The 261297-nt window shown below is 40.7% G+C and overlaps 34 protein-coding genes and 1 long non-coding RNA gene across 59 annotated transcripts; 17 read left to right on the top strand and 18 right to left on the bottom strand.

Annotated features, from left to right (window-relative positions):
* Positions 1-3787: 3787 nt before the first annotated feature.
* Positions 3788-7005, bottom strand: LOC5515471 (trace amine-associated receptor 9). The gene has a single exon (XM_032385047.2). The coding sequence runs from the start codon at positions 6740-6742 to the stop codon at positions 5648-5650; it is 1095 nt and encodes a 364-aa protein (XP_032240938.2). The 5' UTR covers positions 6743-7005; the 3' UTR covers positions 3788-5647.
* A 2761-nt stretch (positions 7006-9766) lies between these two features.
* On the top strand, positions 9767-22425 carry LOC5515474 (octopamine receptor 1). 3 transcript variants are annotated; one of them, XM_048732753.1, is made up of 5 exons: positions 9767-9893; positions 10579-10968; positions 19201-19975; positions 21416-21583; positions 22254-22425. In XM_048732753.1, the coding sequence occupies exons 2-5, from the start codon at positions 10655-10657 to the stop codon at positions 22293-22295; spliced, it is 1299 nt and encodes a 432-aa protein (XP_048588710.1). In that variant the 5' UTR covers positions 9767-9893; positions 10579-10654; the 3' UTR covers positions 22296-22425. The 3 variants fall into 3 exon arrangements, with proteins under 3 accessions (XP_048588710.1, XP_048588711.1, XP_048588709.1); XM_048732754.1 differs by having other exon boundaries at positions 9767-10172; XM_048732752.1 differs by having other exon boundaries at positions 9767-10968.
* Positions 22426-24497: 2072 nt separating this feature from the next.
* Positions 24498-29467, top strand: LOC5515475 (trace amine-associated receptor 7e). The gene is made up of 2 exons (XM_032385170.2): positions 24498-25953; positions 27672-29467. The coding sequence occupies exons 1-2, from the start codon at positions 25688-25690 to the stop codon at positions 28312-28314; spliced, it is 909 nt and encodes a 302-aa protein (XP_032241061.2). The 5' UTR covers positions 24498-25687; the 3' UTR covers positions 28315-29467.
* A 4766-nt stretch (positions 29468-34233) lies between these two features.
* LOC5515476 (probable G-protein coupled receptor No9) lies at positions 34234-35728 on the top strand. Its single transcript, XM_048733002.1, has one exon. The coding sequence runs from the start codon at positions 34493-34495 to the stop codon at positions 35468-35470; it is 978 nt and encodes a 325-aa protein (XP_048588959.1). The 5' UTR covers positions 34234-34492; the 3' UTR covers positions 35471-35728.
* A 1350-nt stretch (positions 35729-37078) lies between these two features.
* LOC5515477 (dopamine receptor 2) lies at positions 37079-42379 on the bottom strand. The gene is made up of 2 exons (XM_001635552.3): positions 40680-42379; positions 37079-38705 (listed from the first exon to the last, which is right to left on the bottom strand). Exons 1-2 carry the CDS (start codon positions 41109-41111, stop codon positions 37938-37940), a joined length of 1200 nt encoding a protein of 399 aa, XP_001635602.2. The 5' UTR covers positions 41112-42379; the 3' UTR covers positions 37079-37937.
* A 1437-nt stretch (positions 42380-43816) lies between these two features.
* LOC5515425 (alpha-(1,3)-fucosyltransferase 11) lies at positions 43817-47441 on the bottom strand. Of its 3 annotated transcripts, XM_032385152.2 has the most exons (6): positions 47271-47413; positions 47079-47184; positions 45807-45938; positions 45467-45776; positions 45040-45159; positions 43817-44724 (listed from the first exon to the last, which is right to left on the bottom strand). In XM_032385152.2, exons 2-6 carry the CDS (start codon positions 47134-47136, stop codon positions 43869-43871), a joined length of 1476 nt encoding a protein of 491 aa, XP_032241043.1. In that variant the 5' UTR covers positions 47137-47184; positions 47271-47413; the 3' UTR covers positions 43817-43868. The 3 variants fall into 3 exon arrangements, with proteins under 3 accessions (XP_032241043.1, XP_032241042.1, XP_032241041.1); XM_032385151.2 differs by having other exon boundaries at positions 45467-45938; positions 47330-47441; XM_032385150.2 differs by having other exon boundaries at positions 45467-45938.
* On the top strand, positions 47426-52296 carry LOC5515426 (26S proteasome regulatory subunit 6B). Its single transcript, XM_001635494.3, has 7 exons — positions 47426-47552; positions 48887-49175; positions 49991-50509; positions 50820-50896; positions 51234-51402; positions 51740-51795; positions 52094-52296. Exons 1-7 carry the CDS (start codon positions 47523-47525, stop codon positions 52205-52207), a joined length of 1254 nt encoding a protein of 417 aa, XP_001635544.1. The 5' UTR covers positions 47426-47522; the 3' UTR covers positions 52208-52296.
* LOC5515478 (basic immunoglobulin-like variable motif-containing protein) lies at positions 51799-56943 on the bottom strand. The gene is made up of 6 exons (XM_001635554.3): positions 56306-56943; positions 55889-55984; positions 55648-55752; positions 54939-55166; positions 54358-54441; positions 51799-52990 (listed from the first exon to the last, which is right to left on the bottom strand). The coding sequence occupies exons 1-6, from the start codon at positions 56710-56712 to the stop codon at positions 52738-52740; spliced, it is 1173 nt and encodes a 390-aa protein (XP_001635604.3). The 5' UTR covers positions 56713-56943; the 3' UTR covers positions 51799-52737.
* Positions 56944-57248: 305 nt separating this feature from the next.
* Positions 57249-58263, top strand: LOC5515427 (MORN repeat-containing protein 4). Its single transcript, XM_001635495.3, has one exon. It carries the CDS (start codon positions 57501-57503, stop codon positions 57990-57992), a length of 492 nt encoding a protein of 163 aa, XP_001635545.1. The 5' UTR covers positions 57249-57500; the 3' UTR covers positions 57993-58263.
* Positions 58035-60268, bottom strand: LOC5515428 (PI-PLC X domain-containing protein 2). The gene has a single exon (XM_001635555.3). The coding sequence runs from the start codon at positions 60068-60070 to the stop codon at positions 59081-59083; it is 990 nt and encodes a 329-aa protein (XP_001635605.2). The 5' UTR covers positions 60071-60268; the 3' UTR covers positions 58035-59080.
* Positions 60269-62063: 1795 nt separating this feature from the next.
* LOC116619836 (tyrosine-protein kinase HTK16) lies at positions 62064-71635 on the bottom strand. Of its 2 annotated transcripts, none has more exons than XM_032385059.2 (12): positions 70929-71635; positions 68425-68739; positions 67864-68001; positions 67292-67552; positions 66386-66686; positions 66063-66202; positions 65376-65429; positions 64977-65069; positions 64546-64731; positions 64095-64186; positions 63428-63554; positions 62064-63148 (listed from the first exon to the last, which is right to left on the bottom strand). In XM_032385059.2, exons 1-12 carry the CDS (start codon positions 71487-71489, stop codon positions 62951-62953), a joined length of 2466 nt encoding a protein of 821 aa, XP_032240950.1. In that variant the 5' UTR covers positions 71490-71635; the 3' UTR covers positions 62064-62950. The 2 variants fall into 2 exon arrangements, with proteins under 2 accessions (XP_032240950.1, XP_032240951.1); XM_032385060.2 differs by having other exon boundaries at positions 66063-66199.
* Positions 71636-71686: 51 nt separating this feature from the next.
* Positions 71687-74038, top strand: LOC5515429 (A-kinase anchor protein 14). Its single transcript, XM_001635496.3, has 4 exons — positions 71687-72321; positions 72664-72843; positions 73245-73297; positions 73848-74038. The coding sequence occupies exons 1-4, from the start codon at positions 72043-72045 to the stop codon at positions 73930-73932; spliced, it is 597 nt and encodes a 198-aa protein (XP_001635546.1). The 5' UTR covers positions 71687-72042; the 3' UTR covers positions 73933-74038.
* Positions 74027-78642, bottom strand: LOC5515479 (golgin-45). Its single transcript, XM_001635556.3, has 9 exons — positions 78485-78642; positions 78181-78248; positions 77443-77471; positions 76790-77283; positions 76449-76507; positions 76141-76281; positions 75751-75879; positions 75149-75401; positions 74027-74726 (listed from the first exon to the last, which is right to left on the bottom strand). Exons 2-9 carry the CDS (start codon positions 78216-78218, stop codon positions 74547-74549), a joined length of 1323 nt encoding a protein of 440 aa, XP_001635606.1. The 5' UTR covers positions 78219-78248; positions 78485-78642; the 3' UTR covers positions 74027-74546.
* A 205-nt stretch (positions 78643-78847) lies between these two features.
* On the top strand, positions 78848-89508 carry LOC5515480 (protein O-mannosyl-transferase TMTC4). 3 transcript variants are annotated; one of them, XM_032385063.2, is made up of 18 exons: positions 78848-79560; positions 81021-81111; positions 81476-81573; positions 82545-82643; positions 83036-83200; positions 83811-84013; positions 84446-84620; positions 85037-85093; positions 85173-85244; positions 86325-86404; positions 86487-86538; positions 86670-86725; positions 86831-86894; positions 87082-87159; positions 87544-87658; positions 87733-87845; positions 88339-88408; positions 88494-89508. In XM_032385063.2, exons 1-18 carry the CDS (start codon positions 78985-78987, stop codon positions 88637-88639), a joined length of 2310 nt encoding a protein of 769 aa, XP_032240954.1. In that variant the 5' UTR covers positions 78848-78984; the 3' UTR covers positions 88640-89508. The 3 variants fall into 3 exon arrangements, with proteins under 3 accessions (XP_032240954.1, XP_032240953.1, XP_032240952.1); XM_032385062.2 differs by having other exon boundaries at positions 78849-79560; positions 81479-81573; positions 83033-83200; XM_032385061.2 differs by having other exon boundaries at positions 78849-79560; positions 83033-83200.
* Positions 89499-93382, bottom strand: LOC5515430 (protein disulfide-isomerase 1). Its single transcript, XM_001635557.3, has 4 exons — positions 91858-93382; positions 90944-91268; positions 90305-90445; positions 89499-89988 (listed from the first exon to the last, which is right to left on the bottom strand). The coding sequence occupies exons 1-4, from the start codon at positions 92214-92216 to the stop codon at positions 89680-89682; spliced, it is 1134 nt and encodes a 377-aa protein (XP_001635607.2). The 5' UTR covers positions 92217-93382; the 3' UTR covers positions 89499-89679.
* Positions 93383-95805: 2423 nt separating this feature from the next.
* On the bottom strand, positions 95806-97976 carry LOC5515431 (U6 snRNA-associated Sm-like protein LSm1). 2 transcript variants are annotated; one of them, XM_032385071.2, is made up of 5 exons: positions 97815-97976; positions 97634-97702; positions 96880-96995; positions 95934-96161; positions 95806-95903 (listed from the first exon to the last, which is right to left on the bottom strand). In XM_032385071.2, the coding sequence occupies exons 1-4, from the start codon at positions 97858-97860 to the stop codon at positions 95976-95978; spliced, it is 417 nt and encodes a 138-aa protein (XP_032240962.1). In that variant the 5' UTR covers positions 97861-97976; the 3' UTR covers positions 95806-95903; positions 95934-95975. The 2 variants fall into 2 exon arrangements, with proteins under 2 accessions (XP_032240962.1, XP_001635608.1); XM_001635558.3 differs by having other exon boundaries at positions 95806-96161.
* An 87-nt stretch (positions 97977-98063) lies between these two features.
* Positions 98064-100649, top strand: LOC5515481 (2-acylglycerol O-acyltransferase 2). Its single transcript, XM_001635498.3, has 4 exons — positions 98064-98672; positions 99175-99394; positions 99774-99973; positions 100322-100649. The coding sequence occupies exons 1-4, from the start codon at positions 98198-98200 to the stop codon at positions 100477-100479; spliced, it is 1053 nt and encodes a 350-aa protein (XP_001635548.2). The 5' UTR covers positions 98064-98197; the 3' UTR covers positions 100480-100649.
* A 2893-nt stretch (positions 100650-103542) lies between these two features.
* On the top strand, positions 103543-112000 carry LOC5515482 (probable serine incorporator). Of its 6 annotated transcripts, none has more exons than XM_032385066.2 (8): positions 103544-104641; positions 104833-104878; positions 106099-107042; positions 107714-107906; positions 108409-108605; positions 109061-109279; positions 109533-109670; positions 110638-112000. In XM_032385066.2, exons 3-8 carry the CDS (start codon positions 106598-106600, stop codon positions 111315-111317), a joined length of 1872 nt encoding a protein of 623 aa, XP_032240957.2. In that variant the 5' UTR covers positions 103544-104641; positions 104833-104878; positions 106099-106597; the 3' UTR covers positions 111318-112000. The 6 variants fall into 6 exon arrangements, with proteins under 6 accessions (XP_048588960.1, XP_032240957.2, XP_032240956.2 ...); XM_032385065.2 differs by having other exon boundaries at positions 103544-104744; XM_048733004.1 differs by having other exon boundaries at positions 103544-104878; positions 106099-106227; positions 106614-107042.
* Positions 112001-112077: 77 nt separating this feature from the next.
* Positions 112078-116700, bottom strand: LOC116619838. Of its 3 annotated transcripts, none has more exons than XM_032385068.2 (7): positions 116303-116700; positions 115055-115146; positions 114616-114738; positions 114115-114225; positions 113663-113761; positions 113208-113321; positions 112078-112817 (listed from the first exon to the last, which is right to left on the bottom strand). In XM_032385068.2, exons 1-7 carry the CDS (start codon positions 116417-116419, stop codon positions 112238-112240), a joined length of 1236 nt encoding a protein of 411 aa, XP_032240959.2. In that variant the 5' UTR covers positions 116420-116700; the 3' UTR covers positions 112078-112237. The 3 variants fall into 3 exon arrangements, with proteins under 3 accessions (XP_032240959.2, XP_048588963.1, XP_032240961.2); XM_048733006.1 differs by having other exon boundaries at positions 113692-113761; XM_032385070.2 differs by lacking the exon at positions 116303-116700 and adding an exon at positions 115668-116283.
* Positions 116701-123391: 6691 nt separating this feature from the next.
* On the top strand, positions 123392-132429 carry LOC5515433 (Down syndrome cell adhesion molecule homolog). 3 transcript variants are annotated; one of them, XM_048732160.1, is made up of 10 exons: positions 123392-123678; positions 124839-125204; positions 125449-125724; positions 126302-126577; positions 127015-127284; positions 128205-128228; positions 129772-129870; positions 130556-130595; positions 131085-131118; positions 131351-132429. In XM_048732160.1, the coding sequence occupies exons 1-10, from the start codon at positions 123594-123596 to the stop codon at positions 131669-131671; spliced, it is 1791 nt and encodes a 596-aa protein (XP_048588117.1). In that variant the 5' UTR covers positions 123392-123593; the 3' UTR covers positions 131672-132429. The 3 variants fall into 3 exon arrangements, with proteins under 3 accessions (XP_048588117.1, XP_048588118.1, XP_048588116.1); XM_048732161.1 differs by having other exon boundaries at positions 124836-125204; positions 130574-130595; XM_048732159.1 differs by having other exon boundaries at positions 124836-125204.
* Positions 132430-133784: 1355 nt separating this feature from the next.
* On the bottom strand, positions 133785-143818 carry LOC5515485. Its single transcript, XM_048732162.1, has 7 exons — positions 143418-143818; positions 142322-142576; positions 141653-141792; positions 140885-141017; positions 139866-139901; positions 139488-139581; positions 133785-135924 (listed from the first exon to the last, which is right to left on the bottom strand). The coding sequence occupies exons 1-7, from the start codon at positions 143745-143747 to the stop codon at positions 135824-135826; spliced, it is 1089 nt and encodes a 362-aa protein (XP_048588119.1). The 5' UTR covers positions 143748-143818; the 3' UTR covers positions 133785-135823.
* A 99-nt stretch (positions 143819-143917) lies between these two features.
* Positions 143918-146781, top strand: LOC5515435 (clathrin heavy chain linker domain-containing protein 1). Its single transcript, XM_032385072.2, has 2 exons — positions 143918-144884; positions 145252-146781. The coding sequence occupies exons 1-2, from the start codon at positions 144084-144086 to the stop codon at positions 146320-146322; spliced, it is 1872 nt and encodes a 623-aa protein (XP_032240963.2). The 5' UTR covers positions 143918-144083; the 3' UTR covers positions 146323-146781.
* LOC5515486 (dnaJ homolog subfamily C member 12) lies at positions 146657-150206 on the bottom strand. 2 transcript variants are annotated; one of them, XM_001635563.3, is made up of 3 exons: positions 149974-150206; positions 148696-148868; positions 146657-147474 (listed from the first exon to the last, which is right to left on the bottom strand). In XM_001635563.3, the coding sequence occupies exons 1-3, from the start codon at positions 150153-150155 to the stop codon at positions 147305-147307; spliced, it is 525 nt and encodes a 174-aa protein (XP_001635613.2). In that variant the 5' UTR covers positions 150156-150206; the 3' UTR covers positions 146657-147304. The 2 variants fall into 2 exon arrangements, with proteins under 2 accessions (XP_001635613.2, XP_048588120.1); XM_048732163.1 differs by lacking the exon at positions 146657-147474 and adding an exon at positions 147518-148002.
* An 89-nt stretch (positions 150207-150295) lies between these two features.
* On the top strand, positions 150296-153569 carry LOC116619857 (E3 ubiquitin-protein ligase PPP1R11). Of its 2 annotated transcripts, XM_032385126.2 has the most exons (4): positions 150296-150477; positions 150557-150662; positions 152786-152957; positions 152989-153569. In XM_032385126.2, exons 1-4 carry the CDS (start codon positions 150409-150411, stop codon positions 153197-153199), a joined length of 558 nt encoding a protein of 185 aa, XP_032241017.2. In that variant the 5' UTR covers positions 150296-150408; the 3' UTR covers positions 153200-153569. The 2 variants fall into 2 exon arrangements, with proteins under 2 accessions (XP_032241017.2, XP_048588107.1); XM_048732150.1 differs by having other exon boundaries at positions 150300-150477; positions 152786-153569.
* Positions 153570-153683: 114 nt separating this feature from the next.
* LOC5515487 (transmembrane protein 254) lies at positions 153684-156299 on the bottom strand. Its single transcript, XM_001635564.3, has 4 exons — positions 156149-156299; positions 155879-155982; positions 154784-154843; positions 153684-154333 (listed from the first exon to the last, which is right to left on the bottom strand). The coding sequence occupies exons 1-4, from the start codon at positions 156263-156265 to the stop codon at positions 154207-154209; spliced, it is 408 nt and encodes a 135-aa protein (XP_001635614.3). The 5' UTR covers positions 156266-156299; the 3' UTR covers positions 153684-154206.
* Positions 156300-156315: 16 nt separating this feature from the next.
* On the top strand, positions 156316-159062 carry LOC5515436 (ER membrane protein complex subunit 5). Its single transcript, XM_001635503.3, has 4 exons — positions 156316-156521; positions 157337-157389; positions 157956-158059; positions 158382-159062. The coding sequence occupies exons 1-4, from the start codon at positions 156446-156448 to the stop codon at positions 158476-158478; spliced, it is 330 nt and encodes a 109-aa protein (XP_001635553.1). The 5' UTR covers positions 156316-156445; the 3' UTR covers positions 158479-159062.
* On the bottom strand, positions 158999-162746 carry LOC125556665 (ankyrin repeat domain-containing protein 39-like). The gene is made up of 3 exons (XM_048732151.1): positions 162410-162746; positions 160487-160693; positions 158999-159343 (listed from the first exon to the last, which is right to left on the bottom strand). The coding sequence occupies exons 1-3, from the start codon at positions 162596-162598 to the stop codon at positions 159200-159202; spliced, it is 540 nt and encodes a 179-aa protein (XP_048588108.1). The 5' UTR covers positions 162599-162746; the 3' UTR covers positions 158999-159199.
* A 190-nt stretch (positions 162747-162936) lies between these two features.
* On the top strand, positions 162937-172175 carry LOC5515437 (NKAP-like protein). Its single transcript, XM_001635504.3, has 11 exons — positions 162937-163144; positions 163262-163306; positions 164712-164792; positions 164995-165038; positions 166159-166288; positions 166889-166950; positions 167263-167310; positions 167831-167921; positions 169099-169248; positions 169948-170010; positions 170197-172175. Exons 1-11 carry the CDS (start codon positions 163008-163010, stop codon positions 170300-170302), a joined length of 957 nt encoding a protein of 318 aa, XP_001635554.2. The 5' UTR covers positions 162937-163007; the 3' UTR covers positions 170303-172175.
* Positions 172176-181493: 9318 nt separating this feature from the next.
* LOC5503220 (laccase-4) lies at positions 181494-221719 on the bottom strand. Of its 4 annotated transcripts, none has more exons than XM_048732287.1 (10): positions 221217-221719; positions 201954-202083; positions 201501-201629; positions 200804-200913; positions 195098-195237; positions 194431-194599; positions 186838-187549; positions 185372-185585; positions 184861-185087; positions 181494-181855 (listed from the first exon to the last, which is right to left on the bottom strand). In XM_048732287.1, exons 1-10 carry the CDS (start codon positions 221438-221440, stop codon positions 181670-181672), a joined length of 2241 nt encoding a protein of 746 aa, XP_048588244.1. In that variant the 5' UTR covers positions 221441-221719; the 3' UTR covers positions 181494-181669. The 4 variants fall into 4 exon arrangements, with proteins under 4 accessions (XP_048588244.1, XP_048588242.1, XP_048588243.1 ...); XM_048732285.1 differs by lacking the exon at positions 221217-221719 and adding an exon at positions 213833-214679; XM_048732286.1 differs by lacking the exon at positions 221217-221719 and adding an exon at positions 204197-204660 and having other exon boundaries at positions 181494-181852.
* Positions 205824-218239, top strand: LOC125572187. The gene is made up of 2 exons (XR_007313667.1): positions 205824-206055; positions 217505-218239. It is a non-coding gene; the product is annotated as an uncharacterized LOC125572187 (long non-coding RNA).
* Positions 221720-223208: 1489 nt separating the features above from the next.
* Positions 223209-230535, top strand: LOC116610889. The gene is made up of 4 exons (XM_032371552.2): positions 223209-223285; positions 223622-223990; positions 228927-229163; positions 229713-230535. Exons 1-4 carry the CDS (start codon positions 223276-223278, stop codon positions 230072-230074), a joined length of 978 nt encoding a protein of 325 aa, XP_032227443.2. The 5' UTR covers positions 223209-223275; the 3' UTR covers positions 230075-230535.
* A 2284-nt stretch (positions 230536-232819) lies between these two features.
* On the bottom strand, positions 232820-238511 carry LOC5503217. 2 transcript variants are annotated; one of them, XM_032371550.2, is made up of 7 exons: positions 238119-238511; positions 235175-235518; positions 234766-234883; positions 234298-234579; positions 233943-234163; positions 233721-233840; positions 232820-233590 (listed from the first exon to the last, which is right to left on the bottom strand). In XM_032371550.2, the coding sequence occupies exons 1-7, from the start codon at positions 238408-238410 to the stop codon at positions 233066-233068; spliced, it is 1902 nt and encodes a 633-aa protein (XP_032227441.2). In that variant the 5' UTR covers positions 238411-238511; the 3' UTR covers positions 232820-233065. The 2 variants fall into 2 exon arrangements, with proteins under 2 accessions (XP_032227441.2, XP_032227442.2); XM_032371551.2 differs by having other exon boundaries at positions 234841-234883; positions 238119-238506.
* A 535-nt stretch (positions 238512-239046) lies between these two features.
* On the bottom strand, positions 239047-244552 carry LOC5503224. Of its 2 annotated transcripts, XM_048733148.1 has the most exons (7): positions 244056-244552; positions 242038-242709; positions 240779-241060; positions 240424-240644; positions 240199-240324; positions 239722-240068; positions 239047-239626 (listed from the first exon to the last, which is right to left on the bottom strand). In XM_048733148.1, exons 1-7 carry the CDS (start codon positions 244342-244344, stop codon positions 239392-239394), a joined length of 2172 nt encoding a protein of 723 aa, XP_048589105.1. In that variant the 5' UTR covers positions 244345-244552; the 3' UTR covers positions 239047-239391. The 2 variants fall into 2 exon arrangements, with proteins under 2 accessions (XP_048589105.1, XP_048589106.1); XM_048733149.1 differs by having other exon boundaries at positions 239047-240068; positions 244056-244532.
* Positions 244553-244930: 378 nt separating this feature from the next.
* Positions 244931-249188, top strand: LOC5503216. Its single transcript, XM_001624274.3, has 6 exons — positions 244931-245088; positions 245551-245811; positions 245914-246478; positions 246978-247150; positions 247508-247655; positions 248624-249188. Exons 1-6 carry the CDS (start codon positions 245083-245085, stop codon positions 248827-248829), a joined length of 1359 nt encoding a protein of 452 aa, XP_001624324.2. The 5' UTR covers positions 244931-245082; the 3' UTR covers positions 248830-249188.
* Positions 249189-253393: 4205 nt separating this feature from the next.
* Positions 253394-260910, bottom strand: LOC5503215 (presenilins-associated rhomboid-like protein, mitochondrial). Its single transcript, XM_001624265.3, has 10 exons — positions 260801-260910; positions 260197-260338; positions 259247-259372; positions 258458-258506; positions 257408-257509; positions 256768-256914; positions 256277-256350; positions 255770-255871; positions 254731-254828; positions 253394-253875 (listed from the first exon to the last, which is right to left on the bottom strand). Exons 1-10 carry the CDS (start codon positions 260878-260880, stop codon positions 253773-253775), a joined length of 1023 nt encoding a protein of 340 aa, XP_001624315.3. The 5' UTR covers positions 260881-260910; the 3' UTR covers positions 253394-253772.
* Positions 260911-261297: the final 387 nt, after the last annotated feature.

The following is a 261297-nucleotide window of genomic DNA, read 5'->3' as shown; positions in this document are numbered from 1 at the left end:
CCCTAATATCTTCAAAAATGATAAGGAAATGACCAGTAGGCATAGCCGTACCCCCAAATATTTTCTTAATTTCTCTCTATTGTGCCCTTCCAGTATTTTGAGGTCTGTTGCGGCACTGCTCTATAAGTATAGAAAGTGGAAAACTAGGCGAAAACTAGGTTTTTGTGGTCAATGAAATCATGTCACACGCTGCTATGACAAGATCATGCAAACAGGCCAGTTAATTGATTGACAAATTATTTCCAACGAGAACGGGGGGTGGGGGTGGGGCTTGCATTTGAGGGCTTGTTAGGCTAAATTCTGACAATAAACCACGAAATTTAATCTAATATGGCTTAAATATGCCTTGTTTGCAATTCGCTCTCTGTATGTGATAAGAAAATCCGGTCAAGAAAAATAACTAAGTCGGGCAGGTTTCGGCTAGCGTCGGGGACACGGGGTAATACCTTAGATTACCAACGTAACTTGACCGGATTTTCTAATAATCAAACACGGAGGGCGCGTTGCAAACAAGGCACATTTAAGCCAAATTAGAGGTTATTCGTGGTTTTTATCAGAATTTAGGAGAACAAACTCTGTTCTTACTGCCATTGGTCTTTTAGATAATCTGCTATTACTTAGGGTATTTCAAAGTAGACCGAGCGCGCCCATAAAGAGCAAAAGAGGGCGACATGGCTCATAGCTACGGCGCGCCGATTGTTTTCAAAAGTAACAACGTCTGTGTGAGATAAAAAAAAACCCGCTAGTTCAAAGTTTGTCGCCCTCTTATAAAAACTGCCCCCTTCTAGTTCAAAGTTTGTCGCCCTCTTATAAAAACTGCCCCCGCTACTTCGAAGCTTGTCGCCCTCTTATAAAAACTGCCCCCGCTACTTCAAAGTTTGTTCTCTCTTATAAAAACTGCCACCGCTAGTTCAAAGTTTGTCGCCCTCTTATAAAAACTGCCCCGCTACTTCAAAGTTCGTCGCCTTCAAAGTTTGTCGCGACAAACTTTGAAGTACCGGGGGAAGTTTTTATAAGAGGGCGACAAACTTAGAACTAGTGGGGGCAGTTTTTATAAGAGGACGACGAACTTTGAACTAGCGGGGGCAGTTTTTATAAGAGGGCGACGAACTTTGAAGTGGGTATGCGGTGAAGAGTTGTGTGAGCACATAATTTTAATTAATCTTTTTAACCCCAGAATGGTTTCAGGTAAGGAAACCCATCCTCGGGGACCCAGGGCGTACTGAGAGTAAACAAGCGTAACCCGCTCGTTTCCGCTCAGTACGCCCTGGGTCCCCAAAGATGAGGAAGCCAAGACTAACAAATTAAACAAGTTTAAGATAAATTATATGGTAGTGATTCATGAGATTTTTTGCGAATATCGGTACATACAAAATTCAATATGCCGTAATAAACTATATGAAACTCTTCTTCATTCTTGTTGAATTAAAAGCCGACAAAGCGGGATTCATTTCGATTCATGTACGTAATCGAATACTGCATTAAAAAAATTGATTGCTTCAAATTGTTTGTATTTCAATTTTGATGAGCCGCAAATCCCCAAAACCACACTTGACTCAGATTTGATCCACTATTTTACAACAAGATCAGGTTAATTCATTGGATTGCTTGCACATGGTGATTATATTTCCCGTTCCTAACATGAAGTACGATCAGAGTGTGTTGCAAAGACGGTTGACTAACTTCAGAAAAACGCCATAATTTAATATTTCAGTAAACATGACAAAATTAAACTTTCTTCTCGTGATATCGATCTTAATTTAACGTAATTCATCTAACGAAAGGCATTGCCAAGCTTATTATATGAGAACAGCGTTTCGTATCGCATGGTTCAGAAAAATAATGGTGTATCGGTTATTACTTTATAGTTACGCTTATTCCCCTTAAACTGGCGCTATATGAGAGATGCAGGAAGGCTTGCACTGTGCTTTCACACGTTATTATGTAATGAAGGTTTCGACGGACCTGTAAAATCTCACATACCTAAGTACCTACAGGGAGCATCAAGAATAGGATCTATAATTCATACGGTTTGGGCTCTCTGTAAATTCAACACAAATGAAAACAATGCATAAATAAAGAGATTACGTACGCAAAACATACAAAAGCTAGTGTCACAATAGATAACATGATCTACGAGATGATGGCTTCGTCAAGTTGCTGTCTGTTAAAAAAAAGGAACAGCAATTACGACAAGAAGTAATTCATTGTGGAAGATCTCCTTTTGTATCGCTCATCCGCACATTGGTATTCCGTGTGAAAAAGATTTACATACGAGGAGAATTTCTTGAAGTTGATGAGGGAAAAAATCACTCTACAATGAAGTATTTGCGATAAATGGATTGTGGCTGATAACAAACAGGTTTCCGGGATTTACAGGAAGCCAGAGGCATGCTAGTTAAAAGAATTTCCAGGAACGAAGCCATCAAGAGGGAACAAATCAAAATCTAAAAAAAAAAGCGGACAAAGCAGCCTTTTATAGTGATGAACGGTTCATGGCAAAGGCATCTTAGATTCGTTCTCTTTATTTCGTTGGCGAATGTGCACAATGTGTTAGCGGTTGCGGAGAATTTACCGCCAAAAAGCTCAAATCACAAGCCTGTTGCCGGACCGCCTGTGGACGAGGCACAAAGAATAAGCTCATCACAAGGCTTGATTATCCTTGTGGTCGTAATAGTTCTGGCGTTGGAAGTGTATTTTTGTGTTTCTTGGGCATGTTGTAACAATGACTGCGCGTTGTTTATTAGCGATAGACCGCTCGAGAGAATACGGAGCCGGCAGGAATCAGATGTCGTCGTTACGGCCGTATAACATAAAACATGAAATATGTATTTATATAAGGTAAAGTAATCATATATGTAATGTTTTCTACATGTTACAACAGTGATAAAGCCCAATAGAGCGAGGGTCAAAATCAAGTGGTCTAGTGTATGTATTGTCAGTGGTCACGGTAAAATGGTTTACTGTTTGTTCTTACGTTCATTTTTAGGTTATTGTATCCGAGAAGACTTGAATAACAGGAAAAATTACTCCAACCGACTTGTCACACAACGCAAAGCAATTCGGCTCGTGGGGCATAGTCATTGTGGAGCTTGTCGCTTGTCAAGCCAACAATGCTTACACCCCAGATATGCTTGGGCTACCTGTGGCTAACATACCCCAAATATGCTTGGGCTACCTTTTGCTAACAAATGCCAAATATGCATCTCTAGTTGTGGGTATGAACACTGTGCCGAATCTCGACCCTAATAGGTTTGTTCTCTAGAGGACAATAACCCGTTTTGCTGCAACGAAGTACCGTTACCATCAAAACGTTTTATCAGAAGGTAGACAATCATGACTATAATAGCACTTTTTCATTGACACGACAGCGCTAACATATAATATATGCACGTACACTTTAATAATTTATCTTTGTTTTGGGGGGGTGGGGAGGCACTAAATGCTGCCTAAATCATTAGAGTTATCGTGTTTTCCTTCGGTTTTCTTGGAGTGATTTTAGGCATCTTATGTGCTCGTGCCTTAGTTTTCGATACACCAATTAGACAAAAGGGAAACATTGTTTGATTTGGGGAAGATTTTTGAAAAGGGGAGCCTTATGTCACGGGGAAAAGAGCAGAACGTTGTATACGACGATAAAGAAGCATGCGGATGAATGCAGGACTAGAAGAAAAACAATGCGATTTTCAAATAGAGATTCAAGTCAGTGGGTTCTTTCAAGAACCAAAACTTGCAAAATATAGGCATACAGACCAACAACTGGAGCTAATAAGTAAAAAAAGAGATGTTAAACTGTTTGTCATTTATTGAATTTATACCCGACGATGTGCAAGGGGGAGGGCGAGCGGCGAGAGGTATAGGCTGAGGTGGCCTGGCTGCGTTGATGCCATCTAATGTTAATTCTCCAAACAACCTCCGTAAGAGAGTTTGAAGGCAAATAAAACCATATATGTCTAGCACTGGTCTTCTGACAGAACTTCAATGCTAAAAGCTTTTAAAGCATTCTGTTAAATTCTGCATTACTGCAATCGTCTGCGAAATCTTTAGTTCGAGCTTTCAGAGAGTTATACCAGCTCGGGTTATTTCGGTTTTAACACTTGTATATCTTTTTCTGATATTTCTGTATTCTAAAAACCACAGAGTACCCGCGTCGAAAACCCTAAAAGAATTAAAAATACTTTGAATCAGAAAATGTAAAAGGTCATTGGCCAAAAATAATTAAAGACACAATTTGAGTATTGCTGTATTCGCGTCAGTGATAGATAACTTATATGTGGCAGCAACTCAGTAGCAAGCCCAATACCTGATACAGCAGTAATCACTTTTGTGACACTTTTTTAATTTACTTGAGGTTTTACACCAGCCTTTAGAAAGCTAGTTACACTTCTAATAAACTGTGAACGTCTAGCACTAGCTCGATTAGTCCAGAATTGTTTCTGACTTTTACGCTCTCCACACGCCGCACTTAGACCATTATTCTTGCAGGTTCATCTTCTGGTGCTGCACAATTTTCATTTGCACCGCATTATATCTATTAGCGATCCTTGCGCTGGTGGCAAGTCTGTTCGCATTGGCACAAGCTTTCTCTGTGAACGTTCCTATCCCCAGTTCTCAGTTAGGAGAACACAGTCTCTCCACTGCTGAAGTCGGTAGAATGTTCGTAAGCTATGAAAAGCGAAAGCTGCATGCGTCGTAGGCATAAATAGAACCAGAGGCCACTCTCCACCCTCGAAACATGCAGCTGCCGCTTTTCATAGCATGCGAACATTCTACCAAGTTTATCCTACCAAGTCTCCTCCCTGAGAATTGGGGATATGCCAGTGCGAACAGACTTGCCTCCAGCACACGTAATAAAAATGGTGCAGTGCAAATGCACGCAAGGCTAGTGTAAAACCTCAAGAAAAGACATGTGTTACTGATTACTAGAATAGTCTTCAATAGTTATATTAGACAAAATAGATGCCCAATGGGGTCATACGTAAACGGGCACGAGGACCATGCACGACGTACCAAAAAATAAACAAATTGGAAACTCGCTGGCAGCCACAGTTCCGTGCGATTGACCATAAAAAAGGGTAAGTCTACATGGTAAATTTACAAAAGTGACAAAGGGTTGAACATTCAGTCGCTCATGTTAAACTTAAAAAAAAAGAATAAAAAAAAGAATATGTCTTTCACCTCTCGGTCGTAGACCAACGGTAGTAGATCGAGTTTTAGAAGTCGCTCTTTATAGCTCAAGTCCCCGATCTTGGATCTTAGAATCCAGCGGGTGGCTCGCCTTTCAACTTTCTCTAGAAGTTGTTTTACGCTGCCGGGGGACCAGACTTCAGTGGCGAAACATAGCTACGTACAGAGCACGGTGGGCGATTTCTTTCACTTGCTAGCGTTCAAGTCGATATTTGTGTCGCTTCACTTGTTTAGACTTGTCAGGTCATCCTGAAGAGCTTCACAGTCCTTCATCGAAGAGATTATTTGATCTACTGGGGGCACGTGCCCCCTCCCCATATTTTCCAAAATTATAAGGAAATGTTAAGTAGAAGCGTGGCTGTGCCCCCTCCCCCAATAACTTCTTAATGTTTCTATATTGTTCCCCTTAGGATTAGGTGGGCTGCTACGGCTCTGCTCTTCCAGCTTTGCTGTGTGTGCACTAGCTTACAGGGGGTAGCAAGTGGCTATTGTACTGTCGAATGGTCGGTACGTGGTTTAACTGCAAGCTCCCTTTCCTCGCAGATGCGATAGACTCATCCCTTAAGTTCATGTTGGAACCGTCGTACTTGCGGTAACCCGCGTTACTAAGGCGTGACCGCATCCTACTCGACACATTACCTTCTGGGAAAACACCACTTCTCTTGAAACCCATACTTTGCTTACATGCGGCGCGAAACTCGACGCTTCGCATGGAATAAACCCATGGGTTTATAGACGAGCTTGAATACGCAACGAGCTCAACCCAAAGCCACACCTCCCGTGCGAATAGTTTTTTCGTACAGCCTGCGCTTAGTGTCAGATTGATTGAGGCGATGACTAGACTTGGGAACCATAAGAAGAAAAATAAAGTAATTACGATCCCGATGGTCCAGGCGGTTTTTCGATGCCGCGCCTCCTCGACTCTACGCCCTTCCTTTCCTGTCGCCTCCGTTACGATTCTTCGCATTTGCGTCCTTGCTGCTTTGAAGATGGCGGCGTAGCAGTAAAACGTAACAGCAAAAGGCAACCCGCAAGAAAGTACAGCAGTGGTGAGCCACAAAAGCGAGAGTTTATCTTCGGGAAGAAAAAGCCGCATTGACGCAAACAAAAACGAAAACGTCCAGTTGAAAATAATAATATACCCACAGCGCTTGACCGTTAGAAGTGTTTTGTAACGAAAGACCATGGTAATGGCAATAAATCGATCCACTGATACAGCAGTCAGACCGAATGTTGTCACTAATATTGCCTGGATCCACAGAAAGTCGGTGGCGACTTTGAAGGGATCATTCTCCCTGAGGTCATCTCCAAAGTAACTATACTTGACGCATTTGTACACTAGCAATGGCTGCATAACACATCCCACAAGCCAGTCAGATCCTGCGAGCGACGCGATGAATAGGTTTGAATTAGTTCTTAAACTTTGCGTTTTGTAAATCGCCAGTAGTACCACTAAGTTTCCGCAGAAGGCGATAAGTCCAGAGATAATACTGAAAACAGCAAGCGTCACAAATGATCCCGAATGTTGATGATCGCTACACTTTGTCTGATTCATCTTGTTTGGTGATAAACACAAATTGTAGAGTCACTTATTCGACACTTCTGGTGAGGGGGATGTGTAATGTTTTCTTGGCATGAGGCCCGTAACTGTTTCAAGTGCAAAAGTTTTTAATATATACGGCGGGGTATCATTACTTACTTGCACTGCCAGCTGCGATATGAGAAATTCCCCCCATAATCTCCATAAAATAACAACTGCCAGCTCGAAGGGCAAACAGATCTAAATATAACGCCGAGAAGACAACTACGTTCATTCTCTTTCATCATTATTGACTTGCATTTCTAAACACAACATATAAAGTATATTTTTAATTTGAATAATATCAAGTTCACTTTTTTGAGTCTGTGGAAAAATCAAAAACAATAATATAATATGATATAGGAAATAATATAATCTCTTTTCGCAGTTATTTTGAACTAAAGTGTGAAAGGTTGGGAATTGCTCATATCTTTATCTAATCGCTGGGGACCGGATATATGTAAATAGGATGAGGACCAAGACACTAGAGCAGGTGGGAGGCTTAAGGGTGGATAATAATACCCGCTTCAAATGAGTTAAGGCCTTAAAGGAAACAATGATTGCATAGATATAAGGCTAGAATAGATTAGTTTTAAGTTTCCTTGGAAACTATACTTGAAAATTAGAATAGGAAAGGAGATCATTGAACATTATGTAAGGTTAATTGTCAAGCCCTTAATGCTTCCCCGACCATCACAAAATGTTGGATGATTATGTAAATAATGTATTATCTCGCAGTACTTAGCACCATGTTGAAATCTTCAGATTTTAGGAGCTCTTATATTATTGCTAATGTTTATCTGTTCATTTTTTCACTTTTTTAGTTATAGAACATCCAAACATCCGGAACTACCCTTTGAAAAGCTTTGAAAAGATGAAAACAAAGGAAAAAGAAAATCCCTTCCGAGAGGGTTGGTAATTACTCACGTCATAATTTCTAAACTAATGAGAAACAAGATAAAGTAAAAAAATATTTCTTTGTCTTGATATTCAAAGAGACAAATTTTATTGTTGAAAAAATATTAGTTTTAAAAAATATCATAGTCAAATAATAACTCATAGATATTCACACCATTTTTTCAATCAACCCCTAACCCTTCACTGTCCTTTACTGAAAATAGATGGCCATATTGTACTAAATTCATTGGTAGGGTAATTAAAATAGTTGTCGAATTCTAACAAAAAGAATATTGTATTGTAAACATATTCTGTCTATAAACAGGTCCCGTCCGTAAAAAGTCCCGTTAAAACAGGCTTTGTCCGTAAACGGAACCCGTCCGTAAACAGATCCCGTCAAAACAGGTTCGTCCGTAAACGGGTCCCGTCCGTAAACAGTTTCGTCCGTAAACACGTCCCGTCCATTAACAGTTCCCGTCCGTAAACAGAATTCGTCCGTAAACAGCTTCCGTCCGTGAACAGCTTCCGTCCGTTAACAGGCTTCGTCCGTTAACAGCTTCCGTCCGTGAACAGCTTCCGTCCGTTAACAGGCTTCGTCCGTAAACAGGTCCCGTCCATTAACACTTCCCGTCTGTTAACAGTTCCCGTCCGTAAACAGACTTCGTCCGTAAACAGGTTCGTCCGTAAACAGGTCCCGTCCATTAACAGTTCCCATCTGTAAACAGTTCCCGTCCATTAACAGTTCCCGTTTGTAAACAGATTTCGTCCGTGAACAGGTCCCGTCCGTAAACAGGTTCCGGCCGTAAACAGGTTCCGGCCGTAAAAAGGTTCGTCCGTAAACGGGTCCCGTCCGTAAACAGACTTCTTCCGTAAACAGGTTCGTACGTAAACGGGTCCCGCCCGTAAACAGTTTCGTCCGTGAACGGGTCCCGTCCTTAAACATGTCCCGTCCGTTAACAGGTTCCGGCCGTAAACAGGTTCCGGCCGTAAACAGGTTTCTTCCATAAGCAAGGGGGACAGGGGTTACTTACGGGACCGATATGGATTTTGTTTTGGTTTAAAGTGATAGGGAAACTAGTCTGAAAAACCGGATACCAAACTTTTAATAGTTTTTGACTACCCGTTCATTGTATTTTAAGAACAATAGAATTGAAGCTCTACGGGAAAATTATCCTCAAACTAGATGTGAAACCATCCCCTTAACTCCCTTAAATGCACGATAATAAATGTTCTTTTCTTGTTCCTTTCTTCTCATAGTCACAGAATTGCCGTTTAGGCATTTAGGCATTTTAGTCATCGGTGCATCATTCAATAGAATTTACTGAACGTTTGACTTTCAGCAATTTTTTTGGTAGCAGAAGCACTCAAACATATTTCCTAATATTAACAGTATGTTTAAAAAAAATTAAACGAAGTGGCGACCCTAAAACTTGTTCAATATTCATATTATCTTATAACCCTAAAACTTGTTCAATATTCAATTCTTATATTTACGCAGCCAGCTTAAATCTGTCACATTTGTTCAAATAACAATTTCAATTTAGTAGACGTTTAGCAAACCTATTCGAATAAAAGAAACCGGTCGATCTTCAGGCGCGCATCCAGCATTTGTAAAGGGAAGAGGGGGGGAGGAGAGGCACAGCCAAACGTCTCATGTGGAAAAGGGATTTTATTTGACTGTTCTTAATGAGAACTGACCCCCTTTTGTTTTGCGGCCAAGGGGCTGGTTAGGGTGCATAGCGTGCGCGCTGATAAATTGTAACAGATTGTTTGTTCTTCGCGCTTGAATGCGGACGCAAGGCAGAGTCCTCTTACTGACTACCTAAAGGATCTTCGCCACTTTTCGAATCTACTAAAAGCAATCGTTAAAGCCATCAGCATTAAATAAATAACTGTTTTTATTGCCCAAAAATGAGAGAAAGGAAAAAAAATGATTCCTTTGATGGCCAAAAGAAGACAGGAGAAAATTCCACCTTTTAACCTTTTTTTTATAGCAGTAAAAATAAAGGAGAAATAAGTAATATTTGATATGACCATACATTTGTTTGTCATTGGTTGGGTAATTAATCTTGTGCAATTAGTGAGCAAATATATACCATTATTTAAAATTACTTGAACAGAAAATTGTCAAGTTTGAAAGATTCGTATAAAGAAGGAACGTTTGATGTCCCGTTAGACCCTTTTCCGATTTTTTTTCGGTCGAAAAGAATTGCTGAAGTGGTTTCTATTGGTAAGTCGCATGTCTCCAACCTATCAATCTGACTACCTTGACATTAGATGATGTTTCTTTTTAAAAGAATCTCGAGTCTCAAAATACGACCATAGGTACTATGCTTAAATAACTAAGAGCGCCCCGAAAAAAAAAAACAGCAACAAAACTCTACAAAAAAGTGACCCCAAATACAGTGTTAAAAGAGTCTAGTACTCAAAATTATCACGCATCGAAAACTATATCACAACTAAGCGTTTTGTTCGGAAAACAGAAAAAAAGCAAGCGCCTTTTTGACAGGTGAGAGATGAGGTTGACGTATTCTAACAAGGCAATGATCAGTGTTAAAACACAGTCTTTTTGTACAAATAGAGCACTCGTAAACGAAGAAGGAAGCAGTCATATTTATACAAATATCGTGCCAGGCACAATTTTATTGAATTCTATTCAAATTATTCTTCTTTGATTGAACAAGAAGGCAGCAACCCAGACAATATTAAACACGGAAAGAAAGTATTTTACCCTTTTATAAGGACTGCTTTTGTGTAAACCAAACTTGAGCCCAAGTTCAGTTAACAGAACGCATTGAGTTTAAAGCAAAAACTCCATAGGAAATAGACAAATCCGGAGAGAGAGAAAAAGAAAAATAGAGAAGTTCGGCTCTGAATATATATTTCCTTCGAATTAAACTTATTGTTTAATATAGCCCCCGTTGGTTTTACAAGAACAAGGTATTGAACTCTCTACGAAAAGCACAAAAACAGACTAGAAAATCAGTGCCGATGTATACGACTGCGGCTATCGGGACTGCATCTGCGTTCCTTATCGTCACAGAAGTGCTGATACTCGGTGGTAACACATTGGTAATTCTAGCAGTCTACAGGAACCCACCAATGCAGACGGTCATGAACATTCTTATAGTGAATCTAGCAGTGTGTGATCTTCTTGTTGGCGTCTTCAACTGTCCATTCATGTTGACTGCTTTGCTTGCTGGTGATTGGCTGGCCGGTCCGGTTATGTGCAAAGTGTCCGGATTCTGTAACGTCTTGTTTTGTTGCGCGTCCATTCTCACGCTGACTACTATCAGCATTGATAGGTGAGTATTAAAGATCTCTAGATTTAATAATTACACGCCGAGGCCGAAATAGCTATCGGCTAATAGTCACTGATACGTGTGAAACTGATAATTTTTTTGGCTCGTTTAGTTTTAATTTGAGCGTGTTCTTCACTCAGCCGATCGAAATCGACCGTTCCAATTACTGCATGGCCTAAGTCGTCCACTTTATTCGTCCCTATTGATTTTTTAAGGTAAACATCAGCATCAACATCAGCCCAGGCAATGGTTGCTTGTTCGTAGCTCGGAACTCGGCTGATCTGAGAGGGGACGAGTAAAGCGTTTTTTGTAGAATGTTGTCAATAAAATTAAGGCATGTTCCTAGTTTTAAGGCAATTTTATTGACAACATTCTACAAAAAACGCTTTACTCGTCCCCTCTCAGATAAGCCGAGTTCCGAGCTACGAACAAGCAACCATTGCCTGGGCTACCTGTGCTCCTTACCAGCGCGGTCAAGCGTAACTAATCGTACAACGGCGTCGGTCAAGGATTGCTTGCTGCTACTTTCTCGTTTTAAAATACGGCTAGCGGCCAGGGAAAATAGATGTTTCGTCACATATCGAATGTAAGTGTACCCTGGCATAGGTCTGCGAGATAAAAATATTTTGTTTGTTGTAGTTTCCTCTCGAATTTCGACGGTATTTGAGTGCTACCGAAAATGGCGCCTCCAACCTTGTTTCTTTCCTTAGTAGGGAGAGAGAAGTTATAAATTCCGTTAAGAACCCCCCCCCCCCCAAAAAAAAAAAAAAAAAATCGTGTATTACACGTGAATTTGACAACAACAAGGCATCCTCTTAGTTTTCAGGCAATTTTATTGACAACATTTTAAACAAAAAACGCTTTACTCGTCCCCTCTCAGCAGAACAGCCGAATTCCGAGCTACGAACAAGCAACCGTTGCCTGGGCTACCTGTGGTAAACATAGGGCGAAAAACAAAATTAGTGAAAAATAAAAAAACTTGTTGAAAAGACGTGTGTAGTCTAGTGTTGCGTTTATATTTACTTTTTGCTTGTTCTTGGCGGTATTAAAGCGCCTTTTTCAAGACTCAAGATTTCAAGATTTTTAAACGTTCGTCATTAGAGTCAAACTTCTTAATCCGAGCCCGAGCTTTCCAAACTTGTTTTTGGATAACTTGCTCAAGGTATTTCATTTAACATCAGTTGAAAAAAGAATAAGTAGAGTTACAATACAATCTTGATACAAGGGGAAACCCGTAGCATGGTAACAACATAAAACAGATAGCGTTCAACAAAATCAGAGACTCTGAGGTCGCATGCAAACCGTGACTTCGAGACCGTGGTAGAAAAAAAACTAGGCTCCGAGACCCTACAATTTTGAAAAAAAAAAAAAAAAGACTTCGAGACTGCGATTTTTTTACTCGTCCCCATGTTTTTAGCATGTTCCTAAAATTTGAGTACCCATCTCCACCCTACCCCTACCCCCTTAAATTATCTGATGAACCGTCCTTATGCTTGTTTGCTGAAACAATGTAATTTAAAGGAAGGTGATTATGCAAGTCATGGGTTTATAAATTAACGCACTAATGTTTTGAAATATTCTTACCAGGGGCGGCGGAGTGGTCCCATAAGTGGGGGGGGGGGGGGGGGGGGGAAGTTGGGTGGAGGGGTGGTTGGTGGTTTCAGGGGGGAGGCGAGGGTGGTGGTTTCCAAATTTTTAGCGCTATTTATAAGAACGCGGGGATAACCTAGGTTTTTATGCACTGGATGTTAAAATGTTCAACAGATTTGTTGTCGGTTGCATATGTACCGCTTGAAACCCGTTGGTTAAAAAACGTTCATATAAAAAGAAACATCCGTTCAGAAAAGTTGGGAGGGCGCCCTCCCCACCTTCAAAAGTGAGGGGACTGGCGCCCCCCCCCCTGCCCCCCCATATTCAAAAGTGAGGGGACTGGCACCCCCCTGCCCCTCCCCCCCACCTTTAAAAGTGAGGGGACTGGCACCCCCCCTGCCCCCCCCCCACCTTTAAAAGTGAGGGGACTGGCACCCCCCTGCCCCTCCCCTTCCGCCGCCCCTGTTTACATTATAATTACGAATACAGAGAGTTTGATCATAAAACGTTATCATTTCACGCTTAAAATCTTGTTTCGCTTCAAGGCGCCACCAGAGACTCCACCAGATATATTTTAACGAAGTAGGTATAATTTATCACAAAACTCCATGATATACTGAGCATATTTGGAGCAATTTATGGAGTTTTAGCATCGGAACTCACACTGCACGGTAACACAGTGTAGTGATAATACGTTTACACTCTTTTTTATATGAACGTCTGATTTCCAGTTCAGGCTGGGCCGTTCTTATTTTTGGGATATTTTAAGGATGAATATGTTCTTAACAATGTTCTTTAATTTTATTGATTGTAAGAATATAATACCCAGTGAATTATTAGGAAGAGAATTATACTAATGATCCAAAGCAACAATAAAGTTGTTACTATGAGCACAATTTGAATCTGCACTTTAACGCATCAGGACTAAAAAAGAAAAAAAATCTGCTATCTAAGCCTCAGCATGTTTTTAGCATGTTCTTAAAATTTGAGTTTATTTTGTTCTTAAAATTTGTGAAATCTCAGGCTGGAAGTTCTCATAAAAAAAGAGTGCAATGACACTGAGAATATGATACATCCATTTATATCCATTGAAGGCGCAATGCTTACGTAATGCCTCCGAATCTTTCTATGTAACGCCCGTGACAAGAGACAAGCCAACACTCAAAAAGAACATACTATAGATTTTTCGTACTTTAATATAAAGTTGAACTGAAATAAATACAAGTACATGATAAGTCGCTGAAATAAACTCAAGTTCAAGTAAATTTAACTAGTTTCTTACATTTGTTTGTATTTCCACGGCCTGCATGCATTCAAAGAATCTCCCGTGTCTTTCCAGGCTTTGCCTGATCCATTTATTAGTTAAAATGGTTCCTATGGACAATAAATTGGCCAATCAGTTGGTCAATTGCTCATTAACGTGATAGTCTTAAGCCCCGTGCAATCGTGCAAAAGTCTTAAGCCCCGTGCAATCGTGCAAAAGTCTTAAGCCCCGTGCAATCGTGCAAAAGTCTTAAGCCCCGTGCAATCGTGCAAAAGTCTTAAGCCCCGTGCAATCGTGCAAAAGTCTTAAGCCCCGTGCAATCGTGCAAACTTCGCCTTCAAACTGCGCCAGCACCTGCCAGCATTGCTGGCGAATTCTTTCTCGACTGACCACAAGACAAAAGAAATGTCAGAAAGTCCATCTACCATTTTGACATTTACTTTGTCCTATAGTCAGTCAAGCGAAAATTCGCCAGCAATGCTGGCAGTTTGCTTTCATGCTTGCAGTTTGCACGGCAAGCAGTTTGCACGGCAAGCTTTCATGCTTGCAGTTTGCACGGCAAGCAGTTTGCACGGCACCTATTCCAAGTTGAAAGTTGCACTCGAGAATCCATGTGTCGTAACCCGCGGTGGTTCATGGGTAGCGTATAAACGGCTGAATCCTTTTATCTGAATGCTATGTGTATGTTCATAAGAACGTGAACAAGAATTCTACAACTTTTGAAACCTGGATTTGTATTTTATTAACGCTTTGTTGCTTATCTACTTGATACCCATGAAGCACTGCGGGTTATGATACACAGATTCTCCGAGAACAACCTTTATTTGAAACAAATACATGATAAGTCGCTGAAGCATGGCATAGGTTGTTTATATACCGAAGCTATGGTTCCCGCGCAAAGGATCACGTGGGGTTATTTGATTACATTCCTGAATGATTTTTCACGCTTTCTGGTCATAGTCTTAATTTATACACAAAGACTAGAGAATAGCAAAAGCATTTGCAATGGAAGGGACGTCTTCCTTTGAACCAAACGCTGCAGTGGAAAGGATGCGAATTAGTTCGCATACGAAAAAACGTGTCACGGTAAATCAACGTGGATATGTAGTCAGCCCTACAGTGTTCGATGGGTCCTTATTCGGTGAATGGAAATACAATTTTCTCGTCAACGAACTCGTGTCTATGGCTCGTGGGTTACTCAAGCAGAAATCCGACACCGAAAGCTCTCTAAAGTTTCTAGAAGTTGGCGCAGGTATGGGTGCTATCGCTATAGAATTCGCACTTCAAGTTCCACAAGCTGAGGTTTGGGCGACAGACATCAATCCAGCAGCCGTTGACGATGTGGCTGAAAACGCCCGCCTTCACGGAGTAGAAACCTCGGTGACAGCCATTCAAGCGGATGTTTTTGACTGTGATGACCTCAAAGGGATGAAATTCGATATGATATTCTTCCGTCCGCCAGCCGGATTTTGCGAGGGTTGCAATGAAAAAGACCTCGACATGTCATCGAGAACCGCGTGGGATCCCAACTACAGTATCTTAGAAAGATACCTTAAAGGTGCACGGGGGTTTCTGGGTAATGGCGGGAAACTCCTGCTTACTACACCAGTCTCTGGGTGGGGGCTAGACACGGAAAAGCTCGAGAAGAAAGTGCGCGAAGCATCATGGGAGATGAAAACTGTTAGAGTTTTAGAGCCTCGATCTGGAGTGTGTGCTGGAATAAAGGTTATTGAACTTGTCGATAAAGCCTAAATGACATTTTAAATATATGTGTCATGATTTTTCCAGCCCGTAGGATATTGATTTTAACATGAAATAAACAGAATAATTTTGAATCGATCTAAATGGTCTTAAAGAGCCTGGGGCGAGCGCGGGAAACCTGTTTTGTTTTAAAACGTTCTTGACCTATTTTTCAAAATGGCGGTCTGCAAAATTGTAGTAAACACTAGTTCGTGCAAGTTTACGTTCACAGTTCTAGGGCGATTGAAAAAGAAAAAGTAAAAGAACGATTTAAAATATGAGTGGTAGGAAGTATGGAATAAGCCCCTCATTTAGTGAGAAATTTTCAGCAGTGTAGACGGATTTTTAACAGGAGGGGGCCCAAAAGGCCCTTTCAAGGCATTTTCTCCTTCATTTTAGATAATGTCTCATACATTTACTATATTTTTGGCTTCTAAAAGGGAGGGGGGCCTGGGCCACCCCCTGGCTATGCCCCTGATTTTACTGAGAAATTCCAAATTCAACAGGCATTCAGTCCCGACGAGCATTCTATTCCGACGGTGATTTCTTAGTTCAGCAGCATATTCGGACGGCCATTCTATTCCACACAAAATTTTGTCACACAATCCACATGGAGCGATGGCGAGAACTTTTTGTGATATTATTGTAGTGTTTGTTGTTGTTGTTGTTGTTGTTATTATTATTATTATTATTATTATTATTATTATTATTATTATTATTATTATTATTATTATTATTATTATTATTACTATTACTATTATTATTATTATTATTATTATTATTATTATTTTTATTATTATTATTATTATTATTATTATTATTATTATTATTATTATTGTTCTAGCTCTTGGTGTTCTGATTATATGTGTGTAAAAATCAGCTTCTGGATTGTCTTGTTCATTCTTGTCTATACTTGGTGTTTTCCTATATTTTTTTCCTCTTTCGAAGCACGGTTTAGCCCAGGAGCCCAAACTTGACAACACTCGTTGCGCGAGATACACCATTGTTTAAAACCAATTATCTTTTCTATTTACACAATAAATAGCGAGTATAAAAAAATATAGGTTACTGTCGAAACCGTTGTATCGCGACGCCGCATTTTCAAAACATCGATTGGTTCCGCCAGTGAAATTATTCTAAGCCAATCTGATTCTTGTCATCTCTTGCCTAGTGCAGTTGCCTGGCTTCCTGTCGCGACACTGTCTGGTTTTTGTCCAGAGGATAGCCAGGAAAGTGCACAAAGCAAGACTCTGATTGGCTCAGAATGGTTTTACTGACGGAACAGAAAACTAAAACAAATTTTCAGTTTTGAAAACGCGGGTTGCGATACAAAAAGAGCCTGTTCTGGTTGACTAGGCGTAGTTTTAGCCAGGAAAGTCCTGACATGTTTGGAAAACAAAGGCACACGGCAGTTAGCTTTTCTAGGTACACGCACTAGCGCTTTAGATGCGCTTTTTATATGGCTTGAGACACGTGGGGATATTGTCACTAGTTTCATTTCTTGCAAATATCTTTTGTTATATTTTTCTTTTATCGGGTAGTTATGTTGTCCTTTGTCGAGGTCAGGTTTTTTGAGGAATACCCTAAATGATGGATGAGGAAGAGTCTTTGATCTCATATCATGAGTCTTGTACTAGAAAAGACGAGGGTGGAGAGAAAGACCACCAAAAGAGAAATGTATGGAAATAATACAAGGTCGACTAAAAGACAACGCACCATATCTCAAGGTCGACTTAAAGACAACGCACTATATCTCCATAATGTAAATTCAGCCCTTAATTCCATTCCCAGTTCAACTATTCTCTTCCGGATATCCCTTAGAGTTCGGGGAAGCATATGCCAGTCCTGGTAGAGTTGATGATTTGAAAGACACTTACCAGAAAACAAACATATTTGAACACTTTATGCGAATAACACCAATCTTTCGTTAAAAAACCGCGTATCTTAATAAATGATCTTTAAAACCCCTAGTTCATTGACCACAGGTAGCCCAGGCTCTGTCTTTGAGACATTTGAACCTACCGGCTCATTGACCATAATAGAGAGAACATATGGAGTTGTTACTTTATGCAAGTATTCTTCCATAAAAATTAATTCAATCCAAATAAAAAATTCAATCCAATTTGATGTAGTACATGTAGTTGTCTATTATTTACACGTTTATAAGCGTATTTCGAGCTCATTTGGGGCCAATTTTAAATATTCAGCGATGTTCGGTTAAGAATTCCCTCTATCACTCAGAGGGAATTCTAAATTTCAACGAACATCGCTCAAACGTCCCCAAATGCGCTCTAAATCTCTTAAACGTGGAAATAATAGACGGCTACAAGTACTACATCAAGTTGAATTGAATTTATTACATTTTCATGGAAGAATACTTGCATAAAGTAACAACTCCATATGTTCTCTCTATTAACGGTCAATGAGCCGATCGGCTCAAACTACTCATTGATCCACAGAGCCTGGGCTACCTGTGGGGCCAGCGCCCTTCAGCCTCAATGGACCAGCGTCCTGGCTACTACAAATACGTGGCCCTTGCCAGGTAAAACTCCTGACCAGCGCATAAAGGTAATAGATGCACATATTCTAATGCTGATATGCCTACAAAACAACAATACTATCGCCCAAAAATCCATTCTGATGGCGATTATGTCGCCATAAAACCTATCAGAACCGATAGAAGATTTGGTATCACGCGAGACCTGCCATTTGTATGTGATCTACTACATAATCTAGTAAATGTGTTAGACAATAATGGCCAAAAGTGCGAGGATGGCCAATTCGGAATTATCAAGGTAGCTGTACTCTTGCATATGTGAAAATAATGAATTGCCATGAGACTCATTGGCGGTTCTACTACAAGGGCCGTAGTAGGGAGCACTGGGGGCATGTGTCCCTTTCAAACATTATAAGAAAATGAACAGAAGGCGCGTATCTGTGCCCCTCCCCCCCAATATCTTCTTAATGTTTCTGTATTGTGCCCCCAAATCTTACGTGGCCTGTTACGGCTCTGGGGTATTATATTCTTATATACACTAACATTTAAGAACATCGTTACCAGCCTTAAAATATGCTCCAAAAATAAGAACGGCTCAGCCTCAACTGAAAATTAGAATATGTTCTTAACGATGTTTTAAAATTTTAGAGTATATGAGAATATAATACCCAATGAATTATTAGGAAGAGAATTTTCCCCAAAGATCAATAGCAATAATAAGCTGGTTACTGCGAGCACAATTTGATTCTGCTTTTTAGAACGCATCAAGACTAAAAAAGAAAATCTGCTATCCTAAGCCTCGGCACGTTCTTAGCATGTTCTTAAAATTTGGTGAAATCTCAGGCTGGACGTTCTTATAGAAATGGCATTCTCGTACCCAGACGCCGCGCGATGCATTTTGGGGAGGTTGAATAAGCGCACGGTGCATGACGGTCAGGATGTCCCCGCAACATCAAATAACGACTGGGTCGAGTCTGTAGAAATGGTTCCTTAAAAAAAAAGAGTGTACCTGAGCTTACTTGCACTCGCCACGCTATTAGAAAGGCCTTGTTTTGGACTGTGATTGGTCTGATGATAATGAAAAAAAAAAGGCTGCATACTGCATATTTTATCTTTTTATCTTTAAACTCTTTTTTTTTTCTAGATATTTCTGCATCACTCGTCCCACTAAAGTGATGTTTACCAAGCCCAAGGTCGTGTATGCTATCATTCTCATCTGGATATACGTCACTTTCCTAGCAGCCATGCCACTGGTCGGTTGGAATCAATATGTTTACGTAGACGATCGAAAACACTGCATGATCTTTTGGCAAATGGGTGGCGTGCATTCTGCATACGGGGTCTTTCTATCTGGCTCAACATTCCTTGTTCCCACATGGATCATGGTGTTCTGTTACTACAAGATCTTCCGCACCTCCAGCCAACAGGCAAAGAAATTCCGCAAAAGAGTGATGCCAACTTTTGAAAGCACAAATGATAACACCAACTCATCAAATGTGAGGGGTCACCATCGCAGCGGGATTCCGAACCGTGATTGCTTGTTCACCGAGGAGGACTTGAAGATGACATGCAACGATACGCAGTGTAAAGCTGTTAGCACGAAAAGCGTTATCGATTTGAAACCACAAATAGCAAAGAATGGAATTAAAAGTAATCCTGTAAAAGTTCTGAGCGATGGTGTAGAGGCGAGGTGTGATAGTCATTCATACCCAATGGGTAATACAGTCAAAGTAGGTATCCAAGACGTCGGGACATCCTCCTCGGAGTACTCAGGTTCAGCAAGTTTTAAACATGTCGACCATGGAAAGATAACGCACGCAACTCCCTCGCAGACGTCCGGTGAAAGTAACACTGTTAGAAAACAAGCGCGCGAGAGACGAACCGCGCAGGTCATTCTTGTTGTCATAGCAGTATTCCAGGTATGAGTATCCTAGCGGCATTATCACCCCATGGGGTAGGGGTAGGGTGATTCTTGTTGTCATAGCAGTGCTCCAGGTATGAGTATCATAGCAGCATTATCACCCCATGGGGTAGGGGTAGGGTGATTCTTGTCGTCATAGCAGTATTTCAGGTATGATTATCATAGTAGCATTATCACCCCATGGGGTAGGGGTAGGGTGATTCTTGTTGTCATAGCAGTATTCCAGGTATGATTATCATAGCAGCATTATCACCCCATGGGGTAGGGGTAGGGTGATTCTTGTTGTCATAGCAGTGCTCCAGGTATGAGTATCATAGCAGCATTATCACCCCATGGGGTAGGGGTAGGGTGATTCTTGTTGTCATAGCAGTATTCCAGGTATGATTATCATAGCAGCATTATCACCCCATGGGGTAGGGGTAGGGTGATTCTTGTCGTCATAGCAGTATTCCAGGTATGATTATCATAGTAGCATTATCACCCCATGGGGTAGGGGTAGGGTGATTCTTGTTGTCATAGCAGTATTCCAGGTATGATTATCATAGTAGCATTATCACCCCATGGGGTAGGGGTAGGTCGATTCTTGTTGTCATAGCAGTATTCCAGGTATGAGTATCCTAGCGGCATTATCATCCCATGGGGGAGGGGTAGGTCGGTTCTTGTTGTCATAGCAGTATTCCAGGTATGAGTATCATAGCAGCATTATCAACCCATGGGGTAGGGGTAGGTCGATTCTTGTTGTCATAGCAGTATTCCAGGTATGAGTATCCTAGCGGCATTATTATCCCATGGGGTAGGGGTAGGGTGATTCTTGTTGTCATAGCAGTGCTCCAGGTATGAGTATCATAGTAGCATTATCACCCCATGGGGGAGGGGTAGGCTGATTCTTGAGTATCATAGCAGCATTATCACCCCATGGGGGAGAGGTAGGGTGATTCTTGTTGTCATAGCAGTGCTCCAGGTGTGAGTATCATAGCGGCATTATCACCCCATGGGGGGAGGGGTAGGTTGATTTTTTATATTAATATATAATATAATGTAATTATATATAATAGAATTATTTATATAAATTATTCCCAAAGGAATGATACTAAGCACCAAACCAGGGACTCTTTATCCGAAAAGGCGAGAGATTCGCATTGAGTATCCCAGGTTTTATTAAACGATTGAAGAAAGCCCAAGCCACACCCCCAACCAGCTTTTGTCTCGCTCATTAGCTATACGTAAGACAGATATAAACATACCTATGTTTTTGTATTGACGAATCATAGATATACTTAAAATAGATATTAATAATTTGGTTCACCAAAAACTGGTAGTCGACTGACAGTTTTTTTAATTACATATCAATACTCTCTGGTTAACGAACACGACTATTCGGGTATTTTAACTGATGGGTTTTTGATAAGTTTTTTATTGATGGATCATTGTTTCATAGATTTGCTGGATGCCATATGCTACTTTGAACCAATGGTCGGCCTTCTCAGGGGAAACCCCACAGGGAACCGCTGACCTCGCCACTTCTCTTCTCGGTTACTTCAACAGCGCTTGTAATGCGTTCATCTACACAGCTTTCAACACGAGGTTCAGACTTGCTTTCAAACAGGTATGAAAATCATAAAGGAAACGAGAGGGGTGTGTGTGTGTGGTAGTGGTGGGGGAAGGGAGGGGGGGGGGGGGCGTTATGCAGCATTTTAAAAGTCCGAATTTTTTTAGGGGGTATCCGAAAAAGAAATAGGTTTTTCTTTTAGAAATGGTATTTGTAGGGCTTCTGGGTTATTTTTTAGGGTAGCACTTTTTGGTCGTGCTGGTATTTTTAAGGGGTATTTTTAGGATTTCCCGACGAGCATCCCTATCAGTTTAACCCTAAAAAATCCCCTGATAAAGGGAGTGGGTGGTTTGTGTGTCATTTTGTTTCGTATAAAATAACAAATAAAGTATCAGCTAATCTTGAAAAGTATGCGCTCCGAAAGAAACATGTGACAAAGTGACAAATGTCACGTTACACATGATGTTCTATCATATTCCACATGTGCAGAGTATTGGTGTGCTACAGACTGTTATAGTGTAGCAGTTTCTTCGCAGGAAATGGAATAGTGACATTTGGAGGTTTGAAAATGTCTTTTCAGGTGGAAAACATTTCCAATATCAGCTGTATCCGCTGTTGATGGTTTACCGAAGACACCCTATCGTCTTCCTCCTTTAAATAATTCTCTAAGCTGCTAAAACCACTTCTTGTATTATTTCTATTAATTTATCTGTCGATTTATCAACAGATCATTTGGAGAAAGAATTCTAGAACCTTTTCGCAACGTTAAGCAAGTGTCGGAATACGTTATCAACTATACTGTAAACAATATACTGCTCACGTTTCACATGCAGTTTTTGTGTATTCTTATAGTCAGCAGATCTTGTAAATTTTACGCAATAAAGCGATAAAGTATGACATATTGTTTGCTTCTCTTGAGACACTGCAAGTACACTGCGCATGTCCCATACCATACGCACTTCCGGTCTTTCAGTCAAAGAGCGGAAATAACTAGCCAGCCCATAGCCAGGGGGGGTTCGGGAGGTTCGGACGAACCCCCCCCCCCCTCACCCGGCTTGTAGGTCCGCTCAGAGCAAACAAAAATATATAACGTTTGGCTGGAGATATACCGTGCACGTTATATGTGCACGGTATGTATTATATGTTTGGTGTCGTTTTTAGGTATGTTTCGAAAATCGCACCTACCCCCCACTGCGGTGTCTAAATTTGACGCTACCAAGCAGCTAACGCGTGCAGATTTTACGATTCATTCATGGGGTACGCTTGTAACGATACGCTGGAGTAAAACCATCCAATTTCGAAAGCGCATTGTCAAGGTTCCCTTGCCGCGCATACCGAGCAGTGCGCTTTGCCCCACAGCAGCGATTATGCACGCCTTTCGCCTTACACCCGGTTGTAATGCATAAGCCCAAGCTTTCGCATGGGTTAACTGTAGTCACAACTATAACATCTTTATTTATAATCTGTTCATGACGAAACTTAGACAACACCTGAATAATATTCCAGGCGTAGATGCGGCAACATATGTTTCTCACTCTTTCGTCGCGGTGGAGCCTCTTTTTCATATCAGTCGGGTATTCCGCTGGAGTTAATCAAGCACTTCGTGACTGGCACTCAGACACTATTCTAATCTATCTTTATTATTATCGGCTATATATTAAAAAGTAAGCTATTAATAACATTGTAAATACAAGATTGATTGCCTAGTGTAATAAGGCGAGGAGAGGGGAATACCGGAAATTTGGTCCGCTTAAATGGAAAAACGACCCACCCCGCTCAAAATCCTGGCTACGGGCCTGCTAGCGCAGATGAAAAAGCGTTTTGAAATTTTTTGTTCTTTAGAAAAAAACATAAATAAAACTTTTATTAAAGAATGTCGATCACCCACTCCTTTGTTATTGTTTTTCATTGAAAATGAAACGGTTTATTGAGTAAGGAAACTTTAAAATAACAATCTACGAATAGAGTCTGATAGGTTATTGACAATATTTGATTGAAAATATCTTGGTTACTCGCTTAAATTAGCCGATGGGAATGGATGCTTTGTGTGACTAGCCATTGAGCGGGAGGACAAAATGGCGGCGTTATTGGCCTTCTTTAACCTCGCTTGCTCTGTCCGTACGGAAATATCAGACCTTGGGCTTTTCTGCACGGCGAAGACCTCGGTCTAATATTTCACCGTACGGACAAGAGAGAGCATAAGATGCTTTATGCTCTCTGGTAGTTATTATTATTGTAAACCTCTAAATTGACAAAAATTAACATAACTATTAAGCGTATAGAAAATCACCAAACGCAATTTTATATTCTATGGGTAGAAATTAGTGCTTCGGCTCAATATGCCATGTAAATAAATAAAGTCATCGAAATGTATTAGTTGCTTAACACCACTTAACAACAGTTCAAGAAAACCTTTTGAAAAAAAACAGGAACAACCTTGAAAGTATTTCCTGCTATACAATTTTGGTCATAGTATCATAGTTATCATAAAGGCAGAATTATATATCTTACGATCATTGTATACCTGAATAATTAGCTGTCTGGCGATAAAGTCGAATCCTTCAGCGCCAGATATCGCCAATAGAGCGCCCGCCTTTTCTTTGGTAATATTCGTTTGCCGGAAAACGTACGCAATGAATGAAGAAAAACTCAAAATTTAAGAAATTTGTTTTTAACACTTTATCAATGCAGGTGTTTTGCTTTATACATACCGCTTGCAATCAATGAGTAATAATTCAGGAGGTTTTCATTATTCAAACAAAATTCAATTCATTTACTTCTAAGTATTGCAACCGGCTATCTAAGTAGCTGTCCAATCTTTGAGTGATATTTGTGACGTCTATTTAGTTTAATGTGGAATAATATGTGCCAGTTAAATGCTTGTGAGACAATTTTCCCCTGAATATGTCACAACTATCGCAACCGGGGGGCCCGAGATGTTAAATGGACAATTTTAACTTGTGGTGTTATTTGGTAGGAACACTTTAGACTTTTTTTATATTGTTGAAACAACAAAAATATATACGAAAAATAGTGTTTTGCCATTAACAGGCATCATATTTGCCTGACAGGTGCACCATAATGAATATTCCGAGATACTAAACGAGACTGATGAGCCTTTCTGCATTTCAAATTGCTAAGGCGTAAATAAAGCCTGCAGTTTTAATAATATACCTGAGAAGGCTCTAAACTGTATTGATACAAACTCCGTACGAAATTAAAGCGTTAGAAATCCAAGGAGCAAAGCAAGAAAGGATGCACTTGATCTCATATTACATGATACTTATTCAGAAGAACTGAAAGAGCCCATTTTTAATTTAAGCCTAGAAAATATACGACAACAATTAAGACTGCCTCCCAGCCATCGCACAGTTGACGCCGCCGCTGGGACGGGGAGATTCTGCTTTGGCTGTTGTAGGCAGAGGAAACATTTGCTCTATTGGTTTAAGGCCTAACTCTACTATTTACCTGTTTTCCCTTTGCGAATATAAAAGCGCTAGCTGCAAGAGCAAACGTGGTGTCAGCACTTGAAGCGCACAAGTGGCAAAAAGAATGAGAGAGAAAGTTGATGGAATTAGACTTAAGGAAGGGCAAAGCAGCTAAAATAGATACAAAAGAGGGAATCCGAACACCAAGAAGTTTACTTACTTGTTTTTATTTCTTTCCATTGGTTTAAGTTTTTTTCGAAAATAGAGTACATCACTGAAGGATTGGAATACAATGTGCCTGCTGGAGGGAAATACACCAAGAAATATCTAAGTGTAAAATGCACTTTTACAAATGATTCTCAAAAATGGACGTCATAGTTAGATGGTATTAATTATTTAGATAATGAAGATGAGATGATAAAGAAAAGTGGACAAAACTAATAATAAGACTAAACAAATAATATAGAACAGACAACAGGAATGGATAAAAGATACGTGAAAACATAGATACCAGTCCGGACTGGGAAAAAAGCAAAGATAAAGCAGCAAAGGAAATAGAGAAAAGAAATAGGAAAGAAGTGCAAGTAAGAAAATATAAATCAGACGGAGGAAGGGAAAAAGAGTACGCGAAAACAAGGACACGAGGAAGTCTTCAAGGAGACAAGAATCAAAGGAAATATAGAGACGAAAGAGAGAGACCTGTCAAAACAAGAATTCAACAGAGGACTAAGCGATGGCAAATAATTCTTCTTTTCCCAATTGCCCATCAGACCTACATGATCCTTCCTTCCTTCTACTCGCTAGTCTTTCCGGAGTGTCCGGTATTATGGCCGCTGTAGGAAATGCTATTGTTCTTCTCGCGATATACCGGACAGAATGTCTCAATACCGTTTCCATCTTGTTTATTGCGTCACTCGCGGCTGTTGATCTGACGGTGGGAGCTTTCCAGAACCCCATCCTTATGGCAAGAAGCATCAAGTTTGGATACATGGAATACAGGTAAGCCGACATGACAGAAAAACCTGGAAAACGCGCAATTCTAGATAGAGAGAGAAGACACAATTTCTTCAGTGGGTATAGGTTCCTTGTATTACGGACTGATTTTAAAAACACAAACAATGTGAGGTTATGTGCACATAACCAGATTTTGGCTTTTTAAGATAATTTTTCCTTGATCATCCTTGCCCTTTGTATCAGCTCAGGGACGAAAAGCTCAAATTTCAATGGCACTTTAAAAAAGTCGCATCAATTTAAAAAAAGTCGCACTTGATATTTTGTTTGCTATAAGTTACTAAGTGCTCAGAGGAATTCTCCACCTTATTCGATGTGAAATGGGCTTATTTGAAGCGTCACGTCACGTTTTTCCGTCATGTCAGGTAAGCCACAACCGCGTACACAGAGGGGTGCGCGCGCACCCCCCCCCCCCCCCCCCCTCTCCCTGGAAGCCAAAAAGTGGGTCATTTCTTATTAAGAAATCTTCAAATACTAAGCTTTTTTCTTATGATACCTTTGACTGCGCACCCCCTTGGCCAATCCTGAACCCTACTTTAAGTACAGGTAAGGCTATCCTTATGGCGAGAGGCACCAAGTTTTGTTACATAGAGTAAAACCGTTGTATCCTTGTATGGCGAGAGCATCAAGTTTGGCTAGTTGGATTACAAGGTAAGTCAATCCTTATGGCGAAAAGCAGCAAATTTGGCTACTTGGAGATCCGTACGTCTGTCCTCATTGCGATAGCCTCAAGTTTGGCTACTTGGAGTACAAGGTAAGTCTATCCTTAGGCGAGAGCATAAAGTTTGGCTACTTGAAGTACAAATAAATCTATGCTTAGGCGATAGCCTCAAGTTTGGCTGCTTGAAGTACAGATAAATCTATGCTTAGGCGAGAGCATCAAGTTTGGCTACTTGAAGTACAGATAAGTCTATCCTAAAGCGAAAGCATCAAGTTTGGCTACTTGAAGTACGGGTAGGTCTATCCTAATGGCGTAAAGCATCATGTTTGGCTACTTGAAGTACAGATAAATCTATGCTTAGGCGATAACCTCTAGTTTGGCTACTTGAAGTACAGATAAGTCTATCCTAAAGCGAAAGCATCAAGTTTGGCTGCTTGAAGTACAGGTAGGTATATCCTTATGGCGTAAAGCACCAAGTTTGGCTACTTGTAGTAGAAGGTAAGCTGTTTTTACGAGAAGAATCTAGTTTGGCCAGAGTACAAGATGTCTATCCTTATGGCGAGAAGCATCAGGCTGGAATACGGTTTCAATAAAACGTGAAATAAAAAGTGCTTTTCATAATAGACAAGATATTTATCGACAAGGAGTCCCCCTCAAGACTCGGTAAGACGATACCTTATCTTGTTATAGGTATATAGGTTCCCTATTCTCAGCTTGGGATATTTGCTGTTGTAATACTACCTTAGCTTGGTGTAAGGTTCCCTATTCTCAGCTTGAGATATTTGCTGTTGTGGATACAACATTAGCCCTTGCTATGTAAGTTCCTTATTCCAGCTCGAGATATTTACCGTTGTGGATACGATCTTGGCCCTTTCCATAAGTTCCTTTCATCTCGAGATTTTAGTAGAGTTTTTAACATTGTGGATACAACCTTAGCCCTTGCTATAAGTTCCTCATTCTTTGCTCGACATATTTACCGCTGTAGATACGACCTTTGCGCTTGCTATAATTCCCTTATTCCAGCTCAAGATATTTGCCATTGTAGATACGACCTTCCTGAGAAGTTTGACATGATAGAAGACTTTCTTTGGATCTACTCATTCCTCTGCACTTCCTTCTGTTTGGGGGCGATAAGCTACGATCGCTACACAGCGGTCACCAAAGTCTTTCGCTATCACGTGATTATCACACGCAGGCGTGGTTACTGCGTCATCGGTAGCATCTGGTTCTTCGCTATTTCGTTTTCCTCCATTCGCTTTAAAATAAGCGAAGACAGGCTCCCCATGCTGTGGTTGGCCACTGCGCTCATCGCCTGTACCTTTCCCTTGTGGGTGACGTCGTATTCGTATTTATACATCTTTAAATCCGCACATGCGCAAACACAATTTATTGTGAATACAAGCCCAATAGAGGAGAGACGTAAGATCGAGGCTGCACATCAAAGGAAGACCGCGTGGACTATTGGTATCATCATTAGCGTGTTTGTGTTACTTTACCTGCCAAGCTTGGTCGTGGCTTGTATTGACATGTTTGTCACGGAGGAATGCGTGATAGTCAGAGCTCGCGTTGTCGCGTGGCCCTGGGTTACATTCATTTGCTACATCAGCAGCGCGGTCAACCCATGGATTTATTCATTTCGCTTCCCGTGGTTCAGGCAGGCACTAAAACAGACATTTACGTGCTCCTAGCCAGCACGTGATTCCTGCAAATCATCAGCTGACACCATGGTGGTGTTCGCTTAGAATATGAAAAGTTCACATGGTTCTCTTAGTATGCTAACACGTGCTCCTAGTGATTTTTCATGTGCTCTTAAGACCCGTGCAAACTGCGCCAAACCAGCCAGCATTGCTGGCGAATTTTCGCTTGACTGACTATAAGACATAGGAAATGTCAAAATGGAAAATGGACTTTCTGACACGTGGTCAGTCCAGCAAGAATTCGCCAGCAATTCTGGCTTGTTCTGGCGCAGTTTGCACGGGGCTTTAGTGATCTTCACTTGCTCTTAGTGGTAGTTCATTGGCCAATGGGAGTTTGATACCTACTACGCGGTAAAGCTCGTTGGTCAATGGAATTTATGTAAAACTACGCGGGGAAGATCATTGATCAATGAAATTTATGTAAAACTACGCGGGGAAACTCATTGGTCAATGAAATTTATGTAAAACTACGCGGGGAAGCTCATTGGTCAATGAAATTTATGTAAAACTACGCGGTGAAGCTCATTGGTCAATGAAATTTATGTAAAACTACGCGGGGAAGCTCATTGGTCAATGAAATTTATGTAAAACTACGCGGTGAAGCTCATTGGTCAATGGAATTTATGTAAAACTACGCGGGGAAGCTCATTGGTCAATGAAATTTATGTAAAACTACTCGAGGAAGCTCATTGGTCAATATAATTTATGTAAAACTACGCGGGGAAGCTCATTGGTCAATGAAATTTATGTAAAATTACGCGGTGAAGCTCATTGGTCAATGGAATTTATGTAAAACTACGCGGTGAAGCTCATTGGTCAATGAAATTTATGTAAAACTACGCGAGGAAGCTCATTGGTCAATGTTATTTATGTAAAACTACATAAGACTACATTAATACTTAATACATTCTAAACAAATATCAAAATAAATAAACAAATACTAAACACTTACACAAATAAATATCAAGATGCTTAAATACCCTGAAGCAACAGTCGTTCTGACAGTAGAAGATTTTTTTGTTGAGCTGAATTGCTGTATTAGTAGTGTTCTATGGTATTCATGGCACGAATTAACAAAAATCTTGGAGTGCGTTAATATGAATGTAAAACAATTTAAACATTAAAATAGTATCTTACTGTTTAAGGCCATTATTTATTTATTTATTTATTTACTTACTTACTTACTTACTTACTTACTTACTTACTTACTTACTTACTTAGTTACTTACGTACTTACTTACTTGCTTACTTGCTTGCTTGCTTGCTTGCTTGCTTGCTTGCTTGCTTGCTTGCTTGCTTGCTTGCTTGCTTGCTTGCTTGCTTGCTTGCTTGCTTGCTTGCTTGCTTGCTTGCTTGCTTGCTTGCTTGCTTGCTTGCTTGCTTGCTTGCTTGCTTGCTTGCTTGCTTGCTTGCTTGCTTGCTTGCTTGCTTGCTTGCTTGCTTGCTTGCTTGCTTGCTTGCTTGCTTGCTTGCTTGCTTGCTTGCTTGCTTGCTTGCTTGCTTGCTTGCTTGCTTGCTTGCTTGCTTGCTTGCTTGCTTGCTTGCTTGCTTGCTTGCTTGCTTGTTTGTTTGTTTGTTTGTTTGTTTGTTTGTTTGTTTATTTATTTAATATGTTTCAGGAGGGAGACTTATCACCAATATGGTGATTTTCATAAGGGCCCTCATTTATTATATATAATACAGAAAGATAAAAACTAAAATTAAATTATACAAAAATAGAATAACATCAAGTAAAAATAAATAATGAAGGAACAAAAAGAATTAAAAAATAAGCTTATGATACTTTCTCTTAAAATCTAAATATTTATCTTCATCTTTGATTGCGGAAGGCAAATTGTTTCCCTCTAATGAAAAGGAACTGGGATGTCGTTTGTTGTCCCCAGGGGCCGGTTCCTGAAAGCTCAATTCGGAGGTATCATACCTGCCTACCCCCAGACTTAAAAAACCGGGAGATTTTTTAGGGGGGAGGGGAGGGGGTACTCTTATTGTTGTTGGGTACCCTGTGGTGAAGTGAAAGACAAAAAAAATGAAATCGAAATTTTCGAGATTCCCCCTCCCCCCCCCCCTCCCCCCCCCAATTGGGAAGAAGACACGCGAAGACACGGCTCCAAAGTATGAGCCAATTTCTCAACAGTTCGCGCGAAAATTGTCTAACTTGATTGGTCGATATCTGAAAGCTTTTCGGTATTGCGGTAGTCCTGTGTTATGCAAGAAACGCCTGGTAAAGGTTGCTCGTTGACTATTTAGTTCGAAAAAAACTGAAAACGTCATAACTTGAATTACAAACTATGAGATTTGCAGAACTTTGTGGCTAAAATCCAACTTCTACTTAAAAAAACAACCCGACTGATTAAAATTTGGCCATAAACCGGGAGACCGGGAGATTTGATAAAAAACCGGGAGTCTCCCGGCGAAACCGGGAGAGTTGGCAGGAATGAGTTATCGGCAGATAAATCCAAACTTTATCCCCAGATAAATATATCCGTAGATAAATTAGTCCCTGAAGTTCCTGAAACATGCGATGTCGTTGTCGTTTTGAGGAACTACATGTAGTACCGAGGAATCTTAGTTTGTTTTTCGGATCATTTCTCCATTGACCAAGGATGGTTATAGTCAATGTTTTTTTTTCTCTTCTGATTACAATTCATAAAGTTTACGAAGCACCTTCGATACGGCAACCTTAAAAATGACAAGAATCATGGTTTTTCCAAATAAGGAATATATTATTGTCAAAAACGACATTTTTTGGCTAAATTTTCTTGATATGGGAACCGCCCCAGGAAGTTCTGTTTTTTTGGCAATCTAATTTGATTTCTACATCTAGTATCATAACTGTGTATGTCCTTTCCTTTAATCCTATCCAGGTGAAGATGAAATTTCCTCTTTTCTACTAATGTGTTCCACTTAAGAATACTTAGAGCTTTAGAACTTGATTCAGAAGTTGGTAAGTCGAGGACAGTCTTTGCGATCTTATTGCTGTATGTATTAATTGGAGAGAGTCCATCTGGGTGATGTTATTCCTGTCACCCAAGACTACATGCCCATAATCGAAAAGTGGAAGCATCAAACTGTTCACAACAAGTCTTCTAGGAAAAAGAGGCAGCAGGTGTTTTATGCGTTTGATAGGGGTATGTAAATCCGCCGATCCGCTACATTTCCGGGGCAAATCCGTGGATCCGCAGAATTTTTTTTAGATCCGCATGGTTTGACAGATAAACAATAGCATCGATTGAAATTTATTTAAAATCCGAAATTCGACCGTCAAAGCAGTCAAAATCCGAAATCCGCTCCCAAAATCCGCCAATCCGCTGAAATAATAACCAAAACCCGTAATCCGTGAGCATTTCGGGGCCGAATCCGCCGTTCCCCCCCCCCCCCCCCATCTTAGCCATTTTCTGGTGATTATAGAAGAAAACGTTGTCGTTTTGAGGGACTGGTACCGAGGACTCTTAGTTTCTTTTCAAGATACTTTCTCCATTGACTAAAGATGGTCACAGTCACTGTTTTCTCTTCTATTTACAAGTCATAATGTTTACGAAGAACCTGCGGTACGGTAAGAATCATGCAGTTTTTCCAAATAAGGAATATATTAGTTTCCTTATGGAAATGACCGCGTTTGGCAAAAACGACAATTTTTGGCTGAATTTTCTTGATATGGATAATCTATGTGGCCGCTCCAGATAAGCGTTTCATTAATCACTATTCCCAAATATTTGTAGCAAGTCCCCCTCCCAAGGCCACTTCCATTAATGGTTAAAATGAGTTTAGCCTGTGATCCTCCAACAATAATGAATTTTGGTTTCTTAATATTAAGAGTAAGTCTGTTAGCATCAAGCCAGGGCGTGAGATGGTTAAGATCACTTTTAGCTTATCCTGAAGATCTGCAGGAGATGAAGCTTCACAATAAATTGCTGTATCGTCTGCAAACAGAGATGCTTGTGTATGCTTCAAACAGAGAGGCAAGTCATTAATATAAGCAAGAAATAGCAGTGGCCCTAACACACTGCCCTGTGGGACCCCAACCGTTACTTTCCGAAGGTCTGACTGACAATTCCCAATGACAGTTCGCTGAGTACGATGGCACAAGTAGGACCGAAACCACTACAAGCTACTGGAATTAACTCCTAACCATTTGAGCTTTTGACACAATATGGAATGGTTAACCGTGTCGAAGGCCTTCTTGAAATCCAATTAGATCACACCAGTCACCTTCCCATTATCCATTGTACGTGAGAGGTCATTTGTAAACTGTAACAGAGCAATACTAACGGGTCAATTGTGTGCGAATAAAACTAGGTTTCTTGCTCTGTTGAAATTCTAGTCATCTCTACAAGACTCGAAGACGGAGCCGCTTGGTTTGTCGGTCCCCGATAAAGAAAGCGCGCGGTTTTAACAACCTGTTCAGCAGAAAAAGTAAGAAAAGAAGCAGCGCGAACGGATCCCCCTCAAAAACACGATAAAATACACGCTACCTGAAAAGTTTAAATTTCAAATTGGGGGCGCTGATCGATTAGTCAAGTGGCAGTGAACATTTTCTAAGAAGTATTAGCTTTTTCTTGGGGAATATATAATATTTTATGTTCAGCTAGCGGGCCCCTGCAACGCAAAGGAAGTTTTTTCTATTTCGTGCGCGAGCTAGAATAGATAAGACTCGAACTTTAATCAATCCTCTCACGTAATCTTGCTGCCCTGGAGAGCTTAGTGATTCTACTTATAAAAACGATATTTTGCAAAGAATCTTTTAGCACTGCGTCCGCTGTGTGCGATGGCATCAATATCGCGGGCGCACACCTTCGTTATCCCTTACGTCGGATGAAAACCGAAACCGTCAACTAGTCTCTTTTGAAACATTTTCAACATTTTCAAAATTCGAAATTGGAGTCGATAACGGTATTTACCATCAATTACCGATTCTCACCGCAGCCCTATGTGAGAGCTTTGGAGTGACTGAAAGCCAGCTCTTATTACCACATCCTGTAACCATTTTATCCCTAATTGAGTCCATGATTAGTTAATGGCGCGGCGATGATTTGGTCCCCCTCCCGGCTAGCTGACGAGCAAATATCTGACGCCGTTATCACATCGATATTGAGCGTGAAAATGAGTGAACAAATCGAAACAAATAAAAATTTTAATAATACAGGGAGTTTCAATGAACTGAGCTTTATACGTCTGCCTTGAAGCAAAAAAGAGCGATAATAAAGTTTTCTTTGCATGATAAAACGTATAGTGAGCATTGTTATTCTTGAATCTTAGCTCTCTAATCAACAGTGAGATCTTAATGATAGATCCTTCCACATTTTGCAAGAAGCGAGAAAATTATAACAAAAACCTATAGCCAAAGTATTTAGTTACATTTATTCCTAGCTTCCTGACTTACGGTTCAAGATCTTTATTAAAAAAGTCTTATGATTCCAACTTTTGCAAGTTTGACGTAAACCCTGCGACGATCTAGGGACCCAAAAAGACATGAAGAAATGATTTTAAAAAAGCAAAGAGCAATCAGATAATATCATCGAAAACAAATATAATCATCGCTTGACTGTGCCTTGGTACTGTGGTACATTTGGCGATAAGAAGGTTTGCATACCTCATGAGTTTTAGTTTTTTGATCAACAATTCGCGATCTTTAGGAATTGAAACGTGTTAAAAATGCTCTTTTTCCACATTTTAAAGCCGAAAACTGTCACAGGCGTCAAACACTGTTAATAATCAATTTTATAAACGCAATTTAGCGTGGGGCTTATTTAGTTTGCGCAGATTGCTGTATTTTCTTGTCAAATCTGATATTTTTAATTTTGGTGAAAATATATCAAAGTTACATCTGGAAATGACTGATTTATCTATTAAAAGTGACACGGAAATTGACCAAGACATGTTAGGAGAACATTAAATCGATGGTCATAGCAGCTGCCGGTACGTTAATTAGTTTTTTGCTCCCGTGGTGCGAACATAGCAAAACTCCGAACGCCTTTCCGCTTTTTCACTGTCACCATCGCTTTGTTTCATCGCAACTTGCTAACGAAAACAATGTATTGGAAAACTATTATTCGTCAAATCTGAAAATGAATGTACTTTGCCAGTGGGACTTAAAGGCGTTCTAAAATGTTGTGGTAAACGAGTTCGTTTTAATTATTGGGACAAAAAACCTTTGCAAAGAAACCCCACGATGAATAACACAAGCGACGACTACCTTAATTGCCGAGGAAACATGAGCAATGCTTCCATGATTTTGTTCGTGATTTTGAATTTTTTTTCGGGGCTGGCAGCGTTCTCGGGAAATACACTGGTGCTTGTTGCTGTGTATTATCTTCGAGGTCACAGAAAACCCTCGCATTACTTCCTCGCATCGTTGGCAGTGGCCGATCTAAGCGTTGGCGTGATCATGAATCCTGTACTTGCTAGCAAAGCAGTGCTGTCGATCTGGCAAGGCGAACACTGGTTATCAAAAACAGCGGACTTTATGTGGCTTCAGACGACCACAGCGACTGCTTTAAGCCTTTGTGCTGTGAGCTATGATCGCTACGCAGCGATCCGAGGGGTGTTTAGCTATCAAAGCCTGCTAACGAGACCTCGAGCAATACTCATCATTCTAACTATTTGGTTGTTCTCGATACTCATTGGCACGTCGAGACTTTTCGTACGCAACCCGAACGCGCACTCTGTTTTGTGGATCTCCTCAACACTTCTTACCGTCATTATACCATTATTACTTATCGCTTATTGTTATACTAAGATCTATACCGCAGCCAAGATACAGAGGCAGAAAATCGCCGAAAACGCGCTCACACGAAAACAAACCCGCAACTCGCTTAAAAACAAAAAGGCTGCATACACAGTTGGGATTGTGATAGGTGTTTTTGTGGTGTTATGGATTCCGAGTTTTGCCGCGTCAGTAGCGGAGATGATTGTCCCACATGGGAGCGATATGCGACTGAGGATAGATCACGCCTGGTTCTGGATTGCGCTGCTCGCTTACAGCTCTTCTGGCGCCAACCCTTGGATCTATTCGATACGCATGCGCGAGTTTCGGTCGGTCCTCAGGCGGAAAGTGCTGGCGCGTCACCCGCTCAGTCGGTATCACGTGACCGGTAATGCGATGGCGAGGAATGGCTCTACTCGGTCAGAGTTCGAGTCAACGGGATAGTACCACTCGCTAGGGAAAAGGGCGAGCTGCCTCGCTCTAATAGCAGTACCACTCACTAGGGGAGAGGGCGGGCTGTCTCTTTCTAATAGTACCACTCACTATGGGAGAGGGCGAGTTGTCTCGTGCTAATAGTACCACTCACTAGGGGAGAGGGCGGGCTGTCTCTTTCTAATAGATCCACTCACTAGGTAAGAGGATGAACTGTCTCTTGCTATAAATAGTACCACTCACTAGGAGAGAGGACGAGCTGTTTCGTGATAAAAAGACAATCAATACGGGAGAGGACGAGCAGTCTCTTGTTAAAAGGATTTTTTTAAATCTAGTATTTTTATAGCGCAAATTACCATCGCGAGCCATTATTAAATGCGTTCTACAGGTGTCTGACTTTACTCGTCAGTGCGAGATACGGACTGCTCAATGCAGTTAACAATTTGTGGGTTAGCCGGGGCGTAGCCAAGATTTTTTCTTTTAAGGTGGGGGGGGGGAAGTGATTTCTCAAGAACATTCATTTTAAACTGAGTCGAAACTACGGTTCCACGGGCCAGTGCACCAATTGACTCTTTTACGTCCCCCACTACAGGTCATTCAAGTGCGGTGAGAGACGTGACCTACTCTGGCAACCTTATTTGAGAAAGCAAGGGATTTAGTATCCAATGTAGAGAGCAAGGTTCGAGCCCAGGTCCTTGATTGAGAAACGGGGCCCGTACCAATGAGCTACCGCGCCTTGTTCACACTCTGGAAACCTCTGGCAACAACAACAACAATATCATATTTTTAATTTATTCCGCCACGGGCTATAGGATAATTTGACTCCGAAATGAAGTCTAATGTTTTGTTAGTGTTGAATAAAGCACGTATCCCTACTTCAACTGGATGTATTTGCCTTGGTTTTGCTCCTGCAGCGAGCTGTGTCCCCACGTGCTTATTCAACACTAACAAGACATTAGACTTCATTTCGAAGTCAAATTATCCTGCAGTGATTCCGCAAGCTCCGCAAAATAAAATAACAATAACAATAATAAATACACGTCTATCACTAGCCTTGTCGAATGATTATGTCAAATGACAGAATTGGAAACCCGGTATTCCGCATACATTTGAAAATAGGTGTAAAGTCTACATAACCCTCAAAAAGTAGGCGAGCCGGTAACAGACTTGAATTGATTTACAGAGTTTTATAGATCAGCCTTCATTTTCTCGCTCCAACGTTAATCATAGGTGCCCTCCCAGCTCATAAAAGTTGACAGGGGCTGCTCGTCCTATCGTTTAGGGGATAAAACTGCTATCCCTTAGGTACTGTTCAAATATTCTTCCGATTCAGCTATTCTTTTGACACAAATCGTGTCCCGAGAAGCCCGAAGCTAATTTTACAGTATTACTCTGACCACACCCAATGGGTGACCGCTTGGGATATTACTAACGATGTTTGGATTAGAGTCCCCTCCCGCGGGTGTTTTTTTTTCATGCTGAACAGGTCAACCTTGATGAAGTTATAGTAGGTTTACTTACTTTAACATGTAATCTTCTGAGTAACTTTTAGGTTATCTTCTGTTTTCCTTAAAATGAATCTTTCCTGGAAAGACAATAAATTCCCAGGAGCTTTTCACACATAGTCATGCGTTTCTTTAAGTATAATAATTTTTTTTTAAATCACTACTTTCTTTAAAAATAGATTTCAAGCCTAAACCTACCTAAGAACAATTCTTCGAGCTCGCACTGTTTGAAGACAATCTGCACGTGTGAAAAATGTGCATGGGAAAATGTTCAACTATTTTATATTTTAATTTAAAATTTAAATGTTAAAGATATTGATGTCGACTTTTTATATAGTCCTTATTACACTTAATTTTCGCTTCACTTTAATTTCACGGATTTCGCGATTTTAAAAGATTCTCGAAAATAAACTGACGTGAAAATCGTGATGCGCGAAAATTAAGTGAGTACACAAAAAGCCTTTGGGGGATATTGGCCGTTTAATAAGCTTTATGGAAACACCTTGTTTATTTAGTCATAGTACGGTAAGGGGTTGAGTTGGACTTGTATTTATAGATTTTTATAAAACCCAAAATCCCAAAATCAAAAAATGTGATCTGGTTTTTACGAAAATAGGAAAATCGCGAAAACAAAGTGTCGAAATATCGCCATCTCAAAATCGCGAAATTTTGACTTAATTAAGTGAAATTTTGACTTCGCGAAAATTAAAGTGCAATAAGGTAGTACCGAGGTTCCTGTTTCAGAACTCGTCTCTAAGCTCCCTGGACAAGTGTTCCTGTTCTCCTAAGCAATTTGCAAGAATTAAACATTATCCACCTGTTTCTACAAGGGACGTATAAATGTCAAGTTTCCAAATATGGTAAGTGCGATTGTCAATATAAGAAAATTCTGAAAGTTTAAACCTGTGAAACCGAACTATCTAGACATTTATGCGGAAACTAAGCACATTTGCTGCTAAAGAGCTGATGCAATTCTAGAAGCTTTCCTCAGTCTGAGATGTGCGAGCGGAAGAGACTCCAGGTCGCAAGCTCCATAGGTTTTGTGTTACATGCATGTGCGAGGCTTGGGGCGAGTTCCTGTCTCTTACACTTGGGCTTCCTGCATCATGGGTGCGCGAGACTGGGGACAAGTTCCTGTCTCTCGCACTTCCGTTACGAGAGGATATTCCACGTCGCTGTTCTCGAACACGCATGCGCACAGCAGTGGCTTCCAAGCAAATATCACGATCCACGGCCAGCCTTCGCTCTCTGACGTTGCACAGCACTTGCAAAAACGCGACACGGAAGTTCTGATTCATTAAAGCGTAAATGACAAAGTTGCAACACGAGTTCCCGTATGCTAAAACCAAACCCAGACGCTGCCACCAATACGGAACGGAATCTTGACCGCGGAAAGCCCGGATCGTTGTTGTCACAAAGTAAGGAAGCCACATAATAAAGAAGACGCCAATAACAACGCCCAACGTCTTGACTGCCTTCAGGTCTTTTCTGAAAGGAGAGGAGGCGGCCGAGGTAGAGAGGGTTTTGATCCGTCTTGTGCTTTTGCGGACTTCTTGGAAAATACAGGCGTAAGCTGCTACCATGATCGTTACCGGGAGGAAAAAATAGAACACGACTAAGAGTATCATGAGGATCGGATTCTTGCCCCAGTTGATCTCGCATTCTCCAAGATGTGGGCTGAATGTCTGGTCAGCTATGTGCACTGGTAACACGGGAATCAAGGCCAACACGAAGGATTGCACCTGTTAAGGCATCAGTGTTAGTGTTAAAACTTGTCAAAGTTTATTTACATGCAGTATTTTCCTTTAGAGCCTACTTGCCCGACATTCTCTCATGACCTCTCTTCTCTTTCGTGCCCTTACTTCTCTCTACTCTACATTCTCATGACCTCTCTTTTCTTTCGTGCCCTTACTTCTATCTACTCTACATTCTCATGACCTCTCTTCTCTTTCGTGCCCTTACTTCTCTCTACTCTACATTCTCATGACCTCTCTTTTCTTTCGTGCCCTTACTTCTATCTACTCTACATTCTCATGACCTCTCTTTTCTTTCGTGCCCTTACTTCTCTCTACTCTACATTCTCATGACCTCTCTTCTCTTTCGTGCCCTTACTTCTCTCTACTCTACATTCTCATGACCTCTCTTCTCTTTCGTGCCCTTACTTCTATCTACTCTACATTCTCATGACCTCTCTTTTCTTTCGTGCCCTTACTTCTCTCTACTCTACATTCTCCTGACCTCTCTTCTCTTTCGTGCCCTTACTTCTCTCTACTCTACATTCTCATGACCTCTCTTTTCTTTCGTGCCCTTACTTCTCTCTACTCTACATTCTCATGACCTCTCTTTTCTTTCGTGCCCTTACTTCTCTCTACTCTACATTCTCATGACCTCTCTTTTCTTTCGTGCCCTTAATTCCCGTTACTCTACATTCTCATGACCTCTCTTTTCTTTCGTGCCCTTACTTCTCTCTACTCTACATTCTCATGACCTCTCTTCTCTTTCGTGCCCTTACTTCTCTCTACTCTACATTCTCATGACCTCTCTTTTCTTTCGTGCCCTTACTTCTCTCTACTCTACATTCTCATGACCTCTCTTCTCTTTCGTGCCCTTACTTCTCTCTACTCTACATTCTCATGACCTCTCTTTCCTTTCGTGCCCTTACTTCTATCTACTCTACATTCTCATGACCTCTCTTTTCTTTCGTGCCCTTACTTCTCTCTACTCTACATTCTCATGACCTCTCTTCTATTTCGCTTCCTTAATTCCAGTTACTCTACATTCTCATGACCTCTCTTCTCTTTCGCTTCCTTAATTCCCGTTACTCTACATTCTCATGACCTCTCTTTCCTTTCGTGTCCTTACTTCTCTCTACTCTACATTCTCCTGACCTCTCTTCTCTTTCGTGCCCTTACTTCTCTCTACTCTACATTCTCATGACCTCTCTTTTCTTTCGTGCCCTTAATTCCCGTTACTCTACATTCTCATGACCTCTCTTTTCTTTCGTGCCCTTACTTCTCTCTACTCTACATTCTCATGACCTCTCTTCTCTTTCGTGCCCTTACTTCTCTCTACTCTACATTCTCATGACCTCTCTTTTCTTTCGTGCCCTTACTTCTCTCTACTCTACATTCTCATGACCTCTCTTCTCTTTCGTGCCCTTACTTCTCTCTACTCTACATTCTCATGACCTCTCTTTCCTTTCGTGCCCTTACTTCTATCTACTCTACATTCTCATGACCTCTCTTTTCTTTCGTGCCCTTACTTCTCTCTACTCTACATTCTCATGACCTCTCTTCTATTTCGCTTCCTTAATTCCAGTTACTCTACATTCTCATGACCTCTCTTCTCTTTCGCTTCCTTAATTCCCGTTACTCTACATTCTCATGACCTCTCTTTCCTTTCGTGTCCTACTTCCATATACTTTAAATTTGCACGACTTCTCTTCTTTTTCATGCCTTACTTTCCTCTACTCTACTCTACTCTTTACTTTCGAGCCCTAATTCCATGCACTCTACATTTCATGACCTCTCTTCTTTTTCGTGCCTTATCCTTTACTCTACTCTTTAATTTCGTGCCCATTCATTTCCATGATCTCTGCTTTGGATAACCTGGACCGATTCCCCATGCTTCAGATGTCTAAATATACTAGAGTTTGTCTGAGCGTAAATCTAGTTCGAGCAATTCTAACCACTCACATAACAAAATTACACACATACCCAAATATAAGTGAGTATAGCGACCACACGGTTGATGGTGACGATACGTTCATAATGGAGCGGCCACTTGATGGCGACCAGCCTCTCAATACTGATAACACTCAAATGAAGAATCGACGAACCACACAACAGAATCCCACAAATGGACGAGACCTTGCACCACGTGGTTCCAAACAGCCAATCACCTGTCAGTGTGGTCATGGCGAGGTAGATTACCCTTAGCAACGGAACTAAGAGGTCTGCCACAGCTAAGCTGCAGACGAAGTAATTTGTGAGGGAACGTAGATTTCGGAAGCGCCAGAGAACGATACAGACCAGGCTGTTTCCGAAAAGGGTCAAAAGAGCAAGCAAACACAGTGAGGTGCCGAAGATAATAGACTCAACACGCGGAATCCGTACTCTCTGTAATGCAACGTCTTCAGTATAGGCCATGCTGCAGCTATGATAGATATGCTTGCTATATGTAGTGATTATGTGTTTGAAATTCAAATATCAACGTCAATGGCACGAGCAGCCCTGAGTGTTTCCCAACCACTCGTGTTCCGCAATATATTATTCACATGTCATTGAAATGATGCTCTGACGACGGCTTTTGTAAAAAAGCCAAACATTTTAAAGACCAAGGCTGTTTTCAGTTACAGGGTATTATGTTAATGCAGTGCATAAGAAATAAACAAATCAACTTGTGAAACTTGATCCTTAATAATAAAATCTTCAATTTGGTTTTTGCCTTACATTCAAATGTGCATTACGAATGTACAAATATTTACTCACGAACAGAGCACCAGACTGAATGTAGCAGTCAACTCGAAATTTTCAGAAATTGAAACACCAAGTACTTCCAAAAAGACTCTAGAAATATCATTTCAGTGAAGCTCTCCTAAACTCCTGAAGACCACGCAAGAGACTCCTGTCGGCAGGACATTACCAAAGGTCCCCTGAAACTAGTACGTCAACAATCAGAGACGATCCAATTTTCTCTGCTTCATTCAAACTCTTGATTATGACACAGCACCCGTACTATCGTATTGTCTTGACTGTTTAAGAGCTTCAAGGCCGAATGCTGTTTATTTGCCAAAAACCTCCTCTAGTCACTAGGCCTATAGACCACTCAATAACAAAGAAGTTATTAGATACAAGGCTCCACGTCAGTCCGTCTTTTCATTTGAAGGACATAAAATTAAAACGAGAAAAGGCTTGTCACCCATACGTAAAGTCTTGTACATATTACATCGCCGTATAAGAGGCCCTTAATTTAAAGTGTAAATTGAAAATGGTGTCAGTAAATGGGATTATTAATCACAGCTTCTAAAGGCAGTAATGAAAGAGACAATCATTTTAGATCTATCATCAGAGGCTATTTTATCCTTTCAAGGATATGATGAAATCTGGACGCCTCGTTTCCATTAAAAAAAAAATAATCATTTTTATCAACATTGTAATAAAGGTATTTGCTATAAAAAACGTTTATAATTTACCTGCCCTGAAAACTGTTTATTTATGATATCCAGGGTAAACTAGGCTGTAACCTTAGGAAACACCATTGATGAGTTTTTAAAAACCGTCACAAAAAACATAGTGAAGACAGATAAGCGTTACTCTTGACACAGCGGTCATTGTCTTCCTTTTGAGACTTTAGTTTTACCTTCACTAGAAACGTTTCACCTGTCTGGGTTAGACACAAGTTTTTGCGCAATCAAAGTATTTCACAATTTCATAAAAAGGAAGATGAAGGTGGAATAACAAGCAAAAAATCATTCTGTTGCATGCATATATCAAATCTTAGAATCTTTTTTTTTATATAAAAACTTTTTTTATAAGAACGTCCAGGCTGAGATTTCTCCAAATTTTAAGAACATGCCGAGGTTCAGATAGCAGAACAAATTCTTTTTTAGTCCTGATGCGTTCTATAATGCAAAATCAAATTGTGCTCATAGTAACACCCTTATTATTGCTATTGATCATAAGTGTAATTCTCTTTTCCTAATAATTTATGGGGTTTATATTCTTAAATACACTAAGATTTAAGAACATCGAGAAATGTCCCAAAAATACGGGCCAGCATCAGGCCATTACCCAGGATTTTTCTAGAACAAAAATGTTTTTTACGTCATTGCAGCGTATCTTCACGGGACGTTTATTATCGAATTTGACTTATTTATAACATACCAAAAAGCCTTTATTTTTTTATCTAACTCACTTATGCTTTATAGTTTTGTCTACAAATAGCTTGTCTATTGCAAACCGGAATTGGACTATCCGCTGTTGTGGGGGGTGGGAGGTGCACCCGCCTGGGTACGACCCTGCAGCCTTAACTGAAAATTGGAAGTTCTTATAAAAGAATGTGTATTAAAATAGTCATACCTTACTTTAGTCAGAAAGGAGAAATACATTTTTTTGGTCGACTTGATTTCCACCATGTAACAAACAAAGGTTTTCTAGAATTGGAGACTTTCGTTACACAACTATGAGAACAATCCAGGTGTATATAACAGTCGCTCACAAGGTTCGTAAGGGTAAAATCTTAAGTTGATTTCTTCGCAAGGCATAATTCTCACATCAAAACACATAACAGGGCAAGTAGTTTAAAAAGTATTTTTAGTGCGGTCGATGAAACCTTTGAACCGTCAAAAGACTAGGTATTTCTTTATACTTCAGTAATTACAGCAGTATTCTATGTAGGGATTAAAGCGAGACAATAAAATCGCAGATATCACCTCAACGACATCAAATTCCCATCTAGAGATAATTAAGAGAATTCACCGTATAAGAAGTCTATCAACACAGTAAGTGCTGAAGTACCCCGTTATTTTCCAGTTAATCTATCTAAATGGGCTTATTGCAGGGCGCAGACTTTATATAGGACAAGGACATAATACGTACTATATGGCACGATTTAGACGGAACCTCTATACGCCTGTTCGATGCAAATAATTTCATATCTATTCTGATGCGCAATCTTTGTATCTAGGTGGGGTATACTCACCTAGCGCTCAGGAGGTCGAATTAAATGTCAATATTATTCACGAAAGTGTCGCTATATGAATCAAGTGAGCTTTGGTGCTGTGTTGTAGGTCAAGGAAATGTTAGAAGGTCAAAAGAAGAGAAACATAAAGATTTTAAATCAAATAATAAAATGCATTCTAATAAATTTTAATTCTGTAAGTACAATAAAATACGTTATGATCATCAATTGTAGTGATCAGTTTTCTCTTTTAAATACTTTGGTTTGAAATTCTTCGAATCTGTTTCTCCGGCTTCAATCATCTTTCTCATTGCTGTCGCCTCTTTTACTCCCTCCCAGTAGTTGACACTTTTATTTACTCCTTTCTTTTTCTCAATGGACATTTTAGGCTCTGGGCAGGCTAGATGCTCAGCCTTCGCGACCCTTAGGGGAGGGGGCGGGATTTTCTCTGGATTTAATTGGTGCGCCCGCAATGCCTCTTGTCGTTCATGGATGCGGTCGCACACATGACATTCAAATCCTGCGTACATACGGTGTCCAAAATTGACTTTGTCCCAGTCTCCTAGAATTCTCCACGGTCGAGTTTCCAGAGCATTTAATAGAAACTTGTTTGTTATCTTCCCACTCTGTTTATACTCCAAATACTTCTCATACTCTTGGTCATTTGCGTCCAAATCTTTAATAAATTTTGCTAGCTCTTTTGGGCTCTTGAAATCGTTCACGAAAATTCCCGTTTTGTTGTTCGGCATCCAATCCCGAGCTTTAGGAGAGCCCATATAGATCGGCACCGAGCCAACTTCGATTGGCCTAAACAACTTTTCTGTCATGTAATCTTGGCAAATTGCATTTTCAAACGCGATGTGGAATTTGTACTGCGCGAGGAAATCGTAGAAGGCGGGGCTGTGCAATTTAAGGAACCCGTCGATTTCCTCAGGCATTTGTTTGTTGTTTAAACAAGGGCCATAGGAATCCACAGGAATGTGTTTCATGAGCTCATGCACGTACGCTTCGCGGTCCGAGGGTGTGTAGCAGTCTCTTTGCACGTACACTATTGCGGCGAACCCTTTTTCCTTTTTGAGCCTAAAAAAATAAATAAAATATTCATATTTCACACACACACACACACACACAAAATAATTACAAAGGAATCACGTATAAACGCTTCAGCGACCTAGACATCAGAACCAAAGTGCGAAATGCGCCCCAGACCATTGTCTGCAGCCCCTCCCTCTACCACACTCCAGCCATTACCCTTCAGCCACCCATCCCCCATTTCGCTTCTGAGGGCCCTGCTAAGGCAAAATTAGGAGACAACTAGGTCCATTTCCATCTATCAGCTGGTATTCATCTTAAATCTGGCTTATTGGTACAGATTGAAGAAAGAAACCAACCAACCTGTTTTTCTCACTGACAGGAATGGCCTGGGTGGAGGTCCAGTCTCTTGCGTCCCGGATGAACTGGGATGAGAGGGGGTAGTCTGATTCACGGCGAAATGTTGCAGTATGGTTAAACATCCTAGAGTGGTGAAAATAATTAATATAATAATATAGTTTCTTCCAACCATTGCAACAACTACAAGTATGGTTCCAGCATATTTCAATGTAGAAAATTGACTTTGTAGTATTACTTAGTGGCTCTGGCTCTATTAATGAAATTATGAGTATAAATTTCAAGCTGATGCAATCTAAGTGTTGAGAGGACAAAACTGCTAAGGGTATCCTGGTAGTCTTAGCCAGGGGATATCACTGACAATTAGTATTGATCAGTGTCACACTCGGTTGCCCCAAGATGCTCTGCATCTCTCTCTAGTTGTTATGGCTACCTGAGTGCATCTTCATGCGTCAGCATCCAGTTGTTTTTGGGTGACTCCTCATGGAACAGAGCCCACTCATGCCAGGGAACCCTTGGAAGAGGCAGGTCATCGGCACGGAGGTCTGTCCCGTAAAACATCATGGCGCGAGTAGACGGATCATCCTTCAACTTTCTCTCAATTGTTGTAATACAGCCCCCCTTTTTGCAGTAAATCTCATGACTTGTTTGCGATTTGTCGTGTGGGAAGATATGTTCCGTCCACCATAGTATGATGGGTTTTGTTCCCTTGGGCACAAGGGGGGAGTTGTCAGTCAACGGTATGGCAAGGGGGGAGTTGTCAGTCAACGGCACGGCATATTTTGCTTTGTTGTGATTGATATCAGAGTTTCCTTCATGTTGGTTTTTGTCACTTATGTGGCAGTAGCCATCTTGGGAGCAGGGTTTTTGAGGGGGTGGCATATCAGCAAGCAATCCCCTGAAATCTGTAAACCAGTTTAAATCAAAAGAGGAAATAGAAAAAAATTGGATTACATGGTTTAATAAAGGGGATGGCTATTTTTTCGACAATATACAATACAATAAAATTTATTTGCGAGGGTATACATAAAGACTGTTTAAAGTTTTCTAACTTATGGCTCTAGAAAGGCTGATTATTCATATAAATCCCTCTCCCCTCCCCCCAACAGAATTTAAAGAAAATGATTAAAACTTGGACTGCATTAGTGAATATTTGTCTCATGCAATTCCAAATATCTAAAGTAAGTTATGGTTAATTTTTCTTAGAAATGATGATTATTCATTGTTAATGCTGCCATTGATTGATTGATTTCAACTTTGATACCAATCGATTTGATCGGCTGTCAATCATTCTTGTGATTTTTGTTATAGATTGGCGAATACTTAACAATTATACCATTTCCATTGAGGTGGATAGTGTCAAAATATCTACAGAGAGCCAAGGCTCGAGGTTAGCCTGCTAGCAGGCTAATTATTGTGGCTAGCTATTATCGTGGAGAAACCCCTCTCTGTTTAGGGATAGGGTGCCATCTTCTATTTAAGCCGCGTGGTTCCTGGGGGTGAGTGCAAAAACTATGGCGCCCGGTCACCGAACCGATAGGGTTTTCCGCAATAATAACACCAAGTACCACCTGCAAAAAGGCTAGCTCAAGGTACATATTTTTAAAGGCATTAGCTGTCGAAATGGAAATGGTATAATTGTTTTAGATTGTTTTAGTATATAAAACAAGCTTTAGTGCAATTTTCATTTTGGAAACACTTGCAAATCGGCTGTTACACCCCCCATTTTGTTTGATTTCGGGGGAAAGAAAAATATCCACCTCCTAGGAGGTGTATATTGCATTTCATCCCGAGTTTCTCAACCAATCAAATCGCTTGTTCTTGCGAGGTTCCCGGTTTTTATATATACTAACAATCATCAAAATTTCCATTGAATGATACTGACTTTTTATCAGTTTTTATATTGCTCAATTTTCAGTGGTCATCATTAAAAATAATAAGTTTTAATCTCTAAAACTATGTAGAACATCTAATGATATTTATATGTCATTTCTCAAAATGGGCGCCTAAAATTCAAAACAAATGATACGTGTAAAAACACTCACCAATACTAATAGCACTTAAAGCTGCCAAGATAGCAATACAAACAGTGGAAGAGAACATCACAGCCTTTGTGAACTTGAAGTATTGACACAAATGTAGTCGTGTAATCTGTCCAAATCAAAAAATAGAGAAATGGATAAGAAGAGCAATTAGCTGTGTTAGAAAAGCAATCGACAGGACTTAAGCTTACTTACTTGACTTTCTACTTAGGTACAGCTGTTTCTACATCTAATTTCGCGTATATTAATAATACCTGGTTTTCCTTATTCTTCCTTGTGCAACTTTATAAATCTATTTCAAATCTTTTGCAAAACAAAAGAAAATAAATAAAATACGACAAAACAAGGAGGGAAGAAACGCGTGCCTGCGGTGCACTACAACACTTCAGCGGTCAACCCCATTGGACATCCGGGGAACTCAGCCCCAAAGTAGACAAAAAAACCAAGATGGAGGAAATCGGAATTATACAACCACAGGTCAGAAAAGACGGTTTTTACTGTAGATAATTGAGATTTGATTCTTTTTGGTTGATATTGGTTGTTGCCTGGTATATTTAGTATCTTTTCTGAGAGTTTTTTTCTAAACAAATCCTGAATACTACCAATTTGACAGCTTTGTAATGGCATGACAAGGTCGTTTTTGCCGAGTCACGTTCGGTGAACCCAAAATGCCGGTTTTTCTTATTTTAATTTCGACAGATTCAGGCTTGTAGCTGCTCTTGGATTTAGAACATGCTATATTTTTATGAGTTTTTCTTTTTGGGGGTAACACGTGTTTACGATGACCACTGGACTGGGAAATATTGTGCCACTAACATCGTCTTTCATATTTCAATTCAATGTTTTACCAGATTTTACTTTTTCGTAAAATTCGTCTCCACGAGTTACTCTTCATCATTATCGATATTTTGAATAGATTATGTGTTTTAAACAAATCACACTGCTCTTTCACTCTTTTCAGGCCCCTCAGCAGTTTAGCCCAAGACGGACACAATTACTTTGGACACTTTTAAAATAAATTTTGATAATTCTTATTTGCAAAGGAAATTAAGTAAAAGCTTCCGGACAGACTAATAAAACACCGTTTTAAAGAAATCAAATCTCACATCGGGGCCTTTCTTATCAGGAATTATTCATGTTACAACTTCTTCCACGAAGAGTTAAGAAATATAAAACAGCAGAGCTGTACAAGGAATTTCATGATTACTGAGTTGAAAATGATGTTTGTACACACAAGGCAATATCATAGAACTGCTTAAAATTTGTTGATTTCTAGGTATTAAATTAAATTGGCAATGAAATTAAAAAACAACACATTTCAAATGCCAGTACAGCAAGAGTGATGGCTTACCTTTGAAACATGCCTTTTATGCCAAAGGCTATTCTGTGATGCTTTATTTATTTATTTCCTGTTTTAATAAAGATTATGAGCATTTTGCGATTTTAGCACAATAAAATCAAGCAAAAATAGCCAACAAAACAACAAGTAATGATTATCATAGCAAAGGGTAAGACTCTACTAATTCAATATTCGAAAACAAACAAAAACATAGACAAAGTGTATCCATAAAATTTTTAAATGGTTTCATCCAATGAATTTAAATGGTTTCATCCAATGAATTTAAATGGTTTCATCCAATGAATTTAAATGGTTTCATCCAATGAATTTAAATGGTGTCATCCAATGAATTTAAATGGTTTCATCCAATGAATTTGAATGGTTTCATCCAATGAATTTAAATGGTTTCATCCAATGAATTTAAATGGTTTCATCCAATGAATTTAAATGGTTTCATCCAATGAATTTTCAGGAGGATAAGAGTACCAGCAGTAGACCAACCACCGCCGGGACCATCAGTTCTCTGTGTAGCCCTGTAGACCCGGAGATGGATGACCTCTACATCACATACAAGAAGCTGGAAAAACAGCTGGAGTTCCTGGAAGTCCAGGAAGAGTACATCAAAGATGAACAGAAAAACCTGAAGAAGGAGCTGCTGCATGCTCAAGAGGAGGTCAAGAGAATCCAGTCAGTTCCACTAGTGATTGGGCAGTTCCTGGAAGCTGTTGACCAGAACACTGGTATTGTTGCTTCCACAACTGGTAAGCTCTTTATGCCTTTTCCTTTAGAATCACTACAGGTTTAGGTTTTCACACTCTAACCTATTACCTATTACAGCCTGAATTTAAGTAACTAAAGTAATATACCCAAAAGTTACCCATGGTAGCCTTAACTTACCATAGTATGCCCAGATGTTACCCAAGACCACATGACCTTGATATACCTAAATCTTACCAATCATCACCTGACCTTGATGTACCTAAATCTTACCCATGATATCCTGAACTCAATATTCCAAAACGTTGTTGGCTCACTTGCTTTTCTAAGATTATGTAATCTGTGTGAATTAAGGCAGTGGGTATGCTGTTACCTTAGTACATAGTTATAATGGGTATCATACGGTACTCACTTTTTTTATCAGCCATTGGATTTTCTGACCTGTGGACTCACTGTTGTTTTCTTGATACACAACACAGTTATTTAGAAATGAATTTATATTACTCTCAGCACATGTAGTAGCTAGGATCAATATACACCTATTTCAATAAATGTTGTCAGTGCAAATGGCAAATGGCTGTTATAAGACCAATCACTCCTTATGGGTATAATTTTTTGTAATAATAAAGATGATAAGTAGTATAATCGCAGAAATTATCTACATCTTCCTTCAGTCAGTAGAAGTTTGACAAGTTTCAAGGTATTTTTTAATAGAAGAACTGCCATTTGACAATTGCCATTTGCCGTTTGCACTGACAACATTTATTGAAATAGGTGTTTGTATGTATACTGTATGTCAGGCTAGCGTTAACTTTTGTTCTGATATGTTAGGTACTCATGATTGTTTTACTGATTGCAGGCTCCAACTATTATGTCAGAATCCTCTCAACCATAGATAAAGAGCTTCTAAAACCCAGTGCTTCAGTAGCACTACACAAGCACTCAAACGCCCTCGTTGACATCCTCCCTCCTGAAGCTGATAGTAGTATAGCCATGCTTACAAATGAAGAGAAGCCCAACGTCTCGTACGCTGAGATTGGAGGCATGGATATACAAAAGCAAGAGATCAGAGAAGCAGTAGAGTTACCTCTTACTCACTTTGAGCTCTATAAACAAATTGGCATTGATCCGCCTAGAGGTGTTCTCCTGTATGGCCCCCCTGGCTGCGGCAAGACTATGCTGGCCAAGGCAGTCGCGCACCACACAACAGCAGCATTCATACGAGTTGTTGGCTCAGAGTTTGTCCAGAAATACTTGGGAGAAGGCCCTCGTATGGTCAGGGATGTATTTAGGTTAGCCAAGGAAAATGCGCCTGCTATCATTTTCATTGATGAGATTGATGCCATAGCAACCAAGAGATTTGATGCGCAGACTGGGGGTAAGGATTTATTGCATAAAATGAGTGATGTGTTCTTTTCTTTGTAAACAGTAACTTTTTTGGTCTCCCATATTTGTTCATATTTGATTTTATGAAAAATAATCTAGGTATATTTTATGGATCATTGTTTTACAAATTATTTTTCATGAAACATTAAAGACAAAGAAATCATCCCTATCCTTTTAAACACTTCAAATTAAGATAACCGTATAGAATGGTATAAAACCCTGAAGAAGAAGCCTTATTAGTATAAATATGGTAACATTTTTGTGTGTAAATGGTATGTAATGTTCTTGGTTGTTATCAACAGCTGACAGAGAGGTACAGAGGATCCTTCTGGAATTACTCAACCAAATGGATGGATTTGATCAGAATGTTAATGTTAAGGTATGAAAGCACTCAATAAGTTCACTAATAGGATTGAGCTACTGTATTTCCAACCAATTACATAGTTCCCGCTTAGACCCAAATCCAATTTTTTTTGATAATACTGGCTGTCCTTAAAGTCACTTTTAGGAAAAAGCTTTTGGGCTGGTTAAAGGCTTGACAAAAAACCCATTGCATTTTATTGATAGGTTGAGATAATTGATTGACATTGCTGAATTGCCAATGAAAAGTTTTGGATCCAAAAGCCAAGCAACAATCTAAGGCTGTAAAGCTCCTATATGGGTTGCATAGCACCATTTGTAAATGTCAAGCCATAGTTTTTATGGATTGTTTACAGGTTATCATGGCAACAAACAGACAAGATACACTGGACCCTGCCCTGTTACGACCTGGCCGGTTGGATCGTAAGATAGAGTTCCCTCTGCCTGACCGCCGACAGAAGCGACTTATTTTCTCGACCATAACAAATAAGATGAACCTATCAGAAGAGGTTGACCTAGAGGATTGTATCCTTATTCATCTATACTTTTAAGCCATTGACCCCACAACCGGACTGTACTCCCCCCCCCCCCCCCCCCCCCCCACTACAAAGAAAGAAAGAAATTTATTATTAAATACTCTACTGGACTGTTCTTCCCCCCCCCCCCCCCTCCAAAAAAAGAAAAGAAATTAAAGATGAAATACTCATATACATGTACAGCTGAAGTCTATTTTGATAAGACCTCCTTTAAATATGTAAAAATATTAAGTACCCCCCTTGCAAATTGAAAAATTCAAGTATTTATGGTATAGGATTCTGTCAAATCAACACTATGCATAAGAAATTCCTTGACAGAATTGCAGATGTGGCACGACCAGACAAGATTAGTGGTGCAGACATTAATGCTGTCTGCCAAGAGGTATGCAAGGCTGAGCAACTATCTTTATTTACCCTTTAGCCTGGATCACACTAGCAACAGCACCAGTTGTGGTTTGATTCCAGGGGAGGCTTATGAGGCTTGTTATACAGACTAGTGACAGCATCAGCTATTGTGGTCTGATTCAAGTGTTTTATAAGGCATGATCTTGAAACATTAGTGACAGCATAATTTGTTGTGGTGGAATTTATGGATTTTAAATGTGGTGATAGGCAAATAAAGTAAAATGTCCCTACTACCCTTGCTGTAGTGTGCTTTATAACACCTGTGTTATTTTCAGGCTGGTATGCAGGCAGTGCGGGAAAACAGATACATTATCCTGGCAAAGGACTTTGAGAAAGGATATAAAAACAACGTCAAGAAAGACGAACAAGAACATGAGTTCTACAAATAATCTCCTGCCCTACACTCAGTTTCCTCCATCGATATGCCTAATATTGTAAACAGTCTTGTTGTGTGAATAAATGTGCAGCGTTCTTCTGAGTGTGGGGATTATAGTAAATCATTGCCTAGGTTTTAACCAATGCTTGTTACGACTAGGTGTACAGTATCTAGTCTACTGCACAGCAGTTAATGCCATTGCGCCCCCACATCTACCTGCTTGAAACCTTCACTGACACCCTCCCCCTTTCAGTCTACTTCAAGTTAATTTACAAAATACACTACCAAGGTGCAAATTTGTTTACATCAAATAAAACACCAAAGGCTCTATTGGACTTATAATGCATTAATCTATATATTACTTTTGATATATACACACATATTTACAGTAATGGGAACCTTCGTACACTCTATATTAAAGGCCTCATGTTAGCACTAACGTATGGTGTCAAATAAAAAAAAACAAAGACAACTGGACTTTCATATCCATTCTATAAATACATGTTAGATGGCTAGAATATGGGAAGACTTTGGTATAAACCTTCAGTTATCCGATTCACTCTCATCTGTGGAGTTCTGTTCACTTTCTTCGCTTGCCTCCCTTATGTCCTCTACTGATTTCTCCTTTTCCAAAACTCCACCCCTCCCCTGCCACTTGCTCCTCTGGAATGCCATGATGCAGTGCAAGTTGCTGCCCACCTTCTTGGTGTTGCGCTCCTGGATGCCTTTGTGCAGCTGTCGTATATTCATGTGGTATGGGTTTTCACAGTTCAAGTCTGTATCAATGTCAATCCATCTAAGGAAATAATAACAAAACATTTATAGGTATATTAAGTAAATGCAAACATAAGCAGGGTCCATGATCTTTCCCTCATCAGGGGCAGGGTTTTTTCCAATACTTGCCCCAATTACAGGGTGTTTTTAAGAGTTGTGTCATGTTGACATGCACTTGTGTTTACAGTTGTCATGCCCACACTTCTGTTGCGCTTATATTCACCTGACTCATTGTTATGGCGCTGTCTATGGGGCTTCACTCCCCTTGTGTACCCTCCTGAGTATACCCCTGTTTTGGTGCTGGTACTCCCCTTGTGTACCCCCCTCAGTATACCCCTGTTTTGGTGCTGTTACTCCCCTTGTGTACCCCCCTGAGTATACCCCTGTTTTGGTGCTGGTACTCTACTTCCCTTGTGTACCCCCCTCAGTTTACCCCTGTTTTGGTGCTGGTACTCCCCTTGTGTACCCCCCTGAGTATACCCCTGTTTTGGTGCTGGTACTCTACTTCCCTGGTGTACCCCCCTGAGTATACCCCTGTTTTGGTGCTAGTGCTCTACTTCCTTTGTGTACCCCCCTGAGTATACCCCTGTTTTGGTGCTGGTGCTCTACTTCCCTTCTGTACCCCCCTGAGTATACCCCTGTTTTGGTGCTGGTGCTCTACTTCCCTTCTGTACCCCCCTGAGTATACCCCTGTTTTGGTGCTGGTGCTCCCCTTGTGTACCCCCCTGAGTATAACCCTGTTTTGGTGCTGGTACTCTACTTCCCTTGTGAACCCCCCTCAGTATACCCCTGTTTTGGTGCTGGTGCTCTACTTCCCTTGTGTACCCCCCTGAGTATACCCCTGTTTTGGTGCTGGTACTCCCCTTGTGTACCCCCCTGAGTATACTCCTGTTTTGGTGCTGGTACTCTACTTCCCTTGTGTACCCCCCTGAGTATACCCCTGTTTTGGTGCTGGTACTCCCCTTGTGTACCCCCCTGAGTATACCCCTGTTTTGGTGCTGGTACTCCCCTTGTGTACCCCCCTGAGTATACCCCTGTTTTAATGCTGGTACTCTACTTCCCTGGTGTACCCCCCTGAGTATACCCCTGTTTTGGTGCTGGTACTCTCCTTGTGTACCCCCCTCAGTATACCCCTGTTTTGGTGCTGGTACTCCCCTTGTGTACCCCCCTGAGTATACCCCTGTTTTGGTGCTGGTGCTCTACTTCCCTTGTGTACCCCCCTCAGTATACCCCTGTTTTGGTGCTGGTACTCTACTTCCCTTGTGTACCCCCCTCAGTATACCCCTGTTTTGGTGCTGGTGCTCTACTTCCCTGGGAACCCCCATTGTATTGTGCATGCCCCTGATCTTGTACACCACCCTGTGCTGATGCTTTCAACAGTGCTCATACCTCTTGCAGTGGATGGCAGAATGCTTGGAGCTTGGGTCACCTATTAGTATCCATGTGATCACCTCATTTGCAGCAAGGCTCAATCTAAATTGGAAATACAACACTCAAAAATGAGTGGCCAAAAGGGACTTCCAAGGCATTTTCTTCTGTATTTTAGATGATTCATACATATACTGTATTTTTGGCTGCTAGAGGGGGGGGGGGGGGGCGGGCCCCCTAGGCCACCCCCCTGGCTACGCCCCTGAAAATGAGCATAACTCTAAGGTAAGAGGGGAAAAACTACCCATAATCGTTTGAATCCTTGGTGCTTTTAACTTTTGCACACACAGATTTACTCCAATTCACACTGATATATTGATTTTTGCATATTGTAACTTTTAAGTTACACTTAAAAGTGCAAAACAAAATTGAAGGCATTTGTCATTGGCATGGCACAACTCTAAAGGTTGAGGATTGCAAATAACATCATCTTGTATTTGAAATAAACAATAGTACAGTACCCATACAAAAAAATGTACAGTACTCATACCTACCAATCTTGATAATAATAAAATTGGTATAAAAACATATATTTGCAGTACCTGTAGGCTTCCAGTGACGTTTTGGGTGTGTCCTCATAGCCAATGGGACAAAAGTAATGATTATGGCAGTGATATATGTAAGCAGTATCAGAGCCTCGGAGACCATCCTTTAACTTGATCAATGCCTCATCTCCAGTAGTTCCAATAGTGCGACCACGCCCTTTTGGCTTATAAAGATAATACGCCCTTCCACGAACATTGAAGTGTTCACAGAGCTTGCGAAACCACCTGATATTTGGGAACAAGAGAAAAGCTATATTGACTCAAAGATATAAATGGGGCTTGAAAATACTTTTTTTACAGGGACCATGTCTCCTTAAAATTGAGTCATGTTACAAAACACAGCAGTAGGGGCAGATAGCTCAGTTGTAATTATGGGGTTCACTTTTTAAGCCAAGAGGCTCTTTGTTTCGTGTCAGGTAAGATGGGAAGTTTTTTTAGCTCTTAGATATAAATGGGGCTTGAAAATACTTTTTTTACAGGGACCATGTCTCCTTAAAATTGAGTCATGTTACAAAACACAGCAGCAGGGGCCCATAGCTCAGTTGTAATTATGGGGTTCACTTTTTAAGCCAAGAGGCTCTTTGTTTCGTGTCAGGTAAGATGGGGAGTTTTTTTAGCTCTTAGACTTTTCTTACTAGATTTAAATCCCAGTTCTCGCTCTCAACCAAACATTTTGGTTTGGAAGGATTCTTTGATGTCACCTTACCTCATAAGTGTAGCATTCCCGGTGAAAGGCCCAAATCGAATCTCACCAAATGGAGGCTTGAATCCAAGAATTGTCATGACTTCTTCTTGTGATATCGGCCTAAGGCTTAAAATATCAGACTTTTAGTTGTCAACTAATGGTTTTCATGGTGCTGAGTGAGGTGTCAGGGCCTCAGCAAGTCTTGGATTAAATCATTGCTACCCCTAAATTTGCATTTGCCTGACTCGTGCATTAAACATACTTTCCAGATCCAAGAGTACTGAAGATAAAATTCCAACAGGACACGAGTGATGATATTCCACATGACTTTTTATACTGAGGCCGACTCATGCAATACCTGAAAGAAAATAGAAACTTTGTCTAAAATATATAACAAACTATTCAATTTCATGCACCCTCTTTGGCCAAAGTTGATCTTTGCTTGAAGGGTCAGCTAAAAATACCCTTTGCCATATCAGGGACAGTGGAGCATATTGAAAAGTGGGGGGCTGACAATTGAAAACTGTTTCAAGTCTTTCTTTTTTGAATTGTTATCTTTTTTCTCTTTAGCGCAAAAGTATTGGGGCCGCCTATGATATCTATGACACACATCCAGCCCCCCCCCCCTCCCAACCACCACCATCTGTAAAGCCTGGATATGCACCTGAATCTGACTTACCATCGTCTGAGATCCAACACCTTTCTCTCTGCCATCCCTTCTGGTGTGACAATCATAACATCACTCTTGTATCTCTCAATGCTCTTTGCATCCTCAACCCTATCATGTGACCCTCCCATCTTGCTAGATTTGGATATAAACTGCTTGGGTATTTTCTTCTTCTTTTTTGGAACTGTGAACCCATCCAAGCTAATCTCCCAAGCACAAGATTTAGAAGACAATCTCTTACTATCATTTGTACTTTTCTCCTCAGAGCTGTACCGTACAACGTTCTCTTTAGTAGGTTTTGACAGCTGTGATTTATTTCGAGCGAGATCTAACTGTTCTTCCTGTTTTTCATCGGTTGATTTATAGCTTTCATAACTTTCAGGGTCGTTTTTTACTTCTGAACTCCAATATGATCCCATGTTTATGTTTACCAGTACCAGGAGATCGATGTGTAAAAAAACTTCGCGCCAAAAACGTCAGTTGCACGGTTAGGCAGGAAACTTCACCAAACCCTAGTTTCTTAAACGCATGTTTGTTGGTCAACTTGCATCCACAGAGTGCTAACAAACCAGACAAATAAAGATCCAGACACTAATGTTTGGTGACATTAGGTACTCAACCAGAATCTTGTAAAATTTTTATTTGGTAAAAAAGAGAGGTACTGGACATAGTTACCACAGGATGCCCGCCACAATGAACAACATACTTCTTTATTTATGAATAATAAAAAAGATAGGACATTATATATGAACGGTGAAAAAAAATATGCATCTTAGTAGATAGGCATATAAAAATATTATCATTTTTTCCATGTTTCATTTTGTTTGCAATTTAGCGAATACCTTTGCTTTTGAGGGAACGCCTGGAAATTTTGACTGTTATGTTTTTATTTTTCACACATCATCGCCTTGGTGAGAAGAAAGGTGAAAATTCCGTGAATTTTCAATTATGTGTAATTAATGAATGCATGGCTCTTAACGACCCACATATCGCTAATCTAAGCATTCATAGATTAAAAGTTTCTGTAGAGACCCAAGCCCTGAAAATTGGCAGCTTGAATTTTCTGGAACGGCAATATAATAACTCAGCAGGGTGCTCTTCGACGGAATAGATTAGTTGTGTCGCAAATAAGTTTGTCGAAGTCATACATACTTTAAATAGCGAAAGGTAAAGAAATCTTTTCTAGCAATACTTCACGACTTTTAAAATGACCGCCGGAGCAGTAGCGTGGCAAAGGTTTACATATCCCGGTGGAGATATTTACGAAGGAGAGTGGAGCGAAGAAGGGAGAAAACACGGCTATGGAATGTTAGTCATGACCGATGGAACAAAATTTGTCGGCAAATTTATGCTAGGTCTTTGCCAAGGACCTGGTTTATTAAAATTTCCTGACGGGTCCTCGTACGCCGGGGAGTTCAGCGAAGGAAAATACAATGGTTATGGTACGTTTACTCGAAGTGATGGTATGAAGTTTGAAGGCGAATTCAAGCAAGGAAGCATCGAGGGCATGGGACTGATTACTTTCCCCAATGGTACTCACGGGACCCCACGACAGGAAGGCGAATTCAGTGGAAACGAACTGTTGTTTCGCACGAATGCTACAGAGGATGTCAACAAAGCCAGAGCATCTGCGGCCGAGGCAGCGGACATTGCGAAAAATATTGTCCTGAAGACGGATTGGGGAAAAGGGCGCAAGTGATTTTCTTGGGACAAACTATAGACTGATGTATCGTTACAATGATACCCATAATACTTTTTATTCCTGCTGCCCAACCAATGATATTAACCTTATACACTCAAGATTTATCACAAGAACATCTAAGACATGTCATAGGGATTTCAATAAAATGAAAAAGTCATACTCTTTATAGCTTTTCATTACTAGTTTTCTCTTTTAAACTGCATAATAAATGTTAACTATTGATTCTGTGGTTGAATTATTGCAATAAAACTGTTCATACTACATCATACCTGCCCGCCTGCTCTGTTTAGGGCTGCCGGAAAAGTGCAGAGTCTCAGGAGTGCGTAGTGACGAGTGGAGTGATATAGGGATCCAGCTAGACCTTTGTTTCAGGGATATTGTTGTAATAATGGTAATAATCTGTTCTTCAAATGCTTGCAAACTACCTTCGTATTATTTAGTAGTTGTTTTGAGATGATTTCTTTTGTGAGTCACAGCCTGAAGAAATCCATTATTATGTCCCTGGGATTATTTCAGCTGAATCTCCATATTGCTCAGCACCACACTACACACTCCTGTGAATCCACATTTAACTGACAACCACTGTTAAGCCTAGATTCCCCCTGTTTAGTCTAGTCTCACAGTTTTGTATCAAATCTACCTGCCAGATTTCAGTTAAAGCTCTGGTGTAGATAAGTTCTTTATGTTTCTGACCGGAAGTCAAAAAGAAATAAAAAAATAAAAAGAAGAATAAAGAACAGAAACCTATCTGCTGTGAACAGTGGTATAACTAGAAAGACTACAGGCTAGCTGTAGAAAAACTAGATGGTCTTTGAAGGCGTGGTGTAGACAAGGTATGAATCAAAACAAGGCTGAAAAGGTATGTTAAACGCCTCTGTGAAACAGAGTAGCTGCGCTGACATTTCAAGCATTAGCCCTTTGTCGGAGCATAAAAATGGCTCTGCACTGAAACATCAGTGCAACTACACTGTTTCACAGAGATGTTTAACATACCTTTTCAACCTTGTGTTGATTTATACAGCTGGGAAAAGGTCTCATGTCAGTACATGTACTAACTGTTGCATTTGGTTTAAATTTGATAAACCTCAAATAACTTTATTTATCTGTTCACAAATTGCAATTGAATAGTGGACCTTCACTGCATCCTGCACAGCATTCATACCAACAACCGTTTCTGCAAACTCATCATAATCCACAAAATCTGCTATGATGATGTTAAAAGTGTGAGCATTGCTCAAAGCCACACTCTTGAGCCAGCTTGTGATACCTTGAGTCGCCTTCAAAGCAAGAGTCGCCTTTAGACTACTAGTAAGATGAGCCAGTAACACTTTGGTGTTTGGTGAAAGAAGACCTTGTGCAATGTGGAAAGAACCTTTTGGAAGGCTGTGGCTTTCGGTTTCAGTGTTCAGGAAGTTGATTAATGTTGCAAGTTTTGAAGTATTGGCCCAAGGGGAATAAATGTCTGAGCCCGACCAGAACTCAGGGTTGTCTTCAATGACATCAGAGTAGTCATATGTGACAATGACATTCTTCCCCATGTCCCAGGCATCGTTCAATGTCATTTGGACTCCAATTTTTCCAGGAGGAAGAAGTCTGTCTCCAAATAGACCTTTGATTACCCCTGATAATTTTTGGTGGGCACTAGCATCCATATTATAGAAATGATTGAAATCTAAAATCACAACTTCCTTTGGGTGATCAGTAACAAATGCTTTGACAGGCTGGAGGAGGTTTCTTATCCGTCCACCATAGAGGCCATGAACTGTTTGAAAGTCCCCATTAGTGGGATTTAGAGCGACGCGCATATCAATATACCGACAACCACGGATAAGTTGTTGCCCAAGATCCAATTCTTGAGTTTTTGACCATCTATAAATGACCCATTTTGCCAGTTTACCAAATATTTTGACCAGTAATTTCATCCATTTCGGTTCAGATGGACTAAGATCGTTGTCGACGGAGACTGAAAATGAACAGGAGTCGTGTGTTCCGGGAATCACAAGCTCTTGAAGTGGACTCATTTGCTTGTGTTTTGGTAGTTTCTCCATCCACGATTCACCATCGAAGCTGGCCATCTTGAATCAAACCCTATCTAACACCTCACAAACAATCTAACACTGAAACGGTACGAAAGCCAACTACAACGTATTGTTGGCTATACTACGCTAGATTGGATCTGTAAGGGATGAGAAAAGGCAAGAACTCTCAACATGAGGTGATGGTCTCATGACCATCACCTTATATTTTGCTTTGGTATCGATTTCCCGACTCAGTTGCATTCTGGGATAGTATTTGTGGGTGGGTAAATGGGGGAGGGGCTGGGGCATTCAGCACAGGCAGCCCAAATAGCAGACTGCGAAAGCAGAGGTCTTAGGTGGGAGTAATACGAGCAGCAACAAGTCGTATATCTTTTGCGGCAGCATTGCGATGTTGTACGATTGACTACTGGTGAACCAACTTTTGACGCAGCATTTTTTGTTGTTGCGACTTTTTTTTTTTGGGGGGGGGGAGGGGGGGCTCAAGCGTGGCCTTTCTCTCGATTATGCTAAACCAGGGGCTCATAAGTAGGGGCAATCAACTCCCTCACATTCTTGTATTATATAGGTGTCACGGCGTTTCCTAGGATCAGGCTATTTTTAGACGCGCGGATTAGCAAATCAGATGCGACCTTAGTGCTTACGTTTTGGCTGAGCTCAACTGCAAGCGCAGTCTCAGACAAAAAGCTATGTTTTCTCTTCGGTACTTTGACTTTTGTTGCTCTCTTCTTCAATGATGAATCCAACTTTATCTACGAATTTAAATTCTGGCTTGCAATTCTTTTGTTGATCAAACAAAACCGACGGATGATGGATAAAGAAATATTCTTCCTAACTGAAATTTGCGCGTGCACCCCACGTCACTAGCGCGCGCGACCAACGTCAACGTAGCTGATTGGCCCGTTCGTGCACGCGCGTCTAAAAATAGCCTGATCCTAGGAAACGCTGTGACACTTATATAATGCAGATGATTGCCCCTACTTATGAACCCCTGGCTAAACTTAATATATGCTACTAGAAATTCTCGCAAAAAGCCAAAAAAGTGCCGAAATTATGCCTGATTTCTTTAGAAAATGCCACTTGAATTCCAAAGAATGCTTTGTTTTATTTCAAACAAAACGTACAACTCTTACATTAGAGAGCTTAAGCAAGTCAATACGAACGGCATCAAAAACGGCGCGCGCGCTCACGAATTGCTGAAAAACGGCGTTGACGTCCGTGACAGGAAATCTAGAACGGCATTTTCCCTATTTTTACGTTCTACGTGCGCGGTCACGGACGTCAACGCCGTTTTTCCAACAATTCGTCAGAGCGCGCGCCGTTTTTGATGCCGTTCGTGTTGACTTGCTTAAGCTCTCTATTATATGCTCATATCAACAACAGATGATACCAGATGATGAAAATCTGTTTACAACGTTCTAGCCAAAAGCCATTTAACAGTCAATTTTGAAGCATCTTTTGCTGTCGATCTTTTGCTATAGATGATGGAACTCACGAACGGATCAAGAATTTCCCGAAGGGAGGGGGAGATGAGAGTTGGAAAATTTGCTTTCATAATATACATCTTCTAAAATTTCCGTCCGAAGATGGGGCCAGGAGGAACATAGGCCCCTCCCCCTGAATCCGCTAATGGAACTGGTCTATATTGCAAGTTTGTGGCCGGCGCCGCTTGGCTGAGCAAGGGTACCCGCAGACCGCCTTAACCTTTTTCCCAGCACAGTCATGAAAAATGACAGAAAATGCTAGCAATTCTTTTTCAAGAAAAATAATAAAAACAATCTCGTTTTCCCAAAAAATTCCTTAAAAAAGCTAGCATCATAATTGAAGGGAGGGCCTACTCAGGCGCCCACCGCCTAGCCTGAGATCAGCAGCGAGGGAGACTACAGACCCCCACAGTACTGTGGAAAATTTGAGAGTTTTTAATATAAATTTTCATTCCTTGTTAGGTTATATTTGCCTAATTCCAAACGACCTTAACATCAGTATGGATCATTTTAAAAATAAAATAATAATAACAACAATACACATTTGATCTTTTTCTGCTGATTTATGGCGATCCATTGGAAAAAAATGTAATTAGTATTAATTTATGTAATATTTCCACACTTTTTTTTTTCGGTCATCAAGGATTTAAAACTGAGATACTCTATATTCTACTTCTGTACGGTACCAGCTCATCTTTGACACGTGTCAATCAACTCATCATCAGGACGTGCCAATCATCTCGGTTTCTATTACGATTATATTGTAACACCAGACAGGCCTAGTCCCAGCAATTATAACCAGGTTTCCTATTCTAAGAAAAGGACCGTGAGGCAGCGTTTAGGGTCTGGGACGAGCTCACTCACAGATATGGTTTCGTGCGACGTCACAACTTAAACAAAACAACCGGAAGCCCGATCAGAAACCATGGGACTAGGTTGATACCAGACGTAAATGTACCAGAAGTTTTGAAGCAAGAACTGACGGGTCGATTCACGGAAGGACTAAGCTTTATTTTTAGTAAGCTATCTTCTATTCTTCTAGACTTCCTCAAGCTCGTTCCCAGGGTATTCTGGGTACTTTTAAATCAGACGCCATATTGAAAATTACCCATAAGACCCTGGGGACGAGGTTGAGACTTCCTTGCGCGCCTCGCCCACCATCCCCTCCCCGCTGGTTACGAGTCTGACTGACTCTGTTACTTAACGCTTAGATTTTTTCTAATCAGAAGATGTGTAATTAGAACGCCTGCTTCGGAAAAGTTGCAGAATACTCAGGGCGTGCCAAGAAAGGCCTCTCATCAGAACCCCTTCCCCCTCCCATTGTCGTTCCCATTTGGCGCACCATTTTACAGCGGGGCTGAGTAGAGATCATGTTATGTATATACCAAAAATATAACTATTTGCTGGGCTATTTCATTAAAATATACTTAATTTCTCACAAAGTAAATTTCGTATTTTGTATTCTGACGTCGGCGTAGAGAGGATCGGTACTGAAGATGTTGTGCAGCTCGTTAAAGGTCGGTCGGTTTTCGGGACTCAGGTCCCAACACTTCAGCATAAGTTTATAGACGTACTCGGGGCACGCGTCCGGGCGGTCCAGCCTCTTCCCTTCATTTTCTAGCATCTTAATAACCTAAAGAGCAGGAAAATAAATATAAATAGATTACAACATATGGATGGTAAAGTCTGAAACAACTGAGGCCACTGGAGAATATTAGAGAACGAGGTAAAACAATGGAAGGGAACAATGTCATGCATAAATTTGTCAGAGTATTGGATTTGTACGTCACTTTTTCCAAACAAAAAGAGACAGACATTTTAAAAAAATGCTAAAAAAGATCGACGATATGTGTTTGTTGCAATATAGAAATGTGGTTTTGGCGGGAACTCGTCGTACGCGCGCACGACTTACCTCGCCTCCCGTCATTTCACCGTACGGCAACTGACCAAATGAGTACATCTCCCAAAGTGTAACCCCATAACTCCACACGTCACTTTTGTGTGAAAATGTGCCATAATTTATCGACTCAGGAGCATACCTGAAAGAAACAGAATACAGCCAAACAATAAAATCTGATGAAATGATGAAAAAAAAGCGTTCAACCAATGTTTTCACCTCCAGGCACATTAGCTGAAAAGTGCACGTATTGGGAAGGGTGGTTTCCTATGGTCTTTTGCGGAGTGATCCTCCCATTGAAAATAGAGAAGTTGAGACGAAGAGAAACATCGTTTGTAAAAATCAGAAAATTCATTACAATTGTTATCTTTTAAGAAGCCAACTGATTTCGCATTGTGATTAACTTATTTTGTGTATTTAAAGCTACCGTGAACACGATATTTGTCGCAATTTTCGCGTCAAATTCGCATTACGCAAAAATAAAAATAAAATTACGAAAATGACACTAAATATTAAACCAAATTTTTTACGTGCACAAAAAAAAATAACGGGCGCAAAACGTGCACACAAAAAACGGCGCGCAAAAATAAAAATAAACGTTAGGTTAATTATATTAAAAAATATGTTTGTCGTCGGTTTGGATAGAAGACGAGTAATTTCGCTTTCATGACAAGCAACCTACCATTTGACGGGCCATCGTCCACCCTGAGATGCCTTGTAGTAATCACTGCCCGAGCCCACGGCGCGAGACAGCCCAAAGTCGCTTATTTTGAGCTAAAAAAGAATATCGTAAATTCACACTAAAGGGGAAAAAGAATACTATAATATAAAGTCCCATTACTGGTATTAGGTAATGCAGGTCATCATATATATGCATATTTGAGGTAAGAGTTTAGCCTCTTTTAGTTTAGCCCCTTTTAGTACCGTGTGGGGTGTCTATTTGAGGGACGCCCCCAATCCCTTTCGCCCAACCCAACCCCACCCCTCTCCTCACTATAGCTATCAGAGTTTGCACACCACTGAACCCACAGGGCACCCGTGCCACATCGTCTGCTGTTTTGATGCCATCAGGATGATCCCCGATACCCTGGTGGACAATCTCAACGCTTACCCTACCCACAGGGTACCCGTACCTGTTGTTTTGATGCCATCAGGATATTTCTTGTTGCCAGATCCCTGTGGACAAACCTCTTTTTCTCAAGGTACATCATTCCCCATGCTATCTGGGCTGCCCACAGTTTTAGTTCCCTTGGGGATATTTCAGGCTGGTGGTCTATCAAAAAGTCCAATAATGCCCCCATTGTCACAAGCTCCTGTACCTATGAAAAAAGTATTAACAAGAGATTTATCCATGTCACACCCAGTACCTATGAAACAAGAATTACCAGAGATTTGTCTTATTCAAACGGTCTACCTATGAAACAAGAATTACAAGGAAACAAGAATTGCAAGAGATTTATCCAATTAAACACCATGTACTCATGAAGCAAAGAGTATAAGGTATTTATCCTATTTACGTCCTGCACCTAGGATATGACACCATGGACATCCCAAGGAAACCTACCAGAATAAGCGGAGGTCCAAGGCACACCCCTATCAGTCTAACGATGCATGGATGATCCAGGCCATACATGACACGTGCTTCACGCAGAAATTCCTACAATTCACAAACCAAAGAGTTGGAGCTTGACAAGCAATGCATATTCCGAGGCATGAGGACTAGAAATGCAAATGATAAAAAGTGAGTGTGATAATTTGAAATTCCTCTGTAAACTCCACATTTTTTTCTGTAGCAAATGCCGAAGAAAGGATTTTTCAAGTTTCCTTCACATTGTTTTTTCCTAAAAATTCACAAATGACTAAAATAGACTGTAATAAACTTTGGAAGTTAGGGTTAATTGGTTAGGCTTGACAAAAGGCTTGACATAATTCCAGTATTACTGCAGGTGTTATTGCATATTACCTGTTCGCCATGTACAATCTTTTCTGGGTGAAGAGTCTTTAGTGCCACTTGCACCTAGAATATGAACACAATCATATCAATTGCCCTTACAAATATTACTTGGATTTCTAAAGGCCACAGACTTTTAATCTTTACATCAATGAAGTATTATCAAGTTATAGTTTTCTTTCACACTTCATAATTAGCATGCTGGGTCGTAGCTAGCACGGGTGCAGGAATTTACAAAAGACATACGGAAATATAGCATCTACCCCCCAAAGCAAATGGTATGGACAAATAAATCAGAAGGGTTTCTTTATAAAGCCAGTTAATCTTTAGTTATGCTAGCTTTATCTATTGAAAGTATTTGTACTCAGTATCAATCAACACAAGGTTGAAAAGGTATGTTAAACGCCTCTGTGAAACCAAGTAGTTGCGCTGATGTTTCAAGCGTTAGCTCTTTATCGGAGCAAAAGAAAAAGTTCTTCTTTCGGTCCTACAAAGGGCTAACACTTGAAACGTCACCGCAACTACTTTGCTTCACAGAGGCGTTTAACACCTTTTCAACCTTGTGTTGATTTATACCTTGTCTACACCACGCCTAAGCAGACCATCTAGTTTTTCTACCGCTTGCCTATGTCTTTCTAGTTATATCATACTAGGTGTACTTGGGTTGCACTAGTGCACTACAAATCTCAGTTGTCTCACCTTTTTCCCTTTGGGATCCCGCCAGACCCCCCTGAGAACAGAGCCAAATTCCCCCTGACCAAGCTCTGAGCCTAGCTCTAGGGCTTCCCTGTTGATCAAGGTGTGGGTTGCAGGGAGGGAGCCAGACTTGGACAGATCTGCTGAAAGTAATAAAAAGTTAAAGAACTTTAATAAATTAACACTCAAAATAAAGATTTCAGACAAACAAAAATGAAACTTGAAACCCGTGAGCAGTAATTGCCAAAAAAAAAAATGAATTGGGGTTTTAACACAAAAAAAGCCTAGGCTATGCTCTAAAGCCCTAGAATGTAATATTCCATTACCTGGTGGTGAGAGCGGAGGTTGCTGAGCCTGGGCCTCAGATGAATCAGGGGGTGGAAGAGGTGGTGGTGGTCGTCGTGATGCCACCCTGGGTGGCGGCTTGGTCGGGGGAGGGATGGGTACAGAGGGTTTGACTGATGGGGGATGGGGCTTATCTCCAGTCCATTCTTCAAGTTTATTGTAGTCTTCAGGTTCAGGTGGTAGTTTTCTTTGTTGGGGGTTACGCTCACTTGTTGCTCGCTTGAACATTCTAGTGGGAGATGATGTCTTGTGGCTTGTGGTACTCTTTTCTAGTAGTTCTTCCTACAGACACAGTAACAAACTAAATCTCGAAAGAACAAAAGAAAAAATAGTGGCAAGAGTCTAGTTTTGAATTCCGCTGTCCTTGCATATGTAAGAATTAAGGATTAAAAAATATAGTGCAAACCTCATAAGGGGAACTATTCTCAAATACCAGTAAGATCATGAAGAATTTACATGTTTTGCACAGTTCTATTCTAAGCTCCAAAGAATTCTCTCTGGTTTGCACATAGAATTTTTCCCAAACTGAGTTTAAAACTGGACAATTGCCTTCATTGCACCTAGGACGATAAAGGCACAGCTGATACTCCACGGTTCAGGAAAAGGTAAAGGTGTGTTATGCCACGAACATATGACTAATATTCGACAATGGAACACAGCTTTCAACAAGTTTTGTGTGTGTGTGTGGGGGGGGGGGAGAGCTCGCAGTGATTACCAAGTAATTCTCTGCCAACTGCACCACCAATTCTCCCGGTTTAAAGGTCTTAAATAAACCTATTTTATAAACATGGCTTTCATGGAAGAATGTTAAACAAAGAAGCTAAAGAAAAGCAAAATATAATTTAAAAAATTTTTACTGCAAAATTCCAGAAAACTACTCTACTTACAGATGAGCCACTCCTTGTTAAATTGACTGGTTTACGAGGTGGGGTCTGGATAGCGTTCACACTCTGACCAGGACTACTGAGTTGTCGCCTCACAGGTTGTGGTGGGGTGTAGTGAGCTATGGCGATGGGTGTTCGGCCATCTGGAGGTACTGCAAATTGTAATAAGACAGGAAGGCCGTCTGCAGACTTGCTGTAGTGGTCGATTACATGTGGGAGCGTTTCAAACAGAGGGCCATCATCAATGTAGAACCAGCGATCAGACTGTCGTGCACAGGAAAAAAAGAGGAACTATTATATTAGCTTCTATCATTTTTTTTACTGCATAAAAAATGCTTTGTATCTGGAAATGGTAGATTTGCTGGTTTATTTCAAAAGTTACCCACCCTGCTTTGTATCTGAAAATGGTAGATTTGCTGGTTTATTTAAAAGTTTACCATAATACACACACTGCTTTGTATCTGGAAATGGTAGAATTGCTGGTTTATTTAAAAGTTTACCATAATACACACACTGCTTTGTATCTGGAAATGGTAGATTTGCTGGTTTGTTTCAAAGGTTACCATAATACCCACCCTGCTTTGTATCTGGAAATGGTAGATTTGCTGGTTTATTGCAAGTGACAGTACGTAATATCCATGATCCCTTGTGCTCTGCCGTACTAGGAATGCCCCATCAGGGGTGCCCCATTTCTTGATCATATTAACTGCACCCTGGAATAGAATCAAATAAACATTCTTCTTCACTGTTGTAGCGTGTAAAAAGCAATCATTCGCCCAGAATCTGTGGAATGTCTTTTTATTTAATAAAGCATGCACTTGAGAATAAAACCATAGAAATGCAGCATCAATCTCTATCATTACTTGGCTAATGTACTTCTCTTCCTCAATATCGTTGAAGTCATAATTAAGCTAAATAGACACCATCCAAAACACAAAGCAAAGCACAAGTAAGAGTTGGTCAAACACTAGCAATAAAAATCAAGTACTTGTTTTCACATGTGCTTTCTCTTGTACTTCCATTCCAGTTAGAATCGGAAAAAATGTGTGTTTCACTTGCATCCTAGTGAGAATCAACATTTACAGTTTGTGCTAATAAGAAGCACAACAAAAGAAATTTAAGTGCAAATCAGACACCTTTCTGTCCAGATGCCCATGTAGCCATAGTTTAGAACTAGTCTTAGGTGGTGCCATTGGGTAGTTGTCTATCATGTCTGCGATATGAACATGTCCATATCGGAGGGCTAAGTCTCTGGGTGTGTCTCCCTCTGTTGTCCTGGGGTGCAAGGGTGCGCCCATCTCTACAAGAGCTTGGAAACAATCAGTGTACCCTCTTGCAGCCGCCTCGTGAAGTGCAACCCATCCGGTGTTGGGACAGCGGTCCTGGACGTCTGCTTTGCCCACAGTCACAAGGATTTGGCATGTTGACGGATGATCCCTGATGCAAGCACACTGCAGAACAGACAATAACAAAGTAGTTGAAGTACTGAATAGTGTACTGGATGGTTTGCTAATTTTCATGACAACAGAGCAATTGAAGTACTGTTTAGTGTTAAGTTTGCTAAGATCCAACATTTTGTGTAATGTAAAAAATATGAGATCTCACTAAGAGTGTTATAGTATATATCTCCTAAACTTCATACTATTATTATTTAATTATCATCACTATTATTAATATTTTTAAGTTTGCTAATAATAATGACACATTGTGGCTTTCAAATAGCTGGCAATAGTTACATTGCTTTAGTATATTCGAAATGAATCAAAGTAACATCAAACATTTAACAGCCTGTGTCAACCACTATTTTGTCATCCCTAGCAAAGTACCAAGATTAATCAAAGGCTCTGCGAGCCAACTTGTGAACGCAAATGTATTTTCCTAGTTATTCTCTTGTGTGCATAAAAAATGTACAGGATACTGAACAAAGCATTAACACATCCAAGATACTAAGAGTACATAAAATTGTCCTAATACCTTTTTTCTTTTCTATGCCATGACACATCAAGAACAGTATAATTAATTATTATTATAAAAAGTAAAAAATAAATAAAAATAAAAAAGCGCTAAAAGTGGGAATCAAACTTGGGTGGGTGTAGTTGTAGACAAGTGTTCAGACTGCTAGATTAATGTGGCATTACTGAATTGACTTGTAAATAAAATTAGTTTTATTGCTATTGGTATCGTACGGATCGAAAAGCTTTTTGCTAGCATGTCAAATTTCAGCATATTCTTTCCGGAAACAAAATAAAATTCCCCTAATTATTGATCACATGTTAACATTCTAGAAAGGCAAAAAATCGTTATTGGATGGAGAATAGGGGCCCATGTGTTTGTACTAGTTATGTTCGATATTTAGTTTAGTTGATTGGGAAGAATTGTGGAAAATTAATTTGTGGAAATCTTTTCTATTCTATTTTGTCCTTCAACAGAGGCTTTTTTCTTATTACCTTGCAACCAGAGACCCAGCTAACAGAACAGTTATCTAATGTTTCTCAGACTTAAAAGTCGCAGTTGCTAGTCGCTCTTTCAGCGCAAATTCAAACAATGTGAAAACCCAGAGAATCAAATTGGCAAGTACTAAAACAAAGAAATTATAAGCTTTGCTAGAATTTTACTTGTTTTGTTTGCAACATAACAACTTGAATCAGACTGAACTGTAGAAGATCGTTTGACGTCGTTGACAAAGGCGCATGTGCACGCTCAGCCCACATGGAAGACTTTCTGAAAATACTAGCTTATATCTACTCTAGGGCTCTACTAAGAAATGACCGTGGCGGTCACAGGTCCATGCCAAAGCCCTTTAATTGGATGACCTAAGGATTGCTGTGTTGCAAAAGCACAGAAAGACCATAAAAAATGTTTATGGATGATTCATCCGACCATCCAACCATAAGATGATCAAGTGACATAAAAGTCTGTTCAATAACCGGTAAATGCTTTGCAAACATTCACGAGTTAAAAAAGCATAAATTTCCACTGATTTCAGGAAGCATTGATTTCGGCCTGATTTGAGGAAGCCAATGCAATGTTTTTTTTTATCGAACTTGGTACTTTACTTGGTAAAGTATATTAAATTTTGTATTAAGATTATTTGGGGATTCTAACCCACTATGTGCACTTCAACATTTTTAATGAAAACAATAACAAAGGTGTGGCTGACAAGGATTCTTTAAGTGACAAAAAATATGTGGTTTGAGATGAACCATTGTTTAAATTAACATATGTTGATCAAGACCTCCCAAGTGGGTGTGAAGCTGATGAAACAAAGCAGCTTTTCAGACAAAAATTACTTATTTTGGATCAAGAATATGTTTTCATACAAAGCACAGGTATTCCATTTGTCATTTCCTAAACAAAAAAACCCTCCAGACAAATCACATCTAATTACATTAGAATTATTAACTGGGACACAGTCGAACCCCAGATGATCAACTGACAAGTAGCTGAGAAAAATGTAATACAACGAAACAAGAGATAAATCAGGAAAATCTGCTGATATTCCACATAATCGGCACTTTTAGCAGAAATTCCCCCTTTTAATGATAACAAAATATCGATGTGATGGGTTCACCAACACACCCCCGTGCTGAAACCATTAAGAGACCGATCTATTAACCACTGAACATTACGATCAACCTACAATTAGCCCCGTGAATCCATTGTTATCCCTGCTCCTCGGATCCGCGTTGTATTGAAGCAGTAACTGAACAACATCATCAAAACCACTAGACGTGGCTTCATGAAGAGGGGTCGCACCAAACTCATTTCGAGCGTTCACATCTAATGGGTTCTCCCGCAATAATTTCTGCACTAAATTGATATTCCCGTCTCTGCATGCTTGGTGCAATGGCGTTTGATATCCATGTTTGCATGTAGATGAAGGGGGTGGAATGCCGGGGCAAAATTGAGTCAGACGAATTGGCAAACCATCAGCATTCTCTCTGTAGTAGTCAACTAGAGAATCGAGACCATGAAATATCGGCCCATCATCTATACAGAAATAAATGTCGCCACGGCATTGAATCTGGAAATGTAACGCTTGATTCGTAGTCCACAGTGATAGGACATAATCTCCAGGGATTGTTTTACTTTCTCGGACAAGAAAAAGTCCCTCCTTCTTCCCATGTTTGACCAAAATGTCAACGGCGGCCTCGCGGGACATTTCGCCATGGAACCACGCATGTTCATTGTGAAGGCTCATTTTTATCACGTTTGATTCATGCTCGTTATAACCACGAAGAAACAATAGTGACTGCGTGGGCTTCTACACCTTTTTCCGGGTTCATTTGAGGTACATTTGACTCGGGTAGAATCGAATTCCCTACATTTTGCAAACAGGAAACCCGGAGTTCGTCATGCTACGTCGATTTCATTCATTGATTGATATGCCATAAATCCCGCGGGCTCCGGGACTGGCCGCGGGATGATGGAAATGTAAACAGTCGATAACAGACTTTTATGATAATGGGAAAAATAAGTTAGGGAGAAAAAAATGCATAAGATTACTTGGTATTTATTTTTCTATCTTTATTTGAAAGCTGGAGCAATATAATTGCAATGAACTTTCGCGCCTGCTGTATTATTTATAGCGGATTCCAGGAGCAGGTATGCACACGAGACACTACGCAGATTTCCATGACAACAGTCTCAGATACAAAATGGTGGACGAAGTTTAATAGGAAAATCATACAACAGGCGGAGGTATTTTGACTAAATATATTATAACGATAGGACTGGGGCTCCACTAGATAGCCATGTCTTCAATTACGAAGACCGTAGTCCAGGGAAATCGTAGCTTGGAGGATGTTTACGAAAGCGAGGCACACCAAATTGTAGACGAAGCCATCGATAACGCATTGAAAAGGTTGATAGGTTCTGATGGCATTCGAGTCAGGGGAGAATCCGCTGAGCCAGAGGAAGAAAAAGACGATATTGACCCCGATACAGGCGCTACTATACCAAACGTTAAATGGATGAGCGCTGAAAGCTTTACCGTGGCGGGGGGACTAGTAAAGATTGAAGAGTTTATTAAGGTGAGTAGTGATGTGTTAGGATGATGTTGTTGGTTTTCTTTTGTTAAAAAGTACATATAAGTACTTATTTATTACTTATCGATTCTAAATTTGGGAGCGTGATTATGGCTTTTGGCAATTGTATTAATACTGATGTTTCTATACTTTGGAACGTGATTGTGTCTTAACGCGTACCATAGCTAATGAAAGATGCTAGAGACTTGAGAGTGTAATAAAACTAGCTTATTTCTCCTCTACTTGGAAGTGTGTGGGTTATCACCCATGTACCATTTACTAATGATCCTAGAAGTGGGAGCGCAATTGTTGCTTATCCCGCTTGTACTAATTAATTACTGATTCTAGACTTGGGAGCGAGATGGGAGCTGGCTTTACTGCATTGACTTCCTGCGAGAAGAGGACCACCCTTACAGTAAAAGGTACCGTTATGCTGTCAAGTGGAGTATACCGACACGGAGAAAGCCCATCCCTCGTGCTACTGCCTCTGTCTATTTCACTCTGGAGGTCAGCAAGTTTAAGCCAACGGTGAGAATTACAAGAACAGGTCGTAATCAGAGGAGCATGTAAGAAATATGACAAAAGACCTTTAACAGGGGAGCTTGTGGAATTATACGGCTCTGGCCAAACAGACACATGTTGCCCACAACATTGAGGAAACGAGGGTGGCCAAACGGTCACAAAACATCAGGAAACATGTTTCCACGCACTTGGAAACATGGGATGTCTCTACCTCACTGTGGAAATATATTTTTTGTTTTGAGCAAAGGTTGAGGTTGATCCTAATTTCCCTATTTTCAATTGCTTAAAGAAATATGGTTTGTGAATAAATGTCTAGACAATCTATATTTGCACTTAATCAATAATTGTGGTAAACTATTCAAACCACTTATGATTGGGTTAATCTAGTTCTTTGTATTCATCTACAGACCTTCCCTGTTGCTGTTTATTTCATCTTTGAAACCCATCGTCTTGTGCACAGGTACTGCAAATGAAGCTACTTAAGGCAACCACTGCCAGACTGCAATACTGTTAGATGTCACAGGCAAAAACTTTTTCCTGGTTTCAATTCCTTTGTATTGCCCACAGAAACTTGGGAAGACCAGGGGTCTACAGTCCCCAATGTAGAGAGCCAGGATGACACCTGCAAAAATCTGCAATTAAGTTGGGTTAAAACCCTGGTCCTCTTGCTTGGGAGACAAAACCTGTACCACCAAGCTATCATATTACTCTTGATAATACACCTAATTCAATGAACGTTGCTAATGACACCAATCACTTCTTTGAAGTAAAACCATTGATAAAAAATGAATCACATTATTCAGATTTTCTTTATTCAGTAGAAATATGACGAGTCCCATTATTTCTAATTTTCTATTGCAGAACTGCCATTTGCACTAACAGCATATTTTTAAATAGATGTATATAACTATCAATTTTAAAACTACATGCTTAAAAACTAGATACACAACTGTTGATGCAGCTTTTATATCTCATAAGACATTTTAACTCCTACTCTGTTTTGTCCTCAGACCGGGCAAGACAAAGTTCAGAGAGAAATGGCTGAAGGACATTATTGAAAGCAAGATAAAGATGATGAATGCAGTGTATTTCTGAATTTATCATTGTAACTCTTTAAATAATGGTGAATGAGAGAAGCAATGATTGTATGTATGTAGGGGTAGGGTTTGTAAATAATAATATAACAACCTTTTGTGCTTGATATTTTATTCAAGTCTGTACAGGTGTGACTGAGTCTATATTCATATCTTAAAAAAAGATTTCAAAGTAAATGTACTCTTTAAATTAATTTTTAAATGCTTATAACTTTTCAGCACCCCCAAAATACCCACTCTCCCCCCCCCCCCCCCTTCCCGCCTAGAATGTCACATTACCATTTTATTTTGGGAAAACTGTGAAATTTAAAGTGAAAAATAAAAAAAGTTGGCATAATTATAATATTTCTTTGCAAATCAAATAACATTTTTTGTGTACCCTGAATGGTGCATTTCTTGTCGATCAAATGTGTATATGAAACTGAACGCTAAATTCAGGCAATTAAATAATGCAATACATTAAATACATTTTTTTGCTATCACAACTGGAAGAAAATAATCTTAATTTGGTTATCTTTTAAAGTACCAAAATATCATATCACAAATCTTTTTCAATAAATAACCTATCTTTAAGAATTTAAAAATTCTAACTAATTTAGTGATGGACTAGGGTTATTATACAACATGTACAGGACCGGTGCATCGATCACAGCAATCATACGTCACACGAAAGCTGTTAGTCATCAAACGGCTGTGGTAGCTGTTTCCAATGTACTGTTTGCCCATGCGCCGCAGCACGCTGCTGTCCACACTTGGAACATCATCCGATTGAAGCTCTATGGAGGATGTAAGAAGCTGTAGAAAGATCAACCTTGAAAGTTAACATCTAAGGATTTAAAATGGATATATACACAACAGAGTGCTAAGTTACCCAAGGTATTTGTTATGAAGAGGTTCCGCCAAACCCCCAACATGACTGGGAGGTATAAATGAAAATAAAAATAATTAAAAACTGCAAGCTACGAGGGATACTCCAAGCAAAATAGAAGACTAAACAGTAAACATCACGTAAATTTAATATTATTAGGTTCCAATAAAAATCATTGTTTCAGTTTTTGCCTTTTTTATTCATGTAACAGTACTTAATCCCAGATGGATGTTTGCCAAATAATGAATACATAAAATGCATACTACAAGGTATACTTTGTATATTCACCCTGATTACATGAAGCCCTACATATAATGCCATAATTTATCTGCTGAGGTTAAGCCCCTACCTGTAATGCCATTTTCTCAGCTGGTGTTGAATCTAAAGCAGGCTCCTTCTCCTCATTGAGAAGGAGAGCATGTGTTGGGAGAGAGCCAGATGGAATGAACCCTTGCACTTGTGCAGTCACATCCTGCGCTAAACAGCTTGTTATAGTTGCCATCTCAAGAATGCTCTGCCCCTGGATGGGGTGTCTGTCCATGAGAGTATCACTAAATGACCCTCCGCTGCATTTGACCACATAGTCAAGGGACTCAAGAAGCCTTTAAAACAAGATGCATACAACATTATTGGTCTAGTTGCATGAGTGGATTAAGTACATAAGGAGATGGTACATAAGGGGGACTAGTTACTCAAGGGGACTAGGTACATGAGGGGACTAGGTAAATGAGGGGACTAGGTACATAAGGGGGACCTGGTACATTAGGGGGGCTTGGTACACAAGGGGACTAGGTACATAAAGGGACTAGGTACAGGAGAGGACTAGGTACATAAGGGGTAACCTGGTATATAAAGGGGAACTAGGTATACATAAGGGGAAAAGGTACGAGAGGACTAGGATAACAGGTACCCAATACTAATGCAATATGGAAAGAATTAGAGTTTTTGTACCTTGTGGTGTGTACAAGATAGTGTTTCAGCTCATCACGCTCATCCAGCATCCTCTGTAATGCTGCTAGAGCTTGACGATATCTAGTGTAGAGCGTTGTTTTCCAGCATGTCAACTGATCTGACATCATCCTGTCATCATGATATATAAATAGTGTTACCAACATAGATAAGGGCAATTCATTCTAACAAGGGCAAAGATGGGACACAACTGCATCATCCTACCTGATCATAACCACAAAACAGATAACAAACATTGCTCTTAAAATAACATAAAGAGAGTAGAGCTGCAACAGAGAGTAGGGGAAAATGTGCATGTGTTGCTTTTCAGTTCCCTAGTAATAACAAATTGTTGATTATGTATATAATATGGTTGCAATATGCTTTACATACCTGCTAGCCATGAACTTAGTTCTCCACACATCACAGTCAATAGCCAGTCTGTCTGACTCCTCAGCGTATTCATCACAGAGGGTCTGCCAGTGTTCAACCTCCACTCTGAGCTGGGCATTCCTATGTGCTAGAGCTTCCATCCTTTAATGGATAAGAAACCAGACATTTTTTCTCACAAAATACTGCACAACACATTTGGCATTGGCTTTAGCTTTCAAAGTCATAAGCAATCTAGGAGATTTTGGCATGGAGCCCCACCAACAGTCTTAGTTTAAGCCAATCAAAGTAATCAAGTAATATAAAAATACCTGTTTTCAAGTTCCTCCTCCATTGATGCAACCAAAAGTTTTTTCAGATCAGAATTTACCTGCATTAAGAGATAAAATTGGATATATTGGATTTTGTTCAGATGAGTAATGTGGGATGTGGCAGGTTTTACCATCTTGTCTCTCGGCTTCAAGTACATACAGTACAATGTATCTTGCTTTACATAGTATAACATTACAAATAAGGACAATTTAACGTCAAAAACAGCAGCGCAGGTCTTTATTTCACTTCAAAAGTCCAATTTAAATTTCCACCGTTACAGGGGGACACCCCTTCCCACTAGCAAAAACCCTGCTATTGGTTGTAAGCACGCTATAAATACCTCAGTTTGTATGCCTAGTTGTATTGTAAGTTTAGTTTTCTCGTCAGTAAGCCTTGAGGTCTGTTCCTCCAACTCCTCTACTTTTGACTGAAGCTTCTTCAACTCCTCAGTGGAACTCCCAGTGGGTTTGTCACATAAAGTACTTGCTGAAGATTGTAAAATCTCCTGTTTTGGCTCTTCTTTTATGAATATATGTGTATCATTCCCTTGAGTTTTGCTACTATCCACTGAAGTCCTTTCAATTATCTGATTTAACACAGGTGTACTTTTTGTTGCCTTTTTGGGGTGTTTTCTAATAGTGTCATTTTCTGTATTTTTAGTGCCCTCCTCTTTTTCTTCAGTATCAGACTCAAGCATAAGTTCAACATGACCAAACGAGAAGTGAATTTGAGGCTTTTGTTTGAGAGCGTGTGGTTTTCGTGTGTCAGTTGGTTCAAGTGCAGCTCCGCTATGCTCCATGCCATCTCCACTTGATCTTGGTACTTTGCTGTAGTCTGAAAATGATAAATGGGAATGTAAGACTAAGGTTGATCTTGGCAAAAGAATTCATGTGGCTTCACATAAAACTTTATGGTGCAAAAATGAGAAATAAATCCTTAGGCATAAGAGTGAAATTTTTCAACAATAGATAAAGCACTTAGTTAACTACTCACCAACAATGTCACTTCCTGGCTTTGGAATCCTATATAGAGCACAAAAAGGAGAATCCATATTTACAAGAGGCAAGGGGGTGTGCAAGGTGAAAGTAATCCTGCCAAATTGTAGACTTTTCACATGATATCCAACTGTGTCCACCTCCCTCTCTCCAAGCAAATCCTGGTTAAATGCCTGGGGACTGATGTAGGGATGGAATACAGGGGGAGGGGAGAGGGAAGTTTATATTATGCAAGGGAAATAGAAATAGCTTCTTAAGGTTTCTTTTCACCAGGACACAAGAGCAAGTTCAAATGCAACCCAAGTAAGAATTGGTCAAACACAAGAGCAAGGAAATCAAGCAGCTGTGTTCTCTTGTTCTTGAAGTGAGAATCATACAATTATGTGTGTTACACTTGTGCCCTAGTGGGAACAAACCTTTAAGGTAGGAAATATTGGATACAAAAGTTACCAAATGGTTTTGCTACATTAAATCACAAGTTGACATTTGCTATTACATCCAATGCCATCAACTTACAAAACAAAAAGAAATCAACTGCTGCAAGTTTTTAAACATTCTACTGTGTGTATAAGCGCACCACAAATAAACTTTGTGCAATAGATTTGCATTCAGTGGCTAAGGGTGGGTGACATTGTCTATGTAGTAAGTAGCCCATGATGCCTTGTTTAGCCACGGGTATGTACTTTGTATGGCTAAGGGTGGGTGGGACTTTCCACAGGTATATACTACAACGTACCTTTCCATCTTGAGGGCGTGTGGTTCTAGGGAATTCATTGTTGTTAAGTTAGATCCTTTGTTGACAATCTAGAGAACAATAAAGCAGTCGTTATGACTAAAGGGTTTCAAATTCCTATCTCTAGCTTTAGAACGTAAGTACTTGTATCAATTTCTTCAATTGATAACACCGAAAACGTGAATTAAAGTTGTGTCGTCTGTATGCACACAATAAACTCATCGTGAACTTCCTGTTTGGAAAATATCAAGAAAGAAAAAAATATTACGCGCAATGCAATAACATTTTTAGTAAAACTTAAACTTACGTGGTCTTGCGACGATTTTATAGTAGAGCAGTTGAAAAATGAGCGAAAATTGAAGTCTAAAAACGCTAAAAACTTAGTCGCAGAACGGAGTTCAAGGAAGTCGCCATTTTGTTTTTCCACGTACTAGTTGTGCAGTGCTCTGACGTCATGACTACCACAGGAAACCCGGAATGCAAAGAAAGTACGATATAGAAAAAACGGTTTCTAAATTTCTAAATTCGCAAAAGTAGAATATTGGTATTTAGTTTTGTTAAGTTAATTACAGATTATTTTGTGTCCTTCTACCGGTACTTATGATGCTTCGGAAATAGACTGTATGTGGGTTGCCTGTGTAGGCTGAACCGGTCCTTTCCCTACCCCGCTGAGGGAAGTATTGGTTCATCATTTTCGCGCACAGTTTGAAAATGGCGGACGTGTCTTATATCTGAGAGTCAGTGGAACAAAAAAACTCCCGCAAATTGTGAGAAATGCTTTGATCTGCTTAATATTGCTTGGACAAGATGCCTGTTAGGACCAGGGCTGGGAATTCTAGACGAAGGGTACCAAAGGAGCTAAACGGAGTTAGCCATTCTGCAAATGAGTCGCCTCAACATCACATAGACGACAACAACAATCTAAACAAACTCCTTCCGCTACCAGAACTATCCCGCCTGCACGCTTCATTAACCATCGCGATCGTCTCTCTACTTTGCTACTGGAATTCTTGTAATGGAGACTTTGTCTTTGACGATTCAGAAGCAATTTTAAATAACAAAGACCTTCGTCCCGAGGCACCTATATGGACGTTGTTTATTCATGATTTCTGGGGTGGTAAGCTTGATTCAAACGAAAGCCACAAGAGCTACCGTCCATTAACAGTGCTAACTTTCAGACTAAATTACTGGCTCGCCAATGGCTACCACCCTTGGGGTTTTCATTTTGTCAATGTGGTATTGCACGCCGTTGTTTCTATGTTATCTTTACGGATTTATGCGGTGTTTTTCGAAGATCGTGTTCGAATGAAGACCGGTCAAGTTTCGCAAGCAAGTTTTCTGTGTTCTCTGATATTTGCGGTGCACCCAGTTCATACGGAAAGCGTAAGTATTTTAGCCTTGATTTTCTAAATGAGGGATATCTCTTTCAAGTTTATAGCATTTTTAAGTTGCGTTCGCAGTTAATTGAATGTGTGAGTCAGAATCGATCGCCGACATTGTTTTCCAGGCCAATTTGTTTATTGCAAAGAGAAAATAAGCTGCGAAGTCAATCCTCATTTCTTCTGTTTAGCAGTTTATGCTCAATTTATATCCTGATTAATTCATCAATCACCTGCTAAGTTTGTGGAAACAATCTGAATAACTTCAATCTAGAGGAAAGCTAGCTAATGGGAAATGGAAGTGATGCGAAATGTGAGAATAGACCAGCTGGGAAATCATCAGATAGCATTCAAATTGGGTTTCATAAGTGCTTCATATCAAAAATACATCGCTTGACATCAATGCTACAGACCACACACTAATAAAACAAAGCATAAACAAACTGAAACACCGGCCATCGCTTTACCACAAATGCGCCCAATCCTTTTAGATCGTATTTTTTCTAATTGGAGTCTTTTTTGAGTGTTACGAAATTATTAAACTTAATTTTAGAATGTTTCACACATGGAGTTGTATTTTTCCCAGTTTTCTATAGTTTTCCTTATTTTTATTCTTATAAAAAATAGACTATTTTCTGTAAAAAATATGTAAAGGTAAGATATGATATACCTTATTATTTTAAATAACAAGTGATTATTTGAGATGTCAAACATACTGTTTTGATTTGATTATGTCTAGATTCATTCTTTCTTAAAACGTTTTCTTTTATTTGAAGAGACCATCTGCATAATTAATTGCATACTTCCTTATCTCCGTCATACACAAATGGACAAATATTTACAATGTATTCACATGTTTTCAGTTTATTGCATAGTACATCATAGTGACAATAGCTACCTTGAAGCCTTTTAAATATTTTAAGTCATCATTTTCAAATTCTATTTACTATCATTGTTTTAAAGAATAACCAAATGATTTATATGCATTAACTTGTTTTGTTTTATTAAAATCAAGCTAATGTATGAGATGCCAGTCACTCTTGAATGGAGATTGATGGAGCATTAATTGATGTTACTCTTTTTGAAGAGAATTCCATATTCCACTTTTATTGAGTATTGCCCAAAAGCTAATACCATTTAAACTTGATTTATTATTCACAACAACCTAATTATATCCAGTTTTTCTCCCTTTTCAAATTTACAATATACACTGTCATAGCTGTCAACTCTCCCGCATTAGGCGGGAGTCTCTTTGTCTGAGAAAATTAGTGCATAGCATAAGAAGCTAGAACCAAATGATGATATTTTTGGTATTTAATCCAGAAATAATTAACTTCTAAGAATTGGGAGTTGCTTAGTCTCTAAATACCATGGAAAAAAAGGAAAAGCTATATCATACTTGTAATTTTTGTTATTTATCATCATTACTGATAAGTAACGATTATAATTGTTTTTCTTCTCTAGGTGGCTGGTGTAGTTGGCCGTGCTGATCTCTTGTGTGCTTTGTTCTTCTTTCTATCTTTTCTATGCTATGTGAAATGTTGTTCTGCTTCTGGTAAGGATGTGCTTTATATCATATTTTTATAGAAAAAATGTTTCTTTTATTCTTATTAAAGTTGACTGCAAGCATATATTTGTTAGGAAATCATTAAATAGGAGGTAGGTAGAGCTAGGGGAGATGATAAACAGAAAGAAGTATCCCATTTTTGAGAATTAAAAAAATATATACAATATTTTTAGATATTCATACAAAATTTCTTTTAGTACACTGAATAGACCCAGATACTGTGTAACAGCCTCAACCAGAGCATCTTTTTATTGCAGTAAACACCCACAAATTAGGTCCTTATATAGTATGACTAGGCAAACAATTTCTTTCATTCCAGTAGTTGTATTGATGGAAATGTTTAATATGTTAGCAGATGAGCCCATTCAGAGTTCTTTAAACTACTTGTTGCTAAGTGTTGTACTCTGCGCTGTTGCTATGCTGTGTAAGGAACAAGGGATCACTGCTCTGGTAGGCTATCAACTATCATTATTAGTAGTATTATCTAAAGTGTTGTACTCTGCACTTTTGCTATGATACGCAAAGAGCAAGGGATTACAGCTGTGGTGATCATCATCAACGTCATCAACATCATCATCGTCAACATCATCATCATCAACAGCATCATCATCATCGTCAACATCATCATCATCATCGTCAACATCATCATCATCATCATTAACATCATCATCATCATCGTCACCAATATCAACATCATCATCGTCAACATCATCATTATCATCATCATCAACATCATCATCGTCAACATCATCATCATCAACAACAACATCGACATAATCATCGTCATCGTCAATATCATCATCGTCAACATCATCATTATCATCATCAACAACATCATCATCATCATCGTCAACATCATCATCAACAACAACATCGACATCAACCTCGTCATCATGGGAAGCTGTTGCTCGGTTACCATTGCATGGACATTTTCTCCTTTGATGTCAGTTTTAGTTTCTTAGTCATTTTGATTATTGCGATTGTTTCAAGCACTCATTGAAAAAAATAAATACCAGCGTTTTAACACAAAAATGAATCCAATGTCTTTCCATGATTGAATAGAATATAAAATACAAATGTCCGTCCATGTCCATGTGCTCGTTATGTTCCATGTGCTCGTTATGTTCCATGTGCTCGTTATGTTCCATGTGCTCGTTATGTTCCATGTGCTCGTTATGTTCCATGTGCTCGTTATGTTCTAAAGAGCCCTTGTTAGCCACATCTTTTTTTTTATTTTTTAACCAATATTTGAAGACAAATTGAAATAAGCCTCATGCTTTATTTTACCAAATTCAATAGAGGATATCGCAATAGCTCCCTCAAATCAGCCAGTGCAAATGGATGCTTTTGCTTGGTACTTTTGTTGGATGAAAACATTGCAGCAAACAGGCTTTTTAATATCATTTTGTGACCTTTTCCAGGGAATTTGCTGTGCATACGACCTTATCATCGTCTGCAAGGTGGATATAGTTAGAGTACTCCAGAATGCCTTCAGGAAAAAAAAGCCACTGCCAACTGAGGTAGGCCGCACCTTTTTTTTGCGAAAGCATTACTTGAAAAAAGAAACTTGGGTTGTTTGGTGGTTTTACTACCATTTGCGATCAACCATGAAAAGTGACAATTTTTTGCGTATGATTATGTCCCAGTAGTATCAAGTCTTGAATCTAAATATGTATTTCTTTTTCTTTTAAATTGTTACTACCCCAGATTCGCTGTTATTTGACCATGCAGGGAACCTTACAAATCCCCATGTTGGTAACGGGAGTGTGTGGGGCATGGGTGTTATTTTCATTTGGCCGTTTTTCCGATGGAAATTTGGGTTGTTTGTAAAAGTTTTTGTTATTGAAATAAAAAAAAAATGCTTATGATCTTATATATCTTCACACGTTTTGCATGATATACCTAACAGCAGCAAGAAGATATATCTTGGATGAGAGGGCTGTTCTACCGTCAGTTTGCCCTGGTGTTGACTGGTGTCTCGCTACTTATTGCTCGTTGGCAAATAATGGGTTCTGCACCACCTCGATTCCAAGTCTCTGACAATCCTGCGTCGTTCGAGAAGAGTTTGCTTTCTAGGGTACGTACATCATTTAAGTTTGGCACTGAAGAAGTTCAGCATGGCTCTGAGCTTGGCTGTGCTTTTGATGTTCCGAATCAAATGCCATATTCAAAGTGATTTTGGGGGAACAGAAACTCCACATCAACAGGGGCGGTACGGGTGTGACCGTAGCACTGGAGTTTGATTCGCTACTTAAAGAAAATGTGAAGCTGAGATGCCAGTCAAATGCGCACAGTCTTCTCTGTCGCTTAGGAATTGAGAGTCTCGCTCAGAACTGATGTAAACTTCAAAATGAAATCTTTCCAGTTTTAGAACGTTGTTCATACTGTTTCATCTTGACTTGCCTCGCCTTACCTCACCTCACCTTTTTCTACTTCGCTTCAAGTCATCTTAACCTTATTCTACCTCACTTCATCTCACTTTACCTTAGCTTTCCTTGTTTTACCTAACATAATACTCACAGGAGTTCTTATTTACCATATTTCTCAAAGTTCATCAACTTCTACCTCGCTTCACGTCATCTTAACCTTATTCTACCTCACCTAACCTCAGATCACCTGACCTTAGCTTTCCTTGCTTTACCTTACATGATGCTCACAGGAGTTCTTATTTATCATATTTCTCAAAGTTCATCAACTACAACTATATCTACTCGATAAACATCTGGCTCCTTGTTCACCCGTGGTGGCTGTGTTTTGATTGGTCCATGGGCTGCATCCCACTGATACAGAGCGCTAAGGACGTCAGGATTCTCGCAGTGCTTGCCATGTGGGTGTCGCTGGGCGGGCTGATGCTCTACTGCTTTTTTGGGAAAGATCTTTATTTTAGAAGGTAACGTTGATTTGAGATCTTTTATGATCTTTATTTTAGAAGGTAACGTTGATTTGAGATCTTTAAACATCTTTATTTTAGAAGGTAACGTTGATTTGAGATCTTGAAAATCCTTATTTTAGAAGGTAACGTTTATTTCAGTTCTTAGAGATCCCAATTCTAGAAGAAAACGTTGATTAAGTTCTTTTAAGATGTTTATTCTAAGGAGAAAACGTCGATTTTTTTTCCTTAAAGATATTTATTCTAGAAGGTAATGTTAATTTTGTCGTTAAAGACTCTTTATCTCCAAGGTAATGTTGATTGGTGCTCTTATCTCTGTCTTTTTAGCTATACTTTAAAAGGAAACTATTTTGGCGATCTCTACACCACTTGACAGCCATATGGACCCCTTCCACGTTCACTCCAGACCTATATGTCATGTTTCTTTTCCAGGCTGCTAACAATTGGTCTGGCGTTTCTAATAGTCCCGTTTCTTCCCGCGAGTAATTTCTTTTTTCGGGTCGGGTTTGTGGTCGCAGAGCGCGTACTATACTTGTCCAGTGTTGGGAGCTGTCTCATTGTGGTATTAGGCGCGGTGGCCATCAGCCGCAAACCTCCAATGAGAAAGGTAAGAAACATTGTCACTGAATAAGAACAGCAAGCTTAATCTGTCAGCAGCCATTTTATCATCCTTTCCATCATGCTTACGCGGGGCTGTTGAGTCGTCACGCTTATGCGGAGTCTGAACCCCGTTAAGCCCAAGCCCCGTGCAAACTGCGCAAGCACCTGCCAGCATTGCTGGCGAATTTTCGCTTGACTGACTATAGGACAAAGGAAATGTCAAAATGGGAAATGGACTTTCTGACATTTCCTTTGTCTTGTGGTCAGTCGAGAAAGAATTCGCCAGCAATGCTGGCCGGTGCTGGCACTGTTTGCACAGGGCTTTATCCTTAGTATGCTGTTCTTTTCAATGCTCGTTTTTTTCAGCGCAGCACTTGACATTTGATGGCGTTAAAAGGTTTTGTTTGGTTTATATTGTTTCAGGCTCTGTCAGTAGCCGTCAGTGCTGTCCTGTTGTTTTACTCGATCAGGACTGTTCAGGTACAAACCGGAAACTTCGTGTTTGTAATGCCGTTTTGAGCGTTTGCAATATATCCGCTTCGATTTGTCTCTTCTCCAGAGAACATCAGAATGGCTGACTGAAGAGAAGTTATTTACTAGCGGTCAAGCAGTTTGTCCTTTGAATGCAAAGGTTAGAAATGTCATATTTAATGTTAGAAAATAGGAGTACTGCGGCAGGCAAAAATCGCAAAGATCATCACGTTTCGCCAACGTCATTGCGCTATTAGGCGGAGACGATAATCCTTATGATCAAGTGTACACACCTGCGACATAATAACAGGGTGGTAAAGGATATTTTCGTGAAACGAGAGTTGGCCATTTTTCACCCTACGAGAAACGTGAAATCCATTTCGACGTCCGTGAAACGTGATTTGACGATTTAAAAGGTCATTTTTCGGTCCGTCAAACGTGAAAAGCCATTTCGCCCGATCCGTGAAACGTGATCCATACCCCCTTTACCAGCCTGTAACAACATAACATCGACATAATGCCTGGTGCACACTAGTGACATAACGACATAATGACATAGGCGCGTGCACCCTTGTGTTCATATGTTCAAGTGTGAATGGTTCGACATTTTGACATAAGCCAAACATAACGACATGAACATAACGACATAAGATAAAAATCATGTTTTTTTTCTTTTGTCATAATGTCAATGTCATAAAGTCCATGTCGTCATGTCGGCCTTAAAATAGTGCTCGCGCCTGTTGTTATGTCGTTATGTCGCTAGTGTGCACTAGGCATAAGACATGGACATAAAGACATATGAGAAAAAAACATGTATTTTCTCTTGTGCCTATGTTGTTATGTCGTTATGTCGCTAGTGTGCACTAGGCATAAGACATGGACATAAAGACATGAGAAAAAAACATGTATTTTCTCTTGTGTCTATGTTGTTATGTCGTTATGTCGCTAGTGTACATCACGATTTAGCGCGAGTAGAAGTCTAGTGTTCGCAACTTTCGTGTCTCCACTATAGTAAATCTTAAGGTCGCTATTGTCAAAAAGGGCAAAACGTATAAATGGTTAGAGATGTGACATTTGTTAACAAATGAGATGAATGACAAGTTTGCAATTATTAATTTGCGGTATTATTACTCAGATACATGGTAACTCTCACCAGATACATTATAATTACTGACGACTTGTACCTGACATCCTAGGTAGACAATACCAGTATTGTTCTGATACTCCTCTTCAATCACAGGTTCATTACAATATCGGCAAAGTACGCTCGACTCAACAACGAGATGAAGAAGCCCTTGCTTACTACAGAGAAGCAGTCAGGTCTGTGTGGTTCTTACAAAACTCACGTCACTTAGTTTTGTGAAGGGTTACCAAATCTAATACCATTATTCTTTCCTTCTAGACTCAACCCAACATACAGCGACGCGTTGAATAACTTGGGGAACTTGCTAAAGGTATGATTGTTATTACTATTATCAAACTACAGATTTGATTTCTTGGACATTATATATTTTTTTTTTCTGTTAGCATTAGACTTCCTTGTTCAATCTTTTTTTTCAAAGTTTCTATACAACTATGTTTTCAGGAGAAAGGTGAAATATCTGAAGCTGAGAAGTTGTTGGAGAGAGCTGTTGATTCGAGGTAAAATGTTTTAAAGTTTATAGCTCGTCTCTAGACCCACAATAAAAGTTAAACCAAGTGTATGGCTCACATCAGGAGCCTAACAATTATTCGTGTATTTTGCAGCAAAGCTTTCGCCGCTGGTTGGATGAATCTAGGGACTGTGAAAGCCGCATTGAACAAAATGCAGGTAAGGCTTCAGCTCAAACTTCGGGGGAAATGCCTTGCCCCTCCAAACGCTAATGTTTGAGGGGTTTTATATTTTGACGTTGTGAAAGTCGATTTTATTTTATCAATAGTGGCACTATAAGAAAAATGGAGAAGCAGAGTATATCCACCTGTGCCTTCTAATGTCCACATCTACTGAATTATTTTAGGAAGCAGAGACGTGTTATAAAAATGCCATTCGCTATAGAAAGAAGTATCCTGATGCGTTCTTCAACCTCGGAAACCTGGTAGGTGATTGCATCCTTTACCCAGGGGCGTGGGTGGGTATATACCTTACTGGGGATGGGTACTCACCTTACCCAGGGGGGATGGGTACTCACCTTACCCAGGGAGGATGGGTACTCACCTTATCCAGGGGGGATGGGTACTCACCTTACCCAGGGGGGATGGGTACTCACCTTACCCAGGGGGATGGGTACTCACCTTACCCAGGGAGGATGGGTACTCACCATACCCAGGGAGGGGAAGTAAAATCCTTAGACCTAGAACAATTTAACCAGTATAACCTGGACTTAACTAAACAGTATAACCTAAACTAGAACTTCATTCAAAACGAGTGAGTCTAGTGTATATTCTGTTGTCAATATGACTAGTTTATACCCTGTCTCTAGTATATTGACTGGAACAGGGATGCGGAGGCGGTTGCAGCGTTTAGAAAAGCAGTGAAGCTGAAGAGCGACCACGTTGGCGCATGGATGAATCACATATTACTGCTGGATAAGACAGGTGCAGGTTCAACATCCTGGAAATCTTCTATAAATTCTACCACACATTCTCATTTTTCTCTTTTTCTGTCACAGATAAAAGAACTGAAGGAATAGAGTTGGCATACGAGGCTTTGAAGCACATCCCGGATGAATCCTCGATACATTTTAACCTGGGAAATATGCTGGGGCAGGAAAAGAGATTCAAGGTAGACAATGGAAAAGTTTCCGGCGTTTTATTGAATTTAGGATTTTCAAAATTGTCTGTGGAATACTTTTAAAGTCCGTATATACATGTTATCAACCTCTTTGCGAAGGACTTACAAGATGTAACGGGTTTAACGTAAACGGAACTTCGAGGACGATAGATAAAAGTGTAGAAGATGGAACGAAGTAAGCTGGTCTCTTACTTAGTGCTCCTCAGGTTCGTACACAAGGGGGTTCGCAGGGTATGCGAACCACCACTTTCCCCCTCCCCTTGGCGGCCAAAAAGTGGGTCAATTCTTATAAAGGAATCTCATGATACTTGACTGCGCACCCCTCTCAGCCGATCCTGGGTACAGGTCCTAGACAATGGTACATTAAACATGAAACAACATGTTTATAGTAAAATACCATAGTTGGCTTGGGTGTGAAATGTTTCGTCTTGCTGATGCTTGTGTTTTTATCACTGAAATTATCGGTATATTTATTCCTTAACAGGAGGCCGAAAAGCACTTCCTTAGAGCGCTGGAGTTAAATCCTGTACAGCCTGAAATTCGTGGAAACTTAGGTGCGTTTTATTTTTAAGATTTTTAGAGCTTGATACTGTTGTTTCAAACGGCCAGTAGGGATCGAGTAGACTATTTTTTTTTCAGGTGTTTTATATCATCGCTGGGGCAAGCTGAACGAAGCAGAGAAGTGTTATATGGAAGCCCTAGCTGCTGATCCTCAAAGCGCTAACATACGCGAAAATCTCGAAAAACTCAAAAGAACTAAACGCAACATAAGTAATGGGTTTTGACAAGGTTCTGAGGTATAAGAGATATCTGGATCTAACGCATCCCGCGCAAAGAATCAGCTTGAGTGAGTTATCCTTTGAACAAAGGGACCTAACGAGCTAACGGTGGGTGTTTCGATGGGTGTGATACTACGCGATCAGATCACGGGTGTGTCAAAAGCGTCATATATGGAAGTGTCCGTACAATCCCGTGGCCAAGTTAGAAAAAGGTATCACCGAGGCAAAAACACTATCCCTATAAAATATGATCAACAGGTCAAACAGAAAATGCCATGCACGAAAATGTAACTAATACATCAGTTATATTTGGGTGTTATGCCTGATGCAAATGACTCAATTCGCCTCATGATAGCTGTAAGCGATATGTAAGGGTGCAATAAGGGCTATTTCTGACAAGCGGGGCGATCGAGCAAACTATGCCTTTTTTGCGCTAAGAAATCACGTGACTGTTTGTTTTTCACGTGACCAGTCGTTTTCTGGTGTGACTGGCGCAGTAATTTCTGAATTTTTGTTTGTATGATTATTTTGTTTTGAATTTGCCACCAAGAAAGGTCATGCGATCTCTTAGCGCAAGTCCCCTTCTCTTCTCGGCTAACCAGAGCTCGTAATTTACGAGCGTTGTTGTATAATTATGTGTCGTAATCAGCTTATCACAGAGTAAGAGATAAGGCTAAAGGAATAGAACAGGGCTGTCTGACAGCAGTGAGAATATAACAGTGTGATAAATAATTGAATAACGTGTAACGAGAATGAGGTTTTAATTAAGTTTGGTAATAAATTTAGCTAACAAATTGTAAAATATCATAAAACGTTAAGATATCATTCATCTGTTATATTACGAGAAGAAAAGTAAACCACAATCTCAAATTTAACACTTTTATTGGAATGTTATCCTTTAATGGATAATTTTCAGATTTGTCTTTAAGGCTTCTTGAGCGCCGTTGATCTTTCCTTCCCCTGATGATAAAAAGAGCAAAAGGTTGCTCATATCGACTAATGTTCTTTTTACTTGGCGTGTATGCCGCCCCCAAGGACCCCCTCCCTTACAGCTCATCTCTCGCCCTGTGCAGTGCGCGGAAGTGATGTAGTATGTTCTTTTTTCTCTCGAGTTCGTCAGATTTACTCGCGTGCACGTGGCCTGCGATCAATCGTTCTAATCTCTCGATCTCCATCTGAACCATGTGGGACCCCTCGTTAATGATGCGTGTCATAACGATGGCGTAGTACGCGGCGTATTTCTTGGACGGATGGGTGGCGGTTTTCTCGCGCACCGTGCGAAGGATCTGCTCTCGCCGATGCCAGTCGCTCACAAACTCTTCTGCTAGCTTATCGAATTCGTCAAGTCTACCGGCCTGAAAAAATCATTGCAATCATCAGCTCAATCGTATCACTATACTTTTTTTTACCAGAATTCCATACAAACATTAATCACACCACCATCTACTTACGGTATGATCACTGTTCTAGCAGGTCTCAGCCATGCCCGTACTGGGTTTTTTCCCTTACTATTTTTAAAGATTTTTTTTTTTGGGGGGGGGGGGGGAAGGGGGGCACGAGTTCCCCCCCCCCCCCCCCCCCCACTCCTCAGTTCTCCACTCCAGTCTGGGAGTGTACAACTCGTTCTACCTTACAGGAGGTTCTGTTGGGTTTATAACTAGTTTTTCTCACCCTCGTGTTGAGTCGACCGGATTCCAATCTCTCGGTCTTGCATAGCGAGTTCATGAAGGTTGTGAGGTTCTGTTGGCTATACATTTCGTTATTCTTCCCAGGTTCGTATGTCCACCCGTCCTTGTTCTTCTTGGAATACACCTTGGAAATCATAAAACATTTAGCTTTATTTCCTACTTTTGAGGCAATTCGAAATATTCGCCCTAATCGGCTCTGTTATAGTGATCTTCTATCTCTTTGCAATTTTAAAGAAAAACGTAAATCAAGCTTGCTACAGCATATTGTAGTGCACCTCTCCTAGTTACTGTCGTTCCATCTCTTATTGCACCTTCCTAGCTACTGCCATTCCATCTCTCATTCTCACCTCTCGTCGAAGCCCCATCTTGTCATAGCCTCATCCCAGCTAACCAACACTACCGCGACATTCAAGTGATTCGAGTGATGGAAAGCTCGTGCTTCGCTCATGAGTCATGGCTATCCCCACCCCCACCCCCCTTTCTCCCAACTACCACCACCACTATAACATCTCTCGGAAAGCGATTAATCCTCTGTTGCAGTCACACATCTCTTGTGTGTAGCTTACGTGCCATAGCCTATAGTATCACGACGACCTCCACCACCACCTGCCCCGCCACTCACCTTGAGTGTTGGAAAGCGAGGAATCTTTTGCTGCAGACAAACACCGTCATTCGTATCACAATTCAGTCTCGCTACTACACAGTCGGGTTCGTTTCTGAACGCCTGGCCCACGTGGTAATAAGGGTACGCCATCTGATCGCAGAGCTTGCAGTTCCCGTTATAATAGAACACCAGCACGTCTTTGGCGCGATTCTTCACCACACGCTCAAAGTTGGACTTTTCTAGCTCGATGAGGGGAAGGTCGAACATGGCTTTGTTGAGCTTGAGGTAGGAGCGAGCCGCTATGAAGCGGATGAAGTCGTCAGGTTTGAAGCCGCCGTCATAGCTATTAGAATATAGTTCATGTGTGAGTTCAAGAGCCCTTGTAAGCCACACCTTTGTTATTGTTTTTAACCAATTGGAAGATAAAATCTTATAGATGTAAACGGATGCTTTCTGACATTTTTTTTTTTATTATTTCAAATGGCGTCTGACAGAAGCGGTCGTAAAGTTCGAATATGCGTACACGCATATGATTTGGGCAATCTCTTTGTTATAAACATATTTTATACACCTATTTCAATGAGGTTGATAGACGCTGTACTCCATTTAGGTTTGGAATAGCACAAAGTCGCGATGGCACAAGCCTATTTGAAGCTTGACATACGTAAGCTCTAAAGGTGTTCTTTTTTGATGATATAAAAAGTAACTTGTGGTGGTAGCAAGTTGGTTCATTCTTGTTTTAAAGCTGTAAATGGACAAAGAAAAAGAAAAAAGGCAAACTAATCCAAAAAAAGGAAACTTGTTTTTCTTTCTTTACGTACTTCTAAACTCCCGATACTAGGCTACATTATATCACACTCTGAACGGATGGTTTAAATTATATGGGGAATCCAGTGTATTTTTAAAAGCATTACAACACTAAAGCTACTTACGTTTCTTCTGTAGTGCTTCCTTTGATAAAGTACCTGAACATCGGGTACCTATCGATCCAATATCTGGTAGCAATTTTTACATCCTCGTAAGCATTTGACTTTCCAACGACGATATCGTCACGATCTGCAAACTCGTCGGCAACTTGATCGAATATCTGGAGGATTCTCTGGCAATGGTCGTCCCATGGCGCATAGAAAAATATGAATACAAATTTTGAACCATCTACGTATTCGTCAACATTTTCATTGGTGAATTCTACTATTTTTTTACAATGCACGGAAGTGGACGTGAAAATTGTAAGCGATATAAGCAAAAAAGTATTTGTTATGAATAAGTGCTTCATGTCCCACTTTTTCATATATCCTTTTTAGAGACTGTTAAATCGTGTGAGTTTGTGAATGCGCTCTTATTGTTCAAGGTTAAAATTTAAAATACTAGGCAAGACATACGTGTCTTGAGAAGAATTTCAATGACCTGAACACATGGGTCTTTCTAAATGGCCAAGAAAGGTAAGGTAGCAAACAGCTGAGTAAATAATATCACATTCAATTGATTGGTCTATTTGTTTGAAATTATGACGATTAAAGAAATGCACTCTTATTTTTTATAAAGACCTTAATTAAAAGAACGCCTAACATGAGATCTCACCATTTAATATCGCAAGATCATTTGCTAAGAATATGCCCAGGCTCAGGTGACAGAAAAGATTTCTAAAATGCAGAATTAAATTGTGATCATAATAACAATCTTGAATATTATTGCTAGATATTATTGCTAGATGTGCGATTCTCGATTCCAATTCGTCACTGGATATTTTATTTTCATTTCACGTGAAAATAAAAACCGCCCAACTGATTATTATTAGATGTTTTATAAAAAAAAGAGTAACTTCAAGATCAGTTACTGTAAATTATATAGACGAATAAGGAAATTTTAATGTGTATATTATTTCCACTCTTATTTGTCTTTGATGGATGTCCTTTTTTTGAGTGGAAGCCTGGGAATAGAAAGTAATTATACAAATAGAAAGTAATTATACAAATCACTCCTAAAGACATTCAAGACTTCTATAATTCTGTAACAAGGCTGTAAGTGATTCTTTATAACACAGTTAATTGATGTTAAAGGAAAGTGTTTGCGGCTGTGTTTGAGTTATTTGTTGTTTGCTCTTCTCACACCTGCTGGGTTTTCATTCGAATCACGAGCCGATTATTATTTCTTCGGCACAACACCCTCAAAAAGAGATCTTTTGGAGTAGAACCTTATCTGGTAAGTTTTAAAAACAACGTAAAATAAGGTTGTTTTGCTCATATCACTTTCACCTTCGGTAGGCTTTTGAAATAACTCCAAAATAGCAAGCACGCACGGATTTTAGAAATCATTACATTACATTTGGCAATTTCATGACTGAATTGAAGAGAGGTTCATATGATGGAGGAGACCACTTGTATTTATATAAAATAGACATGACGGGAAAACGTGACGTGACGCTTCAAATAAGCCAATTTCACATCGAATAATGCGGAGAATTTCTCCGAGTACTTAGTAACTTATAGCAAACAAAATACCAAGTGCGACTTTTTTAAATTGATGCGACTTTTTGTAAAGTGTCATTGAAATTTGAGCTTTTCGTCTGATTGTCCTGATGCACAGGGCAATGATGATCAAGGAAATATTATCTTAAAAAGCCAAAATCTGGTTATGTGCACGTGCCTCACGTTATTTTTGTTTTAAAAATCAGTCCGTAATACAAGGAACCTATAGCCACTGAAGAAATTGTGTCTTCTCTCTCTATCTGGAATTGCGCGTTTTCCAGGTTTTTCCGTCATGTCTATAAAATATAGAAAGAGGTATCGTTCCCCCATTTCTTATTTTTTTGCGGACCTCAAATTAATCCAACTCAACAAGGCTTCATTTTATAATAGTGTCTATAAAGACAAAAAATAGGTTGGTTCAGAGCGCACAGTTTTTCCCGTCTTGTGTTTTGACGTCTTTGATTTGTTTCCCCGGAAAAATACCGAATTAATTCGCCCAGGATTTCTTATTATTCAAAGTTGTTTTATTGATTTAGATTTGGGTAGACGTTTGATTAATAACAGAATGTACCAGCCAATTACCCAGCAGCCATCGCGGTACCAGCCAGTAATATTCGGGGAGTTTCCGCTGGACACTATCTGCCCGTACTGTCAGGCTCGCGTGAGGACGTCGACCGCGCTGGAGGATGGGAACCTCGTCTATCTGACGTCATCCATCCTATGCTTTCTAGGGTATGAAACGATGGGAGGGGGTAGATTAAAGATTTTGTGAACAGTTTTTTTTTAACACATTGACCCCTCAACCGGCCTGTACCGGCTTTGGGAAGTACCCACAACCCAAAAAATTCATAAATTTAAAATAAACACAACAAGATGAAGATACTCAGGCATCAGTCTAAGGGATAAATGGTCTTGCAGATATGCATCCAACCAAGGTGTTGGCATCTACTCTTAAGCCAAATAATAGCACAGGTTCTTTGACAAATCTCAAATCGAACAAGGAGAGAAAAGCAGAATCACCCCTCTCAATAAAACGCTCAAAATACCACACAAGGGAGAGAGATCAGCAAACACAGCTCAAGACACAAATAGATACCTTTATTCTGATCCTCCAGGTACATTTCCTTGGCCTCAAAACACAATGTCCATTCCTTGAAGGATTGTACAACCACGAAAATATCTTTACGTATTGCAAAGCATTCTGGGAGATCCAGGGGAAAATTCACGAGGGAAGGGCCAGTCAACACTCCTCTCCCCAAAGTCAGATGGTTTTTTATAAGTCTTTTCACCCCGAAGCCAAACAAATCAATTCCAGCTCATACAGACCCAGAATAGCAGTGTAAACAATTTTGGAATCAATTTGGTTTCAGAAAAGACAGCATTTAGGAGAGCTGTGGTGATTCATTAGAAAATTATTTTCTCATCCGGGCAAAGCCAAACAAGAGAAAATCATCATGAATCCACCTTTGCTTGCAAATATCCATAAGCAAAGCACTCAATTATGCCCCAAAAGATTTCATGATGTCCTGAGACACTCTCCTAATATGCTCATAGCTGTATTTTTGATGAAAAATACAAGCAACCATCAACTTGTGCTGGCTTCAGCACAATGACGAGGGATTAAAAGTGGGGACCGCAAAGCACTGTTGGAAAGCTTGGATACCGCTGACTAGGTGCAGCTGTGTTTGACTTTGACGGGCTGTATAAAACTCAGAATAGGGGGGGAGGTATCTGTTTTCAGTCTGTTTTTTGTAAATTCAGCTCAAAAAAAAGCTAGGAGTCAATGGGTTAATATAAATGAGAATACGATTTTCTGCTTAAGGTGTTGGCTTGGATGCTGTCTTATCCCGTTCTGTATGGACTCGTGCAAAGATGTCATTCACAGATGCCCCAGCTGCCATGCTCCCATTGGCAAATACAACAGGCTATGCTGACGAGAGATTGATATAGAAATACATAGACAGAGGGGGGGCACATTCTGATGCAAATATAGACAGGGGGAGGGGGAGGCAAGTTGATATACAAATACAGACAGGGGGAGGGCTATGCTGATATACAAATACAGACAGGGGACATAAGAAAAAGTCAACTATAAAAATAAATATAAAAATTAAATCTGTAAAGACTTAAAAATTGTCAAAAATTACACACAATCTATTATTTCCTATGCAAAGAAAGTCTATGAGGCAAATGCTTGGGCATTTTCACTCACAACAAAACCCACTAGAATTGGATGCTATAATAGTTGATCATAGGATTGATTACACAAACCAAGTGCTCAGGACCATTCTGATAACAATGGCTCTCCGGTACAAACATTTACACAAATGTTAAACATGCATGTTGGAAAACAGCATCAGAACACTGCATATTGGATAACAAATGTAAAGTCAATAAATAACACTCCAAAACTTTAATTGTTATTTGTATTCAAGTAATAGATAACTGTACATTTAAATTGTAAGCATTTTAAAACACAAATTCTACACCATAAATACAACGCAACACAATAAGCAGTAACAGTAGTAAGACTTTTACAGAATTCCACTTACATCAAATGTGTAACATAGATTACTTGAAATCTAGAGGAATTTATCATCATGTGTGAGATAAGTTTCTGCTGTTGCTAGAGGCATGCCTTGTTGTAAGCGTGCTTTCACTTTGGCCTTTTCTTCTTCTTCCTTGGCTATCTGTTCCGCTCTTTGGGCCTCTAGGATCTCGTCTACTGAGACCTCTTGTAGCTTAGATTGGACTTCTTTGTCTTGGTCCTGAAAAACATGGCACACAGATTAAAAATATCTATTTTAGTACTTTAAAAGGAATACTCACCAAGTTAAATATAGCAGACATTTGAGAACATTTGAAGGAAGATGCATAAATGTTGCAATTGAGGTTTCTGCTTTCAGAACTTTTGATGTAACATTTCTCCATCACAGTAACAATGCTTAACATGGGAAATATGTGTGGTCCTCATGGTTTCCAAAGTTGTTTTGCACAGTGTGAAATCACAGGGTTTGTCCATCATGCCTGGAGTGGCAATGAAAAGTCTAGAAGTATATTTAAACGTGACCAGTGTTGAAATAAACATTAAAACATTTCTGGTCCTCATGGTTTTAATGGTCATGAAGTAAAAAAAAAAAAACGACCAAAAGCAGTTGAAACAAAATCTTCAAATAGGGGACTTGCACGAAGAGATCACGTGACTTTTTTGGGTGGCAAACTAGCGTGCGCTCAGGCTTTAGCTTTTTTCGTCTTACTCTAGTGTGATGTGCGCAGTCATTTTTGGTTTTTTTTCTATTTTGTTTTGAATTTGCCACCCAGAAAGGTCATGTGATCTCTTAGCGCAAGCCCCCTTTTGCTTTTGAAAATCACTTTATTATCATTTGAAATAAACATGTGAGGTATTTATCATTCATTATAAGCAGTATCAGTTATTGCCCCCCTAAAAGCATCAGGTGTTGTTCACCATTATATAAGATCACTTACTATTTCCCCTAAAAGCACCAGGTTTTCACCCCGTACAAGAAAGATTCCTCTAGGTATATCCCCATATCTGTCTCCTACATAGATCCTCTCGATTGTCTCCTGAAGAACTAAGTTTGCTGCAACATAGAAAGCACTTATTAATCCTTTATTTACAACAGGTAATATACAACATCTAAGAATACTGAGTTATTTCTCTCTTTTACCACAAAAAAAATATTGTACCTCAAAAATACAAAGCCTTCACTTTGAAAGGTACATTTGTTTAATCCTCACAAGATTTTGACTTTGAGATGTAAACTTTCCTCAAGTGCTTTTTATTTTTTATGAAACACATTTTGTATGTCAAATCACTCGCAAATTGCAATGATTACTCAACAGGAAACAAACTTTGCATGTCAAATCACTTGATCGGGTACAGTGATTGACCTTTCAACACCTTAACAAAGTTTTATTCTCTCTACTACATAGTTTGCATCTAAATGGGATGCCAAACTGGTCAAAATAAACAGTGTATAAATCATATCCCCATACAATCATTCACCCAACTGGTCAACATAAACAGTGCACAAATCATATGCCCCGTACAAGAACTCACCTAAATGGTCAATATAAACAGTGTATGAATCATATCCCCATACAATTATTTACCCAACTGGTCAATATAAACAGTGAACAAATCATATCGCCCGTACAAGAAGTTACCAAACTGGTCAATTAAACAGTGTATAAATCATATCCCCGTACAGAAACTCACCAAACTGGTCAATACTTCTGAGGTAGCCTATGAGTGTCCTGCCATCCCTCAAGAGCACAAGAAGTTTTTCTGAAAAACACAATGAATCAAACGTGAAACCATTTATGACCGAAGTACTTTCAACGGGGATAAGTAAGTAAAAAATTTGAAGTTGTCAAGAAACAAAACATAATTAACTCACTGTCTATTTCTTTGATAAGACTCGCTGTTCCAGGAAGAAAACTCATGTTTTCTTCAAGTAAGCCATAAGCGTCGCGAAAACACTACAAAAATCTACCACTTCTTCGAAATTTAACCTTCGAATCGAAATGTTACCGGAAGAATTAGTAGCCGCGTCTGTATTGTGTATAGCGAGGGACTGAGGTCTACCGGAACCGGAAACCATATAGTTTTAATTATAAAAGACCTATAATTAGCGATAATGCGATTGTTGACATAATTCCATTATTTCCGGCTAAACAAAACCTGATCACATTTTTACGTGCGTATATCAAGTTGCGACTAAAGGTCAAATTAATTCAAAGTCCAAACTACAAAGGAAACCTCGATTCAAAGTACGGATTTATGGAAAAGAAGAAGAATTCGAAAGCGTTTGATCAAAGCTTCGAAATGAAGATGTCAATTACCGCACCGGATATCACCGAGCCAATTCAAATGGGAGTCGTTCTGATTATGTGCACAATATTCTTTTTAGGGCACACTCTCGGCACAATTCTCGCAATCTATCTCGTTCTCTCTCCTTGTGCAGTTATCGCTATTATCTACTTGACTTGGTTTTATGCATTCGATTTGGACATCTCACGACAAGGCGGAAGACGATTCGAGTTTTTTCGTTACCTGAAAACTTGGCATTTCTTCAGAGACTATTTCCCAATCAAGTTAATACGGACCAAGCGCCTGGATCCTAAGAGGAACTACGTATTCGGCTACCATCCCCACGGGATAATGTGCATCGGTGCTTGGCTGAACTTTGCCACCGAGGCCACTGGATTCAGCCAGCTTTTCCCGGGAATCAAGCCATATTTGCTGACACTTACGCGTGAGTTCAGGGGTCTATTTCTTGGTTATGAATTATTGGGAAGTAAAGGGAAGGAGAAATGCAGTTTGGAGAGAAAGTAACATTGCCAGAGTGATTGTTTTGTTTTGTAATTTGATATATAAAAAAAAAACAGTAGAGCGGGAGTATGACAAAACCTGGAAATGAAATTTAAGCGAAGTAAAAAGGCATGATCTATATCATTGAACATATTCTTGGCCGCATATATCCATCTTTTAATAATGATGTTGTTGTTTTTTTTTTTACTTTTTTATGGAGGTTTCGTGTTTTTCCCATTCCATGCCCTATAGCGTTTGTTTACTGTTACGGGACTGGTACCCCATCCTGACCCAAGATGGAGAGTAAAGGTGGTTAACCTTTTGTTTGTGATAAGAACAACGTACGACAATTCTAAAAGATGTTATTGAATTGTAAGAAATTGGTTAAACTGCTACCATTTTTTGCTTATTTGACATATTTTGAAAATATTTCCGTGTGATTGCAGTGATGTTCAAGTTCCCATTCTTCAGAGATTTTGTTATGGCTGGTGGAGTCTGCGAAGTGTCGAAAGAATCAGTTGAACATGTCTTGTCTAGAGAGGGGACCGGAAATGCTGCTGTTATTGTCATTGGAGGGGCTGCAGAGTCACTTGATGCTCGACCTGGCTCACACAAGCTAACCCTTAAAAATAGAAAGGGTTTTGTGAAATATGCTTTAAAACATGGGTAAGAAAGCATAAGATATTTGATTTTCTTTGTCTACAGATAAATCCTGAGATCTCCAACCCACAATTGCTTTAAAGTGGTTTCTTCGCCCTTTAATTACTTTTTTATAATACTATCATCCTAAATATCATCCTAAATAACTCGAATTCATGATAATTCGAACAATTAGGACTTGTTGGACTGAATCTGAGGTGGATAAGCTACTAATAGTGCTAGGCCTCATCGGGTAACCGCATTGCAGCTTACTATTGCTGGCTCATAGAAATGACCTGGTGCACTAACCAGTGCTATATTTCATTCCTTATTATAATAATTAGTACTAGTATTTTTTAATATCCTAATTGTCAAACCCACTAATGTTTATTCTATATAATTTCAGCGCATCTCTGGTCCCAGTCTACTCGTTTGGGGAGAATGAGCTCTACTGCCAGATGGACAACCCTGAGGGGTCATGGCTGAGGTCACTGCAGAAGAAATTGCAGAGGATGCTTTCATTTGCTCCACCCGTATTCTTCGGCAGGGGCTTACTTCCTGGCTCTCTGGGGTTCCTTCCACACAAGAGATCTGTCTGTACTGTTGGTAAGCTTCAGGGTATTCAGGATTTCTCAAAGCGGTTCAATAAAATGTTTAATTTTGTAGTTTAGCTAACCTTAGTTTGCGTTGACAGCTGAACGTTACCCTGGACTTTTCGACGCTTATCAATTTTTTACATAGGTAGACTCTTCGCTTGGTCAAACTTTCCATTGAAATTCAATAAATACACTTTATTTCACAAGGGATTTTCTGACTTATGGCCCTCAACTACTCTACTATTACAAAATAATAATAAAAGGTTTAAAATACTCAAATTGTAGGATAATCTGTATTACAAGTAAGCTGATATAAGCTCACATACATCATTTAATTTTTTTGCATGTTTGGTTTCAGTTGGTGCCCCAGTTATTGTGAAGAGGGTGGTGCCAAACCCCAGTCAAAAGGAGATTGACAGACTGCATAAAAAGTACATTACTGGCTTAATCAACCTGTTCCAACAGCACAAGCATCGATATGGAATACCTAAAGAAACAAGGCTTATCATACAATGATTCATACAGTCACCGTTATAAAGAAACAATTTGATTTGGAGATGCCACAACCAGTCATAAAAATGGTGGAAATATAGAGGCACCAAAATTGTAAATATTTGGAACTATTTCCTGACAATTTGTTGGATATACAAAAATTCTTTGTTAGCAATAAAATTGCCAAAGCATTATTTAAAAGGGCTGACATTTGATTCCTGGCAGGGGAAGGGGGGGGCATATAATGTATTTGTTATGTGTGATATTTTGGGTTGTCTTATCAATGATGTTCAACCCACCCCACCCCTACAGGATTAAGTACCCCTACCCCCATGGGACTGCCCATGTCCTTGAGATGTAGGAAGCAGCTTCTACTCATCCACAAGTGTATTTAAAGTAGCAATTCCATGTCCCTTGCTTTCCAGTCTTGTGACCAAACATTGTCCAACAAGGGCTTAGTGTCGACAATATGAAATCCAAACTTTTGGTACAATTCGACCGCACCTACTGGCGAAGATGTATTCAAAGCAATTTTCTTGTATTCAAACTCCTCGGCGAATTTTACAGCTCTTTCTAGTAATCGTGATGCAATTCCTCTACGTCGAAACGACTGACACACACCCATTCTTTTTAGTTCGAGGACAGATGAATCCCTTTGAATTAATCCAACAAGTCCGGCGACTTTCCCATTACATTCCGCAACCAGCAAGCATGATCCTTTGCCTCCGTAAAACTTATCAACATTCCTTAGATCTGTTTTGCAAACGAAACCAATAAAGCGTAAAATATCTCGTTTTATACCAAGATACAATCCAACGGCCACGGTTAAACAAAACATGAAGTATATCAGTACAATCCACAACGAGCTATGCCAACCCAAGGCCAACACTGCAGGTAGTATAAAGACAGCCATCTTACAATATCGTGGATACAACAGTTTTGTCCCAGGCCATATTTGTTCTTGAATTCCTTCGCTAAAAATTCGGCGACATTCCACAACATCGTTGCTGTCCTGTTTGCACGGTCGCACTATCACTTTTTCTTCGGTTGAATTCACCATCGTTTGTTTTTTTATTCGTGGATATCTTCGGAGCTTCTTGTACCAAGGGTCATGAATTTTCCTTTGTTTTCGAAGGTTTATTGGTATGCAAGTTTATGTAAGAGTAGCATGACAATAAGTCATGCATCGGCGTGTAGAATTATGTAATATCTATTGTCAGTAGTTGACATAAGTCAACAAGTTTCTAGGTGTATAAGGAGTTACAAAGATACTAAGAGTTCTAGGTGTATAAGGAGTTACAAAGATACTAAGAGTTCTAGGTTTATAAGGAGTTACAAAGATACTAAGAGTTATAGGTATATAAGGAGTTACAAAGATACTAAGAGTTCCTGGTTTATAAGGAGTTACAAAGATACTAAGAGTTCTAGGTATATAAGGAGTTACAAAGATACTAAGAGTTCTAGGTTTATAAGGAGTTACAAAGATACTAAGAGTTCTGGGTTTATAAGGAGTTACAAAGATACTAAGAGTTCGAGGTTTATAAGGAGTTACAAAGATACTAAGAGTTCTAGGTATATAAGGAGTTACAAAGATACTAAGAGTTCTAGGTTTATAAGGAGTTACAAAGATACTAGGGGTTCTAGGTTTATAAGGAGTTACAAAGATACTAAGTGTTCTAGGTTTATAAGGAGTTACAAAGATACTAAGATTTCTAGGTTTATAAGGAGTTACAAAGATACTAAGAGTTCTAGGTTTATAAGGAGTTACAAAGATACTAAGACTTCTGGGTTTATAAGGAGTTACAAAGATACTAAGAGTATTCCTGGTTTCAGAAGAAGTGGTCTCACCATTACGCTAAAGTTACTGTTACGCGAAAGTTAATATGTCCGATACCGAAATTAATTAAAAGAAGAAGCGGCTCTTCCGGAATCTGATTCTAAGAGATTCAAGCGAGAGACGGAGGCCAACAAATTAAAATTTGTTGGAGATCAAAAACTGTTCAACTCAAAAATAGAAGACAAGAACTTGTATGCATTAGAACTTTTAAACCAAGGTTGCTATAAAGAAGCAGGACTATTTATTTTTCGATAAAATCGATAAGAAAGAGACAAAAACTTATCAAGTTAGCTGACAAGAGCGACGCTGGTAGGTTGGCGGTTAAAAGGAGTACGAACAAGACGAATTGGCAGACAATTCGGAAGCGGAAAAAGAATCAGAAAAGCACAAGAGAAGGGCGCAAGAGCAAAGCGCCAGCTGCCGACAGCAAGGAATGCAGCAAAAAAGGCAAAGGTAGTAGAAGTCGGACTTCTACTAGCGGCAACTATCGTTACGGTGACGATAGACAGCTTTTTCGAGGTTACTGTCATAAGAGCGATATTAAGTATTTATATTTATTTATTGGCTACAAGTTAAATATAATATACGGCACCTTAAACATTTAAAATAAACATTATATCAGCACGGCATAGCAATATGGGAAGTGTGTCTATGTAATAACGATCTATTACTTTGCTAAACCATTTTTTGTACAGTACAGTACAAATTAACAAGCCTAAGCCTTGCAACTTGTACGCGGGCCTTTGATGATTAAGGATTGCATACTTGGGTTATTTGTGTTGTGTTATCTCGATGGGTTCCTAATTGAGGATGCATGTTTAATAAGAGAATCATGTTCAGTTGATTGTCGGCCCTAACTTCAAAGACCCTTAGGTGTGATATTTAATAAGAGAAACATGTTCAGTTGATTGAACCGCTTAGTTAAACTAGGCTTGTTTACAACAACAAACCTTTGCGTGTAATTTATGGAACACACGCAGAAGGTAGCTCCGTCCTGTTGACACCAACTTCGTTTTTGTTGACACTTAGTCTTAGCTGACAACATAATTAACCTTTGAGTTTTTCGATTATAACTTTTTCCTTTTCGAATCTTAGCTAAAGTTTTTAGTACCGTCAGTTACGTTAGATTTTGCTCTTTCTTTTTGTTGCTACTCTCATTACTTTTATATTAGTTTTATGTTTGAAAAAAATGTTTGTAAACAGTATCCGCGTATGTCCTGTGTGTATGTCCGCGTATGTCCTGCGTATGTCCTGTATGCATTCACCCCTGGGCCAACCCTTGTACCCATTACCAAGAAAACCTGGAAAACCAATCATCTTCTTCATTTATGATGTAATGATACACGAAGCCCAGGAGTCCCTGCAGGCATACACACGCAGATGCACACAGCTCGACCGAAAGACCAAATAGAAAAGTCGATCTGAAATAGATTTTGGCTTGAAACGTCGCGCGGGTTAGCAAAGCGCTTTCTCTTGCCTGCTGGTCACATTGTACTTTTCTGGCGCTTTAAATTATATTGAGGGTTGCAGGCTTCAGGAATTAGGTGATGTAATTTACTAACCTGATTCTCACTGATGGATCTAAATAACGACAAGGTAATGCTTTCGTGATGATCCCTGATCTGAAGAAAACAGGCGCGCTCTAATGCTTCCCCGTACGGCATTCTAGGAAAAATACACGCTATAGCTCTTTTCTGTACTCTTTCTAACTCTGATTGTAAGTACTGAGGCAAAAAAAAAATGGAACAAGGGACAAGCGTAGTCCAGGGAAGATCTAATACAAGCGCAGTAAGTACGCAACAAGATCTTTGGCTGGAACGCGCGCGCGTTTTAGCTGCACAAGGAAGTAAATTTTCCTAGCTGCCTTCTTACTTACACTATCTACATGATCGTTCCATGTTAGTGTGTTGTTGATTGTAAGGCCGAGAAGCTTAGTAGAAGTCGTTTCCTGGATCTGTTTCCCGTCTTCTGTGACTGGGTCATACTCTTCCGGGGAGCGACGAAAACTAATGGTAAGCTCTTTAGTTTTGTCGAGGTTAAGTTGGAAAAGGTTTTCCGCTGACCAGTTCGAAACGTGGTCCACTGCTTCTCGTGCTCTACTCTGCTGCCCCTTTAGTACTTAAGCTATGAAGTACCGTTGTTTTGACCACGACCGTTCCCTCACCGTGTCATTGAGACGAATAATCTCCACAGAAACATTGCGAAACTTTCTGTCATCTCCATATTCCGATCCGATCCGTTTCAATCCGGTCCTGTCCGATCCCGGTTTTGTCAACGCCGGCTTGTATACAAGGAACAAATGTGAAGTTTATAATAGGATCCAAGAATTGGAAAGGACTTGTTTTAGCTGTGAGTTTGATCTCTTGAATTCTTAGCATAGTTATGCTTTAATCAATTGATGCACAATTATGATATACCATTCAAGTCGACTGACAAGACGAAGTTACAACTGGTAAAATGTTTGTTATTTCAGATATTATGATTGTTATGCTTAACAAGTTGAAGTGCATAATTTTTCTGATATTGATCGTTTTTCACAGTGTGAGAACCCAAGTCGATTGACAAGGAGTTACAAACCGATTGGTTGTATGTATTAATAAGACGTTTATTGTTATTTTGAATATTTGTCATTTGACACAGTGTGAGACCTCAAGTCGATGACAAGGAGTTACAAACCGTTGGTTGTACTTATTAATTAGGCGTTTGTTATTATTATTAATATTAGTCGTTTGACACATTGTCAGAAAATTCAAGTCAATTGACAAGAAGTTACAAACTGATTGGTTATATGTATTAATAAGACGTCTATTTTTTAAATATATAGCATTATTATACCTGAACAAGTCGTTAGACATAATTTGGTTATATAATGTGCTGGGTACAATTTTTGAAAGATGCAGGTTTACTTTACCTGCTAGTGTACTTTACCTGCTAGTATAACTAATATAGCTCTATATTTATCTCATTTTAATTAGTAAGAAACAGTAAGTCATACGACAATGTCCCATGCTGCGTTAAAATGGGTTCATGGTTTTTTTACCAATCGGATTTAACCCTTTAGATGCTAGTATTTGTTGGAGTTCATACCTCTAACCCCCTCAATAGGGTGGGGTGGTATGGATATTTTCTGGAACTACACATTTAAGGTGTGCAGAGATTGATTTATCTAACTCATTCGATTATATATTTAGAAATGCTGTATATATGTTAAGTCTGTTATGTTAAGTCTGTTTTAACAGACTTAACATATATACAACATTTCTAAATATATAATCGAATGAGTTAGATAAATCAATCTCTGCACACCTTAAATATGTAGTAAGACCTATAAGTTGGGCTCAAAGAAAGTTTCATACACTACATTCAGAGAATGTTTTAGATCTTCTTTAAAGTCACTAGGATATGATCCAAACCAATATGGTTTGCATAGTTTTCGTTCGGGAGGAGCAAGTTCTATTGTTCAGAAAATGACTAATTATGAGTCAAGAGAAAGGCTGCTAAAGATACATGGTATAGATGGAAATCTGACATTGCTAAGGATATGTATATGAAAGAAACTATTGAAGAAAGAAGCAGTACAGGGGCCGGTTCCTGAAAGGCTGGATAAAGTTATCCACGGACAAAGTTTTCTGTTGTATAGGATTTGTTCAGGATTTATCTACAGATAACTCTTATCTGGCCTTCTAGGAACCGGCCCCAGGAATATAACTCTTTTACAATGTTAATTAATAAAACAGCGTATGGTGCCACTGTTCATTCTGAAACAAGCATCCAAATGTTTAATCATTTGTTGTATTCGATTATAGTTATGCGGAGAATTAAAAGGAAAATATTTTTCAATCGGACGAACTGGTGAGGTAGAATGAAATCGGTATTTGACCGGTCCCTCACGCTTGACTAACCACTGGGCTCCCTGTGGATTGTTGCATTTACAGGTATTTACAGGTTGTTGTTTGTTGATGGTCTAGAAAAATAAAACAAATCTTTGGATCGTTTACAATTACTCCAGATTAAGAAACAAAAGAAGTATGCGATAGGCATTTACATTGAAGTATTTTATTACTTTTGAAGATGAAATTTTCACAAAATACTTTGCAAATTATATTGCCTTTAAAAAATCAATTATAAAACGGTGGTTACTATTAATTTATTGTTTTTGTTCTTTGTTCTCATTATCAATAGCCAAATGATCCGCATTTGTAAACTCAAATCCAGTTTTATCGATCCTAAGATATTTTTAGTGATGTTTCTGCTGATCTCAATAAGATTACTTCTAAAAATAAATCACCCAAAACAACAAACAATATGGCGACTTTTTCAGGCAAGAAAACGGCCCCAAATGCTCAAAGAAAACTCTATTTAGACTCCATCGAGGAAAAAGAAGAAACGAGTTGCTGTTGGAGTGAGAATTGTTGCTGCTGTTGTTGCACTATTTGCGGTTTCAGGCGCTCGACCGTCACACGAATAAACTACACTGTCTTCCTTTTATTATGGACAATGCTGTGCGTTGTACTGATGTTGCCCAGCATTTCAAAGCGCCTAGCCCATATCCACGGTATATGTACAGAGGTTTTTCAGGTAGAATCTTGCGATGCATTTCTGGGCTATTCGGCAGTGTACAGGGTTTGTTTTGCAATGGCGATGTTTTATTTTCTTATGGCATTTGTGCTTATTGGCGTACGAAATGAAGAGGACGTAAGAGCAAAATTTCATAACGGATTCTGGTACATAAAAATACTTCTCCTACTCGGTAAGTCACATACATTGATATTATTTTTAAATCAAGTCCGTTGATCTTTTTTTTGTCTATTATTGTAAGTTTCTAGAACTGCTATATCGTCTGAACGTGCGTGAGAATTTTTGCGCGCATCAATTTCGCGCATCGTGCGTGAGCGACTATTCGCGCACGCTAACTCTCGTGTAATTAATAATTTTGAATGTTATGTACATTATTTGAATTTTTGGGTTGATTCTTTTGCGCAATACATTGAGAATTATAAATCTCGAGCAAACGCGGAAAAACACGACAATACGTGAAAATAGCTTAACGTCAAATTCCCCAGAGATCTTGACATTTTACATGCTTACATGAACTGTATAAAGACTTGTTTGCCATATGATCGCACTCGATCGCAGCTAATTTGACCGTACGTTCGCATTCCTACCTCAAAAGGGGTTTCCATATGATATGACCACACCCGATCGCCCTAAATCTAGTGAAAAAAGACACAAAATTAAAAATCTGCATGATTGCGCAGGGGGTAAAACAATCCTTGCAACGTATAATAAAGCACTAGATAACGGAATTCTCGTGTATTGTAATATGTCATATTATACCCACCTATACTGAAACCGTGGTGGCAGCGCCCAAAGATATTCTCATACCTTGTAATTTTTCACATACTAACTCTTATATTTCAGGTTTGACAGCAGGCAGTTTTTTCATCCCTCGGCATGGTCAGTTTCATGCGTTCTGGATGTACATCGGTCTAGCCGGGGGCTTTCTTTTCATTCTTATCCAACTCTTGCTGTTAATTGACTTTGCGCATTGCTGGAACGAATCTTGGGTCGAGAAAACAGAGACTTCAGAGACCAAGTGTGGTTCGAGAGCGTGGTGGGTATGAACTACAAATTTCTTGATCAAAAAAGCATTATATCGAGGGAAGCGATCATGATGTAAGTGTGTTGTGAAAATGTACTAGCTCGCGAGGTGCCCATAACCGGCGCGACGAACCATATATGGATGATATGATTGACAAGCTCGCTGCAAAAATAGCTTTCAAAGACGACATCATGGGCCACGGGGATTCGTTCTCTTACATCATGGTCTCTTGATCGAGGCTAGTAGCCAGGTGGTACTCTTTCGACTCAGAGATTGGCTCAAATAAAATAAAAGTGCAAGCTGAGAGAAAAATCGAACTCGTAGTAGTAAAACGACCATTCCAAACCCTCCGTCGTCTCTCCACGCCCCAGCATATGGTCCTGATTTTAAGGTAAAGACTATATATTATAAGGAAGAGGGTAGGCTCCCCCATAATTTTCTCGGAAAACAAAATAAACGCCATTTGAACATATGCGATGGTATAGAAAAAAACTACATTTTTTTTCATTTTTAGGTATATTGCACTTCTGGCAGCGACTATCCTCTTGTACGCGCTCTCTTTGGCAGCAGTGATCAGCTTCTACTCGCTATTTGCAAGAGATTCCAGCTGTAAGACGAATCTGTTCTTTGTAACTTTTCATCTCTGTCATTGCGTAGTCGCATCGGTTATATCAGTGCTGCCAGCCGTGCAGAAAGCGCAATCGGGAACAGGTCAGTCCAAACACGCATGCGCGATGTCTTTTGGGTAGCTTTCAAATGGCGGAATTACGGTCAACGCTATCATCTTGAATTTTAAACGAAGATCCTGGTATAAGATGAAGAAGCTGTATTTTTTTTATCGAAAGTGTAGGGTCACAGAAAAAGACCATATCTATTCTAATATTTTATGTTTGTAATACCTTTTATGGCCAGCACGTAAGGCCTATCTTTTGTCTCATATATTGAAAGATGCGTCACCCATCGGTCGATAAAAAAAACTATTGATATAAGAGTCTTTAAACCACACCTTTCATTTCTATTTTAGATAGAATATCTGAGAAAAAGTCTCATCGACTGAAATGACTAATCAAAAGGACCAGCTTTGTTCATTTTTTTTTTTCATTTTGAAAATGAGAAGTGGTCCTTTTTCCAAATGTATCCTTGAACTGACTGTGTTTTCCCCGCAGGTCTTTTAAAGGCAGCCGTAGTGACGTCATACAGCATGCTGCTCACGTGGTCGGCCTTGTCCCATGAGCCAGATGACACGTGCAACCCACGTTCCACCCTTCTATCAGGCTATGATGAGCTTACGGGCTTGAGCCTGCAGGCTGTGTTCAGTGGTATCTTGATGTTTGTCATGCTCATCTACGCCAGTTTCTCGACTGCGATGACGGCTTCAAAACTGAGTAAGCGAAATGGTGTGGCTGCGGCTTTATTGTTTCTCCATAATTCACGAAATACGTTGACATATAATTTCAATTTCACTCGAAAGTCTTGGTTTTAGTGGTTCATCTATACAAAAGAAAAGCATAAGAAGTGTAAGACCACTCTAACATGGTTTCAGAAGTTCTTATTGTTGCCTTTGTATCCGAGTGTTGCAAAAGTAAAGTATGGTAACCGTGGTTTTCGAGTTTCACGTTAAAACAATTTTCATTACAGGTAAATGGTCTCCGAGCCAGCACGATAAGCTCAGTGCTACTTCCGATGAGTACAATTACTCGTTCTTCCATTTCGTGCTGTTCCTAGCATCGCTGCACATTATGATGACGCTGACTAACTGGTACAGTCCAAATGAAGGTATTTGCCATTCCTAGTGCCCGTGAATATCACCCCCAAAACGATTAGAAGATTTCCATAAACGCAGGGGGGGGGTTGATTTTCATATCTTTCATATCTTTGATCTGTTATAAAATACTACCAACAGCTATCCTTTAAGGGATGTTCAAAGATTCTCCCGACTTTGCTATCTTGAAAATTGCTTCGACCAAGCCAATTTCTTAGGGATAAGAATTTCTGTTGACCACACCCAAAACGCTTAAGTGTTAAAATAGGCCATTCCAGCTATAATTTTGCGCGCGCATTACCATAGAAACTTACCTCAACTACCAGAATGCAGCGCGCGCATTTTTTAAGCTTGCACCAAACGAAGTGCGCGCTGCATGCCGGTAGTTGAGGTAGGTTTCCATGGTGAGTGCGCGCGCATGCTAATAGCTGGAATGGCTTATTGATTTTGCCGACGATAACCTCTGTCTGTTCTTATGAGGTTTCCCCCATTCAAACCTGAAGCACTACGATTCTCGCACAATATGAGCTTAGGCCCGTACCCGGGATTTTTCTTGGGGGGGTGGAGGATGGTGGGGGGGGGGGGGGGTGCAAAGTTCTCTGATAAAAACCTCCGAAAGAACTGAAAGGGATTTTTTTATGCCTTTGCAGTGTCTCTACATGAAGTTTAATGTCGAATTTGGCTACATACCAGAGTGATCTTGCTTATGTTTTTTTTAGTTTGCCTACAAACTACAAATAGCCCGTCTATTGAGAAACAAAAGTGGACTTTCGGGCGTTGTGGGGGGGGGGGGGGGGTGCGTTCGCACCCCCTGCACCCCACTGGGTACGGGCCTGACGACTATTACTTGAATGAACAAAAAAATAGCATGTGGAAGGCTTCACGCTTTGGAGGATAAATTAGCAAGATCTGAAGAAAAAAATGTCATATTAGTATAGGCTAATATACTGTAAATGGAAAAATTGTAATTTGATCTTTCAGGAAACTCGAGTCTGCTCCGTCTTTCTCGATCCTGGCCAGCGGTCTGGATCAAGATGGGTTCCAGTAGCGCATGCGTGTGGCTATACATTTGGACTTTGATCGCGCCAGTGCTTACACCGCTGTTCGAACAGTACGCAGACGAGTTGAAGGGCGATGACGTAATGATGAATGACGCCAGGGAGTCCGAGTTCAAAAAGGAACACAAATATTATAAGGAGAACATCGAGAAGTTCTCACCGGAAAAGCGACATAAAAACTTGAAGGGCAATGAGAAGGTTGAAGCTAAAAACAAGCACACCCAGAAAGAGAATGAACTGAACAAAAATAATAAAAAGGAAAAGACCAACGCTGCTGAGGGCGTTGACGACAACAAGAAAGAAAACAGGGTCACGCAACCTTCCGTCACAAATCATGTCACACAATCAAACGTTACTAGAAAAGGAGAAAGTAAAAAGTCGCCAAAGTCATTCACGCCCCCTTGCGTGACAGGAACAGAGGCGGTAAATGTAACACACGGAAGCATGTCACGCAGGAACTCATCACGCATTGCTACGCCTGTCACGCCCGTCACGCCGGTAGATAAAGAGATGTTCAGACTGGAGGGAAAAGTCATGAGACTGCAAGAAAAGATAGCTAAACTTCAAACAAAAGTCGCTTCTCTGCAAGGGTTAAACATCTGAAACACATAGTACTTGTAGTAGCTTCTAGTAACGCAACCGTTGATATCGCTAACCGGAAGTAACGCAATCTGTCAGAAGGCTTTAGACCAAAGTGGCCTCAGCGTAAGACAAAGTGGCTTCTTCACAGGGGTCAACGAGTGCTAGATAGTAAATCCTTTTTGTTATTGTTTTCAATCAACATTGTGAGACAAATTATGTAAAGAAATCTCGTTATTTAACAGCTAAAGCAGAGGTTTTTTTATACTTATTTTACCAAACCAAATAAATAAAATATTATATAAGCAGCCGATAGAAATTGATGATCACGCTTGATATTTTGTAAGGATAACAGAACGACGGCGGACAGCTAATCTTGAAACATATGAGATAGTACGTTTGTAAAGGAACACTGTTTGCCGGAAGTAACTCAATCTTTCTATCATCTCACTAGGAGACAGAAATCATTTGACTTTTTGGGTGGCTTACTCGCACGTTTTCCATTCAAATAACAAAAATAAAAACAAGACTTATTTAGCACTTACGAAGCAGCCAGGAAGTTTCTTTGACAGAAAGGACTTATTTTCATTAAACGGACGATTTTTCATCAATCTCTGGTAAGACGAGCGCAGCCATTTTTGTGTTTATTTTGGCTTGAATTTCCCATTCTTATTGCATATGTAAGTAAAGTTTTCAATATGGCATCATACTCTGTTAGTTTTGATACAATAACCTAATAGTATAGTAATAACCGCCCATGCTTTGCATGTGAGAAAGAATTCTCTTCAAGTGAACAATATATATTTTTCATATTCAAACGCTTAACTGTTAACTTCATTATAAATATAAAATAATATATCTGGTAGCTTGCGTAGCAAGCGTTTCTATGTGTTACGCCCAATTTGTCGCGCGGGCAAATAGTCAAAAAACTATTTCGCTTGCTACTACCTGCTTACAAACTGCTGCCATGATCTACCCTGCGCATGCGTTGTAAACGTGCTCCCAATTAAAATCTCCGCCAGTCTCCCACATGCGTCAGTCGCCACCCTCCACGCCACCCATAATGCACCGCAACACGCCATCGTGAATAAAACATCCATGCCGTCGTCCATTTCGGTCGCCGTAAAAAATAACTGATGCACTGTGACGAGTACACTTTGTCCAATCAAGAGTATGTAACCCAGTGTATATCCCTTGGTAATCACTCTAGGTGCATTTAACCGGTTTGTAAATAAGGCGAAGCAAGCCAAATTGATTCCGTTGTTGAGCATGTGTTTTGGCCAGCTAGTGCTAAGCGCGCAAGGGAGGATGGTCGCTAGAAGAGCCCATTGTTTGGATATACCATAAACGTGTTTTGAGGAATCCAATATAGCGGTGGTTCTTTTAGGTTTTTCCGGTGCGCGGTCCATGATTCTTGTTATTGAATAATAGAATATCGTACGTAAGATCATCCAAACACTGAATGAAAAGTCCACGAAGATCTGTGAAGTCGTGTCTAACTCAACTAAAGCCGGGGAGTTGAGACTAGAAACAAAACAAAAAAAAAAAATCGATACATTTTGATAATAATCCCATAGAAACAACAACAAAGAGAATTGTTATTTGCAACTAGAAACAGCAAAGGTATAAGCAATTTGAAACTAGAAACAGCAAGACAGATATATTAGCAATTTGAAACAAGGAACCGCAAATCAAATATAAGTAATTGTTGTGGAATACCACAGGCCTCACGCGCGCTCGCTCCAGGTTCCGTAAGAACACAAGACCGCATTTGATTAAAATGCACTTTTTCATGCCCCTGGGTTATGAGAGGGGTGGACTCCGGCTCGCAAGAATGCAGAGGAGCTCGAGGGATCCCTAACGTACACTTTCGTGACAGGATAACAACTGGCTAGAGTATTACTCTTTGTGTACCTTATCATAGTTCCGGGTGAAAAGACGCCGAATAAATGATACAGAAAAAAGGTGTGTAAAACCGGAAACATCAGCACAGCGGTGATACACGCTAAAAATACGCCTGCTGTACACCTGAAATATAAGCCAGCGGGTTTATTGTCATGTAGAATTACTGAAGATGAGATTACTATTACCTGCTAAACCTATACGTTCACTCTCATCATTGCATGATAGCCTTTGTCATCATATCAACACAGGCGTGTTGTAATCATCATCATAAAACTATCATGACGACCATCGTCCCTTCATCATTACCATCACCACACTGTTATCAACATCATAATATCAAAAGTCTCATTTCAACCATCAACGTCAAGGCCACCATCATCATTATTATCGTCATTATTTAATATCATTGTTATCATCATCATCATCGTCATCATAGTATGCATCATAATTACCACCATGTCTACCTTGTTATGACTTCAAAATTGTCTGTTACCCAATGAATGGACGATAGAGAAACGAACTTTATCAGAACCAAACTGCAGTACAGCCCTGTCTTGAATGACCTGAAGATTGATAATAATAATAATTGTATTTATTTAAAGACGATATAGAAATAACAGCAAAATTGTGGTGGTACAGCAAAGTTGATGTAGTCGTGTCGAGCTCTCTCACTCACACTAATAACCTATCTATACTTAACTTCCTAAAAAAAATTTGACTACCTATAATTATCAACTATGTGAAAATAGTCTAAGACTACCTTATCGTTTACTTCTAAACTACAACTTTTTAGTTCCACGCCTTTGCACCCGTAAAATTGACAGATCGTTTGATCACTTAGTTCTCGACTCTGGAAGCCTAACGTTTCAAAAACCATTTTGTAATAATTTGAGATCAACATTAAATCGGAGCTTACCACATGATGATCGCGGAAACAGATGCCATCGCATTTCTTATCACAAATATAACGATAAAGGGGCCATGCACAGCTATCCCATAAGTCAGTGCGGTACGCTGTAGAACATACCTACAGATCAAATCATGCGACAGGTTGATTAGTTCATGACGTCACTCGCAGACCATGTGACAGGTTGATTAACGTATAACGTCACTATCAGACCATATGACAAGCTGATTAGCTCAAGACGTCACACTCAGACCATGTGACAGGTTGATTCGCTTGTAAATTACTGTTTAAGAGTGTAAATGTTGATAAACGCATCATGTCACATGCGATAACAATAGAAAAACGATGGTGTATAACAGCCTATTGTGTAGCAACTCCTTACGTTTATAGATAGCGCGTAGTTAATCAAACGGAACAAACAAGCCCCAATTGATTGACTACGCGCTCGACCCATACGAGACAGTTAGACTCGAGGCTACGAATGCTGCCGTGGGATAAGATGCGCCCGACCTGATCAAGTAGACAAGCGCGCAGAACAGCTCCTCCAAGCGCGAGAAAAACACGTAATTAAAAACCACCACCATTGGTTGGCATGACAACGTGCCTAGCCGCATAGAACTTTTGGCCCAGAACCTGGAAAGAGACGAAACCAATCATACGGTAAACAAGAGGGAGGGGGGAGGGGTTGGACGAACCAATGATACGCTAAGCGAGGGGGGTTACGAACCAGTAAAACGGTAAGCAAAGGGGGGACGAACCAATGATACGGTAAGGAAGGGGGAGGGGGGAACGAACCAATAATAGGGTAAGGAAGGGGGGGCATGAGTAGTAACAGACAACTAATATGGCAAGCCAGGGGGTACCGTATCAATGAACGGTGAGTAGATTTAGTTAACGTGTCATTATTGTTTTAATGTTGTACTGTACAAGAGAGCGCTAAAAGTGATACCTTAAAATCAGAAGTAGCCTTGGGACAGCTTTGTCTATGACGTCACTAAATGGTTTTATAGCGGGAATCGGAATGAGTGAAGACAGGAACAGCTGAAATGAAATAGAACACAGCGTTTTGCCATACCTTGTGCATAGATTCCATGGTGCAAAAAAACTTTAAGATTCTCCTAACATTCTTATACATCAGGCGGATGTATTAGATTGATTAATATAATTAATATAGATTTTCAGGCTAGTTTAGTATCTTCTCCAATGGTGGATTACTGAGTAAACCGTAGCGCATATAATAAAATCAAAGACACTTTAAGTAATAGCCTGTCTCTCCTCTCGGGGGAATTTTTGAGTAAGCTGTGGTATACGGAAACTGGTGTCATTCCCCCTTCAATTAATAGCTCCAGGCGAATGGTTGAGTTAACCGTGGCCAACGGAAAACTCATAATATCATACGCGTACCCAGGATTGGCTAAGGGGGGGGGGGGGGGGGGGGGGCGCAGTCATAGGTCTCATATGGAAAAACCATAGTATTTTTAAAAAGATTCCTTAATACGGAATGACCCACTTTTTGGTCTCCACTCCCTGCGCACCCCCCTGTGTACGCGCCTGCTACAGACCCTGCAACATGTAGTCCTTTTCAGCTCTTGATCCGGGGTTGCGTGCTGTTATCTGGTCCCAGCGTGCCCGCATCACGTCACGACATTTTGTCATATTCCGGTCAAAGTTCGCGCAAAAAAAACATAAATATTTTACCTTAAGTATATCATCTAGCCTCGGAGATGAAGCTTGTGAGGGAAACAAATAGCCGAATTTTGCATTCCTGGGGTAATTTCTTTGCAGCGCTTTTAAATGTTTATTATATAAAAATGAAACCACAATGATTTTAGGGCACCGTTCTCTCTTGAAGCTTGAAATATCTATTGGAATTTCTGTCACACTTTTTGCTTTGCAAAATTGATTTTATTTGATATATTTTTTTAATTTTATCTTGAATGAAATATTCTTAATAATAAATTGCAAATTCCAGCTACTCTATGATTATTCCAAACCCAATAAATCCTTAATCTGTTGCATGGGGATGCTATCTTCATTCAAGAGGAATAATTCCAGAGTAAGAAGATTTTTTGAGGGCCAATATCAAGTAGCCAATGAAACAAAAAACGCTTCAAATGGATCTAAAAAAAAAAGATTTCCAAATCGTGTCGTTTGAACTATAATAATGATAACTTTTTAAATGGAAAGCCATACGTACCGCCAGTACGACCGTGTTCAAATTAAACATTCCATAGGTCATGAGATTCACGAAGACCATACACACAAAGAGCGCTGTTCTGAGGCACAGAGAAACTGCTAGCGAGTACAGCGGCATCCTGCCACGTCCAGGCCTATAGTAGCAGTACCCTGGTAGGCTGCGACACAGGCTGGCTTGTGGGATAGTGATTTTGTAATCCAGGATTGATATTAGAAGGTCGAATCTGATGTATCTTGAAGCGTTAGACTCTCTCCATAAAAATCATATCTCGTCCTTTTCGATACGTGTATTACCCTCTAAGGTGCTATTGATTATAGAAAAACTAACTTTCAATTGAGAATATTCGGATCGTGTTGGTCCATTTTGTCAGTGCTGCTATCTTGGCGAACTTTGTGAACCCCCTGTTGCTTGAAATTGATACTGTTTTCAACTTCGCTCCTAGATTACACATCCGGTCTGATAGCCTCCTCCCCACTCTTTTCAAAGAGGGGGATCGGAGGAAGAAAAAACAATGAATAAGTCGAACTAAGCGGTGCATGCCGCTAGTCAGCAAAATGCTGAATAAGCGGCTTGCTGAGATGAAAATTAAATAGGCACCGTGGCGTTTATTCGAGCAATCACAGTATAACTGTGTTTTATTTGGCCTAAACCCGGCTTCTTTTTCGGGCGTCCTTTGGTGTTTCTTTTCCCTTGTTGTTGATGTGATGTCACCAGAAACCGTCTTCCTCCCAGCCCCCCTCGCTTCATGGCAGCCACAGGGATCGTGTACAACCCACAGACATAACAAAATATTGTTTGGAAAATTGACACGAAAATTCTAAACACAAAACTAGAGGAATTCAACGAATTCCTCTAATGTGAAAACCAATTTTGATTACACCTATTATAGTGTTCCCCCGTTTTTTACTGAATAAAAAAGAAATAGAATGAAATCTTATTTGTAAAACAACTTCCGGCGAAAATTGCTACATCTGCTCTCATCTCTCACATCCTAAAAAGCTAAGAGGAAGTTAGGGAAGGGTGATAACATCTAGATAATATCTGAGACAAAGTTTTCCGTTCAATACCAGACTAAAGCTGCGCTAAACCTGTAGACCAAGTTTTCCGTGTTATACCCAGGCCCATGTGGCTCACTGTCTTCCAAACGTGGGCGATCATCCCGGGACAGATTACAAAGTTTGGCGTGGGCATCAGGATGCGTGAGCCGTACAGTGCCAGCACAGATGTTTCCCGGCTCAGAAAATGTCAGATGGTATATAGTGAACTGCAGGCGAACGCTCATACAGTTCGGGAGTGTATACAGTCATTTAAAACTTTCACTGATAGAGATACCACAACAAAGATACTACGGATCACGAATAACATTCCCGAGTTTTTTAGTGGTATGTTTTTGTGTTTTGTGATTTTTTAGACAAAGAAGTTTGGTTCTTTCTTGGTTGGGAGCCCTGTGGTTTTTTATTGTTCCTCGCCTCGACTGAATACCACATTTGGCCTAGCATTTCTTAAAGAAAGCTATTCAAACCGCCATTTTACGCTCTTGCACAATAGCAAAAAGTATGCATTTCGAACGGCCAAACGAGCGAGGGAACAAACCTAATTGAGGATAGTTATTTTTAATACTTTTAAGTTTAAATGTAAAAGGTAACAGTGGCTTTTATACCAGGTAATTATCATTATCATTATCATCATTTTCATCATCATCACCATCATTTTTATTATTATTGTTGTGGTTAGTATTGTTGTTGTTGTCAATATTAGTATGTTGCTGTTGTTCTTATAACTGTATTTCTGATATACTTTAATAATTTCTGGGTTGTGACGTATTCTTCTGTTCTAGCTAATCCGCGATGACATACAAGAGTTTACTCCACGTATTTATCTTCCTCCTCTCAACTTGTTCTGCGTATGGGCGTAGCACACGGGTATCGCTCAAGACAACGGTAACAGGAGGTATCACAAGGCAGCCCATACCCCTTAGATCTACTGGGTATCCAAGTGGGTCGGCTTATCACTCTGCGTCACTTCCAATAGTAAGGTTTACAAGATCTGCGTCACCTCAGATAACAAGATTCCGAAAATCTGATGCGTCACCTCAAATCACAAGATTCGGAAGATCTGCGTCACCTCAGATAACAAGATTCGGAAGATCTGCATCACCTCAAATAACAAGATTTGGAAGATCTGCGTCACCTCAGATCACAAGATTCGGAAGATCTGCATCACCTCAGATCACAAGATTCGGAAGATCTGCATCACCTCAGATCACAAGATTCGGAAGATCTGCGTCACCTCAGATAACAAGATTCGGAAGATCTGCGTCCCCTCAGATCACAAGATTCGGAAGATCTGCATCACCTCAGATCACAAGATTCGGAAGATCTGCGTCACCTCAGATCACAAGATTCGGAAGATCTGCATCACCTCAGATCACAAGATTCGGAAGATCTGCGTCACCTCAGATCACAAGATTCGGGAGATCTGCGTCACCTCAGATAACAAGATTCGGAAGATCTGCGTCCCCTCAGATCACAAGATTCGGAAGATCTGCGTCACCTCAGATCACAAGATTTAGAAGATCTGCATCACCTCAGATCACAAGATTCGAAAGATTTGCGTCACCTCAGATAACAAGATTTGGAAGATCTGCGTCACCTCAAATCACAAGATTTGGAAGATCTGCGTCACCTCAAATCACAAGATTTGGAAGATCTGCGTCACCTCAAATCTCAAGATTTGGAAGATCTGCGTCACCTCAAATCACAAGATTCGGAAGATCTGCGTCACCTCAGATCACAAGATTCGGAAGATCTGCATCACCTCAGATCACAAGATTCGGAAGATCTGCGTCACCTCAGATCACAAGATTCGGAAGATCTGCGTCACCTCAGATAACAAGATTCGGAAGATCTGCGTCACCTCAAATCACAAGATTTGGAAGATCTGCGTCACCTCAAATCACAAGATTTGGAAGATCTGCGTCACCTCAAATCACAAGATTCGGAAGATCTGCGTCACCTCAAATCACAAGATTCGGAAGATCTGCTTCACCTCGGATCACAAGATTCGGAAGATCTGCGTCACCTCAGATCACAAGATTTGGAAGATCTGCGTCACCTCAAATCACAAGATTCGGACGATCTGCGTCACCTCAGATCACAAGATTCGGAAGATCTTCATCACCTCAGATCACAAGATTCGGAAGATCTGCGTCACCTCAAATTATAAGATTCGGAAGATCTGCGTCACCTCAGATCACAAGATTCGGAAGATCTGCATCACCTCAGATCACAAGATTCGGAAGATCTGCGTCACCTCAGATCACAAGATTTGGAAGATCTGCGTCACCTCAGATCACAAGATTCGGAAGATCTGCGTCACCTCAGATCACAAGATTCGGAAAATCTGCGTCACCTCAAATCACAAGATTCGGAAGATCTGCGTCACCTCAAATCACAAGATTTGGAAGATCTGCGTCACCTCAAATCAAAAGATTCGGAAGATCTGCATCACCTCAGATCACAAGATTTGGAAGATCTGCGTCACCTCAGATCACAAGATTCGGAAGATCTGCGTCACCTCAAATCACAAGATTCGGAAGATCTGCGTCACCGCAGATCACAAGATTCGGAAGATCTGCGTCACCTCAGATAACAAGATTCGGAAGATCTGCGTCACCTCAGATCACAAGATTTGGAAGATCTGCATTACCTCAGATCACAAGATTCGAAAGATTTGCGTCACCTCAGATCAAAAGATTTGGAAGATCTGCGTCACCTCAAATCACAAGATTTGGAAGATCTGCGTCACCTCAAATCACAAGATTCGGAAGATCTGCGTCACCTCAGATCACAAGATTCGGAAGATCTGCGTCACCTCAAATCACAAGATTTGGAAGATCTGCGTCACCTCAAATCACAAGATTTGGGAGATCTGCGTCACCTCAAATCACAAGATTCGGAAGATCTGCGTCACCTCAGATCACAAGATTCGGAAGATCTGCATCACCTCAGATCACAAGATTTGGAAGATCTGCGTCACCTCAGATCACAAGATTCGGAAGATCTGCATCACCTCAAATCACAAGATTCGGAAGATCTGCGTCAACTCAAATCACAAGATTCGGAAGATCTGCGTCACCTCAGATCACAAGATTCGGAAAATCTGCGTCACCTCAAATCACAATATTCGGAAGATCTGCGTCACCTCAAATCACAAGATTTGGAAGATCTGCGTCACCTCAAATCACAAGATTCGGAAGATCTGCATCACCTCAGATCACAAGATTTGGAAGATCTGCGTCACCTCAGATCACAAGATTCGGAAGATCTGCGTCACCTCAAATCACAAGATTCGGAAGATCTGCGTCACCGCAGATCACAAGATTCGGAAGATCTGCGTCACCTCAGATAACAAGATTCGGAAGATCTGCGTCACCTCAGATCACAAGATTTGGAAGATCTGCATCACCTCAGATCACAAGATTCGAAAGATTTGCGTCACCTCAGATCACAAGATTTGGAAGATCTGCGTCACCTCAAATCACAAGATTTGAAAGATCTGCGTCACCTCAAATCACAAGATTTGGAAGATCTGCGTCACCTCAAATCACAAGATTCGGAAGATCTGCGTCACCTCAGATCACAAGATTCGGAAGATCTGCATCACCGCAGATCACAAGATTCGGAAGATCTGCGTCACCTCAAATCACAAGATTTGGAAGATCTGCGTCACCTCAAATCACAAGATTTGGAAGATCTGCGTCACCTCAAATCACAAGATTTGGAAGATCTGCGTCACCTCAAATCACAAGATTTGAAAGATCTGCGTCACCTCAAATCACAAGATTCGGAAGATCTGCGTCACCTCAGATCACAAGATTCGGAAGATCTGCATCACCGCAGATCACAAGATTCGGAAGATCTGCGTCACCTCAGATCACAAGATTTGGAAGATCTGCGTCACCTCAAATCACAAGATTCGGAAGATCTGCGTCACCTCAGATCACAAGATTCGGAAGATCTGCGTCACCTCAGATCACAAGATTCGGAAGATCTGCATCACCTCAGATCACAAGATTCGGAAGATCTGCGTCACCTCAGATAACAAGATTCGGAAGATCTGCGTCACCTCAGATCACAAGATTCGGAAGATCTGCGTCACCTCAGATCACAAGATTCGGAAGATCTGCATCACCGCAGATCACAAGATTCGGAAGATCTGCGTCACCTCAGATCACAAGATTTGGAAGATCTGCGTCACCTCAAATCACAAGGTTCGGAAGATCTGCGTCACCTCAAATCACAAGATTCGGAAGATCTGCGTCACCTCAGATCACAAGATTCGGAAGATCTGCGTCACCGCAGATCACAAGATTCGGAAGATCTGCGTCACCTCAGATAACAAGATTCGGAAGATCTGCGTCCCCTCAGATCACAAGATTCGGAAGATCTGCATCACCTCAGATCACAAGATTCGGAAGATCTGCGTCACCTCAGATCACAAGATTCGGAAGATCTGCATCACCTCAGATAACAAGATTCGGAAGATCTGCGTCACCTCAGATCGCAAGTTTCGGAAGATCTTCATCATCTCAAGTCACAAGTTTCGGAAGATCTGCGTCACCTCAGATCACAAGATTCGGAAGATCTGCGTCACCTCAAATCACAAGATTTGGAAGATCTGCGTCACCTCAGATCACAAGATTCGGAAGATCTGCGTCACCTCAGATCACAAGATTCGGAAGATCTGCGTCACCTCAGATCACAAGATTCGAAAGATTTGCGTCACCTCAGATCACAAGATTTGGAAGATCTGCGTCACCTCAAATCACAAGATTTGAAAGATCTGCGTCACCTCAAATCACAAGATTTGGAAGATCTGCGTCACCTCAAATCACAAGATTCGGAAGATCTGCGTCACCTCAGATCACAAGATTCGGAAGATCTGCATCACCGCAGATCACAAGATTCGGAAGATCTGCGTCACCTCAAATCACAAGATTTGGAAGATCTGCGTCACCTCAAGTCACAAGTTTCGGAAGATCTGCGTCACCTCAGATCACAAGATTCGGAAGATCTGCGTCACCTCAAATCACAAGATTTGGAAGATCTGCGTCACCTCAGATCACAAGATTCGGAAGATCTGCGTCACCTCAGATCACAAGATTCGGAAGATCTGCGTCACCTCAGATAACAAGATTCGGAAGATCTGCGTACCTCAGATCACAAGATTCGGAAGATCTGCGTTACCTCAAATCACAAGATTCGGAAGATCTGCGTCACCTCAGATCACAAGATTCGGAAGATCTGCGTCACCTCAGATAACAAGATTCGGAAGATCTGCGTCACCTCAGATCACAAAATTCGGAAGATCTGCGTCACCGCAGATTGCAAGTTTCGGAAGATCTGCGTCACCTCAGATCACAAGATTCGGAAGAACTGCGTCAGCTTGAATCGAGATCTCTGATAGAAGAAGATCATTTGACAAAATTTATGCATGACTGTGTTCCCTTCCATTGTTCTAACTTTGTCTAATGGTCCTAATGCACTGCAATGAACCTAGTTTAGACCCCGTGCTTTTTTTTTGGACGTTCCAAATGTAATATATGCAAATCAAAATGAATCAATCACATTCATTCATTTGTATGTAGTAGAGTTGTGGGAGCTTTGGTATAGGTTGGGGGGGAGGGTTGGCATGATCGACGTTCTGTGCAAAAAAATAAAAACAATAAAATCGACTCTTTTTTTGGCATTCGGGAGGTTTGTGATCCTTGAATATGTTATTAACGATGTTCTTGAATTTTAGTATACTTAATACCCAATAAATTATTAGCGGAAGAGAGAGAATTACACTAATGATTAATTGCAATAACAATAAGGTTGTTACATGAGCACAATTTGATCCTGGGTTTCAGAGCGCATCAGGACTAAAATAGAAATTTTTTCTGCTATCTGAGCCTCGGCATGTTCTTAATATGTGGTGAAATCTCAGGCTTTTCTGTTCCCTTAGCTGCTTTTTTTCTCAAAACATCTATTCTTTCGTCGAGTCCTCCCCTCCCCTCAGTTTTTCAACCTAGAAACCAAACCGCTGACACAAAGCATGACAGTTTGGAATCGGTCGTACGTGAGGTATGAAAGAGCGGTATTCAAGCGTCTCTTTCTTCCTGAATAACACAACATGAAAGAAGAAGCCGAACTAACGGCCCATAAAACACGATAGCTCATGTTAAATACAGCAATTCAAACGACGGCAGTTTTGTAGTGATTCTTCTAATTCAGCACGCCAAGCGCCAATGGACGAGTGTCTCTCGTTGGGCTCTCATTATAGAATTTTACTCTGTTTCGTTGGGCTTCTCTCGCTTTCTTTTACGTTTATTGGTGAGTATTTAAGCGTCTAGACTAGAAAGTTTACAAGTTTTACAGTCGTCGTCAACAAAATCTTAGTGTTTGTGTGTTATTATCTTACTGGTATGTCTATTATATTATCTTAGTCCGTTGTAAACATTTATAATGTTACTAACTTGTATTCACGTATCAAACTGTCTCGACTGTTGCCTATGTACGTTATCTTTCAAATAGTTTGAAAACATTCTACATTCACGTAATTCAACGTTAAACCCGTCGACGATAATGTAGCTATGCCTTTCATTTTGTATCTTGAGACTCTTTCACTTATTGTTATTGTTATACAATCGCGTCATACGTAAGTTATAGTTCCTAAAGTTCCTAATTGCGGAAAATTTAGATGCACCACACATCAACTGGATCACGAATAAAATTAATCTGCATTATTAATTCATTTTGTAATAAACATCACTCTTAATAAAAAAAGTGTAGAATACGACTGCAGCCTTTAATATAATTTTAATTCGAGCATTATTATTATTTTGACATTTAAAGCCAATGAATGTCACGGAGTGGAAGCCATTTCGTGACAACGTCAGATCTCTCGAACTGTTTTTTAAACAATAGGCAGTAATATCGATTTCACTAGAGGGAATTTAGTAGCCACATAAACCACAAGCAATCCACTTGTCACTCGAGTGGCGAGTCAGATGGTCCATTGATATAAGTACATCAGTATAAAATTGTTATAGATTCATAAATGTTTCAAGTTTGAATAAGTATAAATCAAACACATTTCAAAGACATTTCAGTATGCTTAAATGGCATTGTTATTCTCAAGTATAACTCAATGATTTATTGAGAAGTTTGATTTTTTATGAGCAAGGCACCTCTATTAGAAATATATATTCTAGGGGTGTCATATCTTTTATTTTAGTTAGCATTTAGTTATTTGAGTTAAGTAAAGAATACTTTGTCATTCATATCAGTTGTTGTTATGTAACCATTTTTCCAAAAAAGAAATTCTCAGGTGCCTGTGGCATAAACCCCCTTTAACTGCAAAAAATGGTTTAAATATAAACATTTTGCCTATGATAACCTATTCCTGAGCACCCACCCAACCCCTTGACTGTCCTCTCCCAACCTAGCAAATGATGGATGCACGCCTTAATGTCAATGACTTTTCTCAGCAGAGTGCTCTGTGAGGTTCACCGAGGTTCCTTCAGAAGTGCTTTATGTGTCTAATGGCAGCACAGCCAAGCTAACATGGAGATACAGCACCACAAACCGCTCAGCCGAACTCTCTGAACCATCCATTACCTGGTCCTTTTATGAGTCCTCTAATGCTTCTGGGGTACAACTTGCTGAAGAGAAACAGAACAAAACGTGGACAATATCAGGGACATGTCCTGATCGATTACGAGCACGTTTGAAGCAGGCAGACTCAGCTTCTATTATTATTGTCAATGTGACATTAGAAGATAATGGGATTTATGAGTGCAGTCTTAGGACTCGAGTGGGGCCAACAATATTGAACACCACACAACTGGTTGTAACTGGTAATGTGCATAATGCTGTCATACCATTATTGCTTGAATAAGCACTTGTGATGCTTATTTCATTTTTCATGTCCTGAGGCACTTTGCAGGGAATGCACTAATTCCAAAATCCGCCCCAAAGTGCCCCTAAAGCTTTGTGTATCATTACTCCTCTCTATCCACAGTGCGTTCCAAACTTTCTGTTATGATGATTACTAATCTATTTTCTAAGCTTTCTGTAATCATGACTCCTCTCTTTCCTCAGTGCGCCCCAAGCTTTCTGTACCAGTGCCATCCTCCATAAATATCTTAGAAGGAGAAGACCTTAGTCAGCAATGTGCCGCTGTGGGGCCTCCGCGCCCTCGTGTCGGTTGGGATTGGATAACAGGGGAAGGAAAGGTGTTCAGGAGTAAAGGACTTGACAGTACTACCCTGAGTATCTCAAATATCAGGAGGGAGCAGGCCGGGACGTACCTCTGCTCTGCCACAAACAACCCAAATGAGACTCCCATAACTGCCACCATGATAGTGATTGTGGAATGTAAGTCATTTATTGTGCACGTCACCATGGATACCCATACTCATTTTTAAGAAAGTAAGCCAACTAATATGCTAGAAACCCATTTTAATTTATGCAAACATTTTAACCCTATTCAGACTGTTTTTTTTTTAGCTGTCTAGCCCACCCCCCTCCGTATTTCATGAACTGCTTAGGCTATGACCATCACGCTTACAGACAATTCCCCCCCCCCCCTCGGTGTACGGTGTATTTAATAAACACTCCCTTAATGGTTAACACTCCCTTAATGGTTAACACTCCCTTAATGGTTTACAAAACTGTCAAGGTGGCCATGGTGGCAGTGCACATCCAACTGTATTTTTTTAGCATTTTATTTTTACATTTTCCAAGCTGGCTCCACTACTGGTTGCAGCCACATGTACATACATAAACTTTATTTCAACTCAAATGAAAGCGTACTGTAGCTTTGAATGCTAATATCTCCAAAGTACATGGTTTATCTACCACAATTAACGACATCAGCAGTAATAATTTATGATGATTATATCTGCAAATCTTTTTTATTTATAATAAAAGTTTGATTACATTTTGATTACAGACCGACCAGTTATTGATTCCGCTGGATCCTCCCATGATGTCATTTCTTGGGATAACAACACAATCTATTTACAATGTCTGGTCAGTGGTAAACCTGCCCCTCGCATCACATGGTTTGATCCTAAGGGGGGAGAGGTTAAAGTTGGAGTGATGATTCTACCAGATCGTGGAGTACTTGCTGTCATGACTCAGGCCCCAGAGGATTATGGGGAATATCGTTGCAATGTCAAGAATAGCCATGGCTTTGACAATTACTATGTTCAGGTCACAAAATTAGGTGAGTAAATTCAGTGAAGTCATATCTAGAGGCACACACTCCCCCCCCCATTGGCCAATAAAAGTGGATCATTCCTGGGTACTGTATATGCACCTGTTTAGTATATTATTAAATCATTGTTAATATTTGTATAAGGTGTGACAAGAATTTTTCCAGAGTTGCTACATGCTAGCTATACGCACCTTATATCCTCCTGAAGGAGGTGACACAAAGGAATCAGAGCAAATTAATCAGATAAGAAAATCAATTGCTTGTTTATTGGAGCAAAAGGCGGTGTTAATTAGTTACATTAGTACACAATAAAATGACTGTTTTGTTTTGAAGTCAGTGTATTTATGCTAAAAGGATTTATGAATAGCTTAGGCTCTTCTACACTTGTAACAAGTCTGTGTTCTTATCTGTAATTTTTACATTTACAATACAAAAACATTTTTCAGGTCTCCCTGGGCCACCTCGCCTCTCCATTACCGAGAAAGACATTGAGGCTCGCACTATTACCGTGCGCTGGACTGCTAATCCCCATGCCAACGCTCCTGTAGACTACAGAGTAGAGATTGGTGACAAAACCCCCCGCGAGGGGGTGAGAGGGAACTCTGTAGTTATCTCAGGTCTGGACAAAGATACAGAATATCTGGTGCGTGTGACTGCTAGGAACCAAGCAGGCTATGGGAACTCTTCACAGGTCATAGTACGGACCAAGAAGGAAGGTAAACTTGGGCACCCTAAGCGTCAGGATTATGTAATACGCTCTTTTTTTATAAGAACCTTTTTTAAAGAACATGCTAAGATCATGCCAAGGCTTAGATAGCAGAAACATTTTAATTTTTTTAGTCCTGATGAGTGCTAAAATGCTGAATCAAAAATTGTGATCATTGTAACAACCTTATTATTGCTATTGATCATTACAGTGTAATTCTCTTCCTAATAATTTATTCGGTATTATATTCTTATATACACTAAAATTTAAGAACATCGTTAAGAACATATTCAGCCTTAAAATTTCCCCAAAATAAGAACGGCCCAGCCGTTATACTCCTGGTAACGATATGGGTCAGTACGCAGCTCTTACAAGCTACAATTTGATTGGGCAAATGAATAATATCCGCACCTCGACACAAAGAACGAGAAGAATAGACAAAAGAACTCATTTGTAGAACAAAGAAATAGGAGACAAAGCAGCTGCGTACTTACTCAACGATATCGTTCTCTGGTCCTGCTTACCATAAAATATATAGAAAGTAATCTCGATCTAACAATATTCTCAATATAACAATAAAATAAAACTTGGTACCTTGCTATATCATTACTTCGAGGTTCCAAGTCAATATAGTGTTTCGGGAAATGTTTTTTAAAACATTCTTTAAAACATTCTTAAAAGTTTTTTAAAACATTCTTTAAAACATTCTTAAAACATTCTTAAAAGTTAAAGAATTTTAATAAATGTTGACAATGGGTTTCTCGTTCATCATACTTTACATGATGAACTTCCATGCAATTTATTAGTGACCTAGCAGAGTAATAGAGCATGGCTAGATATAGAAGGGCCCACTTTTCCTGTGAACATAGCATTATGGGAAGTGCCTTTTGATGTTTGTCAAGATTGTATCTTTTTTTCATTCTATTGCAGATCCTGTTGTCACCGTCACGTCTTGTAAGTTACAATATAAACCATCTCCTCGATATTTTTTTACGGTCTGGTCTAAAGAACAATATTGCCCAACCCTTTCATCAAACTTACGTATACGTTGACTGGTCAAAACCACTCTTCAATTGGCACTGTTGCAGTCACAGTATGTTTTTGGTTAAAAGCGGGTATTCGTACCATGGCACCTGGGGGGAAGGGGACATAAAAGGGGGATAATGGTTGTGATACGGGTAGAGGTAGGTGGCAGGGGTGAGGGCGGGAGGGTAATTGTGGGGATAATGCTACAGAGAGTGGAGTTGGACTATAAGGAGTGTACGGGATAGCGATGCAGTTGTTCTCACTATGGCGTATAGGGTAAATGGGAAGATTAGGAAGGTAGTGGGTAGGGAGGTATAGACCGGAAAACAAAAAGGCTGATAAGAGGTAAGGTGTGTAGCTGGTGGAGAAAGACGTGAGTTAAAATATAGTGAAAACAACAAAAGTTCAAAAACATGTACATAAATGTATAATAAATGACGGTAAATAAGGAATCGGATATTTCATAGAGCTCTTTGAAAGGTTAAGCAGCCTCACGTGTGTTCTAGTACAGGGTTTATCATCAGGAGGTAAGGCCAAGTACTAGTCAAATGCGAAGGGGAGAATGGAAACTTGGGAGCCGAAGGATGCTAGGGGAGGAGGAAAGATGGAGATACCTAGTAAGGAAAAAGTTCGCATTTGAGACGTGTTTCAAAGTGAATGAGTGGCTAGCCAATTCACCTAACCCCACACGTCAACGTAAGGCTGCTTTATGGAAGTGGATGGTGTGGTGTGTTCAAATCAAACCTTCCTTTGTTGGCCGTAGACGACACCGTGGATTTTCTCTGCCTTCTTAGCTTATGCCAATCATTATCTTGGGGATTCTCCCCCACCTCCCCCTCCCACGAATACTTCAGCCATCGCTGTGAACTTCTCTATCATCTATTTGTTAAATATTGTCCCTCCCCTCCTCCTACAGATTATACCGAGGTCGCCTATCATCACTTGTTAAATATTATCCTTTCCCTCCCCCCACAGGTTCTACCGCGGTCGCCATGTGTGCCTATCATCAATTGTTAAATATTATCCTTTCCCTCCCCCCACAGGTTCTTCCGCGGTCGCCATGTGTGCCTATCATCACTTGTTAAATATTATCCTTTCCCCCACCCCACCCTCCTACGGCTACTGCAGCTGTCGCCGTGTGTGCCTATCGTTATCTTGTTGAATATTGTCCCTTCCCTCCCTCTTCAGGTTCTACCGCGGTCGCCGTGTGTGCCTATCGTTATCTTGTTGAATATTGTCCCTTCCCTCCCTCCACAGGTTCTACCGCGGTCGCTGTGTGTGCCTATCATCACTTGTTAAATATTATCCTTTCCCCCACCCCACCCTCCTACGGCTACTGCAGCGGTCGCCGTGTGTGCCTATCGTTATCTTGTTGAATATTGTCCCTTCCCTCCCTCCACAGGTTCTACCGCGGTCGCCGTGTGTGCCTATCGTTATCTTGTTGAATATTGTCCCTTCCCTCCCTCCACAGGTTCTACCGCGGTCGCTGTGTGCGTGCCAATCATAATACTGTTAATTATTGTAATTGTCCTGATGGCTCTTTACATCTGGCGAAATAACAAGCGAACAAGTAAGCCCTGACCCTTACCACGAGGAAAGGATTTTTATAACATTTCCCATCCCTTACGCTTAAAAACTATAGATACCCCTTATACAGTATCGAACATACCCTAAAAGCGCTCCACAAATATATAACCCATCCTGGAGCTGAGGAGTAAAAACAATAGATAGCTCGTATACAATATCAAACATGTCCTAAAAGCGCTCCACAAATTTATAACCCATCCTGGACCTGAGGAGTAAAAACAATAGATAGCTCGTATACAATATCAAACATGTCCTAAAAGCGCTCCACAAATTTATAACCCATCCTGGAGCTGAGGAGTAAAAACAATAGATAGCTCGTATACAGTATCAAACATGTCCTAAAAGCGCTCCACAAATTTATAACCCATCCTGGACCTGAGGAGTAAAAACAATAGATAGCTCGTATACAGTATCGAACATGTCCTAAAAGCGCTTCACAAATTTATAACCCATCCTGGACCTGAGGAGTACAATTTTCTAGTAAGCTTACATACGTTTTACACGTCTTGAGCGATAATTCAACTTATTTCCCTTAGCCGTCTTGAACTGTATCCAAGCGAAGCCCTCGTTTTGAAAGAAAGGCGACTATTTTCACTCTCTCATTGATAGTTTTACTGTCATGCCTCAGATATACAATAATGCGTTGATTGGTTCATTTGTGATCCTAGAATACATTTTGCTTTCAGTGAAGAGATACGCAATGGAGAGGTACGTAGTCATGACGACAAGCCTGTCTGTCAACAGTGTTGTCATGGTAGCAAATATTATAGGAATTGATCTGCATGCGGTAAGACGTAGTAGCAAATAGGGTTTGGTTTTATTGTTCAGAGAGCGAAGATGACAGTTGTGAATCCTCCACCTCTTGCAGGGTTATTGGGTCATTGTATCCTTGGAAAACTTGTTCTAATGCTTTGGCTAGCCTACCCCTCCCCTCTCCCCTCCTTAACACAGCTTAGGGGCTTTGGTTGGATTGATAACTAGCGCGAAGCACATAATTTGTTTTGATAATCATCACACATCATCACATCAAACTTTCATGGTCGTATGGTGCTTCTTGCTCTGTGGGAGAAAAAGGGAGGGTAGGAGATAAGACCCTCTCCCCCATTCCCTTTCGCTTTCGTTGGCTGCAAGCGTCTTGGGGTACTGAGGATGTCTTAAGGCACGTGTCCTTATTTTTCCGCCTGGTTTTCCTTTCAGTGTTAAAGATGGCGAGAAGAAGGGTACTGAGAATGTAAGTGTTTTCTTTTTTCTTATGTCGCTTTTATTTCAAGTACTAAACTAATCCATGTTTCGAAACTTTATTTTTTAAACTTATTACTTTAAAAGTATTTAGTATTATCTGTTATGCGACGTCACCTTACTCAGTAGTTCGGTGCACCCGTTCATACACCAAAGATCCCATTATATTACCCCCCGCCCATCCCCTGAATCAATATTGGTATCACTTATGATTTTTTTTACAGATTTACGAAATTGCACTCGAAAGCAATTCATCCGCAGGAAACCCAAGACCATCGGACGATCCCAACAAAAACTACCGTCAAAACGGTGTGCCGAAAAGCGGACGGCGACGGCGACGCAGGAGGCCCGTGGACATCCTGACCTCCATAGAGGAAGAGGCCTCGGGCGAGCAAATACAAGAAGTTGACGAGGAAGTACTGGAGACTGAAGACTTCGTTTGTGAAGAAAACACTGAAGTGAATAATGAAACGCCAAGTGTGTCAGTAAATGAAAATGGCGGGAAGACTGTGGTAAGCGTCGACGTTCACGACTCAGCTGCGTGAGTTTTGTTATGCATGGACAAGGGCTGGTTACCTTGCATAAGGCTTGGTCAATCAGCAAAGGCTCGGTAACTCCGTCAAGGCTTGGTCCCTCAATCAAGGTTAAGGAAGCTGACATAAGCATGTGCCCATTTGTCTTCCGCACATGATTGGCAGGACATACTAGTACACGCTTTAGTGCTATAAGTCAGCAAAAGCGAAACAGGAGACATACTGCATGCATGTGCGGTGATACACAAACCGTGGGGCTTTTAAAAAACAATTACGGGGAAAGATCTGCAGTGCTATACTTTGGTATCTCTATTAAACGGCCAACCTCGGGACCGAGAAAAATTGCTTAATGAAAGTATATGAATACAAGCCTTCTTGTGAAAAGCTAGTTTTGAGGATAGTGTCGGTTTAATAATGTTTGGCAGCTAAACAGGGGTACCACTGTTGCTATCGAAAGCAATGGAGCCGCAGGAAACCCGAGACCATCGGACAAATAAGCAACTTCACATATAAAGTCATGTCAGCTCACGGGAGAGAGTCAACCCCTAGCCGGCAAAGATACTCGATATTAGGAATATCACACTTAGAACTGGCCAGTGACATGTCTCGCTGTTCACCGCAAGGGAAAAGGAAGTATTTAATATTTAAAATTCATAGCTAGAATATCTTTTCAAATCAATTTTTTTAAAGAATTTTATAGAAAATTATGAATTTGCATTTCATTTGTTATTGAGTTTTAGTGGATATATCAAAAAGAACAATTGCACAAATTGTTTGTCTTTATTTTACTTCTTCAGAGTTTTCGGGGGGGGGGGGGGGGTTGGGACGAATTAAATGATTATGATTGATGTTATTCCTTACCAAATACTCTCCGGTAGGATTCAACAGCTAGTGCCTGGTTACCCTAAGCTTGATAGGCATTTAATCACTTGGACTTAAATCCGCATTGTCACCAGTTTACTAACGGAGGTCCGACGGAAACCTCAACCGTTAAAAGACAAAAGAATCTATTAGAATCCGAGATATTTAACAGGCCATCCTCTCTAAATTATCGATCAAATCCTCGAAGAAACTTCCAATAGACACACTGCTTTCAATATTTTGAATTTTTTTTTTGCGTTTTCCGTTTAAAAACATTGGAGATTGCTACGTAATCGGCCGAAAGTAAACTGGTGACAATGCGGCTTTAAAAAGGTTTAGTTTTGAGAGTGATGGGAATGCGCATACTCAAGATTTGCTTACGGGAGGTGGGCAGTCATTGGTATCATATGCATAAAAGCAAAGTATTTGAACATCCCTCCAATAAAAATGACCTATGTTTGGCCCAGATGGCTGTGCGCTCACCCTGGGCACCCCTCGTGTACGCGCCTGATGGGTGTAGGACAGAAATCTCTAGACTCGTCCCTAGGCTTCTTGGCGGGTCTACGCTCTGCATGGCTATGACGTCATAGGCCCTTACTGCTCTCGCCCCCCGAGAAGTCAGCCTGAAGAGTTCGCCATATTGAAAAGTGTGAGTCTGCGCGCAAAGCATCATGGAGCTGACAGCAAGGGAGAGGCCTGGGGACGAGGCTAAGCAATCTCTATCTGGTTTTATTAAACGCAGTGGCTATATGCCCGACAGTCGGGAAAGGTCCTCAATGGACTAAATGCCCGAATTTTTTTAATTTATTTAAATAACCCGGTACTGTCGACATACTGAGTACAAATTATTATACAAGGGCAAGCAACTCTGAATTGAGATTTGTTGTCGGTATTTAATGTTTTCTGTTTTGGTAATTAACTTTTTTTGATTGTATACACTCAAAAATCGTTATAAAAGTGAAACCATAAAAAAGGTGTTTATAGTGTATACAAACATGGAAAAACATTCAACTCCAACAAAAAGCTCAATTCAGATTCGCTTGACCTTTCTAAACTAATATAGAATACTTTGAACTTACTAGGTCGACAATTTACTGGGTTAATTGAATAAATTGAAAACTGTCGGGCATTTAGTCCATCGATGACCTTTCCCGACTATCGGGCATATAGCCACTGCGTTCATTCTAACAATTTTTTTTACAGTGAGGTTCGCTAATTCGCTTGCAAATGGTATAGCGGTCGGAACAAAATGGACGCGAACAACTTTTAATGATTTTTAGCTCGTTTTATTGATAAATACTTCCAAAGAGCAAAGCAATAGAGTGGTTTTCATTAACCCGTGAAATAAAGTGTGCTAGTCAAAGTTTAATAGCAATAATAATTAAGGTTGTAAGAGTGGTTTTCAAACCCGTGCAACCAAATTTAGCTGTTTAAGTGTAATAGACAAGCCAGAAAAAAAGAGAACAAAGACATCACAGTGTATTAGTACTAAATAAACTAAGTAGTATCTCACGGGATTTTGAGAACCACTCTATTATAAACAGAATTTGATTCTGCATTTTATAACGCACCAGACTGCTAACAGAGCAATTAGTTTTGTCTGCTACCTGAGACTTGGTATGTTTTTAAAATTTGGTTGATCCCAGGCTGGACGTTCTAATAAAAAAAGTTCTTAAAAATAGGAAGAGTGTAGTGTAACATGGATCACTCTGTGGACAAGTAGCCGAAACATCATGACTACTCAACAAGTAGTGATTTTCATAAACCCGTGAACTACACTTTAGCGGATAACGCCTTATTGCGATCTGATTCCATTGTTCTCTTTTGTGTTTTCCTGACTATTGATCATTTGTGTACTTCTCTTCCTAATAGTTCATTGTGTTCTGCATTTCTATATACATTTAAGAACATCATTAAGAACATTTTCAGCCTTAAAATGCCCCAAAAATAAGAACATTCTCAGCCTTAAAATGCCCAAAAAATTAGACTTTCTTATAAAAGTAGTTTTTTTTATCAAACAAAAATTCATAAATGATGCTTGAATGCCATCTTATAAGTTCTATCTCCCAAGGCAACTTGATCTTCAGAATTCTTGATAATGATCCAATCCTTCTTTATTATCCAAGTGTTAGTAATCACAGTTGTCTTCTAGTTCATTTATCTTCTAGCCCATTTTCAGTGCTTGCTTGTCGCAGAGTACACGTACACAATAAGCATCACAAATACAGCCAAGCAGACGGGAATGGCGACGGTCACCACTCTGTTGTGTCCTTCTTTATTTTGCTGTTTTCTTTCTCTCTTCATTTTCCTCGTTTCTTTAGCGGCTTTTCCCGGTAGCTGTCTCATACTGTAGCTTTCACCTCTTCAAATGTTTAATTTTACGAGACTTGAGATAAGGTCTGTGTGATAGTATTTAGCAGTGTGTTTTGAGATGTGTTGATATCACGCAAGGGTGAACAAGTTAAAGGACACGTCATTATTAGTCTTTCGTTCACGCATGCGCATTGTTTTTTGATGTCACACAAGGATGAACAGTTAAAGGACACGTCATTATTGGTTCACGCATGCGCATGAGTCTTAAGCACCCGCGAACTCCCACCAGCAATGAAGCGCAATAATATAATTATTTTTAAATTAACCTGACGTCTTTAGTACCTGTACGTCTTTGCTTGTCTACACAAGCGCTGATAAAGCAGGCGCGGTTTAATTAAAGCTGAGCGCGCAACCACCGCACCAGCTAGATAAAGATTTGGGACTTTGGACGCACTTTTCTTACCATCCCTTATCTATCTATATTGTTATTTACCGGCTTGAAGGGCCGCTTTGAGATAAATGTGACCGAGGTAAAGCACAAACGGTTACCTGTCCGCCATGGGGCAGAGACAGGAAAACAAGTAAAAAAAGGGGGGAAATGGGAAAACAAGTTAAAAAAAGTTTGAAAAAAAGATATTATTCGCTATTTTTAACAAAAAGCCTATAAAATAGTTTACTATGGAAACAACAATGTCTGTCTCTGTTCTATTCCAGCAAATGTCCGTTATATTCCAGGGAACGGCGAATGTCGTATTTTGTCTGGCTAACTGTTATATATGGCTAGTGCCATATTTTAGTAAGTAAAGCAAAAAAACATTTTCAAAACATTATTTATTCATAAATTTAACCTTAAAGTACAACTGCTTGTTTCAGACATTGATATCGCAAGCTGTCCAATACAGCACACTCAATACAATCCATGTCACGCATCACAATAGACGTCACGAATACAATAGATGTAATCACTAATTCCAGTACACTAAATAGTGTTTAGTCTATTCTATCAAAGATACCAGTGGCTCCAATGGCGATGACTGGTGTGTCTCCTAATGGCTTGTAAGACATGGACCACATCTCATTCACAAAAACAACTGAAACGCAATCAAACACTGTCAGATTAAGAGCAATGTTTTATAACAAAGAACCACGGAAAAATACCATGCTACTCAGGGACTTGTACATGAGCTTTCCTCACCCCTACCCCCACTGAATGCGTTTTATAATAAAGAGCCACAGAACAGGGTGTGGTTATGCACCTATGCATTAGCTCCCCAATCCCTATCCCCACAGGATGAACCCATTGGTGATATCTCTCTACCACAGTGGAACCGATGGGGAACCGATGCGCCACCCAGTGCGGCAGTGGCGAAAAATGGACGAAGACCGCACTCGGCTATAACTTCCAGAGCAATCGACAATCGTCAGTTTCTATCTTCTAGAAAGCAAGCTCTAACCCTTGGAGCTTGGAATGTCCGTACTACCAATGACGGCGATGGTTCTCTAAGACCAGAGCGAGCCACAGCACTCATTTGTCGTGAGCTGGAGCATGCTAATATCGATATCTGTGCTTTAAGCGAAGTCCGACGTCCCAACACTGGTAACATTGTAGAAAGGAGTCATACTATCTTCTGGAGTGGGGGAAGTGAGAGAACAGCCGGTGTCGGATTTGCTATCTCCAACAGACTTGTATCGCAAGGGATTTGTCCAACACCTATCAACGACAGACTTATGCAAATGCGTGTTCCATTGGAAAGTGGTAACTACCTCACCCTTGTTAGCGTATACGCTCCTACCATGCAAAGAACATCTGAGGAAAAAGAGGTATTTTACGAAAAGCTCCGTTGTTGCCTTCCTTCAGCTCAGAACAACCCTCTTATTGTGTTGGGCGATTTCAATGCTCGTGTGGGTCAAGACTACAAATCCTGGCCTGATGTTATCGGTAAGCACGGTGTTGGAAAGATGAACTCGAATGGCCTCATGCTCCTTGAGTTTTGCACTCGGTTGCAGCTAAGTGTCATGGGTACAATGTTTCAATTAAAGGATAGCTTGAAGAACACGTGGCAACACCTCCGCTCTAAGCACTGGCACCAACTCGATCATGTGCTAGCCAATCAAGCTGCTAAGCCTTTTATTAAAGTAACCAAAGTCAATCAAGCTGCCGACTGTTTCACGGACCACAAGCTTTTAGTGTCTAATTGTGCTTTTCCTTTGAAGCGCAAGAAGAATATCTCAAGACCCCCGAAAAAGCTAGACACTCGTCTCAATGACGATAAGAAAGTGAAGCTCGTTCAGTTTTTAGATGAGAAAATTCCTGCTTGTAAGAACGATTTCGAAGATCTGCAAGATATTCTTCAACAAGCTGCAAACCATGTTTTCGAAAGGAAAAAGAGGATCCAAAATGACTGGTTTGATGACCAAGATGAGGAAATTCGAAACTTACTTCAAGACAAAAGCCTTGACAGGCACTCGTTAAGAACACGTATCAGACAAATCAAGGATGCATGGTTTCAAAAGAAAGCTGAAGAAGCTGAGCATTTTTCTCAAACAAAAAATCCAAGAGAGTTCTATGCTACCTTGAATGCAGTCTATGGCCCAAGATCAAGAAATTCTCATCCTGTTCGCTCTAAAGAAGGCACTCTTTTGGCCGATTCCATAGAAGTCAAAGGTAGATGGTCGGAGCACTTTAGTGATTTGCTAAATCTCCCGAGTGATGTTGACTTAAAAATCGTGGACGAACTTGACCAATTACCAATCATGCAGTCTATGGATGATCCTGTTACAGACCAGGAGCTGGAAAAAGCCATTTCAAACACCAAACTTGGGAAGAGCCCTGGTTTTAATGGTGTCCTTCCAGAAGTCATTGTTTATGGTGGTCGCTGCCTGAGAGCTTTTCTTCTCATCCTCTTTAATATCATCTGGGCGTCTGAAATCATTCCTCAAGTGTGGAAAGATGCAATTATCACCATTTTATTTAAGAAGGGCGACAGAAGCGAATGTGGAAACTACAGGGGAATATCACTACTAAGCGTCGTGGGGAAAATATTCGCAGATATCATCTTGCAAAGACTACAGCTGCTTGCGGAATTTATATATCCCCAGTCCCAGTCAGGGTACCGAGCTGGTAGGGGCACTATTGATGGCATATTCACTCTTCGTCAGCTTATGGAAAAGACCAGAGAGCAACGTAACAACATGTATATAGTCTTTGTAGACTTTGTGAAAGCCTTCGACACTGTCAATCGTGAACTTCTCTTTTCGATCCTTGGCAAACTAGGATGCCCACCAAAGTTCATAAGTATAATAAAGAAGCTATATTCTGATGTTCATGCTAGGCTAATCGTAGACGGAGAGCTAACTCGAGCATTTGAATACAACTGTGGCGTCAAGCAAGGATGTAAGTTAGCACCAACTCTATTTGGCATCTACGCTGCTGTCCTGCTCTGGTTGGCCTTTAATAAAATTGAACACACCTGCAGCATCAAGATAAGATTCCGATTTGATGGTAATCTCTTCGATCTTCGCAGGCTCAAAGCAAAAACAAAAGTCCTTACGGAATTCATCAGGGAGGCACAGTACGCTGACGATATCGCCTTATTTAGCGATACCCCAGAGGGTCTGCAGTCTTTACTTACATCGTACAATGAACTTGCTAAGAGAATGGGGATGCGCATTAACACTAAAAAGACGGAGACTATGTGTATTGGTAATACTGCCGACTTTTATGTTGATGGCATTAAGCTGGTCAATGTTACTCACTTTAAATACCTTGGTAGTATCCTGTCAAGTGACTGCTCAATGAGAGCGGAGCTCACATCTCGTATACAAGCTGTATCATGTGCTTATGGTCGCCTTCGAAAGAGAGTTTTCGACTCACGTGATCTCACTGTACCAACCAAGATCGCTGTTTATAATCAATGTCTAATGCCTCTCTTATTGTACGGTAGTGAGACATGGACTGTATATCAGCATGAAGTTAGAGAACTTCGTACTCTGCAACAACGCCATTTACGCCTAATCCTCAAGATCAAGTGGGATGACCATATAAGCAATGAAGACGTCCTCCGTCGCGCAAACGTAGATGATATTGAAACAAAATTAGCTAGAAATCGTCTCCGCTGGCTTGGTCACCTCTGCCGAATGGACGATGACAGAGTGCCTAAGCAGCTGTTATTTTCGGAGCTAGAACACGGGTCTCGCCCAGTTGGTCGTCCTAAACTAAGATTCAAGGACACGTTGAAAAAAGTCCTCAAAATTGGATGCGTCCTTGAAGTGTGGAACTATCATGTACATAATAGAAAGGAATGGAGGGCGATCACAAATAACATCTGCACGTCATACGACAAAAGAAGATATGAAACATATTTAAAACAAAGGGAAGCTCGCCGTAAAAGGGCGGAGAACAGTTAAATACAAACTGTGTTATACCCGTTCGCGGGTGCAGGCGCTTATAGTGAATAAATCATGCCTTGAAAAATTTGCAGCTACCAACTCCAGGTTATAGAGTTCTATAACTGTCCACGAAAGAGTTCTTCAACTGCCCATGATATAGAGTTCTAGCACTGTAAAAACTGAAGGAAATAAAAGACATGTGACATATTGGGCCATTTCTAGCAAATGGCTGGGCATGATTGAGAATGTTTGAATGCACACTTACGGGAGTCCCCTGCTTCGAGTTCAGTCCTTAGGTTTCTGCAGATGCCCTTACAGACTGCATCAGGGCGAAGAATGATGCGACTGCGACCAGTTATCTACAAGACAAGAAGAAAATATCTTTGTCATTTAGTTCTATTGCTTTTACTATTTTATCAACTTTACAAAAGCCAATCGCGGGGCCACCTTTTGACCATCAAAAAAATATAGATTTTTATGCCCTATTGGTACCATTTTATTGCATAAAAGCATTAATTTTATCCCCTCTTAGTACCATTTTAATGCATAAAAACTATGGAAACATTAAGCAGTGTGCAAAAAAGATGTGAGGTATTTTATAGAGGGGGGCTCAAACAGGGTATATAAAAAATATAGTACTTACTTGGGACATCCATGTCATGGAAGAACTCCACGTTACCTGTCAACAGGACACAGACGTCAATCACAGGACACAGATGACAATCACAGGTCACAGATGACAATCGAAGGACACAGATGACAATTATAACGTACACATGTCAATCAAAACAGATAGATGTAAATCACAGCACATCAAACCAAATTCACAGTGGACGATTGAGGAAAGACTGCCATTACAGTGGCTACGCTGGAAAAGTAGATATAAAGTAGAACTGTTCCTGGAGACATGTCATTTTCACCCTGATCCTGGAGATGTACCTGAAGTGATTTGCCCCCCCCTGATCCTGGAGATGCACCTTAAGTGATTTGCCCCCCCCCTGATCCTGGAAATGCACCTTACGTGATCCCCCCCTGATCCTGGAGATGCACCTGAAGTGATTTGCCCCCCCCCTGATCCTAGAGATGCACCTTAAGTGATTTGCCCCCCCTGATCCTGGAGATGTACCTTAAGTGATTGGTCCCCCCCTGAACCTGGAGATGTACCTTAAGTGATTTACCCCCTCTGATCCTGGAGATGTGATTTGTCCCCCCTGATCCTGGAGATGTACCTTAAGTGATTTGTCCCCCATGATCCTGGAGATGTACCTTAAGTGATTTGTCCCCCCTGATCCTGGAGATGTACCTTAAGTGATTTGCCCCCCCCCCCCCCCTGATCCTGGAGATGCACCTAAAGTGATTTGCCCCCCTGATCCTGGAGATGCACCTTAAGTGATTCCCCCCCCCCTGATCCTGGAGATGCACCTTAAGTGATTCCCCCCCCCCTGATCCTGGAGATGCACCTTAAGTGATTCCCCCCCTGATCCTGGAGATGTTCCTTAAGTGATTTCTCCCCCCCCCCCTGATCCTGGAGATGTACCTTAAGTGATTCCTCCCCCCCCCCCCCTGATCCTGGAGATGCACCTTAAGTGATTTCTCCCCTCCCCCCTGATCCTAGAGATGTACCTTAAGTGATTTCTCCCCCCCCTGATCCTGGAGATGTACCTTAAGTGATTTGTTCCCCCCTTGCGACACAGTCATCCAGTTGCTCTCTGATGCCTCTACCATGGGAGGGAGGAAATATGGGCGGCGGTAAAACTGGCGCATTATCTTGGCTGTTTCTGAATCACAATTTTCCCTAAATAAAAAAGGAGAAAAGAAAACTTACTTGTTTATCTCAACTAAAGCAGGATTGACCAAGAATTTGCTGGAGTGGAGGGTGCGCAGTCATATGTATCATATAGTGAAAGGATAGTATCTGACAATCCTTAAATAAGAAATTACCCACTTTGCCCCCCCCCCCCCCCCCCCCAGGTATGCACCTAGGAGAATAAGAAGTATGGTGGACAGTTCAAAGGCTTTTTGTACTTAAAAGTACATGGAAATCAGTTTGTCCTAAGTGCTGCCACGCTAGGAGTATTCTTAAATTACTTTTTCTCCATGTTTTCCTTCATTTGTTGTTGTCGTTATTGCCAATTATTTTTTTCTTTTATTGTAGAGGGTTACACTTGAGTTGGAGCTGTGCTCTGTTGTGTCAACCTTACCGCTATTTCAATATGTGTTATAGTGGTAGAAGCCTTATAAAATAAATAAAAGTACTCAACATCGCAGATGGTGTTATAGTTTGAGGGTCAGTACTAAATGTGTTGTTCATGGTACACAGTGAGAGTATACTAAATGCAAAGTGCAATGGCAAATAGCAACGATTGGTTGAGGTATCAAAAGTATTAAATTACATTAAAACTGTCAATGCTTTTGATTCTAATACCATACCAGTGGGTCTCGTAGCTGTCTTGTATTTTTCCATTAATGACATCCGACAAGAACTGTGTCGGGTGGTTGTAATCACCATCTATCGTTGTCTGAAAGTTACAAACTTCATTGTTCCTTAGGATACTATTTTCGCTATACAGCTGGAAAAAAAAACAGAAACAAAAAGGCAATTTGTAACTCAATACTGAAAACAAATTATGTTTCAGCAAACATTTCTAGTATTTCATACAATTATCAATTGCCCTTCTATTCTTGAGGAAGACAGCCAGTAGACAGGCGTGGTTCGGAGGTTTCGGAAGTACCTCCCCTTTCAACCTGTAGGTCTACTCTTTAATAAAAGAAGATTAATAAGACTGGCATCTAGGACAAGGTTTCTAGAACAAAGTGGTCTGAAGGTAATTGTAATCAACCCCACCCAAAGCAACTTCCACTGCTCCAAATTCTGGCTATGAGACAGCAATGGCTCCGAATTTACTTCAAATTATGTGACGAATAATAAAATGAAGATATTAAAGCATAAGCTGTAAAGAACAATGTTTGTTTTTGCGATTAATGTAGTCCTTCAATAAATACCTCTCTTAAATAAACGCTTCAGGAACAAAAATATCATACCAATTCTAAAATGAGTTTTCAAGCTCTTAAACTAGCCAAAAGTAGAAACCCATTTACCTTTGCAAGAAACTCAATGCTGAAATCCTTCCTTGCTTGCCAGTCATCAGTGGCATCATTGATAATAACAGGTGTTTCACTAAACAGGAAGTCTGACATTTCATTGGCATCAGTTTTTTCAATAACTCCAATGGTCTTGAGTTCTTTACAGTTCTCTCTACAATCCTTTTTGGTCAGTTTCTGTTCAACATAGTATGGGTTCTTCACAAAACAAAACTCGTCATATATGTAGCGCCAGTCCCAATAGGGCAAAACCTGAAAAAGGTCATCCATGTATTTAAATGAACTCCAAAATATTATTAACTCGAAAATATGGGCTTTGATACATATAACAAAGGAAATAAACACTTTTCTAATAAAGGACAGGATAAATATATTTTTGTGCTAGTGTCTATTTCCCGCCCTCTATGTGTTCCTAAAGTCATGGCTTTTTCAACGTTTTTTTTTGCCGGTAAAGTGCTCTGGTAGCTGGTTCTTAGGGACAACCCTGCTCTGATTTACAGCTATTGGGGTTCCCTGACAACCACAACTGAACAAGTGAAAAAAGAACAAGCCATGTTGCTGTCTCCCTTTTTTTAGTATTCAATCACATTCAATAAAAATTGAAAGTTTGATTCAACTTAATGTCTCCTCTACACTTTGCATATTTCTATTGATAGCCAATGCAAAAAGAGGCACGCCCCTTTTGAAGGGGGCTCCTTTGTTATTGACCTGTGCTAGATATAGTCAGAGTGGGAGGGGGGATACAGAATAGAATGCCTCCAACAACTCCCCCCCCCCCCTCCTCCTCCCCTCGCCTATAAGAGGCCTGTGCTAGATAGCAAGGGGGGGTATAGAATCACAGACACATAGAGATCGTGCAAAAATACAAGTAAAAATTTCATATTATAACAAAAGTATGCAAAGTGAAGCTTCCGGTTTGTATGAAGCTGTACCTAGTCCGACATGGCATACGTATAGCATATACAGTAGCTCTGCTGGATGCTTAACATGCTCGAAGAAGCAAAAATTGGTCGTGCTATTCAAAACTGTTGACGATAAAATGAGTGGTGAATCAACCAAGCGCTTCAGTCAATAAATCGATATTCTCAAATACCTTCATGGAGGCGAGTTTTGCGTAGATGCAGATGTTGTAGTAGGCCGGCTCATAGTAAACGAAGAAAAACACCAACAGCACTACCCCAAGAAGATAGCCGAGTCGCTTGAACCAGCTCTTCCGCTTCACGCTAGTCTCAACTGCAAGCATCGGTGTAGCGCATAGCTCGATTTGCTCCGGAGTGTAGCCAGCTTTCACGCAAAATTCGTACAGCTCTCGTACTTCCTTATCGATGAGTTGCAGTTTGTCTTTGACATTCATTCGAATCTCCGCTTCTGTCACATCAGCTGTGATCGGTGGAATGGAGTTTTCGTTGCTATCTGAACTCATTTTCGGAGCCTTGTTTTCGAGCTATAACAAGTTCAAGCTCTTCCGCTTGATCCCAGCATTCTTTTAGAACATCGAAGTGGTTCTTTTATGCGATATAATTGGTTCAGCTGCGCACCGGATCAAACTGGCCAATAGTAGCACGCAATATAATTACCTGACAACCGAATGGTTTACCATTGCACTAAAATGGCTTCCTGACTTGTGTACTGGCTTCTAAATGCCACTATAATCACAAATTTTAGACAGATAACTGTATTTTATTTTATTTTTGATGTTCGGCTCTCTCTGTTTTCGTCCTAGATGCGGAAATGATAATTACTATTGAAAGGAACAACGATGAACTCGTCCCAAAGTTATTCGCCTTTTCCCCCTAAATCGCTTCGAACAAGCTCACAGTTATCAGGAAAACGGCTTGAACAAGCGAGGCTTATGAGAAAAAAGCTTACGAAAACCTTGCCAGCTGCTGATGTGAAAGAGATCGAAAGGTATATCTCAGAAGAGCTTCAAAGATTAAAATACCACTCTGACACAACAAGAAAGGATCATTATACTGTTTACAAACATGCGTTCGATCAACTTGTGGAGGATAAAACAGCCATTTATAAGCCGATTCTCTCGAATCTGAAGGGAGAGTATGAAGACTGCATCGAGGCTCTAGAAAAGGGGCAAAGTCAATCAGTTTATCTGCAAGGGATGGTGAAAGCGCTACTCGTAGAAAAGTCAACTCTTCGACAATTTATCCGTAGAGGAGACGAACTTGAGGAAAAAATCCAATATTTAATCACGCATAACCAAAATCTTGCGAGTAAAATACAGGATTTGAGAGATCGCAGAGCCGAGAGAAAGGCTTCTCTAGAGAGCAAATCAATGCAATCTCTTGACAAAGACACAAGGATGGTGATCCCAGGAATGTCCTTAGAGGAACTTACAGATCTTCCAACACTTAGAAAAACTCTGCAGAGGCTGCAAATTCAGGCAAGCGAGACTGAGGAAGCGTGCAAAACAAAGCTCGTTGTTAAAAGCCAGAAGGGTGTGCTGAAAGAGAAGCTTGCAGCTAAGGAGGTTGCACTACACCACGTGACCGAACAACATAATAAGACAAAGAAGAGATGTGAGGTGTTGAAAGTTGTGGTTGAGGTAAGAGACACACCTAAGCTTTGACACAAGCCAGTCATCAAGTGCAACTAGATAGTTAATTTTCGTAGCTAAGTGGAATCTATTGTCTATAGTACTGGGGAGCCTTAGAAATGTCACCTAGCTACACACCTGTAAGCTGTAATCTATGGGGACTACCTGTAACTACACACCTATATGAAAGGTGTCATCCATGGGGGCCACCTAACAAAACACCTGTTTGTAAGGTGTTATCCATGGGGACCACCTAGCTAGACACCTGTATGTAAGGTGTCATCTATGGGAAACCAGGCCATTACAGCTACTAATGCTAAAGATATCACATTAATTTTGGATATTATATGTTTAATATATATTTTTTTCTTTTTAGGCAGCCAAACAAGCTATTGAAAACCCTCACCATGACATCCACTTTCACAAGGTTGTAATGAAAGCACTAAAGGATTATGGGAAGATAGAAGATTCAACAACAGCTGAGCAGCTCCATCAACTGGTGAACTTTGATGAGGATGATCCCATCAAAAAGAAAAAGGCTGAGAGATTGATAGAGTACTGTGATCACTTCAATAGTCTCTTTGACTTTGGTCAGTTTGAAGCGGCAGCCATACATGCTGCCAACTCCCCATATGGGATTCTAAGGAATTATGAGACATTGATAAGATTCAAGCAAGTAAATGCTCCAGTCGATGAGAATCCTCTGTTGATGTACTGCGAAGCACTTATGGCAACTTCATCAGCAGCGCAGCCAGTCTCACAGGCAATGTCGGTGGAGGTTGTTCGGTGTGCTCTAGAGGCAAACCATCTTGATTTTGCAACTCACTGGCTTGCACAGGGGAGTCTTTCTTACTCCATTCCTCTTGGAGATATAATCAAGAAGCACTGTAAATGTTCTGGTGGTAGATGTACATGTACTTGCCTACAACTTGCACAAACAATCTACATGAAGATCAATGCTCACCATCGTGCTGCTAAATGCCTCTGTCAACAAGGGAGATTTGTCACTCTTCTGCAGTACACACAAAGGAATGGACCTTTTACAAAGTCTGACTATCAGAGGCTTCTCATAAAAAAACCTTCACCAGAACTTGCCCACTTGATGCTTACAACCAAAGGTACAGAGAAGAATTCGTCAATTCTCAGCTTTGCCTCTGTAGTGTCTACTCTTCTTGATACAGGACATAGAGATGTCCTCATTGAGGTCATCAAGAGACTATCTAGCAGCAGCAAGAAAACCAAGACAGACTTGTCTTTAGTGATGAATAAAGTGATATTTAGTGAGACAAGTCAGGACAACATGAGTTCAGAGAAATGGATGGATGTTGTGGATATCTGTCAGGGAGCAGGATTAATGGATGCCGCTGTGGAACTGCTGGCAGCACTGACGATAAGAGAGGCTTTGAACAAGGCTTCCATTGCCTTTAGCATGGACTACATTTCCTGATATCACTTAGTAAACAAGTATAAGTAGACCTTGAAGGCACATAACTAGGCAGGGGCGTATATAGGAGTTCCGAAAAGGGGAGGCTGAAGCAAGGTTTTCAAGAAAGAGGGATTCATTGTTCTTCTGTAGATTTCCTTATATTTCTTGTTATTTTTAAGCCAAATATCTCACTCGGCCCACCCCTAGATCAACCCATGCCTAGGGAGTGTACAGGGTACATGCACCCTCATTGGTCACCCAAAAGATCTGGTTTGTTTATTATTGTAGGACTTTCAAATACTATTCTCTTTTCCGAATGATATTTTACTGTCCACTCAGCAACCAGTAGCATCAATTTGAGCCCACATTTATTCTTTATTAAATATGTTCCCTATTCCTTATGGGGCAGGGAATGTCCCCAAATTATTTGTCTCAATGTACAAACTCTCAAAGATGTCAATAAAGTTTTAATATTTAAAAGGTGTTACCTTGTGTCATAAATGTTTCCTTGTAACATGAATGTGTTTCCTTGTGTCATCAAAATGTGTTTTCTTGTGTCATTCATGTGCTTGTTTGTGTCATTTATTTGTTTTCTTGTGTCATTAATGAGTTACCTTGTTACATGAATGTGTTTCCTTTTGTCATTAATGGGTTTCCTTGTGCCATGAATGTGTTTCCTTGTACCATGAATGTGTTCCTTGTGTCATTAATGTGTTTCCTTGTGTCATAAATGTGCTTCCTTGTACCATGAATGTGTTTCCTTGTACCATGAATGTGTTCCTTGTGTCATTAATGTGTTTCCTTGTGTCATTAATGTGTTTCCTTGTGTCATGAATGTGCTAATATGTGTCATTGGGGGCAAAGCCACACCACTACTGTTCATTTCAAGTCTTCTTTTCACAAACAAATATGAGGCTTAAGCAGTAGCCACCGTATAATCCATACAAATTTCAACTTGACCAGTTTATATGCTGCCCCAAGAGCAAATATTAGCAGGCTTGTTTTATATCTCATACTTCCTGAACTTGCTAATGTGACCACTATGCCTTCGGTTCCCCCACCAGGAGTGTGTGCTATGTCTACTTGTGTTACATAGTCCATATGGTGAGTTGACTGGATCTGTCTGATGCTCTTCGGCAAGTTGTCTCTTGCATCCTCTAGTATAACATGTATCTGGAATAGTAAAGTTAATCATGAAAAAACATTGTGCAAGTTATTTTATGGGACTGATAGCATTGAAATGGTGTGCGGGAAAACAAAGACAAATGTACATTTGTGACTGACAATATGACCTTGTGTTGTGAATGTGTTACATTGTGATATGAATGTGTAATTTTGTGACATGAGTGTATTACCTTGTGTCATAAACGTGTAACCTCCTGTAATAAATATGTCACAACATGAATGTGTTACCTTGTGCAATGAATGTGTTTCCTTGTGTCATAAATGTGTAACCTTCTGTAATAAATATTTCAACTTGTAACATGAATGTGTTACCTTGTGCAATGAAGTGTTTCCTTGTGTCTTAAATGTGTAACCTTCTGTAATAAATATGTTAACTTGTAACATGTGTTTCCATGTGCCACAAATATCTCTTACTTTGTATTATGAATCTGCTACCTTGTGTCAATGTGTTACCTTTTGTGTCATTTTGAACATTTTTTGTCATGAATGAGTAACCTTCTTGTGTCATTGTGTTACCTTGAATAATGAATAGGCTACCTTGAGTAATCAGCAGCAAATTAGCCAATTAGGAGGGGGCCCAAAAGGGACATTCATGTATTTTAGATAGTGTCTCATACATTTATTGCATTTTTGGCTGCTAAAAGGGGGGGGGGCTAGGCTACCCCCCTGGCTGTACCCCTGGTAATGAATGCGCTACCTTGAGTAATGAATGTGCTACCTTGAATAATGAATGGGCTACCTTGAGTAATCAGCGGTGAATTAGCCAGGATTTTTAAAAGGAGGGGGCCCAAAAGGGACATTCAAGTCATTTTCTCCTGCATTCTAGATAATGCATTTATTAACTTAAGGTAGCACATTCATTACTCAAGGTAGCACCTTGAGTAATGAATGTGCTACCTTGAGTCATGAATCTGTTACCTTGTGTCAAAGATGCAAACATCACCAAGGGTTTGCTTAGAGGGAAGGGGGGGGAGTGTGGACAGTCATAGGTACCCTATTGGTGATCCTTTCCACCTTATGGTAAACTTGGGAAGGGGATGTACACCTTAGGTACATGCAGTGATTTTTTTCAGATATTTGGCTAAAACATTACAAGAAATATAAGGGAAGCTGCAGAAGGACAATGATCAGCCTCCCCTTTTTTGAAACCCTTGCTTCCCCCCCCCCCTCCCACTTTTTGGAACTCCTGGACCTGCCCTGATGTGTTACCTTGTGTTATCATAAGCTGGCTACGAGGTTTTGGAGCCCAGTGAACTGAGGCATGCGCAGCTTTTTCAAGACTCATCCAAACTTCGAATGGGACTGCAATTTGTATATGCCGCCAGTGGTCATATTTTGCACGCATTTTTTCATCACACAAAACATCACGAGCTTTCTTTAACCTGAAAGAAAAAGAGGAAAAAAGTTTTATGAATAAGCAAGGGGAAATGGTGATCTTCTAAGTAGGGCTAGCAATGGGACTTGCCAAGGTGCAGAAACCCGGGTTTCAGAATCTGAGCTCGAGATTTTTGTCAAATATTGGAATCTGAGCCCGAGCTTTTCTTTTTCCAGCTTGTTTTCGGATAACTTGTTCAAGGTATGTCATAAGCATCAGTTGAAAAGAGAATAAGCAGAGTAACAATACATTCTTGTTTCACTACGAAAAAGAAGGGAAAACCTCTTGAATAGTAGCAACAGCAAAAATTCGGGACCCTGTGTTCGCGTTTAAAAAATTGTGACTACGAGAATGTGGTAAAAAAGCGAGGCTCCGAGACCCCTAAATTAAAAAAAAAAAATTTGAGTCTTTTGAAATTTCGAGGTACCCATGGAAACTTCAGCCCATGTGGATTTCAGCCTGGGATGAAATTTTTCATGTAATCGGCCCCTTAGTAGCTGTGTTTATGTCGGTCAAGAGCAACGGATGCTTATGAATGATTAACATAAAACATTAGATGCCTAATATCTTAAGACATTTAGAAAAATTGGAGGTTCTAAGAGATAATCGACTAAGAACTCGAGTTTTGATTGGCAACTAATAATGACATGTTAGTCCCCCACAAACACGCCCCCATCAAGCCCCTAAAGGTTACGTAAAGCGTCGCTATTGAAGCCGCATTGTCACCAGTTTACTTCAGGTCGATTACCTAACAATCTCCGATGATTTTTAACGGAAAACGCGAAAAATATTTCAAAATATTGTCAGCATTGTGTTTACTGGAAGTTTATTCGAGGATGTGATTGATAATTTAGAGCGGATGGCCTCTAAAATATCTCGGATTTTAATAGATTCTTTTGTCTTTTAACGGTTGAGGTTTCCGTCGGACGTCCGGAAGTAAACTGGTGACAATGCGGCTTTAACAATAACATAGATACAACTTTTACAACGACCTACGAAATGTAGAAAATAATAAACATATGAGTGAAAAATGAAGTATTCGGTTATGTAGATGTTCAATGAGTAATATTTATGGAAGATTCTTTATATTTCTAGAGGATTAAAAAATGAACCTTGCAAAGTATTCGTGGCTATCGGTGTCATTTCGTTTTTTGTCGGGATGCCATTCTTTTGCCTTTTTCTTGAATTCCGTATTGATTTGTTCATTCGTCGCATACTCTCCACAATCTAGAAGACTGTAGAAATCCTCCAACTCCTCGGTTTTAGTTACAATTTTAAAAACATCTTCAGCCATCTTTATCGACCTGTTTTTGACTACGTACAAGCCTTTTTCCCTGGGTCCCCCTGAGATAAATATGAAACAATCAAATTCCCCCCTGTCGTCCCTCCTCTAAAATCATAATTGTGCTATTTCCAGTCCTCTCGCAACTTACCGAATCGCGGAGGCCTGTGCCTTCTTGTAAAATACTAACTTTTCTACGTATTTGACAACCCAAATCATTTGGCTCGTGATTTTGACGTCAATATAGCCGAAGGAATGCAGGACTATGGCAGAATTCACACAGATTGAAGCCCCGACTGAGACTATTACCGAAGAAGCGACCCAAAGCCCAGGGGTACAGTAAAATAGCTCGAATATTTTATTACATAAGCTTATTCCTATTTATCTTTTCTGATTCTAAAATCCTTTCTCAGCAACAAAGACTTCATTTGAAACTCAAGAAGCCAAAAAATGACAAGAAAGTTCAATGGAACCAGGAAACAGTAGACAACGAGCATATGGGGAAGAAAAAATCGAAATGTATGTAGTCTAATTCGAAATGTAAATCCTAGCCTGGGCAGCGGCTCAGGGAGAGGGAAGAGGGAAGATTCAGAATAATTACTGCTTTAGTGATCTAGTGACAACAGCTGTATTGTTTCCCAGTGCTTCTCCATGCAATACCTCATCACTTGTAGTAACCAGACTACAGGGGGCGGGGGAGGAGTGATGGTGATTGGGAGAGAGAATGGGGGGGGGGGGGGGGGGGAATTTACATAGCCTGTGAGAGGCTCAGGGAGAGGGCGAAGGATAGGGGAGTGGGTCAGATAGGGAGGAAAGGGGAGCCTACCAGAAATCTATTGTTCGGGCTCTAAACACCCCTTGTCAAAAGCATCAAGCGTGCGCGTCAGCTGTCAAAAATAAACCAATCATAGCCTTTGTTTTTCGAAATGTAAGTAGTCTAAATCGAAATGTAAATCCTAGTCTGCGCAGCGGCTCAGGGAGAGGGGACTGGGGCCAAGAGGGAGGAAAGGGGAGCCTGCCAGAAATCTATTGTTCGGGCTCTAAAAATCTCTTGTCAAAAGCGTCAAGCGCGCGCGTCAGTTGTCAAAAATAAACCAATCCTAGCCTTTGTTTTGATACGTTCGAAACACATGTCACAAGTGACACTCACGCGCTAGCGGGAAATGTCCGATTCTGCGAAGGAAAATATTATACCAATCTCTAAAAAAAGAAGGCAGAATAAATCTGAACATTTGCCTAATGTGTGTTGTAGATTGTGCGAAAAGATATTGAGAATCCAATACGGCAGTCAAAAAATTGAGATACAGTCTTGTGTAAATCTGTTTAAAAAGAGTAAGAGGCACAAGTATTTTGGAGCCAATTATCGCCAAAGAATTGAAGTTAATTGTGATTTCGGTTTCTTCGAATATATCTTATCCCCAAGTTGTGTGTCCTCCCTCAATAATTTGGTGGAAACATTTAAGACAGCAGTGGACGAATTAGGAGGAAAGGGAGATTCTAGCGGCAAAAAGAAAACAATAAGAATTAATAATGTTTATTAAATATAGAAAAAAATATGTACATGTAATTAACTTAACTGTAAAAAATAAGGGAATGCAAATTTAAAAAAATGTATAATGTACAAGTCATTTGTTGTTGCATCATTGTGCTGATCAGTTAGTAGATTTGGACTCCATGGGAATATCAGCGTAGTCAGATTATATCCCTTGTAAGCTTATTTTGAGATTCAGGAAGGGAAATACTCTGCAAACATTTGCAAACAACCTCCATGTGGCCTTCGACCTTCAAGGCCATGTTAGCAAAATGCAAATACCATGACTAGAGTTTATTAAAATTAAATCTTAAACTTTTCGTTCCCTATGTCTACACAACGCAGGCCACTAGGTTGGCGTGTTGAAGGCTGCTTGAGTTTGTTTGCAAACGTTGCCTCCAGAACACTCTCCGCAGATCTGAAGGCGACGGAGTATTTGCCCTCGAATACAACTAGGGATATTACTTGATAGCACAAGCTGATATTCCCATCGAGTCCAACTGGACTAACTGATTAGCAATGATGCTCTTCAAAGGAACAATAACAAGAATAAACTACGACTTGTGTTTCGTTTTCACCCCTTCAAGCAACACTAGGGATAGGAATACTGCATCAAGCGTTTGCGGAAGCCCGTTGGCATTCTCACAAAGACATCGTTCTTGTTGTTGAGGATTAATTTTGAATTGCCTTGAGCCTGACCTCTAGCACATGACATTGCTTTGCTGACTTAATAAGTGAATAGGAGACTTGCGCTAAGAGATCACGTGACTGTTTGGGCAGCAAACTAGCGCGTGCTCAGGCTTTTAGCGGCAAAATAACAGCAAAAGAAAAGCAACTTATTTGGTGCTTACTAAAAAAGCCAAAATTCTTTTTTAGAAAGGGTTTAGTTTCATTTAAAGATTTTATTTTTTCCTCGTTCTCTGGTGTCGGGCCGAGTCATTTCCAATTTTTTTTTGTTCGATTATCTTGTTGTGAATTTGCCACTCAGGAAGGTCACATGATCTCTTAGAGCAAGTCCTCTATTGCCAAGTAGGGGCAGATGTGGGTAGAGAATGCAAAACTGTGACCAAACACAGAGGTTTGAATGTGATTTTCTTTTCATACATTGCAGGTTGCTGTATTTATCACAAACCAAGAATGTTTGGTGAATCTTCATCATCTGAAAGTGATTCAGATGACGATTGCTGCCACAACTCCTATTGTTCTGGTCGCAAAAAGGGAGGTCACCCCAACTCCAAGGATCCTGCCGGGGATCCAGGCTCTCATCCTGGTCCTTCTGACCAGTAAAAGTACCAACAGATAATGCTATGCCAGGAAAAAGTACCAACAGATAATGCTATGCCAGGAAAAAGTACCAACAGATAATGCTATGCCAGGAAAAGTACCAACATACCTATTATGCCAGGAGACACATCTTTGCTCGAAACTTTATCACAGCAATATCAAATTATTTATTTATTCTGTCACAATATCATGGCTGTCAACCTTTGGAGTTTATAAGATGGCATGTTTTTGGAGCTTTTAGGGCCGATGATTTGGTGTCCCAAGCTAGAAAAAGCAGTTGATTTTATAATGCCTTCAAATGTGGGCACCATTTTGCCTTTTGCATGTGGGTGATAGGGTAGTGAGTTGGTAGCTTTGTAAGATTGAGCACTCAGTTTGTTGAATTCAACTGCTTATACAGACAGAAATATGTTTGTCTTGTAGCATGTGGTAAAAACTGATTTGAGTAGTGCATAGGTAGCATTTTCTCTGAAGCCCTTCTTTTAGATAATTGTTACCAGCAAAATTTTATGAACTCTTATATATGATAGATTATACCAGGTATATATCATATGGCTATTAAAGAAAAAGTAAAATCCAAATAAAAATTGATTGATGGAAGTCAGGAAAAAGTTGGAAATTGTCTATTAGAGTTTAAACAATATTTAATATGGCACTAAAAGTAAACCTTATTGGTATTTGAAAAAAAGAGTTTGAGCTTTGGGTTCCCTTTTGATGGAAAACGGTTTTTCTAAAAACAAACATAGTTTATTTACACTCAGATCTGTTCATATTAGATAACAAATACAATTATTCTGTTCCAGTATTACAGCATCTGCTATGCTCAGTAGGCTTTTCTAATAAACTTTTGACTCCACTATTACCCTACTAATCACACCTTTCATACTTTCACAGAACATTGCTAAAGGCACGTGATTGGTGTACACGAAACAAACTGCAAGATTTCAAACCTTTTAACATATATAGACCTAATTTTGTACAATTCATTTTAACTAATGTGCTATAATTGCATGGCTTGTATAATTTAAGTTGATTGCCAATGCTTGTGTTTTCATAGCCAAGTAGTCAGTTTTAGAGAACACAAAATTCACATTCTTGAACACATCAAGAGTGTAGATCATTTTTATCCAATCCAGCCCAAGGCAGAGTTATTTAAATTCTGATATTTGGGTTTTCTCTTTCTAAGTTCATATGGGTAAGAGAGTTTTCCTAATTCCTTGTCTATTCTTTGAGATGCAGGTGCATTCCTCAGGATAGTTTTTCTTTCACTTCCATATCCGTCTTGTAACGTAGCAGCAGGCCAAATGAAGGAAACCCCAACAACAATGTTTGCAATGTCCACTTCAAGCTAGCTGAAGAACTGAGATTCATTTTCCTATAAACAGCAAGAACAAAAACAATATACAAGAACTAAAAAATGAAGACAATTTATTTACAATTGCAAACTATGGACAGAACCTGGATAAACCAACAAGGCAAACTTGGTTAGTTTATAGTAGATATTGTCAATGAATACTGATAAACAAATGATGATTGACAATGTCATGCACTTGACAATGATTGGGCCAAACTTATTTTTCATGATTTTTGGTTCTAAGTATGGGTTGTAACTAAATAACATTAAGTACAAAGTAGGTGTCCATGGAGCACATTTCCAAGACATTTTTTCCTGCAACTTGCAACTCGATTTTTGTTGTGTTGCAAGAAAATTATGCATGGGACATCCCCAATGCAATTTTTTGTTGGGTTGCAAGTTGTGAGAAAAGTAATATGGGAAAAATTGCCCTATGTATCATGTTTCTGCAACCTGCATTTTTAGCCCTACCTGCAAGTGCGAAAAGCCATGCATGCTTCAGCAATGTGAACCAAGATAGCCATTGTAAACCTGAAACAAAAATCACATCATCATATATGTTATACACTTAGGAAATTGCGTGTGCCACTGTACCAAAAAAATTAAAATCCTTAGATGAGGGGGGGGGGTATCATATATGGTTTCTATTTTGAAGTGATAAGGAAAAAAGAAGCTTTAAAGTTCTTAAAACCTTTCACTTATATCAATCTAGCCAAAACAAAGCATAGATAAACTTTCAAATTCGTAAAAGGAGATTGAATCGAGTGAATAATTCCAAGTTTTGGCGAGAAAATCTGAAACAACGTATTTTCCTTAAATCTGTTAAAATTCAGAGACGGCAATACCACAAAATATTGGCGAATTGTTTTCTATTGCAATGCTACCCACAATAAAGCGAAGAATAATTTAAAGTCGAGAATTGTATGCGAAAAATGAAAATATTGTTTTGTTGTAGGTTTCAAAAACAGCGCACGCTCTTGAGAATGTCGCCGTTCTTGATTGCGAATGCAGCCCGCACGTACAATGCAAAAACAATTCAAAGACTAAAAAATATCTAAAAATACCTCGCGCAAATGCGTGTTTTATAGGGTCCCTACGAACCACATAACCATTTGGAAGATGAAAATATAAAGAATTGACAAAGTCTATCAAATCTGAAAGGTTATATGGACTTTAATTCAAGCATTTTATTAAGCAAGAGATTGAGCTTGCAAAGGCATCATTTCCATGTTTTTCACAGGTACCCATTTACATTCAGCAATTGGAAAGCCAAAGGCAAAAGAAATGGCGACAGAGAAAAAACCTTGGTTTACAAGGATGAAATGAACTGAATATATAAAAAGTAGGGTTAATTAACATTTCTTACATTATAATAAAGTTTATGTGACCACCCTCTATAAAGCGGACACTCACCATAAAGTGGCTGCCCTCTATAAAGTAAACACCCTCTACAAATCAATTTTAAATTTCTTGACTTGACTATGAGCCCACTTTGCTCTGGTGGGCTAGGGTGAGTGTGGCTGCTTAGAGTAATAGAGAAACCACTGACTGTACAGGGGTCTTTACCCTATTTCGAATGTTTGCTGGTTGTTTTCCTTTACAGTCTGCAGCCTCTTGCCAAGAAGTCCAAATGCTTCAAATGGGAAACTATCTGGTTTGAAGGTGACAAGCTTTAAACAAAGAAAATTGAACACAGAAGTCTGGGGTGAGTTTAAATAAGTTAAATTAATCAAAATTTAACATTCTAGAAACAATAAGCTTAATCACAACAATAGGCATGCTTCGCGATCATGAAATTCCCTAGGCTAGCAGAATATAAGACATATCACAACTTACATAAAATAAAGTTAGGCCAGCGATAACGAGAATATACCAAATGATGGATGCGAATCGGAAATATTCGGGATCTAAGGGGGTATCGGGGACTTTGCTCTTTCTTGGTGGAGCCGCCATCTTGGTTTGTCCGAGTGGGGCTAGGGACTACTTGATAACCGCTGACCTGGGTACTGCGGCTCGGCCATTAATCAAAATGGCGAAAAGTTGAATGAACCTAAGCTAACACAAAGGACTTTTTTAGGGAAAATATCGGGGATTTTTAAGAGATAAAGAAGCATTTGGGTAAAGATATATAAAATGATAATCCTTGGAAGGGTCTTGGTGTTCTTTGGTGTGCTGGCAATACTCCACGCGGGCTATTCTGCCGTGCAATGTAAGTTTATACTGTAAGCTTAAAGGTAATAAAAATAGTAAGTCACTTTATTTACCTATTTGTTATCAGTCACTTAGATTTACGCTAAAATTTCTCGCGCTCAAGACACGTTCAGCCTTAACAATAAATATTTGGTCATTGAGATACCACAGAAGTCAATATTTGATAAATTAGGTTTGGAAATTCGAATTGTCTAGATACCCGAGAGCCGGGAACGCATGCCCAAATACTAGATACCCGGCAACTTTTATAATTTTGTAAAAATTAGGCAAACGAATTATATTTGCGTATTATAAGCATTTGTTATTTAGAGCGATTTGAAAAGGCTGGGCACACCGTAACAAGAAATTCGAGTCAACACTTGGGAAAATGTCGAACCAACGAAGCTCAAGGGAGCAACTACCAAAACACTACGTTTATACAATATTCACTAATATTGTTCCTTGGGTGATTTTGAAAGAAATGCAATACCTGTCGGGTATGTAGTGTTTTGACAATCGCTCCCGTGAGGTTTGTTCGCTTGAAATTTTTCTAAGCGTCAAACTCAAATTTCTTGGAAGCGATAAATAGGATTCATTCCGCTTTTTTTTTTTTTAAATTATAGAAGTCGGGTATCTAGTGTTTGGGGCATGCATTCTTAGTAGCTCTTGGGTATCTAGACACTTCATTGCAAATTTGCCATCCACTTCTAGTTTCGCTTCATATCAAGTGATTCAAAACTGACTCATCATGTCACATGTCATGCTGCACGAGGAATATTAAATGGTTATTGTCATTGTTGAATAAGAAAGATACTTTCTTTTTTTTATTGATAGGTCGAACATACTACAAACTCCTTGAAGAAGAATTCGTCTCACTGCCATTAGATGTAAGTACATTGAGGGGTTGTCTTTTGAGTTGAGAGAGATCAGATTTTCTGGCATAGAGCAGGCAGGCAAGGAGGTCAGATCTGCTGGTAAGGGGTGGTTTGACAGACTGCTCAGATCTGCTGGTAAGGGGTGGTTTGACAGACTGCTCAGATCTGCTTCTATGGGGGTGGGTTAACAAGTACAGACACAGAAGATGGACTCTGCCTTTTTTAGTGGTTCTTTAATGGCCCACAATAACAGGTTCACCAGCTAGGTTTTTGCGAAACGGGACCACCATTTAACATAGTTATCAGAGCCACAAGGGATACATTGTCCCCAATGTAGAAAGCCATGGTTTTTACACCTCTGAAAAAATCCCAAGTTGACCTGACCTGGGTTCGACCCTGGTGCTCTTGCTTGAGAAACGAAGTCCGTACCACTGAGCTATCGCGCAATTCTCTGGGCTCACACAGATAGTTTTGTGGTATGTGGTGGTTTTGCCTATTTAAAGTACTGTCTCCCATACACCATTTAATGTTATCAAAGCAGTTATGAGAATCAGCCTGGATTCCATTTATCCCCACAGATCTACATCCAGTGTGTGCTTGGCATGCTGCTAGGGTGTGTAGGAGTGGTACTTGTTGCTGGGGAATTTAAAGAGATAAAAGCTGCTGCAGAAATGGCGAGCAAGTAAGTCATTTAAGTGTTATTTTGTCTGATTTGTCGTATAATCATTAAGCCCCATGCCAACAGGGTCAACATTGGTGAACATGATGCATTGTTGGGCCATGTTGTTTCCTCATCAGGTTGATGTTACAGTAGGGGCCAACATTATGTACCTTTTTTGCAGTAAACTGGGCATTAGTTGGCCTTAAAACCTTTGTCGTGTGGTATACTCAGTAAGTCAGCACTAGCTATGTTGAAGACAATGCTAGGCACTGTTTTGAAGAGCTTTTTATATCCCATTATTTTGCTTGCTTTTTTAAATGAATACTGATATTGTTTGTCTCAGGACCTGGGAATCTCTAGGGAACAGGCCCTCCTTCTACACATTCAATCACAGAGGGCGGGCAATGTTTGCTAACCTGCCGCAAAGTGGAACCTGGTGATTGTAGTGCCATATCACATCTGCTTTTTGCTGATTTGAGTCCAAAAATGAAGGAACAATAGAATTAAGCACCTGACAATACTCATCTGACAATTTCATTGTAACCTGTTTGCAAAGCCTGAATTCTTAGTAGGAATCAAGCGCAAGTGTAAACACATGGATAGTGAGATTGTAAGCAAGGGCAGGTGTTACCTCCTAGTGAAAACCAAAGACACACCTGCTTATGTAAACATGCAGAAACCAAGTTTGCCTGGTTGTCCAGGCATATTCAAAAGAAACACAAGAAGTGTACATGTACCTGATGTTGTTTTTCACCTTAGCCTACTGTACGCTTTATATAAATAAGAACAATGTTACACTGTTGCCCAGAAATTATCAATTCTTGAGTAGATTTTTCTCTGAAAACAGCATATAAAAAGCTACTCATATTCCAAAGTTAATTAATCTGTTTGCAGATTTCAATGGTGAAAGAAAACTTTTGAAAACATCTTTTATAGTTCCATAGATACTCAGAGTCTATAATAACATTCTCTTTTAATTCCATGTGCAATAACTATCTATAAATATAGTTTTCCCCTAGAAAAAGGTTGACTTCTCTTTTATTTCCATGTGCAAGAACTATCTATAAATATATTTCCCCTTAGAAAAAGGTTGACTTTTCAAATTTTTTGCCCAACTTTTGGGAACCTCCATTTGTGAATGAAATCTCACCTACAAAGAACTCAACTGATCTTTGTGAGATTAACACCTGTCATGTCCTTGTACATATCAAGTGCAGTCCTGTTTCTTATGTCCTTATGATGAAGAATGGCAGGGTTTTGGGCAATCAGCAAATCCATGATCCCCCTGTGGCATCTTTCAGCAGCCTGTAGGTAAAAGAAAAGAGATAAAGTCAAACTGATAAAGTCTCAGCCAAACAGACAGGAGGACATGAATAGCCCATTTTACATCTAATAAGCTGGAAAACTTCTCTAAGTATACTTAGGAGTAATAGCCAATAACATATCGAATGCGACTTTTTTTAAATTGATGCAACTTTTTATAGTGTCATTGAAATTTGAGCTTTGTGTCCCTGAGCCCATACTAAATGCAAGGATGGTCAAGAAAAAATATCATAAAAAGCCAAAATCTGGGTATGTGCATTTCATCCTAACATTATATGTGTTTAAAAATCATTCCCGAATACAAGGAACTGATGGCCATTGTAAGAAATTGTGTCTTCTTTATCTATCTTGAATTATGCACTTTCCAGGGTTTTCTGTCATGTCAGATGAGAGAGTCAGAGTTCCAACTCTCATAATCGTTTGACCATGCACACTGAACAACTCTCATATTCAAATTTGATATGAGAGTTGTCACTGTTTATGTTGTTGTCACATTATGGAGTCAATGAGAGGATTTCAGCAGTTTTCATAGAAAACTGAAATTCCAATTAATTACAGATTCAGTGGTGAATCCCAAAGTGAAATAATCCACTATTATCACCAATGTTATAGGACCAATGCATAAAAACATGGATAGCCATGATGGAAGGAATACAATTCATTTTATGTTTGGTAAATGTGGGGAGTGGTAAGCCCGTCATGATATAATATGCTAACAACGACATGACAGAAAAACATGACATGACACCTCAAATAAGCTCACTTCGCATCCAAATTTCTCTAGCTACTTAGTGAGTAATAGCAAACAAAATATCAACTTTTTTTTAAATTGATGCGTTTGAGCTTTTCATCCCTGAGCTCATACATAGTGCAAGAATGACTAAGAAAAATATATCTTTTATAACCAAAATCTGGGTATGTGCATTTTGGCCTTACGTTATTTGTGTTTTGAATATCGTTCCGGAATACAAGGAACCAATAACCATTGTCAGAAATTGTCTCTTATTTCTCTATCTTGAATTTTGCTTTTTCCAGTTTTTTCCGTCATGTCGCTCACAACAACACTATTATACATATTTCCTATTGCATGGCTAAGGATAAGAACTGGATAAGGTGCTGACATACCTTATGCAAAGCATTCTGTCCATCAGCATTACATATTGAAGGGTCCCCTCCCTTTTCAAGCAGTAGTTGCACGATGTCTTCATACCCTCTGTATGCAGCTCTGTGAAGGGGTGTGTCCTGGCCAGCTTTGGTTTGTTTGTTACAACAAGCTCCTCGATCCAACAGCATTTTACACACCTCCAGATGGCCATTTGAGCATGCATAGTGCTACAATAACATAATAAACAATATAAATCATATTTTTTGTGCTCTATGCTTGTACCCTGGCTATAAACTTTGTTTTGAACACGAGGTTTGGCTATAAAAGGGAAAGCTCCTTCCACCACCAGGCTCAAGTACAATCAGTTATCAATCAGCTGTCAATGCGTCAACATGCCAGGACAATTGCTCTGAGCGCTAAATTCAGATTTCATATTCTAAACCAAATTAAATACCATTCCTAGACTTGTCCACCTGAAATGGTCCTATTTATAGTAAAATAATGCTATACCAAAATGTGCGTGTTCTAAAAGATGAGCATTTTCACCACAGCGTGAGAATAAAAGCAAATGCATTAAATTATGGACTGCAAAACTTTGCCCTGAAAACGTGAGTTGACAGCAAATAACTAACTAATCAATCTCTTAACAAAGCTGTCTTGTTACCTATGCAAAGATAGTTTTATTCCAACTGACTGAGGCTTAGATATAAGAAATTTTACAGGAGCCTTATAAATGTGACTGCAAGCGAGGCAGTGTTGTGATCAGCAAATTTGAGTCCGGGGGTGGGAGGACCTTTCCCTTTTATAGCGGAAACTTATTTTTAAAGTTCTTAAAACCTTTCACTTATATCAATCTAGCCAAAACAAAGCATAGACAAACTTTCAAATTCTGAAAAGGGAATTGAATTTGATTGAAATTTTAATTTTCTACAGATCTTTGAAAATTTTCCTGGCCGCGCGAAAGGAGACTGAATCGAGTGAATAATTTTTGGCAGGGAAATCTGAAACAACTTATTTTCCTTAAATCCTTTAAAATTCAGATACGGCAATACCACAAAATATTGGCGAATTGTTTTCTATTGCAATGCTACCCACAATGAAGCTAAGAATAATTCAAAGTCGAGAATTGTATGTGAAAAAAGAAAATATCATTTTGTTGTAGGTTTCAAAAACAGCGAGCGCTCGTGAGAATGTTGACATTCTTGATTGCGAATGCAGCGCGCGCACAATGCAAAAACAATTCAAAGACTAAAAAATATCCCCTAAATTTTGCAGATTTGTTTCCTGAAGTTAAATAATCATTTGACTACCAGGTTTAGATATAAAGATGACGGTAAAAGTTGTAACCACACAACGTTCTTCAGCAATAACTAAGAAGACATGAAGACGTAAAACGGTTTAGCGCGCGCAATATGTTTTCTCATGTAATTTGGTTGACATCTCGATCTACATCAGAAATGACTGGACCCGTGCCTTTCAGTTCACGGCCTTTTTTCCGAAGGTTGACCAAAATACCTCAATATTACAGATTTGAGTTATTCGCGCGAACACGTGTTTTATAGGGTCCATACGAACCACATACCATTTGGAAGATGAAAATATAAAGAATTGACAAAGTCTATCAACCCTGAAAGGTTATATGGACTTTAACTTTTCTGTCAATCTTAACTACCACCCCCCCCCCCCCCCTCTTCATCCCCACTGCCCTCTGCTTTTTAACCTGGCCTGCCATGGCTGAATAGACAAGAATACATACTTGAATATGCAATGCAACACTTGTTCAATTTCATTTACCAGACAAGGTGCTTATCCGGGAGAGGTGCTTATTTCAAATTCTGAGTTTTCTCTAGTCTTAAAAGTGAAAAAAATCTCCCAGGACCATTAACCTTTCAATAATGAAATGTTGTTGCAGGTAGTCAATTATCGTCGATTCCAAAACCTACCAAGGCCGTGTAGCCAGATTTATCAGTCATATCAAAATTTACTCCGCGATCCAAAAAGCTCTTGACCCTACTTAACTCCCCATCCAAAGCTGCAGGCCAAATTCCTCGCTCGAACTCCATCTCATCCATCGTTTGGGCACAAGGCTGCGACTCGAGATGGCCACAACATTCGCACTCATGTTTCGCCATACGGACAAAAAACGTTGCCTCTGTTTTCTCAACATAAACAGCGTAATCCTAAAAAAATTGTAATACCTTTAAGTAAAAAATCGTATATTCTTAGTGCCACAAATTCGCCAAAATAAGACGTAATTTACTAGGCATCCCTTTCAGACCCAAGATGACCACAGGAAACCCACTAAAAAGACGCGCCATTTGTTTTCAAACCCAACATTGTAGATCATATTTCTTTGCAAAATAACTGAAACGCATATAAAAATTCAGTAAAATGTTTTAATAGTCATTATTATACCTTCCTTATCATGGCTTGTTTATAAAGGCTTTGTGGGACTCCTGTGTAGTTCGTTCCCAGTCTCAAGAAGTTCTCTCGGTCAAGAGGCCATAAGCAGAAAAAAAAGCGTTAGCGTAGCGTTGTGTTATGGAGTACAAACGTCGCGATCAAAGTAGAAGTCCTCAGTACAATGGACAGAGGCGATCACATCGACGATCTAGATCTAGATCTTCATCTCGGGAACGATCTCCTCGCCATGACCGTCACACACAACATGCCTATAGGTAAAGCTAGAAGAGTACTTAGCCTTTCTTCATCTTCGTTTGGTTTACTATTACAATCAAAGTATGTTAATGTAGGTTATCTTTATTCATTGTCATATGCTTGATTTTGTGTTCTAGTAAAGACCACAAGAGACAAAGTACACCAGAAAGAAAGATGGAGCGGTTAGTAGACGTTTTGTTTTTAGTGTTTTTTTCATGCATGCCACAGGCAGCCCGCCAATCACCGTGATCGTGCTTTATGTGTACCCATATTGATGATGTAGTAGCCTGCGTAGCAAGCGTTTCTATGTGTTTTTAGGGTGAAAAAATAAGAAGAGAAAAAGTTTTTGACGATTTGACCATTTGACTACGAAACAATGTGCTCTCCCCATTTTTCATGCATTCATGGATGCATGATAAAAATGGCTTAAGAGAAGTAGAGTAAGTCCCTGGCCAAAACGAGGACACGTTGCCAGAAACATTGGAGAAACATGTTTACTAAATGTAAGGATGGCAAAATGGTCATGAAACATTGGGAAACATGTTTACTAAATGTAAGGATGGCAAAATGGTCACGAAACATTGGGAAACATGTTTACTAAATGTAAGGATGGCAAAATGGTCACGAAACATTGGGAAACATGTTTACTAAATGTAAGGATGGCAAAATGGTCACGAAACATTGGGAAACATGTTTACTAAATGTAAGGATGGCAAAATGGTCACGAAACATTGGAGAAACATGTTTACTAAATGTAAGGATGGCAAAATGGTCACGAAACATTGGGAAACATGTTTACTAAATGTAAGGATGGCAAAATGGTCACGAAACATTGGGAAACATGTTTACTAAATGTAAGGATGGCAAAATGGTCACGAAACATTGGGAAACATGTTTACTAAATGTAAGGATGGCAAAATGGTCACGAAACATTGGGAAACATGTTTACTAAATGTAAGGATGGCAAAATGGTCACGAAACATTGGAGAAACATGTTTACTAAATGTAAGGATGGCAAAATGGTCACAGAACATTGAGAAACATGTTTACTAAATGTAAGGATGGCAAAATGGTCACAGAACATTGAGAAACATTTTATTAAATGTAAGGATGGCAAAATGGTCACGAAACATTGGAAAACATGTTTCCACACGTTTGGAAACATGAAATGTTTATAGCTTGCTGTGGAAACTTTTTTTGTGTCCTGGACACAAAATTTGTGGTATGCAACACTGTTTCTGTTTTGGCCAAACTGGGAAACATTGTGGAAACATGCAACATGTGTCCTCATTTTGCAAGGGCCTAAGAATCAAAATTAATCAATATTTATAATCTTGAGAAGTAACAATAAGAAAGTCTGAGTTAATGGGAAAAAATGGCCAATGGGAATATAGATTGTTAAGATAAATGCAGAGGGTGAGTTGATTGGGTTTTTTAGTTCAAGTTGACAGGGTGAAAAAAAAATTGAAATTAGCACATCTAAGGGAATGCGACTCATTTTTTGGGAATGAAGGGTTTTCTACTACTTTTGATACATTGAGGCTGCTTTTGTCAACGTTTCCTTCTGCTCTCTTTACTACATTAAAGGCGCCGTGAAATGAGGGAAGAAATATGTGCTGATGGTGTCCCAGGAATCTGGGCCACCTCCCCAAGAATCCCCACAGACTCGTGAGTATTTAGTGAAATACTTGGAAGTGAGGGACTATGTGTATGTTACTTACATTCAGCTAGTCTTTAATACATTCTTCTTTGCAAGCTGAGTGTATGTCTAAGCACAGCGCATCGCTGATCTCAAAGTCTGCCTACTTCAATTGACATAATTATATTGCATTGTATATGATTGTGAAACTAACAGAAGGATATTCTTCAGATCTGAAGATGAGATACAGAGTAATCCCTCCAGGAAACACACAGGTATTTCAGATGAAAGTGCAAAAACTGTAGCTCTAGCCAATATTAAACTGTGATATCCAATGTTCATAGCTGTCAAGCTTGCTTTAGGAAAAATCTTGAGAAAATACAGTGAATGTATCAAAAGTACCAAGATAGCTGATGTAGGAGAATACAGTTAATGCATGATTTTCAAGAAAATAAGGCTTGAAAAAAGATGCAAAATCTTGAGACTTCTGCCTACTGCGGGAGAGTTGACAGTTATGAATATTAGTCCTACACTAGCATGCAATGCAGGCGTTTACCCGGTGATTTTATAGCCGCCATCTTGGATTTTGAGCAAGATGAAAAACAGGGGGAGAGGGAGGGGGAGGGAGAGGGGGGGAAGGAGGGAGAAGAAACGCCTGCTATAGATTTGATGCCCTCCATAAGTCGCAGCCCATTGACCACAATGTTTCCGGTTTACATGTAGTAATCGCAAGGGCAACGTTACTTTATTGTCTTTCCTGTAAGAATAAGACATGGTTAATATTAGCTTTTAGCTTAACTATTATACAATTATTTAACAAGAAACCTTATTTATCAATGAGATTTCATGTTGAGCCTACAAGCCACATCAAGATTTCCTATTTTGAATCACCTATTACACACACACTTTTATTTGACGAATGATTAAGCATTAGAGTTTCCCATCCAAGTTGAAACAGTGTGTGATTCATCATCTACATTGCCTTCTAAACGTTGATGTAGTTGACTGCATCATTTATTGCATCTAGGAAGTCTTTGCAGAGGACTTGTTCTTGTTCTGAAATATATAAAGTTCAGCAGGTTTTCAATGATCTCATAAATCTCATAAAAACTCATGAGGTTTATGAGTCACTTCAATTTCACAATTAAAAAAAATGCAAATATAAGGTGACGGGAAAATAAAGTGTTGCAAATTGGCATGCACTGACTTTGGTTAAAATACTAACATCAAATAAACATTACTTTTGCTTTTGATGATTATAACACTTTTCAATCCCACATTTTTGCTTGATTTTATGGTCTCCAAATTGCAAAATCAGCTAAGTCTGATGATATGTTTGTATACTTAGACCTCTTGATCAATAAGTAGTTAATCACTTACCTTTTTTAAAAATAGATGATGATACTGACAGTAGCAGTGGCAGTGAAACAGAAGATGAAAGAAAACGGAGAAAACACAAACACTCAAGCAAAAAAAGCAAAAAGAAGAAAAGTGCCAGGAGTAGCAGATCTAGTTCAAAGAAAAGGTTTGTTTTTGTGGAGGTACATTTGGCACCTGGGGGAGAGACTTTTTGAGTTGCTAAAGAGGTTCTGTAAACATGCAACAGGAGCCAACCAAGTTAAAATTACGGAGAGAGAGGGGCTCATGTTGTAAAAGTTAGAAAATACTAATTTATACTGTAGTTATCATTTTGTGTTATTACTATACATGACAAAATTACATGATTCTGGCTTAGAGCAGTGATATTTTCAGGTAATTTATTTCGAAAAAAGGCCAATCAATGAATCAATGTATGTTTATTAAATCTTGTTGCATGCTATGCCTGAATTGTAGGTCATCAGCAACATTTATACAAAACAAAAAATAAACAAGACTTATATGTCTTTTACGTTATTCAGTGCAGTATTACAACGGCTCTTGGAATTTGAGCCTTAGAAAAACTCATTCATGGAAATTATTCAAAAATTGCACTTGAAAACATAATATGAATAGATGAAAAAGCATCAAGTCTTCTATATTTTGATGTTTATCTTGCAAAACTTGTATTTAGATTTATAACACCAGCTAATATGTCAGGCTGTTGACCAATCCAAGTATAATACTTTGTTCTTTGTCATCCCACCAGCAAGAAACAAAAGAAAAGGAAAAAGAAACGTAAATCCAGTGAAAGGGACCAGCAATCTTCAGGTATCTCACCTACGTACTGTAGGTTAAGTAAGAATTATTGTATCTCACATAGGGCAAGTTACATACTGTACATTAGGTATTTCACCTACATTAGGCCATCAAGTGGCTAACAGGTATTTTTTCTAACCTAATGTTTGCCACTTAATGGCCTACTTTATTGAGTCAAATTTCTGTCACATCCCATGCTTATACTAAGCTCTAATGATGGTGCTGTTTTAGGAATCTTTAGATCTTTGGGTTCTAATGCGTATTATTATTATTGTTGTTATTGTTATTATCTTTGATAAGCTTTTATTTCTTGTGGCATTCTAGATGAAGATGTTGAGTGGCTAGAAAAGAGGGTGGAAAAGCAAACAGCTGGTAAGATCATCCCGCTTCCGTTAAAAAGACCTCATGATACAATACTTAATGATAGTTACTTTATGACTTGAAGTATAATAAAACTCCTTATTATACATTGTGCTAACTATGTCAATTCTGATTGACTAAGAGCGCACACATTATTTTGAGAATCGCAAAATCTGATGTTCCATGCACGCAATGCATCCTGGGCCTAGGGTGTGATTCGATTACGAAAAGTGGCGGCCTGCAAATCGGGAATAAATTTTGTTTTCGAGAAAGTGTGTTTTCCAATCAATGTATAATAAAACAATTATGGAATTCGGTTTTAGTGATATCTGGAATAAACATGTCCCGCCAAGTGACACCAGTCTCGGCTTTCGGCCTTGCCTGATTCCGTTTGTCTCATCCAATAATCCTTTAATATTATCATGACTAAGCCAAGTATCTTCTGCCTGCCTGACCTCTTGTTTCCGTTGCAATGACTTATTTAACTTTTTGCCACTGATAGCTGTAAATATTTGCAATGTTTCAATCACAGCCACAGAGAGCAGAAAAAAGGAGCAAGATGATGATGCTGTTGTCGGCCCCATGCCCTTCATGGCAGATGGCGCCACAGCAGAAATGAGAGAGTGAGTAAAATACCTCTTTGTTGTATTGTGTGCTTTTTAAAATTGAATATGTATATGCGAAGCGTGGAAGGCCTCTCGGCAGTCTCTCGCACCAATAAGAGACTGTGGAAGGCTGGCTATTCAACAGTCTAAAGACACGGGATGCTGTAGTGTCAGTGCTGGGTAATGCCTAGTGCACACTAGCAACATAACGACATAACGACATAACGACATGGGCGCACGCACTATGTTTATGCAACATGTTTTTTTTCTCTCATGTCGTTATGTCCATGTCGTTATGTGTCCATGTCGTTATGTGTCCATGTCGTTATGTCGAAGATAAGAGTGCGCGCGCCCATGTCGTTATGTCTATATGTCGCTAGTGTGCACCAGGCATAAGTAATGAGAACACGAGTAAGCTTTGTATGTTCAGCCAATGGCAGGGCAGAGCTCATGTTTTGTAGAAGTTTAAAAGCACTAAGGCCTGATGCACACTGGCGATATAACGACATAACAACATAAGAATTTGACATAATGGCATAAGGGAAAAAACATGTTTTTTCTTTTATGTCGTTATCTCCACGTTATTATGTCGACGTTATTGCTATAAGTCGCACCCTTCACACTTGAAAATAAGGACATAAGAATGCGCGCGCCTATCTTGTTATGTAATTATATTGCCAGTGTGCATCAGGCTTAACGAGACAGTGCGTTTACGTAAACCATATACTCAAGAGTCAGGTTGATGAAAAATAACTTTGTATTTTGTTAACACTGGATTTTAAGAAATTGAATACGCTGCGCGTCTTGGCGAATATCTAATACCTTTGAAGTTAACATCAAAAACATTTATATTACTGTCGAATCCGTTGTATCGCGAGCCGCGTTTTACACGATTTGTTTTGGTTTTCTGTTCCGTCAGTAAAACCTTTCTGAGCCAATCACAGTCTCGCTTTGTGCACTTCCCTGTCTATCCTCTGGACGAAAACCAGACAGTGTCGCGACAGAAAGCCAGGCAACTGCACTAGGCGAGAGATGGCAAGAATCTGATTGGCTTAGAATAATTTGTATATTTAATTTATATATGGAATAATAATAAACAGAAAATCCCAAAAGACAAAGTAAATCGATGTTTTGAAAATGCGGCGTTGCGATACAACGGATTCGACAGGAAATCATTCCTTCTTATTGGTCGCAGTTTTGGAGGAGCCTTGCTACCCGGTGAAGGAGAGGCCATGGCAGAGTATGTGAAGGCAGGCAAGCGTATCCCCAGGCGTGGAGAGATTGGATTAACGAGTGATGAGATCGCTACATTTGAAGACCAAGGATATGTAATGAGTGGTAGCAGGTAACCAATGACGGCTTTACGCACCAATAATACCGCTTGCGATGCAAATAAGGGAAAGACCAGTAGAATAGTTATGGGAGGGCTAGCGTTTTTTTTTTTTCTGCTTGAAATTTTTTCTTGGGGTAAGATCGCCACACACGATTATTTTTTCTTGCGCGAATTGTTGTTGTTGTTGTTGTTTTTGCTTTTTGCAGTCGATTACTCAGACCCTAATGAACGTTGCGAAATACCATATAATACATGGTTTGCGACAAGTAGCTAAATGAAATAAGTTTATGCTCCACCTTTCACTCACATTGAATACAGGGCTATGGTCATAATCTCATACGAACAGATGGTATAACGGAACGGACTAAATGTTGGATTATCAAAATTAAAATATTCGCCTAGTAAAATAAGTCGCCCAATGACAGGTAATCCGGAATCCATGGAAAAATGAGACTGGAATCCGGACTCCATGCTACTGGAATCCGGAATCCACACACTAGGATCAGGAATCCAAGACTTAAGCTGGAATCAGGAATACAAGAATACTGGAAAACAAAAATGGAATCCGGAATCCACGGAAAAAAACCCACATGGAATCAGGAATCCACACACTAGGATCTGGAATCCAGAACCCTATTGGAGAACCTGTCATGGGCGAAATAAGCTTCAGGTTTATTTTTCTAACAACGCGTCTTCATATTTTCTTTCAAGGCATCGAAGAATGGAAGCTGTGCGACTGAGAAAGGAGAACCAGATATACAGTGCAGACGAGAAGTAAGTTCTGATTTCCGTTATGTCGTTGGACAATATAACCATCTTCATATGCTAAAAAAATCAAATACAAAACCTTTTTTTTTATGTGTCTATGTATTTGGCTTGTGTTAGCTGATAGTATATCCCACCCCTTTTCTCACGTGCAACAAAGTAAGCTAATGAGTCTTTTTTTTTTTCCTTTTTTAGACGGGCATTAGCTATGTTCAACTATGAAGAGCGCTCGAAGAGAGAAAACAAAATCTTGTCCGACTTTCGTGAACTTATTCATCAAAAGACGAAGAGTAAAAACTAACAAAGCCAGAACCCAAGAGTATAGGCGAGAAAATACGCCAGTTTGGGTTATTTGTCAGCATTCAACTTTGGCAAACATGACAAGGGATAAAGAGCATAGCTTGCCCAACTATCGTCAGATAAGTGGTTGTGATAAAAGACGCTTGCAGGGGATTTGCTTGAATAAGTCAATATGCGACTTTTAGGGTGATAAACTTGTGCACGCTTCAGTTTTGGCGGGAAAATAACAACAAAAAGCAACTTATTCAGCGCTTAGGAAACAACCAGTAAGTTTCTATCTCACAGAAAAAGGATTTATTTTAATTGAATGATTTTTTCGATGCTTTCTGACGTTCATTTCGTGTATTTCTTTTTTAGCATGAGTTTACTGAACACAAAAAGTCACGTGATTTCTTAGACGGGTAGAAAACGGCTAAATTGGAATTGTTAGCTATAAGTGTCCCTTAGGTGAACTCATCCAAATTATTTACATATACTCATGTCCAGTTTTCTGACAAAAAATATTTATATGCCGTGCTCATTAAAGGGTTATTTCCCAAAATAAAATCTACAGTGGACTAACTCCGATACATGAAAAGGCTGCCCCGCATATAGGAAACAATACGAATAAAAAATAGAGGTAGAATTCATACTCCCCGCTAACTCAAATTTGTTTTCGTCTCCTCTTTTTCTTCGAGAAGGTGTTTTGCTGTATATACCAATTTCATTAAGGTTGCACCCGGATAATGTGTGTATCGTAACCCGCAGTGATTTATGGGTATCAAATAAATAAGCAAATAAGCGTAAATAAAATACAAAAACAGGTTTCACAAGCTGATAGAATTCTAGTTTATGTTGGTTAGTTTATGAGCATTAACACGGCTTTAAGATACAAGGATTCGGATTCATCCGTTTATACCCTACCCATGAAGCACCGCGGGTTACGGCTGATTTCTCGAGAGCAACCTTATTTGAAATAGGTCCCGGCAAGTTATAAAAATACTGGAAAAAAGGGGAATCTACAAAAGTTTCGGCTACCGATAATTCTCAGATTCATTAAGTAAGCCACAATTACTGCATATATTATATTTATTTTATTGCAAGTAGACTGTAATATCGAGTAATAACATTTGTAACATACATATATAGTGATAAAACGTGATCTTTGGGATACCAACTGTTAATAGCCATTCGTATCTATGAATATTTTCGTAGTACGCTGCTAACCGTTTCACAGGCCCGTACCCAGGGGGGGTGCGGGGGGTGCTATCTCACCTGCCCACAACGGCCGAAAGTCCACTTTTGGTTCTCAATAGACGTGCTATTTGTAGACAAAACTATAAAGTATAAGCTAGATCACTCTGGTATCTCGCCAAATCCGACACGTGGAGATACTGAAAAGGCATAAATTTTCGGAGGTGGTTAGATTTTTATTAGAAAACCCCCACCCCCCCCCCCCCCCGAAGAAAAATCCTGGGTACGGGCCTGTTTCACAAATAACAGTTTTACAACCACACACTTTCAAAATGATGACCATGGAGGCGTCTCGAGGAAGTCGGGCTTCAAGGGTCGGGACTACCTAACTTTAAAGCATTAACAACACAGAACGCCGAATACCTGGGTTGCGTGCGCGCCCACTTTTGCCTTATCTTGGAATGAAAGTAAGGTACTAACTCTAAATTCATCGTTACGAATAACATAATTTCAATTATTCCTTCTATGAAAAAAAAAATGGTGGCCGTGCGATGTGTTTGGTGTTCTACGTTGTTCCTTTAGGCTCGCCGAGGAGTATTTAGTGCAATAGCTTCATTGAATGTATTACATGTCCCAAACTTTCTTCAATATCTTTTCCGTTTATTCTTCTTTTTAAATAAATCGATTGATTTTTCCCAAAATGATAAGCGTTTGACATCATAACATATAAAAAGTTTGCATTCAAACAAGTGAGCATCTTATGGGAATCAACGCTTTCGCGATATGATGTGTTGGCGCGCGCGCGATAAGTTTTTGAGGGAATATTTTGGCGCGCTTTTTCAACGCATGCGCCCTTGATGACTCGGTCGAGTTTACTAGGGGTTAGCACATCACAATCATCACAACCCAGTAAGGTAACTAACTCCTTGATATCCGGAAACCCATAAAAATTGCCTTCAAATGTTGAATTCACATAAGGCGTTCCCGTACGCTTATCGAATTCTGATAGAAAAGCCTTTTTAATGGTTTCCCGGCATTCATTGACATCACCCGTTCCAACAATCGTGTTGAATTTAGTTCCTATAAGTAAGCGCTTTGTTAATCCTTTAGGACCGCATGGATTTAAAAGCTCTGTCATTCTATTGGGTAAGGCTTTTAAATAAGTTATCAAATTTTCATTTCCTGGGCTATTAAGAAACGCCACAGATAACACAGCATGCGGGACACTTCTTATAGTAAAAAAATACCCAACTTGAGAATTTATCATTGATTGCTCGAAGGCAATTTCTGATTTAAGATTCCCTTCCAGACTAACGATTCCCGCTGTCTTTGTTCCTACCTTTCCAAAATTCCCGAGCAAAAAATTCAAAGCTAGCCACTTAAAGGTAGGAGAAGAATAACTTTTTTGCAACACAACTGCCTTTGAACTGTATAAAAATGGCAAAGTTTTACTTGCAAATAATTTCGCCATCTTGCCCAAAGACCGATACCAAAATAAAGGCTGCTCATCCTTTAGTTTAGCCGGCAGACGGAAAAATATTGGCGTTTTAGCTTGCTTACTCTTGGGTATAACTTTTTCTGCAGCTCTTGCTAAAGTCAAGATGTACTTAGAGATAAGAGTGTCCTTAGCTCCATAAAGCTTGTCTGCTGAGTAAAGCATTTCGCTTGGTGATGTCTTCAGTTTCGTTATGTCCGATGGTTTGAGCTCAGAGCCTTTCTTCAGTTCGAACTTATAAACACTAACTTTGAATGTCATGTGATCACCCGGCGTAATCATCACTCCGTACTCGATGCAAGGAGCTTCACATGGTAAAATGGTACCTGAAAGCGGGAAGAAATACTGTAAACAAAAGCGGGGAGTGGAAAATATCGAGATCTAAAAAACGTCAGATAGAAGCATTTTGTTCGTAGATAGAAACAGCCTTTTCTACAAAAAGAATCTCCGCCCAGTAGAGAGGCCCACCGAAAGTAAACCAGTATTCACATAGAAGATATGATATATAAGATATATAAATAACGAGCAGACAGAAAAATCCATACAAAGAGAAAGATCCCTTTATCCATACCCACAGAATGATCCGTACCAATAGAAAATCCATACCAATAGAAAGATCCTTACCAATAGAAAGATCCTTACCAATAGAAAGATCCTTACCAATAGAAAGATCCATACCAACAGAAAGATCCATACCAACAGAAAGATCCTTACCAATAGAAAGATCCTTACCAACAAAAAGATCCATATTAATAGAAAGATCCATACCAACAGAAAGATCCATACCGACAGAAAGATCCATACAAACAGAAAGATCCATACCAACAGAAAGATCCTTACCAATAGAAAGATCCTTACCAACAAAAAGATCTATATTAATAGAAAGATCCATACCAACAGAAAGATCCTTACCGACAGAAAGATCCTTACCAACAGAAAGATCCTTACCAACAAAAAGATCCATATTAATAGAAAGATCCATACCAACAGAAAGATCCTTACCGACAGAAAGATCCTTACCAACAGAAAGATCCATATTAATAGAAAGATCCATACCAACAGAAAGATCCTTACCAATAGAAAGATCCTTACCAACAAAAAGATCTATATTAATAGAAAGATCCATACCAGCAGAAAGATCCTTACCGACAGAAAGATCCTTACCAACAGAAAGATCCTTACCAACAAAAAGATCCATATTAATAGAAAGATCCATACCAACAGAAAGATCCTTACCGACAGAAAGATCCTCACCGACAAAAAGATCTGTATTAATAGAAAGATCCATACCAACAGAAAGATCCTTACCGACAGAAAGATCCTCACCGACAGAAAGATCCTTACCAACAAAAAGATCCATATTAATAGAAAGATCCATACCAACAGAAAGATCCTTACCGACAGAAAGATCCTTACCAACAGAAAGATCCTTACCAACAAAAAGATCCATATTAATAGAAAGATCCATACCAACAGAAAGATCCTCACCGACAAAAAGATCTGTATTAATAGAAAGATCCATACCAACAGAAAGATCCTTACCGACAGAAAGATCCTCACCGACAGAAAGATCCTTACAAACAAAAAATCCATATTAATAGAAAGATCCATACCAACAGAAAGATCCTTACCGACAGAAAGATCCTCACCGACAGAAAGATCCTTACCGTCAGAAAAATCCTTACGGAGAGAAAGATCCATACCAACAGAAAGATCCTTATCAACAGAAAGATCCTCATTAATAGAAAGATCCTTACCAACAGAAAGATCCATACCAACAAAAAGATCCATACCGACAGAAAGATCCATACCAACAGAAAGATTCTTACCGACAAAAAGATCCTTACAACAGAAAGATCCTTACAAACAGAAAGATCTATACCAACAAATACCAACAAAAAGATCCATACCAACAGAAAGATCCTTACCAACAAAAAGAACCTCTACCAACTGAAAGATCCACACGAACAGAAAGATCCATACAAATAGAAAGATCCTTATCCAAAGAAAGATCCATACAAACAAAAAGATCCAAACAAGCAGAAAGATCCAAAAAGCAGAAAGATTCAAACAAGCAGAAAGATCCATACCAACAGAAAGATCCTTACCAACAGAAAGATCCATACCAACAGAAAGATCCATACCGACAGAAAGATCTATACCAACAGAAGATCCTTACCAACAGAAAGAACCTTACAAACTGAAAGATCCATACCAACAGAAAGATCCATACAAATAGAAAGATCCTTATCAACAGAAAGATCCATACAAATAGAAAGATCCTTATCCAAAGAAAGATCCATACAAACAAAAAGATCCAAAAAGCAGAAAGATCCAAACCAACAGAAAGATCCATAACAACAGAAAGATCCTTACTAACAGAAAGATCCATACCAACAGAAAGATTCTTACCGACAGAAAGATCCATACCAACAGAAAGATCCTTGCCAACAGAAAGATCCTTACCGACAGAAAGATCCTTACCGACAGAAAGATCCATACCAACAGAAAGATCCATACAAACAGAAAGATCCCTACCAACAGAAAGATTCATACCAATAGAAAGATCCATATTAACAGAAAGATCCTTACCAATAGAAAGATCCATACCAAAAGAAAGATACATACCAACAGAAAGGTCCTTACCAACAGAAAGATTCATACCAACAGAAAGATCCATAACGACAGAAAGATCCTTACCGACAGAAAGATCCATAACGACAGAAAGTTCCATGCCAACAGAAAGATCCATACCAACAGAAAGATCCATACCAACAGAAAGAACCTTACAAACTGAAAGATCCATACCAACAGAAAGGTCCATACAAATAGAAAGATCCTTATCAACAGAAAGATCCATACAAATAGAAAGATCCTTATCCAAAGAAAGATCCATACAAACAAAAAGATCCAAAAAGCAGAAAGATCCAAACAAGCAGAAAGATCCTTACCGACAGAAAGATACATACCAACAGAAAGATCCATATACCAACAGAACCTTTCATAATAAGTTCGTTGAAACTTATTCTTGATATCCGAAAAAAGAAACATTTTGAAACACCGTTCTACCTTGGTATCCGAGTGTTGCGCTGTAGGCAGGGCTTATAACGCAGATACTAAAGATCAAGGCAAAAATATCGTAATAAGTCCTCATTGTTCTTCGCTTTTCTGAAATATAAATAGAAATAAATTAATAAATTCTTTCACCATTTTCTAGAAGGCTTCTAAACTTTTGACAAGGACTGAAAATATATAATAAATCGGGAAGACATTTGTGGAATTTTCGCTTTCAAGATGTGAATAGGCGCAGGAATTATTCCCGCGTCTATTATTTTCTCCCTGTTTACGTGTTGTTTTGTAATTAAGTAGGATCTGATTACGCGTGTTACGTTAAACACTACAGGAAGGGGGGGGGAGGGGGAATTAGCCAAGAGAAGGGGAATTATTTCTTTTCGTAGAAATTCGTAAAGATTTGCGTCAATTTTAGACCAGTTTCTAATACGGTTTCTAGTCGCTATTATTAGCATACAGTACTAGAGCGAAGTAGGATAAAAAAATCCGTCTTGACTGACACGAGCAATCGAAAGTCTCGAATTGGCTTAACTTGATTTTTGAGCGTTTGGAACAAAAGGCGTTTTTGAACAGTAAAACTGGAACATGTACGAACTCGACTTTCGTTCTCTTTTGTCCCGGTTTGAACTATTCTTTCGAATATGGCGTATTGTTTTCTCTCTTTGTGCGTGTGCCTTATCTAACATTAAGAACAGCTACGCAGGAGACTAATAAATACACAGTTTAGTGGCGTTCATCCCCAAATCTCTGATTCCTACCTTGAATAATAGCCCCTAATTAACCAGAATTCAATAAACACAAATATGCGAACCAATAAATTTCGCGAATCGGCAGTAAACCGTTAAAAGCAAATACATAGGAAAATTAACCAGGCATATCAGAAATAGTACTGTATTTCAAGCATTTGTTTAAAAAGCACTCTTAACCCTTGACAGCAGAACTGAACAGCCTCTTCACACTGTGTAACACACAAATCAACAGACAACACAAACGACCCAAAAATTCTGGCGATCTCGACAATATAAAAAGAGTCTCTTATTTACCTGCGTCAGTGTTTCACCAGCGTCCGAGAGATTTGTTTAAATATAGCACAATGAGTGAGGTTGCATTTTTACCTGCTGCAGCTTGCTTGTGTTTCCTTTACAGACCGAGGTGTTCTCCTCATTACGTTTTCAAGCAATGTCATGCATCAGTCAGATATTGTGTCGTAGCAGGTCCGAAATATGATGATATTATATGTTATTGACTCGACAGAGCTATATCAGGCCTCGAAATATTGGGGGGACACGATACAAGAACATTAAGAAATTTTTTATTGGGACAAACCCACTCCACCTCTGGTCATTTACTTTTAACTTTGGAAAAAAAATTGGTTTCGGAACACGCCCCTAGTGCCACACCTCCTGCCCTTGCCATGTCTGACAACAATGGTTAACCTGCTTGGACGTGTTAATACTAGAATGATGGTTAGGAAACTTTGAAGGAAAAACATCGGAAGTGGAAAAAGATTTGTCTAGATGTTCTAGATGATGCTTTCTATTTCTTGTTATTACAGCGCAACCAATAAAACCGAGAACACCTAAGATATGTTTGGAATATTTTTTGTCCTCTGACAAGTCAAACGCGAGAAGTCATTAAGACTTGTTGAGACCTGTTTTTTTACGTTTACTTTTTACTTAAAGTTGTTTGCACCATAATAGATATGATCAAGAAGACTTTTTTATATTATGAATATCCACATCCTTTAAAAGGGACCGTCTCAAAAAACTTGGTCCAAAATTCAAAGAATCATTTTTTCGCTTGATATAGTATACTGTAAAAAGTAGGAGACATATCAGATCAATAGTTTTCGCATGAGACGAGGAAAGGTATTTCGTCGAATAAATTTGCGATTTTTCAATATTCTCGGGTATTTTTCGAATTTCTTTTTCTGTTTTTTTTTTTTTTTTTAATATCTTTCATTTTTTTTCCTTCTTTTAAAAGCCCCTTAACATGTCAAGACATGGCTACAATCCGGTACAAAAACAATTGGACGATGGAACAATTTCTATGCAGTTGCGAGACAAAAAGTTTCTTCGACATAAAAATATCATATTTGTAATTTACCCTGATTGTAGTATCTCCAATGGCATGTGGATTTGTTGGGACAATATTTCCACTTTTGCGCTCGGATGCACAGAACTGATTTATTATGATGGCAAGGCAAGTGCCCCTCACGGGTGTTTGGCACCTCATGGCACGAACTTAGCTAGTGCATGAGAAATATCGTGCAAGTGTTACATCTTCTGGTATTACTTCATATGCTTCATCGTTAAGTATTGATCAGTGAAAAGTGAAAGCAAAACTACTATCTAATGATTATAAATTTTAACATGACAGGCCCGTAGCCACCCGGCTTGAAGGTCCGCTCAGAACAAACAAAAATATATAACGTTTGGCTGGAGATGTACCGTGCACATCAATATATCATTAAAAAGACTATAAAAATATTTTTATAATAATTATCTTTATTATTATCTATATATGTTCAAAAGCACCATATTAATAACATTTCAAATACAAGATTGATTACCTAATGTAATAAGGCGAGGAGATGGGTACACCGGACAAACCACCCCGCTCAAAATCCTGGCTACGGGCCCTGCATGAAAAGGACCCTCATGACGGTGAATAAATGTGCTAAAATGAAACAGAAAGATATTGAAAATGACAAGAAAAGGGCCCTTATGACGATGAATAAATGTGCTAAAATTAAACAGAAAGATATTGACAATGACATGAAAAGGGCCCTCGTGACGATGAATAAATGTGCTAAAATTAAACAGAAAGATATTGAAAATGACAAAAAAGGGCCCTTATGACGATGAATAAATGTGCTAAAATTGAACAGAAAGATATTGAAAATGACAAGAAAAGGGAACATATGACGATGAATAAATGTGCTAAAATTAAACAGAAAGATATTGAAAATGACATGAAAAGGGCCCTTATGACGATGAATAAATGTGCTAAAATTAAACAGAAAGATATTGAAAATGACAAGAAAAGGGCCAAAAAGACGTTGAATAAATGTGCTAAAATTAAACAGAAAGATATTGAAAATGACAAGAAAAGGGCCCTTGTGACGATGAATAAATGTGCTAAAATTAAAGAGAAAGATATTGAAAATGACAAGAAAAGGGCCCTTGTGACGATGAATAGATGTGCTAAAATTAAACAGAAAAATATTGAAAATGACAAAAAAGGGCCCTTGTGACGATGAATAAATGTGCTAAAATTAAACAGAAAGATATTGAAAATGACAAGAAAAGGGCCCTTGTGACGATGAAAAAAGGTGCTAAAATTAAACAGAAAGATATTGAAAATGACAAGAAAAGGGCCAAAATGACGATGAATAAATGTGCTAAAATTAAACAGAAAGATATTGAAAATGACAAGAAAAGGGCCCTCATGACGATGAATAAATGTGCTAAAATTTAACAGAAAAATATTGAAAATGACAAAAAAGGGCCCTTGTGACGATGAATAAATGTGCTAAAATTAAACAGAAGATATTGAAAATGACAAGAAAAGGGCCCTCATGACGATGAATAAATGTGCTAAAATTAAACAGAAAAATATTGAAAATGACAAGAAAAGGGCCCTTGTGACGATGAATAAATGTGCTAAAATTAAACAGAAAGATATTGAAAATGACAAGAAAAGGGCCCTCATGACGATGAATAAATGTGCTAAAATTTAACAGAAAAATATTGAAAATGACAAAAAAGGGCCCTTGTGACGATGAATAAATGTGCTAAAATTAAACAGAAGATATTGAAAATGACAAGAAAAGGGCCCTCATGACGATGAATAAATGTGCTAAAATTAAACAGAAAAATATTGAAAATGACAAGAAAAGGGCCCTTGTGACGATGAATAAATGTGCTAAAATTAAACAGAAAGATATTGAAAATGACAAGAAAAGGGCCCTCATGACGATGAATAAATGTGCTAAAATTTAACAGAAAAATATTGAAAATGACAAAAAAGGGCCCTTGTGACGATGAATAAATGTGCTAAAATTAAACAGAAAGATATTAAAAATGACAAGAAAAGGGCCCTTATGACTATGAATAAATGTGCTAAAATTAAACAGAAAGATATTGAAAATTACATGAAAAGGGCCCTTATGACGATGAATAAATGTGCTAAAATTAAACAGAAAGATATTGAAAATGACAAGAAAAGGGCTCTTATGACGATGAATAAATGTGTTAAAATTAAACAGAAAGATATTGAAAATGACATGAAAAGGGCCCTTATGACGATGAATAAATGTGCTAAAATTAAACAGAAAGATATTGAAAATGACAAGAAAAGGGCTCTTATGACGATGAATAAATGTGCTAAAATTAAACAGAAAGATATTGAAAATGACAAGAAAAGGGCCCTCATGACAATGAAAAAATGTGCTAAAATTAAACAGAAAGATATTGAAAATGACATGAAAAGGGCCCTCAAGACGATGAATAAATGTGCTAAAATTAAACAGAAAGATATTGAAAATGACATGAAAAGGGCCCTTATGACGATAAATAAATGTGCTAACATTAAACAGAAAGATATTGAAAATGATATTAAAAAAAATAGATATGGTAACAGCATGGCAAGACACGAATTAGTACTTATACAAATGTCAGCCAGAACACGGCCGCTGGAGATCGCGACAAACTACGCCCGTTCCCTCCCTTAACTTACCAGTATTTCCAAAATCTGACCATAAAACATCTTTAGGTCGCGTGCATTTCATAACTCCGTTTAGTTGCGTTGTCTCTGAGAATAAAAGGTGTTATGTGGCCGTACAGGCCCTGGTCACAGCATGCTGCCATAACAACAGCCTAATTCCCAAGAAACGCTTAAAACAAAACAATATTTTCACGTAAATCTTCAGCGAGCTATGCGTGGCGTACCCTGATAAGACAGATCTAGGAACCTGGTTATTGCCTACCAATGCGCGGCTGTGTCGGGTACCTTAGCATTGTTCTGCTATCGCTTGATAACGGTGCTTGGGGCCAAATTCTCCAGCCTAGCTGTAAAGCTTCAAGCTGCCATACGACGTTTTAGCGAATGTCTGAAGGTATGGTCTATTTTTCCTCTTTATATGTCCTGGAAGGTTCAATTCTCGGCCGGTGAGCTCAGTTTTTTTTTAACTTTTGATTACATTTTTATGGCTGTTTTATCAGTCGCACAGCCAGGATTTGCAGACTGGGTATGCGCCGTCATGTTATTCTGCAATAGAAAACTGCCAATTTTGGGCGGTCGGGCGTGAAACATTGGGTGAATAAGCCTAGCAAAAAAAATTGGGAAATACAATACAAAAGAAACATCTAACACTTTCTAAAAAGGTCTAGTTATGGGGATGAAAATGCGGAAGAATTCATGTTAAAGTAAAATATAAATACAAAACAAATCCAAGGAAAATTGTTTTATGTTCTATTTAGCTGGGGTTCGAGTTACAGAGGATTCGAGTTAAACAGGTGACGAGTTATCTCTATATAGTGTATATTACATTTGATGCTTGCTGCCAGCGTCGAAGCAGTGATATGTTTCGCGTTTTCACGAAACATCGCTCAACCAGGCCTCAGTCTACTTCTTTTTTGATTCCTCGTCGCATCGGCGTCTCAGCGGTATCACCCATCGCCTGTTGCGCATAAGAAGCATGACGCGTACACAGGCTGAGGTGATCAGTACACCGCATGTTGTACACAGGAATCCCGTCACTAGTAGATGCGTACAGGTGATGTGGTCTTTATGGGGGTATGGTTCTGGCTTCTGACGAGAAGAAGAGATCGATGAAATGAAATAAAATAAGAAGTACTAGATGGATTCGATTATTTTATAAGAGGTAGCATTTGTTATGGCCATTATTTGCATTTCACATAGAAGTTAGCTAGGTTAATAGAGGTAAGGAAAGAGGGAGATGCAGGCCCGTACCAAGGATTTTTCTTGGGGGAGTGCGACATCCAAAAACAGTGGACCTAATTTTTCCGGGTTGGGGGTTTGGAGGGGGTAAGATTTCTGATAAAAATCTGACCACCCCCAATGGAAAAAGGAAAAAATTTTTTGCCATTTGACTGCCACGTTTTTTATCGGATTTGGCTACAAAATGTTTGACTTTTAGATTTATGACACAGATCGATTAGAACCTCCACTAGTTCACTTATGCTTTATTCTTTTGTCTATAGCACGTTTCTGCGAAACCCCATAGTCATAGCAGAGCCCCTGCGGAGCCCCATAGTCATAGAAAAGTGGTATAGCTATACGATAAAGTTCCCGTGGTCACGGTGGTCACTGTCTGGCGTCCTCGATTCCATGCGACGCCATTTTCTGCCATTTGTCATGACAATAGCTCACTCCTTGACGAAGGCGATGTTTTGCGAAGTTTTATTTCATTTTACCCTGGTTCCAGAGCCTCGAACGTCTCTCTATTTAGTGGCCAGCGACTCGAACATCTCTCTATTTAGTGGCCAGCGAGACGTTCGAGGCTCTGGAACCAGGGTATAGTATGCTCGCCTGATATACTTTTGAAACAAAAAAATATCACGACAATAAAGTATAAGGGTCAACTTATCTCATGTTAGCAAATCAACTTCCTAATAGAATCAGATTTTAGCGATATTTTGAAGAAAATAAACTCACATGAGAAAAGTTCTAACTCACTTAATTTCACAGTCATAAGTAAAGTTAAAAGCCTAGACTCACAGCATAGCTAAAACTGTTATTTTTACTAAATCTGAGTGAACTCTGAGCGCATATTTTCACCTGGTTTTGAAATTATTATACGATTACGAGCTTGCATGGCTATATGTAATGTAGCATGTAATTATACTCTTAATATTTTGAAAAGGCGTGAAAGTCGCTAGAAAATTTGTATTGGACGTTTGATAAGAATTCCTTCAGGATTTTTTTTCTGGGAGGTCTGATTTCCGTAGCACCCTTTATTAAGAGCAATACGTCAAAGCAAAGACATACAACAACAGCCAAGAACTATGTTTGCTTCTAAAAACATTTTTGGTACACCTAGTCATAGGCTCGTTTTATGAAAATCATTTACCATATATGAATCTCCAACTAATAAACTGTCGGTGTGTGAAAGATGCGCTACAGATTCTAATGAGTTACAAAATAGGAGGGTAAATTAAAAAGTGTACCATTTACTCGTTCTCGACTAAATCTTTGTTCTAGCCGTAGAAGCGTGCGTAAATAGCAAAAGAACAAAATTAACAAGTGACCGTGCATTCCAGCATGGCAACTTCGTTAAAAATAAATTTCCCTCTTTTTTTTTCTCCAAAATTTTGTTTATTTGTGCTGAATGAAGATTTGTTTTTATGCGTGAACACTACTCTTTAGGATGAGGGACAATTTAGAAAATGAAAACAAAGAAAACGCTCAAAATAATTTTATTCACGTCCTAGAGATTTTATGCTAATGATCGAGCATGATTTTTATTCTAAATTTCATTTTTGCAATAAATCATGGTGGTGAGACACGGAGAGAGAAGGTAGAAAAGCAGCGAAAGATACCCCTAACCCTCTTTAAAGCTAGAAACATCACTTTTGGTACTCCGCCTGAAGAAGGAAAATGCCATTTATATGATAGTGTAAGCTGTTTCGTTTGTGAAGAGTTGTTTTACCAGCTTTTAAGCAAAGCGTCAATCGAATCAAAATGTAAACATATGACTAATGATTGTTATTAAACAAGAAAATACTTGGTAAATAAGTTCTCTATGACAAGAGTCATCAAACTGCAATGTGACTCATAGTCCCTTATTGTTAAAAAGCGGCTAAAAATGTGCGAAGCGCCTTGGTTAAAATCTGTTAAACCACATGGTGCATGTTGCTGTGCTCCAAAAAGGTTAGTGAAGACCCTTTTTAGCTATGGTTGAAAATCAGACAGCCTTTGTTACATCAACCGTATGCTAGATCAAAGGTAAACCCCCGTGAGCCAACTAAGAGTTCATCAATGACAATTAATTATATAATTTTAAAGGGAAGCTTTAAAAGACCAAAAAGGCGTTGTGAACAATATGCCATAAATTTAAGTGAAGGAAATTTTAAGCCCTCTAGGTTTCTTAGTAAATTCGGAAATATTGTCCATGTCCCTCCCGAGGGACAAGATCAAAGGCATAAAACGGGAAAGCCAAAAAATGCTGGGGAAAATGAAATTATTTCTCCTTTTATGTATTAAAACAGAGAATCATTAACCTAAAAATAACATTCTGCTTTTTACATAAAAACTGCTTAGGGATTTTCTTCTGACTATACGAATCGAAATTCAATCAAATCTGGGGCTCCGCTTTTCGGCTGTGCCTAAATATATCTAGTAAGGTTAGAAAGGGGGGAGATGGGAGTTGTTATGTAATAACCATGAGTTGCATTTCAAATATAAGGTAAGTGTGGTTAACAAGGTTAGAAAGGGGAGGGGGATTAGGTAAGTTGAGGAAAGGTAAAGTGAGAATGAGGTGAGGTGAGGCGAGGCGAGGTGAGGTAAGGTGAGGTGAGGTGAGGTGAGGTGAGGTGAGGTGAGGTGAGGTGAGGTGAGGTGAGGTGAGGTGAGGTGAGGTGAGGTGAGGTGAGGTGAGGTGAGGTGAGGTGAGGTGAGGTGAGGTGAGGTGAGGTGAGGTGAGGTGAGGTGAGGTGAGGTGAGGTGAGGCGAGGCGAGGTGAGGTAAGGTGAAGTGAGGTTAGGTGAGGTAAGGTGGGATAAGGTGAGGTGGGATGAGGTGAGGTGGAGTTGAACTGAGGTGGGGTGGGGTTGAGGGGAGGTGAGGTTATTTACCTGTTGTCCGTCACACGCTCCATCTTGCTGGTAATTACACCTGGTGCTTCCCATGCATTCCCTGTTCTTCACCAACATAGAGTGGAACTCATCCTTGCCAACGCTATAGTCGCCACAGGTCGGGAAACCCGCAGGTGGAGGTGGCAGTCCCTTCTCCGTGATGTTTAATGTGAGTGACATGCCTTCACTAAGGTGAAGCATCTGGTGGCAATGCAGTAACCAATACCCTGAAAAATATTCCGGAATGCACAAACCTGGCAAACTGTGATCCTGACTCAACAACAGACGCGTAAATAAGGGTTCGTGCAGAGTGTGTCATATGGAAAAAAAGATAGTGTTTGCGACACTCCCATAATAATAAATGAACCACTTTTTGGCGGCCAAGGGAATCCCCTCATGTACGCGCTTACCAACATGTAACAATCGCTAGACACTAAGGCTATGTATCAAACACCGTATGGAAGCGTAGGAGTCCCAAATTTGGCACAAATTTGGTTGAAATGTCTGTTACCTGGGTTGTTGCTTTTGAAACGCAGCACAGCGTACCCATAAGCTGGGACATTAACTACATTTTTGACAATTGGCCGGTCGCTTAGCAACGCCGATCTTGGTCTAGTCTTCCACCGAGTCCGACTGCAGATTTCGTTTTCACATGCAATGTCCGGGTTACGTCTGATTGGTCTGCCTGTGGTTTGGTTTACAACAGGATACCCGATTTTCATGATCTAAGTGCGTAAGAAAGAAATTCAAGCATTGCAAATAATAATCAACATGCCTGCTACCAAATCAGCGCATGTATGGATTGTTCTAAATATTATTTTAAAACAATAATGTAAAATCCGTGATAGATTGGGACTCTCCAGAGAAAGTAAGCGATGGAAAAGAATCACGCGACAACTGACCGATAAAAAGCAATGCTTGGTTATGCCACGCTTCCTTCCCAGTAACACTGTTCGTATAAGCCTTTACTGTTCAGGGTATTACATGTTTATATGAAGCCTTACAGTGCTTAACATTGTAAGACTTCACATAAACATGTAATACCCTACATCAAACTGTTTGTACTAATTTCAAGCTAAACCCGTGCATGTGTACAGGGTGTTTGTATGAGGCTTTATAGTACTTAAAGCAGTACCATGTGTACAGGGTGGTAAAAGGAGTTGTTTATATGAGGCTTTATTATAAGTTATAGCATGGCACACGGGGAAATTAGTGATTAAATGTCCCCGCAACTGAGGGATGATTAGTTATGATTAGTTCCTAGATTAGTTCCGACGCCGGGACCGGTAAATTCAGAAACTAAATCTCACTCATCATTAATGCATAAGGGAAATTTAGAACCATCTATTGTTTTCGAGGGAATTTCGCCAGTAATCGTCCCTCAGAAAACAAAAGGATCCGACGTGATCATCATATTACTGTTGTTTAACACAACTGGAAGCTATAACCGTGCATGTGCACAGGGTGTTGCGTGTTTATATGAGGCTTTACTGTACTTAAAACTCCTTAAAGCCGTACCCTTGAATGTGTGTATGAGGCTTTACTGTCTAAACACACCTGAAAGCCTTGCCCTTGAATGTGTGTATGAGGCATTACTGTACTTAAAACTTCTTAAAGCCGTACCCTTGAATGTGTGTATCAGGCTTTACTGTCTAAACACACCTGAAAGCCGTGCCCTTGAATGTGTGTATGAGGCTTTACTGTCTTAACAAACCTGAAAGCCGTACCCGTGAATGTGTGTATGAGGCTTTACTAACTTGACACACCTGAAAGCCGTACCCGTGAATGTGTGAATGAGGCTTTACTGTCTAAACACACCTGAAAGCCGTACCCGTGAATGTGTGTATGAGGCTTTACTATCTTAACACACCTGAAAGCCGTACCCGTGAATGTGTGTATGAGGCTTTAATATGTTGTTAACACACGTGAAAGACGTACCCGTGAATGTGTGTATGAGGCGTTACTGTCTTAACACACCTGAAAGCTGTACCCGTGAATGTGTACAGGGTGGTGCATTGAGCTGTGACGCATATCACGGGGATTGACAAGCCCGTAAGACGTCATCACCAATTGGACCGTCCTATTGGCAGGAATGTTAATCACGTGCGTACAGCGGCAACCATGCACAGAGCACTGTTCTGGACAGGGCGTGGTCCCCCACGTGGACTGCTTCTGGAATAATGGGGCACGTGGCATCACATTCTTGCGCATGTTTATAGAAGATCCAATCGAGAACCCAAAGTTGAGAAAAACCTCGAAGATGTCTTCTCCGGGTTCAATCTCTTCTGGGTCGTGGAATGCTGTGTCAATCTTTAGCTGAGTTACGTGTATACACTTTTGGTTTGGGTACCAGAGCTCATGGTAGAGTACCCAAGGACAGTTGAGGACAAGACAAGGTATCTTTTGGCTGCATTCTACGGGTGTTGAATGAGGCTCTTGTTCTGCATCGTGGCCTTCATATCGAAGTACGGCTAAGCCTTCGTCGGATTTCCCATCGGGCATTGGGTTCGGAGAGGATCCGGTACGAATTACAGTGGCACGGATCCAGTATGAGCCTATGGGCTTGTCAGCGGAGAGCTCGACCACGAAAGACTCGCCATGAAAGCCTAGAACCGAATCAACTGTGACTGGCTCTACGCGATGGCCGTCCATTTCAATTACTGTCAAATTGTGCTGATCGACGGAAAACCTATCGACACAAGGAGAAGGATGTGAGCCAGGGACACGAGGAGGAGGATGTGAGCCAGGGACACAAGGAGGAGGATGTGAGCCACGGACACAAGGAGGAGGATGTGAGCCAGGGACACGAGGAGGAGGATGTGAGCCAGGGACACGAGGAGGAGGATGTGAGCCAGGGACACGAGGAGGAGGATGTGTGCCAGAGATACGAGGATGAGGATGTGAGCCAGGGACACGAGGAGGAGGATGTGAGACATTGACACGAGGAGGAGGATGTGAGCCACGGACACAAGGAGGAGCATGTGAGCCAGGGACACGAGGAGGATGTGAGCCAGGGACACGAGGAGGAGGATGTGAGACAGGGACACAAGGAGGAGGATGTGAGCCACGGACACGAGGAGGAGGATGTGAGCCACGGATACAAGGAGGAGGATGTGAGCCAGGGACACGAGGAGGAGGATGTGAGCCAGGGACACGAAAAAGAGGATGTGAGCCAGGGACACAAGGAGGAGGATGTGAGCCAGGGACACGAGGAGGAGGATGTGAGCCAGGGACACGAGGAGGAGGATGTGAGCAAGGGACACGAGGAGGAGGATGTGTGCCAGAGATACGAGGATGAGGATGTGAGCCAGGGACACGAGGAGGAGGATGTGAGACATTGACACGAGGAGGAGGATGTGAGCCACGGACACAAGGAGGAGCATGTGAGCCAGGGACACGAGGAGGATGTGAGCCAGGGACACGAGGAGGAGGATGTGAGACAGGGACACAAGGAGGAGGATGTGAGCCACGGACACGAGGAAGAGGATGTGAGCCAGGGACACAAGGAGAAGGATGTGAGCCAGGGACACAAGGAAGAGGATGTGAGCCAGGGACACGAGGAGGAGGATGTGAGACAGGGACACGAGGAGGAGGAAGTGAGCCAGGGACACGAGGAGGAGGATGTGAGCCAGGGACACGAGGAGGAGGATGTGAGCCACGGACACGAGGAAGAGGATGTGAGCCAGGGACACAAGGAGAAGGATGTGAGCCAGGGACACAAGGAAGAGGATGTGAGCCAGGGACACGAGGAGGAGGATGTGAGCCAGGGACACAAGGAGGAGGATTTGAGCCAGGGAGACAAGGAAGAGAACGTGAGCCAGGGACACAAGGAGGAGGATGTGAGCCAGGGACACGAGGAGGAGGATGTGAGACAGGGACACAAGGAGGAGGATGTGAGACAGGGACACAAGGAGGAGGATGTGAGCCAGGGACACGAGGAGGAGGATGTGAGCCAGGGACACAAGGAGGAGGATGTGAGCCAGGGACACGAGGAGGAGGATGTGAGCCACGGACACGAGGAGGAGGATGTGAGCCAGGGACACAAGGAGGAGGATTTGAGCCAGGGAGACAAGGAAGAGAACGTGAGCCAGGGACACAAGGAGGAGGATGTGAGACAGGGACACGAGGAGGAGGATGTGAGACAGGGACACAAGGAGGAGGATGTGAGCCAGGGACACAAGGAAGAGGATGTGAGCCAGGGACACGAGGAGGAGGATGTGAGCCAGGGACACAAGGACAAGGAGGAGGATGTGAGCCAGGGACACGAGGAGGAGGATGTGAGACAGGGACACAAGGAGGAGGATGTGAGACAGGGACACGAGGAGGAGGATGTGAGACAGGGACACAAGGAGGAGGATGTGAGCCACGGACACGAGGAGGAGGATGTGAGCCAGGGACACGAGGAGGAGGATGTGAGACAGGGACACAAGGAAGAGAACGTGAGCCAGGGACAAAAGGAGTAGGAAGTGAGCCAGGGACACGAGGAAAAGGATGTGAGACAGGGACACGAGGAGGAGGGTGTGAGACAGGGACACGAGGAGGAGGATGTGAGCCAGGGACACAAGGAAAAGGATGTGAGACAGGGACACGAGAAGGAGGATGTGAGCCAGGGACACAAGGAGGAGGATGTGAGCCACGGACACAAGGAGGAGGATGTGAGCAAGGAACACAAGGAAGAGGATGTGAGCCAGGGACACGAGGAGGAGGATGTGAGCCAGGGACACAAGGAAGAGGATGTGAGCCAGGGATACGAGGAGGAGGATGTGTGCCAGAGATACGAGGAGAAGGATGTGAGCCAGGGACACGAGGAGGAGGATGTGAGACATTGACACGAGGAGGAGGATGTGAGCTACGGACACAAGGAGGAGCATGTGAGCCAGGGACACGAGGAGGATGTGAGCCAGGGACACGAGGAGGAGGATGTGAGACAGGGACACGAGGAGGAGGATGTGAGCCAGGGACACGAGGAGGAGGATGTGAGCCAGGGACACGAAAAAGAGGATGTGAGCCAGGGACACAAGGAGGAGGATGTGAGCCACGGACACGAGGAGGAGGATGTGAGCCACGGATACAAGGAGGAGGATGTGAGCCAGGGACACGAGGAGGAGGATGTGAGCTAGGGACACGAAAAAGAGGATGTGAGCCAGGGACACAAGGAGGAGGATGTGAGCCAGGGATACGAGGAGGAGGATGTGTGCCAGAGATACGAGAAGGAGGATGTGAGCCAGGGACACGAGGAGGAGGATGTGAGACATTGACACGAGGAGGAGGATGTGAGCCACGGACACAAGGAGGAGCATGTGAGCCAGGGACACGAGGAGGATGTGAGCCAGGGACACGAGGAGGAGGGTGTGAGACAGGGACACGAGGAGGAGGATGTGAGCCAGGGACACAAGGAAGAGGATGTGAGCCAGGGACACGAGGAGGAGGATGTGAGCCAGGGACACAAGGAGGAGGATGTGAGCCAGGGACACGAGGAGGAGGATGTGAGCCAGGGACACGAGGAGGAGGATGTGAGCCAGGGACACAAGGAAGAGGATGTGAGCCAGGGATACGAGGAGGAGGATGTGTGCCAGAGATACGAGAAGGAGGATGTGAGCCAGGGACACGAGGAGGAGGATGTGAGACATTGACACGAGGAGGAGGATGTGAGCCACGGACACAAGGAGGAGCATGTGAGCCAGGGACACGAGGAGGATGTGAGCCAGGGACACGAGGAGGAGGATGTGAGACAGGGACACAAGGAGGAGGATGTGAGCCAGGGACACGAGGAGGAGGAAGTGAGCCAGGGATACGAGGAGGAGGATGTGAGCCAGGGACACGAGGAGGAGGATGTGAGACAGGGACACAAGGAGGAGGATGTGAGCCACGGACACAAGGAGGAGCATGTGAGCCAGGGACACGAGGAGAATGTGAGCCAGGGACACGAGGAGGAGGATGTGAGACTGGGACACAAGGAGGAGGATGTGAGACAGGGACACGAGGAGGAGGATGTGAGCCAGGGACACGAGGAGGAGGATGTGAGCCAGGGACACGAAAAAGAGGATGTGAGCCAGGGACACAAGGAGGAGGATGTGAGCCACGGACACGAGGAGGAGGATGTGAGCCACGGATACAAGGAGGAGGATGTGAGCCAGGGACACGAGGAGGAGGATGTGAGCTAGGGACACGAAAAAGAGGATGTGAGCCAGGGACACAAGGAGGAGGATGTGAGCCAGGGACACGAGGAGGAGGATGTGAGCCAGGGACACAAGGAGGAGGATGTGAGCCAGGGACACGAGGAGGAGGATGTGAGCCACGGACACGAGGAGGAGGATGTGAGCCAGGGACACGAGGAGGAGGATGTGAGACAGGGACACGAGGAGGAGGATGTGAGACAGGGACACGAGGAGGAGGATGTGAGACAGGGACACAAGGAGGAGGATGTGAGCCACGGACACGAGGAGGAGGATGTGAGCCAGGGACACGAGGAGGAGGATGTGAGACAGGGACACAAGGAAGAGAACGTGAGCCAGGGACAAAAGGAGTAGGAAGTGAGCCAGGGACACGAGGAAAAGGATGTGAGACAGAGACACGAGGAGGAGGATGTGAGACAGGGACACGAGGAGGAGGGTGTGAGACAGGGACACGAGGAGGAGGATGTGAGCCAGGGACACAAGGAAAAGGATGTGAGACAGGGACACGAGGAGGAGGATGTGAGCCAGGGACAAAAGGAGGAGGATGTGAGCCACGGACACAAGGAGGAGGATGTGAGCAAGGAACACAAGGAAGAGGATGTGAGCCAGGGACACGAGGAGGAGGATGTGAGCCAGGGACACAAGGAAGAGGATGTGAGCCAGGGATACGAAGAGGAGGATGTGTGCCAGAGATACGAGGAGGAGGATGTGAGCCAGGGACACGAGGAGGAGGATGTGAGACATTGACACGAGGAGGAGGATGTGAGCCACGGACACAAGGAGGAGCATGTGAGCCAGGGACACGAGGAGAATGTGAGCCAGGGACACGAGGAGGAGGATGTGAGACTGGGACACAAGGAGGAGGATGTGAGACAGGGACACGAGGAGGAGGATGTGAGCCAGGGACACGAGGAGGAGGATGTGAGCCAGGGACACGAAAAAGAGGATGTGAGCCAGGGACACAAGGAGGAGGATGTGAGCCAGGGACACAAGGAGGAGGATTTGAGCCAGGGAGACAAGGAAGAGAACGTGAGCCAGGGACACAAGGAGGAGGATGTGAGACAGGGACACGAGGAGGAGGATGTGAGACAGGGACACAAGGAGGAGGATGTGAGCCAGGGACACAAGGAAGAGGATGTGAGCCAGGGACACGAGGAGGAGGATGTGAGCCAGGGACACAAGGACAAGGAGGAGGATGTGAGCCAGGGACACGAGGAGGAGGATGTGAGACAGGGACACAAGGAAGAGGATGTGAGCCAGGGATACGAGGAGGAGGATGTGTGCCAGAGATACGAGGAGGAGGATGTGAGCCAGGGACACGAGGAGGAGGATGTGAGACATTGACACGAGGAGGAGGATGTGAGCCACGGACACAAGGAGGAGCATGTGAGCCAGGGACACGAGGAGGATGTGAGCCAGGGACACGAGGAGGAGGATGTGAGACAGGGACACAAGGAGGAGGATGTGAGACAGGGACACGAGGAGGAGGATGTGAGCCACGGACACAAGGAGGAGCATGTGAGCCAGGGACACGAGGAGGATGTGAGCCAGGGACACGAGGAGGAGGATGTGAGACAGGGACACAAGGAGGAGGATGTGAGACAGGGACACGAGGAGGAGGATGTGAGCCAGGGACACGAGGAGGAGGATGTGAGCCAGGGACACGAAAAAGAGGATGTGAGCCAGGGACACAAGGAGGAGGATGTGAGCCAGGGACACGAGGAGGAGGAAGTGAGCCAGGGATACGAGGAGGAGGATGTGAGCCAGGGACACGAGGAGGAGGAAGTGAGCCAGGGATACGAGGAGGAGGATGTGAGCCAGGGACACGAGGAGGAGGATGTGAGACAGGGACACAAGGAGGAGGAAGTGAGCCACGGACACAAGGAAGAGAACGTGAGCCAGGGACACAAGGAGGAGGATGTGAGCCAGGGACACGAGGAGGAATATGTGAGACAGGGACACAAGGAGGAGGATGTGAGACAGGGACACAAGGAGGAGGAAGTGAGCCAGGGACACAAGGAGGAGGATGTGTGCCAGGGATACGAGGAGGAGGATGTGAGCAAGGGACACGAGGAGGAGGATGTGAGCCACGGACACGAGGAGGAGGATGTGAGCCACGGACACGAGGAGGAGGATGTGAGCCACGGACACGAGGAGGAGGATGTGAGACAGGGACACAAGGAGGAGGATGTGAGCCACGGACACAAGGAAGAGAACGTGAGCCAGGGACACGAGGAGGAGGATGTGAGCCAGGGACACGAGGAGGAGGATGTGAGCCAGGGACACGAGGAGGAGGATGTGAGACAGGGACACAAGGAGGAGGATGTGAGACAGGGACACGAGGAGGAGGATGTGAGCCACGGACACGAGGAGGAGGATGTGAGCCACGGACACGAGGAGGAGGAAGTGAGCCAGGGACACGAGGAGGAGGATGTGAGCCAGGGACACGAGGAGGAGGATGTGACCCACGGACACGAGGAGGAGGATGTGAGACAGGGACACAAGGAGGAGGATGTGAGACAGGGACACGTGGAGGAGGATGTGAGCCACGGACACAAGGAAGAAAACGTGAGCCAGGGACAAAAGGAGTAGGAAGTGAGCCAGGGACACGAGGAGGACGATGTGAGCCAGGGACACGAGGAGGAGGATGTGAGCCACGGACACAAGGAGGAGGATGTGAGCCACGGACACGAGGAGGAGGATGTGAGCCACGGACACGAGGAGGAGGATGTGAGCCAGGGACACGAGGAGGAGGAAGTGAGCCAGGGACACGAGGAGGAGGAAGTGAGCCAGGGACACGAGGAGGAGGATGTGAGCCAGGGACACGAGGAGGAGGATGTGAGCCAGGGACACGAGGAGGAGGATGTGAGACAGGGACACAAGGAAGAGGATGTGAGCCAGGGATACGAGGAGGAGGATGTGAGCCAGGGACACGAGGAGGAGGATGTGAGCCAGGGACACGAGGAGGAGGATGTGAGCCAGGGACACGAGGAGGAGGATGTGAGCCAGGGACACAAGGAGGAGGAAGTGAGCCAGGGACACGAGGAGGAGGATGTGAGCCAGGGACACGAAGAGGAGGATGTGAGCCAGGGACACGAGGAGGAGGAAGTGAGCCAGGGACACGAAGAGGAGGATGTGAGACAGGGACACGAGGAGGAGGAAGTGAGCCAGGGACACGAGGAGGAGGATGTGAGCCAGGGACACGAGGAGGAGGATGTGAGCCAGGGACACAAGGAGGAGGATGTGAGCCAGGGACACGAGGAGGAGAATGTGAACCAGGGACACAAGGAGGACACGAGCAAGGGACAAAACAAAGGGGATCAAACAATACATTTGATTAGATATTAAGGCGAGAAATTTAGAGAACATCAAGGGAAAGGGATGGTAATTAAACCTGTAGTTATATTCTTCTCCCGCCATGATCACGTGAATACGAATTCTCGTTCCAGGCCTAACGGCAAAGTGATGAAGGGGCCCCTTGTTGTTCCCCTTCCTCCCACGGCCGTGTATCAGTGTAGACCAATATTGAAGCGCGCTAACTTCTGTCCCGTCAAAAATAAACGCTGAAGAACAAAAACAAATAAAGCTGCTTAATGAATTTTTTTTTAACCCTTCACATACAAACTGCACTATAGGTACTAGAATACATGTGATCGATGGGCTCTAGAGTACGTTATCAAAAGGATCAGTTGTCATAGGGGATGTGCAACATGGAGGCCTCTTTAGGTTACACTTCCGGTAGAACGTATCTTTTACAGTTCCCTAAAGCTAGTGAAGCCCCTGTATAAAAAGTAATCAAATGCAAATACAGTAAATGTTGGAAAATTCGCGGGTCTTGGGTCCAAAGGTTCAATCCGCGATTTAAACCGTCAGTATTTTAATTTTTATATTAATTTTGTAGTTATTTTTTTTTTGGGGGGGGGGGGGGGTGGGGGGGCAATAAAACCTCGGGGTCCAAGACCTAACCGCGAAGTTTCAGTGTTGGCGAATTTTCCAGTCGCGAATTTTCTATTACTGTAAAATAAAAAGACAATTAGCAGCTAATGGAATAATCAACTTACTTCTCGTGGCTGGGTTGTCAAATCTTTCACCAGGCCCTCCTATTGGCATATTAAAAGGGCTGTCAAGAAGCATTTCTGATGACGTCACAGGATACCAGTCGGCAATTGTGATGACGTCATATGCCAATGTTGGCTGTGACCTATGTATAACAAGTACGCCGTGTTTCATCACCATGCATTTATACACCCTACCGATTTTGAGTGTACCGCAGTAGCACTTTTAAATGTAAGGTCACGCAACCTGTATATGTGTTTAATAGGGAACTAACACATTTCTGATCAACGGATGGCAACGGGAAGTTTAATGTTAATCTATCTATCTATCTATCTATCTATCTATCTATCTATCTATCTATCTATCTATCTACCTACCTGCCTGCCTGCCTGCCTGCCTGCCTGCCCGCCCGCCCGCCCGCCCGCCCTCCCTCCCGCCCGCCCGCCCGCCCGCCTGCCTGCCTGCCTGCCTGCCTGCCTGCATGCCTGCCTCCCACCTACCCGCCTACCCACCCACCCACCTACACACCCACCCACCCGTACTATGAGTGTACTATGACTGTACCATGACCGTACTATGACCGTACTATGACTGTACCATGACCGTACCATGACCGTACTATGACTGTACCATGGCTGTACTATGACTGTACCATGGCCGTATTATGACTGTACTATGACCGTACTACGACTGTACTATGACTGTACCATGATCGTAACATGGCTGTACTATGACTGTACCATGACCTACCATGACTGTACTATGACTGTACCATGACCGTAATATGACTGTACCATGACCGTAATATGACTGTACCATGACCGTACTATGACTGTACCATGACTGTACCATGGCCGTACTATGACTGTACCATGGCCGTACTATGACTGTACCATGACCGTAATATGACTTTACCATGGCCGTACTATGACTGTACCATGACCGTACTATGACCGTACTATGACTGTACCATGACCGTACTATGACTGTACTATGACTGTACCATTACTGTACTATGACTGTACTATGACCGTACCATGACTGTACCATGATTGTACTATGACTGTACCATGACCGTACTATGACTGTACCATGGCCGTTCTATGACTGTACCATGGCCGTACTATGACTGTACCATGACCGTACTGTGACTGTACCATGACCGTACTATGACTGTACCATGGCCGTACTGTGACTGTACCATGACCGTACTATGACTGTACCATGACCGTACTATGACTGTACCATGACCGTACTATGACTGTATCATGGCCGTACTATGACTGTACCATGGCCGTACCATGACCGTACCATGGCCGTACCATGACTGTACTATGACCGTACCATGACTGTACCATGACTGTACCATGACCGTACCATGACTGTACCATGACCGCACTTATGACTGTACCATGACCGTACTATGACTGTACCATGACTGTAATATGACTGTACATGACTGTAATATGACTGTACATGACTGTACTATGACCGTACTATGGCTGTACTATGACCGTACTATGACTGTACCATGACCGCACTATGACTGTACCATGGCCGTACTATGACTGTACCATGACCGTACTATGACTGTACCATGACCGTACTATGACTGTACCATGACCGTACTATGACTGTACCATGACCGTACTATGACTGTACCATGACCGTACTATGACTGTACCATGACCGTACTATGACTGTACCATGGCCGTACTATGACTGTACCATGACCGTACTATGACTGTACCATGACCGTACTATGACTGTACCATGACCGCACTATGACTGTACCATGGCCGTACTATGACTGTACCATGACAGTACCATGACCGTACTATGACTGTACTATGACTGTACTATGACTGTACCATGACCGCACTATGACTGTACCATGGCCGTACTATGACTGTACCATGACCGTACTATGACTGTACCATGACCGTACTATGACTGTACCATGACCGTACTATGACTGTACCATGACCGTACTATGACTGTACCATGGCCGTACTATGACTGTACCATGACCGTACTATGACTAAACCATGGCCGTTCTATGACTGTACCATGGCCGTACTATGACTGTACCATGACCGTACCATGACTGTACCATGACCGCACTTATGACTGTACCATGACCGTACTATGACTGTACCATGACTGTAATATGACTGTACATGACTGTAATATGACTGTACATGACTGTACTATGACCGTACTATGACTGTACCATGACAGTACCATGACCGTACTATGGCTGTACTATGACCGTACTATGACTGTACCATGACCGCACTATGACTGTACCATGGCCGTACTATGACTGTACCATGACCGTACTATGACTGTACCATGACCGTACTATGACTGTACCATGACCGTACTATGACTGTACCATGACCGTACTATGACTGTACCATGACCGTACTATGACTGTACCATGACCGTACTATGACTGTACCATGGCCGTACTATGACTGTACCATGACCGTACTATGACTGTACCATGACCGTACTATGACTGTACCATGACCGCACTATGACTGTACCATGGCCGTACTATGACTGTACCATGACAGTACCATGACCGTACTATGACTGTACTATGACCGTACTATGACTGTACCATGACCGTACTATGACTGTACCATGACCGTACTATGACTGTACCATGACCGTACTATGACTGTACCATGGCCGTACTATGACTGTACCATGACCGTACTATGACTGTACCATGACCGTACTATGACTGTACCATGACCGTACTATGACTGTACCATGACCGTACTATGACTGTACCATGACCGTACTATGACTGTACCATGACCGTACTATGACTGTACCATGGCCGTACTATGACTGTACTATGACTGTACCATGACCGTACTATGACTGTACTATGACTGTACCATGACCGTACTATGACTGTACCATGACGGTACCATGACCGTACTATGACTGTACCATGACCGTACTATGACTGTACCATGACTGTACCATGACCGTACTATGACTGTACCATGACCGTACTATGACTGTACCATGACCGTACTATGACTGTACCATGACCGTACTATGACTGTACCATGACCGTACTATGACTGTACCATGACCGTACTATGACTGTACCATGACCGTACTATGACTGTACCATGACCGTACTATGACTGTACCATGACCGTACTATGACTGTACCATGACCGTACTATGACTGTACCATGACCGTACTATGACTGTACCATGACTGTACCATGACCGTACTATGACTGTACCATGACCGTACCATGACTGTACTATGACTGTACCATGACTGTACCATGACTGTACTATGACTGTACCATGACCGTACTATGACTGTACCATGACCGTACTATGACTGTACCATGGCCTTACTATGACTGTATCATGGCCGTACTATGACTGTACCATGGCCGTACCATGACCGTACCATGGCCGTACCATGACTGTACTATGACCGTACCATGACTGTACCATGACTGTACCATGACCGTACCATGACTGTACCATGACCGCACTTATGACTGTACCATGACCGTACTATGACTGTACCATGACTGTAATATGACTGTACATGACTGTAATATGACTGTACATGACTGTACTATGACCGTACTATGGCTGTACTATGACCGTACTATGACTGTACCATGACCGCACTATGACTGTACCATGGCCGTACTATGACTGTACCATGACCGTACTATGACTGTACCATGACCGTACTATGACTGTACCATGACCGTACTATGACTGTACCATGACCGTACTATGACTGTACCATGACCGTACTATGACTGTACCATGACCGTACTATGACTGTACCATGGCCGTACTATGACTGTACCATGACCGTACTATGACTGTACCATGACCGTACTATGACTGTACCATGGCCGTACTATGACTGTACCATGACAGTACCATGACCGTACTATGACTGTACTATGACTGTACTATGACTGTACCATGACCGCACTATGACTGTACCATGGCCGTACTATGACTGTACCATGACCGTACTATGACTGTACCATGACCGTACTATGACTGTACCATGACCGTACTATGACTGTACCATGACCGTACTATGACTGTACCATGGCCGTACTATGACTGTACCATGACCGTACTATGACTGTACCATGGCCGTTCTATGACTGTACCATGGCCGTACTATGACTGTACCATGACCGTACCATGACTGTACCATGACCGCACTTATGACTGTACCATGACCGTACTATGACTGTACCATGACTGTAATATGACTGTACATGACTGTAATATGACTGTACATGACTGTACTATGACCGTACTATGACTGTACCATGACCGTACTATGACTGTACCATGACCGTACTATGACTGTACCATGACTGTAATATGACTGTACATGACTGTAATATGACTGTACATGACTGTACTATGACCGTACTATGACTGTACCATGACAGTACCATGACCGTACTATGGCTGTACTATGACCGTACTATGACTGTACCATGACCGCACTATGACTGTACCATGGCCGTACTATGACTGTACCATGACCGTACTATGACTGTACCATGACCGTACTATGACTGTACCATGACCGTACTATGACTGTACCATGACCGTACTATGACTGTACCATGACCGTACTATGACTGTACCATGACCGTACTATGACTGTACCATGGCCGTACTATGACTGTACCATGACCGTACTATGACTGTACCATGACCGTACTATGACTGTACCATGACCGCACTATGACTGTACCATGGCCGTACTATGACTGTACCATGACAGTACCATGACCGTACTATGACTGTACTATGACCGTACTATGACTGTACCATGACCGTACTATGACTGTACCATGACCGTACTATGACTGTACCATGACCGTACTATGACTGTACCATGGCCGTACTATGACTGTACCATGACCGTACTATGACTGTACCATGACCGTACTATGACTGTACCATGACCGTACTATGACTGTACCATGACCGTACTATGACTGTACCATGACCGTACTATGACTGTACCATGACCGTACTATGACTGTACCATGGCCGTACTATGACTGTACTATGACTGTACCATGACCGTACTATGACTGTACTATGACTGTACCATGACCGTACTATGACTGTACCATGACGGTACCATGACCGTACTATGACTGTACCATGACCGTACTATGACTGTACCATGACTGTACCATGACCGTACTATGACTGTACCATGACCGTACTATGACTGTACCATGACCGTACTATGACTGTACCATGACCGTACTATGACTGTACCATGACCGTACTATGACTGTACCATGACCGTACTATGACTGTACCATGACCGTACTATGACTGTACCATGACCGTACTATGACTGTACCATGACCGTACTATGACTGTACCATGACCGTACTATGACTGTACCATGACCGTACTATGACTGTACCATGACTGTACCATGACCGTACTATGACTGTACCATGACCGTACCATGACTGTACTATGACTGTACCATGACTGTACCATGACTGTACTATGACTGTACCATGACCGTACTATGACTGTACCATGACCGTAGTATGACCGTACTATGACCGTACCATGACTGTACCATGACCGTACTATGACTGTACCGCCTGCGCGTGCTTTAATACTACTAGCAAGGTAATCACCTGTGGACGATGAAAGCTCCGTAAAGACCATTTGCTTTTTGAGTGTCCATGTGCGAATGATACCAATGTGTACCCGCAGGCTCGGCCACGAATCGGTACTGGAAGCTTTGCTGGGTTACAGGGAGAAATGAAAAAAACAAGTAATAGCATACAGCTGCGTTGCCAGGATTTTTAACAGGAGGGGGCCCAAAAAGGACTTCCAAGGCATTTCCTCCTGTATTTAACATTTACTGTATTTTTGGCTGCTAAAGGAGGGGGGGGGGGGGGGCTAGGCCATCCCCCTGGCATAACGCTGAGTTCACAATTATCGATTAACTTTTTACTTTTTTTTTCTTAAGAACGGATTGATTAAATTGAAATACAAAACTTTATTAAGCTTTCTTCGAAACATTTTAAATTGTATTCCAATGATACTTGACTCAGGTTTAAACTTTGCCTGAAATTTCTTCCAAATTGCATCTACACTTTACTACTTTAACTGTAAATGGTATGGGTTGTGGATCCAGGTGGGAGGGGGGTGGGGGTGGGGGTGGGGGCACTTCTTTGCAATATTCATGGACTATGCTTTTCCAGCATTAGGCAATATGTTTTTTTACTAAGGTGGAAATAAGGCTGGATTTTTTGTTTCCGAACCATGTTCGTACACTGGATAGATGGTTTTAAATGTCAAATATATATATTAAAATGATATGCTTACCCTTGGTAGTATCGGGCACTGTGATATGTATGGGACGCCATCCATCCATGGGTTGTTTGTCATGTGAATACCGTGAAAGTGGAGGGATGTCGCTTCTGTTGACATTTCGTTGACAACCGTCACAACCACCTGAAACACAGTAAAGAGACTGGAAATCCACCCCACAATTTAGTTAAAAATATAATCACCACTCCACCCTTCCTTAGTTTTGAACACATCACCCCTACCCTTCCTTAGTTGAACTAATCACCCCCACCGCACCCTTCCTCAGTTACATATATCACCACACTCTACCATCCCTCAGCTAAAAATATCACACACCCCCCATACCACCTTTCCTCAGCTTTAAACATATCACCCAAACCCCACCCCTCCTCAGTTGTATTTATATCCCCAACCCCACCCTCCTCAGTTGTATCCCCAACCCCACCCTCCTCAGTTATACTGCCTCACCTCAGCACCTTCCATCACCTCCAAAGTGGGCCCAGGGAACTTATCGTTGATGGTGAAGATGGTCCGCGGCTTTGTACCATCAGCAGTATGGACCTCTTCTACTGGGACCTCATAGCCACTGGGCACTTCGCTGTAGAGAAGAGGGTGTTAATGATTAACGAACCCTCCTTGCTGTGGAAATCGAGCTCGCTTACTACTGGGCGACTACTATCGGGCTTGTTGTGAAGCCTGATGATCCGTAGCTCCAAGTTTTATTAGAGAGCAGTTCCGTTTCCGCAAATCACCTCATGAATGAAACTCGAGCCGACATGAATATATGCGAGACGCTTATCTGGGGATGGACTTATTTCAAGATCATTGCTTTTTTACAACGTACAGGGCGTAAAAATCCCCCCATAGTCTCCCACACGCTTTCAATGTCAAAATGCTGTGGCGGGTAGTCAGTTTTGTTTATCACGCCGTCTTACACGTACAGCCCCCCTCTCCATCGGACATTTAGGCGAGGCGCTTATTCGGGAGAGCCGCTTATTTGAGGGTAGCGTTTATTCATCCGAACATCCGACGATCGAGTGACACAGAAGTCCCTCCAATAACTCGTAATGCTTTGCAAGCATGATGAGATTGATGAGAATAAACGGACTACTTCTGGCAACGTTAAGTAAAAACTGATGGTGCAACGCTTTTTTTTCAATTATAGTCTATATGGGCCGCCTTTTCAGCAGAAACTGAGAAGAGCTGGACTCCAGATGATCTAAATACAGGGCTTCTGGAATTACGCGAAAAAAAACTCTAAATTACGCGGGATTCTTGGCTGAATTACGCGCTAAATTACGCGGAAAATCAATCATTACGCGCTAAATTACGCGGGATTTTGCAATACATTTTTTTTCTTTAAAAATCAAAATTTTGCAAAGTTTAGCAAAGAACGCCTAGTCATTTTATTTGTTTTTGGAAATTCAGTTCGAAATATCGCACTCTTACGAAGAATATCTCTCTTTTTTTCACGAAATATAGAGGTAACAACCCTAAAAGAACACATCAGCTACGCGGATTACGCGGAAAAAGCCAAATTACGCGCTTCCGCACAAGCGCGTAATCCCAGAAGCCCTGTAAATACAACTAAAAAAGATCGTGTTTTAGAATTGTCCTTGCAAAGAGAGTGGAGATGCTAGTGTTCTTGCACGCCAAGTTAAACAACAAAAAACGGTCTTTCTAATAGATAGCATTTCTCTTCTCCACGCCGGCTCCCCACTGGGAATGGATATCCTGGTGGGTTAGATCTTTAATAAAATAAATGTGCGGAATATTTTGAGCCATTGAAGATGACGGCGTTTCCAAAAGAGCCTGCGAAAAATCTGCAGAACTGGAATATGATATTGTGCAGATTAGCGGCCATTTTCACAAGGTATACTTAAGTAAATGCTCATGATAAGACTTTAAAAACACTGTAGTTTAGACGCTAATCATATCCAGTGTTCTTTCCCTCAGGGCTTGTCGGGCAGCGCACTCCGAGTTTTGTCCTTTGATCGTTAACTGTCTACACACGTAGACTGACCTCGACCTTAATGCTATGGTGATATTTCCACGAATAAAGAAACACAATATTGTTGCTCTTCGGATAGCAATATCTAATATCATTGTGCATTTAGAATTGAGGCAGTTCCCTGATTAATATCACCCAAAATGTCTTTTTTTTCTGCATGCAAAGATTTGTGAATTACGCGAACTCTCCCTTATCTACAGGGCGTAAAGCTGTTTATACTAATTTCAAGTTATTATCCTCGCCTAATTTATTGTCTGCATCAATTCTCTATTGCGTTTTTTAAAAAAAATAGGAAGAGTGAGAATAAATCCATATCTATCAGCTGGAAAACCAAATGGGAAATTCAAATCGGGTGCAGGTGAGCTTACCATATTACGCAACATGCAATCGTAAACCATACTTTTTGAACAACTATTCACATAAAAGACCTATCCACCAAGATTGGTAAAACTGGCAACTTTTTAGTACCGGGATTTCCGTTTAAATAGTTCCTTTGCCAGTCTCGTAAACAATGTCCTTAAAGGTATTTATTCCATTTTTCTAGGATAGAATTGTGCGGAAAAACACTCTGACGGACGGCGAAGGTATCTGATCCAGAAGTAAATAAATAAACTAGTAGAAATGATTCGTCGTACTTAGTGGACGTCATTTCAAATCAAGCACACACACTAATTATCATTGAGAGATTGATTCGTCTCACCGAGTGAATGTAGACGGAATGAGATAAAGGCTGCCGTTCGGCCGAAGCCCCACGGTATAGGACACGTGACTGCCATCCTGTAGCTTGACAGTGTGTAACATGGACCTTGCCGTCCGTATGACCAGCCTGAACTCACACACGGGCTTATAACACACTTTGGAACAAGTCAAGGGAAACGGAGATATCACAAGCAAGGCGAAGTGTAGCATGTGCCCGAGACCCATTCTCACGAATGCCGTATTTGGACGCTGCAAGCACTTGGGACGAAGTTCACGACCGCATCTGAGCATGTGCTATTCGTCCGTTGAACCTTCATAACCCTTGGTTGCATGTGAACGAAATAGGCGGGAAATTAACGGCTTGACACTGATAACTAAATTATGCGATGTCATGCCAAGCGGCTTGACACTGATAACTAGGTTATGTTATGTCACTTGCCTAGCTACTGTTTTACTCTCAACTTTTGGTAATGATTACGGCCTACGGCTTTCTAAATCAACCCTTATCGTCGGATCTTTGGCTTGGTATCTTTTATTAATTTTGATAAATGTGTCTTCAGTGTCCTGGCTTGCTGACAGATGGGATGTAGATTTAATCACCACATCACCCAGATTTTTCACTAGTTGTATTTTGACCTTGAACCTTTTCTTTATTATACGCACAGTAGCGCAAATGCCTGACCTTCTGACTCATCTTGAGTTTCGCCGATTATAATCAGCGTAATGATTAATATGCGCCGAACTCTCATCTTCGATAATCACGGGTAGTCCAACGATGAGCGTTGCGAACCTGTGTCGGGTTACACATACAGCCTTTTTATCATATCAAATACGTATTTTGTGCATGAATATGTGTAAATTTCTGTCATGTCTCCGACAAGTGATTGCCTTTTTTAAATAATAATAATAATAATAATAATAATAATAATAATAATAATAATAATAATAATAATAATAATAATAATAATAATAATAATAATAATAATAATAATAATAATAATAATAATAATAATAATTTTAAAGACAATTAATAAAGGGTAAAATATTATCTTTCCCTGGGGCACAAAATGTGGAAGATCAAAGAGAATGCCGTCATTCATCGCATGACTCTACCAAACCTGCTGACTCATCTTGCATCAGCATCTATTTTATTGAAGGGAAGAAGAAGATTGTGAAAAAGAATCTGATTTTTTCACATAATGATAACATCACAAAAAAATCTATCATCGCCTGCGATATATAATTCACCATCGCCTGAAATGCGCAATTGACCTACAATGCGCAACTGACCAACGCTTGCAATGCGCAATTCACCATCGCAGCATGCAATGCGCAATTCACCATCGCCTGCAATGCGCAATTTACCATCGCCTGCAATACGCAATTCACCATCGCCTGCAATGCGCAATTGATCATCGCCTGCAATGCACAATTTACCATCGCCTGCAATGCGCAATTCACCATCGCCTGCAATGTCACTGCTATCGCCTTAATCCTGCCAAAGTACTTGTGAAATGTAACCTTTAGTCAGTATGTGATATCATGTTTACGTTTTTCTAAATCAACCCTTATCGTCGGATCTTTGATCTATACTATTATAAGCGTTTCGTCTGTCGGGCAAAGTTTTTGATTGGTCGAGCGGCGGTATGGCGTCATGAGCCCTGCACTAAGCTTTGATTGAGCTTTGAGCTTGGGCGCCATTTTTGCGAAGACAGCCAAACATGATAAAAACACGAAAAATGTTGCAGATGAACGTACTAATGTACCTTCAATGCTGCAAGACAAAGAACAAAAACAGAAGGCGGTTCTGATTTATAAAGAAGCACAGTTTTATTTGGTCTGATTGGTAAACACAAGCAGGTATGAATTCTGTTTTCGCTTCGTATATCTGGAGTCCTCCAACTAAACAAATTCTGTGATTGCATGGAAAGTTTCGCCAGTAAAGTTATACAGCTAAGCCAAAGAAGAGTGTATTCAAAGAGGCTATTAAAAAACTAACACTGAGCTTCTGAAACATGAGTAAGAGGGTCGAAAAAGTGTAAATACAATTCCGTATTCTTGCGCTGAGATGCGGTTGAGATTTAGCAAAAAATAGTTAAAGAGAACATGACACGAAAACGCTAGCTTTTATAAAAAAAAATGCTAATAATGCTATCGATGTTTGGTTTCAAAACTGCCTTTATGTTTATTATTATATTGATAACAGAAATTTTTTAAATTGTGTTTTTAAAATGTCTTTTCGAGGCGACTTTTTGATTGGCTGACGTCAAGAGTTGACACACTTGAAGGGGTTGCAGTCGTACTTCGCTTGCCATTTGTAAAGATGAAGAAGCGCATATCTCTTGTATTGTTTCTATTTCCTCGCCATTAAAGACTTGTTAAAGAAAAATGATTGCATTGTTTAAACAATGAATCCAATAATATTTTTTTTCCTGTCACTAAGATGAGGGTTTTATCGAAAAGTCGAGACATCTCTGGAGTGTTTACCAGTTCGAGTCGATCGGTTCATTTAAGCAAATGAAATTCAACAGATTTATTTTAGCTTGTTTTGAGCACTACGCTACCTTTTTGACCGGTAAGGATTAGGGTTTGATAATAAGAGTATGTTCTATTAGTTTGGACTTCATTTTACCTTCAAATAGCACCGCTGGAGGTAAATTGATGAAATAATACTTGTAATAATCTGATTCACTGTTGAGCTTAGCAGTACAATAGATTGGCAAATTAACGGGAGAAGTGAAAAATTTTTTTACCACGCCGATTGACATCATAAAAATGTTCTCCTAAAAGCGTGTTTGGTATTGTGACAATACGCAAGAAATTTAATAAAAGATCTTATAATTTTTCTTCTCTGTATTATTTGAAAACTTAGACGCTTTCAGAATAAAGATGCGTTACTTTTTACCTTGTTATATAGTTTCGCATTTTTTACAGCGTTTACATATCTTATTGCTTTGATCACAATTGTGATAGAAAGGAAGTGAGTTTGCCGAAAAGTTGGGGTAATTCGCGCGCTCTTGTTCAAAGGCGAATGTTGTTCAAAAGCTTATAAGTAATTGTAATAAAAATCACCGCTCCAATTGCTGCAAGATTCCTTATGGATTCTTTGCCAGGTTACACCCAGCTTTTTTCTGGGGAAGATTCGGGCTTCAGACTTCTTTTTTATGTGGTGAGACGCTGGCCCAGCAATGCTGGCGCAGTTTGAACACCGTGTTGGGAGGTGCTGGCAAGTGTTGCCGAAATTTTGATTGAGTTCCAACTTTTTTTTCAGCATCTCCTTTTTCTCGTGGTCATTCGAGCATATCACAGCTTTGTTGGCGCAGTTTGCACACGAACCCAGCAATGCAGTGCTCATTTGCATCGTTTTCATAGACAAGAATAGCTCGCGTCCAAATAACGCTGTCATTTCCAAGAGAGAAAAACGTTACCGCATCTAGAAACAAAGAAAACGTCGCACATTTTTGGTCGCAAAATCGATATATGACTGAAATATCATGCAATACCACGTGATACCTTCTGATTATCAAATAAAATTCATTGTTTTTGTTTTTTTATCGTCCTCTTATCTCTCGTAGTCGTAAAAATGATGACCGCTACAACATCATGGGTCAAACAGACCCATATTCAACCGGAATCCAGCGGAATCTTGGGATGCCTTTTGAAAACACAAGTAAGATGATGGAGTCTTGGGTTGCCTTTGGTCCCGTCATGCATCGAACGCCAGTAAATGTAAAAATAAGCAAAAGAGAATTTTGTGTCACGATGTCAGATGTGTTACTTGTTTTCTTTTCTAGCTCTCTCGCGCTAAAAAGTTAGCAAACAGTCGCTAGCAAAAAAAAACTATTACGAACGATTTCATGTATCAAATGCTGCTCTGAGACTCAACAAAATCGCCCGATTGATGAGATTTAGATATATTTCATTCGATCCATTCATTCTATGCATTCAAAGAGTGAAATACAGCAAGTTAAACGAAAATTTTCTTGTCTCCTTGTATCTGAGCTAGAAATCCCATCGACAACTTTACCATTCTCAGCTAGAAATCCCCTCGACATCTACTATTATTCTTGGCTAGAAATCCCTCTCCGGGGCAACTCTACCATTCTGAGCTAAAAAACCCTCTTCGACAATAAGTACCTTATAACATTAATTTTTGGACTTTAGAAGCACACTAGCATACACACATTGGCACCAGTCGGGCCAAGACGGGACGCTAGCACAGTCTATTACGTTACCCGTGCAGTTCGGCAACCATGGACAGCTGTTTCGTCCTTATTAGGACTCGTCAGCATGGCATAGCCGGTTTGCCTCAGTTAAACTTTATCGGCAAAAAAACTGCAGGGCGACTTCGACTCGAACGAAGTGCCAAGACGGGACGCTAGCTGTCCATGGTTGCCGAACTGCACGGGTAATAGACTGTGCTAGCGTCCCGTCTTGGCCCGACTGGTGCCAATGTATGTATGCTAGTGTGCTTTTAAAGTCCACATTTATGTATACATACTCGCAAGGATAGTTTGGCTATCCGACGGAGTTTTAGACTAGCAAAGGTCGCATGCGTGATCCGCACAATTGGCATCACGCTAGCCCGGTCGCAGCTCTAGATCCCACATGGATCTAAGCTGTGGTTTAAAGCACTTCGTTCGAGTCGAAGTCGCCCTGCAGTTTTTTGCCGATGAAGTTTAACTGAGGCAAACCGGCTATGCCATGCTGACGAGTCCTAATAAGGACGAAACAGCTGTCCATGGATTGCCGAACTGCACGGGTAATAGACTGTGCTAGCGTCCCGTCTTGGCCCGACTAGTGCCAATGTGTGTATGCTAGTGTGCTTTTAAATTCCACATTTATGTATACATACTCGCAAGGATAGTTTGGCTATCCGACGGAGTTTTAGACTAGCAAAGGTCGCATGCGTGATCCGCACAATTGGCATCACGCTAGCCCGGTCGCAGCTCTAGATCCCACATGGATCTAAGCTGTGGTTTAAAGCACTGCGTTCGAGTCGAAGTCGCCCTGCAGTTTTTTTGCCGATGAAGTTTAACTGAGGCAAACCGGCTATGCCATGCTGACGAGTCCTAATAAGGACGAAACAGCTGTCCATGGTTGCCGAACTACACGGGTAATAGACTGTGCTAGCGTCCCGTCTTGGCCCGACTGGTGCCAATGTGTGTATGCTAGTGTGCTTTTAAAGTCCACATTTATGTATACATACTCGCAAGGATAGTTTGGCTATCCGACGGAGTTTTAGACTAGCAAAGGTCGCATGCGTGATCCGCACAATTGGCATCACGCTAGCCCGGTCGCAGCTCTAGATCCCACATGGATCTAAGCTGTGGTTTAAAGCACTGCGTTCGAGTCGAAGTCGCCCTGCAGTTTTTTTGCCGATGAAGTTTAACTGAGGCAAACCGGCTATGCCATGCTGACGAGTCCTAATAAGGACGAAACAGCTGTCCATGGTTGCCGATCTGCACGGGTAATAGACTGTGCTAGCGTCCCGTCTTGGCCCGACTGGTGCCAATGTGTGTATGCTAGTGTGCTTTTAAAGTCCACATTTATGTATACATACTCGCAAGGATAGTTTGGCTATCCGACGGAGTTTTAGACTAGCAAAGGTCGCATGCGTGATCCGCACAATTGGCATCACGCTAGCCCGGTCGCAGCTCTAGATCCCACATGGATCTAAGCTGTGGTTTAAAGCACTGCGTTCGAGTCGAAGTCGCCCTGCAGTTTTTTTGCCGATGAAGTTTAACTGAGGCAAACCGGCTATGCCATGCTGACGAGTCCTAATAAGGACGGAACAGCTGTCCATGGTTGCCGAACTGCACGGGTAATAGACTGTGCTAGCGTCCCGTCTTGGCACGACTGGTGCCAATGTGTGTATGCTAGTGTGCTTTTAAAGTGCACATCAATTTTTGCGTCACTTAAATTTCGCGATTCTAAAAATTCGCGGAAATAAAGTGACCCGAAAGTAAAAGGTCGCAAAAATTTGGAAAGCGCGAAAATTAAGGGAGCACGCAAAAGGCCTTTGGGTGATCTATTACTCCTTTGGTAAACTTTATGGAAACAACCATGTCTATATTTAGTCCTCTAATGTAAATACAAAAAAAACAAATAGTCGTGTTCGTGAACCCAAAGAATGAATACAATACACCAAAAACTGGAATTCGACTCTGCCAAATTTTCGTCTTTAATATGACTTTTTCAGGGCAGACCCTGCGCGGTATAGATGAACTAGATCTTTCTGGCCTTTTATAGCCGATATTTTTATACCTTTAACATTCTAAATAATGTAAATAATTAATTTTTAAAATTTTACATCAAAGCAACTATACATAGAATTTTATACTGATATATTTACATATTTATCTTTTATCTATTTTTATATATTTTATGTTCGTGGATTATCTGGAAACTACAGTCACGTAGCAGCCCTCTCGTAAGGCCTAATAGGATTGGCTGGATTACCTCATTGTTCTATTGTATTCCCGTTCTATTGTTTTGTTTCCCATTGTTTTGTCTGTGGTGTTTCAATCCAATCAGGTGAAATTTTCTGAGAGCTGCTACACGACCCGAAAACTAGCTTGTAGCTAAGTATAATTTCACGTTAAATAAAGTATCTATCTATTCTATTCGGCTTTCTTTTCGACTTTCTTTTCACGACTGACTACGATACTAACACTTCTCCTTGTTACTGTTTTGTTTACTAAATATAGCTTACTACCTAATACTCTAGCTTTAACATAACGCCATTTTTGGAATATCTCTTCACTTACGAACTTTCCCGAATTTATGTTATTTTACTATCGCTCACGCGAGCAGGTTCTAGTAACTACTAAATGGCCTTTTTTTTGTATCCGTCACGCTACATTAAAAACACCCTCAAATTAGTCTCTGTATCAAATAAACAATATCGCGTGACCGCGAACTTTAACGAAATATCTACAAAAATATGTCTGATTTACAAAGACTATTCTATCACTAAAAACTTATTATTGAATCTAGATCCTACTTTTTATAATAGAGTCGTTTTGAAAATCCCGTGCAACCAAATGTAGCTGTTAAAGTGTATTATTACATGATTGACACGGTTTCCATTGTTTTCTGTAGGGCTTTATTACTGGGATACCTGTGGTAGCCCAGTCATAAAATGCAACTGTTTTTTTGTTGTTGTTGTTTTTTTCTGTCGTCTCGCGATTTGTACAATGCAATTCCCAAGAACCCTTGCGCTACAGGCGATACTTCTCATTTTAGTGTATTGATTGCGACCTTACTAAAGCCTTTTTCTTACACGAAGTATCTAGCTTACTGTCCTACGTCATGGCAAAGCGTAGTTACCAAAACCTTTTGCATAAGTTAAAACTGTTTCATGCCCGCCATCATGAATTTGAGATTCCAGCTCTCGGATCCATGTTATTTGTGCAGTTGAAGGCCCGATTCGCGATTTAAAAACTGCATATTTAACCATAGCCTCAATTTCTACCAAGTTATTTTGGAAAATCATCTCAGGTTGTATTGATTTCGCTGTATTTACTCGTGTTTACATTTGCGACCCGAGTGCGAGACACGCGGCTCAAGATAAGAATTAAGTTATAAGTGCTGACTGCTTTAGATTCATACAGCTTACTTCAAGACGTGCTCTGGACACTCATGAATGGACTCGAGGTATTTACCTTGATTGCTTAATCTATTTCTAAAGTGGAAGTAGTTTGAAACAATTGATGGAAATCGTCTCCTACAAATCGCTTTGTCTATTAATCTACTTTACATCGGACACTTGACCGGCTACCCTAAGATGAATTTTATTTTCTTACTATAAAATATCTTGATCTCTCATTGAATCTCATCTCATCGATTTTAATAAAGTACAGCATAGGTGTTGTAAGTTATGTAAGTGTAAAATATGTACTTAAATCTATGAAAATTATTTTGGTACTTTGGTGCTTCCTTTAGATAAGCTTAAGTTTTATTATTTCCCTGAAATACCTTTATTTCCATTGAATGTCATTTTATTTTTATGGAACATTTTCAATAAAATCTAGAGATTTGTAATATTTTTGTAGTGTTGTTGATCTTGAAAATATGTTTATGCTCTATAAATTTCAATCAAGTCTGGATATTCTATAGCCCTCTCATTTGACTTCAAAATAAATAAATGTTGTTGTTTACTTGTAACTTACATAAATAAAATAATACATTTCAATAATTTTTTTTTGTTAAATACAATAGGACTTACTTTGGGTGTTATAAAATAAATTTACCCCTAAGTGATAGCACATTGAGGGCAGTGAACCAAAGAAATGTTTAAGAAATAACAATTTTAAAACACATTCTCAGCTTTCCTTAATCTTATTTCGGTGCTAACTCTGATGTGGGGATAGTATTTGAAGATAGGACAATCAGCCCTGTCTACCTTCATGGAGCACACCTCGAGTGTATCTATAAATCTATAAATCAATTCACTACATGCACTTTTCCATGCTGAATATCAAAACCCAACCATTTGGAACTTAACTTTACAATTTTCCAAAATCTATTGGACCATAAAAAATGACAAACTTCAGCTATCAATTTCTTACATCTGCAGGTCTTTTTAGGGGTTTATTGCCACTTTTGCCCTGGCTCTTTATGACTTTATCAACCTTACAATCATCCTCTATCATTACTTCATCAACCCTACAATCGAACACCTTTGATACTATCGAAACTTACGAAACTATCTGATCCTGCCACAGCTCTGGTTCTAATTCCTCACTTCTGCCCACTCTTGATAGGTACGAACAGCCCACACCGTATTGGTTTTCGTGTTCTCCGGAATCCTGTCGTCCTTTCTCTTCTCAACTTATTCTTCATTTAGAATCGCAATATTACGGCTTGTTGTTCCAAGAATCGTTCCGACAAGATCAAAATCCGGAGAAAACTATTCGGCTTGCGAAAACGTATTCTGTGTCAGTTCGAGCATGTCTTCGTCGCTCTCCATCTCAGAAAAAATACGAGCGTTATGCAAATCTCATTCAAACGCTCCTTTTGTAAGGAAATCACTTGCTTATTGCATGATTGTTATTTCCTACAAATAAAGAACACCTAAAGACTACCCCCCATTGTTAAATGCCATAAACTGACCGCGCAGGGAATACTCTTCTTTGTATTTGGTACAATTAAGATACCAAGGCCTTTGTTTTTAAGGATGAAATAGTTTTCCTGACTATTAAGCACATACCGATGTGGTTGATTGTTAAAATCGTTTTCCTTTTTGATTGCCGTAGGAATAGCAGAAGAAATAACTTTTCGATATGTATGCTAATGGAGTTTGAATCCTCCACACCACTCTTTGTTCAGGGTTCAATTTCAAAGATTAAGATTCTGAGACACATTTTTGCGTTTTTTATCGCTTATTGGCTCGGCTCTCGGTAATTAACTTATACATAGTCAAGCCAGAACAAAAGAGAACAAAGACATCCCAGTGTATTAGTACTAAATAAACTAAATAGTATTTTACAGGTTTTTGAAAACCACTCTACTAGAACTTACTAGAATTTAATATTTACAATTACACTTTTACTCGAAGTCCTTCATAACATTATACGTCATTTCAAATCAAGCACACAAACTTATTATGGTATAGAGAGATTGATCACCTTACCGAGTGAATGTAGACGGAATGAGATAAAGGCTGCCGTTGGGCCGAAGCCCCACGGTATAGGACACGTGACTGCCATCCTGTAGCTTGACAGTGTGTAACATGGACCTTGCCGTCCGTATGACCAGCCTGAACTCACACACGGGCTTATAACACACTTTGGCACAAGTCAAGGGGAACGCAGATATCACAAGCAAGGCGAAGTGTAGCATGTGCCCGAGAACCATTCTCACGAATGCCGTGTTTGGACGCTGCAAGCATTTGGGACGAAGTTCACGACCGCATCTGAGCATGTGCTATTCGTCCCTTGAACCTTCATAACCCTTGGTTGCATGTGCACGAAATAGGCAGGAGTTGAACGGCTTGACACTGATAACTAGGTTATGTTATGTCATGCAAAGCGGCTCTCTTATTTGTTCCTATCGATCCGCGACTAACTGGAGCTAGAGGCTTCTTGCACTGTAAATATACAGCAAATACCGCACTAAAACGATCAAGAAAACAAAACTTTTCAAGAAACCAACTGGTTTACTCTCAACTGTTGGTATTACGGCTTTCTAAATCAACCCTTATACGGTAGCCCATGAGGGCCACTCAAGGTTTTTGTTAACAACATCTCAATTTATTTTAACACCTAAAGCCAGTCATATTGCATGAGCAATATAATTTTATTCAAATTTATCATTTTATTTATGTAAGTGTAAAGTAAACAACAACATTTATTTATTTATTTATTTTGAAGTCAAATGAGAGGGCTTTTGAATATCCTGACTTGAAATTAGAGCATATACACATTTTCAAGATCAACAACACTACAAAGACAACACAATTATCTAGATTTAATTGAAAATGTTCCATAAAAATAAAATGACATTCAATGAGGAATGAAGGTATTTAGGGAAATAACAAAACTCATCTAAAGGATGCACCAAAAAAAAGTACCAAAATAATTTTCATAGATTAACATATCTTACACAACGCATGACTACTAACATGTTTACCTCTAAATAGATACAAAAGCCAAAGCAGCAGGATTTTAACTTTTCTAGTATAAGATTTTTGACACTTAAGATGGAACTTGTCTCAATTTAAGTAAGTTACACATATTCTGTGCTTTATTGAAATCGACGTGGTAAAAATGATATGACATTCAATGAGAGAGATCAAGATATTTTATAGTAAGAAAACAAAATTCATCTTATGGGTACCCGGTCAAGTGTCCGATCTAAGTAGCCTATTCTTTGGGATTCATTCATTGACAAAGAGATTTGTAGGAGACGATTTCCATCAATGAATCAATTGTTTCAAACTACTTCCACTTCAAAATAGATTAAGCAATAAAGGTAAATACCTCGAGTCCATTCATGAGTGTCCAGAGCACATTTTATTAAGTCTTGAGGTAAACTGTATGAGTCTAAAGCAGTCAGCACATATAATTCTAATCTCGAGCCTCACGTGTATCGGGTCTATTCGGGTCGCAAATGCATTAACACGAGTTAATAAAGCGAAATCAATCCAAGCTGAGATAATTTTCCACAATAACTTGGTAGAAATTGAGGCTATGGTAAAATATACAGTTATCAAATCGCGAATCGGGCCTTCAACTCCACAAATAACATGGATCTTAGTCCAGACCTGGGGCTCGTTTCTCAAAACACCCGAGAATTCTGGGCCCGAAAACGATTTATTCCTTAAATTTGAAAAGCTGGCTAATTTCTATCAAATTTATGGTATCTAAATGTGTTGAAATATCGTCAACATCGTATTTTACCACAAAGATTCATGTAAAGGATGATTCTCTTTAGATTTTTAGATTTTGATCTTTCCCGAACTTCTCGGGCCCGAAATTCACATGGCTTAAATATTAAGAAAGTTCTCGGGACCTCGCACTCACCCGAGACTTTTCGGGTAACTTTTTGGCTTCAGCAAAACTTCGAAAATAGCCCTATTGAGCGAAATCATTTAGAATATGAACCAAGAGGAAGTTAAACTGTTCTAAAACATGAAAGCGGTTCTCAAAAAGGAAAACGTGCGAAATTTTGGGCAAAATAGCAAAATAAAGTTTTCGGGCCCGAGCATTCTCAGGTGTTTCGAGAAACGGGCGCCTGGGACTCTCTTTGCGCTCGACATTCTGGCTCGCGTGAGAGGGTCCAGTATTTATTGCATGCGCCGAAATTCACATGGCTTAAATATTAAGAAAGTTCTCGGGACCTCGCACTCACCCGAGACTTTTCGGCTAACTTTTTGGCTTCAGCAAAACTTCGAAAATAGCCCTATTGAGCGAAATCATTTGGAATATGAACCAAGAGGAAGTTCAAACTGTTCTAAAACATGAAAGCGGTTCTCAAAAAGGAAAACGTGCGAAATTTTGGGCAAAAAAGCAAAATAAAGTTTTCGGGCCCGAGCATTCTCGGGTGTTTCGAGAAACGGGCGCCTGGGACTCTCTTTGCGCTCGACATTCTGGCTCGCGTGAGAGGGTCCAGTATTTATTGCATGCGCATGCGCGAACATGTACCAATCAGCGATCTTCACGGCAAAAGTTGAAATACGAGCGCGCGCAATAACGGACGTGCCTAAGGAGGGTCGATTCCCGCTAGACCTTGTCGAGTGCAGAGCTCCGAAAATCGATCATCGCTAAGTTGAAAATAATGTTTTGTACATGTGAAGGAATATCAGCGAACTGCTTGGACTTTGTTTTCTATAAAAACGCGATAAAATGTGATTGAAAATCAAATTCCAAAAAAGCGCGCGCTCGTTTGAAATGACGCTATTGCCTAAAGCGCGCGCGTGAAAATAACGAAAACGGAAAAGCTCTTTGATTGATATATTTTCCAGACTCTTATCATCTGTCCTGTTCTCAGAAAAGATTGACAATTAAGTATTTATCCACGACCAAAATCAGCGTATTATTTCTGAAATAAACCCTCGCTCGTCCCTTTCGCAGCCATCTTGAACTAAGCAACCAGGCCACACCGCAAATATGCGGTGTATTTTCGCGCATGCGCATGCAATAAATAGTGGACCCTCTTTCACGAATGTCGAGCGCAAAGAGAGTCCCAGGTCTGGACTACATTGGATTGCGCAATAATTTACGTTCTTAGGAACCACGACGAAAAATAAAAAGCCAGTTGCTTTTTATAACCGGGCTACCACAGGTATCCCAGTAATTATTAGCTGCATCATTAGTTCAACCATAACTGTCAACCAGCTAAGTCAGTCCGAGCACAGGTGACCCAAGCTTACTGTGTGTATTAATAAATTATATAGTGGTTCACGTTACCGTTGTGTGTGTCATGGTTTACAGTAAACATATCGGATTGAAATAAGCTACTACGAAATAAAATCGTAACTCTAGTTCCATTATTACGGAACTATTTTCGGCTGCACACAGGCTATCCTTTTCCCTTTCCTTCTTCCACAGGAATCCCTAGCAGGCTAATCCTTTTAACGCTCTTTACAAATCTATAATCACACTACTTCGTCTAATACCAAGCGATACCAGCCTGAAAACAACCTACAACCTGAAAACACCTCGTTGCATTTTTTTTTACAAATGCCTGTCCTACTTGGTTAGAATAATAACAACTTTATTTGGATAATAACTGTATTTGTGAATAGCGCTCATAACATAATTAAATGAGAGTGAATCTCTAACAGTGCGGATTTTTCTCACAGGGTTGAAGTGCACTTGTTTAAAGCCAGACAGTTGGCCTTTCCCACGAGTCAGCCACAAGAGCCGTCAATTAGCATGGCCGGGGGCATCGGTTGTACTTTATTCTTAGTCATTCTTTATTGAAAACTTACGCTGCATTCACACTAAAAGCATGTTCAAACAAGGTTTTTCTTTGCCTGATAACTTGCCAAGTTTCTCATGTGTTGAAAACTTACTAGCTAAATGATCACTTAGTAACATGTACAGCACAGTCTATTTAGTTTTGTTCCTGGTTTTTTGGGAGATTTAAACCAGTTTAATTAAATCACCTTGAAACTGGTTTAGGCGCTAATGTGAATGAGGTGTTATTTGGTGGGTACCTCATACTGTATAAAAGTGTACACGGCAAAACCTGCCTACTCATCTTGGGTTTCGCCGATGATAATCACCGTAATAATGTGCGTCGAACTCTCATCTTCGATAACCACGGGTAGTCCAACGATAAGCGTTGCGAACCAGTGTCGGGTTACACATACAGATTTTTAACTGTGGTAGGTAATTTCAAGTCTCTGGATATTCTATAGCCCTCTCATTTACTTTAAAACAAAAATGTTTAAACAATATGATAGCATTATTGTTGTTTCCTTTGTACTTACATTTTATCTAAATTATATTGTTAACACAATGTGGCTCACTTTGGGTGTTAAAATAACTTTACCCCTAAGTGATAGCACATTGAGGGCAGTGAACAAAAGAAATGTTTAAAAAATGTTTTTAAATATTAATGAATGTTAAAACATTCTGTCACATTCTCAGTTTCCCTGAATTTTATTTTGGTGCTGTCGCTGCTGCGGGGATAGTATTTGTAAGATTTTTACACTGTAAAAGATAAGACAATCAGCCCCATCTTCTTTAATGGAGCACACCTCGAGTCCACCCCACACCTCAAGAGATGATGCTTCGTACCTTTCTTGCCCCAATCATTGTTCTGATATGGCATATACAATAAAAAACAAGATTATACATGTTTTTATTATATCCAAAGGTGGTGGGCAGTAGAATGTTTGTCATTAATGTCACAACACAATGCCGAATCAAATTGCAGATCTCAGTCATCCCAGTCAACCCTGCGCGCAGGGTCTAGTTATCATATCAAATGCGTATTTAATATGCTCATAAATTTGTATTAATTTCTGTCATATTTCTCCAGCAAGTGAGTTATTGCCTTTTATAAATAACAACAACAACAATAAATAATAATAATATATAATAATAATAAATAAATAAACAAAATATAACTATAATAATAATTATTATTATTATTATTATAACTAATAAGTTACGTAAGTCTGGGACTGTGGGATAAAGGTGGCGCAGTAGGATCCCATTAAGGCTATCATTTACAACCATCAACAAAACAGCCACGTGAACGGCAGTCGCGAGATGCTTTGCAATGGCCAAGCCAGTGGCCTTCCTTTAATTAGAGTAAGGTTTTTCACACGTGTATTACATAACGCAGCCTTGTAACCGTGATCCGAAAATAACTCAAGTGTTCCAACGGATTAACTAGCTACAAATACAACGAACTATTTATGATAGCGGGACTAATTTGATATCATTGCCTGCTTTTTTTAAATTTGTAAAGCGTCATGTGAGATCTCTTGCTTTTGTCTACTGGTATCAGTTATACACAATAACGAGTCCACTTGGGATACATTATATTTTATAACTAATTCTTTATTTATTTATCTCCCCGCTAAGCGTCCCCTTACCAAATCAGGAGTACTCCACCCAAGAACTAGGCGGTAAAAATGACATTATTACCGAAAACGAATATGATAAAGCACACAAACTATAGACCTGAATATATATAACGATTTTATATTCTACAACAAACACACAAACTGATGAATCTATGGAGATATTGATTCGTCTCACCGGATGAATGTAGAAGGAATGAGATCAAGGCTGCCGTTGGGCCGAAGCCCCACGGTATAGGACACGTGACTGCCATCCTGTAGCTTGACAGTGTGTAACATGGACCTTGCCGTCCGTATGACCAGCCTGAACTCACACATGGGCTTATAACACACTTTGGCACAAGTCAAGGGAAACGCAGATATCACAAGCAAGGCGAAGTGTAGCATGTGCCCGAGACCCATTCTCACGAATCCCGAGCATGTGATATTCGTCCGTTGAACCTTAATAACCCTTGGTTATTCACACGAAAAAGGCGGGAAATTTACGGCTTGACACTGATAACTGAGTTATGTTATGTCATGCCTAGCTACTGTTTTACTGTCAACTTTTGGTAATGATTACGGCCTACGGCTTTCTAAATCAACCCTTATCGTCGGATCTTTGGCTTGGTATCTTTTATTAATTTTGTTAAATGTGTCTTCAGTGTCCTGGCTTGCTGACAGATGGGATGTAGATTTAATCACCACATCACCCAGATTTTTCACTAGTTGTATTTTTGCCTTGAACCTTTTTCTTTTTAATAGCCAGTAGCGCAAATGCCTGACCTAGAACCACTGATGAAAATGGGGGGGGGGGTTCTTCCCATGTCGACCTGATAGGGATAGATTTATAGAAGTGTCCACGACTGTACACGACAAAAGCTGCCTACTCATCTTGGGTTTCGCCGATTATAATCATCGTTATAATGTGCGTCGAACTCTCATCTTCGATAAAAGCGTGATGTCCAACGAACCAGTGTCGGATTACACATACAGCCTTTCTATCATATCAAATGCGTATTTAATATGTTCATAAATTTGTATTAATTCCTGTTATTGCCTTTTTCAAATAACAACAAAATCAAAATCAACAACAACAACAACAATAATAATAATAATAAAAATTATAATAATAATAATAATAATAATAATAATAATAATAATAATAACCCTTTTGGGAGTGTAGGAAAAAGGTGGTAAAATAGAATCCCATTAAGGCTATCATTTACAACCATCAACAAAACAGCCGCGTGAACGGCAGTCGCGGGTTGTTTTGAAATAGGAAACCAATGGCCTTACTATAATTAGAGTAAGGTTTTTCACATGTGAATTACATAACGCCGCCTTGTAATTCGTGATCCAAAAGTAACTCATGTTGTTACAACGAATTAGCTAGCTACAAATACAACGAACTATTTATGATAGCGTCACTGATGAAGATATCATTGCCTGTTTTTTTTTTAATTTGTAAAGCGTCAGGTTAAAGCTTTTGTCTATTGGTATCAGTTATACAATAAAGAGCCATTTGAGTATAAACTATATTTTCTAATTATTTACTTATTTATCTCCCCGATAAGCGGCCCCTTACAAAATCAAGAGATTATTATTACTGAAAACGAAAAAAAAGCACACAAACTAATGAATAAAACGTATACCGAGTAAATGTATATTCCATAACAAACACACAAACCAAAGGAGATCTATAGAGAGATTGATTAAGATTCTGAGACACATTTTGCGTTTTTTATCGCTTATTGCCTCGGCTCTCGGTAATTAACTCTTACATAGTCAAGCCAGAACAAAAGAGAACAAATACATCACAGTGTATTAGTACTTAATAAACTAAATAGTATTTTACAGGTTTTTGAAAACCACTCTACTAGAATTTACTGGAATTTAATATTTACACTTTTACTCGAAGTCCTTCATAACATTATACGTCATTTCAAATCAAGCACACAAACTAATTATGGTATAGAGAGATTGATCACCTTACCGAGTGAATGTAGACGGAATAAGATAAAGGCTGCCGTTCGGCCGAAGCCCCACGGTATAGGACACGTGACTGCCATCCTGTAGCTTGACAGTGTGTAACATGGACCTTGCCGTCCGTATGACCAGCCTGAACTCACACACGGGCTTATAACACACTTTGGCACAAGTCAAGGGGAACGCAGATATCACAAGCAAGGCGAAGTGTAGCATGTGCCCGAGAACCATTCTCACGCAGTCACGTATTTGGACAGAGCCAGCGACTGTGCAGTTAACGACCGCAATAGAATGCGTAAGCGAGTACGTGAAATGGGTTATTTATACTATGCCCGCGTTGCGCCTTTAGGGCGGGAGCATTTATTACGAACCGCAGGTGTTCATGCATTTGTAATCTCATCGTCTGGCTGTCTAGTGCCCTCCAATGAAAAAACATAAGTCAAATGCTTAAAGCTCATGCTTACTGTTTCGTCCTTTCGAGAGTTATGAATTACGATAAAGGTTTTTGCCTTTTTCTCTGATTTCCGAAAGGGTGAAGGGTTTTAAAGACGATTAATAAAGGGTAGAATATTATCTTTCCCTGGGGGACAAAATGTGGAAGATCAAAGAGAATGCCGTCATTCATCGCATGACTCTACCAAACCTGCTGACTCATCTTGCATCAGCATCTATTTTATTGAAGGGAAGAAGAAGATTGTGAAAAAGAATCTGATTTTTGCACATAATGATAACATCACAAAAAAATCTATCATCGCCTGCGATATATAATTCACCATCGCCTGAAATGCGCAATTGACCTACAATGCGCAACTGACCAACGCTTGCAATGCGCAATTCACCATCGGAGCATGGAATGCGCAATTCACCATCGCCTGCAATATGCAATTCACCATCGCCTGCAATGCGCAATTTACAATCGCCTGCAAGTCGCAATTCACCATCGTCTGCAATGCGCAATTCACCATCGCAGCATGCAATGCGCAATTCACCATCGCCTGCAATGTGCAATTTACCATCGCCTGCAATACGCAATTCACCATCGCAGCATGCAATGCGCAATTTACAATCGCCTGCAATGCGCAATTCATCATCGCCTTCAATGCGCAACTTACAATCGACTTTAATGCGCAATTCATCATCGCCTGCAATGCGCAATTTACAATCGCCTGCAAGGCGCAATTCACCATCGTCTGCAATGCGCAATTCATCATCGCCTGCAATGCGCAATTTAGAATCGCCTGCCATACGCAATTTACAATCGCCTGCAATGCGCAATTTACAATCGCCTGCAATGCGCATTTCACATCGCCTGCAATGCGCAATTTACGATTGCCTGCAATGCGCAATTCACCATCACTTAGGAGCGTTAGCGTGACCAGACATTTCTGATGGGATGCGCAGTCGTAGGCATCATATGGAAAAATAATTATTGAAGGTAATTAAAGGAAAAATAATCAACCTTTTTGCGGCCGAAGAGGGGGGGATGTGCGCAATCCACCATCTGGGGTGCGCAGTCAAATGTGCAATTCATCATCGCCAGGTTCGTATCAGGAATTACTGATTGGGTGCGAAATCAAAGGAATCATATGGAAAAATAATTGTGGGAAATGACACATTGATAGCCGGGGAAGATGGGGGTTGTTGAGTACGGTACTTAAATAAGAATTAACAGTCCTTAGATTAGAATTAACGGTCCTTAAATAAGAAGTGACACATTTTGCGGCCCGGGAAGAAAGGGGAGAGTGGGGTTAGATGTGGTCAATCCACCATCGCCTACAAGTGCATCCCAGGCATCTGGGAAGCAGGGTGCTGGGAATCTGGGGAAAGTTGGGGTGCTGGGAATCTGGGGAAAAGTGGGGTCACTCAGCTAGCTGAGGTACTTGGGTCAAGTGGATCACTCAGCTAGCTGGGGGTACTTGGATCAACTGGGTCACTCAGCTAGCTGGGGGTACTAGGATCAATGAATGTTGGATTGCAAAATTAATATTGAATTTTTAAGGTGCGGTGTCAAATGGTTTAAGAAGCAAGTATAACTGCGATAAAAACACATTGCATTATGGACATGGATGTCGAATTGTAAGCACGCATGTTGAATTGTGACCATAGAAAATCGCATTATAGATGCACGCATGTTAAATTGTGACCGTCAAATATTGCATGACAAAAGTTGCACATTGAAACGTCCTTTGAATGTCAAATCACAAGATCGAATTTTGGCGGGGATATAACGCCATAGCTCACTGTTGTCCGCAACTCATACTGTCGCCTGCAATTGACTGTCAAATGCAATCCACTTCCGCTTTTATTTTCGGGTCCACTTCCGGTTTCACTGATTACTTCCACGAATTTGAATTCATAAACATTTATCAGAATTCACCGCACCTTACTTCTTTCACTGTACACGATTTACAGCTTCTGCTACAAGCCGATTCGTCCCATATATTGGTAAGCGAATCATGTCTTCCATAGAAGAACAAGCAAAACAGCTTCTTGTATACAAAACTGGCGACATGTTGGGCCTCGATATGTTTGGAGATGCCGAAGAGGGCGAAATGGAAGGATTCAAATCCCGAATAGCGGTGTTTGGAATGACTGGTTCTGGAAAGTCTGCGCTGATAAATACAGTTCACAAATTACTGTTTGGCCCGGAGCACGAGCTAGCGGTAGTACAGTCTTCCGGAGGCGAGGGCACCGAAGTTCTCGAGGAGTTCTTTCATGATTTAGGCTTTACAATGGTTGACACGAGGGGGTTCTTCGAGTTTGATACGGCAACAGAGCAAGGTTAGTCATCAATGGACATCAAAATATAGGGGGGGGGGGCACGATAGAAGACTCATTAAGAAAACTGGGGGGGGCACAGTCTACTGGTCATTTCTGGGGGGGCTATAGTAGTTACGGCACTGAAAATTTAAAGGAAAAGGTGTTATTACTCTGTGACCACAGAGCAATAAGTTGAACCATCATTTCTAAGTGAGTCCCTCTAGTGACTTTAATTTTACATACATTTCAATCTATTGCGTGAACACAGAGCAAGTTGAGCCATCATTTCTATGAGGGAGTGTTCATTATTTATGGCCGAGGGGGGGGGTCGGTTCCCACATGGGGGGGGGGGGGGGCTAAAAAGTTTTGGGTACGCCAATGGGGAGGTCATAAAAGTTTCAATGTGGTTGAAGGGGGTTTCAAACCATAAAAGTGGTAAACTTTTTTATTTATTATTATTGAAATGATTAATCAAAATGCAAGAAAAGCTGTTTCCTAGTGTTGCCAATAACATATTTAGGCTACATTTACTGCTGTTGAGCCGTGATCGCTTATTACTCTGTAGTAGTTCATTTAAGCTTGACCTATAGGATCAATAAAAAACAACAACTGAAATATATGCATTTGTAAAATATACTTAGAATGTAGTACGGCAGGTTATTAAATAATGTCAATGTGTAAAAAGTCTGACTAGGATACCTTTGCTTTGGACACCCCCACGAGTACCAGATCTGGGAGATCTATCAGACCAAGGGCATAGTACGATCTTTTATTAGGACAGTCCCATGCAGTAAAATATAAAATTGTCCTGCGTGATATGGACTAGTGATATGGCATGCAAAAATTATAGGTATAGATACATATTCTTTACTGTTTCAAAACGCCGCAAGGCCACATTTGACTTATAAAAATAAGAAATATTATTTCTTGGTTGTTTTTTATTACATGATTTGTTTATATGTATCTATATTTTCAAGTGAAGTTGTGGATTTTTGAAGAGGAGGGGGGGGGGGGGGGGCAAAACAAATTTTGGATTTCTCCTGAGTGGGTCAACAAAGTTTTGATGTTGACAAAGGGAGGGCTGTACAGAAAACTCAAGTGGAGAGGTGCTGAATGAACACTACCTGAGTCCTTCTAGTGGCTTTATATTGAATACAATACAAACTATCATGTGACCACAGAGCAAGTTTCTTTTCTAAGAGTCCTCTAGTGACTTTAATGTTAGATACAAACTATTGCATGACCACAGAGCAAGTTGAGCCATCCTTAAGTAGTGTATATAACATAGAAGTTATATAATATAGTTTTTATATAATAGAGTTTTTGTAGTTGCTTTAATGTTGAATACATTTCAAACTATTGCATAACCACGGAGCAAAAAGGTGAGCTATCCTTTATGATGGCTCAACTTGCTCTGTGGTCATGCATTAAGTTTGAAATGTACTCTACATTACAGCCACTATTAAAGCAACTTCTAGTTGCTTTAATGTTGAATGTCATACAAACTAATGCATGACTCCCATGACCACAGAGCAGGTTAGCCATCATATATAAGTGAGTCCTAGTATGTTGAATACAATGCAAACTACTACATGACTACCATAGTGTCTTTATGTGACTTAGTTCTATTCTATGAAGGGGGTGTAGGGTAGATTTTATATCTATTTTTTGGGTCCCTAGGCTGTGGAGAATATTGTTTTCATTATGATTTAATTTGCTTTATTTCTGCTGATTGTTGCATTTCATATATTTTTATTTTGAAATATTTAATATATTTAAAATGAAAATACAGGGCCGTAGCAGGGGGTGGGGCACTGGGGGCATGTGCCCCCCTCCTAATATTTTAAAAATTATAAGGAAATGACCAGTAGGGGCGTGGCTGTTACCCCAAATATTTTCTTAATGTATCTGTATTGTGCCCCCAATATTTCGAGGCCTGCTACGGCACTGTGTTTATAATACAAACCATACATATTATTGCTATTGATCATTTGGGAAACTCTCTTCTAATAATTCATTGAGTTTAATATTTTTATATACACTGAAAATTAAAAACATTTCCACCTTAAACTGCTCCAAAAATAACGGCCCAGGCTCAATCGAAAATTAGACGTTCTAATAAAAAAAGAGTGCACTGAATTATTATGTAAAGGTATTAGTGAAAAGTGCCTTATTATCATGTTTTCAAAAATTAAGTTATTGCAAGAGAGCATAAGATAAGAGAGGGACACTTTGGTATTACCCGCGCGCCATGTCGCGTCCGAATACGGCTATTTTTAGTAACCACCACTGCGCGTGAGCATTTTTACTCACCCTACCCCACCAGAGTGAAGTTAGTTCCTTATTCGCAGTTCCTTTTTCGTCTGTTTCCTTATTCGCTCAGTTCCTTATTCAAATCCGGGGGGGTACTTACATAATACCTTTTAATTCGAGTTGAAACAGTATTTAGGCATAACAGCTTATTCAGAACAAGTCCAACAGCATTTTCGTCGGGTAAATTTCGATGCTTTAACGTGCTCGCTGCTAAGCGGAGCTGTGAACATGAGACTCTATCTGCTACAAAAGGTCAAATTACGAAATGCGTGCAAATCGCTTTCACAAATGAATCTAGCAAAAGAGAGGAAATCTACCTCTCATCTAATAAATGTATTTGTATCTTGGGCTTTATTTCCAAACGCATTAATATATTTAGAGGAGAAATATTCACGCTTTACTTGACTACGTACGCGTGTAGAAGGAATTTGACCTTGCTAACAAAACCACAATTTGTAGTGCTTGTTGTCAATTAACACCTTGGCTACTAGATAAGGCTCTGACATAACCAATAGATTAGTGCAGTGACACGAATAGGGAACTGTTCCTTATTCAAGTTAGTTTTCGCGAATAAGGAAATGGAATCTCCAAACGTCCCATTTCGTTTTACGACTTATCCGAATAAGGAATAGACTATGAAGAGGATTGTCAGTGTTTGCTTATCATTTCTCAATAAAGGAAAGGAAATTTCATAACTCCCGATTTTGCTAACGACCCCTTTCCAAAGAGTTCTCGAAAAAGGAAATGGTATTTCATAACTAAGGAATAGACTAAAAAGAGGTTTTTTTATGTTTTCTAAACATTTCTCGAAAAAAGGAAATGGTATTTCATAACGCCTGATTTCGTTTTACGACTTATCCGAATAAGGAATAGACTAAAGAGAGGGTTCTTTAGTACTTTCTAAACATTTCTCGAATAAGGAAATGGTATTTCATAACGCCTGATTTCGTTTTAACTACTTATCCGAATAAGGAATAGACTAAAAAGAGGGTCGTTTGTGTTTTCTAAACATTTCTCGAATAAGGAAATGGTATTTCATAACGCCTGATTTCGTTTTAACTACTTATCCGAATAAGGAATAAACTATGAAGAGGATTGTCAGTGTTTGCTCATCATTTCTCAATAAAGGAAATGAAATTTCATAACTCCCGATTTCGCTTTAACTACTCCTTTCGAAAGAGTTCTCGAAAAAGGAAATGGTATTTCATAACTCCCGATCTCGTTTTAACTACTTATCCGAATAAGGAATAGACTAAAAAGAGGGTTTTTTATATTTTCTAAACATTTCTCGAATAAGGAAATGGTATTTCATAACGCCTGATTTCGTTTTACCTACTTATCCGAATAAGGAATAGACTAAAGAGAGGGTTCTTTAGTACTTTCTAAACATTTCTCGAATAAGGAAATGGTATTTCACAACGCCTGATTTCGTTTAAACTACTTATCCGAATAAGGAATAGACTAAAAAGAGTGTCGTTTGTGTTTTCTAAACATTTCTCGAATAAGGAAATGGAATCTCCCAACGTCCGATTTCGTTTTACGACTTTATCCGAATAAGGAATAGACTATGAAGAGGATTGTCAGTGTTTGCTCATCATTTCTCAATAAAGGAAATGAAATTTCATAACTCCCTATCTCTTTATAACTACTTATCTAAATAATGCTAATGGCATTTACATCTTGTTGTTTGCCGCTGTTTTGTGACTTGAAACCGAAAAAAACACCCTATTTGCACAAATACCATCGAAAATTTCATTCTAGCATCAAGGATACAGGTACTTGTGGTTTATTAAGGGGATGTAGTACTTCGAGGATTGCAAGATTTCCAAAACGAGACTTCATTCAAAATCAAGAGCGGAAAACCTCGTGCTTCAATCACCGATTTTGCTCTAACTTGCTGCTTCTTCCTGGTTTCTCAACATTCATTATCTTCCTAATGGTCAAACGAAATCTGTAAGTTAGACATTAGATATAATATTGATTTTTGTGAGTATTCCTGTGAATTGAGAAGGAATCCAGAAAAAATACATCCCATAAAAGTTATCCTTGTAGCGAGGGAATGCATTTTTGTGATGATCAAAGCCAGCAAGCTGAAGTATCTGAGCTTTTGTAAAAGTGAGGAAATAAAGAGGGAGATATTACTGTATTTCTATGATGTTGTTATTATTATATGTTATATTATTATGTTGTCATTATACAAGCTGGTGTCGGGATTTAAATCAAACGCAGTATCACAGCCGTTTTATCTCTCGTCGGTTTTTTCTTTCTAATTTGACTTCGCCGCTCAGACAAACAAAACAGTTAAACTATTCAGGGATTTAGCTTTCTGTGAGTATAATTGCCAATCTTGGTAAATTAAGTTAGACCTGTTTTCTTCTTCCGAGTTATTTTACATGATCTCTTTTCATTCCTATCGAGTTGGCAAAACAACAACACGCAACCCGCGGGGGAGTAGGACAAAATAAAAGGAGCAAATCCTCACGCGCAGTGGTGGGGTGGTGGTTACTAAGAATAGCCGGATTCGGACGCGACATGGCGCGCGGGTGATACCAAAGTGTCCCTCTCTTATCTTATGCTCTCTTGGTTATTGTCATTTTTTTTTTTTACTTGAAGTAATTATGTTTTCTTTGCTCGATTCTTGTAGCGGAACTTTTTCGAATCTTTTACGGTGGCGTCAAAGAAGGCGAAGTGATTGACCGCGGAGCACTGGGCGCTAGAAAAGCAGCCTCAGTCGGAAAGGCTGGTCACAAGATGAACAAGCCTCCGCTGTCACGCCAGGTGCATGCTGTATTGTGGGTAATCAAGGCAAATGACGTCAGACTTGCAAATGAGATGTACCGGGATAAGTTTAAATTCCTTAAGGACAGACTGAGCCAAGAGTGTAAGTATATTGCAAGGCCGAAGCAGGGGGTGGGGCACTGGGGGCATGTGCCTTCCCCCATTATAGGAAATGACCAGAATGGGCGTTTGCTGCCCCCCCCCCCAGTTTCTGTATTGTGCCTGCCCCTAAACTTACGTGGCCTGCTACGGCTACGGCTCTGTATTGAGTAAAACCCCACTAACTCAAATTCCCCTTCAACAGAAGATAGCTATCCCTCTAATTTGTTGATTTATTACACTCGGTGGGTTTCATCACGAATTTACAGTGGAGCCTCAATATGGCGATAACCAAGGAACCGAAAAATGGTTGGACCAGAAATCGATATCGTTATACTGAGAGCATCGTTATAAAGGATAAATAATCGTTATGCAGAAAAATTTCGTTAGAGGTGCTATTGTACTTGTAATAAAGTGCCATTTGTTTCCCTTCAGAGTTGACTTAAAGGGGTTCTATTCATGTACTTGTATTCAAGTGCCATTTGTTTCCCTGTAGAGTTCGGATTAAAGAGGGTCTATTGTACTTGTAACCAAGAGCCTTTTGTTACCATAGCAATCACAATCATCACAGCCATCACTCATAGTGACGTAATTGATGCAGCGAATAATCCAGAAAAAGCCGCAGCTGAGGTGGTCGCCAAGGCACGCGAAGCCACAGGGAGCCAGCAAATGAACACTTTTCTGATCTCTAATTGGCTGGGAGGCCAGAAGTCGTATGACGTCAGCATGCAAAAGGAGGTAATGCGGTTGATGGAGACAGCGTTGGAGTGCGCAGAGAGATCGGTGAAGATGAGGCAAACAAAGAGGAGCTTTGCCAGGAGGCAGACTGAGAGGAGGGCTGCTCAGATTCGCGCACAAGGAGGGAAAATGCCAAGGGAACATGAAGATAGTAGTGACATCAATTGCAACTTCTAGATATTTTAGCAGTTTATGAAGAAGAACAAGTGGAGAACCAATATAAAAAAAGTTTGATAGAATTATGGATAGTCTAGTGCAATCACATTCAAATAAGGCCAAATTTGAGGGGGTTGATACCAAGGAAAATTCCATGGGAAGATAAAGATAGTAGTAACATAAATTGCAACTTTTAGATATTTAGCAGTTTATTAAAGAAGAATCGAGGAAGGGGTAACCATCCCTAGGGGATTACCAATATAAAAAAAAGGTTTGACATATTTTTTGATATTAGCTCCAACACATTTCCTTAAAAATCAGCCCTAATTGGGGGGTGGGGCATACCAAGGAAAATTCCCACGGGAAGATCAAGATAGTAGTGACATAAATTGCAACTTTTAGATATTTAGCAGTTTATAAAAGAAGAATCGAGGAAGGGGTAACCATCCCTAGGGGATTACCAATATAAAAAAAAGGTTTGACAGATTTTTTTGATATTAGCTCCAACACATTTCCTTAAAAATCAGCCCTAATTGGGGGGTGGGGCATACCAAGGAAAATTCCCACGGGAAGATCAAGATAGTAGTGACTCAAATTGAGATATTTAGCAGTTTATGAAAGAAGAATCGAGGGAAGGGTAACTATACCTAGGGGACTACCAATTTAAAAAAACGTTTGAAAGATTTGTGGATATTCTAGCTCAAGCGCATTTCTTAAAAAATCAGCCCAAATTGGGGGTTCAGGTGTGATGTGGGTAATGACTGCTATCCCTCCCCCCCTTCGAACAAATACCCCACCCCCCTTGGATCTGCCACTGACTTGTTTCATTAGGTCAAATTTTTGTATTAATTTTCGGAGACCCCGTCGCCATGTATCCGTTCTCGTCTAAAATCGCAACCTTTTTGTTCCATCTCTCGAAAAGTTTTCGCGTTTCCGCACAGCACCGAAAGGGTATCGTTTTCAAATTGTTTCGTTTTCGGTCATCGTTTACCAATTTACGCGTGGACGATAACGAAAACAGTTATGTTGGGAAAGGGTCATAAAATCAAATTACATCGATGAAATTTTTTTTTGAAACATCAACCCGTATCAATGAAAAATACTGTGACACCCCTGGGGGGGGGGGGGGGTAATCGTCACATCTTTAAGGGTATAAAATTTCGACCAACTGCCATCCTTCAGACGGCGTTTAAGAATAATTTCCGATTCTGTCATCCCTTAGGGTATAAGGGTTTTTTTTGTTACGATTGTGCTTGTGTATTTCTCACGCTAACGGTCGCCCGAAACGTATTGCAATAAACCACAAGTCAACTGATCGGTTAATACTTTCGGCTTTATTGTCGGTAGCAAAACAAGGTGTCCATCTACCGATTAGAACGGACGAGAGATGTGCTTGATGGCGATGTCTCAAGGACCGCAATAAAATTCAGGAAAACTGGAAATGTCTTTGTTTTATACTGCTATCTCTTACCTCGACCACACCCAATTTGCCATCTCTTAGGGGTAAGGATTGCTGTTGACCACACCCAAAGTGCCTTCCCTTGAAATTGTTGAAGTTGAGTTGAAATTGATTTTGCCGACGATCACCCTCGTCTTTTTGTCAGAGTCCCCCCCCCCCCCCCCCCCCCCCAGGGTAACACATGAGCCGGGTTGAGCGATTGTAGATTTACGGCTTTATTTGATAAAGATAGAGAAGCGTCGAGCGAGTGAGTGATTTGATGCTAAGCAACAATCGAACACCCCTCTGTAGCAGACCTGGCGAGTAATAATTTCCCGGCAAGTTTTCCGTAAAAAGCTCACCAGGTTGGCAAAATTTTCACCAGGTCGGTAGAATTTCCCCACTTATTTAAAAAAATCTATTTTCGTTCGGGGAACATCAGGTAAGAGTCTATTGGGTGTATTGTAGAGAGAAGTATTGGGTGATTCATAGTCAGGAGCAGTGTTTGTGCAAGATAATAAGGAAGAAAACCGATGGGCAATAACTCATGCCGCCCCTTCTTGAGTCAAGACACGGAGAGCCAATAATGGACCACATCACGAAGGCCTATTCAAGAGGTCAAGTCAACCAAGATGAGATCGCGTTCAATCGTAGGAACAGATGGAAGTTCGTGCAAGATCTCGTGAAGGGCTGTAGCAAGGGGTGGGACACTGGGGGCACCCCACCCCCCACCCCCAATTTCAAAACATATATAAGGAAATGACAAGTAGGGGCGTGGCTGGGCACCCCTCAAATTTTCTTAATGCATCTGTAGTGTGCCCTCCCCCCCTACCACCCAAAAGTTTCGAGGCCTGATACGGCTTTGTGTAAATACTTCACGCTATTAAACTTTCGAGGCAAGTTGATCAATGAGAAGCGGAACTTTAAAGACCATGATGTAGTATTAATGGTAGACAAAAAGAACTCGAGAGGGCGATGGCCGTTGGTGCGCGTCGAGAACGTCTTCCCAAGACCAAAAGAGAGCCGTGAGCAGTAAATTTGCTCAATCAAAAATCTGTCCACTGGTAGTTTAGCATAGTCTATACTTTAGGCTCGTCCCCAGGCCCCTCATGACAGCCCTATGTTGTCAAACATTATCTGCGATAAGCTCTTCAAGGCGAGCGGCAAATCAAAAGTGACGCCATTAATCGTAAAGCCGCTCAGCCAATAGAAGCCTAGGGACGAGGGTAGTCCAAGTCTATATACTCTAATAGTACACGCACCCCGACACAAAACTATGTCCGCTGGTAGTTCATTTTAGATTCGTAATCTAAGATATGATTAACAAATTATCTAATCAGATTTATTGTCATATAATGAGTTCCTAGAATAAGTTGCACACACGATATCTTATTTTTCTAAATCTGTCACTAAAGATCCGAAAAATCACATTCATCTTAAGTGACCAAATTTGAACCACAGCCACTGTCCTCTTATTTTTCACTTATAATCATTTATAATCATTAAAAAACTTCAAAAAAGAAGGTCTTCTAGTCCTATTGTTGTTTGAGTTTTCATAAATCAATGGAGTTTTGCTAAGCTTGTTTGACTAGAGTCTTAGCAAAAATTTCAGAGAGCCAACTCCGAAAACCGGTCTCAACGGCTGGGCTTAACCCCCCCTGTCCGTTCTCCCATATTGTCAGAACAGCCTTGGGAACTTGGCTATGCCTTGATATCATGTCGTCCAGCATGTACTGAGGTGGTTGGGATCCCGGGGGGTAAACGTGATCTGGGTAAGCAAGCTTGCCGTATTCTATTGTCGCACGATATCGCAGTACACGATGGAACTCGTCAAAAATGCGCTCAGTTCGAATGAGTTTACCACCGAGATCCCAGATCTCTAGTGTTTGCGCTTTGTCCAGGTTAAGTCGCGGCGCGTCTTGTAACATTTCCTGAGGCACCTTGAATGTCGGTGGGTCTCTTACTAGACACTCGGCTACTCTACCATGTTGAAGCAAAGCTCGATAACAAAGCTTGGGCTGGGCGCTGGATAGCTTTTCGGAACCTGGCCCCCCTTTGCGCAGATCTTGGTAATCTGTGGTACAAGGTAGGGATTCGTGCTGAAACCAAGAACAAGCGATGAATGAAGCTTTAAAATCCAAATAAAGAACAAGACTTCATTAACAATCAAAAGACGAAACAATGTTGAAAAAGCTGTAAGCAAATTGCGAAGCTTCCATTCGTACCGACCTGATATTGAGCAGCGCGGTATTTCTTCTTCTGCTCATCTCTTATCGCATCCGATATCTCAATCTCAACTTGCTTTCTGTATTCCTCGTATTCATCTCTGCCATGGCCTCCCCCTCCACCCTACACGGGAAGACACGTTATAGAAGGTACTGTCACACTTATTGTCACGAGTTGACTTTAACCCTTCCCCCCCCCTCATCTCATTTCGTTTCTAAGCTTTACCTGTCTGATGTGCTCTGATCTAACGTCACCATGGTAACGCAAGATGTCCATCAAGGCGTCCATGTGGATGACCCCAGGTTTCATAAACCATGACATGACAAGCAGTTTATCATTTGCTTCGTTGGGACTCATGATATGTTGGATGACGTCAAGTACGCCCCCTGACGTCATCTGGCCGGTATTAGTTTCATCGTCACAAACAAGGATTATTGCCTTTTTACCTTCAAACAGGACATAAAATGGAATTAAAGTCAATTTCACTCCAGTTACGCAGCAAATAAAGGCGTAGCTTCAAGCGGAAGCGAGTTGTAAGTTCTGGGGCGGGCGCGGCTGGGGTTTGGAATAATTTACGTACCTATATACCTTGCTAAGCTCTCTAAACGTGTGCGCCATAGATTCCTGAGGTTAGAATCCTTCACAACTCGATCAATCTGTGCCATTTCCACCGCCGCCACAGCATAATCGAGCTTAGCCTTTATGAGATGGCTTAAAAATCCATCAAAAGGAACAGGCGGCGCATCGGGAGGGCCTGGGAGCGAGAGGTTGTTGTAGACTGATGACATAAAGTTGTGGACGATGTCTAATGTCTCCTTTCGGCTTGTCCAAGTAAACAATTGCAATGAAGGGCCTTTGTTGACTGCAAAATATGACATGAATAGCAAAGTAAGTAAAGTTTATAAGAAGCAGTCATGTGTTTTAAAATACACTTTCAAACTAAAAAGAACCGGGGACGCTGGGGTGTGGTGGTTAATTTTGGATAGGTATATGTTGGGGGGCACCGCAAATGTCGGTGGATCTTTAAAAAGACATTTCGGTGCCCTTCCTTGTTGAAACTGCACTCGATAACGGAGATTAGCCTGGTCTGGAGACGCCTCCTGTGCTACCAACTGATGGCTACCCTCGACATCCTGGTGACCGGTGCTTGCGAGAAGAGAACCACCCTAGAACACAAAAAAAAACAATGAAATAAATTGAAATGATCACTGAGCAGTAAAACAGTAATTGCAGTTTTGACACTTTTTTATTTGTTCTTTTACCCTCACATGTCTCATCGCTCTATTTCTTTTGATGGAAAAAAAAAACGCGCAAATAAAACGATAAGTAAATAATAAGTGCGCGACTATGAAAGCCAAAAGTGTCAGCGAAAAAAGAATACGAAGTACACTAATGCATTTCTAAGGCTTCAAAGTTTTAATGTCTGCCGTATTTCATATCTCTATTCTACGACTTGCCTCCATTAAGTGCTCCTGTTGAGTGGGGGAGGATATTGGAGACACTTCAGAAGATTGCACTGGCTCTTGTACATCAGGTACTGGCTGGGACTGACAGGGGAGAGGGGTTGGGCGTGGCTTTGGAACAAAGATCTTGGGGTCCAGGAAGTGTTGTAAAGCGTCCTCATGTATGGGGTGGTGGTGTTCATCCCATGAGAAGATGAAGCTGCGAGAGCCGTTCATGTACTCCTCCTTGAACTGGGAGGAGACTTTCCCACGCGCCCACTGGGACAGCACCGAGGTGTCCCTCTCCTCCTGAGTCTTGTAGTTATCGTCTCCACCAATCACAATCAGCACACGGCCCTCTAACAGGGACACAATATACATGAGATCATAGATGGGGGTTGGGGGGAGAGTAGGGGAGCGGGGGGGAGGGGTTTATCGTCTCCACCAATCACAATCAGCACACGGCCCTCTAACAGGGACACAATATACATGAGATCATAGATGGGGGTTGGGGGGAGGGTAGGGGAGTGGGGGGGGGAGGGGGTTATCGTCTCCACCAATCACAATCAGCACACGGCCCTCTAACAGGGACACAATATACATGAGATCATAGATGGGGGTTGGGGGGAGGGTAGGGGAGCGGGGGGGGAGGGGTTTATCGTCTCCACCAATCACAATCAGCACACGGCCCTCTAACAGGGACACAATATACATGAGAGGTAGGGGGGGAGGGAGAGATGGCTATCACATAAACGCAAATCAATTATGTTTATATTACTGATAATTAGTTAAGCAGGGCCGTAGCAAGGGGTGGGTCACTGTTTTGGGGAACAATATTTTCGAAAATTATAAGGAAATGACAAGAGGGGCGTGGATGTGCCCCCCCCCAATATTTTCTGGTTTTTTTTAATGTTTCCTGCGTGGCCTGCTACCGCTCTGTTGAGGTAATTTTAGCTTAGTGTGGGTAGTTGTACATTGAAGAATAGCACACTAAGAGACGGTACCTTCCTCTAAAGAGCAAGATAACAAGTTCATATAATCGTGAATTGGCCGTAGCTATGGTAAACCAGAATACAAAATTAGTCATTCACACACAAAAAAAAAACTCGACCTAAATTTCTGACATTTTAGTATGACTGTTACAGTGGTAATATCAAAAAAAAAGGCTACAATTTTTATAAAACTTAGTCAGCAAAAGGGGTCGATAAATAAAAAATTACTAGAGGAAATATACCTAATATGCTAATATACATAATACCTAATACACTAATATACCTAATAATACCTAATACACTAATATACCTAATAATACCTAATACACTAATATACCTAATAATACCTATTATATTAATATACCTAATAATACCTAATACACTAATATACCTAACAATACCTATTACACTAATATACTAATAATACCTAATACACTATTATACTAATAATACCTAATACACTAATATACCTAATAATACCTAATACACTAATATACATAATAATACCTAATACACTAATATACCTAATAATACCTAATATATTAATATACCTAAAAATACCTAATACACTAATATACTAATAATACCTAATACACTAATATACCTAATAATACCTAATACACTAATATACCTAATAATACCTAATACACTAATATACTAATAATACCTAATACACTAATATACCTAATAATACCTAATATATTAATATACCTAATAATACCTAATACACTAATATACTAATAATACCTAATACACTAATAAACCTAATAATACCTAATACACTAATAAACCTAATAATACCTAATACACAAATATACCTCACCATACCTAATACACTAATGAACCTAATAATACCTAATATATTAATATACCTAATAATACCTATTACACTAATATACCTAGTAATACCTAATACACTAATATACTAATAATACCTAATACACTAATATACTAATAATACCTAATACACTAATATACCTAATCATACCTAATACATTAATAAACCTAATAATAACTAATACACTAATAACCCAATAATACCTAATACACTAATATACCTAATCATACCTAATACACTAATATACCTAGTAATACCTAATATATTAATATACCTAATAATACCTAATACACTAATATACCTAATAATACCTAATATACTAATACAGTTCTTTTTAGCCAGTTGCGCTATAAAAGGGATCCCACCCCAGGCTCGATTTTGCAATTATAATCAGAACACGCTAGCAGTCACAAATCATCACAAGTCACAAGTCTTAAAATGCTCTGAGCCTAAGCCGTTTGAAATAAAGCTATTTTTGCAAAGGTAACAAGGCAGTTCTGTTAAGAGATTGATAAATAAGTGATATGCTGATCACTTACGTTTTTAGTGCAAAATTGAAAATTTTGCGCTATCTATAATCTAAACGCATTTGCATAAATTATTGTCGCGCTGTGATGAAAATGTTAGAGCGAACACAGCTTGGTATAGCATTATTTTACCATTTTAGATGGAAAAGTCTATGAATGATATTTAATTTGGTTTGGAATGTGAAATCTGAATTTAGCGTTTAGAGCAATTATCTTGACATGTTGACGTATTGACGGCTGATTGATAACTGATTGTTCTTGAGCCCGGGGATGGGAGGAGCTTTCCCTTTATAGCGGAAACCTCGTGTTTATAGATCATATAATAACGATGGGGACAACAGATGAGTTTACACAAAAAAATTTTTTTTCAATATTTTGAATAAGAAGTAGTTCGGAAAGAACCGTTGCGTTCTTGAAAAATTTTTGTCAAAGGTTTCTAGGCCTATAATGCTATATTGTTTGTCGTTAGGGCGTATTTATTGAAAATTCGCCGTGTTGGATTCTGTTCGAAAAATCGCTTCCATATCGATTTTCGTTGCGTTGTAATAAGGTTTTTAATGTGTGGTGTGTAACCGAGACTGAGGTGTGTAAACTCATCTTACCCGTAGCTCGAAGGAGAGCACGGTAGACCTTCGTGTATCCGATGCCATCCGTTCTATCCTGGTTGATTGATAGAATCGACTCGTAAGCATGCACAACAAACACAGCACAGTCCATGGTTTTTCCTTCCAGCTCCTGCGATAGCTGAGTCATACGAGGCAAAGGGAAGTAGGTCTGGTGGACTTGTACCTCGCCAGCGACGGCCTTTATGAGCTTCTCGACACTATCCAAATCGTACGTGTTGTCGCAGTTATACAAGTGGAAACTCCGCGGTGTAGCCGTATTCTCAGACATTTTGGATCAAGCGGAGAAGAGGCGAAGTAAAAGCCTATGTTGAATTCGTCATGGGAAGGTGGATACCTAGAATTCTGGGAATATGATGTCATTTATTGTTTCTACGAAATTGAGATTGCGTGACGACATGGGGAAGCCCCTACCATTATACAAATAGTACTAAACCGAAGCAATTTCCTAGTGTCTTAACCAAGGCATAAAAGCTTTGACGTGGCTCGTGAATCTTATCGAGCTGTGAGAAGCGTGTTCTCTTTCAATTCAAGTTTAAGGATGTGCGTGTTTCTTTTAAGTGAGTAGGCTACCACCTTAAAACCAAAAAAATAAGGGAGAGGAGGGGGAGGGGTGGGGGACAATATGCTGCCAAATATCCCAAAGAAGAAAGGAGAAGGGGGAGGGGCTAATAGACTCCCAAATATCCCAAAGAGAGGAGAGGGGAGGGAATGGGGTATAGCCCAACAAAGATCCTACGGAAGGGGTATTAGTCTACTAAATATTCAAGCGAAAGAGAGGAGAGGAGGAATAGAAGGCGGGGGGGGGGGGGGGGGGGGGGGGAGGAATAGAAGGCGTGGGGGGTACAAGGAAGTTTTGTGACGAACCGGTATTTTTACTCAAAAGAAACTCAAACACACCACACAGTTTTAACACTAAATCGTACTTTTAATCATGTCATTTTTTTCTTTAAAGAACCACTGACACTGTTCTTTCAACTCCCCAAAGGACTGTAAACTTCCCACTGAACAGATATTATCATGTAAAAGTTTATAAAAAAAGACAACATTTACTTGACAGGAAATACTTTTCAAATTAATTCATTCATGTGCATATGCTGTAGTCGTGGCCACTATCATAATCACGTGATTATCTCCTCCTGAGGACCTATGGGGGTGCCCGCAAAGAACGCTGGGTCTTCTAGTACGCACGAAGACTCCAGACAACATAACGACATTCAACAAATTTATTTATGAAAAGAAACACTCAAACCTAATAACTCATTTTGAAGTACTCCTCCTGCAAGAAAATTGATGACTCATTTTTTATCTTAAACACAACCTGTTCCAACTCCCTTGTACAGACAAAAAAAAAATAATCCAATGGTTTGACCCTTACACAAATTTTTCCTTTTTTTTGGACGAAAACGAGGAGATCGATGGACGCCATGTAGGTAAAGACGGACGCCATCTTGGGGACTCGGTCTCCACAACTGGGGTTAACCCCCCCTGTCCGTTCTCCCATATTGTCAGAACAGCCTTGGGAACTTGGCTATTCCTAGATATCATGTCGTCCAGTATGTACTGAGGTGGTTGGGATCCGGGGGGGTAAACGTGATCTGGGTAAGCAAGCTTGCCGTATTCCATTGTCGCACGATATCGCAGTACACGATGGAACTCGTCAAAAATGCGCTCAGTTCGAATGAGTTTACCACCGAGATCCCAGATCTCTAGTGTTTGCGCTTTGTCCAGGTTAAGTCGCAGCGCGTCTTGTAACATTTCCTGGGGCACCTTGAATGTCGGTGGGTCTCTTACTAGACACCCGGCTACTCTACCATGTTGAAGCAAAGCTTGATAACAAAGCTTGGGCTGGGCGCTGGATAGCTTTTCGGAACCTGGCCCCCCTTTGCGCAGATCTTGGTAATCTGTGGTACAAGGTAGGGATTCGTGCTGAAACCAAGAACAAGCGATGAATGAAGCTTCAAAATCCAAATAAAGAACAAGACTTCATTAACAATCAAAAGACGAAACAATGTTGAAAAAGCTGTAAGCAAATTGCGAAGCTTCCATTCGTACCGACCTGGTATTGAGCAGCGCGGGATTTCTTCTTCTGCTCATCTCTTATCGCATCCTGTATCTGTCTCTCAATCTCAACTTGCTTTCTGTATTCCTCGTGTTCATCTCTGCCATGGCCCCCCCCTCCACCCTACACGGGAAGACACGTTATAGAAGGTGCTGTCACACTTATTGTCACGAGTTGACTTTAACCCCCCCCCCCTCCTCTCATTTCGTTTCTAAGCTTTACCTGTCTGATGTGCTCTGATCTAACGTCACCATGGTGACGCAAGATGTCCGTCAAGGCGTCCATGTGGATGACCCCAGGTTTCATAAACCATGACATGACAAGCAGTTTATCATTTGCTTCGTTGGGACTCATGATATGTTGGATGACGTCAAGTACGCCCCCTGACGTCATCTGGCCGGTATTCGTTTCATCGTCACAAACAAGGATTATTGCCTTTTTACCTTCAAACAGGACATAAAATGGAATTAAAGTCAATTTCACTCCAGTTACGCAGCAAATAAAAGCGTAGCTTCAAGCGGAAGTGAGTTGTAAGTTCTGGGGCGGGCGCGGCTGGGGTTTGGAATAATTTACGTACCTATATACCTTGCAAAGCTCTCTAAACGTGTGCGCCATAGATTCCTGAGGTTAAAATCCTTCACAACTCGTTCAATCTGTGCCTTTTCCACCGCCGCCACAGCATAATCGAGCTTAGCCTTGATGAGATGGCTTAAAATTCCATCAAAAGAAACAGACGGCGCGTCGGGAGGGCCTGGGAGCGAGAGGTTGTTGTAGACTGATGACATAAAGTTGTGGACGATGTCTAATGTCTCCTTTCGGCTTGTCCAAGTAAACACTTGCAATGAAGGGCCTTTGTTGACTGCAAAATATGACATGAATAGCAAAGTAAGCATAGTTTATAAGAAGCAGTCATGTGTATTAAAATACACTTTCAAACTAAAAAGAACCGGGGACGCTGGCGTGTGGTGGGTAATCAGGTATGCTCTATTAATGGAAACTTTATAATGTCGGGAAGGTATGTCTATTCTATCGAGGTGTCCGTTCTATTGATTCTCTTTAGGTGTCCGTTCAATTCAGGTCCATTAGGTGTCCGTTTTCTTGAAGTGTTCGTTCTCTTGAGGTGTCCGTTCTATTGAGGTTTTTAAGGTGACCGTTCTATTGAAATGTCTTAGGTGTCCGTTCTATTGAGGTCCCTTGAGAGTGCCCGTTCTATTGAATTCCCTTCAGTGTCCGTTTTATTCAGGTTTCTTAGGTGCCCGTTCTATTGAGTTCCCTTCATTGTCCGTTTTATTGAGGTTTTTTAGGTGTCCGTTCTATTGAGTTCCCTTCAGTGTCCGTTCTATTGAGGTCGATTAGGTGCCCGTTCTATTAAGGTGTCCGTTCAATTGAGGTTGCTTATGTACCCGTTCTATTGAGTTCCCTTCGGTGTCCGCTCTATTGAGGTTGCTCAGGTGCCGTGTCCGTTCTACTGAGGTTCCTTAAGTGTCCGTTCAATTGAGTTCCCTTAGCTGTCCGTTCTTTTTAAGGTGCCCGTTCTATTGAGGTTGCTAGGGTTTCCGTTCTATTGAGGTTGGTAAGGTGTCATTTCTATTCAGGTCCCGTAGGTGTAAGTTCTATTAAGGAAAACTCTATAAGGTCCAGAAGGTGAACTTCATCCATCGACACTTGAACATACTACAAATACATATAGCGGTCAAGTTGACTACTGTCAGGGTTCGCTCACAAATCGTTTTATATCAAAAAAGACAAAAAAGAGTTGAAGATAGTAACGTCATGATACTTGTAGGCATGCCACCCTTTGGAGTAACGTCCCCCGAAATAAATTTTTTTCCTTACCTGTTTGTGAGGGCTGTGTTTGTGTTAAACCTCCCACCTTCGGGCTGATGTCAAGGGGTGCGTATGGTAAAGGGCGTGGTTCGCCACGTGCACCATCACTACCATACGTGCTAGTCGCCCCTGTTCCTCCTGTGATCTGACTTGCGTGCCCTGGGTAACCGATAGATCGGTTTTGGGTAAAAGGAGCTTCTTTTATTGGGAGTGACTGGATAGAACCGTCGGAATTCTGTGCCACTCCGGGGTACCTGTCATTTGAATATGGATGAGTTGGGGCAAATAAATTGCTCCCGCAGCCAGAAGATATTGCTTGGGCTGAGCATGGCTGTCCTTGGTAGGGGAGGGTGGGGGTAGAGAAGGCCATGTGTGGCCGAGCACTATATGCAGGTTTTTTTTGCTCTCGCACATCAGGCTGTGGTTTCGGTGGCAGAGGGCGTGGCTTGGGCACAAACTCATCGGTCTTCCCGGGGTCCAGGAAGTGTTGTAAAGCGTCCTCATGTATGGGGTGGTGGTGTTCATCCCATGAGAAGATGAAGCTGCGGGAGCCATTCATGTACTCCTCCATGAACTGGGAGGAGACTTTCCCACGAGCCCACTGGGACAGCACCGAGGTGTCCCTCTCCTCCTGAGTCTTGTAGTTATCGTCTCCACCAATCACAATCAGCACACGGCCCTCTAACAGGGACACAATATACATGAGACCATAGATGGGGGTTGGGGGGAGAGTAGGGGAGCGGGGGGGGGGGGGAGGGGGATTGCTTCTAGCAATCCAGGAAAAATAAAGGCAACATGTATTGTAAGGTTGTTTTTTAGTCACACTGGAAGTATTTTCCCAAAATTATTTTTTATATCCGGATATCAAAAGCCAGGGGTGGATATCAAGGATATAATGAAGGGGGCGGGGCAACACACCAAAAGGGGAAGGGGAATCAATCTTGAAATAAATTTGTAAGTGGGATTTTATACACATTAACCATAACAAACAAAGTCTGTCGTTTTTTGCACAAGGAGCCCAAGCTCACAGTTTGTGGACTCATCCAGCTGTTAGAAGTAATCACTTTAATTACCTTTGTGAAGTATCGAAAAAATAGCTACCTCTGCCTCACTACATAAAAGATGAGAAGGGAGAGCACATTGCTTGCTCAGCGGCGTAGCCAGGATTTTTAACAGGCCTTTTCAAGGCATTTTCTCCTGTATTTTAGATAATGTCTCATACATATACTGAATTTTTGGCTGCTAGAAGGGGGGGGGCTGGGCCACCCCCCTGGCCACGCCCCTGATGGTGACGGCATTTACGAGTTTGTGTGGATTTGATTAAATTTAAAGCGTGGACACATCTTCGGGGAACAGTTCTAGGGCGGTCCTTTGGTAACACAAGTGCCTTTTTGTGAGAAAAGTCGTGTGGGTGAAGGTGGTTTTGAGCGAATATGGCAAGCAATGTTCTCCCTTCTCATCTATTATGTAGAAAGGGGCAGAGCTAATCGATTTTTATGACACTTCACTGCGGCTGTTTGAATGATGTGGATGAGTCTAGTGTGTTTTTATTGTGAATTTCTTACAAATCCTAACCACAACCCAAGGCTTCCCTCTCGCCTCAGACTGTTTTAGCCCATTGAAAAACATCAACAGCCATTGATTGATATGCATACAGTACCCCCCCCCTCGTCTTTGAAACGCCTGGATCATCTACTGATTTTATATTATTCTGCAATAATGATTAACTAAATTTCCCGAAAACCCCCTCACCCCCCCCCCCCCCCCTCCTTAAAAGCCACCCTCTGTCCCAGCCCTTCGCATTACAGCCGAAGCTCTCTGAGCGACCGCTCTCGTAAGAGACCAGCTCCGTTAACGACCGCAATTTTCAGTTCCCAAGGTGGTCGCTTACGAGAGCTTCAAGTGTAGTATGTTGCGTGATTGTGTGTCCATATCGGCCGCAGTAGAGCGTAAAAGCGTGATGATAAAAAGAATATAACCGAATTTGCAAAAAAAAGAAGCATAAAATCGTACGATCACAAACCAACCTGTAGCATTAAGTAGAGCGCGGTAGACCTTCGCGTAGCCGATACCAGCTCTCGGCTCGTTAATCGAAAGCCTTGACTCGTAAGCATGGACAACAAACACAGCACAGTCCATGGTTTTCCCTTCCAGCTCCTGCGATAGCTGAGTCATACGAGGCAAAGGGAAGTAGGTCTGGTGGACTTGTACCTCGCCAGCGACGGCCTTTATGAGCTTCTCGACATTATCCAAATCGTACGTGTTGTCGCAGTTAAACAAGTGAAAACTTAGCGGTGAACCTGTTTTCTCAGACATTTTGGACCAAGCGGAGAAGAGGCGAAGTATGAGCCTATGTTGAATTCGTCATAGGCGGGTGGCTTTACCAAGAAATTCAGAAATATGAAGTCATCTATTGTTTCTACGAAATTGAGATTGTGTGACGTGATTGGGAAAGCCCCAGATGAAAACAGCATGTGCGTAATATGGATTTGGATTTTGCGAGCTGCCCGAGCTCATAAAAAGCTTTGTTACTAAAAACAAATCCTCCAGAAAGTTGCCATAAGAATTAAAAGACTTAAATTGTGAAAAGTCTAGATGTAAATTGATGTAAAAGTATAAACAATGCGCCACAAATAAAAATGGGACGCTGTGTTATTGAAGACGTCGGGAAGTCCCTACTAGGTATTTATGCAAGCTTGCGGAGTTGCGTTTTTGATAAAGAGGGAATTTTCCCCTGCCATTCAAATTTTATTTACCTGAATAAGTTCGACTCTATTTTCAAAATGTTTGACTGTGATTTACAATCAAGTTTGAGAAATATTTCTCAAGCAGATTGTTTGCATGCTCACGAGACTTTCGCTTTCTTATGTGACTCATTTCAGCGTGACAGATTGAAGCGTTATTGAAATCCGGTATTTCTCGGAACCAACGAGCGGGCAAAATCCACGGGACTTTCCCTTCGTGCTAACAAAACCTCTGATAAGGCTCGATTATAGCACACAAACGTCTGAGCTTGCTCAAGAGTATTTCTCAGGACGATAATACAGACTCGAAATGGGGGTAAGAACTCTTCTCTTTCCTCTTCTTTCTTTTACGATTTTTTCACCTTTCTTACAAGCCATTTTCGACTTTGTCTGCTATAAAAATAGGCACATTATATTCATGGCTGCAACCAATATAGTTTAGGCTGATGGAGTTTAGGAAACAGAATATTTCACATACAATATATCACCAAGGGTATTTTCGTTACTTTACCCCTCGAGAGAGAATCGAGGTTTCGTTACTCCATTTTGAGAAATAAAATGACTTAGTGATAGGAGATATTGTTAAATCGAGATCTTAATGGAGCGTTCATATTTAGAAGATGGTTGTTTAAGAAATGGGAAGCTTGAATTAAATCTGACTTAAAGCTCAAAGTTCCGTTCGATGATTTTAGATGATTTAAGTTCCGTTCGATGAGTTTAGTAGTAGGTATTCAAGATCCCTCAAGTTAATTGTCCCCTTCCTCTTGACTTCTGTTAGGGCGGAGGAAGCAAGAACCAAACGAGTTATACCTACGTCGACAACACTGAAAAGGTGAGACAGGAAGAGGAGGCAAGGGAGAGACGCCGACTAGAGAATGAGCGCCGTCAGAGGGAACTGCAAGAGCAGGAGAGAATCGAGCGGGAAAAACGCGAGGCCGCAGCACTCGAGCGTCAGCGCTTCCAACAGCAACTAGCAGAAGCAGAACGACAGGAACAGGAACGGAGACGGGAGGAGGAAGAACGGATTTTACGTGAAAAGGTGTGGTATGCTTGGGGGGGGGGTGGTCAGTTTATGTATTTGGGGGATGGAGGGGTGGGAGAGATTGATATCTGAGTAATATCTACTTTTTTTTTCAACCAGGAGCAGCTGCGGAAGCTTGAGGAAGAGGCCGTCACCAAGCGCCTGGCGCTGTTCGACTACAAATTCGGCGACAAAATCAATCTGGCGAGCTTTCGCAATCTTGACATTAGCGACGTGACGAAGCTGCGCATTGGAGTTTTCGGACCGACTGGTTCCGGCAAAAGCTGCTTCGTTAACACATGCGAAAGGACCGTCCGGAGATCGGACAAGGGTTCCGCGCCAATCAACTCCACCGGACGAGAAGGGACAATTATCCTAGAGGACTTCCTACAGGAGATGTTCTTCAGACTGGTTGACACACGAGGGTTTTTTAACTACAACGCGAACGAGAGCTGTGAGTTCGTGGATATCCTCTCTGGAAGGGTCAGGCCCGGGTCTACCATTAAACGCGAGCAAGACGAAGGCTTCGAGGGGAACAATCTCGGGAGTACTCTGGAGGAGGTGGATCACTTCAGCGATCGAATGCATGGTATCATTTTGGTCGTCAAAGCGAATGATATCCGTCTGAAGAAAGGGCAGCTTAAAGAATACTTGCTGCCGGTCAGACAGACGCTACGACCAATCGGTGAGTTAAAGAGGGCCAACCACGCCGTTCTTGTACGCTCCCGCGCGATACTGACTAATGCAAAGAATCCATTTCCATCGGCTTATTCAAGCAAGTGACTCAGATGCTTGCAATAAAACTTCGTTAATAAGGTATTAAAATTCAATATTGTTGGTTGTTACTTCGATATTTTCTTGCAAATAAACCTACGGATTTTCATTTGTAAACTATATTTATATATCTATCTATTTTGACTGTATGCTGACTGCCCTGTAATTCAGGTCTAACCTGCGATGTGGGTTAATAAACGATTCAGTCATTCATTCAATAATAAAAGAGAGCATATAGTTTCCGGTCCCTCGTTGGCTCATGACCGGAAAGAGACCGAGAAATATGCCTGGCGCTTAGTTTAGTGCTTAGTTAATTAGAAATTTAATATAGCTCCAAACAAATCTAGGGGCTTCGCTTTGAAACAGAAGCCTTCTCTGCTACAGGTATTTTTTATTCCTTTCCTTTTTAGGTATTTCACCGATAACTGTTGTGACTCATCGAGACAAGCTCAAGACAGAAGCGGAGTGTGAGCAAGCGCTAAACGACGCATCCGCTGCCACTGGAAGCTCGCGAAGCCACACCTTCTTTGTGGCCAACTACTGTCCGGACAACCCCGGACCGAACGTCAATACTGAGCTGCAGGTAGTGTTAAAGCCACATTGTCACCAGTTTACTTCCGGAAGGGGCAAAAGAAACCTCAACCCAGACAAAAGAATCTATTAGAATCCGCGCTATTAAACAGGCCATACGCTCTAAATTATCAGTCATATCCTATTATATCCTATTACGGTCTTTAATTAGAACACGCGACTTATAGGAACTCGTCAAATAATAATGGATTTAACTCCTCTTCTAATTTTCCTGATAATCGTTAACCATGGTGAAATGTTGATAAATGCATAATCAACCTGTCGTTGATGTTACGGTCTAGCCTAAGTAGTGTTCTTTAAGCCGATAACTCCTGAGCACATACTAATTTTCTTGATTTTCTTGCACCAGATCTTTAACATCCTGCACTTCGCTCTATCGATGGCTGAGCGACACGTGAAGATCGTAAAGCAACAGAATAAAAATAAGATGGAGGAAGACCTGATGAGCGCAATGCAGAACGCTGCCATTGGGGCCCCAGCCAAAGCAGTCCTTCAAGGTCAGCTTAGTGATGAACACTGGGGGGTGGGGGGTGGTGGGAGAAAAAGTCGGTGCTACCAAATTAGTCCTTCCATGTCAGAAAAGTTAGGAGCACTAGGGGGTGGGGAGAGAAAGGTACTTTCATCATTGCCCCACCATATTAGTCCTCCAGGGTCAGTAAAGTGATGAATATGAGGGGGGTGGGGAGAGTACTACCATTAGTACCCCACCATATTAGTCCTCCAGGGTCAGTAAAGTGATGAATATGAGGGGGGTGGGGAGAGTACTACCATTAGTACCCCACCATATTAGTCCTCCAGGGTCAGTAAAGTGATGAATATGAGGGGGGTGGGGAGAGTACTACCATTAGTACCCCACCATATTAGTCCTCCAGGGTCAGTAAAGTGATGAATATGAGGGGGGTGGGGAGAGTGCTACCATTAGTACCCCACCATATTAGTCCTCCAGGGTCAGTAAAGTGATGAATATGAGGGGGGTGGGGAGAGTGCTACCATTGGTACCCTATCTTATTATGCCTAGTGACATAACTACATGGGTGCGTGCACTCTGTTTAGCCTGACATAACAACATAACGACATGGGCATGTGCACTCTTTTTAGCCTGACATAACGACATGGACATAACATGTTTTCTTCCTCTTGAACATACGAAGATAAGAGTGTGTGTGCGCATGTCGTTATGTAACTAGTGTGCACCAGGCATTAGTCCTCCAAGGTCAGTCACAAGTGAGGAATATGAGGGGGTGGGGAGGGTGCTATCATCAGTTTCCCCAAATTAGACCTCCATGGTCAGTAAAGTTTGGAATGAGATAGGTGGGGAAGGTGCTACTATCGGTACCCCCACTATATTAGTCCTTCAAGGTATCGACGATTCAATGCTGAGTATGGCTAGATTAACCTAGTCGTATGCCATCTTCATTTACAATGATCTGGTCAAGTGATATTTCGTGATTCTGGTTTTTGGCAGCGCCTATCTCGCTGTTCCTTGAGATTCTACAGCAAAAGTACAAATGGAGTGAGAACAGTGTGACGACAGTGACAGGCAAGCTCCATCAGGAAGACATCAGCAGGCTCAAGACCTTGGCCGAGTGCTGGTCTGACGTCACTCACTTCTTCCCACATGGAATGAGGGCAACGATCGAGAAAGAGCTGGTGAGACTCCAGCTAATTTAGATTGAAAACTACAGAATAAAGCTGTCTGGAATGAAATACAAAATTTTATATAAGCACAAGTATATTATCACATAATGATTTGAGCTAGAAAGAGCTAAGGTCTATGCTGTGCACTTTAAGACAGTTTATTCCTCTGCAAAATTAAAGGCTTTCTGTAAATGTGTAGCCATCCTCCCCACTAGAAGAAAACAATTCCCAAGCACACTGTCTAGGCCTGTTTTACTACCTAAATGGAATCATAACAAAATAGTAAAATGAAATATAAAAAGATTTTCACAATAAGAATTGGCATTAGTTATGTAGTTACAGTCAATTCAATATTCAAAATATAAACCAATAAAAATGAAGTTATCACAAAAGTTTCCTGGACATAACCTATGGGGTTGGGGAAGGTGATACCATGTATACATCACAATAAGTCCTTCAAGGTCAGTCACAAGTGAGGAATTTGAGAGGGGAGGGGTGGGGGTGCTACCATGGGTACCCCACCATATTATAAGTCATCCAAGGTCAGTCACAAGTAAGGAATTTGAGAGGGGTGGGGTGGGGGTGCTACCATGGGTACCCCGCCATATTATAAGTCCTTCAAGGTCAGTCACAAGTAAGGAATTTGAGAGGGGTGGGGTGGGGGTGCTACCATGGGTACCCCACCATATTTTAAGTCCTCCAAGGTCAGTCAAAAGTGAGGAATGTGAGAGTAACAGGATTTTCCTATCCTGATCGAAGTTGCGTCTGGATTCGGGGAATTCAAGCAACATCGGGATGGCTGGACAATGTGGGTGTAGCTTACGTAGAAAACTATTCTCAGATAATGTATAGCCTTACATAGCAACTGTTAATCAGACTAAGGGCGAACGCTTATAAGGAAGACAGCGTAGTAAGATGAAGCCTGCAAGCAAGTGTTCTGAGGTGTGGCCTAAGTAGCAAACGCTTATAAGAAACACATCGAGTATAATAAAGCCTGCGAGCAAGTATTCGAAGGTGTGGCCTAAGTAGCAAACGCTTATGAGAAACACAGCGAGTATAATAAAGCCTGCGAGCAAGTGTTCTGAGGTGTAGCCTAAGTAGCAGGCGTTTTATGGACTGTAGCCTGCGTAGCAAACATCAAGTGTTCTGAGATATAGCTTACGTAGAAAGCATGTTCTAAGATGAAGCCTACGTAGAAAACATGTTCCGTGGTATAACCTACGTAGCAAACATGTTCTGTGATATATAGTCGTAGCAAATGTTTATGAGACGTATACTGAGAGTAAGCTTTTTTAATAGCCAGCGTATCAGCGTGTTTCTGAGGGATTTCCGAAGAAATAAAAACGCTCGCCCCGCGGGATAGCTTTTCCGCCGTTATTCCCGAACACGCTCAGACAAGCGCGGGTAATAACCCGTGACCTCCCGGAGCTGAGCACGCGTCACAAAAGAGCGAGTCCTTCAGAAGGCAAGTAGAGAAAGGCCGGCGGGTAGAACATCTTGAGCAAGAGGGCCCAGGTTGCGAGGGGAGCGTGCAGGGATTAATAGCTATAGAGTGATATCCACCTAATATGGAGTGATATCCACCTAATGTGTATTTGGGCAACTACAAAACACTGCATAGATTAATTACCGGTTTGTCGACATTGAGCAATAAAATTTCATACCTTTAGCACCACGACAGACGAAACTAATTTTTTTTTTATTTTCAAATATGAAGATTTTATTTGTAGTGAGGAGCCTCGTCCTGTTGTCCATAGTTATGAAATACTATCGCTGGCAAATTACATTTATATCGTTTGTTTATGTTGTATATTTACACTAGCAATAATAAAGCTTAAAACACTGCTACGGATGAAAAATTGTAGAAAATAAAGGCTAACGGCACAGATCCAGGAGGGCAGGAGTTATGAATATCATGCTAACATGCTCGGGCTGAGTGGGAGTACAAATTTCTGACTCAACAAAAGCGTACCCAGCAGTACATAAAACTTCTCTTAAAATCTTGTCACGCAACTTGTACATTTGACCTTCGCTGCAACTGTGTGTGTTTCAATCGACAGTAAAACACAATTTATATAAAAAAGTGTAAATAAAAGGGAAGTGAACAAGAACGCAGTTGGAAAAGACGAATTTACGCGTTTTGTAATCGACTTTTTGTGGTAATTTCTAAGCGTTGCTATGGAGATGGTACGACCCAGTGAATTCGTGATTTGCATGTTCAAACTTGCCCTAAGGATCAAACCCGGCTCATGATCAAAACAAAATAGAAAAGGCATACGGAAGGTTATAAAAGGCACTAAGCGATGTGGTCATTTCTACAGGGAAGCTAGCGGCGCTTGGACAAGTTAAATATTTTCACATCAAGTGTCACATAAAGATAGTCAAAGATGGAGGGAAATAGCAAGAGAGCGAGACGATGTCTGTGGGATGTGGATCACGAGCAGAATAAAAAAGATCTGGAACGCGAACTAAAGAACCAAGCGGAAGAAGGCAAGAGAAAACTAGAAAAAGAGTATAATTTTGATTCGGAGACGGGGAAGCCATTGAAAGGTAATTACGAGTGGAAGTCTGAACAACAAATCGAAAAGGAGAGTGCAAAACTGAAGAAAAATTCGTCAGGCGAACGTACCGATTCAAGCAAAAGAAATGACAGTTCGGATAATCCGCCAACCGCTACGACGTAAAACCACAAGCAGAAATTATAATAAGATTTGTACTTTTGTAAGATACTTCTAAACAAGAACTAAAATATACTTTACAACATACAAATCTACGGTTGCTAAAACCTATTTAGGTGGTTAAAGTGTGAAAAGCCATTTGAGTGCCACAAGCCATTCGAGTGCTAGTCAAAATACTGGCGTATTTGCTATAATCAAATTATCCAAGAAAATTTAGTAGAGGAATCTTTATGACTTATTTATTTAAAATGTCGACTTTTACTGTGATTATATCGGCAAGGGATAGACTCAGACCGGTTTTAGCATTTTGGCAGTATATAAACACGTGAAATTTGCCGCGAAAGTATCAGCTGTTCGCGAAATAACTGAACAACTAATGTAGCTTATATACAAACACAGAGACGCATATAAACATATCTTATTGCTTAAAAAGCATCAAACTTGAGGTCTTACTATTAACTTGAGATAGGATAATTTTCAAACCCGAAGCCTGTCAAAAAGAAATTTCTGGGTAACGAAATCAGACTTGAAATAAAATCTGTCTACAAATTCCACAAGAAATACAGTGGTGCGAAGCAGTTACAGCCTTGGAATATACCAAAATACAAAGGAAATATTTATTACTTGGTCAAGAGGGAAACACAACTCAAGTCTCCTTAAAAAGATTTGATCTGACATTTAGTTCACGAACTTGCCACTCTAAGCGACAAGGTTACCACAAGTGACTAATACACAGCCTTACGAAAGTTTGCATAGAAGAATCATGCCTGAACAGAGCTATCCCCAAACACCAACAATAAAAAGCTCTCGGATCTACGAGATCTAAAGCATAAACAGTGCGAGGACTCCACGGTAAGCTGTCCCTTACGGACGGACAGACGATCTGTATTTGTTAAGTGATGGATGGTTAGATAGCTATAATATAATAAAACATGGTGACGAGTAATTATTAAAGAAAATACAGCCTTTGCGCGCGTGTTTGTTTATAGAGTCGATCACGGGTCAGGATTTACTTTCGTTTTCTTTATCCTTTAGAAACTGAAAGTGTTTGAGTAGCAAAGCGCAACATGACGCCATCTTATGGCGACGACAACAGGGGAAATGTTCTGTTAGCCTTTTTTGACAACTGTTTGAAAACCGGTATGTTGTTCAAGTTGAAAGACTCCCCCCTCCCCCACCCACCCACCCTTGTCCTGCTTGGTGCCAAACCCGAACATCCGAACCTCGATATAACGATATGGCGGGCAGAAGAATTACTTGCTGTTTTAGTGGTGGAAATTTCCCCAGCTCAGACCGATTACCATGGCAATAGGTTCAAAGCGCGTGACAGTTAGTAAATAAACCCCTCTCTGGGGGCTGGGATATCAGCGGATAATGTCCAAGGATGAGGAATGGTAGGAAAAATAAACAGTTGACCGAGAAGCGAAGCTATATCCGAAACGCTCGATGTAATGATATTTTGGGAAGCTGACGAAAAAAAACCCGTTTAATTGAGAAACATTTATATTCAACTCCGTTAACAATAAAACAATTACAGTACTATATTTTTATGGAGTGAGGTTTGAACATAAAGCAATAGAAAATGCTGTCAGAGTGCCTTTTTCGAGGAATTTCGGAGTCAAACTCCCTTTCGTCAGCATTTTGGATCAGCTGTGGCCCGCCCAATATGACCGCCCTCAGACCCAGTCGCCAAAATGAAAAGAAAATAAGAAGAAAATAAGTTAAACATAATTTATGCGCGGGTTGCCTGTGGTGATTAACTAGGCGCGCGGTGCCGTGTGGGTTACAGTGTTTTACTGTTATTTTGCCGGGACCGGACATATGTATCGTTATATCGAGGTTCTACTGTACCAATTTTTTCATCAACGATTACTTCCCTTGAATTCCTCGATCTCGAAAAGAAAACAACAACAAAAATCTACATTTGTTTCTTTAGTCTTGCAATTTCTCGCTTCTTATTTGGATTTAGTTTTCGCACCTTTTTGGGATCTTTGTGACTTCCTCACTAATCACGTGTCTCTCCCGTGATTGGTCCTAGAATCATGTGATGCATTTCCCATGATGTATCAGCACACGTGACCTGGTACCCCGGTCACATTATCATCTTCCTATCATAAATCTCCTCCGACCTGTCATTTCTTTCAAATTTCTTAACTGTAAACCCCTTATTTTACCGTCCGTGCAATACGCCTTGCGCCTGGGTAACCAAGCCTCCTTGGTTGACGCGCTTGACCGATGGCACGTGGCCAATCACCGCATGTGATTGGCAGGTTTGACAGCTGTGATTGACATGTATCATCAAGGAGGAGGTTTTTGCTTGCTTCCTCGCAGCTGGTGCCATTTCTTGACGAGCCATCCGCGGTGATCCCACAAGTAATAGTGACCGTACTTAAGGTACCACCTGGAGAGAAACCGACAAACGGTGCGTCAAAGTGGGGCGGTTATAGCGCTGTCGCTGCGCTCGTGGTTCTGTCGTTAGGAAACTGTTTTGTTACTTGGTGTGTTAGTGGTGCGTTCGTGGCGCTTTCGTGGCGTTGTCGTGGTAAGTTCGTTGCACTGTCGTTGTGCGGTCGAGTGTAGATCATTCGTATTACTTTCGTGGTGCAGTCGTTATGCCTTCGTGGGTGGCACTGTTGTAGTACATACGTGGTGCAATCGTGACGCTGTCGTGGTGCAATCGTGACGCTGTCGTTATGCCTTTGAGCGTGGCACTATTGTGGCGCTGTCGTGGTGCGTTCGTGGCGCTGTCGTTATGCCTTTGAGTGTTGCACCGTCGTGGTGCGTTCGTGGCGCTGTCGTTATGCCTTCGTGGGTGGCACTGTTGTGGTGCACTCGTAATGCGTTCGTGGCGCTGTCGTGGTGCGTTCGTTGCGCTGTGGTGGTGAGTTCGTGACACTGTCGTTGCGCGCTCGTGGTGCGTTTATGGCGCTATTGTAGTGTGCTCGTGGTGAAATTGACACTGTCGTTGTGAGTTCGTGACACTCTCATGGTGCGCTCGTGTCACTGTCGTTGTGCCTTGTGTGTCACTTTTGTAGTGCGTTTGTGGTGCTGTCGTGGTTCGCCCGTGGCGCTGTCGTACTGCATTTATGAGTGGCACTGTTGAAGTGCGTTCGTAGCGATGTCGTAGTGCATTCGTGATGCCTTCGTGGCGCTGCTAGCAGGGTACCATGTCACCAGTATGAACCAAACTTTAGGGAAGAATTGATAAGATAGTCGTCCATAGGGTATATCTCAAGTCTAAATATCTGCTACTTACGCTCCAAAGATGACCCCACCGAGATGAGCGGCATGATCAAACAAGGACCACCTGAAGACGAGGCCTGCGACATCTAGCGCCACCACGCCCATCAGCGCCTAAACACAGAAAAAAGGGTCCTCTTTGACAATACTTAAACTAGCCCCATCAAACACATTTGTGCCTCTGCGCACAAAATAAGAAAGACATGGTTTAAAAAAACTATGAGTGCATTGGCACATAGTCAATTAATGCATTTCTAGTAATTGGTAAATAGAAATGAAAAAGCAATGAAATAGGCATTCAGGTACAAAGCCAAAATTTGCTTAGAAGGGGGTCTACAGGGACAGACCATATGCAGGAAATCTAGGATTTGTCCATTAATTTTTAATGTTTAATAAGAAATCATGTTGGGCATTCGAGGGGTCTTAGTGACCCTTTCTGTCCAGCTCTACACAAGCACCTATGCATTGACCTTTTGTTTTGTTTATTGTTTATTGTCAATAAATTGATGCCCCATCCAGTTATCTCCAAACAAATATGGGTCCAGAAGTACTGGTGACGTTTGTACACCGACAGGACGGAAAAACCTGGAAATTCGCCATTCGAGATTCGAGACAAAGAAGTCACGATTTCTTACAATGGTCATCGGCTCCTTGTATTCCGGACTGATTTTCAAAACTAAAATAATGTGAGGCCGAAATGCACATACCCAGATTTTGGCTTTTTAAGATATTTTCCCTTGACCATCGTTGCTCTATGTATGAGCTCAGGAACGATAAACTCAAAATTTCAATATACAAAAGGTCGCATCAATCTATAAAAAGTCGCATTTGATCTTTTGTTTGCTATTACTCACTAAGTACTTAGAGAAATCTTCTGCCTTATTAGATGTGAAATGGACTTATTTGAAGCATCACGTCATGTTTTCCGTCATGTCTTGTACACCATGTTGAGGAGCTAAGAGGTAGCTTGTTAACATTTCCTTTATTTTGAAGTCAACCAAGTGAGGCTTTGCCAGTAATACTTGTTAGAATATTGTTATGTTACTAGGACGTACCTTTCCTGCTGAGAACGAAAACCAAGGTAGGAATATAAGAGAAAGCTCGGTCTCTGGCAGATGAATACAGATGAGTGACAGTACAGCAAACAGAGCCCCTGACTAGGAAAGAAAAATGAATAATCAGGCACCAGCTTGGCAACATAATAATCTATATTCAATTATCAGATACAGGGGCAAAGTAAAAGAAAGATAGTTTCTTTGTTTTAAATAAAATGTCTTAAATTCTCTCTCAAAGTCATGTCCAACCTATCTTATCCATCCCCCTTGTGGATCATCCCTGGAGACCCAGGGCAACAATGAGACACGAAGTAGGAGTGCACGCGAAGAGGCAAACTTCTGCTTCAGGCCTCCACGTTCCCCCAAGTACCCAAGAATGGGATGCTTCTGGATTCATTAATTATATCTTTTCTAGTAATGGTCTATTGAGCACATTTCAAAATGTATATATTTCACATCATTCATGGATATCTAGCATTGTTGGACTACAGAGAACACAATACTCACTGCTCCAAGAGAGGGTCTGATTGGCTGCTTGGCTAGAACCCTGAAGACTTGACTGGCAAGTGACGCAAACATGCCTGCAAGTACCAATAAATGCAAATAAATGGTTGGAGGACATATAAATATGTTTACTAGTTTATTATTGTAATTTCAATCATCTATATCACATCAAATATTATATAATATTCTGCTAAACAATTTATATATATGATAATTGAGTACAGGTTACTCTAGCCTTGTTTATCATATTATTAATTATTAATCAATGCCTAGTAATAGGCTGCCGTGAGCTGTTTAGCCAATCAAGGTGCAAAGGAAATGTTAGTGTACATCATAATAATGCCAGAAAATGACACACCTGAAAAAAGTGTCAAAAACCACAAGCCATAAAGTGAGACCCCCAGATTTCTGTAAATTTTGAATTTTTTGCATCTTGTTTCGCTGGCTTTCCCTGGTGGCCACAGTAGATAGGTCACACTATAACTAGCACCCACCTCCACTCAGATAAAATGCAATAAACTGTTCTCGTCCAAGAAGAGCCTGTATGGTGGGTGCGAAGCTCCAGAGGACATACATGTTAATTGCTAGGTGCCAGAAATCCATGTGACTAAAACAGCTTGTAAGGATAGTGACAGGAGAAGCTGAAAAAAGAAATTTCATCAGGGGTGGGGCGAGGATGAGGACTTGGAGCCTAAAGGCTGGTTTCTATAACATAGCAGACAATTGTGTATGATTGATTACATGGTAAACCACTTTGTGATCTTGTGGATCGAGTGGAATCAAAAGATAAATACTTTGCAATCAAAATGTGACTGGTTGTGATCGTACAATCAAATTAGCTGCAATTAAGTGCAATCATATCTGAGTGCCCCACACCAGAATGTAGTGAATAACTGACGCCTTCTCCATTACATTCCCCTCAAATCTTCTGGTTCACCTTATAAATTCATAAACATTTAATGCCCTCTATTTACACCCCAGAAACTTTCCCTTGTTTTTATTTCTGTTGGTATGAATTGCAAAGTAAGAGAAATCTAGAATAAAAAAATAATAAATTGTAAGATACGTAATAAATGGCTAGGCAGAAATCACAAGGTTCAAATCCCTTGTCTAGCCCCAATTTATATTTCTTACCAATGATTGGGTGAGAAATAAACCACCTCCACATTGAGGCTTGCATTCTTGGTGCAGGAATCTTCCACAGTAAGAATACTACAGTATTCACAAAAATAATTCCTGGAGAACAACGAAACCATAAATTAAAGGGAAAAGATAATTTATTATCCCGAGGGTGGGTGGACGTGAGGCTATTGATAAAAGTAAGGGATAAAATTAGTTGACCCCCCCTTCAGGAGGAACAAACTCCTCCATGCCCCCCCCTTACGCTTTCCCCATATTTTCGGTGCCCCCCCCTCCCGAAAACCGAAGAAAGAAGGAGGGGAAGTGAATGAACGGCAATGACAATGTCCAAGAAATGCGATCAATAGATTAGCTGCAAGCTGGACAGAAAGTGGAGGGGAGAAATTGACTAAAACATCAATTAAGAAAAAGTGAAGGCTCTCAATTTCTCAAAGATGCAACTAACTCCAGGCTGAAACCTGACAATGGTTGATGCTATAGATAACATTAAAGAAGCAAAAAGGCTTTTCAATCTTCTCTTCGCAAGAAAAGCGCAGCATGATAAAAGAGAAAAGAAAGAAAGTGAGGAAAAAAGTGAATCAGATATGAACGAGGATTTTGATGATGGAGAATGAGCGCTTATAAAACGTTTTGTTTATATTTTAGATATGCACTTTATAATATTATATAACAGAAACCATTAAAATATGTTTTTGAGTGTATACACTATACAGGTTTGCACTGCATAGATAAAACGTGGCTTAATATGTATCCTGGACTCCTGGATTGTGCATGCCAAATAACTGCCCCCAAGCAGAGACAAGTTAAACCAAGAAGTCTGATTTGACACTTTGTCAACTCCCAAAGGAATCAGTGCCCCCCCCCCCCCCTTTAAAAATCCAAACACTCGTATTTTACGAGTGATTGAGCAGCTTTTCCATGGTCAACAACATGTACAAAAAACAGATGCCGTTTTTTTTTAAATGTTTACAGTGTTCAAGTCGAATCAGATTGGTCAAAATTGCTCAACATGGCCCGCTTTCTGTAAGGTATCATGTTCCTTACCTGCTGCAGTTTTATGGCCATCTGGGAGAGTCATCCACCATCTGTTTAACTAAAAAAAAATATACTCTACCTTTAGTAATTAGTAAGAACTAAACAGAAGTTTCTTGTACAAAAGAACACCCTAGCTATAATCTGGTCACCCTTGGTAAAGCAAAAGCAGCCTTCATCCCAAGTACTGATATATTTTTTCACTCAAGAACCGATTATACCACATGGCACAATGTCCCATTCTCAATGGTGAACTTTAATGCTGTTACCTATATTGAGTGTATACTGTAATAATTACTTTGGTATTACTGTTCTAATCACCTGTATTAGACATCTACAAAATCCTGTTTTTTGATCAAAGTACCCTTTGTAGAGTGAAAAGATAAACATTTATTTGATCTTCTGTAAAAGGACATTTCAAGCATCTAACAAAACATAGACATTTTGTGTTGACTCTGATTTAGGACAGAGTATTTATAATTTCAATGTTTTTCTTGTAATTTAAGAATGATCAATATCAAATGTAAAAATTATTCCAGAGAAGCTGTACCCTGAAAAATCCTTCCTACACAACAAACCATTTCGTAGTGTCTGATGTATCCTAATACTATCCAAACTATCACAGACCAATGTTGCTTAAAATCACATGCACACAATTGATGATTAATTCCCATAAAAATACTTCCCAGTTCTATATAAGTGTCAAAATCGACAAGTATTTTTTTCTCGCCATAAAACTGGAGGTGTCATCATCATAACATGGTGAGGGAGCAGCAAAGAGGGGTTACTGCTAAAGCCTACCTTATCCCTGAAACCAAAAGCTCTAGGGAATTGAAATGAGCTCCAGCGTGGTTTCCACTTTGCATAACTTGCTCGTACCCTCTCATATTGCCATATGGCACACCCTGCAAAAGAGCCTGCGGTTGCCTGGGGATGAATAGACATGAATCAGAGCAGACATTCAGGCAGTTATACAAGTTAGTGATGCATAAAGAACTAGATTTAAACATGCAGTCAGAGGGACGGGAGCAAAAAATGACAAAGTTCAAATTGTAAGGCCGTGTTAGATTATATTCACTTGATTTTTTGCATAGATGTTCCTTGTGTATTATAAAACAAAATAAGCTTCAGTATTTTTGTAGATAATCCGTTCTTGAGATATTGCAAATTGTAAGATACTTGATTTGTCTGACATTGCCCAGTTTGGGCAAAATTGCTACTTTTTCATGATCTATGGCAACTTTGCTCAATCTTACTCAAGAACAGATCATCTACCAAAAAATACTTAAGCTTATTTTGTTTTACATTATGCAAGGAACCTCTAGGCAAAATATAAACAAAATGTAAGCTAACACAACCTTACAATTTTTAATTTTTCCATCTTTTTGCTCCTGTTAGTCAGAAGCCTTTCACAGGTAAAAAGAAAAGATATAAAAGAACTTACTAATAATCATTTACTTTTTTTTAAAATAGCCCCCTACTCACTGAATTGCTGAGAAGCATGAAAGGTTTACAATTTTGTATGCTGGTATTTTAACATTCAATAACAATGGTAAGCATGTGAGTATTTTTTAAAAATGTTTGAGCATCCAAAAGCTTTGTGCAGGAACTAAGCAAAAGCTATGAAGGCAATCGCATCAAAATATTAGAGGACCATTCAAGTCTGTACTAGTGCCCACCCCTCAAAGTGCAGACATGACTATGTCACGCAGAGTTTATATTCATTACTTTATTATCAAGTATAATTGTACCCCAGCAGTAAAGACCAGTGGCCGCATAATGAACCGTGATCTGCCCTCTGTAATGATAAGTTCCTCAGCATCTGTTTTGTTTGATCTGAAGCGGAACTGTTGTCGCACTAAGGTGCATCTTTGGCAGGGTGATGGTTTAACTCTAAGAAACAAGTTAAGTGAAAAAGAGCTAAATGTATTGTTATAATGTTCACACTTATTGACCAGTATTATTACTATTTTTGGATGAATATAGAAAAGCATACAAATAAGGTTTGATTTTACAGCAAGCAACCTTTAATCTGTCCTATATGGACCTCACTTCTAGCCAACATGCTGTATAAAGGGGACGGGGGGGGGGGGGGGGGGGGGGGGGCATGGAAGAAGGTCCCTTCTGGGTCTCCCCTTGTCTATTTTCTATATTTGGTTTTTAACCCCCCCCCCCCCCCCCCCCCCCCGGCTATGGGTCTCGAAAGTAAATGCTACATATAGTATCCAATATCATTGGGACTTGTTTTTGCAAGGGTTTATAAGAATTTCATCAGCCACTACAAGGCAACAAAAAAGCCTGTAAAATATCACATATCTAGAAACGAAACAATACCAGCTTGGCTAGTGTTCTTACCCGAAAGTAAATGGTCTTCCAAAAGACGGGTTTTTACAAACTTGCCGGCCAGCTCGTAAAATGGAAGTCACTGCCGCCATATTGGATACCTAACTAGTGCCAGTCTATCGGACGCGTGCTATTTGGGTACGCTGTGGTTTTAACGGTAAGCATAGCTGGGAGCTCGAGTCAAGAATGGCTGCGTTTTCGAATGGCTGCGTTTTTCCCCCTATCATTCTGGAATAGGAATGGTTGATAGAGAATGTTCAGAATGGCATTCGAGGTATTCTGCTACAGGAATGAGTGGAATGGCCTTCATTCCATTCCGGGATGGGAACGCGGGATAAACGAACGTGCGCTTTTTATATTCTAACCATTCTTATTCCGGAATCACGAGTAAAAAAAACGCGCCCGGAGAATGATTAGAATAGAAAAATCGCACGTTCGTTTATCCCGCGTCCCCATTCCGGAATGGAATAAAGGCCATTCCACCCATTCTGCTTCCGGTAGCAGAATGA

Source organism: Nematostella vectensis, chromosome 9 (genome assembly GCF_932526225.1).
Source record: "Nematostella vectensis chromosome 9, jaNemVect1.1, whole genome shotgun sequence".
NCBI lineage: Eukaryota > Metazoa > Cnidaria > Anthozoa > Actiniaria > Edwardsiidae > Nematostella > Nematostella vectensis.
Note: the sequence above shows the minus strand (reverse complement) of the source record. Positions and strands in the feature narration are given on the sequence as shown.

Excerpts from the sequence above, each read along its gene's own strand:
- LOC5515471 (XM_032385047.2), bottom strand. The coding sequence starts at position 6,742 with ATGAATCAGACAAAGTGTAGCGATCATCAACATTCGGGATCATTTGTG.
- LOC5515474 (XM_048732753.1), top strand. The coding sequence starts at position 10,655 with ATGTATACGACTGCGGCTATCGGGACTGCATCTGCGTTCCTTATCGTC. Across the intron at positions 19,976-21,415 it reads TTGTCATAGCAGTATTCCAG|ATTTGCTGGATGCCATATGC; the intron begins GTATGAGTATCC and ends ATTGTTTCATAG. Across the intron at positions 21,584-22,253 it reads TCAGACTTGCTTTCAAACAG|ATCATTTGGAGAAAGAATTC; the intron begins GTATGAAAATCA and ends ATTTATCAACAG.
- LOC5515475 (XM_032385170.2), top strand. The coding sequence starts at position 25,688 with ATGGCAAATAATTCTTCTTTTCCCAATTGCCCATCAGACCTACATGAT. Across the intron at positions 25,954-27,671 it reads TTTGGATACATGGAATACAG|ATACGACCTTCCTGAGAAGT; the intron begins GTAAGCCGACAT and ends TTGCCATTGTAG.
- LOC5515476 (XM_048733002.1), top strand. The coding sequence starts at position 34,493 with ATGAATAACACAAGCGACGACTACCTTAATTGCCGAGGAAACATGAGC.
- LOC5515477 (XM_001635552.3), bottom strand. The coding sequence starts at position 41,111 with ATGGCCTATACTGAAGACGTTGCATTACAGAGAGTACGGATTCCGCGT. Across the intron at positions 38,706-40,679 it reads CTATACTCACTTATATTTGG|GTGCAATCCTTCGTGTTGGC; the intron begins GTATGTGTGTAA and ends ATGCCTTAACAG.
- LOC5515425 (XM_032385151.2), bottom strand. The coding sequence starts at position 47,136 with ATGTTCTCTTCCACTGTTTGTATTGCTATCTTGGCAGCTTTAAGTGCT. Across the intron at positions 45,160-45,466 it reads ACGCATGAAGATGCACTCAG|GATGTTTAACCATACTGCAA; the intron begins GTAGCCATAACA and ends TCACCACTCTAG. Across the intron at positions 44,725-45,039 it reads CCTGTCAGTGAGAAAAACAG|GCTCAAAAAGGAAAAAGGGT; the intron begins GTTGGTTGGTTT and ends TTATTTTTTTAG.
- LOC5515426 (XM_001635494.3), top strand. The coding sequence starts at position 47,523 with ATGGAGGAAATCGGAATTATACAACCACAG. Across the intron at positions 50,510-50,819 it reads ATTTGATGCGCAGACTGGGG|CTGACAGAGAGGTACAGAGG; the intron begins GTAAGGATTTAT and ends TGTTATCAACAG. Across the intron at positions 51,796-52,093 it reads TTAATGCTGTCTGCCAAGAG|GCTGGTATGCAGGCAGTGCG; the intron begins GTATGCAAGGCT and ends TGTTATTTTCAG.
- LOC5515478 (XM_001635554.3), bottom strand. The coding sequence starts at position 56,712 with ATGGGATCATATTGGAGTTCAGAAGTAAAAAACGACCCTGAAAGTTAT. Across the intron at positions 54,442-54,938 it reads ACGTCACTGGAAGCCTACAG|ATTGAGCCTTGCTGCAAATG; the intron begins GTACTGCAAATA and ends TTTCCAATTTAG. Across the intron at positions 52,991-54,357 it reads TCTGCCATCCACTGCAAGAG|ATGGATTGACATTGATACAG; the intron begins GTATGAGCACTG and ends TTATTTCCTTAG.
- LOC5515427 (XM_001635495.3), top strand. The coding sequence starts at position 57,501 with ATGACCGCCGGAGCAGTAGCGTGGCAAAGGTTTACATATCCCGGTGGA.
- LOC5515428 (XM_001635555.3), bottom strand. The coding sequence starts at position 60,070 with ATGGCCAGCTTCGATGGTGAATCGTGGATGGAGAAACTACCAAAACAC.
- LOC116619836 (XM_032385059.2), bottom strand. The coding sequence starts at position 71,489 with ATGAGCCTTCACAATGAACATGCGTGGTTCCATGGCGAAATGTCCCGC. Across the intron at positions 65,430-66,062 it reads GGGATCCCAAAGGGAAAAAG|GTGCAAGTGGCACTAAAGAC; the intron begins GTGAGACAACTG and ends TTCATATTCTAG. Across the intron at positions 65,070-65,375 it reads AGATTGTACATGGCGAACAG|GAATTTCTGCGTGAAGCACG; the intron begins GTAATATGCAAT and ends TGTGAATTGTAG.
- LOC5515429 (XM_001635496.3), top strand. The coding sequence starts at position 72,043 with ATGTCTTCAATTACGAAGACCGTAGTCCAGGGAAATCGTAGCTTGGAG. Across the intron at positions 72,322-72,663 it reads AGATTGAAGAGTTTATTAAG|ACTTGGGAGCGAGATGGGAG; the intron begins GTGAGTAGTGAT and ends TACTGATTCTAG. Across the intron at positions 73,298-73,847 it reads ACCCATCGTCTTGTGCACAG|ACCGGGCAAGACAAAGTTCA; the intron begins GTACTGCAAATG and ends TTTTGTCCTCAG.
- LOC5515479 (XM_001635556.3), bottom strand. The coding sequence starts at position 78,218 with ATGAATTCCCTAGAACCACACGCCCTCAAGATGGAAAG. Across the intron at positions 77,472-78,180 it reads CACGCCCTCAAGATGGAAAG|GATTCCAAAGCCAGGAAGTG; the intron begins GTACGTTGTAGT and ends TGCTCTATATAG. Across the intron at positions 75,880-76,140 it reads ACTAAGTTCATGGCTAGCAG|GATGATGTCAGATCAGTTGA; the intron begins GTATGTAAAGCA and ends TCATGATGACAG.
- LOC5515480 (XM_032385061.2), top strand. The coding sequence starts at position 78,985 with ATGCCTGTTAGGACCAGGGCTGGGAATTCTAGACGAAGGGTACCAAAG. Across the intron at positions 85,245-86,324 it reads TTTGTCCTTTGAATGCAAAG|GTTCATTACAATATCGGCAA; the intron begins GTTAGAAATGTC and ends CTTCAATCACAG. Across the intron at positions 88,409-88,493 it reads TGAAATTCGTGGAAACTTAG|GTGTTTTATATCATCGCTGG; the intron begins GTGCGTTTTATT and ends TTTTTTTTTCAG.
- LOC5515430 (XM_001635557.3), bottom strand. The coding sequence starts at position 92,216 with ATGAAAAAGTGGGACATGAAGCACTTATTCATAACAAATACTTTTTTG. Across the intron at positions 91,269-91,857 it reads GGAAGCACTACAGAAGAAAC|CTATGACGGCGGCTTCAAAC; the intron begins GTAAGTAGCTTT and ends ATATTCTAATAG. Across the intron at positions 90,446-90,943 it reads CTCGCTTTCCAACACTCAAG|GTGTATTCCAAGAAGAACAA; the intron begins GTGAGTGGCGGG and ends ATGATTTCCAAG.
- LOC5515431 (XM_001635558.3), bottom strand. The coding sequence starts at position 97,860 with ATGAGTTTTCTTCCTGGAACAGCGAGTCTTATCAAAGAAATAGACA. Across the intron at positions 97,703-97,814 it reads TCTTATCAAAGAAATAGACA|AAAAACTTCTTGTGCTCTTG; the intron begins GTGAGTTAATTA and ends TGTGTTTTTCAG. Across the intron at positions 96,996-97,633 it reads CAGAAGTATTGACCAGTTTG|CAAACTTAGTTCTTCAGGAG; the intron begins GTGAGTTTCTGT and ends TCTATGTTGCAG.
- LOC5515481 (XM_001635498.3), top strand. The coding sequence starts at position 98,198 with ATGGAAAAGAAGAAGAATTCGAAAGCGTTTGATCAAAGCTTCGAAATG. Across the intron at positions 99,395-99,773 it reads AAATATGCTTTAAAACATGG|CGCATCTCTGGTCCCAGTCT; the intron begins GTAAGAAAGCAT and ends ATATAATTTCAG. Across the intron at positions 99,974-100,321 it reads GAGATCTGTCTGTACTGTTG|TTGGTGCCCCAGTTATTGTG; the intron begins GTAAGCTTCAGG and ends GTTTGGTTTCAG.
- LOC5515482 (XM_032385066.2), top strand. The coding sequence starts at position 106,598 with ATGGCGACTTTTTCAGGCAAGAAAACGGCCCCAAATGCTCAAAGAAAA. Across the intron at positions 108,606-109,060 it reads GAAAGCGCAATCGGGAACAG|GTCTTTTAAAGGCAGCCGTA; the intron begins GTCAGTCCAAAC and ends TTTTCCCCGCAG. Across the intron at positions 109,671-110,637 it reads CTGGTACAGTCCAAATGAAG|GAAACTCGAGTCTGCTCCGT; the intron begins GTATTTGCCATT and ends TTGATCTTTCAG.
- LOC116619838 (XM_032385068.2), bottom strand. The coding sequence starts at position 116,419 with ATGCCGCTGTACTCGCTAGCAGTTTCTCTGTGCCTCAGAACAGCGCTC. Across the intron at positions 114,739-115,054 it reads AGGCTACTTCTGATTTTAAG|GTTCTGGGCCAAAAGTTCTA; the intron begins GTATCACTTTTA and ends GTCTCTTTCCAG. Across the intron at positions 114,226-114,615 it reads GCGCTTGTCTACTTGATCAG|GTATGTTCTACAGCGTACCG; the intron begins GTCGGGCGCATC and ends TTTGATCTGTAG.
- LOC5515433 (XM_048732159.1), top strand. The coding sequence starts at position 123,594 with ATGGACGAGTGTCTCTCGTTGGGCTCTCATTATAGAATTTTACTCTGT. Across the intron at positions 123,679-124,835 it reads GCTTTCTTTTACGTTTATTG|CAGAGTGCTCTGTGAGGTTC; the intron begins GTGAGTATTTAA and ends GACTTTTCTCAG. Across the intron at positions 128,229-129,771 it reads TGTTGTCACCGTCACGTCTT|GTTCTACCGCGGTCGCTGTG; the intron begins GTAAGTTACAAT and ends CTCCCTCCACAG.
- LOC5515485 (XM_048732162.1), bottom strand. The coding sequence starts at position 143,747 with ATGAGTTCAGATAGCAACGAAAACTCCATTCCACCGATCACAGCTGAT. Across the intron at positions 141,793-142,321 it reads GCATTGAGTTTCTTGCAAAG|CTGTATAGCGAAAATAGTAT; the intron begins GTAAATGGGTTT and ends TTTTTTTTCCAG. Across the intron at positions 139,902-140,884 it reads GGGGGAACAAATCACTTAAG|GTAACGTGGAGTTCTTCCAT; the intron begins GTACATCTCCAG and ends TCCTGTTGACAG.
- LOC5515435 (XM_032385072.2), top strand. The coding sequence starts at position 144,084 with ATGAACTCGTCCCAAAGTTATTCGCCTTTTCCCCCTAAATCGCTTCGA. Across the intron at positions 144,885-145,251 it reads TGTTGAAAGTTGTGGTTGAG|GCAGCCAAACAAGCTATTGA; the intron begins GTAAGAGACACA and ends TTTTCTTTTTAG.
- LOC5515486 (XM_001635563.3), bottom strand. The coding sequence starts at position 150,155 with ATGGCTGAAGATGTTTTTAAAATTGTAACTAAAACCGAGGAGTTGGAG. Across the intron at positions 148,869-149,973 it reads AGCCACGAATACTTTGCAAG|GTTAAAGAAAGCTCGTGATG; the intron begins GTTCATTTTTTA and ends TTTTTCTTTCAG. Across the intron at positions 147,475-148,695 it reads CCAGCTTATGATAACACAAG|ATACATGTTATACTAGAGGA; the intron begins GTAACACATCAG and ends TTACTATTCCAG.
- LOC116619857 (XM_032385126.2), top strand. The coding sequence starts at position 150,409 with ATGGCAGAATTCACACAGATTGAAGCCCCGACTGAGACTATTACCGAA. Across the intron at positions 150,663-152,785 it reads GGGGAAGAAAAAATCGAAAT|GTTGCTGTATTTATCACAAA; the intron begins GTATGTAGTCTA and ends CATACATTGCAG. Across the intron at positions 152,958-152,988 it reads CATCCTGGTCCTTCTGACCA|GAAAAAGTACCAACAGATAA; the intron begins GTAAAAGTACCA and ends ATGCTATGCCAG.
- LOC5515487 (XM_001635564.3), bottom strand. The coding sequence starts at position 156,265 with ATGGCGGCTCCACCAAGAAAGAGCAAAGTCCCCGATACCCCCTTAGAT. Across the intron at positions 154,844-155,878 it reads CAGCAAACATTCGAAATAGG|GTTTACAATGGCTATCTTGG; the intron begins GTAAAGACCCCT and ends TTTTTGTTTCAG. Across the intron at positions 154,334-154,783 it reads ATGGCTTTTCGCACTTGCAG|GAAAATGAATCTCAGTTCTT; the intron begins GTAGGGCTAAAA and ends TGCTGTTTATAG.
- LOC5515436 (XM_001635503.3), top strand. The coding sequence starts at position 156,446 with ATGATAATCCTTGGAAGGGTCTTGGTGTTCTTTGGTGTGCTGGCAATA. Across the intron at positions 156,522-157,336 it reads GGGCTATTCTGCCGTGCAAT|GTCGAACATACTACAAACTC; the intron begins GTAAGTTTATAC and ends TTTTATTGATAG. Across the intron at positions 157,390-157,955 it reads TCGTCTCACTGCCATTAGAT|ATCTACATCCAGTGTGTGCT; the intron begins GTAAGTACATTG and ends TTATCCCCACAG.
- LOC125556665 (XM_048732151.1), bottom strand. The coding sequence starts at position 162,598 with ATGGCGAAACATGAGTGCGAATGTTGTGGCCATCTCGAGTCGCAGCCT. Across the intron at positions 160,694-162,409 it reads AATCTGGCTACACGGCCTTG|CACTATGCATGCTCAAATGG; the intron begins GTAGGTTTTGGA and ends ATGTTATTGTAG. Across the intron at positions 159,344-160,486 it reads GACAGAATGCTTTGCATAAG|GCTGCTGAAAGATGCCACAG; the intron begins GTATGTCAGCAC and ends TTTTACCTACAG.
- LOC5515437 (XM_001635504.3), top strand. The coding sequence starts at position 163,008 with ATGGAGTACAAACGTCGCGATCAAAGTAGAAGTCCTCAGTACAATGGA. Across the intron at positions 166,289-166,888 it reads AGATCTAGTTCAAAGAAAAG|CAAGAAACAAAAGAAAAGGA; the intron begins GTTTGTTTTTGT and ends TCATCCCACCAG. Across the intron at positions 166,951-167,262 it reads AAGGGACCAGCAATCTTCAG|ATGAAGATGTTGAGTGGCTA; the intron begins GTATCTCACCTA and ends GTGGCATTCTAG.
- LOC5503220 (XM_048732285.1), bottom strand. The coding sequence starts at position 214,122 with ATGCTCAGATGCGGTCGTGAACTTCGTCCCAAATGCTTGCAGCGTCCA. Across the intron at positions 201,630-201,953 it reads AGGTGATGGAAGGTGCTGAG|GTGGTTGTGACGGTTGTCAA; the intron begins GTGAGGCAGTAT and ends ACTGTGTTTCAG. Across the intron at positions 181,856-184,860 it reads GAGCGTGTGACGGACAACAG|AAGCCAGAACCATACCCCCA; the intron begins GTAAATAACCTC and ends TCTTCTCGTCAG.
- LOC116610889 (XM_032371552.2), top strand. Across the intron at positions 223,991-228,926 it reads TGATACGGCAACAGAGCAAG|CGGAACTTTTTCGAATCTTT; the intron begins GTTAGTCATCAA and ends CGATTCTTGTAG. Across the intron at positions 229,164-229,712 it reads GGACAGACTGAGCCAAGAGT|CAATCACAATCATCACAGCC; the intron begins GTAAGTATATTG and ends TTGTTACCATAG.
- LOC5503217 (XM_032371550.2), bottom strand. The coding sequence starts at position 238,410 with ATGTCTGAGAATACGGCTACACCGCGGAGTTTCCACTTGTATAACTGC. Across the intron at positions 234,884-235,174 it reads AACAGGAGCACTTAATGGAG|GGTGGTTCTCTTCTCGCAAG; the intron begins GCAAGTCGTAGA and ends TTTGTGTTCTAG. Across the intron at positions 233,591-233,720 it reads ACCGCGCTGCTCAATATCAG|CACGAATCCCTACCTTGTAC; the intron begins GTCGGTACGAAT and ends TCTTGGTTTCAG.
- LOC5503224 (XM_048733148.1), bottom strand. The coding sequence starts at position 244,344 with ATGTCTGAGAAAACAGGTTCACCGCTAAGTTTTCACTTGTTTAACTGC. Across the intron at positions 242,710-244,055 it reads CGCTCTACTTAATGCTACAG|AGGGCCGTGTGCTGATTGTG; the intron begins GTTGGTTTGTGA and ends TGTCCCTGTTAG. Across the intron at positions 239,627-239,721 it reads CCAGATCACGTTTACCCCCC|GGGGGTTAACCCCAGTTGTG; the intron begins CGGATCCCAACC and ends AGAACGGACAGG.
- LOC5503216 (XM_001624274.3), top strand. Across the intron at positions 247,151-247,507 it reads ACGTCAATACTGAGCTGCAG|ATCTTTAACATCCTGCACTT; the intron begins GTAGTGTTAAAG and ends TTCTTGCACCAG. Across the intron at positions 247,656-248,623 it reads AGCCAAAGCAGTCCTTCAAG|CGCCTATCTCGCTGTTCCTT; the intron begins GTCAGCTTAGTG and ends GGTTTTTGGCAG.
- LOC5503215 (XM_001624265.3), bottom strand. The coding sequence starts at position 260,880 with ATGGCGGCAGTGACTTCCATTTTACGAGCTGGCCGGCAAGTTTGTAAA. Across the intron at positions 256,915-257,407 it reads TATTTCTCACCCAATCATTG|CTTCTCCTGTCACTATCCTT; the intron begins GTAAGAAATATA and ends TTCTTTTTTCAG. Across the intron at positions 256,351-256,767 it reads TGCATTTTATCTGAGTGGAG|GCATGTTTGCGTCACTTGCC; the intron begins GTGGGTGCTAGT and ends TGGTACTTGCAG.